This window comes from Tursiops truncatus, chromosome 3 (genome assembly GCF_011762595.2).
Source record: "Tursiops truncatus isolate mTurTru1 chromosome 3, mTurTru1.mat.Y, whole genome shotgun sequence".
Classification (NCBI taxonomy): Eukaryota; Metazoa; Chordata; class Mammalia; order Artiodactyla; family Delphinidae; genus Tursiops; species Tursiops truncatus.
In genome coordinates this window covers 43,008,592-43,296,949 of record NC_047036.1, presented here as the reverse complement: position 1 = coordinate 43,296,949, position 288,358 = coordinate 43,008,592, and the positions used below count along the sequence as shown (strand labels likewise).

At 41.2% G+C, this 288,358-nt stretch overlaps 1 protein-coding gene, 2 long non-coding RNA genes and 2 pseudogenes across 3 annotated transcripts; 4 read left to right on the top strand and 1 right to left on the bottom strand.

Moving 5' to 3' along the window:
* The first annotated feature begins 40,143 nt into the window (after nt 1-40,143).
* Nucleotides 40,144-44,463, top strand: LOC141278183 (uncharacterized). Its single transcript, XR_012330524.1, has 3 exons — nt 40,144-40,240; nt 41,643-41,710; nt 44,330-44,463. It is a non-coding gene; the product is annotated as an uncharacterized lncRNA (long non-coding RNA).
* A 15,524-nt stretch (nt 44,464-59,987) lies between these two features.
* Nucleotides 59,988-63,946, bottom strand: LOC101328788 (E3 ubiquitin-protein ligase RNFT1-like; annotated as a pseudogene).
* Nucleotides 63,947-121,467: 57,521 nt separating this feature from the next.
* On the top strand, nt 121,468-223,689 carry ANKRD55 (ankyrin repeat domain 55). The gene is made up of 11 exons (XM_019930032.3): nt 121,468-121,563; nt 151,776-151,898; nt 158,713-158,843; nt 162,567-162,676; nt 172,044-172,104; nt 189,801-189,929; nt 201,659-201,843; nt 207,414-207,581; nt 210,953-211,593; nt 219,421-219,513; nt 221,981-223,689. The coding sequence occupies exons 1-11, from the start codon at nt 121,506-121,508 to the stop codon at nt 222,100-222,102; spliced, it is 1,821 nt and encodes a 606-aa protein (XP_019785591.1). The 5' UTR covers nt 121,468-121,505; the 3' UTR covers nt 222,103-223,689.
* On the top strand, nt 147,711-148,525 carry LOC101333881 (small ribosomal subunit protein eS4, X isoform-like; annotated as a pseudogene).
* A 3,376-nt stretch (nt 223,690-227,065) lies between the features above and the next one.
* LOC109549123 (uncharacterized) lies at nt 227,066-287,337 on the top strand. Its single transcript, XR_004526127.2, has 10 exons — nt 227,066-229,511; nt 232,186-232,286; nt 239,319-239,437; nt 248,552-248,666; nt 249,570-249,626; nt 250,073-250,823; nt 255,541-255,726; nt 261,954-262,014; nt 281,871-281,993; nt 284,386-287,337. It is a non-coding gene; the product is annotated as an uncharacterized lncRNA (long non-coding RNA).
* The last annotated feature ends 1,021 nt before the right edge of the window (nt 287,338-288,358 follow it).

Below are 288,358 nucleotides of genomic sequence, written 5' to 3'. Positions count from 1 at the left end.
AGTATTTCTTCCCCTACAAAATTACATCTTTCCATGCTTTAACTGATGTCTTTAATTCTACAATTAGAAATATATTACTTTTAATTCATATTAAAAAGTAAACAGAAGAGCTATTCTAGCATATTAAACCTTTTCTGTCAGTTGAAAAATAGATTAATGTATCACAATAAACTCTTTCAACTACTGACACTCAAGGAGAATAAATTTGCCACATCCTTTCCTGAAATCAGGCTTTGAAGGGAAAAGTAGCATGATCTTTAGAACACTGAATGCCAAGGAGCTGCCAGTAATAGGAGGTGAGAATATCCAAGACCATTTTTCCTTATTAATAGTATTTTTCCAACAGTGCTTATTATAAATACTCTCCCCAACCCTAGTTTTAAAAGTTGACCCTAAAAAGTCTCTGGGGTTGTGTTTGAATTTTTAGAACCATCATATTCTCAAACCTTGCCAAATAAAAGCAGTATTCTCACCTAAAAAACACTTCCGATCCCTTTAGCATCACTCAGTGCCTAGGGTTTTCTGTACTTCTGGACATTGCCATTCATTTAACAAACACCTAAGGATGGTAAGACGCTTCTGTAGTCCTCCGGCCTAGAATGGGAAGACAGTGGGAGAGACAATTCATGAGCAATGCATTGCTGTCTTTATGGCCTCGCTGTCTAGTCCTCTCTGAAATTATCATATGTGGCTCTTTAAATGTTTATTTTGTTTTATTTGTTTTGCTTTGAACGTGCAGTTTTTAAGTTAATTAGATTATCTGTGGCTTTAAAGAAAAATGCAGATATTTTCCTAGGATCTGTTAACAATAAGCAAACAAATGTGATTTTTAAGGAATTTACTTTGAGGTTTAATTGTATAAACTTACATATAAATTTAACTCCACGGTGAGTTGTCCCACGTGCATTGTCCATGAAAAAGTTTTGGAAAGACCAGAAGAATTTTCCTGCCTAGTGGCTAGACCCGGACCCTGCTGGGAGGAAGCCACAGTCTCAGATTCTTCATGTGTGATGACAGATGGGCTGAGTACAGGGGGATACCTAGGAGTCCTTTTACTAAGTTCCCTGGTTTAGAACTCATTTGACAAATGTGGTTCCCATTTATGGAAAGAATTCACAAACATGATGAATTTTTTATTTTTGCAAATGTCAAAAATCACAGAATTAAAAAGGAGGAGTAGGAGCTTCCCTGGTGGCGCAGTGGTTGAGAGTCCGCCTGCCGATGCAGAGGACGCGGGTTCGTGCCCCGGTCTGGGAGGATCCCACGTGCCGCGGAGCGGCTGAGCCCGTGGGCCATGGCCGCTGAGCCTGCGCGTCTGGAGCCTGTGCTCCGCAACAGGAGAGGCCACAACAGTGAGAGGCCCACGTACCGCAAAAAAAAAAAAAAGGAGGAGTAAATTTGAAGCCTGTTTGATTAATGAAAGAACTAGGACTCAGAACGAGAACCATCCACGGGGCCCAGAGCTAAAACAACTTGCCATAGCTTTATTGGAAACCAGCATCAGGAGAACACAGGACCCCACACTTTCCCACCAGACTACTGGTTCACGTCCAGCAAAGGGAATTTTGTTCCCTGGAAGGTTGCAGACTGATGGATTCCAATAAGAGCAAGATTAAGTAAATCTAACTGGCAAATAGTGAAGTGCCTCAATAATTTTTGACAATTGGTTTTGTGTTATTGTAATACCCTGAACAACCAGGGATCACCTGGTTAAGGGTGACCCCTAAAGAGAGGACTTAAAGTATTTTTTAAATTGTCATGAGATAGAATTCTTTTATTTCTAAAATTAGGTTATATACCTAATAACCTAATAGGAATCTTATTTCTTTCTTCATGTAGCCAAGATATTTTTTAAAATTGTTCTTTAGACTGTAATGTAATGATCTGGGGAGGAGTTTTTCTAACATGGATGATCTTTTAAACCAATGTCTGCATTGCCACTTTTTTTCAGCTGCCATCATATTCAATTTGTAATCTCAACTGTAAATTGACCCTATTGCTGTTCAGAATGTCTTTATATTATAAGTGGACTAGAGTACCAGCCTGATGTGGGGAGAAATTATTTCATCCCAGTTGTAGAACTTGCAGCGGCCTCCATGTCTTCTTCATAACCTGAAACATTCATTTACCACAAATATATAGAGTACTGAACAATTGCTGCCTGGAGATGTATGCCTTTCTTAACATATAAAGATGACCGATAGTTATTAGTCCATCATCGAGATCTAAAATGTATTTTTTTACAGCCTTCATGGTAAACTCACCTGATGCTCTTTTCCAAATGGCTGCCTAGGGGACAGTTGGAGAGAAACTGAGTGGTCCATACAACCACCAACCCCATGACCCTTGACTCATCTGGTCTAGCCGAACAAGTTTTCATGGGGAAGAACTAGAACAAAAACAAAAAAAACCCTTTCATACAGTGCCTTTAACTGTGGTTCTATCGGTAGAGATTAAGTTATAGAACCACTAGCTGCATCACCAAATTTAGTCAAAGTACTTGCAATGAACTTTCTCTCTGATTCAGCAGTACTGAATTTCATTTTGTTTTTCCCAGTTTCAAAAAAAGTCTCAACCAAAAGGAGAGAGAGGAGGAAATCTTTCTAATATCTGGACAAACCTCAAATAACTTTTCAGATTATGAAGTATATGTATACAGCTGACTTGATTTCTGTGTAAGTAGCTGTGTGTATACTTTAAAGCCCAAGGACTAGGAGCTGGGGATGACAGGAGAGAAAGCATTTGTTTCGGAGGTAGACAACAAGGCCCTCTCTGCTTGTCCTGTATCAAGGTCTCGTTCCCAGCAGTTCCCTCAACTGTGACAAATTGAGTCAGCTTCATAGCCTTTATGTTTCTGGTGATGAAAACCTATTTCTCTTGCCCATCTTCCTTCACTCTGGTTCGAATTCCTATGTTGCAGTCTGACAGTATAGCAGGAAGAATAAAAAGAGTTACACTTTTGAAGCTCTGTTGCCTAACTAGGCTTTGCAGTAACTGGGCTGGTGACATGTTCTCTAGACATCACCCATAACACAGGATTGTCTCTCTAGGAATGGTCACTTGCAAAGATTGGTTTTGCCTAGCATTAGCCAAACGATGCATGGAGTTTCTACATGACTTATTTTTTTGTTTAGGTAAAATTCATATACATAAAATTTACCATTTTAACCATCTGAAGGTGTACAGATGGCTTTTGTGGCTTTTTGTACATTTATAACATTGTGCAACCATCACCACTGTCTAATTCTAGAACATTTTCATCACTCCATAAGGAAACCTCAAGCCCCTTAAGCAGTTACTCCCCATCCCCCTTTCACTCCAGCCCCTGGCAACCACTAATCTGCTTTCTGTCTTTATGGACTTGCATATTCTAGATATTTCATATAAATGGAATCATGCAATGTGTGGCTTTTGTGTCTGGCTTTTTTCACTTACCATATGTTTTCAAGGTGCATCCATGTGTAGCATGTATTGGTACTTCATTCCTTTTTATATACTGTATGGATGTGCCATGTTTTGTTTATCCATTCTTCAGTTGATGGACATTTGAGCTCTTTAGACATTTCGGCTATTGTGAATAGTTCTGCTATAAACATTCATGTACAAATTTTTGTTTGAATATCTGTTTTCAGTTCTTTTGTGTATATACCTAGGAGTAGAATTGCTGTGTCATATGGTATTTCTTTGTTAACTTTCTGAGAAACCTTCAAACTGTTTCCACAAGTACCTGCACTGTTTTACATTCTTACCAGCAATGTATGAGGGTTCCAATTTCTCTACATCCTTACCAACACTTTGTTAATTTTCTTTTTTTTATTATAGCCATCCTAGTGGAAGGTAAAGTGGTATCTTATTGTGCTTTTGACTTGCATTCCCCTAATGTTAAGCATTTTTTTCAGTGCTTATTGACCATTTTTATATCTTCTTTGGAGCAATGTCTATTCAATTCCTTTGCCCATAGTTTTAATTGGCTTTTTGTTCTTTCATTGTTGAGTTGTAAGAGTTCTATTCCAGATACTACACCCTTAATAGATATGTGATTTTCAAATATTTTTTCCTATTCTGTGGGTTGTCTTTTCACTTTCTTGATAGTGTCCTTTGATACTTCTACATGGCTTTTACAGAGCTGGACCTATGTGAAATTTGAAGTGTCTTTAGTCAGACTTCCAGCTTCTTCATCACTCTTATGATACATTCCCAAAGGGCCAGAAAAAAAATGCTTTCTCATAAATTCATTCACAGGGGTGTTTAAATGACTGATAAGGCTTACTAACTTTTCCTCCTACCAAAGGTATCAGCCTCACAGTAGGTAAAAAGGAAGCAAAGGTAGTTGTGAAATTTCAGGCATAGATGAGTACAGTGGGCTGGGAGCATGGAATGCCTTTCTGTTGCTCCTGAAATTATACTAATTTAACATCTCCAATTCTACTTAATATAAAGTTTCTAGTCCTGAGGCTAATGTTTTACAAAAGCCAGTGATGCCCTCTGTGAAGCTTTCTACTAAGTTTCTGTGGCCTTTGTCAGGCAGACACCATGCCAAGCACATCAGTAAATAAATCTCAACATGTTCTGCTCTTAAATAGTCTGTGGTTCAGATGCTTTTGGAAAAAAATGGACCATTTCATTGAAACTCACCTGTAGGACTTGGAGATCACCTCTGAGCTCTCATCTGTATGTTAGCCCTAGATGTCTTCAGAGCACCATGAACTCCACTGGACATATTTGCATTTTCTTATTCAGTATTCCTGAATCAGGTTGTCCTGGGGTTGAACAATATCCATGATGTCCTAGCCTTCCCTGCCGGCAGGGGCACCCATTTGGGTCTTCTCTGCCATTTCCTGCACACGATTCTTTATTTTAGCATCGTGGATGCTGCTGACAGCTCTAAGGATTATGCTTGAAGACAAAACCTAAATGACCCTAATCAGCCCGCCCTGAGGCTGGCAGGTATGCAGTGCTGTCACAGAGCGTTGGTGATATACAATCTGCCGTGAATAGAGATCTTTTCAGCTGCTCTGGCAGGCCACCTGCCGTCTGTGCCCCACTTCCTGCCAGGAAGCTCAGTGACCTTCAGCGGCCAAAGCCAAGTGATTAGAAAACTGGTAGCATTTGTGCCAGGAGCTCAGTCTCTGTGGGTTTTGTTTGCAGCAATAGAAAATCAGGAAGCCCCAGAAAAGAACTGCAGAGATGTGTTCTCCTTATCCAAAGATACAGGGAAGAGATTCTGCCTGTACTAAGGTAGTGAAAAAAACCTCGTGGTGAATTTTTCTTTTCCCAGACCTGCATGCCTAATATTTGGCCAATAAGTTTCTCAAAATAAACAAGCACTTTTGAGCTGCTTACCCATTTAGTAATGAAAGGGGAGACAGAAGCATCTAATAAGATAAATCTGAAAGTTAAAAACCAGACCAAATTAGCAATGAATAATTGGAAATTGAAAAAAATTTTAAATACCATTAAAAATATGGAATCAAAGGGATAAATCTGATAAAGATGTGTAAGACCTGTGCAATAAAAAGTGCAAAACATCACTGAGAGAAATTAAAGATCAAAATAAATGGAAAGCTGTATCGTATTCATGCATCAGATGATTCAATATAGCTAAGATGTCCATTCTCCCTAAAATGACCTACAGATTCAATGCAATTCGAATCAAAATTCCAGTAGACTTTTTTATAGAAATTGACTAAAATTCTAAAATTTATATGAAAGTGCAAAGGACCTAGGATAACCAAAGCAACTTTGAAAAAAAACAAAGTTAGAAGACTAATGCTAACTGATTTCAAGATTTACAAAGCTACAGTATGAAGATATTGTAGCAATGGTGTAAAGATAGATCAATAGGACAGAATAGAGGGTCCGGAAATAGACCCACTCACATATAGACAACTTACTTTCAACAAAGATACAGGGCTTCCCTGGTGGCACAGTGGTTGAGAGTCCACCTGCCGATGCAGGGGACACGGGTTCGTGCCCCGGGCCAGGAAGATCCCACATGCTGCGGAGCGGCTGGGCCCGTGAGCCATGGCCGCTGAGCCTGCGCGTCCGGAGCCTGTGCACTGCAACGGGAGAGGCCATAACAGTGAGAGGCCCGCGTACCGCAAAAAAAAAAAAAAAAAAAAAAAGATACAAAGACAATTCAGTGGAGAAAATTGCTGGAATAATTAGATAGTCATGTTCAAAAATATGAACTTTGATCCACATTTTGTGCAGTATACAAAAGTTAAGTCAAATGGATCATAGACTTAAAGGTAAAACCTACAAATACAAAATTTCTAGAAGAAAACACAGGAAAAATATTTGTGACCTTGGGTTAGGCAAAAATTTTTTGGATATGACACCAAAGATATGATCAATAAAAGAAAACACTGATAACTTCATAAAAATTAAAACTTGTCCTCTTTAAAGACATCATTAAGAAAATGACAGACAAGGTACAAACTGGAAGAAAATATTTAAAATGACATATCTAATAAAGGATTTGTATCAAAAATATATAAAGAACTCTCAAACTCAGTAATAAGAAAATAAACAACACAATTTCAAAAATGTACAGAAGAGTTGAATAGATGGTAAGGTCCAAAATGTTGAAAAAGAAGACCATGATCGTTGTCAATATCAAGAAGAAATACACCCACATTCAGCCCTTTAGTACCATTGTCTAGAACAGCTGCCACAGAGATAGTAACAGCAAGCAGCTCTGACTTTGGGAGAGTTTCCACCCCATCCATTGTTTCACCTAAAGGTCCTCAGCCTTTCCAAAGAAGATACAAAGATAGCACTTAGCACATGGAAAATCCTCAATATCATTAGTTATTAGGAAAGTGCAAATTAAAAGCACAATGAGATACCACTGCACACCTATAAGAATAGCTAAAATTGGGCTTCCCTGGTGGCGCAGTGGTTGAGAGTCCACCTGCCGATGCAGGAGACATGGGTTCGTGCCCCGGTCCAGGAAGATCCCACATGCTGTGGAGTGGCTGGGCCCGTGAGCCATGGCCACTGAGCCTGCACGTCCGGAGCCAGTGCTCTGCAACAGGAGAGGCCACAACAGTGAGGGGCCCGCAAAAAAAAAAAAAAAAAAAAAAAAAAAAAGCTAAAATTAATAAGACTGGTCATACCAAATAATGATGAGGATGTAGAACTGAAACTTTCATACACTACTGGTTGGAATATAATTCGGTATAACCACTTTAGGTAATAGTCTGGCAGTTTCTTTAAAAGCTTGCACACCCATGAGAGAGAGAGAGATTTGCACATCCATGTTCCTAGCAGCACTATTTCATACTAGCCAAAAGGCTGAAACAACCCACATGTCCCTGGACAGATGAATGGATAAACAGAGTGTGGTATATGCAGACAATGGAATATTATTCAGCCTTAAAAAGGAAAGCAATTCTGTCACATGCTGCATGAATGAAACTTGAAGACATTATGCTAAGTGAAATAAACCAGTCACAAAAAGATAAATACTGTATGATTTACTAATATGAGGTATCTAAAGTAGTCAAATTCATAGAAACAGAGAATAAAATGGTGGTTACTAGGGGTTGTGGGGAGGGAAAAAGGGGAGTTGTTGCATAATTGATATAGAGTTCAGATTTGCAAGATGAAAAAGCCTGGAGCACTGTTTCGCAATGTGTTAACACATTGTCCATATAAAGGCTTGTATACAAGTGTTCATAGAGGCCTAGTTTGTAATAGCCAGAAACCAGAAAGGATCCAAATAGCCATAAACAGACGGATGGATAAACAAATTGTGGTGTAAATAGAAGGATATATTTCATGACTTTCAATTCTGTTCCACTGATTTTTAAGTCTGTCCTTACACCAGTACCCCACTGATTTGATTACTGTAGCCTCGTAGTAAATTTTGAAATCAGAAAGTGTGAGTCCTCCAACTTTGCTCTTCTTTTTCAAGATTGCTACCTATTCTGGGGTTGCATTCAATCTGTGTATCAATATATCACCAAAGATAGAAATCCAATAGTCTCTCCCAGAAGCCTCTCTAAATAAATGTGTCCTTTCACATTTGATCATTTTACTAATACATTTTCTTTTCACTTTGTCCCTAAAGTCTGGTTAATCCCCTTCATAGACTTAAAGAACTTTCCTAAATGGACTTTTAGCTTTCTTGTTTGACATGATTTATCTCTTACTTTCATATTTCATTAAAAACCTAGACTTTTACTTTTAGTCATTTTCAGTTTTCCTTGGAATCTGCCACAATAGATCAGAAAAGATGTTAGTGCATTGTTCTGAAGCCTACTATCAGTGTTTTTCCTTCTTTGCTGTGTTGCTTTGATTTGAGACCTTTGAAGATAAAGATAATGTGGAAAGAGGTATAGCAAATCCAGCTCAGATTGTGTTATGTTACCAGAGCATCCCGAGAATGCCAAATTTATATGTGCTGATCCTGGCCTTGCACAGGCTGGCTTTGTCTTCCTGAAGAAGCCTCTTGACAGCCTGGGGCCTTGAAAGTCACTGGCCTGCAAAGGGGAGTGGTGAGACGAGGAGACCTCGACCTGTGGAGACATTCTTTTAATGAAGCCTGACCTTCCTTCATCCATACGGCCACAGTGTGGGCAGGGACCCCAAGACAAAGCAGAGTGCCTGATCAGGGGCCAGAGCAGCAGAGAGGCAAGTCCAGAGGGGAGGGCTGAAGGGAGCAGCAAGGACAAAATTAGCCCTTGTGAAGCATCTCCTCCCTTGCCTCTGCTGGGTTGGATTCCAACCCAAGCCACAAGGCAATTGTACAGAAATGGGAGGGCTTGTTGTTGGCTGGAGGTCCCCCAGAATAGAAGATTCGAGAATACTAATGTGCAAGGAGTGATGATGAAGTCCAAACCATTTAAAAAGAGGGCCATTATCCTCGTTGGTGTCGGGAAAGAACACACCCACACTCGGGCAAGCTCAGTACCATTGTCTAGAACAGCTGCAGCAGAAACAGTAACAACAGGCAGCTCTGACTCTGGGAGACTTCCCACCCCATCCATTGTTTCACCTAAAGGTTCTCAACCTTCCCAACCCAGAATTGCTCTCATCCTCACCCTCAGCCTTTAAGAAGGGGAACTGCATCAGACATGGCTGACAGCTTCGCTCAGGGAAGACTTACAGAGCCCTCTGAAATATGGAGTGCTTTCTTTCCCTGAAGCTGTTTGCCTGCCAGGCTTCTGCCACAACCCCATCCACTGACCCTATGCCCACTTTAGGGGGCATGTCATCTCTACTCTGCACCAGTTGACAGCAAAACTCAAAAGCTGTTTTAAGTCAGTGCCTGTTCTGCTGCCCACTACCCTCCCCTTTTTATTTTATTTTATGTATTATTATTTTTTTCCTCCTCTCCTTTTTAGGGCCTCAGTTGGTTGTGAAGTTCTTTGCACATGACGTGTCCCATGAGATTCGGAAGTACTCGGCTTGGTATCTGGTACCAACTATTGCCTGGCTACTCCAAAAGCCTGGATTTATACTCTGAGCTTCTGACCTGCCCCTACTTTCCCTTCAAAACATATTCATCCTGTGTCCCATTCCTTCAGGGTCTTACCCAAAGCATTCCAGTTACTTAGTACCTCTGTTTTCTCCATCCTATGGTGCCTATCAGTGGGTCATCCAGACAAGAAGCAAATCAGAATATAAAAATTAATGCATCTTTGAGAATTATGTCTTTGAGAAACATGCACCTACATTATGATCATATGCTTCACTGAGTGAATAGCAATAATATAAAAATACTTAGAAAAATGCAGATGGATTTACTTGGGTATTTGTTATGGACTTTCAGAATACTGAACCCCAAATCTCAATTGTGGCTTTTCAAACAGGGAGGTTCTAACGTGAGCTGAGAATGCCAGCCACGTACATACTCAAGACACAGAAAAGAGATTGGAGTGGATTTGCCACTAGTGAAATGCAATGTCCTACAATACTAGGTGCACTTCTAGTCCAAGAACTAGCACAGCAAACCAAAAGTGGAATGTGGTCCCTAGTCATACCACTTCCAAGAAATATCAGGTTTAAGAAATAAGCAGCAGATGTAAGCTGAGAAGGGAATGAGGGTGAGATGCGGGAGGGAAAGTATATAATTCTCTATACCTCTGTATTTCCATTCAAGAAAGAACCTGCTGTTCTTTACTTCACTAATCTAGTTAAATATTTCTGAGAGTCATCCAAATGCCAGAGTGTTCTAAGAAGCAAAGAAGCAAACAAAACTTCCTCCTCTCATTGATCAGACATTCTAATGGAGGGAGGGAGAAAATAAACACGACAGATAAACAAAATATAGAATATGGTGGAAATACCATGGAGGAAATGCAGCAGGGACAGGGTATGGGGAATGCTGAGGACATTGCCATTCTAAGTACAGTTGTCAGAGTAGGCCTGAGTGAGAAAGTGACAGGGGTGCAAATCCCCAAGGGAGGTAATGGAGTGAGTTGTGTGGACATTTGGAATAAAGTGCAAAGGCCCTGAGGCAGAAGGATGACTACATTTGAGGATCAGCAAAGAGACCAAATGTGACTAAGTCAGGATGTAGGGAATCAAAGGGGAGCCTGGTGGTAGATGAGGACAGAGAAATAATGAAGAAGCAGTTTATGCAGTGTCTTAAAAGCTTTTGAAGGTGCTTGGCTTCTGCTGATGATATAGGGGGCCTCTGAGGGTTTTGAGTGGAGGAATGATGTGATCTGACTTGACACTTAACAGGATCATTCTGGCTGCAAGGGTGAGAGTTGACTGAAGTGGGCAGGAGCAGAAATGTTGTAACACTGCAGGTGAGAGATGATACAGACTTAGACCGGGGTTAAGACAATGAAGGTGGCCAGAAGTGTTTAGATGTGGGATACGTTGTGAAGGTGAAAGTGACCTGCATTAGCATCTGGATTAGACAAGGAGAGAGAGAGAAGGGGTAGGGGAGGGAGAGAGAGATGGAGGGGAGGGAGGAAGAGAGAGATGGGGAGAGAGAGAGACGGGGAGGGAGAGAGAGAGAGAGATTGAGAGAAAGGACGGCTTCAGGGTCTGTTGTGTGAGCAGCTGAAGTGGGGAAACCTCTGGTAGGAGCAGGTTTGGGGAGGGGGAGGATCAAAAGCTCAGTTTCGGGGCTTCCCTGGTGGCTCAGTGGTTGAGAAGTCCTCCTGCCGATGCAGGGGACACGGGTTCGTGCCCCGGTCCGGGAGGATCCCACATGCCGCGGAGCGGCTGGGCCCGTGAGCCATGGCCGCTGAGCCTGCGCGTCCGGAGCCTGTGCTCCGCAACGGGAGAGGCCACAACAGTGAGAGGCCCGCATACTGCAAAAAAAACAAAACAAACAAACAAAAGCTCAGTTTCGGACTTTGAAACATCTTTTTTTTTTTTAATTTATTTTTGACTGTGTTGCGTCTTCGTTGCTGCATGCATTGCGGCGAGCGGGGGCCACTCTTCGTTGTGGTGTGCGGGCTTCTCATTGAGAAATACAAATCAAAACTACAATGAGATATCATCTCACACCAGTCAGAATGGCCATCATCATTGTGGTGGTTTCTGTTGTTGCAGAGCACAGGCTCCAGGTGTGCGGGCTTCAGTAGTTGTGGCTCAATGGACTCTAGAGCACAGGCTCAGTAGTTGTGGCGCACAGGCTTAGTTGCTCCACGGCATGTGGGATCTTCCTCGACCAGGGCTCGAACCCGTGTACCCTGCATTGGCAGGCAGACTCTTGACCGCTGCGCCACCAGGGAAGCCCCTGAAACATCTTTTTTTTTAACTGAAGTATAGTTGATTTACAATGTTGTGTTAATTACTGCTGTACAGCAAAGTGATTTAGTTATACATATACACATTCTTTTTTTAAAATATTCTTTTCCGTTATGGTTTATCATAGGATATTGAATATAGTTCTCTGTGCTATACAGTAGGACCCTATTGTTTATCCATTCTATATATAAAAGCTTACATCTGCTCACCCCAACCTCCCACTCCATCCCTCCCCCAAACCCCTCCCCCTTGGCAACCATCAGTCTGTTCTTTATGTCCGTGATTCTGTTTCTGTCCGGTTCATTGTGTCGTATTTTAGATTCCACATATAAGTGATATTGTCTTTCTGACTTACTTCACTTAGTATGATAATCTCTAGTTACATCCATGTTGCTGCAAATGGCATTATTTCATTCTTTTTTATGGCTGAGTGGTATTCCACTGTATATATGTACCACATCATCTTTATCCATTCACCTCTTGATGGATATTTATGTTGTTTCCATGTCTTGGCTATTGTGAATAGTGCTGCTATGAATATAGGGGTGCATGTATCTTTTTGAATTATAGTTTTGTCTGGATATATGCCCAGGAGTGGGATTGCTGGATCATATGGTAGTTCTATTTTTAGTTTTCTGAGGAACCTCCATACTGTTTTCCACAGTGGCTGCACCAATTTACATTCCCACCAAAATGTAGGAGGGTTCCCTTTTCTCCACACCCTCTCCAGCATTTGTTGTTTGTAGACTTTTTGATGATGGCCATTCTGACTGGTGTGAGGTGGTACCTCACTGTGGTTTTGATTTGCATTTCTCTAATGATTAGTGATGCTGAGCATCTTTTCATGTGCCTGTTGGGCATCTGTATGAAACATATTTTAAACTTCCAAGTAGAGAGTTTCAATAGGAAATTAGAAATATGTGCCAATGCCTGCAAGGAATGAAAAAAACTGTCTTTTAAAAATAGTCTTGGACTTCCCTGGTGGCGCAGTGGTTAAGAATCTGCTTGCCAATGCAGGGGACACGGGTTCAATCCCTGGTCCAGGGAGATCCCACATGCTGTGGAGCAACAAAGCCCGTGCACCACAACTACTGAGCCTGCTGCACTCTAGAGCCTGCAAGCCACAGCTACTGAGCCCACGCACCACAACTACTGAGCCCATGTGCTGCAATTACTGAAGCCTGCGTGCCTAGAGCCCGTGCTCCGCAATAAGAGAAGCCACTGCAATGAGAAGCCTGTGCACCGCAATGAAGAGTAGCCCCAGCCCATCGCAACTAGAGAAAGCCTATGTACCGCAATGAAGACCCAACACAGCCAAAAATTAAAAAAAAAAAAAAAAAAAAAGAACCAACCTGTACTTCTGATTCGAGAAGAGCTCCCAGAAGATCCATGCACTACCCTCCACACCACCCAGCAACTTTCCTCTCTTGCTCCTAGGGAGGGGAACACACATCCGGAAAATGAGTTCTTCTTTCTCTCGCACGGAGACTTCCTGGTGCACAAAATTCCCTACTTTATTATACGATATAGTGATAAAGAGAGACAGTGAACTAACATTTACAAGTCACTCAGAACTGCCATGGAGATATGCAGAGAGTTATGGTCTAAAACAGAGGTTCTCAACCCTGGCTACACATTTGCATCACCTGGGGATATTTTTTTTTAAGCACTGATGTCCAAACCCACCCTGGATAATCAGATTTAATTGATCCAGAGTAGGCCTGGTTATTAGTGGTTTTAAGAAAATCCTCCAGTGGTTCTCATATGTAGCTGGGTTAAAGAATGAATGGTCTAACCCAAAACTCTAGTCTATCTTTTCGGCTGCTGAAATGCAGTGATTTTAAGTTGAGATTGAAGTAACAGTGAACTAGATGAAGTGCGTAGTAGAGAGGTGGAATGAGGCAAGGAGAATGAGAATTCTCCAGGCAATAAGAATAGCCATGAAAGACATGACAATAGAGGAAGTCTTGGCTTTACAAAGCCAAGAGCAACCTCTATAACCACTTTAGCTGTTCTTTGGCATGGAAGAGTTATGCCCAAAAGGAGAACATTTACTTCCTGATTTTCCACAAAGCCATATGAGAAATGATCTAAAGAAAACACACCATCAAATAGAGCTGGCACTGCTGTGGGAATCATTGGGTACTTAGATAACAAAAGGAATAGGTCTTTTCACTTCCCTGGTAGATAGAGATTTGGTTTGCTGTTTCCGCACATGGTAACTACTGTGTTCGTGACTAGCTTATCCATACCTTGGGACTACTTAGAAAGAGTACTAATGAATATAATTCAACCTGGAATTTACATGTTTTCAGAGACAGGCTAAGATCTTCTGGGGACAGGCTACTGGAACTATCACATCAAAATGTGTTCATCCTGAACAATTATCCTACCTGGTGAGAGAAAAGGTAGAAAACGTCACGTTAACAAAAAAATGCAGGATTTGACCCTCATGTTACTGAAAACCTACAAGAAAGAATGGCCTTTATTGCCCTTTTTCCCATCTTCTGAGGAGCAAGGGCCGTATCTCAGTAATCAGTTTAACCCTCCCAGCCTCAGAGCAATGCTTTGTCCACAGTATAATCATATCTGGGGTCCAGTCTGATTGGTGCTCACATCTTCCTTCACCCAGTTCTAGACCTTTTTTTTTTATCTTCAGCTTTTGTCTGTATCTTCCTTCCAGTTGCTATTAGTTTGTGAAAATTAATGGAGAAGGGGATTAATAGATTTTGTTTCTGAGCATAAAGACTTTATGGTCTTTCCAAAGGATTTTTTTCTACACAATATATTTCCCCCTTTCGCTGATGACAGAAATGATGCTTGCCAGGAAATATTTGTCTTCTCATATGCCTATGGTAGTCATGATGGAAACAGAAATTAGAATGACCTTAAATCCTTGCACGGTATTTTGTCTTTTCTTCAACTACACGTGGTGTTGGGGGACAGGGGAGAGGAAGCAGAAAGTCGTTAAAGCAATGTGAACTTGGGGTAAAATTTCCAATGTAAACATCTTTTAAGTTTTTCCTACACTCTGAAGTAAATGATTTGAAACAAAATCACTCTGTTATAACAAGCTATTGTTTGACCAGGATAAAAGAGAAGGGATTTATTTTCAAATTGAAGCAGAAATTTGGGGCCACTAAACAAACAAACCTGAGAAATGTTCAGTGCTCTTCAGAACACTGCCGATGCCACTTCTTTGAATTCAATGTATATATTGTATACAATGTATATATTGACTTCATATAATCAATATACTTTAAAGAAGCTCACCTTTGTGTATACCCATATGTAAGCGTTAATTTCTGATTTGTTGCCTTGAGGGAAGAAGAGGATATTGATGAAGCTGCTTTCACTGGAAAGTATTTGCAAAGCAACTTTGCTTTGGAAGTAGCAGAAAGATAGTCATTTTCTTATGTTTTGTAAACATTTAGATACCTATTATAAAACAGATACAGTGCTAGAGATTTAAAATACTGAATTTTTAATCTGATTAAAATACTGATTCCTACCCTTGAAGAGCTCTTATATGAACTAGATATTAGAGATTGAGGAGAAGCTAGCCGGAAGGAAGGAAGGGTGTTCCAGATGGTGGAAACATCATTTTCAATGGCACAGAAATGTGAAAAGCCCTAGAAAGTTCCAGGAGTGAAGAGTTCTTTAGAGTAAATGGAGCATGTGACCTGCAGGAAAAGATGGCAATTGAGTCTTAGATGATAAATGGAGAGGAAGCAGAATGTAGTAGTTGACAGCACAGTTCCTTCATTGACTAGCCACTTAGTCTCTATGCACCTTATTTCCTCAGCTTTAAAATGGGGATGATGATAATATTTCATGGGTACTGAGAACAGTAGCTGGTATGGTTTACCAAACTAAGGCAGCAGGAGTTTAGCCTGAGATGATGATGACCAGTGCTAAAATGGTGTCAGTGATAAAGGAGAGGAGAGGCCAATTGCAAGAGATGTTTCTCAGGTGTATTTGAAGGGTTTGTCAAGTGCTTGGACTGGGTGAGTGAGGAATAGAACATGAAGGAAGAGGTCAAGAATGGCAATCATGTTTCCAGCTTGAGAAATCCTAGATGGTAGGGCCTATGATCAAGATCAGAATATAGGAGGTGGAAGAGCTCTATTTTGGTCATGTTGCATTTAAGGTTCCCACATAACAGCCAGGTAGAGGCCTCTGTTACGCAATTAGTAACAAGAGTATGGCGTTTGGGAAACAACAAAAATAATGGATTTGACCGTTGTCAATTCAGAAATGGTAGTCAGAGAAACTTTAAAGTGAGAATATGTAGAGCATGCTTTCTCGTGCTTGGTGCTATCGACATTTGGGGATGGAGAATTCTTCGTGATGGGGCGGGGGTTCCTGTACATTCTAGGAGATGTTTAGCAGCATCCCTGGCCTCTACCCACTTGATGCCAATGGCGCTTTCCTCCTTAGCTGAGACAACCAAGAATGTCTCCAGATATTACCATAGGCCCTCTGGGGGGGCGGTGAGGATTTCCCCCTGGTAAGAATCAAGGGTATAGAATAATGATGGTAGGGAGTGAAATTTGGGCAAATTATACAAACACTGAACCTCAGTTTCTAAATACATTAATTGCAAATAATTATAGCAATTGCACAGATACTGTTGTGAAGCATTCTGAAACGGTCAAGTACTGAGCAAATGGTATTTATCATGATTAGACTAAGTTTTAAAACGTATATGTGACACAGGTAAAATGGTGGGATTTTTGAGCCCCCTTCTCATTATGGGAGTGTTTTTGGTCGTCACAAAAGACTTGTCCGTCTTCACGAGTGTCAGAAGCCACTCCTCACATCACAGGCAAACACTCGATTTCACATGGCAGAGCAGAGGGCCAAAACTCTGACACTGTTTTTACACAGGGATACACTGGCTGTTCATCTGGATAAGGTATTTCACGTCACACTGTATTCTCACTTTTATTCTTCTGCTCTTCCTCTGTCCTCCCCCCATGGAGAACACTGATGCTAATGTCAAGTAACATATTCGTGGCTGTTCATGAATCTTGGTTGTCACAATTGCTGAACATGAGATCTGTGGTATCTTACATTCCGGTGTTACTTGGAAAAATTTTTTAAAAAGCAAGCAAAAACAAAGTCAGACCCTGGGTCCTGGTTTTCAGCAGCAGTAAATAATTCCCTGTATTCTCTTTTGCACTAGGCCCTTTTACCACATATACTCGAGCTGTATCTCAAAGGGTGTGCCAAATGGCTCCTGTAAATCAAGTGAACTTGCTGTAGGAAATGACAGAATCTCTGTTTAGAAACTCTTCCCCACAGCCTTTTGCTTTGGGGAGTAATCCATTAGTGAAACTGAAACACTGCCCCGCTTATTTTATGTCTGTTTCTCCTCTTGGATGTATCTGAAAGTTGTTGGGTATTTCTTGTTTTGTTTTGTTTTGTTTCCTCTTGATTTTTCTCCCCCACTCCCCCTCCCCAACCAAACAATCCTGAGAAGCAAAGATTTACTGCCTGGAACCAAGAGTCACGGCTCTGCTCACTCAGCCAACAAAATCTGGTCTCCAGCGAGGGGTAAAAGCAACTGGCTGTAAGCGCCTCGACCTGCTGATCCTGCAAAGACTCCCACCTCCCACACACCAGCCTTCCAGTGGAAAATTCCCGGGCACAGAGGGTCAGTCTACGGACAAGGAATAGGCCTGCCATGCTCCCCTGGGCACAAGGACCTTGGCGTCTGGCCAACCACTGTCATTAAAAGTGGGGGCTTTTATGTTAGCTTTTCTTAAGTTCATGATTCGGGCAGCTCTTCATTATGATGTGATTATTTTTTTTTTTCCTCCAAGGCCAGGCCTCCACCCTCACATCTTTGGTGGAATGTGTTAATAATTTGCTCTAGGGAGATGAAAGCCTCTTTGATACAAGTAGAATAAACACATGGAACACTGCTCAAAGGTCTAATTTCCACAGTAGGAGCCCAGTTTAGGGACTGAGAGTTGAATGGAGAGAACAATCTCATTTCTGAGTCACTTTTCTCCTGCAGTGTCCCTCCTTTGCTTTGCAGCTCTTCCCTGACTTCTCCAGCTGAGGACAATGCCAACATCTACTCTAGGACTCTCCAGACACTTGGCAACCAACAAAGCCATCACTAGTTGCGGTAAATCCCTAAACAGGTCCTGAAACAGACAGTAAAGGCAGTTTCCTTCCGGATGGAGTTACTTTGTGTGGGCTGAGGATCCTTCCATTTGCTAAATTAAGACTTGCTTCATGAAAACATAACATATTAGAGTGGGGAGGACATCCCTGAGTCTACCTTCTTCATTTTATAGATGAAGACGTGGATGTTCAGAGAGGTTATGTAACTTGTCTGAACTCATACAGATCTTCCAAATCCTAGCACGGCTTGTCCTTAAGACATGTGCTGTTATATTCTCACGGTCCCCAAGGACTGGTGGAAGTGAAAAAAAACCCCAAAATATCCCACTTTTCAGAGTTTCTCTAACCCCCTTTTTCTGACCTACCCACATTTTGGGTGTCCCTCCCACCAAACTCTGAGCACCGCCGTGGGAGCCCTGGGGCTCTGTAGAATCCCACTCGATGGCTTGGTCTCAGTGGTCTGGCAACTTGGGGGCATCTCACCCACAGTTCTCCAAAGCCTCCATCCAACACCCTCAAGACTGCTTTCTGAAGCCAAATGAATGCACCAGAGGGCATCCCAGTAGACAGTGACTTACTGTGCTACTCCTCTCAGACCCCTAGCAATTCATAGGAATTCCTCTCCCTTCATAGAAATTCATTTGAACATCCTGAAGCCAGCCTAGAGAAGATTTGAGCATGGCTGTAGATTATATTTCTTAGTTCCCTTTTCACTTCAGGCTCTTTCAAGTTTCATTTTGGTATTCATTCATTGGTGAGTTTGGGTACTTCAGAAGAGTTGGTTTGGGGGCTACTCATGGTCCGGTGGAGAGTCCCAGTCAGGGTGTCCACAGGCCAAGGTCTGGGTAATGCTGTCAACTAGGCTTGACCTTACGGAGCTGCTTAGCCTCCTTGTGCTCTGCCTTCCCAAACAATAAGATGGAGATAAAACCTGCTCTAATCAATTTCTCAGGAGTGATGTGAACATAAGTAAACCATAGGTATTAAAGTAGTTCTTTAAGTAAATAGATGGAAAAGAATCCAATATATTTATGGTATATTTTTCATCTAATAATTGTATGGATTTGTAAATAATGGATAAATAGTCCTACTTGCAGTGGATCATTCATTAATGATGGACTCTTATTTTAAACTTCCTTTCATGCAACATGAATTCATGTGCTTTTTCTACATTATTATGATGAATTTTCTAGGTAAAGGTTTGTAAGATTCTTTTTCTGTTGTTGTTTTTTATTCTGAGGCACCCAAATACCCACTTTCAGCCATGTGACCCAAAGGTCAGTCCATCATTTCTTTTGCAAAACTTGAAACATGACAGTAATCTTCTTTTAATCCAAAGTTTGTAGCTTTGATCTTTATTATCTTAACGTTCAAAATATATAGATTTTTTTTTAGCATCAAAGTCATAAAACATGTTTTGGCACAGACACCTCAAGAGAGTAAGTTCATTTCTCCAGTTCCTCTGTCAGATTCCTCCTTTGTAGCAATTTGTCTGAGTCTCCTGAGGCCACATTCCTCAGAGACACGTCCTCCTCCCCTCCCATCCTTATCCCTCTCCCTCCACTCCATACACACAGTCCTTTCTAGAATACACAGTTCAATGATTATTTAAGAAAAACCCCACTTAATGGCCAATAGTTTAATTCCTTGAGGCTTCATTTCCTCTCAAAGACAGCATTTAATTTGTGTTTCTACATTGATACTCTTTCCAAAGTTGAAATGTCCCTGAGAAAAATTGGCAGTGCTTTTAATCCACTGGGAATTAGTGGCATCTTGCCCCTTAATACTTGGCAGTCATGACAGTTTGAAACTTCCCCCTGAAACTCCTTACCAAAGTCAGCTCCTTGGCCATTTATGTTCCAAAAAATTTTAACATAATTGAATTCTGCCCCCAAATCATATCCCCGCTGCATGTCCTTTGAGAGTAAGCTTCCTTCCTCAATGACCCACGATATGCTGCTCTTCTGGGAAGTCATCATCAGAACCTTGGAAACCTAGCTGCTGGAGTGCCAGATGGGGCAGGAAGAACAGAAATAAATCACCAAAAGCACGTGACAAAGAGGGATGGGTAGCTTTCCTTAGACCAACTGCAGAGTTGCCTTTCAAGCACCGCGTAAAACAGGCATCATTTTTGTATGTGCCACCTCTACCAATAGCCGTCTCCTCCAAACTGCTAAGCAGAGGGTGCTTAGATTCTAAATCCAGCTTGGTGAACATCAAGCTACAAATTAGCTTGTGATTAATTAGTGATCTTGCACATAAACAGAGCAATCACATTGACTCCAAGGAGGCTGTGTGAATTCATTCTTGCTTTGTAGCTTGCTTAAAAGGGACAAAGCATTCTGTAAAATGTTAACAAGTTTCAGCAGTGGGGATTTACAATTGTTTACCCAGAACTGTTGCTCCCACTGCTAATATGTCTTGTCACTTGCCCAAGTCGTGCCCTTGTCTCATCCTCCCCAACCTGAAACAATATGGGAATGTCAGTATGATGACCCTAATAATGGTTCCTTTGTGTTTATATCTTTGCTTTTTTCACTTAAAGATTCTTAAATGTACAAACTCACAAAGCCAGGAGCCCATGCACCTCTGGAACAGGGAACACAGGGTTATCAACTCATACAAGACTGATGGCAGAATATATTTTACACCTGTGGCATTGCAAGAGTTAAGTGATTAGCCTGAGACTAGAAAGGGAGTACGTTCTGCCAGAATTCAACCTGTTTCACAATAGTCTTTGTCTATGGAGTTATCTCCAGAAGTTATCCCCTGTAAAGCACTGGATATTAATTGCTTTGATACTCACTATTAATTGATAACTAGCCGGGACTTTCCACGATGAGGAAATGGCAAAACAATAAGCATTTCTTTGAGCTCTACTTTCTTCCGAACCAAATCATCTCTAGGGTCATCCCTTTGAGACAGATCAAGTGCCTTCCTCCATTCACTATGCATTTATTAAATGTCTTCTTTGTATAGGAGCTTACACATGGGAAAACAAAAGTACCTTCATGTAAGAAACTGCCTGTGTCACTAAAATGAGAAAAGATCCATATGTGGAATAATACAGCCAAGCAGTGTACTATTTAGTGCCCAAACAAGTCACTCACTTTGTGGGTGTTGCAGGGTTCCCAAGAAAGGGAAATGAATGGTAGCCAAAGAGGTGTAGGAAGATTCACAAAGAGTGAACTAAGATCTGGGATTCAGAGAATGATCGAGACTTGCACGGTGAGCTGGAGGGCAGGGGGTTGTTCTAGCCAGGAAGTGCCACCGAACATACCATGTCTTTACGACAGGCTAACAAAATTTACATAACCTAGGTTGAGAAAGAAAAAAGAGACGCGTAAAGCTGAGATCAAAAACAAATTCAGTTTTCTCTTTTCAAGAATGTTTTATGTTTTAAATTTTTAAATTTTATTTATTTTTATTGAAGTATAGTTGATTTATAGTGTTGTGTTGTAATAGGGAAAGATCAAAGCTGTCACTGTTTGACTGGAAGCACTTGGGTTCACAGAAGCCAGCAGGCATTTTCCTGAATGTATTTCGGCACAGTCCTCCTCTATCCCTTGTGAGAGATTTGGCCAGACCAGATGAAGAGAGTTGGTGACATTTGCTGTCTCTTTGTGGGATTGAACATACTTGCATTTGAATATCAATTTTGAAATGTGTAAAATATTCCCAAAGGGAAACTTTATTAAAGTACTGGAAACCTTTGCTAATGAGGAAGCAGTGCCTAATGGCCCTTTTGTTTATCAGAAACTTTACATCTAGAGATGGATAAAAATAAGATAGAGGTATAGAGATGTGTTTCAGGATATTAGGTAAAATTAATTCAATACTTTGCCAACTAAAATGTGGATGAAAATGCCAGAAAATATTAAAATATGCCTCCTCGGATTTTGAAGCAAAGGGAAGAGAGGAGAGATGCTGAATTGCAATAGGACCACCACCAGAGAGGACCAGACTTGTGCTTAGTAGATGTAGGAGGCCAGAGAGGAGCCTCTAGCAGATGTCCTGGGCAAGGGAAAAGCACATGTTCCCTGGAACAGAGCCTCCAGCAGCCTCAGTCACCGTTCTGGAAGTGTCAGGGGCTGTGAAGGGAAGCCTCGACTTATACAGGAACAAGCTAAATCATGAGCGCTCGGGCAGGACTACAGAACTCCCCCTTAGGCTCTCCTGTCCCCAGGATCCCCCAGGTATTCGTGGATGCCAAAAATTCCTTTACAATACAATCATTTTTTTAAAAAGCACAAAATATAAGTACATAAATGTGTGTGGTCTTGCAGTGTGAATAAGTTCCAGGCAAAGTATAAGCAATCCCCACACAGTGTCTGGCGTCAGAGCCTGTCCTATGAAGAAGTGGGTGATGAGGACATGAGGGTACCTGAGTATCTGAAGTGGAAGAAGGGAGCCCAAGGAGGAAAGACAAAGGCTGAGGAAGGCAAGTCCTTGTCAAAAACTTCGCAACTCTTCCTGGGGGCAGACAGGGGTCACGTTTGCCCTCAAACCCGGGCACAGACAGAAGCGTGCCATCACACCAGGCGTAGGCAAGCAGTTCAGTTCAGGCCTGTGGTGGGTTAGATCTGGCTTTGCTCTTGAGTAGAGCTAACTTTTTAAAGGGAACTTCTCATTCCTGAGAGATTTGCTCATCTAGGCATCACCATGAGTGACCAGGCATGATGCTTATGTATGAATGATGTCTAAGTGGTGGCATTGGAACAGTTAAATCTGGGCAAAGTTATGTAAACTTGTACCTCAATTTTCTGATTTCTAAAATGGGGGGACTTCCCTGGCAGTCCAGTGGTTAAGACTTTGCCTTCCAATGCAGGGGGAGCAGGTTCGATCCCTGGTCGGGGAGCTAAGATCCCACATGCCTCGTGGCCAAAAAAACAAAACATCAAACAGAAGCAATATTGTAACATATTCAATAGACTTTAATAATGGTCCACATCAAAAAAAAATCTTTTTAAAAAATAAATAAAATGGGGATAAGAACAGTTCGTATCTCACAGGGCTGCTGGGGTCAATAAAGAAAGTAACACATATGCTGGCTTAGCATAGAGCCTGGCCTGTGGTGAACTCTCAATAAATGTTGGCTCTAATGAGCTACTTCACTTTCCCTCCAACAAGTGTTTTGCAAGACTTTGGTGACATATCATGGTAAATGAAGTGAACAAAGTTTCACCCTATTGGCTGTGAGTCACATCAACATGGAACCAGAGAATGTAAAGCCCCCAAAATTGAACTTCAGAGATACTGGAAAGTTTTCTAAAAGTGTTGTTTTCAAAAGCTTGAAAATATCATGGTGTAGTGGAAAAAACAGGCCTGGGCTTTGGAACTAGTAACACATAATCTTGAGTCTTAGCTTAAATACTTAGTTCATCTGTGAGCCTCCATTCCATCGTCTTTAAAATGGAAATGATACTAGCACCATCTCATATGGTTGCTGCAGAGATTAATTAATACAATCATGTAAAGCATTTAGCAGAGGATCGTAAATACTTAGTACAGAGTAAGAGCTCAGCAGGTGCTGGCTGCCAGTAGTGGTAGAGGTGATGAAGTGGTGGACAGCTTTGCCCTACACTACATTTGCAAATCGCACATGGGAGGTGGGCTGCTATATTCAGAAGAGCACAGGTCAGGGAGATCTAGTTGGACTCTTCCATTAAGATCCAATGAGAAGTAGGATACTCAGTGCTGAAATGTCTGTCATAATTAGGTACATATATATCAGTTTGTTTTGGACCTTCTGCAGTGTTTTGGATTTGGATGTCTCCTGAAATTCCATTTTAACAGGATCAATATATCACCCAGCATGTTCCCAGTGAAACTATACTTCAGTTTATTCCTTTCCTGCCATACCCAAGACACACACACACACACACACCGCTATCCATGACGTAAGAAACAGATGAAGCAAAATCCACTCACACTGTAGTCCAGAAGTAGAGGGAGAAAGTAAGACATCACTCCTTTACATTGTCTGCATAATTAAGAAAATTTTAACATTTAGTCCTATCTGATTTAAGACTTAGCCTATTGTTTAAACAGTGCCTTTAGTAACACTTGGCTATTCTTAGACACAAATTCTCAGTCTTTCGGAAGCCTTCCTCCTTTCCTTCCTATTTTCAGTCTCCCTCCTCTTCTCCTGTCTCTTCTTCCTAAGGTGGCAGATTGGAAGGAGGAAAAGGAGGAGGGGTGGCTGTGGCTTATCTGACCATGAAGTAGAAAGGAAGAGACAAAGCCTGGTGGTGGGGGTCCCCTGCTGCTCTGACCTCTGGTACAGACCCCTTGTCCGCCTGGGGGTCTGTGGCCGGAGGACTGGTGATCGGGTGTCTCTCAGGTTGGTCAGGACCTAGTGCACTCCGACCCGCTGGCCCAGACCCACCTCAGCAAGCACTGCCTGCCGACCCTGAGCCCCCTGAGTCTCCATCGTATCTTCCGTCCAGGCCTGGCCCTTCATGCCTGTACAGAGGCCCCCAGGAGGCTCACAGTCTTTTCCTCACCACACCTCAGAGCCTGCCCTGCCTGAACACTCTATCCTGCAGACTGGCTTATGGCAGCCAGAAAGTTAGTTTCTTTCTGGAGTCCTCAAGTGGGAACAAGAGCTTTGCCCTCGGTGTTCCCTCCATCTATTCAAATGCCTCCTAGGCCATAAAGGTCCTTTTATTTGGCTCTTCTCTACCCTCCCCACACCCCCATCAGGACTCTCTCACATGCCCTCTGCATCCTATCACCCCTCTAATAAAGCAGTAAATGCATGGCCTTGGTGTCCTGAAAGAGTGAGTCTTTTCTATGCTGTGGGAAGAACCAATAGGTCCGTAGTCTTGGTTTCTTAAAGGAGAGATTTAAATTTTTTTCTTAAAAATCTTCTCTCAAGACAATAGCCTTATAAACTGGTACTATTTGGAACATAAGAAGCTGAGTATTACGTGGGCTTTTATAATTGGAAAAGTCCAATTTTTTAATCGAACCACTCCCATTTCCCTGCTCCACCCATCACCACCCACATACACAGATATCATCACTATTTGAGCATGCCTATGGCCAAAGGGAGTAAGTAATGATATCCAAAAGCAAGAAAATGGTATATTCATATTTTCCAAAGTTTTGAATGACACATAGAAGGAAGTTAAGCAGCCTTCTTAAATTAACTAATCCAGCCCCAATGAGATTTCAGAGATTATGTGGAAACTTGATGTACATAGTCACCAAAACACCTAAGTGTTTGTCTTCTGTAACATGAAAGCAACACAGGAAATTATGCAAACCATTTGGAAAGAATGTGTTCCTTCTGCAGAATGGGCCCTTTCCTTTCCAGATCTAACTTTTACTTTTAGGTCCTTGTTTATGTTCCGAAATGCCTTCAGTATTAGGAGCACAATAGCCACCAAAACTTATTTTTAGAGAGAACACCACCACCCTATATTCCAAGGCGTTTCACTCTGCTTTACCAAGAGATCTTATCTATTACATTTAATCTGTTCATGGGCTATGCATATACCTGTTTCACGGCCCTTTGTCAGTTACTCGTCTAGAGATAACCACAATCCACAGAAAAATTTAAATGAATCAAGAATGAATCTCTGAGGGCTTCCCTGGTGGCGCAGTGGTTGAGAGTCCGCCTGCCGATGCAGGGGACGCGGGTTCGTGCCCCGGTCCGGGAAGATCCCACATGCCGCGGAGCGGCTGGGCCCGTGAGCCATGGCCGCTGAGCCTGCGCGTCCAGAGCCTGTGCTCCGCAACGGGAGAGGCCACAACAGTGAGAGGCCCACGTACCACAAAAAAAAAAAGAATGAATCTCTGAGATACATAGATCCCAGGGTAAAATTCAGTCCAGACTAGCTAACTGCTATGGACTGAATTGTCCCCTGCAAAATTCATACATTGAAGCCCTAACTCCCAATGTGATTGTAGTTGGAGATAGGGCTTTTAGGAGGTGATTAAGGTTAAGTGAGGTCATAAGTACAGGATCCTAATCCAGTATAAGAAGAGGAATAGAGCGAGATCTCTCTTTCTCTTCTCCACAAGCACCAAGGAAAGGCCATGTAAGGACATAGTGAGAAGGCAGCCATCTGCAAGCTAGGAAGAGAGTCCTCACCAGAAACCAACCCCTGCTGGAACCTTGATCTTGGACTTTCCAGCCTTCAGAACTGTGAGAAAGTAAATTTCTGTTGTTACCAGGCTATGGTATTTTATGGCAGCCAAACAGACCAATACACCAACCAAGATGCTATGTAAGAAATCTCTGCTCAGCGTCATCTTCAAAGGTAACCCTGAACATCAAATTTGAGAGGTGTGTGTGTGCGTGTGCGTGTGCGTGTGTGCGTGCGTGTATTAGAGAGAGAGAAGACACTTCGCTCTGAAGTATGCCCCTGGATTTGTAAACATGTTTACTGAAAGTAAAGTTCCCATGGTTTCTGCATGTTTATTTTGGTTGATTGGCAGAACAGAGCACTTTCTTGAATAGAGCTGGGGAATATGTACTGGCCTAATATCAAGTGTTGCTCACAACTCTTTTGCAGATAATCTCTATGAAATTTAGATTATTTCATTTAAAAATAAGGAATACTGTGGATTACTCTTACAAAGATGTTGAGCAGAGAGACTCATTCATTTATTTGAAAAAGAAAGATAGCAATTGGAAAGGGAGGTCTCTCTTCCTTGCCTTCAGTTTAAAAAAGTAAGTGTGTACATTGTTGCACATTTAGTGGAAACTAACACTTTTAGCTGCTCTACCTCTAGTAAGCCTCACAAGAACCTGAGGAGGCAGATATGCTGCCTCTGCCGTGACCTAATCACATGACCTTGGGCAAGTTCCTCAAACTCTCTGTGACTCTGGCTCCACACCTGTAGATGACACAAGATAATATATGTAAAGTCCGTAGAAAAATACCTGGCACAGAGTAGAAGCTCAGTCAATAGTAGACATGTTAGCATTATCATTATTATTATTTTTATTATAATTGTTATTTTATAGATCTGACAGCTAAGTCTCAGAACAGTCAAGCCTCAGATCACATAGCTAATAAGTGACAGATTCAGGAGTCAAATCCAGAACCACCTGATGTCAAAATCCATGCTCTTAAATCATCTACCACCTTACCCTGTTTGTAGCCATCTAGACTCAGGCAACAAACACAGAGCTGAAGAATACTCAGTTGACCATAACTCCTAAATTATTCAAGGGAAGAGTCCTTGCTTATTGGAAAAGAGCTGGACCATCATCCTTTCTTTTCAAGGGTGAACAGCTTGGGTCACTGCTTTGGAGCAGCAGCCCCGAGCCACCTTAATCTTTCTGTCTAGCTTACAGCCTCCCATCTCCTCACCCCACCTCCTAGGTGTTGATAAATCAAAGAAATGGCAACAAAATGAAAAGCCCAAATAAACATTTTTGTAAGGATCATATGAAAAGGGATTTTTTCTTTTTCATTAAATATTTGATAACAATCTCTTAGGCTTTTTGATGTTACTTTCCATATTTTGTACTGGATAAAAGTGTATGACTCATAGAAATGACCAAGGGAGGAAAAGCAAGTGAGTCACCCTGTCCAGCACATTTGGATCCTCCGACCGCTGTGCTCCTGAAGCCCAGCCCAGCCAGTCCCACCTGCTGCAGCTCGGGCTGCATTGGAAAAAGGGCTTTTTCTGGAGACGTTGGGACTCCCAGAAAAGGAGTGAGTCAGGGATAGTGAGAAATATCAGGCCCTCAGGGAGTTACCCTGTAAGTTTTCCAAAAAGCATTTTCTGCTATCAGCTTAGAGGTTTCTTGTCCACATTTCATCACTTTCAACTCCCAGGTATACCCCCATTGCTGGCTAATCACTCCCTAAGTGCTGTGCACACTTCAAAGAGTTGCCTTCCATGGTACTCTCCTCCCCATTCAAGCAAGCTAGAGGTAGTTAGATTTGTATATCTTTCCAACAGATAAATCTCTGTTCCCTTGATTGCTTTATTGCTCTACTGGAACCTGTCCAGCATGTTTCCTTCTGGTACCAAAGTGCCAGTTAAGCCCATACTTCTGGATTCAGTCTCCGAGAGCTGGAGGGAGAATTGTTCCATCTCTCAGCCCATTTTGCCTCAGGTCTTTTCAAAGTTCCTCCTTTGAATCATCTAGTCAGTGAACCACATTTAAAACCTAAGCGCCCCATCTGTTGGCTTTCAACCTGAATCTCTCTCCTTGTGCTGTTTCTCTAAATTCACTCCTTGTTTTTCTCAGCTCAGACTTTTGTGCCTGGGGGCTTTGAGCTTGAATTTGTACAGCCCCGATTATTTCGTGTATGGACTTTGGGCAGGTTGATCAATCCGTCTGAGCCTTACTTTCCTTGTCAGGGACAAGGGGATAATAATTCCCATGTCCTAGTGTTGGGTGAGGGTTTAGAGCTGGGTAAGTCGGGAGTATGCTGGTCTCCGCAGTGGGAATCTCTCACCCCACATCATCCCATAACCTCTTTTTCTCCAGGGACAATTCCCCTCCCCACCCCACCTCCACTCAAGGTGACTTTTTAAAAATTTTCCATTCATATTTTCTCTCACAAGCGATTTTTTTTTTTCCTCTCTCTGTCTTCACCAAGATTTCTAATTCTGCTCTGTCTTTCTCCCCTGGTACCCAGGGCTGACTCATCTGCAAAATTGCACTAAGTTTATTCCCCTCATCCAAATCAATAATAAAAATTAAAACAAAGTCAGGGGCTTCCCTGGCGGCGCAGTGGTTGAGAGTCCGCCTGCCGATGCAGGGGACACGGGTTCGTGCCCTGGTCCGGGAAGATCCCACACGCCGCGGAGCGGCTGGGCCTGTGAGCCATGGCTGCTGAGCCTGCGCGTCTGGAGCCTGTGCTCTGCAACGGGAGAGGCCACGACAGTGAGAGGCCCAGCGTACCGCAAAAGAGAAAACAAAGTCAGTTCTTCCATTGGTCTGTTTTTACAAATCCACTTGAAACTTCTCTCCACGGAACTTATGTAACCAAATTTATATGAACTCAAAAGGGGTAGAAAGGCTACCCCTGTGTGCTTAAGTAATTTTACCAGAAACACTAAAATACCCTCAGGTGGTTTTTAAAAATAATACTGCTCAGTTAAGAAAAAAGCAAACAAAAAAGATAAGGTTCTCAATATATTGTTGTACTTTCATTCTGTAAGTGTTCATTGGACTTAGGTATGTTTTTTTTTTTCACCTGTCTAGGGTATTAAGAGGTATTTTGTTTGCAAACAGTTTGTTCAATTTTAATTTTGATAAGCTAGTTCCTTCTTTATAGAATGACATACAAACTTCTAACACTCAACTCTGAGATATTTATAGGCCGAGTTCTCCAAAGAAGCAAAGCAGCTATATCTGTCATTCAAAATTCACCCAACACCAACCCCCCTTCAAGATAACTTGATTTTCCAAATTTCAATTGTGGGACTATTCCAAGTTCAACTAAAAGAACCACAAGGTAGCAATACTGGAATCTAACTTTTATTTAAGGTGTTTTTTTGGGGTTTTTTAAATAGCTATACCAAATCTGTCCCACCTCACCCCCTCCCCACAAATAGCCACTAATCAACAACTGTGAAGTAGATTATATTCCTATAAACTGTTCTGCTGTCAACCTAAGGACCATTTTGTTGCTTGAGGGCTGCTTTTCTGTGAAGAGCTCTTAGTCCATAAAAAGGATCTTAAAATTACAAGCCCAGCAAGCATTAATGCTAGGAAGAAATAGAAAAGCAGATTTTTCACATTCAGCAGTGTTTCTGATAGATTACTATCCATATTCAGAATATGAATTATAATTAAACAAATGACTAGACTAAAAATAAAACATCTCAATTCATTCATAATTGGACACTGGCCATTACTTTTGTGGAGAAAGGGAGTTTCATGTTGAGTTGGCTACTAGTTGTCACCACCATCTAAATCATAACTAACAACTGCAGACCCAAAAAATCCACTGCAGTCAACTGTTGTTATTAACATGTTAATGACAAGATATAAAACATAGAAAAGATTAAATCATCATGCAGACCAGAGAATGCAAGTGTAATCCCCTCGTGAGGCCAGGCAGATCAGTGGTGAGTGAAGCAGGCTGGAGGGTGAACTGGAGAGCTGGCCCCCGGATACAGGGGCAGCTGCTACTTTGTTCTGCCCATTTAACGTCAAGTAGAAATGCAGGCCAGAAGATCTGTCAGATTTCTGATTTTTTGAGAGACCCCTAAAATATTATATATATATATTTTTAGTGTGAACTCCTTCCATGTTCAAAATTTTAAACTAATTTGAAATTTTAAAGGATTTGCTGCTTTATTGTAAAGGAATTACAGCTGGAGGCAACATTCAGCTCTCCTGCCACTAATATGTGATCTTTAATTTAAATTATATGACAGATACTGTCTAGATGCTCACCAAACCTGTTTCCTCTTCTTTCTGAACATGCAGCTAAATTATATTCCCCAGTCTCCTTTGCAGTTAGCCCAAAAGGATGTGGGTGGAGGCAGTGGCCATCACTGCCAGGCTCAGTCCTCCACTCCCTATGTCTCCTCTTCTCTGCCAGCCAGATGCAGGGGATCCAGGAGGACCCAGGGTAACGGAAGATGGCAGAACCTCCACATGTCAGGAGCGCAAATGACTGCATGAAGGAGATCCTCCCTCCCCACGCCTTCCCATCAAAGAGACTCACGCTGGACTATGATGGGAGCAAGAAATAAACCTTTTCAAAAGCCCTTGAGATATTGGGGCTTAGCTGATCTTGATTAATGTAGGTTAAGAGTTGCTCCTTTTCATGTGTCAATAGTGATGTTTGTTAGCCCAATTTGATCTTTAAGCAGTGAAACCTCAAAACTAACAAAATTATTTTTCACATCGTGCTGAAGTGGTAGAAAAGGAAATAATACTAATATTTTACGTCCACTTTGTTTTTTGAGATTGCAAATGGGCATATTTTTTGTATCCAAAGTGTCTTCACTAAGAAGCTTTACTGCTAGAGAAAATAAGCCTTTCCTCTACAAAAAGTACTCTAACAGCAAAGACAGGGTGAGTTAGAGATGACTACATTCCACAAACATAGCCTCAGGACCTTTTCTCCATCAGATTATCTTCCATATTTATGGTTGACCTAAAATCCCATCTCTTTTTGATTAGCCTGAATGGCCATGTGTTGAGTAGAAATTATAGTGCTTCTTCCCTCTTCCTTCTACATTTAGTTTTTCTTTCTCCACCTTCATAACTTTCAGATGCTTGAAACTTCTATTTTTAACATTCACCCTAGCTTGAAATACTAATGCATTAGAAAATTTTTAACTATTCCTATTTAAAATCACGTCTTCTTTTGGAAGCTTGAATAATTTCTAAACCAGTAAGGCATGCATGCATAGCAAATAGGGGAAATACTGCAAAATTAGTTTTATGACCTCTCTGGTTCATTCTCAGCGTGGAGAATTCCATTCTCAACAGTGGGTATGTCCATTGGAACATAGTAAGACAAAAGAACATGGGAAAGCAACCTTTGTAATAATGACATTTTTCAAATGACTTAATATACTGGCCATATACATATATATCTAAATAAAATACTTGCAGAATCAGAAAAGAAGGTTTGAAACTCAGTAGCGATGTAGTTTTGTTGCTAGATTGGGCGCCAAAATGGGATGTTAAGAGAGTAGCATAGAGCAGTAATAGTCTACTCATCATAATCACCCAAAGTTAGACCTTTGGTAGAATGTCACATCTAGCTGTGTCCATAGTGCCAAAGAAAATGTAGTACTTGGAAGGAGTTTAGAGGAGAATCACAAATATGATTAAAGGGAATGATAACAAGACCTACCTGGAGAAAGAAAATCTGTAAAGTAACTAAGCCACAGTTTCCAAGTATATAAAAGGCTTTGCTCCCTTTCTTTGGAGGTGGGGGAAAAGAGAAAACAAAAAAGATTGGCTCAATTTTCACTCTTTGGAGACTTGAGTTAGACAGTGCGCTGGGAAGTGCTGGTGGGAGCGGGGACATTCCCGTAGCATTTCTACCCTACGTCTCTGAAGAGTATATCTCTAGGAATGTGACTGTACTGCTCTCTGCTCATCATGCTACCTACCTCCTAATTCAGATTATTCTCTGCTTCTTCTAGGGATATGCCCCTCTCCCTAGATAGTTGGGTATTATCAAAAGTGAGTTGCCTCCTTACCTAGTCATTGTTAAATCAAAGGTGGGCAGAGCTGATAAACCTGACCTGGAGAGAATGAATGATAATCAAAACAGTGGCAAATATTTCATGATTCCTAACTAGATTTTGTTTATCATTCCAATGGATACTCAGCACGACCTTGCAAGGCAGGGCTTCAAGGCAAGCACTATTATTCTCATTTTACTGATGAGGAAACTGAGGCATGAAGAGGTTAAGTAACTTGTCTAAAGTTGTGGAGCAAGGAGTTAAAACCAGGCAGTATGATTTAAAAATCAGTTACCCTTAACTGCTATACCATATTGACAATGCTACATAATCACTGGAATGGACAGCATCAACCAGCACTGTACTTTAGGTCATTTGTGAACTAGGATTGTCTCTCCAAAAAGACCTTGAATGGAGACCCCCTAGGAGATATAAGAGGCTGAATCATGAAAAGGTTTGGTTTTTAAGGCACTGGTTACTAGTCCTTGGACTGGGTGAAATATCAGGCAATGTCCAGGAATCTAGATCAGTTTCTAAGTACTGGGAAATTACCTGGGGATAACATAGATCAGAGACAAAGCATGGGATCAAACAAAAATTGAGTATCTTATAAATAATTTTGTTACTATCAGATCAAAAAGCCAAGCTTTATAAGTCAGACAATTGTGGGTTTTATATTTTCCTTGATTATTCTGTTTTTTGGCCTTTCATAGCTTTTAGAAGAGGGCTTCTGTCAGTAGACAATAAGAAACTTCATCAGTTGGCTTGAGTCCAGAGGACCTAATTGAGTAGAGAATCCTGGATGATGCAGGAGGTAAAAGGAACAAGGAAAAGAAGGGGATTTTGGGTTTGCCCACACTTGAGCCCCAGAGGGAAAGAGAAGCAGTGGGTTCATAAGTGGTTGTAGCAGAGGAGGTCAAAGGAAAGAATCCCAAGGGGTGGAAGACACTCAAGTCAAGGATAGCTTGACCCACAAATCATCCCACAAAAGACTTTCACCCTGGATTCTTCATCTGTACAAACCTCGGAGGCCTTGAATTTTAGAGGGAAACTGTTCTCTTTTACCTTCACCCACACTCAGCCTTTCATCAAAACTGAATTGTGGGAGAATGAGATTGACATATACACACTACTATATATAAAATAGATAACTAATAAGAACCTACTGTATAGCACAGGGCACTCTATTCAATACTCTGTAATGACCTATATGGGAAGAGAATCTAAAAAAGAGTGGATATCTGTATATGTATAAATAAATAAATAAAATGATTACCAAAAAAAAAAAAACACCTGAATTGCATCACAGGAGCTATGGAATGAAGATCCATCCCCTCTCCCTGTACAAATCCATCAAAGAAATGGGTCCTCCCAAGCAATGATATCCTTGAAGTTTAGGATCAAGAAGGAGACTCAAACTTTAGAGAAAAATACCAACTGGATGGTAAAACCCTAAGTAGTCCAAGTTAACTTTAAAATCACGTGGTATTAGTCCTCTAATGTTTTCATTTTTTCAAGATTGTCAACTCTTCTAGGTCCTTTGCATTTCCAAACAAATTTTAGAATCAGCTTGTCAATTTCTACACACAGAAAAAAACATGTTAGATTTTGATTGAGATTATGCTAAATCTATAGATCAAGAGCCAGAAAGCTTTTTCTCTAAAAGTTCAGATAGTAAATATTTTAGGTTTTGAGGACAAAAACAGCATTTCAATAGGTAAATGAATAGTCATGGTTGTATTCCAATAAAACTTTATTTACAAAAACAGAGAATAGGTCAGATTTGACACATGAGCCACAGATTTTTGACCCTTAGGAGAGGAAAACTTTCCTTCTACCCATTCATATTCTGCATCTGAGGGCCTGCAAATTAAACTGACAGAAGCTAGATTAACAAGAGAAAAAACAAACAGAAGTTTATTAACATATGTAACACAAATACACATGGGAGAAACTCAGTGATGAGTAAGTCAAAGGGGTAGTTAGAGCCTGAGGCTCATATAGCATTTTAACAATGGGCAATAATGTATAGAGAAGAGACAAACCAAAGGAAAAGGGATTTAGTCTTTTAGGGTTGGCCAACCTTGAGAAGGTAAATATATGGGGAAACAAATGGATGATAAGCGCTAGATTGCAAGGTTTGTTTCTGTAGACTCTTTCTCTGTGCCATCTTGTCTCCTGGGATGAAGTTGTTATCAACTTCCTGGTTTGGAAAAGTAGGAGGAACACCTTCACAAGGGGCACATATATTCTGCCTTCAGGCAGATGGGGGAGGGCAGAGAGCTTGTCCTGTGTCTGCTTTTTCTTAATTGCCTTCAGCTCAAAATAATCTTTATGCCAGAGTGGCATGTTTTGGGGTGGCATACCCTGAATCTCTTCAACCCCTGTTATAGATTAATTGGCATTGAACAATGTTGAACTTTCCAATACATAAAAACAGTGTATGTCTCCTGTTCAATTAGGTCTTCTTTATTTTAACTCAGTGATGTTTTGTTGTTTTCAGTACAGTTATTGTACATGTTTGTTAAACATATGCATACTTCATGGATTTTTGTTATTGTAAATGGATTCAAATTGACTTTGTATTGGTGGAATCTCTTTCTGTAAAGTCTATTTCAGGGAGTATTGGAATTCATAATTTATTCCTATTGTCAAGAAGAATATTACTAGTAATTTGGTTACCAAGTGATATTCAAACATAAAATTAGAATAAAATTAAAAATCAATCTGGGCCAATCTACCCTTAAAATTACATAGATTTTTTTCCCCCTCTTTTTCTTTTTATAAATTTTTTAATTGATTAATTATTTTTATTTTTGGCCGTGTTGGATCTTTGTTGCTGCACACGGGCTTTCTCTAGTTGCCACGTGCGGGGGCTACTCTTTGTTGCGGTGCGCAGGCTTCTCATTGCGGTGGCTTCTCTTGTTGCAGAGCACGGGCTCTAGGTGCACGGGCTTCAGTAGTTGTGGCATGTGGGCTCAATAGTTGTGGCTCATGGGCTCTAGAGTGCAGGCTCAATAGTTGTGGCGCACAGGCTTAGTTGCTCTGCAGTATGTGGGATCTTCCCAGACCAGGGCTCGAACCTGTGTCCCCTGCATTGGCAGGTAGATTCTTAACCACTGCGCCACCAGGGAAGTCCCTTTCTTCCCCTCTTTGATTTAGTGCTTCCAAATAAAGTCTTTTTTAAAAAGCAACTGAACAGAAAATATAGAATTAAAATTACAGAGAGTCAGCTCTCCACAAATCAAACTTAGGGAAGGCAAGAATTCTTGCATATTTTGAATTGGCTTACTTAAAAAAAAAAAAAAAGCAGATTACCATCATAATTATATTTTGCTTAGAACAAACTTAAGATGAGGTGTTTTTTTTAACATAAATAACATTTTAAATGAAAAAACTTCCAGTTTCCAAAATAACACAATGTCTGTGCGAAGCAAGGCATCATTTACAGAACTTAAGATGAGTTTGTAGGATATGTATATGCTTCTGAGTGGCCATGAAATTTGGTCTGGGATTAAGATATTGCCACTAAAAATTCTCCAAAATTAAAAGCTAGAAACACTGAAGAGTACTTTGTGCTGTGTCTATATGTGTGATACCATGGTGAAGAACATGGATTTGGGGTCAGAGAGCCCTGGTTTCAGTCCAGGCTTTTCTACTTCTACCCTGAGAGACCTCAGGTTAGTCATTTAAGCCTTCTAAGTTCCAGCTTCTTCATGTATAAAATGAAAACAGTATTATTGCCTACTCCATGAAGTTGTGGTGAGTATTGAATGAGAAAATGTGTGAAAAAGTCTTCAGACAGTGCCAGAAACATGCTAAGTGATCAATAAGAGATAGAGACTATGATAATGTTCTTATTTATGAAGATAATGAAGTTTGTGATGATGATGATTGTTATAAAGCTTATGTAAATGACAAGTTTGTTCTGACTTCTCCCACCAAAGACCTTAATACAGGCAAGAAAAGTATCCAATAAACATCTTTAGATTTTAGTAGTCAGCTGGAGAGGTTGGGGTATAGAGAGATGGGAGAGATTGATGGTGTGGAAGCAAACAAACAATAACTGTTCCCCCTTGGACTACAATCTGAGAAGGAAAAGCCCAGAAAAGAGCAAATAAAGGCCAGTCCCAAGACTCTTTCTATTCTATAATAATAAGAAGAAACGGAATCTCTCCTAAGGGTCTTCTGGATCCCAAAGTCACTATTCTGCTTCATGTCAAGACCCAAAATGAAGACTAAGAGTTTTCCTTAAAAATACAGCTCATCAGGCTTCCCAGGAATTAGGATTCCCCCAGGAGGAATGGTTCACCTTAGGCTAAGCCTAGCAATAAGCCAATTGTTAATATCCAGTGTCCAACATACAAAGACTAGAGTTTAAATCTGAAAGAGTTTAGGGAAGGCAGTGCATTTGCAGTAGTCTTTACAGGAAAAGCAGCGAACAAGATCATGTTTTATGTAGATAAATTTAGCCCCTTTTAGTATGAAAAATGGCCTGCCATGCAACATAAACAATCTTTCGTACAGCTACTTTTTAAAATGCATCCATTTATCTTTGATCATGTTTTATTCCTGCTGCATTTTATTATAAACATGATGAGCAAGATTGTTTACAGGGAACAGAATCAAGAAAGTAGCACTTATTCATGAGAGACGGTGATGAAATGCTGATATAAACTTCGTGTGTGTGTGCACGCACGCAGATTTTCACATCTTTCATTGTCTTTGTGTGTTCTAGGTTAATGGATTTCCTTGTGTAGACTTTCTATCAGAGACACTTGTTACTTCTTCATGACTCTCAGAGTTCTTTCCTGAGTCAAGCAGTGCGCCAAGCACAGGTCCTGACACATCCTACAGATTTTATTTAAATTTTCTTTCATTTAATTATGTTGACTTGAGCATCTCTTTGGAACCTAGGGAAAACATTCTTTTGGTATCTAAGTCATTTCTTCTCTCACATACTTAGGTTCAAGTCAACAAAAGTCTTAACAATGACTATAAAATGCTAGCTCTTTCCACATACCCCCAATCCAAACTTTCAGAAGACCTGAAAAAAGAATTGAATGTAGTCTCTGAGCCCATCATGGCAGAAAAATCCTTCAGGATTCAAAGGTGGCACTTCCAAGCATGTCATGCCCATGTGGTCTGTTCTGTGCCACCCAGTGCTGTTTCTCCTGACTTATGGGCCACTCTACAACTTCCAGAGGTCTTCTACTCTCCTCCAGAAGCCTGGGGTTTTCCCAGAAGACTCCTGGGAGTTGGCTCCTAATTTATTCTCACCCCTACCACCCACCATTGGCAGTTATTTACTGAATGCTTACTATGTTGGAGGCATTATGCTAAGCACCAAGGGTATGATAAGACATTCACAGGTGGGAGAGGAACACATGAAACCAGCAATTATAATAATGTGATGAGGTTTATTATGTAGGTATGTGGATCTAAATACAGCTGGGAAGGGGGAGGTTAAAGGAATGCATCTCAGAGAAGGCACTATTAGAGAGACAATGTTTTGAAAGATAAGTAAGAATTAGGCAGATGGAGAAGAGGAAGAAGGGAGGAGGCCATTAAAGGCTAGGAGATCAGGTATAAAAGCCTGGAGGTGTCAGCCAGTGGGGTTGGTTTAAGGAACTGTAAGTGACTGTATGACTGAAAGAAGAGAGATTTAAGAGTGGAGGGAGAGGAGATGAGGGTAACAGGTAACTGGTATGGGGACTACATAACCTTTGGGAGGTGATCAGATACAACTTTATTTTTCCTACCAATGACCCTTCCAAATTTATTTAGTGGGGTAATTTTATCCTGCTCATGAAGGACGTAGGTCTGAAATCATGATTTCATTGCCTGCTCACTCCTAGGCAAAGGATAATTTTAAAATCACTTTAAGTTCTCAATTATAGTCTCCATTGGGAAATTACAATGTCTAGTCCAAGATAGAGTTCAAAGCCTTTAAAATGTGAAGAAACTGAAAACACTAATTTGAAAAGATACATGCACCCCAATGTTCATTGCAGCACTATTTACAATATCCAAAATGTGAAAGCAACCTACATGTTCATCAACAGATGAATGGATAAAGAGAATGTGGTGTGTGTGTGTGTGTGTGTGTATACACATATTCCATTTTATAATGGACTATTACTCAGCCATAAAAAAAATAAAATTTTGGCATGTGCAAAAATATGGATGGACCTGGAGGATATTATGATTAGTGAAATAAGTCAGACAGAAAAAGACAAATACTGTATATTATATGTGGAATCCAAAAAATAAAACAAACCAATGAACATAACAAAACAGAAACAGACTCACAGATATAGCAAACAAACTAGTGGTTACCAGTGGGGAGAGGGAAGTTGGGAGGGGCAAGATAAGGATAGGGGATTAAGAGGTACAAACTCCTATGTATAAAATAAATAATCTACAAGAAGATATTGTCCAGCACAGAGAATATAGCCAATATTTTATAACTTTAAATGGAGTATAATCTATAAAAATATAGAATCACTATGCATTATACTTGTAACTAATATAATATCAACTATACTTCAATTAAAAATAAATAAATAAGTAGTACATTGGCATTATTTTAAAAAATAAAAATAAATTAAAAATAAAATTTATTGAAAGGTGAGACTCCTCTCCATTCACTGTACCAAAGCCTGGTTAGTGGCCATCTGCCTCCGGTGATATGGGTGTGATTGACTTCAGCTCTCTCTGCTCCCCACCTTCTCCCCCATTTACTAGCTACAGTTTCTGGCCCAGCCAGAATTGAGAAGGGTGTGAGAGAGAAAAATAAAAGGACAGGGTAATTCTTAGTTTGCTAGGTAGCCTTGCACTTTTGGGTTCAGCTGATGGTTAAAGCTGACTCTCCCCCAGGGAGCATTTCCACGGGTTCCTTGAAAATTTACATCCTGGGGATCCCTCCCTGTGCTGTCTTGATTCAGGCAGATGGATCTTTATTCTAGTGGTCATTTGCAATTCCCTCCTGAGCCCTTAGTAATCCAGCAGTCTGGCAGTTACAATGGGCGTATAGTTTGTGAAACTAAATAGAGACCCAGAAATGACAGTTTATTGGATTGGTACGGGATTGAGGTGGTATTACAAACCAGTGGAGAAATGGTAAAAGTGACTTTTATATGGGAAAAAATGAAGTTATTCCAACTTCATACTGTTCTCACAAATAAGTTCTAAATAGATTGAAGATCAAATGTGAAAAATAGAGAACTTTAAGACAGTTGTAAAAAAAATGTATAGAGGAGTTTTTGTGACTTGGATGTAGGGAAAGATTTCTTAGGCAAAACACAAAAAAAATAACTCAAAGAACAAGTTTAGGAACTCTTTAAAATTTGATAGTTTTTAAAAATTCTCTCCCTTAAAATATCATTGTTAAAGGATCCAAAGACTTGTAGAAGATATGTGAACCATAGGTAACAGACTGAGGATTAGTATTAGTAATTTTGATTACATTCAAAAATGTAAAGAACTACTGAAATAAGAAAAATGTAAACAATCCAATAAATATGCATGGAGATTATAAGCAGGAATCTCACTGAGGGGAAATTCAAATGACCAAGGATCACACAAAAATATTCTCAACCTAACAAGTAATCAGGGAAATGCAAATAAAATAACAATGAAATACTACTTTGAATTGGCAGAGATTTTAAAGTCTAGCAATACCAACATTGACAAGATTGTGGGAAATGAAAAACATCATATACTGCTGTGAGGAGTGTAAATTAGAATGCCCTCTAAACGTCTACACAAGATAGAATATGTACATACCCTGCAACTCCTAAATTTAAATCCTGGAAAATGATTATACAATGTAATAGTAAACACAGTACATTATACAGCATGTTAGTTTCTTTGGCTGCCATAACAAATTACCACAGACCTGGTGGCTTAAAACCACAGAAATTTATTCTCTCATAGTTCTGGAGCCGGGAGTTGGGAACCAAGGTGTAAGCAGCATTATGCTCCCTCCAGAGGCCATGCGGGGGAATCCATTCCTTGCCTCCTCCAGGTTCTGGTGACCATTGGCATTCCTTGGCTTGTGGCCACGTGGCTCTCTGTCTGCTCCATCTTCACATGGCCTTCTCCTCTGTATGTGCGGTGTTGAATCTCCCTCTGCCTCTCTCTTATAGGATACATGTAATTGCATTTAGAGCCCACCTGGATAATCCAAGATAAGTGCTTCTTCTCAAGATCTTGAATTTAATCACATCTTTTGCCATAAAAGGTAATATTTACAGATTCAAAAGATTAGGGTATGGGCATAAGTTTAGGTTCACCTCTCATCCTACCACAGGGATATATACAATGATGTTTATTAAGAATTGCTGTTAGTAGCAAAAAATTGGAAACAACATAAATGCCCTACTCATAAGATAATGGATTAAGTATGATATGCTCATATGATAGGATATAGCAGTACAGAGTCAATTTCATCTTTATATTTATCAAAACACATACATCTCAAAGACTTGTAGTAAAGCAAGTTGCAGATACCACATTTCATTTTTAACACAGGGATACATATGTTTAGTAAAAGTATAAAAACATGAGCTAAATAAGTACATACAGTTATATGTGATCAATGACAGTGTTAGAAACTGGGAAGCATTGGTAGGGTAGATGGAGAAGAAAACAAAGATGATTTCATTTTAAGTTTTCTTTTCAAAAACTATGCCAAATAGAAATTCCAAAATGTGAACAGTTCTTAATTCTGGGTGATAGACACATAGGTGTTTGTATTATAATTCTATGCATATTTCTTAATTATTTTAAACAATTTAAAAATGCTTTATATTGGGGGAGTTTTATGTTTGAACAATAGAAAACATTTAATAGTTACTCTGACAGTAGTACAGAGGATAAATTAGAACAGGCAGGAAATAGAGGTAAAGAAATAGGTTGGAGGCTACTAAAAATAATGTATAGATAAGATGTTTGAAGCTCTGACCTAAGAGGGTGACCATGATAATAGAGAGAAAAAGGTGATTGTGAACAACATTAAAAAGGTAGAATCTATTGGACCTGGCAACTGAGTCATGGGACAGGGAGTGGGAGGGAGAAGCAGGGCTCAAGGGTGATACCAAGTTTCTTACTTCAGGAGCCGGTTGGATAGTGGTTGTGTAGTCACAGGCAACTACTGATCTGCTTCTGTCACTATAGATCAGTTTACATTTTCTAGAACTGTATATAAATGACATGCACTATATACTCTTTTCATCTGGCTTCTTTCTCTCACATAATTATTTTGATATCCATCCCTGTTGTACATATATAGAGTTCATTCTTTTTTATGGCTTTGTAGAATGCTAGATTTTATTGATTGCCAATCTCCCTAGACTGTTCCTTCCTTGCTGAGCCTCTCCCTGGCATATCACGCAAGATGTATTCCCCCCTCACCTGCCCACTGCCCTCCCTCATCAAAATCTGCAGCTGCTTTCCTTCCCCAAATCCTTTTGTCACCAATTGATGGGTGATGATAAGATTAGAGGAATTTCCTGGTGGATTGCAAAATGTTACATTAACAAAATATTAAATGAGCTGTACTCTCAAGGGGGTTGGATGAGATAATCTTCAAAGTCCCATCGTCAAAAAATCTCCGATTTGCTGCATTTCTGTTTCGTTCACAGTTCCACAAATGAACTACCATTTCTAATATGGATTTGCTAAAGACATAAAGATCGCCAGTACAAGTGAGGTAAGACTAACTAAATGAACACCCCAGTTACCATGTTGGAGTTGCCTCCAAGTTTATCCCTCAGTTGGCCTGTGCAGATAATAAACAAACAAACAAATATCAATGGCCTAAGTTCTACATAATTAGCATTTTGCCCTTCCCAGAGCTACCATATGGATCAAATTCAGCTGGTATCCTGAGGACACCAGTGCCGCCTTAGAAAAATAATTAGTCTGGCATACCAACATCTGGGAAGTCTGCAGAAGCCAGATTCCAGGAAACAGGCACTTTGACAGAGTTACAAGCATGGATGCCCAAGGGAAGGAGAGGCCCTGAAAGAGTTGTTTTAAGTAGCTGCTTAATGATTGAGCAGATTGAGCACTGTGAATGCTTTCACTTGGCAGGGAGAAATTACACTACCTAGAGACGTCTGGGTGGCATTTAAAGTTGACAGACAGTAATGAGTACCGGTTTAAAGAGAAGGATTTTAGTGTGCTCACAACTGCTAAGAGACATCTCCATTCTATGTTTATATATTTACACCTGTACTAAGAAAGGAAAAAAAGAACAAAGAGGAAGGAAGGGAGGGAGGGTGGGAGGAAGGCAGAGTTTCTACCTTGGTAGCCTGTCTCCAAAGACTCCTATATCGTTTTATAAACTAACAATAGTTGATCTCCTACTACGTGCATGCCAGGCTTTGTGCCACGTGCTTTACGTACGTTAGGTCATTTAACCTTCACAACAGCTATGAGGCAGATAGCATTTTCTCCCCTTCTTAACTTGCTAAAACCAGGGAAGTCCCAGGTAAACAGGTACAAATTGGTTATCCTACCAAGCATGCAAAAATTGTGAGAAACCTTTCCCTCCTCATTTACAGAGCTTCTCCAGGTTAAGTGAAGGGACATCATAGTGTGTAAAGAGACCAGGCTCTGAAAGAACTGCGTCCTTGTTTCCACCACTAGAAGACCCTGAGCAAGTCACGTGACCTCTCTGGGCTTCATTTACTTCCTTCCTGAAATGATGAGGGTAGACTGTATAAATAGTCCTCCATCCTCACTGCACACTAGAATCACCCAAGGAGCAATGAAGAAATGCCAGGGCCCAAACCCCACCCCTGACCAATTCCTGACCAATTGAATCTCAGAATATCTAGGGCTGGGATAAAATATCTGGCTTTATTGCAGGGAATAAAGCATTTATGTCCCTACATCCTAGAGCTAACAATTTAGTGCGAGAAGCAAAAGGCAAAGAAATACATAGCAGTATGGTAAGTGTTATTAAGGGAAAGAATAGTGTTATGGGAGAGAATATTAAGGAAAACATGATTTTAAATGGGGGGTGGGTGATCTGGAAAGACCATTCCATGTGTTGGAAACCAGAAGTGGGAGTTGGCCGGGCAAAGTGCAGAGGAAAGAGCTTTCTAGTCAAAGGGAACATATCTTACTTGGTTAGGTATATATCAAACTTGGTCATTTCCATATACGTCTGTATATATATCCATATATGCACACATATGAATAACTTGTTTGAAGACCCAGATCCAGAAAACAGAAGTGCAAAGGAGAGTACAGAGTGATGGGGAGAGCAGTACTAGGTTGGCTTGGTGAGGTCTCAGAGCCAGAACATGTCATGTTGAGGATTTTAGATTTTTATCTTCGGTACAATAGCAATAGCATAGCAGTGACAGGTTTAGGCAGGAGAGTGACACATTCAGATTTGTCTTTTAGAAGATTACTTGTGTTTACGTGTGGAAAAAGGTTTGGTTGGGGCTAAAGGAAAAAGAGGAAAATGGTTACAAAGTTGTGATTACCTGAGTGAAGCTTTTTTTCCTGATGATGCCAAGTTTTAGAAGAATTCTGGGTACCTGTGGAGACTAAATAAAGAACGTAAGAACAGGAGACAAGAAGTTTGACAGAATGCAAGTGACATAACTCATTAAAAATCAGGAAATTGCTTCGTACTGAATTTAGATGAGTGCCTTTGGCTTAATCCGTGCTATTTTCTTCTGCCTGGGTTTATTTTGCCCCGCAAAAGCACACTGAATTATCTTGCCCCCATTCCTATTCTCTCGCCCATTGTGTCTCTTTTTCCTTGTCATTGTTTATGTCTATGCCAAAGTTTAGGGTGGCATTCAACCTTGGCGTTCCCATTTTCAGCCTTGCAAGGGTTCCCATTGTGCACCAGAGCATGGTTGGAGGAAGACTCTAATTGTGCAGAGTTTGGCCAGGCACTGATTTTTTAGCTTTTTCTCCCCTGGTTGAGTTGCTGGTCCACTGGCTTTAGTCCATTTCCTAATGGAGAGGTGTCAGCTTCACAAAAGCATCACCTCAATTGGCACTAATTACCACCTTTCAGAACCATCATCACTCAAAAGCTCAGGACTGAAAGGTCAGCAGGAAAATGAACTTCCACTCACACCTTCTGGGGTGGTCTTTGGCTTCTGACCATGCAGAGGACAAGGGCTAATGGGGAACAGACCTTTCTGCCTTCCTGCTCTTAGACCATATGTTTCTTGAGAAATCAGCCTTGGGACACCAATCCTCTGCTCATGAGATGACTGAATTCATGGCAGAGCTCAGTCTTGTCAAGCTTCGGTCCCTGTCCCAGTTTCCCAATGATTCCTTGTCTCTCCACCCCCAGGCTTCACTCCCGACCTCCAGAGGGTTCCAGCTGCATACGGTCCTGGTAAAGGAGGTAGCAGTAGCATGTCCACGGCCCTCCCGACGTGTTCGTGGCACCCACGTTCTCCTCCAGGCAATGGTTTAGATGGTACCCAAAGGTAAGAAGTGAAAATAGCTTTTCAGTATAGGAAGTACCTTCACTCATGTTCTTTCCCTTTGATCCTCACGACACCTTGGTGAGGGGCACAAGGCAGGCATTGTTATTAGCTCCATTTTACAGATAAAGAGATAAAGGCCAGAGAGGCTGGTGACTTGCACAAGGTCCCATAGCCATTTAGTGGCAGAGCTAGGTCCCCAACCTAAATTACTGCAGAGTGCAGGGGTGTGTGATCAAATAAGGTCATGTGTGCCAAATCATTTTGAAAACTGAAAAGTACGATACCGATGCTCAGTATAGTATTAGTTTCCTAAGGCTACAGTAATACATTACCACAAAACAAGTGGCTAAAAACAACAAGCTTATTCTCTCACAGTTCTGAAGGCCAGCAGTCTAAAATCCAGCAGGTCTGCTCTCGCTCCGAAGAGCTTTAGGGGGGAGTCTGTTTTTTAGCTCTTCCTGCTTCTGGTGTTGTCACCATTTCTTTACTTGAGGCCACATCACTCCAATCTCTGCCTCCGTGACCATGTTGCCTCTTCCTCTTCTGTCTCCTCTTCTGTCTGTCTCAAACCTCCCTCTGCCTTTCTCTCAAACCTCCCTCTGCCTTTCTCTTAGAAGGATACTTGGTTTAGAGTCTACCTGTTTAATCCAGGATGATCTCCTCATCTCAAGATCCTTAATGTAATTATACCTGCAAAGACCCTTTTCCCAAATAAGGGAACCTCCATCGTTCAAGGATTAGGAGATGGACATATCTACAGTATTTCAGGCCTTTACCGGTGCCGCTGTGGTTGTGGCAGAGCCCAGGCACTGTCCAGTGGTCCACAAAGTCTGTTTCTTCTAGCTCTAGCAGTCAAGTTGAGGCAATATAGCCTAGAAGTTAAGAACAGTTAAGAGCCAGTCTGCCTAAGGTTCAATTCCTAGTTCTGCCACTTGATGACTGTGTGACATTGAACAACTCCCTTAACCTCTCTGGGTCTTAATTTCTTCCCCTGTAACATGAAGATAACAAAACCCTCTCTCATAAGGCTGTCGCAAGGCTAAAATGATTTAATTACATGTAGAGCTAGACCAGCATCTATACTACAAAAATGTTAACTATAATTATTCCTTGGCTGGCACCGTGACTACTGCTAAATTCTCTCACCTCACTTGTTTATCATTAAATAATGATTTAAATAAATGGAGAATGGACTTTCCTTTCTGGAGGTGCACTCCTGAATCATTCACTAATTCTAAGCATCTCCAAGTATGTTTTCTATAAAGGAATGTTCTAAATTGTAGGAAAAACAAAACTAGAAGCAGTGAGAAGGAACCATTGTTTAAAATCTTCTATTAGCTTCTCATTTGATCCCGAAGGTTCTGAAATCTTTTTTTTTTGGCTGAATTAGGTCTTCATTGCTGCATGTGGGCTTTCTCTAGCTGCGGCGAGCGGGGGCTACTCTTCGTTGTGGTGCACGGGCTTCTCACTGCGGTGGCTTCTCTTGTTGCAGAGCACGGGCTCTAGACACGCAGGCTCAGTAGTTGTGGCTTGAGGGCTCTAGAGCGCAGGCTCAGTAGTTTTGGCGCACGGGCTTAATTGCTCTGCAGCATGTAGGATCTTAGTTCCCAGACCAGGGATCGAACCCGTGTCCTGTGCATTGGCAGGCAGATTCTTAACCACTGCGCCACCAGGGAGGTCCCCTGAAATCTTTTGAGCTCATTATTCACTCTAAATTTTCGGTTTGTTTTACAAGTATTTGGAAGGCTGACATACTTAAAATATTAAGTAAAAAAATTTTAGTAGAATGCCGTGGGCTTTAGAAGGGACTATGTGTTTGAGCAAATGTTACAAATTAGGATCAAATCGCTTGTGTCTCTTCAACCCAAATAAATAATATTAGTTTGCCTGGGCTAGGTCTAAGTAATATTATGTTTCTTATGGGGGTTTATTTACATTAAACTCTGTGTTTTCCCTAGATTTTGTCCTATTTTCCTAGCTTTAGTCTCAGCCAGAGGCACAGTGTCGGAAGAGAAGTAAACAATGATGATTTTTGCTCCTGAAATTAGGTTCATTAAGACAGGTATTAAATTTGCCAGTCTCACTAGTGTATCAAAGAAAATGATGGAAAAACATCATAACTGTTATCAAAATAAATGTTGACAGAGAGTAAACAAGCTGGAAAGAACCTTGCATATCAATTTATACAATTCCTGTAACTTTATTTCTTATAACTTTTTTTATTGTAAAAGTGAAATATATTCATCAAAGACTTTGGAAATGATGGAAAACTGCCCCAGAAAACTAACTAAGATAAGTAATAGTAGTCTTACTATTCAGAGATAACTACTGTTAACATTTTATTTTCTGCCAATATAAAATGCAGTTTTCTTTCTATGATTGGAACTGTGCCTCTGAAATTACACAGGCCTCCTCTCTCTAGAAAGACAGTACTTGCTTTTTTTATTATGACCAGATGATCACTTTTATTATAAAATACTGAGATGGATCAAAAGGGTCTCCGTCTCCTTTGAGTCTTATCTCATTACAATGCTAAGCAATACCCAGCTATTATCCACCCTATTTCTGTCCTCTGCCCAAAGATGGGACTGTTCAGCTGTCCTCCCAGATCTGTGGGTGACACATGGGTTGTCTTCTACCAGCAGCTGAGCAAAAATACTAGAAAGCAGTCATAGATAATTTCTTTTTCTAGACCCGTTGAAAACATTTTTATAATAATAATTAAAATTCATCGAGGTCTTACAATTCTAAATACTTTGAATCTAGTAACTCATTTGATCCTTACAGTAATCCGATGAAGCCATCTGCCCTCAATAGGTGGCAAAATCGGTGAGCCCACAGCCTGGCTCTGTAGTCTGTGCCTTTAACCACCGTAGAAGAACTCCTATAGAGACGCTGACAGCATGATGGCAATACTGAAGCTGCAGAACATTCTAGTGCTACAGACAAACTGGAGGAGGTTCCAAACCAAAAATTTGAGAGTGAGTTAGAAATTCAGGGTTTTTTTCAAGTGTGAGATAAAAACCATACTTAGAGAAAATGAGTGAGTTGATTACTTTGAGAAGTACTTAATTTTGTTTTAAAATTAGTATCATCCATTGAAATGACATTTATAATATTTAGGCATATCTTTTTTCATATTTTTTGATTGAAAAAAGAGCAGTCAATTAGAAAAGCAGGTACTGATTTTGCCTCGGCTAATTCCCCCGAGGGAAGGCCATAGCCCACTCCACAGGCCACAGCCTATTAGGGAGAGTCAAGTGGTGGGAACACCATCGACTTTAGATTCAAAATCCTGCTCCATCATTTGCTAGGTAAGTTATTTACTAGGTGCACCTTGTTCGTCTTGAATTCTCTACGTAGGGAAATGGAATAAAATCTCCTTTGCTGTGGTTTTCTGAGGATTAAATAAGACAATGTAGGTAAAGTGCCTGACAACACAAGTCAGTTAAGAAATGGTAACTTTTATGGTCTGTTCCTCCTCATGACAGTTTATTGAGTTCAAAACATAGTACCCAAAGGGGAAAGAACTTCCTCACACCTTCCAGCCTTGGCAACGAAAAACCTATCATGGTGGATATGGTAAGAGCAGGGTGACTACAGAGGGTAGAGGGAAGTAGTCCATCCCGCTTCCCAACAGGATGGCCCTACTTGCCTAGGCAGGGAGCAGCAGCTGGGCCAGGAGGCTGGGAGCTGGCTGGCCTTCTGAGTCCAATTGGGATCAGATTAAAGGAGAGCACAGAAGGGAAGAGACTCTCTCCCAAATGCCAAGCTAATCAGCTCCTTTTAAAAGCTCTGAATCTTCCCAGGCTCACCCTGAGTCTCCAGTCTACACCCCCATGTGCCTTGGGCCTGCAGATGAAGATAGACAATTGGAAATACGATTCAGCTACGTTATAATGTTACAGATTAGAGGTCTGGTACAAAAAGGCTGCAGGGTGGTTAAGAATATAATAATTGCAACCCTCCCAGGATCCTGCCTTTGACATCTCTCGTCTGAAGAGCCCAAACAGCCTTGCCAGTGTTAATGGACTGCTCACCCTTGTGCCCAACATCGCTAAGAAAAGGAAAAGGAGCAAAAGGAACAGAGAGGCTGTTCCAGGGCCCAGCCGGTGAACAGCAGTTACTGGGCTCTGAGGAGCCCTGTCAGCCATGGAAGGGCTCACAGAGTTCAAGCCTCCAAGTTGCTTGTGGGGCAAAACTCAATCTAAGAGCTAAATGGCAGAAGCCAAGTTACGGCGAAGTCGTTAGGCTTCCCCTGAGAATTGAGTTATGATTGTAGCAGAGTAAGTGAACCTTGAATATTTTTTTAAGACTATTAAAAAGTTCTGCTTGAACTTTTCTGAGAGGGGCGGGTGCAAACTTGCCTGAGAACCCCGGGGGTCTGTGAAGCAAGGGACTAAAGCTCCAATACCTCTTCCGTGAGATTCAGTTATTGAAATCTGTTGAGGTGAACTAAGGGTCAGTGGGTGACCACAGCCAGGACCCATGGACAAGGAAGGCAAGGAAGCCCCTAAACAAAACTAATACTTTGAGGGAAGGAGGAGACAGGAGGGAGAGCTCCACCCCGCCACGCGACCCCCGCCTCCACCGGCAGCCAGCTGGTTAAAGGGAGCAGCAGAGAAACCCGTCCTCTAGGGGGCAGTCTGGAGCCTCGGGATGTGACAGTGTGAGCGCGTCTAAGACGGCATCACTGCGGGTCAGGCCCGGGTTGGTGTGTAACCGTCCCCGACTCAAGAGTAGCGCCAAAGGGTGAGGAGTGAGCGTCCTTTTTTTCCTCCTGAATCACTGCTGCGGCCCGAAGGGGGATCTGCACTGAGTCTTGGCGGACAGGAAGCGGAGCGCAGCGGCACCACCTGCGGGGCGCTGGGCTGTGCCAGAAGGGAACCTCTGCAGAGGTATTGTCTGGAGCTGCGTTCGGCATCCATATATGCCTGGCAGCTGAGGAAGTGTTAGGCCCCCGGCTGGATCTGCTAAGAGAGATTGGTTTTCCTGCTGATCTGAAGAGCGATGGAGCTGGAGAGTTGTATTTTCTGAGGCCAGCTGCAGGCCGGGCATTTTCTATCCCCAAACTACAAACAGTTTAAAAGTTAAACTCACTCTACGTTAAATTCCTTCAACAAAGGAGGAGACGTTTGAGAGTGTCCGTGTTTCAGAGCTTAGGCTCTGTGGTTAGACACTCCTGAACTAGAATTCTTTTTCTGTCACCTAGTAATAGCTCTGTGTCCTTGAGCCAATGCCTCAGCTGGTTTCTCCATCTGTTATAATCCTCAAAAGGGGACAATAATGATACCGATCTCATAGGGTTGTTATGAGAATTAAATAAGGTAAATCATGCAATGCGTGTGGCACCTAGTCAGCCTCAATAAATGTTAGGTTAAACAAACAGACCAACAGAAACCCACGTAGGCACTAAGGTTATCCCATGGGAAGAGAGCTGCATTTGGCAAGTCCCTCCGGTGGACCCAGCAAGTTGTGTGTGAGCAACGGTGAGTTGAGTTCACTAACACTTAAAGATGGTGCTGAGAAATAATGAGCCATTTGGTGAGAAAAAGGCCAGTGAATTTGGGACAGGCCCAGAGTATTCAGAAGGACTTGGATGATGAGTGGATTTAGACAAAAATCAAAGCATCCTGATTCCAAAAGGACTATGCCATTTTTGGAGTCATTTTTGACTCTCACTGAAGAGTTTCAGTTTTGTACAAGGACGTTCTCTATTTTAGTTTTTCCTCCACTTATTTCTCCCTTCCCCCGAAACTCCTTGGAGGATTGCTCCTTTGCATCTTTTGATCTAAACTCTCATTGGAAAATAATAACGTTGCTGCTGTTCACTTGGTGTTTCGGTCCAATATGCTCCGCTTCAGACACGGGAATGCCTTCCCGTGAAACATTTCACAGAGGTGAAGGACAGGCAACGCCTCTCAGGATGGTGGTGGAAGAGACATAAAACTTCATACGTCAGGAATCTTCTTGACAGGACTTACTAGGCCTGAGTCCAAGATGAAGCTGAGAAAAATGAAAAGGGATTTGGCTGACAAAGCAGATGACAGGCAGGGAGAGCCAGTGAAAGGGAATTGGCCAATGGCAAAAGGGGAATTGGCAGGGCTTCGTGAACCCCTTCTGGAAAACCATAAACCTCGGATTGTCCGTCTGGCGCATCAGTCCTCAGAGGCACATCATTTTTGCCTGTGGAAGGTCCCTGCCAGGAAGCTGCACCTCAGGGGGCGCCTTTGGAAGAGTGGGTCGTGTCTGGATTGGTGCCCAACACTAAGTGGACGGGGATGAGAAGAAACCGCTCACAATGAGATCTCTGAGGGCTGGGAGATGGGGAGCCCCTCCAGTGGCTGACACTTGTGAGTCAGAGCGATGGGAAAAGAAGTTGAGACACAGAGGAAGAGGACGGGACGCTGGGGAGGGAGGAGGTGGGAAGCAGCTCTGTTTCTTCAGTCGGAGACTGTCGGGGCCTGCCTGAGACGGGTCCCCAGTTGCAATGACTAATCTAACCTTTTGCAACTCGAGTCTGCCTTCTTCCAGGTGAATAATCCACTCATCTGGGCCTCCCAAATGAGCACTTACCTTGTGAAAAATCTCTCTCAGGAGTAAAATGGGTGTTTGCCTGCGTGATCCCAATGTGGGTTGAGCTGACACCTGGGAGCTGGGCTGATCCTCATTCCGTGGGAGAGCAGGGCCTTCACTTCAGAGCCCTCCGGATTCTTCCAGAGTGTCCTCTTCCTCTTGTCTTAGCGTTGTACCTTTTGGTTCCAGGCCATCCAGAACCCCACTTCAGGCCTTCTCCCGTGGCCTCCCACTCAATTCTTCCCCTCCTGAGAGCTTCCTGGCTTACGACCCAATTTCCAACATCTCCCCTACCCAGAATAGCTTGATATATGCTTCCTTTCCTTAGAGAATTGGCAGGGAAAAGCTCATGCTAAGGTGTTAATAACCAGTAATAATTGTGATAAACTCTATCAGAGCATAATGCCCTAGCCTAGTGCACGGAAAATTATAATAATGTACCCATACACTGAGGTAAATAAAAGTGAGAGACAATGGGCCACAGAGGGCTTGGCCAGAGCTCCACCCACGCCTCCCCTACCATCCCCTCCCTTAAGGGCTGAAGGAATTGATATCTCCCAACTTCTGTAACCCTTTGTTCACATCAATTGGGAAGCTGTCTTAACCCAATGGTTTTTCAGCTGTCCTTCAATAAGCCCTAGCAGTTTGCAGATGTGTCTCAGCGGGAGTGAGGGGCTGATCCAATGGGTCACCTACTTCAGCAACAGTATCTGTGCTTTTATCTGTTTTATTAGACCTCTGAATAAAATTTTATCAAAAGGGAGAATGTTGGCAGCATAAAGGAGTTAGAAAATCACTATCTTAAAACCAACAAATAAAATCTTTAATGGTAGAAGCTCAGTCAACCATGACAGGACAGTGAGGGAGATATTCTGAGGACAGAGGGGTTTTCTGGGGCCCTTCCTCCATGTCATGCAGGCAATATAGTCTACTCCGTACAGACCTCCACACAAACCTGCACATAATCTGTGCATATCTTGCCCCTCTGGCTTTAGGGGTTTTGTTTCTTTAAAAAAGTCTGATGCTTGAAGAAATTATCCTAATACCAGGTAGACTAATGCCAGAGCCTGCTACTGTCTCAGCTCACTGAAACCAAAAACACAATCGCTGTTCTTGCCTTTGCTACCTTTTGTATTGCACCTTGATTTATTTCTGCCATTTTTCGGAAGCCATGAAACTAGGAGTTCAAAGCTGCTGAAGAAAGCATAGCAAAATGAAGTGCTGTAGGTTGACTGACCTATTTCATAAGATTGAGGCGTTGGTTTATGTACTATTATTATTATATTATTTTGTTGTTACTATTGTATGTATTTCCATACCCACCTTGTTCCAAAAAGCACTCAAAATGGGAAAGATCCATTGATTTGTGTTCTACAGAAGAGATTTAATCTCAAAGTTTAGGTTACTTGGTGTTTGATGAGTGACATAATTTTAAAACTACCAAGGTTTCATGTGAAATTATTTTAAGATTTCACTTGCCTGATTTTAATTTTAAACCTTATATTAAAATAAAGTATCAATGAGAGTTACAGTTGTGTGTGTGTGTGTGTGTGTGTGTGTGTTTGCATGCATGCACCTGTATGTGTTTTTTTCATTTATATTCCACATTGTTCTCTAAAGGGCTTGAGGCACCTTACAAAGAATTTGAGCCAGCAAAAACTATAGTTTTAAATTTTAGGGAGAATGCCTTAAAAAAAACTGATAAATTTTTACCTTTCAACCAGGATTCACCAGTAACATTATTCTGTTAATCGATAGAATTTTGATAACACACTTGAAATATGCTTCTTCACCTTTAGAGGCTTATTTACTAGAGTTTTTCATTGCTTTTCAGCAGCAGCAGAGGAAAGTGGAGATGCAGAATTGAATCAAAGAACAGACTCATTTCTGTCACCCTTGCCTCAAATTCTCTTTCTAAGGTTCTGAAATCTCTAAATACAGCTATATGGTTTATTCTAGATACTTCTGGGCCAGTGGGATTCTAGTCCTCAAAATAAAAAGTTTTAGAGACAGCCCAATCAAGCTTTACTTCTTATAATATAAATCAGTCTCCAGCAAAGAGAGCCTGTCCTTACGTGGGACTCAGCATCTCCTGAGGCACAATTCGCAAAGCAGAAAGTCAGCCAGTCAAGACTGTTTCTCTTGCTTCCAACTCTGTCTTACTCTTTGTTGCCTTTTCACTGTTCCCATGTGTTATATTGTCTGTGTGACCCTTATTTTAAAAGACCTCAATATAAACGTTGTGATGTAGTTGTATATACAAAGTTACTCTATCCTCTAAGAGCAGTTAGCTAGCATTTAGAATGCTGTGTTTGGGGATCTGCCTTCCAAAGGTGGTTAACCAACAGACGAAGAACCCTCGCCAGAATCAAGATCTTCTAAGATGGTCACTTAGTATCTTATTTTTTTTTAAAGATTTATTTATTGTTTATTTATTTATTTTTGGCTGCGTCAGATCTTACTGGCGGCATGTGGGATCTTCGTTGAGGCATGCGGGATCTTTACTTTGCGGCGCGTGGGCTTTTCATTGTGGCACAAGGGCTTCTCTCTAGTTGTGGTGTGTGGGTTGTTTTCGCTTCTCTAGTTGTGGCGCGTGGAGTCCAGAGCGCATGGGCTCTGTAGTTTGTGGCACGCAGGCTCTCTAGTTGAGGCGCATGAGCTAAGTGGTTGTGGCCCTTGGACTTAGTTGCCCCACGGCATATGGGATCTTAGTTCCCTGACCAGGGACTGAACCTGCATCTCCTGCATTGTAAGGCAGATTCTTTACCACTGGACCACCAGGGAAGTCCCTGTATCTTATTTATTTATTGAAGTATAGTTGATTTGCAATGTTGTATTAATTTTTTCTGTACAGCAAAGTGATTCAGTTATACATATATACACATTCTTCTTTTATATTCTTTTCCATTATGGTTTACCACAGGATATTGAATATAATTCCCTGTGCTATACCATAGGACCTTGTTGTTTATCCATTCTATACATAATAGTTTGCATCTGCTAACCCCAAACTCCCAGTCCATCCGTCCCCCACCCCCCACCCCTTGGCAACGTCAAGTCTCTTCTCTATCTCACATGCCATGCCATGTGAGTCTGTTTCTGTTTTGTAGTTAATTTCATTTGTGTCATATTTTAGGTTCCATGTAAGTGATATCATATGGTATTTTTCTTTCTCTTTCTGACTTACTTCACTTACTATGATAATCTCTAGGTCCATCCATGTTGCTGCATATGGCGTTATTTCATTCTTTTTTATGGCTGAGTAATATTCCATTGTATGTATGTACCACATCTTTTTTCTTCATTGGGGTATAGTTGCTTTACAATGTTGTGTTAGTTTCTGTTGTACAGCGAAGTGAATCAGCTATATGTATACATATATCCCCTCTTTTTTGGATTTCCTTCCTATTTAGGTCACCACAGAGCATTAAGTAGAGTTCCCTGTGCTATACAGCAGGTTCTCATTAGTTATCTGTTTTATACATAGTAGTGTGTATATGTCAATCCCAATCTCCAATTCATCCCACTCCCCTTTTCCCCACCTTGGTGCCCATACATTTGTTCCCTACGTTTGTGTCTCTATTTCTGCCTTGCAAACAGGTTCATCTATACCATTTTTCTAGATTCCACATGTATGCATTAATATATGATATTCATTTTTCTCTTTCTGACTTATTTCACATGAGATGTGAATGCACATCTCTACAAATGACCTCATTTCATTCCTTTTTATGGCTGAGTAATATTCCATTGTATATATGTACCACATCTTCTTTATCCATTCATCTGTTGATGGACATTTAGGTTGTTTCCATGTCTTGGCTATTGTGAATAGTGCTGCCATGAACATAGGGGTGCATGTATCTTTTTGAATTATAGTTTTGTCTGGATATATACCCAGGAGTGGGATTTCTGGATCATATGGCAACTCTATTTTTAGTTTTTTGAGGAACTTCCATACTGTTTTCCATGGTGACTGTACCAACTTACATTCCTACCAATGGTGTAGGAGGGCTCCCTTTTCTCCACATTTGTTGTTTGTAGACATTTCAATGATGACCATTCTGACTAATGTGAGGTGCTACCTCACTGTAGTTGTGATTTGCATTTCTCTAATAATTAGTGATGTTGAGCATCTTTTCATATGCCTGTTGGCCATTTGTATGTCTTTTTTGGAGAAATGTCTATTTAGGTCTTCTGCCCATTTTTCGATTGGGTTATTTTTTTGTTGTATGAGCTCTTTGTATTTTTCGGAAATTAATCCCTTGTCAGTCACATCGTTTGCAAATATTTTCTCTCATTCCATAGGTTGTCTTTTCATTTTGTTTATAGTTTCCTTTGCTGGGTCACTTAGTATCTTACATAAAATTAGCTAAATCTATACCAGGAAGGTTATTGATTAGCATAGGGGATGTTTAAAATAGTTTTTAATTGGTGAAATGAGCAGTATTCAAATAGGTGGCTGGTTAGTAGTGTCATACCGGAATGACTGCCCTTTCCTGAATGAAGTATTAGCACCTGGCAAGCCCAGCTTGCTGAATACAGATAGTTCAAGCTTGCGGTCTAGACCTCTGAATTGGTTCTGCATTCCTCCCCATCACAAGACATGCTATGCCTGACCCAGCACAAAGTTGGCCACACCTGCCATCAGAATATGCTTGCCCTGAATTCAGTTAAGCCTTTTCTGGGAAATGCTGAACAGAGGGTCCAAGGGTAAAGAGTGGGACCTCCCCAGCTACAGAGCAGGCTTAAGACTATCTTTGACCCTTAATGTGAATAAATATTTAGGTGTTGTCAGAATATTTTCTAAAACTAGGTTTCATTGTAGTATGCCTTCTGGTAGCACAGTTGTGGGGAAAGGAACATACAGGCTCCCCCATAGCCCCCACTTCTAATGCTTGGAGGCTATTGACATTTACCAGATAAACTTCATATTTACCAAAAGGTCAAATTGGCTTCAGTGGATTGCCATGCCATGCAAATTTCAAATCCATGCTTCAAAGTCCAGAGAGGACTCACTTGCAAACATAGAGAGTTCATTTAGATAAAGATGTTTAGTTTATGGTTGTGTTTCTTTCCCTTGGAATTTTGGGTCTCTGATCGCCTTCTGTAAATATCCCTCACTCAATTGATAGAACTGTTTGGTGGGTCTTACACTTGTCTCTGAACACCCTTTTACTGTGATTTCTAGGATATTTTCTAAACCCTTTTAAATTCTGGGACCCTGAGAGTTGCCTGCTTAAGCAGTAGCTGTGCTCCTTTTCTGTGCCATTTCCTTATAAAACATTGAATTCGAAACAGGTTGCAGTAGAAATCTAGAGCCACTGAGGAAAGAGTGTAAGCTGGGTAGAATGTTCCCCCACTGTGCTGGCTGTGATGGGAAGCTCTGCCCAGGGTTCAGGGAGAGGCCCACTGGGGACCCTGGGCTTCATCCCTGCAAGATTTCTTCTGAGATTTCAGGCCTGTCAAGTTCATCTTCAAAGAATGCAGTGCTATTCTGATATTTTATTATTATTTGAATGAGAGTCAACCACTGACTAATTGTGTCTGGGACACGTCAGGCCAAAGCCTGCCTGGGGGCAAGAGGTTGGAAAGATGATGGGGACCATGAGGGGGAATTGGGAATTGAGAGACCTCTTGGGAAGCATCAGGGTAGAAGAAGGTAACACAAAATTTGGCATCAGTAGTGGTTTTTCTCTTATTCTTCTCCCTGAACCACTTGGAACACTGGGGGCCTTGAAGGTGACCACTGGCCTAGAGTGAATGAGCATCCTCCCCAGGGCTGCAGGGCAGTGCATCAGAGAACCCCTAGGGGGCAACACTCAGGCCCAGATCTCAGTGAGACTCTCAGCTGCAGGGCAGGCACCTAGGGGCACCATCTCCTGCTTCTCACATAAAGATTAGTGCACATGCAAAGATAAGGAACATTTTCCAAGCAGTAATAAGGTCTTGAATACAAAAAAGCAGCAAACCAGAGCATTCCAGCAAGAAAATGAGACCAGACTGGTGTGTCCAAAGGAATACAAGCCAGATTTCACCAAGTTTTTATTGAGAACAAACTGGATGCTTTTATGAGAATCCTAGTGTATAATAATCATAAATGGATAATAATTACATTTAACATTTGCTCCTTATTCCATATGTGAATTCAGTCATTCTCTGTCATTTTGTCGTTTTCATGAAATCTGTTCATGAAAGTTACATAAGCATCCTGTGTTTATTACAGAGAATGACCTGGAATGGTTGTCTTCTCCCTGCTTATGGAAGTGACAGGTCTGACGACACTAGCTGAATAGATGTCAGGGCATTCATTTCTTCATCACATCCCACATTCACCAATTTTAACTCTATTCAGAGAATTCCACTTATGGTCCTGACCAGTGTGAAAAGTAAACGATCAGCCACTTCAAATACTGTGTGAATTTGCTTAAATAAGGAGACAAATCTTTAGACTGCCTTGCGGAAAGTTTCAGGCTGTATAATCTCTGACACAGATTGGTTCTCCTCCCTCTAACACCTGAAAGTATTCTAGAACCGAGCAATGTTTGGGCCCTCACTTTAATCGCCTACGATTCAGATGTGAACTGGTGCTCCCCCAGTCTCAGATGTCTGGGTAAATTCACCAGTTCCACATCTGTGAAAACTCCAGGCCTTGCTTTGATTTCTGCTGATTCTCAGAGTCACTGACACCCTCACGGTACCTCCTGCCTCTGGCTTCTGGGTCCAGGTGTGCTGTCTCTGCATTAGCCTCTCTCAACCCAGGAGTAATACTCAGCCCCTTGCCATTTTACACCAAAAAATTCACTCTCTAAGCATTTCATGAGTAACATTGTACTGAAGTTTTGGGACTCATGGGTGAGAGTGCATGGGAAGGTAGGTCATGTTGCATTACTCAAGGCCTCACTAGGTCCTAGTGGCTCTCTTTCCTATTTCCCCTCATCCCTCATTATCCCTGGAAGCTCCATGATCTACTCCCTCTGTTAGCCAAACTAACCCAGGTCCTCTTAGCTCCTACCTCTACCCTTCCAACAAAGACCCACAGAACAAAGTGTCCTCTATTTAACAAGACCCAGGCTCCTTAGAAGAAAGCTAGAAATACAAATAACAGCAAGAGCAACACCAATTCACCTGCATGTATTTACTAGTGGATTGAGATCAAGTCTGAGTCTCTGCCTCCACCGAAAGGCAGCACAATGTTTTAGAAAAGGAGCCGAATTTAGAGTCTGCTCCTTGGTGTTAGAGCCAGCAGCACCCCTCACTAGCCATGTGGAAAAGCCAGCAATCCATTTCAAGCCTCAGCTCATCATCTGACGAATGAAGATGTTACTAATGTTTCAAATCATTATGCTGATCCGAGGAAATAGTTTATGCAACGTACTCTGAAACATTAGAGCAGTGGTGCCCAGAACATTTTCAGCTTTTCCAGACTGAGGAGTGCTGCTGGCATTTAGGGATACTGGGTATCCTGCATTGTGGGGTGATTCTATATAACACAGAACTACTGCATTACCATAGCATGCCCATGGAGAAACACTGCATCTGAGCACAGTGTGAAGGAAAAGTATGTGACCGCTGAACTTCTGCCTTTCACACAAAATGCAGATGGATCGATACATAGTGCAGATGATTCTTTAAAAAGATTTTCCTCATTCTGGGTTATTTTAGCCCAATCTCTGTTCTAAGGTGATAGTTTCTCTGGTATCCAATGATACCGCCAACGTTTTAATTACAATCTTGAGCTTTCTTCTATAGGGAGTGCTTCCACTTAAGATGTCTTTGTTTAATCTTTCAGTTTAAACTATATTATACCCTCCAGAAGACAAAGAGAAGGAGGAAAAATTATGGAATAGAAGACAGGGGAATTTCCCACATGGTGAATGTACAAAGAAGCGGGTGATGCATGCATTGATCAGCTACTGATGCCAAGTAGTTGTCTTTTTTTGTGTGTGTAATAGTCAGGGTAGTCCATAGCACTATACAAAAAAGATCACGAGGGCTTCTCTGGTGGCACAGTGGTTGAGAGTCCGCCTGCCGATGCAGGGTACACGGGTTCGTGCCCCGGTCCAGGAAGATCCCACATGCCGCGGAGCGGCTGGGCCCGTGAGCCATGGCCGCTGAGCCTGCGCGTCCAGAGCCTGTGCTCCACGATGGGAGAGGCCACAGCAGTGAGAGGCCCGCATACTGCAAAAAAAAAAAAAATTCAAATTTTATAAAAATTTTTAGAATTTTTCGAAGGGGAATTATAAAAGTCAAATAGGAATGATAAAGAAAATTCTACTTTCAGGTAAAGTGTGTCAGTTTTATGAAAAATATTCTTTGTTGTGAAAATAATGAAAGGAAAGAATACCTGAATTTCTCTAAAACCGCTAGTTCTAGTTATCCAGTTGCCATTTTGGTAGTATTAACAAGAAAACACATTTACAATTTAACTGCAGTCATCTGTCAAATAGGATAGTATAAATGTTGCATATGCATTAGGTTGAACATTACTTATGTATATTTTATTTATTTTATTTTTATTTATTTATTTATTTTTTGTGGTACGCGGGCCTCTTACTGTTGTGGCCTCTCCCGTTGCTGAGCACAGGCTCCGGACGCTCAGGCTCAGCGACAGTGGCTCACGGGCCCAACCACTCCGCGGCATGTGGGATCTTCCCAGACCGGGGCACGAACCTGTGCCCCCTGCATCGGCAGGTGGACTCTCAACCACTGCGCCACCAGGGAAGCCCTAACATTACTTATGTATATTTTAAAATATAGGGTTCTTTCATTTAATCTTTTGTTAATTTGGACTACACACTTAAGTCTTATTATAATACTCTATAACTATTTGGAAACATTTTTCTTAACTTCTGGCCCTGAAATCCATTCTAATGCCTTTATCAATAGTCACTGTAAGCAAATGAAATTAGTATTTTTTGGCCTTAATATGAAGTTCAAAACTTAATATATTTGAAGGTGTGATGAAGTGACACCATCTTTCCATTTGTTTATATGGTCTGAAATCACAGTTCTGCACAGTGGACAGTTTTCTCTCTTCAAAAAATACATGTTGACAGATAAGAATTGGCTTTTGAAATTCAGCTTGACATATTGAACAAATATCGTCCACATCTGAACATTGTCTCTTACTGGCAGCCACTTCGTAACTTGGTAGTGTAAAAAATATTGGCAATTATTAACAAATCGAAGGAGAAAAACCATATGATCATCTCAATAGATGCAGAGAAAGCTTTTGACAAAATTCAGCACCCTTTTATGATAAAAACCCTCCAGAAAGTAGGCATAGACGGAACTAACCTCAACATAATAAAGGCCATATGTGACAAACCCACAGCCAACATCGTCCTCAATGGTGAAAAACTGAAAACATTTCCACTAAGATCAGGAACAAGACAAGGCTGCCCACTCTCACCACTCTTATTCAACATAATTTTGGAAGTTTTAGCCACAGCAATCAGAAAAGAAAGAGAAATAAAAGGAATCCAAATTGGAAAAGAAGAAGTAAAGCTGTCACTGTTTGCAGATGACATGATACTATACACAGAGAATCCTGAAGATGCTACCAGAAAACCACTAGAGCTAATCAATGAATTTGGTAAAGTAGCAGGATACAAAATTAATGCACAGAATTCCCTTGCATTCCCATACACTAATGATGAAAAATCTAAAAGTGAAATTAAGAAAACACTCCTATTTACCACTGCAACAAAAAGAATAAAATACCTAGGAATAAACCTACCTAAGGAGACAAAAGATCTTTCGGCAGAAAATTATAAGACACTGATGAAAGAAATTAAAGATGATACAAATAGATGGAGAGATATACCATGTTCTTGGATTGGAAGAATCAACACTGTGAAAATGACTATACTACAGAGCAATCTACAGATTCAATGCAATCCCTGTCAAATTACCAATGACATTTTTCACAGAACTAGAACAAAAAAATCTCACAATTTGTATGGAAACACAAGAGACCCCAAATAGCCAAAGCAATCTTGAGAAAGGAAAATGGAGCTGGAAGATTCAGGATCCCTGACTTCAGACTATACTACAAAGCTACAGTAATCAAGACAGTATGGTAGTGGCACAAAAACAGAAATAGAGATCAATGGAACAGGATAGAAAGCCCAGAGGTAAACCCACACACATATGGTCACCTTATCTTTGATAAAGGAGGCAAGAATACACAATGGAGAAAAGACAGCCTCTTCAATAAGTGGTGTTGGGAAAACTGGACAGCTACAAGGAAAAGAACGAAATTAGAACACTCCCTAACACCTTACACAAAAGTAAACTCAAAATGGATTAAAGATCTAAATGTAAGGCCAGACACTATAAAACTCTTAGAGGAAAACATAGGCAGAACTCTATGACATAAATCACAGCAAGATCCTTTTTGACCCACCTCCTAGAGATATGGAAGTAAAAACAAAAATAAACAAATGGGACCTAATGAAACTTCAAAGCTTTTGCACAGCAAAGGAATCCATAAACAAGACAAAAAGACAACCCTCAGAATGGGAGAAAATATTTGCAAATGAAGCAACTGACAAAGGGTTAATCTCCAAAATTTACAAGCAGCTCATGCAGCTCAATATCAAAAAAAACAACCCAATCAAAAAATGGGCAGTAGACCTAAATAGACATTTCTCCAAAGAAGACATACAGATGGGCAAGAAGCACATGAAAAGCTGCTCAACATCACTAATTATTAGAGAAATGCAAATCAAAACTACAATGAGGTATCACCTCACACCAGTTAGAATGGGCATCATCAGAAAATCTACAAACAACAAATGCTGGAGAGAGTGTGGAGAAAAGGGAACCCTCTTGCACTGTTGGTGGGAATGTAAATTGATACAGCCACTATGGAGAACAGTATGGAGGTTCCTTAAAAAACTAAAAGTAGAATTACCATATGATCCAGCAATCCCACTCCTGGGCATATACCCAGAGAAAACCGTAATTCAGAAAGACACAAGGGCTTCCCTGGTGGCGCAGTGGGGCCTGCCGATGCAAGGGGACGTGGGTTCGTGCCCCGGTCTGGGAGGATCCCACATGCCGCAGAGCGGCTGGGTCCGTGAGCCATGGCCACTGAACCTGCGCTTCCGGAGCCTGTGCTCCACAACGGGAGAGGCCACAACAGTAAGAGGCCCCTGTACCGCAAAAAAAAAAAAAAAAAAAAAAAGACACATGCACCCCAATGTTCATTGCAGCACTATTTACAATAGTTAGGTCATGTAAGCAACCTAGGTGTCCATGGACAGATGAATGGATAAAGAAGATGTGGCACATATATACAATGGAATATTAGCCATAAAAAAATGAAATTGGGTTATTTGTAGAGACGTGGATGGATCTAAAGACTGTCATACAGAGTGAAATAAGTCAGAAAGAGATAAACAAATATCTTATACTAACACATATATGTGGAACCTAGAAAAATAATACAGATGAACCAGTTTGCAGGGCAGAAATAGAGGCACAGATGTAGAGAACAAACGTATGGACACCAAGGGGGGAAAGTGGCGGGGTGGTGGTGGTGGTGGTGTGATGAATTGAGGGATTGGGATTGACATGTATACACTGATGTGTATAAAATAGATAACTAATAAGAACCTGCTGTATAAAATAATAAAATAAAATTCAAAAGTTAAAAAAAAAATACTGGCAAAACCCTGTCTGAAAGTTTTAGGTGTGCAAAAAATTCTAGAACTTTTAGTGTGAGGTAGAGTAAAGCCAGCAATATCCCAAGAATCCATCTGGTTACATTACCAAACTCCCCATAGCTTATAAGGTAATGAAAGCAAACTGGTATGGGAACAAAAGTTTGGTAATAGTGACATAATTCTTCTAAAATCATATGCCAGTAACCCTTGGATTTAAAAGGCATGATTTATCACAGGATATTGAATATAGTTCCCTGTGCTATACACGGAAAAGAATATTAAAAAAGAATGTCTATATGTGTATAACTGAGTCTCTTTGCTGTACAGCAGAGATGGGCACAACATTGTAAATCAACTATACTTAAATTTTAAAAATTAAAAATATAAAAGAAAAGAAAAGGCATGATGAAAGAAGACACCAGTAAAATAGGCATTTTAAGCCCATGAAGAGGAATTTCAGAATGAAGTCTGTAATTCCAGCAATCGAAGTACTTCCCAGAAGCTCGAATGGGGTCTAGAGCAGACTTTTTAAAAGTTAAGCTATAATAAAGTGACTGAGAATAAAAGGTGTAATATGAAAGAATGGAAGATCCTGCTATGAATACCAGTAACCAAGCACACTGAATCTCTGAGCACCTTTCCCTTAGAAAAACCTGATTTAAAATGCTTTTGGTTGCATGTATAAAAGTTGTAAGTAGCCCAATTCCAAGGGCAACTCCTGTTGTATGCTGTATAACAAGTTTGACACCCAGAATCAAAATAAATAGAACCCCTTGAAGTTTGCAACCCCTTGAAGAGATATCGGAATTGTGAGAAGGAGCTACTACCATGATCTCCAGACTCCGTGTCAGTATCATCAGGCTGCCTTGCTTCATGGTGGAGGTGACTCTGTAGCGACTATGTACACTTTCCTGGGTACAGCTCTGGACACCTGACCTTATATTTCTGGAACTTGGGTTTTCAGCACATTCTTTAGGTATGGAGTTCATCTGGATATGAACATCTCCAGAATCAAAACAGGAGGCTTCTCCTATCAATCTTGTTTGGACACATGGGAGGCTAAGGCATCCTCACTGCCTGCAGCTCCTGAAGGACTGTGCAGTTGGCAACCGTTGGCTTGCATGACCCTTGAATACTTTTCTGTGATCCAGATTTCTTTGCTTCAGGGCTCTGTCTCCTCTCATGACATTGAGTGGACCGAGGCCCAGGTATCGATTGCAGGAACAGCGGGAGATGCTGCCTCGAGGCCTTCAGTCAGGGCCATCACCTTCAAACCCCATGACCAACAACTCCAGCCCTGCTTGACAGCCAAAATAGTTGTCTTTCCAATGTCAGTATAACCCAGTATAAATAACTGTTGAGCTAAAGGAAGTACAGATTTCAAGTACCTTTCCCATCCCTCTCCCTCAGTTTTTGATAAGCAAGGTAGACATAAATAGGGCCCAGACTCCCAGACGCCCAGGAGCAACACAGTTCTCATCCCCTGGCTCTCCATCTGCCCCTGGTGTTATTGAGAGGCCTAACATTTATAGACGAGACTCCTGATTTGCTCACCTTCACTCCCCCTGTATCCTCAGGCATAGACTTGTGGCTGCTACTCCTACCATGGAGGTGGTCCACATGAGGTAGGGCAGGGAGGATGGGCATATATTGCCCTTGGGTCAAAATCTAGATGAAAATTTGCATTCCTCTCACTGACTCTGCATTCCAAGGATTTAATGAGCTGTTTTGAAAGATGCTTGATGAAGTGATATTTTCACATAGATATTTTACTATTTATATAAGGAGAAAAAAAACTGGCCTCTGTGGGCTTCAAGAGGAACATGCTTCAAACGACGGTGGGAGGGCCTAGCTGTCTGGGAAGATACAGGATCTTTAAGCCAGTTGTGATTCTATCTCCAGTCAACAGGGTGAACCACAAGTTTTGTTCTCAGATCACATCTCTGATTACTTTGACAGTGTCACTTCTCCCTCTGAAATCTTCAGTGACTCTGTATGCTGATAGAAATATTCCAATTTCCTTAGCCTTTTATCCAATCTTTCCTTAATTTGAGTCCAACCTGCTTCTCTAGTCTTCTTTTAGCTCACCTCACAAATCTTACACCTCAGGTTCCTTCAAAAACAAAAAATAAATAGACAAAAGAACTTGTCCTTCCCTGAAAACAGGCTCTCCAGCTAGTTCAGCTGCTAATTAATGAGCAGTATGACCCTGGCTAATCATTAACATCTCCAAATCCCAGCAGCCTAGGTTGTAAAATCCGGGGACAAGGCCTGGGCTGATGAATTTGTCACAAGTTGCCCAAGTGGATCTAACACACATCAAAGTTTGTGAACATCTGGGCTTCCCTGGTGGCGCAGGGGTTGAGAGTCCGCCTGCCGATGCAGGGGACACGGGTCCGGGAGGATCCCACGTGCCGTGGAGCGGCTGGGCCCGTGAGCCATGGCCTCTGAGCCTGCGCATCCGGAGCCTGTGTTCCGCCAACGGGAGAGGCCACAACAGTGAGAGACCCGCGTACCGCCAAAAAAAAAAAAAAGTTTGTGAACATCTGGACCTAAAACCTCCTCCACTCTGATTTTCGCATGCATTAACCATGCACTGCAATTCTCTGCCTCTGTGTGTTTGCTTAATAAAGTACCTTTTCCTGAAATGTTTCACTTTCCCTCTAATTAACCCCAGTACACCTGTGTGTACATATACGTACACACACACACACACACACACACACACTCACACACAATTAAGGTCCCTCAGGATGAAGTCCAACACCACCCCCTCCAAAAATTCTTGCCTGCGGGCTAAGCTTGCCTTCCTGTGCTCATTCCTCAAACACCTCTACCACAATCAGTCTTAGTTCTCAGTGGGTTTTGTTTAACGTACCACTGGTGGACTGTAAACTTCCTGAGCATAAATATCCCTTCCTGTTCATTCCTCATATTCCATATTATTCATGGGAATAGCTCATGAGAGTAGGTTGAATTGAGTTAAATTGACATGAATGCATTGAGAGACATCTTAGTGAAGGTGACTTGTTGGAGGGTCTTGGGAAGATTGCTGGTTAGGGTGGAGGTCCTGTGTCTCTCTGGCTGTCGTGAAAACTTGACCAGTCACATTCCCTGTCTCTATCCACACGTGATTGTGGACTCAAAGTAATAAGAAAAGCGCAGCTGTTTTTTGTCAAAATCAGATGATTTTTATATCTGTAATCTTGCAGCCAGAGCGGTTGAGCCGATATATTTAATGACTCACTCTATACAGACGAAAGTTTGTTCTTGAGAAATGAGGAGGGGGAACCATAAATCTTTTCTAAAATAAACAGAGTCGTAATGACTCTTTAATCTGAAGAGTAGAGATCCTGAGCTGGAACGCAGCACCCAAGGACCCGCCAAATTCCGTGGGAGTGAGGAGTGCCCAGATGATAATTGATTGTGGGATCCTTTCCCTTGTGGTCTCTGAGGAACGTTCACAGTATCACCAGATTTTAAAGGTGCTTTGTCAAAGTAACTGCCCCAGCTTCGTGAGAAAGAAAAGCTTGTCATCATCTAAGGCCTTTGGGGGACTTGCTTTCCTAAGCTTGCTTCTAAGCTTTGGGATGCCCACTGGGTCAGCATTTTGCTTGGGGTTGCCTACCCCTCTGTCATATCCGTGCCCCTCCCACCCCAGCAGCCCCATCCACAAGTTCCTGCTTTTCCCCGAGGCATGGGGGAGAGAGGCTCTGTCCTCCGCTTTCCTAGTACTCACTTGTTCCCTAATCCCTGAAATCTGGCCCGCGTCCCCCTCAAGGTCACGAAGCATTGGCTTTCTTTGCTGCCAACCAGGCTCAGCAGTCTCTTTCTGACATCCTGCTTGACTTCTCGAGGGCATGGCAGACTTCTGGACTCCCTTTGCTGCCTTGGCTTCCGACCTGAATCGCCTCTGCTTCTCTTCTCTAACTTTCTCCGATGCCTCTTTCTTGCCTGTCCCTTAAATATTGGCATCCCCACACTTCTTTCTCAGGTCAGCCTCTTTTCTCCCTTACATTCTCCTTCTTTTTTTTTTTTTTAATAGAAATATAGTTGATTTACAATATTGTGTTAGTTTCAGGTGTACAGCATAGTTATTCAGTATTTTTGCAGATTATAGTCCATTAAGGTTACTACAAGATAATGGGTATAATTCCCTGTGCTGTATAGTATATCCTTGTTGCTTATCTATTTCATATATAGTAGTTTGTATCTGTTAATCCCATACCCCTGATTTGTCCCTCCAGCCTTCTCTCCCCCCTTTGGTAACCACAAGTTTGTTTTCTGTATCTGTGAGTCTGTTTCTGTTCTGTATATACATTCATTTGTATTGTTTTTTAGATTCCACATATAAGTGATAACATACAAGTATTTGTCTTTCCCTGTCTGACTTATTTCACTAAGCATAATGCCCTCTAGGTCCATTCACTTTGCTGCAAATGGCAATATTTCATTCCTTTTTATGGCTGAGCAGTATTTCGTGTGTGTGTGTGTGTGTGTGTGTGCATGCACACGCACGCGTGTGTGTCACATCTTCTTAATGGAATCATCTGTTGATGGGCACTTAGGTTGTTTCCATGTTTTGGCTATTGTAAATAGTGCTGCTCTGAACATTGGGGCGCATGTATCTTTTTGAATAAGAGTTATTGCTGGGTCATATGGTAGTTCAATTTTTAGTATTTTAAGGAATCTCTATGCTGTTTTCCATGCACCAATTTGCATTCCCACCAATGGTGTAGGAGGGTTCCCTTTTCCCCAAACACCTCCAATATTTGTTGTTTGTACATTTTTCTGATGATGATGATTCTAACAGGTGTGAGGTGATACCTCACTGTGAGTTTGATTTGCATTTCTCTAATAATTGGCGATGTTGAACATTTTTCATGTGCCTGTTAGCCATTTGTATGTCTTCTTTAGATAAAATATCTATTCAAGATAATGTCATTTATTTTCACAGAACCTCGATGCTAAGGGTTCTCAAACCTCAACCCTCTCCCAAGCTACAGGTTTTTTGTTGTTGTTGTTGTTTGTTTTTTTTTTGGTACGCGGGCCTCTCACCCATGGGGCCCCTCCCGCCGCGGAGCATAGGCTCCAGACGCGCCGGCTCAGCGGCCATGGCTCACGGGCCCAGCCGCTCCGCGGCACGTGGGATCTTCCCGGACCGGGGCACGAACCCGTGTCCCCTGCATCGGCAGGCGGACTCTCAACCACTGCGCCACCAGGGAAGCCCCAGGCTCATTTTTTGAATGCCCTGATGGACATCATTTGGACATTCTATTGGTATTTCACACTGACCATTTCCAAATCGAATGGATTATCTCTGATCCACTCCCACCCACCTGCCCCTCTTCAAATAGTCTCCAGTGCATATTTTCCACTTTCTCTATTTCCTATAGTAGCACCACAGTCATCCCAGTCACCTTGTAGTCTAAACCCTGGAACATGTGTGACTCCCAACCTCTCTTCCATTCCTTTCTCTGACATGTCACTATTTACCAAATTCTTAGAGTTCAGTCCTATAGATTCTGTATCTGAATTGTTTCTAATAAGACTCTTTTCCTTTCCATATCCACAACTATAATTCAAGCTCTCACTATGTTTGTCTCACAGTAGCCTACTAGTGGCGATCCTACTTCAAATGCTGTTCAAGTTAAAAAACCCTTGACACCAAGACTCAGGGGAGCTTCCCTGGTTGGCAACCTTTCACATGTGTTGTCATACATAATTGCTGGGAAATGAAGTGCATCCGCATGCAACTCCACTGGGAGGGGAGAACTGGAAGCTTGTACGTGGTTTCTCCTGGACTTCTTCCCATGAACCTTTCTCTATGCTGATTTTAATCTGTATCCTTTCACTTTAATAAACCATAACTGTGAGCATCTGAGGGTAGTCTTGGGCATCTCCAGTACAACACATCATTCACAGTCTTCAAAACTTTAACATATAAATTGCTAGTGACTACTTCACAACTGGTTACAACCCACCAGCAAGTCCTAACACATGGGTTGTACTTTGTGAGGGGAGAGACTATGTCTTTCTATCTTTTCATCCCCTAATGATTCCATGAACACAAAGCGTCCTTCTTATTTTCATTTTGCCTCCCTTGTAGGTCTGTCTGTAAAAAAAAAAAAAAAAAATGAACTGATTTTAGGGACTTTCAAGAAGTCTGGTCCCTGATTTAGGGATGTCTCCTGATAAATCAGTAAGATGACTTCTGATTATGACTTGGGTTACCGTAAAGCTTGTCACAGGGAGAAAATTCTCTGGAACAGGCCAAAGAAAGTTTTCCTGACCATATGATGGCTATATATTTTATTTAATTAATTTTTTTACATTCTTGAGTCTCATGCAAACTAATGTTTATTTTTATTGATGTGGATAACTCTAATCACCTGATCACCAGGCACTGCCAATAATGAGATTCTGAGTCCTTGAGGGAGGGGTGGACCCTCACATGAAGCCACCTAATTGAGGGCCTGTAATGTGAGGACATGTCTGGCTCCAGTGGGCCCTTCCTTAGACTACAGCACTGCTATTCCCGTCTCTGTTATGTCTCTCAATTTCTGTATAACTCATTTCTCTTTCAGAAATAAGATGTAATCTTGAAACAAGTGAGTTGTGCTTCGTGGTTCTGGTCTCCACATTCAGATGACGCTGAAAGAATTGTACTTATTTATTCAACAAATCTGGTTTACCCCAGATCTCTACAGCTGGATAAAAAGACAATATGAGAGTTTTTCCTTGTAATACTGTGCCTGGCCAACTATTCGCCTGGTACTAGAAAATTGATCTTTTTCTAACTCTAGCAATTCTGTGTCTTCTAGGGATTGCTTCTCAAACTTTAATGTGCATATGAGTCACTTGGAGATCTTTGTTAAAATTCAGGTTCTGATTCAGCAGGTTTGGGCTGGCGCATGAGATTTTGCATTTTTAAAAGTCCTCAAGTGATGCTAGTACTGCTGGTGAAGCACATTTTGAGTGCATGGCTTAAAGCAAGGCTCTGGGGAACAAACATAGGTAGACCAGGTGGTCACTTACACACTGGGATTGAAGGGGCATAAATTAAGATTCTCAGTCCTCTGCAAAGTATCCATCCCACAACCTGTCATTCTACCATCATGGTTTTATGCCTTTGTCCCTACGAGATTTTTCTGGTCCCAGGAATCCTATGTTAAAATGTAAATTCTCTTTGATGAAAACATACCTTAAATCCAGCTAATACGTTAGCAGGGATCCCCTGCAGCCAGCTGGAAACAAAGATAGCAGTCGGGCCATGAGGAAGGTTGCAGTATGACCTTGTAGCTCTTCAGAAAGGGATGCTATTCAAAGGGAAGGAATATCAGATAGGAATGCTTTTAGTAGCAAGTAACAGAAAACCCAATTAAGGGTGATTTAAGGAATACAGACATTTACTCATCTCACCTAATAAAAAGTTTAGCAGTTCAGGGCTCTATCATATCATCAAGAATCCATATTCCTTCTGTCTTCTAACACCCAGTTTCTCATCTTTGGTTATCGACTTTTAATTCTTGTGTTTATTGCCTCATGACCCCAGAATGGCTGCTGCAGTTTCAGGCATTACTTTGAAAATGGAAGGAAAGGAAAAGAGCTTTGGAAGCCACATCTCTGACTTTTACTAGGAAGGCAAAATTCTTAGCAGAAGCTTCAAGCCTTCCTTTAAAGCAATCACTGGCAAAGGGGAATGGGATTACCCTGGGCTTAGAGTAAGACACACTCCCCTGAGGTTAGGAGAGGGGCCTACCCTTCCCAATAACAAAGCAAATCCACCTATTACAAAATCAGAGAGTGAAATGTGGGGCAAATAGCACTATTAACAGTGCTTGCCCAGGGAAGAAACCAGTTCGTACTCGTAAGGGAGGCAGTAGAACACCAAAGCCCAATCTCACCAGTGCCTCAATCTGAGCTGGGTCCAGCCCTACCACACACCTCCTATATCTCCCCAGGACTACTTCTCTTTAGAGCAGGAATACTGGTTTGACCTTTACTTCGAGTTCAAAAGGCTGTGTTGGAGACAGAATGTATGGTGGATGCTTGGTTAATATTTGCTGATTGATCAAAACAGGAATGTTAAAAGAGTGATTTGAGGTGTGAAGAGAGAGACATGAAAAAAGATGTTCAGAAGTAATGGGTCTAGCTCTTTGAATAAAACAAAGCTTCTAATAAAAAACTTTATCTTATTTAAACCTCAAAATAATCCTGTGAGGTAAGGATTATTTTCTACATCTTACAGATTAGAGCTCAGAAAAAAAAACTTGCCCAAAGCCACGTATTTTCTAACTGGAAGATTTGGGATTCCAGTGAGCTCTCTGATTCCAATTCTCTGTATCCTCACACCAGTACTTATACATTCAGGCGAGGGATTTGCTCAGAGCAGTCATCTTGTGAGTTTTATACACTTGTTCAAAGGGCTCTGCTTTACTGAAAAAGTCTTTACACCCCCTCCTTTGGAATTGCCTTTGAACCCACTTACTGGCCACATACATATGTGCATGTGCACACACACACACGCACACACATACAGAGAGAGAGAGAGAGAGAGAGAGAGAGGGCTGTGTTACTTTAAGGCAGTTATATCTCAAAGCCATGAAGTTCCAGATCTACATTATCAAACATACAGCTCTAACTTGGAACACATCTTGCTTTTCCCCTTTACCCCTGCCCCTGCTCCACCAGTCATTGTTATCATCCGCCTCTTTCAAGATGATTACAGGCTTATTGAGAAAACTTTAGAACAGGAACAAAAATTCACTCTAGGGCTACATTAAAATGTTCAGCATTGTGTTTGCCTTCTTCAATTTTCTAGTAATTTTCCTACATTAGATCTCTATTCACTCCAGATACAAAAAGCTTTCCACTATTTCATTGGGTATATTTTCTGATGGGAATCCAGCTCAGGCAATTACAGGATTCTAGTGGAGGGCATCTCATTTGGGCCAGCTTGTCTACTGATTTGTTTCTGCCTCCATTGATTAAATTTCTTTTGAGATGCCTCTAGCAATTAGGCATTCAGACCCTTGAGGCAAGGATCAGTGCTAGGACCCCCAACAGAAATAGATGTCTGGGAAACATATCCTATTCTTTTAACTTCGGGCTCCTTGATTCTGCCTGGTGGGGAAATTACTTGGCTTCTGTTAGTGCCGTTGGTCTTCCTCAGCCTGCATATACCTGGGCTGGGCTGTCTGTCCCCTTTTCTGAGCTACAGCAAGTATTTGGATAGGATGAGAATGTCCCATTCCTTGGCACAGTTCTCATAAACACTCATACACAACATCAAGTCGACATGCTAGATTTGCACAGCCTTTTCAGGAGAAATAGAAAATAGATAAGGTCTGGGCTTCCCTGGTGGCGCAGTGGTTGGGAGTCCGCCCGCCGATGCAGGGGACGCGGGTTCGTGCCCCGGTCCGGGAAGATCCCACATGCCGCGGAGCGGCTGGGCCCGTGAGCCATGGCCGCTGAGCCTGCGCATCCGGAGCCTGTGCTCTGCAGTGGGAGAGGCCACAGCAGTGAGAGGCCCGCGTACCGCAAAAAAAAAAAAAAAAAAAAAAAAAAAAAAGATAAGGTCTTTTCTAAAGTGCTGAGTTATGGCAAAAGGAAAAAGGGAAAGATGGGTATAAGTGATAAGTGTGTGGAGAGAGGAAGGAAACCAATTCTCACTATGTGCTGAGAACAGGCCTAGGCATTTTGGTATATGTTATGTCTTTCCATCCTCACAAGCCCGGGAAGTAAGTATTATTTTTCATATTTTGCAGATGGAGATATTGAGGCTCAGAGAGGCTAAGAAAATTGGCAAGGTCACACAGCTTATAAATGGAAAATCTGGGATTTGAATAGTGTCTCTGAGTCCATAGCCTCTTTCCATAACAGTTTGATGTTTTCAACACCTAGGACACTGTTTTGGAAAAGGCGTGGAAAATAGAGAGACTCTGTCCTCCTCCTTCTGCTATAGATTCCAAATTATCTCAATGTCTCCAGCAATAACATACAGATGGTGACCACTGGAGTAAAACCACTGTCCCAACATGCTGTGGAAAGCCAAGATACGGCATTTTTAATCCTTTGGCTGCAAAGATTGGAGCATAGGAATATAATATTCATGAAGACACAGGCCCAAGATGAATGAAGATAGCCCTGGAGATTCCTTTCCTATACTGAAGTCCTAAATGAAATTCCCAGGCTCCAAACTCTAAGAATCCTTTTCCCTTAGCAGTTAAGGGTTTCAGTCTCTGATCTGGCCAGACCTCTGGTCCAGCTTCAAGCTCCCTCCTCCCATACACAGGCGAAGCGCCAGAGCTCTGACGGGCTGGGAGCCACAAAGCCAGGCACAGAGGCAGCCTTGGCTTTTCTGGGAGCCACGTAACTGGGAGCATCCCTCTCTCTTCTTACATTACCTCCCTTTCGAATACATCTTCTGACTCTACGTGGGTATAACCTTCAAGTCAGCAGCAGGCTGAGCTATGCATCAGGCCTGGCTCTGAAAATGAGTTGTTTGGGAAAAGCATTGACGCTAAGAACAATTATTGCTGTGTTTCACCTTTCTATACCCCCATCTTATCATCTAGACTCCGTAGCACAAGATATGTACCTGTGTTACACACACACACACACACACACACAATCCAATTTTATATGAAGATATATATTTCCTTGTATTTATATCTGTATCTACAATCCTAGGCCAAGTGAGTGCTCTACCCTCTGAAGAAGCCCTCTGGCTGTTAAGTCTAATTTGATATGATAAGATTGGAGGTTGTGGGGAGAAATTATAGAAAACGCCTTGTGACACTTATCAAGTCAGAGAAAAGCCCCCTGAGGAAGTGGTGGGGAGGAATAGCAGAAGCAGGTACTTTTAAGTGGAAGAAAACTGGGTCACAGTCCGAGCCCTCCACTGACCATCTGAATGGCTGTGGACCTCTCTGAGCTTTAGTACCCTCACCTTTTAAATGGGCACTGCAATCTCTACTTAACACTTTGTTGGGAGAATTAAATAAAATAACCATTTTTTGTATGGCAGCTATGATCATTATTATAATGATGACTATTTCATGCCTGGTGACCAGGCATGGGGCAGTAGGTCACTATTGTCGCGCACCTGTTCTTTTCCATTTCCCCTATAAAACTCTGGAAAGCATTAACAGTGCAGATTTGCTCCTAGTTCCCATGGCAAGTACCCAATTTTCCTTTGGGGGAGCATAGTTGTCTGTCAGAATCTGGCACAGGATGATACCTGAGGTAAACTGGATGGGAAGGTAGGATTTCCTAGTGATTCAAAACCATTCACTGTTTGTGCTACCAGAGAGCATTTTTCCTATCCCATCCTCCTTCTTCCCGGATCTTCCACTAAATGGCCTGCTAGGTAAAGTACAGCTCTGTGGGCAAGAAACAAGTGGACTTGCAGTAGGGACTAAATTTGAGGCACCATCTGCACGCCCCCAACCCAGGCCCAACAGTCTCCTTGGTGATGGGAGAGAGGGTCCAACAGAATACATACCCATGGCAAAGAAAGGAAAGAGCCTGCTGGCATGGACACAAAGACCCTCGTGGAGATGGCAGACCTTACCAGAGTGTGCCTTCCTGCCAACCTCCAACACTCCTTTAGGGAATCCTAATTGAGTATCTGCTAAGCGGCCCGAGGACATCTGGTCAGAAGACGCACAATAAGTTCTCCCGTGGTTCATCCGCACCAGCCATATGTAGCTACCAGGGACCAACACAAGCCAGTTCTCTTGGCTACGGCAGGGTTTACACCAGGGACCGGAGGACACATGTGGACACAGACAGCTCTGCTGACTGCAAGTCCACGTAGGATCAATGTGCCTTCTGTTCCCACTATGTGAGATGGATGGGAAGCTCCACATTTCTAGGTGGGAGATGCTAGGCTGTTTTTCAAGGAGATAGTAATGTTGGACACCCACCTCCTGTCCCTTCCACACTGCTGTTCTTTGAATTGAAACAAGGAAGAATCTCAAGAGCAAGACCAAGAATAAGTGCTCCAGATGCATCCTTAAGACCATATGCAAAAACCCCTGAAAATAAACTTTAGTCTTATTCCACATTAGGACATAAAAAATACAAGACGGAAGTGCTGCTCTGAGGACAAACATCCCCAAAGTCGAATAGGGAAGGCAAGCCAGTAAGAGAAGGAACAAAACAGCCTCAACGTGTGGAAACTTTGCTCTAAATTATAGCAAGGTATGCTAGTCGTAGAATAGTTTCATTAGTTCTTCTAAGAACTAAAAGCAGAAACAAATCAAACTGAGGGTCATTCTGCCCAACAATTGGCCTAGACACGTAAAAATTTCAACATCATGAAAGACAAAAGCAGCTGAGGAGTATTCTCGATTAAAAGAAACTAAAGAGACATGGCTACTAAATACAACATTTGATCCTGTATTCACTCCTAGATTTTTGAAAAGAAAGCTACAAAGGGAATTATTAGGACAAGTGAGGAAATTTGAATACAGAAAGAATAATAAGTAATAGTATTGTGTTGGTGTTAAATATCCTCGGTGTGATATTTATAATGTGACTTTGTAGGAGAATGTCCTTGTTCTTAGGGGAAATGGGTTGAAATATTTAAGCGTAAAATGTCACTAACTTTCAAATGGTTCAGCAAAGTACTAACAATGGTAAACCACCCTCAGCCCTAAACACACACGCTTACGCATGCAAAAGAGAGAGAGAGAGAGAAAGGAATTCCAGATTAAAAGATACTTGCAAGACATGAACAAACGCAATGCCTGGGCCACATATGAATTCTATATGTAACAAACCAACTATAAAAAGGGTATTTTTGAGACTATTTGGGATTGAACATGAATTAAATATTAGATAATATCAAGGAATTGTCAATCCCTCTGTGTGTGATAATAGTGTATTGTGGTTATGTAAAGAAAGCCTTTATTGTTAAAGAAAGTAAACCTATCACATTTTACAATCGAAATGATATGTTGTCTGGGATTTGCTCTAACATAGTCCAGAAAAGAAAAATAAATACAAATAAGTGAGATGAAACAAAAATGACAGAATGTGGGTAATTGTTGAAGCTGGGTAATGGATACATGGAAGTTCTTTACACTATTAGCATCTCAACTTTATGTCCAAAAATCTTCATAATAAAAAGTTGTTTAAAAAATCAAAATACATGCAGTAGAGTGCTACAGAAGGAAATCATTCTTTTTAAAAGACAGGGATAAATCATTTACATAGATTTGTAGATTGTAGCCATTATATCTTACCTTTAGGAGTTTGAGTTTGGGCCTATATGGTGTGTGCGCGTGCACACACACACACACACACACACACACACACACACACACACTCTCTGAAAAAATACCCCAGGACACTATTGCCCACATCCCAGCCCCAGAGGTGATGCAATGATAAGTAGTCACTTCCCTTTTGACAGTTGATTACTCAGTAGATCAACAACAGCCTTCCAAGTTCAATATTTTCTTAAATTCACTTTACGTTAGAATCCCTCTCTCTCCCTCATTCCCATTCCTTCCATCTTACCCACTCCCCAAGACAAAATATATGAATATCACTCACCAAAGGGGTCCAGCACACATATTTTTCACTCCTGTTTGGTTAAGGCAGGATTGCAGCACAGGGATAAGTTATGGACAGTCTCACAGTGAGTCTGTGGCTGGGCTGAGACTAGGACCTTGAACCCTAGACCTCTGCTCTACCCATGTCCTCTCTTGACCATCCATAATGAAGGTGGCTCTAGTCTCTATAATAACCAATCTGCCTAAAACAGGAATTATGTGGGGAGCAAAACATTTAAAGCCAATTGGATCCATTCATACCCAAAGAATGTCAATTTAAGGGCTGTTACCCAAGTTGTTGGCTTTTTGAATGGTCTCCCACCATGGGCTCAGGAAAAGGCAGTGGACGGGGGGGACACTGTACAGTCCACTCCATACAGAATCTCGCATGTTGTTATCCCCTTTCCCATCTTGGAACATTTCTTTATGTTCTAGAGTCATAAGCCCTTAAACTTTTGTCAAGGCAGTTTTATGACCATAAGACTGAGACAAAGGTGGAAGTCTAAGAATACCTTATTGGCAAAGGAAGCTTCCCAAAGAAGGAATGGGACTGAGTCCAAATCCCTCACAGAAATCTGGCAACTTCATGCATTCTCTTCCATTTGCAAGGTGGGGCTTTGAACAGTTCTCCTACCAAGTCAGCTTCCCTGGGGGGCTCTTTGGGAAGGAAGTGGAACCAGAGCCGACATGGTACAAAAATGGGGAGTGGAAGAGTCCAGCACCTTGCAGTGAGCACCTCCTCATAGGGTTTGTGAGGATTCGATGGGGATGCCCTGAAAGTGTATTGACGTGGATTCCACATAACTAACATTCAGTGTCATTATTATTATTGCTTCCATATCTTAGACATGACTCTTTGCTAGAAAGAGTCCATCTAGAAAATATCCATCCAATCTGCCCCCATTTTGCCATCGCTCATTTTGGAACAGTTTTTTGACTTCTAAAATACTGCTAGTATAGGGAGCATTCTCACCGTTACCTGTCGAGAAACCCAGAGGTTTGGGGGTGTTTTGTTTTTAATATTTATTTATTTGGCTGCACTGGGTCTTAGTTGCAGCACACAGGATCTTAGTTGCAGCATGCGGGATCTTTAGTTGCAGCATGCAGAATCTTTAGTTGCGGCATGTGGGATCTAGTTCCCTGACCAGGGATTGAACATGCGCCGCCTGCATTGGGAGCACAGAGTCTCAACTGCTGGACCACCAGGGAAGTCTTTTTTTTTTTTTTTTTGAGAAACCCAGAGTTTTTATTTTTAATTTTCCCAAGTGGGAAAAGACAAGCAGTGAAATTCATTTCTCTTTTGAACTTTTTTCTTCTTTCTTCTAGTCAAGAAACATTTACTGACTAGGAGCCTGGTGCCAGGCCTAGAGTCTAGTTGCTCACTCGGATACAAGTGCCTTAAAGTGACAGACATGTAAACAGTTGAATTACAGTGCAGCTAGGCTTACCAGACTCAGCAAATAAAAATCAGAATGCTCAGTTAAATTTGAAATTCAGGTGCATAACCAATAATGCTTGGTATAAATATGTTCCCAATATTGCATGGGACCTACAAATAACTAAAATTATTCATTATTTATCTGACGTTCCGAAGTGACTGGGCATCCTGTATTATATCTGACAATCCTATTTTACACAACAGAATAGCTGCTATCAATGAATATAAACAGAAAGGACTGTGGGAGCACAAAGGCCTGAACAAACAATACCTGTGCGCTTCACAGAGGAGGCAACATAAATGAGGCCTTAAGATAAGAAAAAATGTCTTCCAGGTAAGGAGACCAGGAAGGACCTGTATCTACCAGTGGCCTGAAGGATAAACCAGGTCACAATGTTTGGGAAATTGTGAGAAGTGTAGGATAGCTAGAGCATAGATATCCATATGGATAAGTGGCTTGAGGTCAGCTAAGGAGACTGGATGTTATACAAAAGGCCATGGCGGGGTCCTCAGAAGATCTTATGCCTAGAAATGGCAGGGTCAGACTTTTTTAGCATGAAAGAAAGTGAACCATAGGAAGAGGTTAAAATGAGCAGTGAAGAGGCTGTTATAGTCATTCAAAGAGAGTTCCTGATAAGGACGGAAACTAAGCCAGTGGCTCTGGAGATGAGAGAAGGTAAATTGGAGAGATGATTACTCAGTTAGGTTTGCCACAATCTGTTGATGGACAAGGCAGTTGGCCATGACAAGCATACCTCTGCAGTGTGTAGCTTGGGAGTTTGGGAGAATAATGATGCTATGTATGTAGCTATAAACAATATGATGTATTGATAGAAGTTAACTCCAGTCTAATAATTCAGCAGCAGTTAGTTAACATTAGGAATCTACCCCTGAAGGGTAGTTAGTTAGCAGTTGGGAATTCCAGTCAGGAATCAATACCTTTCAGAAGTGGTTACTTAGCACTTGAGTGTGTCTAAATCTATCCCAGCGGGTTTGTTACTTAGCTTAAGGGATAGGTGATAAGTTAGGAGTAAGAATCTGGCAAGCCCAGCTTCAGCTTCAGATCTCCGTCCTGAATCTTTTAACTTCATGAAGAATCTGATCTTCTAAAGCTGGCCCATTCTGCCTTTTAAATATCTTTGCATTTGTTTTTCATGCCTATGAATAAATATTAATACATCTGCCAAAATTTGATCTAAGACTCACTTTCTTATAACATACTTTCATTTTACTATACCATTCATTTTTTTTTTTTTTTTTTTTTTTTTTTGCGTTACGCGGGGCTCTCACTGTTGTGGCCTCTCCAGTTGCGGAGCACAGGCTCTGAACGCGCATGCTCAGCGGCCATGGCTCACGGGCCCAGCCGCTCCGCGGCATGTGGGATCCTCCCGGACCGGGGCACGAACCTGCGTCCCCTGCATCGGCAGGCGGACTCCCAACCACTGCGCCACCAGGGAAGTCCCTATACCATTCATTTTAACATGCTCTCTGGTAGTGAGGTTGTGAATAAGGTATCTTATTACAATGTTCCCCACATCTACCACTTGCCACTGGATGCTATTATAGTATTAATGTATATCAAAAGAACATTAGAGGGGGCTTCCCTGGTGGCGCAGTGGTTGAGAGTCCGCCTGCCGATGCAGGGGACACGGGTTCATGCCCCGGTCCGGGAAGATCCCACATGCCGTGGAGCGGCTGGGCCCGTGAGCCATGGCCGCTGAGCCTGCACGTCCAGAGCCTGTGCTTTGGCAACGGAAGAGGCCACAGCAGTGAGAGGCCCGCGTACCACACACACACAAAAAAAACATTAGAAGAACTTCCCTGGTGGTCCAGTTAAGACTCCCTGCTCCCAATGCAGGGGGCCCGGGTTCAATCCCTGGTTAGGGAACTAGATCCCACATGCCGCAACTAAAGGCCCCACATGCCACAACTAAGACATGGCGCAGCCAAATAAATACATAAATTTTTTTAAAAAAGAATATTAGATAGTTGCTAGATGACCAAATTGGCTTAAATCCATTCAAAATAGATGCTACTAGAAATTGACTCTAAGTAGAAGTGAGGAGTTTCCTTTAAAAACCATGGAACTCAACTTGTACCCCTGCCTTGCGGGTTTTAGACTCATCCAGAACAGACCTTACTCCACACCTCCTGGGGAGATGCCCCTTATTCAGCCCTCAGGGAGCCAGATTTAATCAATGAAGTTCCGCTGAAGAAACATGATCACACATGATTTTCTCAAAAGACTTAAAAAATAAAATAAAATCTATCCAAGCATCCCATCACAAATGTGGGCTCCAAATAGAAGATTTTATTGTAAACCTTCCAGACGTTCAGACTCCACTGTTATTTTCGAACAGGCATTCCAATAACAGATGCCCCTTCAATTGGGGCATGGTTTGATAGAAGGCAGCAGGCACCATTTAAAAGAAAAAAATAGCTCTCTTGAGGCACGTCAAAACGTATTAGCTGTGATGCCGAAATTATTTCCTGCTGGGTTTAATAAAGTTAACAAGATACGTAAATATGAAAAACAGCGTTAGGAAGCAGGGCATAATTTCCTCCCAAACACGGAGCTCTTTCAGACATTGATTACAATAGATATGGACTTCCATTTGTCTATTTTTATTTACCACAATGCCCTCATTCCATTTCTATTTTTCAAAATGTCCTTCAAGATATTTTTTTTGCAATGGAAATAGAACTTTTATTAAATATAGGCAAGTACCCATTTATAGCAAGGAATTAAGAAATTAAAAGAAATCTCTGACTATAAGTCTCTGATTGAATAGTTGTTGTTTGTATAATTAAAAATCACAGGATCCTAAAAGTGCTTTACTTCTTAGAAAACATTTCCTTAAATTGGTACCAAAAGAAGCCAAATGAAAAACATAATCAGTAATGGCAAGGGCAAAGAGTAATTAAAATCCTCCACACAGTAATTAAAATGATATACATAAAGTAAGATTAAGGTTACTGACTAGCTTTATATTTAAATCATTCTTGGATACGCCCCCTTTCAAATGTTTTCTTTTCCATTAGAACTTGTTGGTACAGAAAGCAGATCCCCAAGTACTTTATGTTGGGATTTTACAATTACTCTTTTTTTTTAACATCTTTATTGGAGTATAATTGCTTTACAATGGTGTGTTAGTTTCTGCTTTATAACAAAGTGAATCAGTTATACATATACATATGTTCCCATATCTCTTCCCTCTTGCGTCTCCCTCCCTCCCACCCTCCCTATCCCACCCCTCCAGGCGGTCACAAAGCACGGAGCTGATCTCCCTGTGCTATGCGGCTGCTTCCCACTAGCTATCTGTTTTACATTTGGTAGTGTATATATGTCCATGCCACTCTCACTTTGTCTCAGCTTACCCTTCCCCCTCCCCGTGTCCTATATTTTTTGAGATGAGCTTATTTACCATATGATGACTTTTGAAATCTAGCTAGGAACCTGTAATTCAAGCATTTTGCTGTTTTTCATGTTCTATTTCCACATTAAATGTACTGATAAACGGTCATTAAGGAGAAGGTTGAAGCTGTTATTTAAATGGCATTTAGAGACTGTATCTTTCACGTAACTACGTTTTCTTGGTCCCAATTATCATAAATATTCAAGACAGCAGCAAGTTAAAGAGATACAGTCCCTTCTCCCAGTAACTTCCAAACTGGAAATATGCTTCTCCAAAGACAGTTTTATTATTGTTTCCAATCATCATTCCCTTAGCTTATGCACAAAGGGCCTTAAAAGAAGGCACACAGGTCTTAAAATCATCAGGCACAAAGGGCCTTAGGAAGGCACACAGATCTTAAATCATCAGCTGGTTTCTAGCCCCAACTCTTTCACTATTACTTAATCACTTTATTTCTCTAGTCCTAGTTTCACCATCTGAAAAATCGAAGGGTGGAATCCTTGATAATAAATATCATTCACTGAGCATTTAATAAATGCTAGACACTCTACTACTAAGAATTTTACATACGTCATCTAACTGATGCCAACAAGAACCTTTTTTTTTTTTTTTTTGGCGGTATGCGAGCCTCTCACTGCTGTGGCCTCTCCCGTTGCGGAGCACAGGCTCCAGACGCACAGGCTCAGCGGCCATGGCCCACGGGCCCAGCCGCTCCGCGGCCTGCGGGATCCTCCCGGACCGGGGCACGAACCCGTGTCCCCTTCATCGGCAGGCGGACTCCCAACCACTGCTCCACCAGGGAAGCCCCAACAAGAACCTTTTAATGTATTATCTCTATTTTACCACTTTGGAACTGAGGCACAGACAAGTTAAGTAACTTTCTAAAGGTCACTCAGCAAGCAAGACACTAAGTCAGAATTCAAATCCAGATCCAACTCAAGTCCAAAGACCACACCTTCTATTAGCCACAATGCCTCCCCCTGTGAGATACCACCTCTGGCTCCTTTCCAGATCAAACACCCCAAAATCCTATGATTCTTTTACTTGCGAGAAAGAGGAACTACCTTAAGTGACAAAGAGTATGATGGTCCAACAGACAGAAACATGAAACACAGCGGGAGAAAAAGGAAAAATGTTGTATTCTGGTTTGCACATAATGAATTTGACGTGTTGGCAGAGATGTCCACCAGGGACTTGGAAATTTAGACTAGTGCAAGAGGCAAAACTCAGAGCTGAAGATAAAGAACTAAATTCCCTGCAAGAAGGTAATGGTTGAAACTATACAACTGAAAGAGAGCGCCAGAGGAGCAAGTATGGAAAGAGAAAGAGAAGAGAGTTAAGAGTAGGGATCAACCACAAGTGGGTGCAAGAGGAAAGGAGGAGCCATAGAAGGACACATAGAGGATAAGCTGGAGAACCTCAAAGGTGGTGTTTCCCAAGGCAAAGTTGAGGAGAGCCCACTGTGATTCTTCCTGAAGTCAAGAAAATTAAGAACAGATAAGAAGCATATGTGGAATCTAAAAAAATGATACAAATGAACTTATTTACAAAACAGAAAGGCTCACAGACATAGAAAACAAACTATGGTTACCAAAGGAGGGGGAGGGATAAATTGGGAGTTTGGAAGAAAAAAAAAGAAGCCACTGAACTGGACCATTTGGTGATCCTCAAGGGGCAGGTACGGTGTGCTGAGGATGGATACCTAAACATGGAGGGTTACAAACTAAGACAGGGAAGAACAGATCTGGAAGCAATAAGTGTACGGGTTTCTTTTTCTAGGAATCTGATGTATCTGTCAAGAAGAGTAATGGAGGGATAGAAGGGAAGGAGATGGCCACAAGGAGGAGGGGATGACTGGGGGGATAAGATCCTAGAGGGAGATCCTAGAGTGTTATGGGGAGGCCAGAGTCAAGGGCGTAAAGTGGAGGCCCCATAAATATCAGCCTTCATTCATCTTGAATCACTGTATCTCAGGCTGGGCTTTTGGGGCCCCACAGCCCATCAGGTTCTATTTCTGACCTCCATCAAGTATCACTTCTTTTTTATTTTTTATTTATTTATTTTTTGTGGTACATGGGCATCTCACTGCCGTGGCCTCTCCCGTTGCGGAGCAAGGCTCCGGACGCGCAGGCCCAGCGGCCATGGCTCACGGGCCCAGCCGCTCCGCGGCATGTGGGATCCTCCAGGACCAGGGCACGAACCTGCGTCCCCTGCATCGGCAGGTGGACTCTCAACCACTGCGCCACCGGGGAAGCCCTCTTTTCTTTTTAAGAATAGCCATCCCAACAGGTATGAGGTGATATCTCACTGTGGTTTTGAATTACATTTTTCTGATGATTAGTGATGTTGAGCATCTGTTCCTATTTGGCCATTGTATGTGTTCTTTGGAAAGATGTCTATTCAGGTTCAACCACTACTTCTTTAGAGAATCATAAAATGCTATGAATTTTAGAATGAGAAATAACTTTAGATATCAAAACCCACCTCATTTTGCAGTTAGGGGAACAGGGGCCCAGAATGGTAAACCTGCCCAGAATCACGACACTAGTTATTGACAGAGCCAGGATAAACACTTAGCTACATGAACTCTGAGGCTGGACTTTTTTCTTTCATACCACAGCACTTCCAAGTATGTAAAACCTTTTCTCAACTTTCTTTAAAAAAATTAATCCATTATGCTTTGTGGTATGTGTGGAGGAAGGAATGGCTATCTTGTATTTGTCTGACTTTGTGAGAGTAATATTTCCATTTTCCTCATATACATGATGCTGAGTAAACCTCACCATATTTTGCAGCACTGTCATCTCCTTAAGGCCTTAAGCCACAAGTAGGAGGTTCATTCGAGTAACGACGGACTAAATTAATACAAGACTAGCTGGATCATTGGTCTTGCAACCCTGGATCTCCTGGAGGCCAGGAACTCACGGACCTTCAACCACCCACCCACCACCTAGAGCTCCTCATGACCTCTGACCCTCCCCACTCACATCCTCATCCAGCCCTACCTGCTCTTCCAGCCATGGGGACCACGAGTCCCTCATTCTCTGTCTTTTCCTACCCATCAGGCTGCTCCAGTCTGAGCTCTTCTCATCTCTCATAGATGCCTCAGCCCCCTTGTGCTGCAGTTCTTCCACTGCACCTGCCCAGCAAAGCCCCAAAGCAGATGAGCAACACTGCAACCTGCCTGGGCCGCTCTTTGTACCCTGGCTGCTGAGACCACTGCAGCATCATGGTCTCCAGCGTTGCTCTGCCCATCAGTTCTTCCATTTGTCCACCGTGAGCTCCCTCACTGTCTCCAAGCCTGCGGCTCAACCTTCAGGAGCCTTCCTTCTCCTTCTTTAACGTTGCACCTGGCCCCTACTGCACCAAGAAAAAGCGAGGCAATCGGGAAGGATCTCCTGCCACTTCCTGCCTCCTTCACCCTAAATATACTCACATCCATGCTCATCCTTTATTTTCCCTTTTCCCTAGTTTGTAAGACTGAGATCTCCCTCTTCTTGTTCAGAGTCCAATGTCTTCCCTGAACCACATCTGTTTTTCCACCTCTCTCTTCCACCTCTACTTTCCCTCAGCGTATACTTATGGGAGAGCTTCTCCAGTCCTGAAACACCCACCTCTCAGCCAGATGCTCCTCTAGCTCCTGTCGAATCTCTTTCCTCGCCTTCTCACCCAAACTTCTCAAAACGGTGGCCTTTGTTTATTTTTCCGTCTTCCTCATTGAACATTCCTCAGACCACTGCAGTCTGCCTTCTGCCCTCCTCCCTGAGCTGAATGCCCTCCTCTCCTAGGCCATGAATGACTTCCCGTCCGCCAACTTAATGGACACTTTCCCCTCCTTACTCCACCAACGCCTCTGCTTTGGCTACATTGATGATTACTCACTCCTTCTCAAAACTCCCTTGACTTCTGTGATTCTGCACTGTCATGATTCTCTTCCTAACTTTAGTTCATTCATTCATTCATTTAGAAAAGGATTTATTTGACTCCTACTGCGTAACAGGGGATTGCAGGAATCTAGTGATTAGGAAAACAGACATGAGGTCTCTCCTCAAGGAGTGTACTGTCTAGTGGTAGAGATGATGAAAACAGGCAATATACAGTCAGTCCTCATGATTTATGCTCATTATGTTCTATAAAGCCATTGCAAACACTGAATTAGCAAATACTAAGCCATTGCTCCTAGAGGAAATTCAGGGTCAGTTTCCTGCAAGCCTCTGGTCACATTTTCACCAACTGATCAATACATAGTCTTGTTTTATGTGTGTTTCTGCTTAAAACAACATAATATGTTTTTATGAATAATAAATTATATGCAGTATTTCTTTAGAATAAAACACTAGTTGAGAAGAGTTTAAGGTTTTCCTGATCTTGGATAATATATTCCTCCCAAGTCAGAGTCTCTGTTCATTAAAAGCATTTCCTGAGCTGCTCTCTCATTGTGCCTCAGTATTCAGGACGAGTGGCCAGACACTGATGCTTTTATTAATTTCCTGGATGTGTTTTTTCTTTCTTTCTCTCTCTCTCACACACACACATACACACACACTCACTCACACTTAGCATCTTTCAACTCAGATCAAATTATCAGAGGTTATGTCCATTATCATCATATAAATCATCTTGACACACTTATTTCTGCTTCTCCAACTATAACTTATAGTGTGCTATGATTAAATTTGAACCTGACACATCAGATGTTCCTGAGAGTTAAGATGAAATTGCATCAGCCAGAGGTGGATGTGAAGATTACTGTGGTGTCAATGAGAGGTTAAAGTGTAGAAACAAGGGTGAGCTCCAGACTCAGACAGACCTGTGATAAGTTGTTTGGTTTTTTTTTTTCATTTTTTGGCTGTGCTGCACTCTTGCGGGATCTTAGTTCCCTGACCAGGGATTGAACCTGGGCCCCAGCAGTGACAGTGCAGAGTCCTAACCATTGGACTGCCAGGAAATTCCCAGACCTGGGGTAAATTATAACTGTAATTTGCTAACTGAGACCTCAGCTCAGGTACTCAACTTCTCTGAGCCTTAATTTGCTCATCCATAAAATAAGAATAAAAGTATCTCAGAAAAATGCTGTGAGGACTAAGTATATATTGCACATAAATTCCCTGGCACATCGTTGGGGCTCAGTTGATGCTTTTTTACCCCCCTCTAAACCTGTTCAGTTTTCAATACCAACTCGGTCCGCTCAACCTGAGGTGATTTTCTGGGCCCGCTAGAATACGATCTGGTGATAAGAGCATCTTACAGCACTGCAGAGAAGGAATCTTTATGGCTCAAATACAGAGTGAAAGACTTAGAAGAGCAGGCAGGATCTTAGGAAAGCAAGAGATGTGGAGAGGTGTGACAAGACCATCTTTAGCATCCTGGAAAGGGGCAGGGGAGGCGATGTTAAGACAGTGATGGAGAAAAGGGGGCTGGGAGGAAAAAAAGGAGTAGGCCTAGTGAGGCCATCAACCAAAATGGAGAAAGCAAATGGACTGTCACCACCTGAGTCACCGTCCCTCTGCACCCAGGAAGAGCAAAGTGTCTCTCCTCAGCCCCTGCCCCCAGACTCAGCTCACAAGAAGGTTAATACTACAGGAGAAGGTCCAGGCAGTCATGGGTCCTCCGGCCCCAGGTAGAGAGGAAAGAGCTGCTCTGAGGTTTATTCCCATGGCTGGGCTGTTGAACCCTGAGGGTGGAGATGGGACAAAAGAGAGCATCTGAAGAAATGGAGATTCCACCTATCAAGACTGGCTGTAATGCAGGTCTAAATTCCAACTGATTTGAATATAAGGACCCAGATATAAGTGAGAATGACATGCCTTCTCCATGAGAGCACTTGCACTTATTGTTACAGGGCACACAAATACTGCTTAGTGCAAATGTAGTAATTGTGAGGGCTCCTTACATGAGGGCAGCACTCTGCAGGGATCCCAGCCCATGGATTCAGAAACCCTGGTTCAGCATAAGGTGCCATTGCAAGACAGAGAAGGAAAATCCCACCCATCCATTATAGACCCCACTTCCTCAGTTTTACAAAAGGGAGAATTGGGGTCATCATGCCAGCTCTTCTAAGGGAAAAAACCGTCTCCTCCCTCTTCCTCTGTGTCCCAGAATGGCAGAATCTGACCCTCATGATTACATTCTTGCCTCACTCGGTTTCATCTCTTTCATTCCCCACCCCCATTCCCCCTTGTGCCAAATTCCTCCTCTTGATGAGTCAGGGATTAAAAATGCTTGGCATCCTTGCTGAGTAAATAGTATTTGTCCACAGTGATACTGGCCAATGGCAAACTGCCTTTGCTCTGTGATAAGGAGGTGTGAGCACAAAAGTTGACTGTTTAGGACTGACATGGCCAGGACAGGAGCAGGCCTCTGGTCCTATGTGGGCGTTGAACTCATGTCCTTGGCCTTGCTTAGACTCTGCTCCACCTAGCTGGGCTGCTTGCATAAAAGGGAAGGAGAAAATGAAGGAGGCAGGAAGAGGGAGAGGAAAGGAGGGGAAATGAATGTGCTGGTTTCATGAATCTTCTACCCCTTGATCATACCTGTGCTGTTGGATGATCATTCCCATTTTACAGATCCAGAGAAATCAAGTCACTTGCTAAGTTTGCAAGCAGCAGAAAAGCTAGAATTTGAACTCTCATTTTCTTAGTGGGAGCCTGTTGTCCTTTGTGCTGCATCAGGCCACTGACAGAAGTGAGCAGGCAATGGGCCCTGTTTCTGCCTGCCTCAGGGCATCTGGGAGATCTGCCCCAGATGTAATGGGAGTTGCAATGGGCATCAGACAGCATTGGCCTCTTCCCTCTCCTCCTGGCGTCAAGCTGTCCCGGGGGGGGGGGGGGGTCTGTTGCGCTTTAGGTAGCAATGGAAAACGCATTTCCCCTGGAGTGCTGGACACAAAAGCCACCTGCTACGCCTGCAGATCCCACTGGGGTGGAGGTGGGGGAGGGAGGGCAGCCATGACAGGTTCTGACAATCCTGGGTGCCTGTGTTAGCTCAGGAAGCTGCAGTATCCTTTCTGCCATGCAGACTTTTTTTAAATTTCTCTTCTTTTCAGAGCTTCAGGAACTTCTCTGAATGCTTTTTGAGACTCAGAAACTCTCATGGTTCATTCCCTCCCAAAGATTCCATTTGTGTTTGAGCCCAACATTTTACACACAGGGCGGCCAAGTTTCAGAGAAGTAAAAGGACTTCCTCAAGCTCACGCAGCTGGTGAGTGACAGAACCAGGGCCATTATTTAGTCAGTCATTCAACAGATATTCCCCGAGGGCTGATTATCCACTAGGTACCATTCCAGGCCCGGATGCTAGGTGTTTCATTACAAACATACCATGCTGCTCTCGCTGGCTCTTCCCTGCTCCCCTCTCCTGGATGTTTTCTATTCTCAGCCCCAGAGTCTAACCCCAAGACCACCAGGGCCACTCACCATGGCTTTCTTAAAGACAGACTCGGTGCCTTTGTGTGCTGCCTTTTCCTCCAAGACCCTAGAATGCATGTTACAGGCCTTGCTGATTTATAGCCTTGTTGCCTTTCAGAGAATTCCCTGGCCTGCGTTAAGTCAACAGATATGAGAAAAGGCTTGTTACAAGTTCTGTCCCAGGAGCCAGTTGTTCCTTGTGTTAGCAGGATGCTTTCTTTAACCCCCGCCACTGAGGCCTGTAACAGCACACCCTGGTCCTACAATGAACTGCTCAGGATCTGCATGTAAACATGGAAACTCCCTGCAGTATAAATTTATTACCTGTCTCTCCAGCCTTGCCACTCCTTCCAACAGCCCTGTGTCTCTCTTCTCCCATTTGCTACTTTTTGTTTTTTTACAATTCTGAACCGTCTTCAAGGTTTCTGTGATTACGTTGGCCTATTTTCTATTTTTACACTCTAGTCATTCTGCTTGCCAACTGGGAAGGGTGGCTGCATCCTGTCTGTGCATGCTGACCTTTCTGGAAAGGAGCTCATTCCTTCATTCGTACACTCATTTATTCATTCATCCACCCATCCAGTCAATAATTCTGACCCTGTTCTGAGAGCCGGGGATACAGCAATAGACAAAGATCCTGCTACAGTGACTGCTGCCGGGATGCACTGCCCAGATCCACCATTCAGGACCATGCTGCAGCAAGAGGACCCACAGCTGAGGCCTCCTAGGAATTGCCATTGGCCTAAGGCAGCTGTGTCACCCAACATAATGCCCCTTCCCTGGTGCAGCCTGCATCCCATGACTGGTTGCTGTGTGGCTACAAAGGCGCAGCCCCCTTTGTCTCTATTCAGGACATCGCTGAAGCACTGTCCCAGCTTCACGGCTCCCCTCAGGATTAGCTGAGACCTCTGTTGCAACTGCAACTCCACTCTCTGCCCAGTCCTGCTGCCTCAGTCCCTTGTGGCTGCTGTTCCTGAGATCAACATCCCCTGCACACAAATCTCATCTCAAGAGTTTTTTTCTCAGGGAACTTGTCCTACAACACCTGCCATTATGAAGTTTATCTAATGGAGGAGAGAGACAGAAGATAAACACAATAAACAGTAACACACGTGTGAAAAGTAACATTGCTATGGGGAAAAGGTGGAATAGGGTCAGAGGACCAGGGATATGGAATGGAGAGATAATTAATTTTCATTTTTGATAGAGTAATCAGAATAGCCTCTCTGAGAATGTGACCTTTGAAGAAAGACTTAAAATTAGCAAGCTAAGTGATCAAAAGCTTCTGAATCCGAAATTGGTGCTGTATCAGTCAAGGTTCTCCAGAGCAACAGAACCAATAGAATATGTGTGTGTGTATACATACACATACACAAATGTGTGTATGTATATGTGTGTATACACACACACACACACAAAGGGATTTGTTTCAAGGGCATGGCTCACTTTGGATTTGTTTTCTGCCTCCTCATGATTGATTCAGGTGTGTTTATGCACTTTTGGCAGGATGATCACAGATGTGATGCTGGATCTTTTCACTGCATCCCATAATATGACACATGGTCTTGGTTTAACTTATCACTAGTGATGTCAACTTTGATCTCTTGAGTAGTATGGTATATACCAGTGTTCTCTGCTATAGAGTTATTCTTTTTTTCCCCTGCAGTTAATGTTTTGTGGAAAGATATTCTGAGACCATGTAAATATGATATTCTTCATCTGACTTTCACCCACTACTTTTAGTATCTATTGATACTTTTTGCTTAAAATAATTTCACTATAAGTCTCAAATTATGCTTTTCTAATTCCATAATTCCTTCAACATTTATTAGCTGGAATTATACTGTAGGGAGGAATATTCTTTTCCCATTATGTGTTCATTTACTTATTTTTTTTTAATTTTATTGGAGTATAGTTGCTTTACAATGTTGTATTAGTTTCTGCTGTACAGCAAAGTGAATCAGTTATACACATATCCCTTCTTTTTTAGATTTCCTTCCCATTTAAGTCACCACAGAGCATTGAGCAGAGTTCCCTGTGCTATACAGTAGGTTCTCATTAGTTTTCTGTTTTATAATATAGTAGTATATATATATGTCAATCCCAATTTCCCAATTCATCCCACCCCTGCTCCCCTCCTCGGTATCCATAAGATTGTTCTCTACATCTGTGTCTCTGTTTCTGCTTTGCAAATAAGGTCATCTGTACCATTTCTCTAGATTCCATGTACAAGTGATATCACATGACATTTGTTTTTCTCTTTCTGACTTACTTTACTCTGTATGACAGTCTCTAGATCCATCCATGTCTCTGCAAATGGCACTATTTCGTTCCTTTTTATGGCTGAGTAACATTCCATTGTATATATATACCACATTTTCTTTATCCATTCCTTTATTGATGGACATTTAGGTTGCTTCCATGACTTGGCTATTGTAAATAGTGCTGCAATAAACATTGGGGTGCATGTAGCTTTTTGAATTGTGGTTTTCTCTGGGTATATGCCCAGGAGTGGTATTGCTGGGTCATATGGTAGTTCTATATTTAGTTTTTTAAGGAACCTCCATACTGTTCTCCATAGTGGTTGTACCAGTTTACATTCCCACCAACACTGCAGGAGGCTTCCCTTTTCTCCACACCCTCTCCAGCATTTATTGTTTGTAGATTTTTTGATGATGGCCATTCTGACCAGTGTGAGGTGATACTTTATTTACATGAGGATAAATTAATGGATGCCTATTTTAGTCAGTGGGATATAATCTGATATTATGATTTCTTTGACACTGAAATCATCCCATACTGGACCAGTTGCACCTCTTTGAGCTATCTTTTGTGTCCTTTGGACATGTCTCCAATGCTTTTTTTTTTTTTTTTTGGCTGTGTTGGGTCTTTGTTGAGTGGCGAGCGGGGGCTACTCTTCATTGTGGTGCACGGGTTTCTCATTGTGGTGGCTTGTCTTGTTGCGGAGCATGGGCTCTGGGCACACAGGCCTCAGTAGTTGCAGCATGTGGGCTCTAGAGTGCGTGGGCTCCAGTAGTTGTGGCATGTAGGCTCAGTAGTTGTGGCTTGCAGGCTCTAGAGTGCAGGCTCAGTAGTTGTGGTGCACAGGCTTAGTTGCTCTGCGGCGTGTGGGATCTTCCCGGACCAGGGCTCAAACCCGTGTCCCTTGCATTGGCAGGCGGATTCTTAACCACCACCAGGGAAGTCCCTCCATCGCTTTTTGATTACTTGCTTATCTCCTAGAATAATGAGATGTTCTAAACTTGCCTTATATTTTTCCTACTTCATCCCTGGAGTCAACCGTTTCTCCAAAGAACCCTGTTTCCTTTTATTGGAGAATGGTATCTAGAAACCAAGATCTGGGCTCTAGGCAGGCTCATGGTTATTGGGGTTTCACTATTCCCAAGCTCAGTCAGGGACAGAGCTAGGAAATATACGTACTTATGTATGTGTGCACATGTGTATGCATGTGCATATGTATGAAGATATAGATGTGCATACGTACACAGAACTGTACATCAGTATTTATTTCTGCATCTAACTCTCCATATTAAGATCTCTAAGTTTAAACCAAAACTTCTGGTTCTAATCCTATACCACATGGCTCATTCCAGCTTTCTCTCTTTCTATATTCATACTTGCTTCTCTTAGTGAGAAATCTGGCTCTCATTACCCCATTATATTGACTTGTTTCCTCAATCTTCCTTGTTCCCTGCTTTTTCTTTCTTTATTGACATATAGTTGATTTACAATGTTGTATTAGTTTCTGGTGTACAGCAAATTGATTCATATATATGTATATCCACAAATATATATATGTATATATATACAAATACTAAATGATATCTAAAAATATAAATGTGGAATCTAAAAAATAATACAAATGAATCTATATACAAAACAGAAACAGACTCACAGACTTAGAAACAAACTTATGGTTACCAAAGGGGAAAGGGAGAGAGGGATAAATTAGGAGTTTGGGATTAACAGATACAAACTACTACACATAAAATAGATAAGCAACAAGGATTTACTGTATAGTATAGGGAATTATATTCAATATCTTGTGATAACCTGTAATAGAATATAATCAGAAAAAAACTGAATCACTATGCTGTACACCTGAAACTAACAAAATATAGTAAATCAACTATACTTCAATTTAAAAAATAGTAATTCAAAAAAAATAATAAGTGAAGAGAATCACACCAAGGGCAGAAAAAAAAGAGTCCTGATTTGCAGCATTTGCTTCTTTCTGTGGTGTAAGTACTCCCACCATGGCCAATGTCAAGCTACCAACATGATATCACTTAACTTGGTGGTAGGAAGAAATGTACACAATTAGCTCTCATGAGTATGTATGAGCACTTCCAGCCTGGATACATACACCCATAAACTAGTTAGATCACCCACCAACTTAAGCATTGTCTTCAGACTGCCACTGACTTAAAAGAGATACAGGTTGGGGAACTCGATTAGACTCCATGCTTCCGAGTGTCCATAGACTTGACTTTAAGAGACATGACTGCCTTTATCCATGACCAACAGGTTCTTGTTGGAAGCAAGTGGAATGGAAAGAGAGCAAGTGCAAGAAGATAGAAAACAAGCAAATTGTTTCCAAGTCAAAACCAAACTTTATGGTGAAGCATCTGAGATCAGCCACCTCCTGTTTTCATGGTCCTGCTCTTCCTGGAAAGAAGTTTGAACTCCAGGGGAGCTCCAGCTGGGTTCCCATTAGCAGGATTTGTAGGTCTTGAGGTTAAAGGTGTCAAACAGTAGACGCAGCCTGAACTCTCTCTAAAACATAGAACACCTCTGACCCCCACTGGCTGCTAGGATGTGTTGCATCTCAGAGATGGCCAAGGCCCCTTCAGAGCACTGCCCGTTCCCTGACTGCACAGGAGTCCTCCTCAGGGGTTGCCTAATTCCATGTTTGCTGTATTGCCAGAATTTCCTACCTGATGCCATCTATTTCTCATTGATGTTCCTTAAATTTTTAAAACTCTTCATCTGTTTCTCCTCTGGAGTGGTAGATATTTCTATTCTCATTATATTGCATATGGATTTCATTTTGTTTGATCAGAAAATGAACCAAGAGAAGGTTTAAGGTTGTTACCTGGGTGGTTGGTTTTGATTTCCATTGTTCTGGTCCTTTGGGTGACAAACACCAGGCCTTCCTCCTTTGTTTATAAGAAGCCCTTCAGCCACCTATCCTGGGTTGGCACCTGAGCCCATGTTTTCTTGTTGTCTCTCTAACAGAGCAAAAGCACCAGCCACAGCAACAAAGTAGGCAGAGGCCAAGCCCCAAAGCTCTGTAGGAAGCTAGGGCGGTTAACAAAACCCCGGGCCAGCGGACCACAAAGCCCAGTCCATAATTAGGATATTGCATCTATTGAGCACGCTGGAGTGTCCGATTCCATCCATTCACTTTGGTATTTCTATGGTACCTCTCACCATGGTACCTTGGTAATCTGACTCATGAATTAGACTAGACTGAAGCAAGCTGGGGGAAAGGCAGAGTGCTTGTAGGTGAGCAGCACGCCTTCCAGTGGGTTTACACGAACAGATTGAGCAATGTCTGCTGATTTCTGATCTTGCACTGAAAACGAACTACAGCTGTACATTACAGGTATTCCTCAAAGGAGATTTTTTTTTTCAGTACTCTGTATTAGATTAATTTTTATTTTTGGATTGAGACCTGAATCCAGTTGTTAATCCTTTTTGTGGAGGGAAACTTGTGTTGCTATTGCTAGCTCGGTCTTCTCTCCTCATTTTATACCATAACCCAAGTACGACTGCCCCAACCGAACAGGAACATTCTTGTCTCTATGTATTACCTTCAAAGACAAAATTCATAGTTTCTTATCCCAAAGAACTGCTTTCTGCTCTTGTTTCTCACAGCCAGCAGAGGGACCCCAGGGTAAGGCTCAGACCCAGTGTGAGATCAAGCTACTTTGTTGTGGTGAAAGATCCCCTAACTCTCTAGAGAAGTGACATTTCACCCTAGGGTTTCCCAGCACACATACAAAAGGCTTGAGAAATAGAGCTGAATCTCCTGAGACCACAGGTACAATCATCTTCATTTGGGGCTGAGAAGAGCTTTGCAACCATATCCACCCCTGGCAGGGAAAGAAAAAGCAGTTTAGTGCTTCTTTTGAGAATCCTGGAAACTAAAGGAGAAAAGCAGCAGAATCCTGGACCTGGGCCATTATTCATCACTGACATCACAAAACCCCAGAGCTGGGGTGTGGGGAAAGAAGATATTCCACTCAATCTCATTATCCTCTCTTGGTAAACTGTAAAAATATCCTTTTCTTCATCAATATCATTTGGTCACTTGTCACATTTTTCTCCTTTTTCGCTTCTTTCCTATCCTACAGATAATGCCAAATTGTGTAGAAAATAATCTCTTTGTTTTAATTAAATGTATATTACAGTTATACAGACTGCTGTATGGATTTTGAATGGCCAGTGTCTAATGATCAGAAGACTCTGTAGAGATTCTTGGCATGTGGCAATGGCATCTTCAACCAGTATCTACATGGCTTTGCGAAAAGTTAGCTTGAGGATCAGTTTTACTTCTTACTATAAGGTAAGACTGACTGAACAATAACAAGTTGTGGTACACCTCTCTTGTTTAGGGAATGCACAGGGCAATGCCAGGGCCACAGAGAAACATAAAGTATGGTCTCTGAATACAGGAAGCTGACAGTCTTCCTAGGAGGAGGAGGCATAATCCAAAAAGGCAGTAAAGAAATATCAAGTAATGTGTTTAATGATAATAATGGTAATCGTAATAGCTACTGTGTACTGAGTCCTTACTCTATTCCAGGTATTGTGTCGAACGCTTTATATACATTATCTCGTTAAATCCTCAAAACAGCTTTATGAAGTAGGACTATTATTATTCTTATTTTAAGGGTAAGGAAACTGAGGCACACAAAGTTTATATAACTTGGAGGATTTGATTCCAGGATGTTTGACACCAAAGACCATGTCTTTAAATATTCAGTGACCTATACTGCCTCATAAGAGCAGTGGGAGTTCTAAGGGGGGAGATCAATGTGGGCTAGAGGAAGCCTTCTTGGAGGAGAGATCGTGAAGAATGAGTGTGGTTCGGGGGGAAAGAGAAGAAGGAGAGAGAGTGAGAGCACGCACAGGCAGAGATGTGAACATGCACAAGACAAGCTGGGGTTCCCAGAGTCAACCTGCTGCAGATGCTCTGTGCATGGACATGAGCGGGTGGGAAATGGTGGTCAGAGGGGAAAGCAGACTGAAGCTAGGTTATGGGAGGACCTCCTGGAATAATACCTTTAGAAACTTGGATTGAGGAAGGTAGAATTGGAGCCAGGACAGACAATAAGTATCAATAGATCACTTCAGTGATTCTCCATGTTCAGTGATGAAGATAAGTACTTGAGCTGTGGGCAGGAAATGACAACCAGAGGTGAAATGTCCCCAGTGGGGTCTGCCTAAATTCTGGTTCCAGGTACTTTATATTCTAATCCCTGTGAGAAAGTATCAACCACTAATATATTTTACAACTTTGCCCGGTCACCTAAAAGTAACACCTATCTCTAACAGGTGCTTTACAAGTCCTTTTCATATGCCTTTCATTCTCACAACCAGTGAGCTTAAGAATTATCATCATCATCACCAGCATCATTATCCTCAGTGTGCTGCCAATGAGGAAACTGAGACTCAGAAAGCAAATGACTTACTAAGAGCCTCCCAAATAGGAAATGACCAAGTCAAAGCTCAAACCCAGATCATCTTACTTCAAGTAATTCACAAATGTACTCTACAAATACCCAGCACGGTGCCTGGCGTCGAGTGCCCAAAGGTAAGTAACTCCTACCCTCTGCTTTAGGAAGCTCATGGTGATTAAGTGAATAAAACGATAGAATTGAGAACAATAGCTGACAATATCTGTCCTACGCATCTTAACATTTGTAACTGGGATGAATGTGTATGAAATATATGAGAGCACCTTTCAAAAGTAAAAAGGTGAATTCAAACGCAGTTTATTTCATCCCTCACTTCATACATGACAGCAGCTGAAAAGGGTCAGCTGCTCTTCCTACGGAGTGGGACCAAAAAGTGATGAGTCTGATTTCTACAGTTTTCCAGGAAAATCATTCTCACCCCTTTATCGCTTCCTCACAAGTAAAGAAGGCAAGCGCTGAATGATACCAACCTGCCACCTGCTGGAGCAGAGCAGAACTAACCCAACGTTCCAGGGCAGCTTGGTGACGGGTGTGGGCCAACAAACAACAGACAGCTCTTTCCTGCAGATCTTAGAGTGTGAATTGACACCTTGCAATGGCTCCCAGCCACTCCTTTTTTCAATAGACTAAGCTTGGTGAAAGAGAACACCAGGAAGCTTTCAGGAAAGGAAGTCATAAGAGATTTGCAAAGAGTGGAGTCAGACAGACCTAAGCACAAATCTAATTTCTCCACTTACTAGTTGTGTCACTTTGAACATTATTCAACCTCTCTAAACCTCATTTTCATTGTCTGTAAAATGAGATTACTGGCAATCAAATATATGTTGACTGAGAGAATAAATGAAGAACATGCATGACTACATTTTTGTTGGCAGGATTAGAAAAAAATATATGTAAAGCACCTATTGTATAATATAGCACCTGAGATATTATCAATACTGTAGACCTTACACCAAGGAAGAGAGACTGTTCTACCCACTTGACTGTATACACTTTGATAGGACTTTGCCATCCATTAGTGTGTGTCTATGAGATACTCAGAGACTTTAAAAACAAGTCTTGGGGGAATTTTTGGAGAAATAATCTATGGATTATTCTATTTAATCCTTATAACAACCCTATAAACCAGATGCTATTATTCCCACATGTTGCAGATAAAGAAAATGAGGTTCAGCAAATTTAAGTGTAGTGGACACCAGTGGTTGTTTACCCAATAAGCTCCTTCCTTGTTGGCAGAGTTTAAATTTAATTCAAATGTCCATCCCTCCCCAGGTGACTCTGGCTTGTACACAGATTTGAGAGGAACCCCATTCTCCTTGCTGGGGTTTGGCTTAGGTGGGAACAAGTGACCTAGTTATTTTCAGTAATTCATGAGATGAGGTCTCCTGGGGGCTTCTGGGAAAGGATTACTAGCTAATAAAAAGAGATAAGCAGGAAGAAAATTTTCTTTTTCTTCCATTGGATGTTGTGTCTGGATGTGACTCAGGGAACCAAGAAAAGTAGCTAAAGATGATACTGATACATAAAGATGACAGAGTAGAAAGATGGAAAGAAGATAACATCTTCATGATGTTATCGAGACAATTAACCCACTCTAAAGATGTTGTAACTTGGACTTCTTATTATTTAAGATAATAAGTTACTCTTCTTGTTTAAGCCTTTGAGACTTGGTTTCCATTTACTTGCAATCAAAAGGTTCTTAACAGATTCATTAAGTAACTTGGTGAAGGTCACAAGCCAGTAAATGGCAAATCTAGCTCTTAAATTCCACACCCTCTGTCCAAGTCCCCTTGCTAACAACAGGCCTGGGATCACAGGACTGGGAACGCTGAGTAGCATCAGGACCCAAGGTGCCTTGGGAGGGTCACTGAGTAGAAGGGGAGGAGACACAGGAAGCTGGATTGTATCATCCCCGGGATGACTCTTATAGCCACTCCTGTTCCCTATATCAATGCTCTTGCAGATCTGAGAAACCCACCACCTTAAGAATTTATCTACTCTTTTCCTTTCCACTTCACCCTCCCTACGTTGCCTGTACAAACGTTCTTGCCATACCTCTGAGTTCTTAAGAGTTCATTGTTTTAAGTAACTTTTACCTCAAAGTTTTAGGTCAGTTATGGTTATGTGTGCTTTTCCTTTTAACTCCCATTGAGCCCTGTGAATGTGCCCAACTAAAGTCATGACAAGTTATGTTTTAAAATAATTTTCAGCAGAAAGTGCTGGAGCCACATGTGGTTTCACGTTTTTCCCTTTGAAAATGAGTATGAAGAAGCATGAGTTTGATTCATTGTTATCAGGGTTAATCCTTTAAATTTAATTTTCATAATGTTTTCAAAGGTTAGAAAGTCATTTATGTACTGCCTGAGCTTCATCCTGAATGAATAATAATTTATCTTTTCTTCTTTCCCCTTACGTCCCACCCTAACCTCAGATCTTAGATGAGTTGATGCATCTGAAAAAGGGATTTAGGGCAATTTTTGTTATATTTTTCCACAAAAATAGTCCTGCAATGCACAGCCATGGTGGAATAGCTGGCATCATACTAACCCTGACTGAAAAAACAACTTTAAGTGTCAGACAAAATACATAAAACAATTGTCTGAGGCATTGCAGACAACAAACACAGACAAGACTTGAAGGAAAGGCCACATTTATCTGAGCTATTTCCCTGAAGACATTTATAAATGGGGGTATAGAAAACAACAGTCTTACTGGGCTGAAAAGGCAGAGTTTGGAGTAGTTTAGAGTTTGCTACTAGAGAGCAAAGTCCCGGAAAAATGAGAACATCAGAGAAGGAACCTAAAATTCTGCATACACATTTCCCTAAAGTGATGGATTCCTAAGCTGAGCTTGCACAGGGTGAAACTAAAAGGCAGGGGTGGGGTGGGGGCGGGGACGGGAAGAGAAGAAAGCACCTGGATAGCTAAAGAGCTGATCCAAGATTTCAGTAGTACCAGGGGAGCAGAAATCATAATTAAAGCCTTGCTAAGGGGGAAGTATTTTGGTAAATATCCCAGGCTTTGAACTGAAACCTCAGAAGGGTCATGCCCTAAGAGTAAGAGCCATTCCTTAGGAATAAAAACCAATCTATAAAAATAGGGGAAAATCGAAATAAATTAGCCCAAAAAAGCATGAAACCAGGTTTTCACAAGACTTGTCTATTTGCCTACAAGAAGAAAACAACCTTGGAAGAAAACATCATCTCAAGTCTCTATAATTTTTCATTAATGACATCTGGCATTTAACCAAAATTTTCAATGCATGCAAAAATATAATAAAAAATTTAAAAACTGAATTACTGAAATCCAAATGAAAAATATATTTAATGGAGAAAGATTTATAGGCAAGTTAGATATTGACATGAACTGACAGGGAGTTTAAAATAACCATGATTACTATGTTCAAGAAAATGTAGGAAATGTTAGTCAAAATAGAAGAAAAGTTGAAGAATTTCAACAGAGAAGTAACTCTATTTTTGAAAAAGCAGGCCTAACACAACATTGTAAATCAACTATACTCCAATAAAAATTTTTTTTTAAAAAAGAAGCGAGCAACTAGATAGTAAAATTTTGAAAGCACCAAAAGCATCAATTATGTCAAATAAATCAAATGAAAGATGACCAGAAATTCTACACTGAAATATACAGAAAATTGCTGAGGAAAGTAAAAGAAAACCTAAATAAATGAAGGAATATACCATGAACATGGAATTCAAAGGTGTAAGATTTTTAAGATATCAGTTCTCTCCAATTCATCTATAAATTCAAAGCAATCCCAATAAAGATCTCAGCAGTTTTCTTTAATTGGTGGAAATTGACAAGCTATTTGTAAAATTTATATGGAAATACAAAGGACCTATTATAACTAAGGTAATCATGAAGAGGAAAAACAAACCAAATATCAAAGCTAGACTAATTTTAAAGTGTGGTCTTGGTACAAGAATAGACAATAGACCATGGAATAGAATAGAGTTTAGAAACAGATCCATACGTATATGATCAATCACTTGATTTACAACGAAGACATTACAGAAATTCAGCGGAAGAAGGATGGTCTTTTCAATAAATTGTGCTGGCTCAAATGGATATCCATATGGAAAAAAAAAGGAAACTTGACCCTTTTTCACACCATACACAGAAATTAACTCAAGATGGATCATATACTTAAAAGTATAAAGTAAAACAATAAAGATTCTAGAAGAAAACACAGGAAATATTTTCAGGACTTTGGGGTAGGCCACAGTTTCTTAAACAGAACACAACAAAATATCGATAAGTTGGATTTAATTGATAAATTAAGAAATTCCATTCAATGAATGACACTATTCAGAGAAAAGAAAAAGAAAACTTGAGACTGGCGCATGCGCGTGTGCACACCCACACACATATACATACACACACCTGGCAGAGCATTTATATCTAGAAAATACTCTTCTTTAGAAATTCTACACAATTTTTTAAATTGGGCAAGAATCCTGACCAGGTACTTCACAAAAGAGGATACCAAAATGGTCAGCATACAACTGAAAAGATTCTTGGCAACATTACTCACCAGGGAAATGCAAAGTAAACCACATCTTGGTACCATATGTTGCTTGTAGTCCAGAAACATCAGTATTTCTCCTAGAGAAAGCAGTTGCAAAAACCACAGCTCTGAATACCAGAAAGTGAGTTAGAGTAGGTGTCAATAATTATAAACAGCCTAGTTTAATTTGAAGAGTGAGGTTTCTGTTAAAGATTTTCATCATGCAGTGTAATGAATTGTAATTCCCCATTGTCATTATGTCAGTTACATTTGCCAGCCTAGTACAAAATGTGAAAAGCTATAACAGAAACCTCACTCTTGAAATTAAACATTACTGTTCACAATTACTGAAATATGTCCAAATTCACTTTCTGATATTCAAAGTTGTGGTTTTACCATTGCTTTTTCATGAAGGAATATTAGAGAGACAAGGCCACACGATCTTGCAAAATAACCTCTCCCAGATGCAGGAATTTAGTCCCCTTAGATGTGATAACATTGCAAGAATGTGTCTATTTAGTGAGCAATGAGAAAGTCTGTTTATTACAGAGCAACAAGAAGAACTAGTATGTGGAAATACATAGCACAATGAAAATACATATGGAGGTTCCTTAAAAAACTAAAAATAGAACTACCATATGACCCAGCAATCCCACTACTGGGCATATACCCTGATAAAACCATAATTCAAAAAGACACATGCACCTCAATGTTCATTGCAGCTCTGTTTACAATAGCCAGGACATGGAAGCAACCTAAATGTCCATCAACAGAGGAATGGATAAAGAAGATGTGGTACATGTATACAATGGACTATTACTCAGCCATAAAAAGGAACAAAACTGGGTCATTTGTAGAGATGTGGATGGACCTAGAGTCTGTCATACAAAGTGAAGTAAGTCAGAAACAGAAAAACAAATATTGTATATTAATGCATATATGTGGAATCTAGAAAAATGGTACAGATGAACCTATTTGCCGGGCAGGAATAGAGACGCAGACGTAGAGAATGGACATATGGAAATGGGGGGGAAGGGGAGGGTGGGATGAATTGGAAGATTAGGATTGACATATATACTACCATGTGTAAAATAGATAGCTAGTGGGAACCTGCTGAATAGCACAGGGAGCTCAGCTTGGTGCTCTGTGGTGACCTAGATGGGTGGGATGGCAGAGGGTGTTGGGAGGGATGTCCAAGAGGGAGGGGTCATATGTATGCATAGAGCTGATTCACTTCATTATACAGCAGAAACTAACACAACACTGTAAAGCAATTACACTCCAATTAAAAGTAAATACGTAACATTTACACTCTCTGGGACTGAGACATTGGGTTTGGAGAGCTCTGGAAATGAGAAGCAGTTTGCACTTACATCCACTTGGTTTCCTACAACCCTGGCCCCTCTGTGCCCACTGCACTTCTCCTCCATTGTCACTGGTTCTCAAAGTGGCGATCTCTATGATGTCTTATGACCTGATAACTTCAAAAAGAGACTTTTTCCATTACCATATAGCTGGAGACTACTTTCCAAGTTCATTAGTACTGTATAAGGGAACATGCATGGGACTGAGAAACTGAAGAGCCAGCAGAAGCATGGGTTAATTCATTGTGCATCATTTAGCAAGCCATTACTCTCTGCCTAACTGTAAAATGGCTTAACGATATCTGCTCCATCCTGTCATGTGCTACAACATGGTGAACTGTGAGGAACTTATGCTAAGTGAAATAAGACAAATATTGCATTATTCCACTTTTACAACATACTTAAAGTGGTTAAATTTATAGGAAAAGAAAGCAGAACGGTGATTGCCAAGGACTGAGAGGAAGGGGAAGTGGGAGTTGATGTTTAATGGATATAGAGTTTAAGTTTTGCAAGATGAAAAAGTCCTGGAGATTTGTTACACAGCAGCGTGAGTATGCTTAACACTACTGAATTTTATGCTTAAAAATGGTTAAGATAGTAAACTTTATATGTTTTTACTGCAATTAAAAATAAAAGAAAAATGGGACTTCCCTGGTGGCGCAGTGGTTGAGGGTCCACCTGCCGATGCAGGGGACACGGGTTCGTGCCCTGGTCCAGGGGGATCCCTCATGCCGCGGAGCAGCTGGGCCGGTGAGCCATGGCCACTGGGCCTGCGCATCCGGAGCCTGTGCTCCGCGGCGGGAGGGGCCACAGCAGTGAGAGGCCCGCGTACCGCAAAAAAAAAATAATAATAAAAATAAATAAAAAGAAAAGAAAAATGTGATAAAAAATATAATATCTGCTCCCTGGGGTCTCCAGACCACAAGTGATTGTTCCTTCCTTTAAACCACTTGAGTTCTTAACTTGGGGCTCAGGATACCCTGAGGTGTTTTGAGGAGATGCTTGAAACTTGAATGGAAAACTATTTTCACTAACCTCTAACTGAATGTAGCATTTACTTCAGTCACAAATCACAGTGGCAGTAGATGTAATGTGACTGTCACCAATAGAAATCACAAATATTTTCATATCATATGTTTCTTATAGATATCTCATAATACTGTTCATGCTCAGCCCTACTTCAAAATTACTGTAGTTATCAAAGCTACCACTAAATCATGCTATGTAATGTGTTAATACAGACGCTTATATACTGCCATATTACAACATTTTAAAACTTTTTTTTTTACTATATTGCTGTATAATTGGTTTTCTTTGCAATTGTACACTTGTTCTTTTATGCATTTATCCTAATAAGGAGTCTATAGGTTTTACTAGATTGCCAAAGAGGTCCCTGGCACCAAAAAAAAAAAAAAAAAAGAAAGAAAGAAAAGACTAAGACTCTCACCATAGCCTATTATTGACTTATTGTTTTGTCACGCTCATCATACAATGTGTCACTGACATGTGTTATGTAAATGTCCAGACACCTACCTCATCTAGACTGGAAGCCCCATCCTTCATAGAGCCTGGCTGAATGTCTTGCATATAGTCAATGCTCAAAGTGTTTTTGTTGATTTATTAATAGTACAATTCAGAGCTTAGGTCTGGAGTTAGGCTACCTCTGTTCAAACTCTGACTCCTGAACTTTGGGCAAGTGACGTAACCCCTCCAAGCCTTAATATCCCCATCTGAAAATGGAGCTATTAATGCTACCTATCTCCTTGGGTTCTTGTGAGAATTAAATGAAACAATACTCATAAAGAGCCTAGCATAGCCTCTGTCCCATCATAAACTCTTAATACAAATTATCTTTTCTTTATAAACATATTATTATCCATGGGAGTTGTGATTGAAATCATGAAAGCAAGATAGCAAGGGGGGATCATGGACATTAAAGGGAGGTGAAAGGTAGGGGAGAGGCAAGGATTTGGGTTGGCGCCTTCAGAGATTATTCAGACTCAGGGGGCCAAGCAGAGCAATCAGTGCTTATAGGGGTGACTCGCACCTGGTGGTAAAAAGATCTGTGTGTTCAAAAGTGTAATAAGTGATTCGTGTCCCCTCATAGTGCCCGGCTCTTAAAGTCACAGGTCCTCGTATAAGGTATCATCCCCAGAAGTCACCTGTGATAATAAACTAATGTTGATTTCCACTCACAGAGCAAGAGACCATAGGGAACAGTGGAGAAAGCACTGGCTTGGGTCAACACACCTCAGTGGTCTTGGTTTTCTCCCTTCTCAGAATGTGGGACTGTTTGCCCTTAAAGTTCTTTCTACTCTAAACCTCTGTAATCATCTGAAGGAATCTGTGTTTATTTGAGAGGATGATTGTATCCACAGAGGTGGGTCTTAGAATACCTAACCACTGACATCTGACTCACAGGTGCTGGCCTTGAAGGGTAAGTATACCTGTCCAAGGGGCAGGAAGGCTTCTGAGCATATAGGACTTGTTCTGGAAAGTGGTCCAGGGAGGTCAGAATGTGTGAGACTCATGAGCCAGCAGAAGAGGTGAATAAAATTGAAAATAGGACATCAGAAGATGAAAGATGGACAGGGGGTGACCAGAGACAGAATGTATACTTAGTTTATACCTATCCATGCATACAAAACTGGATTTTTAAAAAGAAAAAATATTTCTCATTTCTGATTATTGGGGGGGTTAGAGGTGTAGTAGGTCATAGAATAGCAGCTCATTTACAAAGCACGTTGGGATAGTGAATCAGGCCAAGCACTCAACGAGTGCCCAATACCCATTTATTGATCAGTAGTCAATGAATGATCTTCTCCAAGTCAGCTATTTGGTTTTTCACTAAGAGAAGAACTTAAGAATTCTGATTTGGATCTCTATTTGCACATGGCAAGCATAGAATTTAATACACATGAGTCTGTCTCATGCAAACAGAATTATGTAAACAGCACTTATAGAGGCTGATTTCCTCTTGTGGAAATCTTCTATCATTGCCAGAAGGGGATTCAGAAATCACCAAAGCCACGTCTTGTTCCCATCAAATATTATTAGTAGGCTAATAATGAAAATCGCTTCTCTCATAGCCCATCAAGCAGATAGCTAAAGGCTTCCCCAGTGTGTTTTTTGTATCTTGAATTATAACAGAGAGAATATGACACTGATACTCCTATGCCCGTAGAATTTCAGTTTGTTTATTTAACTGGGTGAAGGAAAACTTGAGCCTGTTACCTGGAGAGTCAGAGATGAATTCAGATGCAGCCCTTGAAAACAATTGTTTTGTCTCCCTAAACCTAGCCATGCCAAAAACTTCATGCTGTAAATTGAGTTCTCCTTTCCTCCTCATATCTCAGTTTTGGTTTCAATACAGTTTCTTTCCCTGAGGGAAAGAGAGGGAAATGTCAGAATATAAGCTCTGGAAGCTTAAATCCTGATGATAGGTGAAATATTCCATCAAGCTAAACTTGCCTAAAGACTGATCTATTGCTGCATGTATAACTCCTTCAGCAAATTTCTCACAGACAAATAGGACAAATTAGGCCAAGGAAGGATTCAGGCATTGTTTCACCCAGAAACATATGAGTTGGGTCTGCATGATACCAAAAAGATGGTCATGTTAGGGACCCAAAGCCTGTCATCAAACAAGCTGTTTAACGTAATGTAGATCAAATAAAATACACAATGGCTGACTAAAATTTTAATTTTCTGCTCTGTAAGCTTAATATAAATCTGTTCACCCCAGCACCGTTTTCAGGGGGAAGAAAACAAGATTTTTGTAAAGTTGTATCTTACAAAAAGACTGTGAAATCAAAAAAGGGATTGCTGTTAACACACAGCATTGCAAAACTTATCTGGCAAAACCTCATGTGAAAACATCCTTTTGGACAGGATATAAAGGAAACCGCCAAACCCTTGATGTCATTAAATTGTTGATGCTGTATTCATGCACCACAGTGTCGCCTCAACCAGCCAGGCAATAATCCAAACTTCCTTATTTTTCTTCCTACAAATAAAAGAAAAATGTTTTCTCTGATGATTACTGGTTTAGTTATCAACTCTCTTGTTCTGTTTGTAAAAGAAGGATGGTTAAGATAGCTTTTTGTTCTAATCTGGTTTATGCTTCTCTGGACAGTGGGATTTCTTTTTTTCAAGACATATGACAGGAAGAATTCAAGAGTTAAATTTCTCCCGAGAGGAAAAGGAGATTAGAGGCAGAGCTCAAGAGAGAAGAGATATATAAATGATACCTGAGAAATGCCAGACTGGCTTCAAGCAGGAGAGGATTCCATCTGAACCCCATTTCTCTATTTAAGGGTGGAATCTGGGTCCTGGGGCCAACTTCATCAGCCCTTCATCTCCCTGCCTTAATCTCCTTCCGAGAGAAAATCCTTTTAAAGCCCCTGGGTTTATTCATTCCAGCACGTAGAGGCCTGAGTTACAGGTCCAGACATCCAACCTCCGTTCAAGCTCTGTCAAGAGTCAGACCCAACCTGACAGCTGGTGTATTAGGATAAAAATAAGAAGGCAAGAGTCCTGAGTGATTTGCTGAGCAAATAATTCATTTCAGTTAAGTACTGACAGAGTATCTACCACGTGTACAGAAGAAGGAGAACTTGAGCCCAGGTCTTGTGACAGCAAAATTCACCATTATTTCCACCATGCAACATTGCCATGGCTAAACTGCCAAGGTCCCACCTCTACCCCTAAAATAATGCTGATGCTTAAGTGGTAAAAGCCCTGAGATTTAAGGAAAATATTATTTGAGCCTATATGTTTTTCATAGCAGATGTTCTCAATCAACTCCCCCAGCCATTGGAAACCTAAGTGTGGTCACTGGTGAAGTAAATCCTAACAGGTCCATCAGAACAAGTGCTTATCGGTGCTTATCTGCGCAGCAGTGCCTGCTCTCAGCAGCTATAGAGCTGAAATTGGACCAAGGAGAGATAGGGTAGTCAGGAAGGAAAGAGCAAATGTAGGCTTTTTTTTTTTTTCCTAAAAGTACACCAGGAAAGGAAGAATAGACCTGTTTGAAGAAACATCACAGTTTTGTTTTATATTGTGTTTGTTTTTAAGAATTGAAAGATATGAGCGTACATATAGGCTAGGAAAAAGAATCGAGAGAAAACGATGAAGTTGCAAAAGAGATGGAATAATGGATGGAAAAAATAATAGTAAATGTACAAGAGAATTACTATGGGTAAAGCATTGCTCTCAGAGCTTGACATATTTAAATCAATTTAACTCACTCCAAAATTTTATGAGAAACTTGCTAGTAGTATTCTGATTTTACAGATAGGAAAATAAGCCATAGCTTGAACAGTGTCAAGTTACAAGACTGGGGTTTAAACCTAGCATTCAGGCTCCAGAGTCCAAACTCTTAATGGTTGTGCAAATCTGCTTCTCTAGGGAAAGTTTTTATGTAGGTTGAGGTGAACTAATGGTAGCCTAGCAGAAGGAAATAAGGAGAGGCTAGGGGAAGGAACAGAGAAATTTAGAAGCATAGGAGAGAAAAGTTGAGGGCATTCACATTAGGTGGCTATGCTGATTCTTAAGGTCCCTTATGTTCAAAATCAGGCTGTCAGCACAAACACACAGAAGAAAATCACCTCCTCACCTACTATGACAGGGTTCATTTTCCAATTAATCTACCAGCTACAATTATTTAGACAAATGTGTGAAAACTTGTGACTGGGCCACAAATCTAGTCTATAGAGCTCATATATATTCTGTTCCTACCTGTTCTGATTCAGGCATACTTATCATTGGACATACTTTGGAAAGACATTAATATCCTGGGATCTACCCTGAGGTTGTTCAGTTTGTTCTCTGATGTTTCCTGTGGAGAGGGTCAAAGCTGTTAGAGCTGTGTATTCCAAAAATTCTGAAAGTATGCTCAGTGTTTTCCTTGGAGAGGTGAAAGAGCAAGGCATTGATCAGTCATGAGATGTGGCAGAATATGGTCACACCTTTGAGAGACTCTATAACTCTTGAGAAGAACTCAATTACAGAATTTTTTAAAGAAGGAGGCTGGCATGGAATATCCAGTGCTAAATGATGTGTTTCAAATGACAAGTGCTGGAGTAATTCAGAAAAGGTAGCTAAGATGGTAGTAACTTACATTTATTGAGCTCTTTTAGGTACTTTACACAGAGGGATATGCTGGTAAATCAGTGCTCAAAAATAAATAAATAAATAAAGAGGCCCCGACTTGTAGCATTTGCCAGTTCCCCTGGTGTAAATACTTCTACCACAGCCAATTTCAAGCCATAGAATTCCTGACTGTCTTTCAGTCAGCCGGTAGGAGCCGGTAGGAGCTGACTCCAGCACACCATCGTTTTGTTATCCCATTTCATCCTCACAACAACCTGTGAAGGTGGGTACCATTATTATCTCCAGTGTACATATTAGGAAAAATATTCAGAGGTTTCATAATTTGCACGGGTGCACAGAGCGACAACGAAGCAGAGCTCTGAGGGAAGCTCAGACTGAGTGACTCTAATAACATCTAGCCATAGGCCTACCCCTTCTTTACCCTAAAAATAGCCATGGAGATTCAAGGTGGTAATGGCCACCAGTCATTAACCAATCTCCACCTCTGGCTCACTTCTGTTACAGGTAGATTTTCTGAGACCCCTTGGGGACTGAGTTTATATTTCTAGGTTTTTACTGTTCAGTAGAGAATCTCTGGGTAAAAGTCCATAAGTGTATATTTTACTTAATATTAGAAACATATTCTAGCCCCTTGCTACACAAAGGATGAACCACCTACCTGCATCATCTGGGTACTTGCTAGAAATCCAGAGTCTCTTGTTCCTACCTAGATCTACTAAATCAGAACTTGCATCTTAAGACAATCCCCAGGTGATATGTGTGCCTGTTAAAATTTAAGAAACTTTAGCCTACAGGATCATACTGGGGCTTTCATGTACCAAGAGTGTCTCACATTGTATGCTGTTCTTCTTGCAGTTGGCAGGGACTGGCACTGATACAACAATACACTCGAACTTGTCCTGTCCCTTTTGTGGCTGTTAAGGGTACAGTCTATGGTCATAAAACAGAGTGACTCTATCGAGTGAGACTTCGGCCTCCTTAGCAACATTTCTAAGCAAACAGCTAGAGGTTTCTCTTCCATTAACCTGCTTAGTAACCTCAAATTTTGTTTTTCTAACTGTACAAGAAACTTTGGAGAGCCAAGTTCAACTAGATTTCTCACAAGGATTTCCTCTCAGAAAAATTAATGCAATGAAAATTATCTTCTAAACCCTCCAGAGTCTGCCAGGAAGGGGAGGAGGAGAGCAGTGAGATTGCTGGAGCCAGGCCTCTATGACGTGTGCCAATTTAATTCAAACCACAGGGCTTCACTTGAACTTGGCCAATAATTCATGAGTTGAAAATAGAAGGAAAGGGTATGTGGCCAAAGTTAGAACTTTTTAAAAATACTTTTGAGATGTTCAGCAAATTCACCATCCACAGATATTTAAAAGCACTGTGGGTTGGGCTTGTATCAGATTTTCTTTTCTGTATTTTCCCAAATCCATTGCATTACTGAGGGAGTGGCCACAATCCAGATGCAATTGAATGTAAATCCTCCACTCTTTCCAGTTGAGGTGGAAATCTAAAAACAAAACAAATGCAATTCAGAGAACGAAAAAATTTCAAAAATATCAACTCTAGATTTCAAAAGTAAAGACCAAAATTATTCTAATGTGTGGACACCTATGGTAAGACCATGTCTACCAGCTAATACTAGCTTAAATACATTCAACTGGAATAACACGGTGAGGAATGCCTTTACATTTTTCATCTGGGCAAGGTAGGCTAGAAAACTTGCCTCTTAGAGAGGCAGGGAAGAGGGATAAAAGGAAGAGCATTCTCCCTGCACAGTTATGGGGAGGGTCTTAACAGACGTTGGTCATTCAGAGATATTTCCTCAGGCTTCTGGTGACCAAGAATAGCATCCAAGGACTCTGAGATGCCAGAAGACCACAGAAGAAGGCTTCCTAAATCATCCCTAAAATGAAAGCTTCTCATGAATGGGGATCACATCTCTATTTTAGTTATCATATGACTGATGAATAAATAAAGTCATTGCTACAGATTAACCTGAGCATGCTAGAAATGCCTGATACTCACCAAATTCCCATCATGATATGCATGAAAATAAAATTTAAAGTAGCCTGAAAACTAAAAATAAAAGGAAAACATAGGACAAAGTAAGAAATGGGGGTGTATGCACTAACCAGGAATGGGATTGTGCAGACTGGGAAGGGGAGGAGGAAAGGAATACTCACTGTGGTGTCAGAAGGCTTCCATCACCTGCTTCACCATTTTGCCAAAAGTTGGATTTGTCCATTTGGGCACTTGACATTTAGTGTTTAACAAACCAGTATCTGTTACTGGCTACTGACTATATGAGTAGCACTGTTTTGGCGCTGTGAGAGACAGAAGACATATCTTTCAGATCATACCTTCTGGGAACCTAAAACTTGGTGATGGACTCTTGGGTTATATAACAATGATGGTAACAATGAAAATAATGATAATGGCTTCTCTGGGTGCTTCAGTATTCCATGCTCTTCAGTGTGGCCATGCTTCCTTTCCTCCTCCTCTACCCTCTTTCAAACTGTGCCCCATCAATCCTGCTGAAAGTAAGGAATATGGCTCAGCCAGTCAGCTAAACAGCCTTTCCTAAAGATCACTCCAAGATCTTATAAAATAGCACAGTCCAATAGAAATAAAATGCAGTCCATGTGTGTAGTATTAATTTTTCTAGTAATCATATTCAAAAATAAGTAGAAAGAAACAGGTAAAATTAATTTTAGTGATATACTGTATTTAACACAATTTATCTAAAATATTATCATCATCATATAAAATTAACATAAAATTTATTAAGGGGACATTTTGTGTTGTTTTTTTTCATACTAAGTCTTCAAAATCCAGTACGTATTTTACACTTAAAGCACATCTTAATTTGGAGTAGCCACATTTTAAATGCTCAATAGCCACATATATTAGCTGATAGCTACCTTATTGAACAGTACAGCTCTAGAAGCTCTGAAATGACCACTTAAAAGGATCCAATTAAAATCTCAAAAAAAAAAACCAGTCTTTTTAAGAGCACTAATCCTATTTATGAGGGCTCCACCCTCATGACCTAATTACCTCCCAAAGGCTACACCTCCAAATACCATTATACAGGGGACTAGGTTTCAACACATGAATTTTGGGGGAACGCAAACATTCAGTCTATAGCAGGCACTGTGGAAACATGAAAAAACCTGAATTATTTAAGTTGGTATTGATTAAAATGATAATTGAAATTAACATATCATGAATCTTAATGAAAAGTTTTAAATAGAGAAGATATTGACCAAACTACTTTGAGAATGCAAAGTACTGTTTAGTTATTGGCCTTTATGTCAATTTTAAAATAAGAAGGTTCAAAAAAATTATGTGCCAGTTACCATAAAATTTAAATTTAATCTACACTTACCTGTCACCTTAGCATTATAGAGTCTGCTTAATAATGGGAAAAGCGATAGAATATTGAAAGTTTTATTTGGTAGATCCAAGAACTTCTGACTTTACAACCTTTTATTTGTTATAAGAATTTACAGATTTTAGAAAGTTTGTGGTAGAGAACTATATTTGTTCACTTAAAGTTGTAACCATGTTTGTTTTAAGAGATTGATCTTTCTCGTGAGTCTTATGAATAATTAACCTACTAACTGATTTCTTTGGTCTCCTTTTAATTAACCAGGAAGAAAGACTATGCATATCCTTCTAAAATCAGAAACAAACCTAAAGGCATTTTTCAGTAAAATAGTTAAGTGACTTCAACAGATTGCTTTAAAACCAATGCATAATCTCAGTTTTTCACAATAGCACTTTACATATATTACTGGGTTTTAACTCTGACAACAACCCTACGAGATTAGTATTTTTTATTCTCGTTTATAACTGTGGTTAAGTAATTTGCTCAGTATCACAAAGCTAGAAATGTGCTGAACTGGAACTTAAACTCAGGGCTGTGTCATGTCCAAGCCCCCATCACTGCCTACATAGCCGCCATTATAGTTCCCACTTCCGTAACTTGAGCACGTTGCGGAGAAGCCTCTGGTTTCACCCGAATAAAATGTAGGACTACGTAAAACCTCTCTGTAAATGTACGCTAGGTTTACAACACTATCAGAATATCATTAAAACATAGAAGCACATCTGAAATTCTCAAATATATGGTTTCTTGTTTACATGGGAAAATGTCAAGGTCATCAGAAGTCCTCACCAGAAAGTTCTTAATAAGGAATTACCCCAATAAGTGATGGTTAATTGGGTCCTAATGCAACATTGTCAGTGAACAAATCATCAACTTTGGCAAGGAAAGTCCTCCAGTGAAGTCCTTCTTTCACTAAATATTTATTAGCACTTCCTCTGCTTCATTCTGAATTGGACTGGAGTCACAGAGTGGGCAAAGCAGACAAGGGCCCTGTCCTCACGAAGTTTACCCTCTACTGGAGAAGTGTCTTAATTTGAGTTTTCCCAGAAGCAGATCCTGGAACAATGATTCCAATGCAAGTAGCTTATTGAGAAGTGCAGGAAATACCATGGGGTAGGAAGGGTGGGTGGGGAGATGTCATACAGGTAGGGAATGGCAGCCCATAAAAAGTGTGTTATTAAACCAGTTATCACAGGTGGCAGTGGAGCTTATTTCTTAAAGGGTAACATTGGGAAATGGAGTAAAACAGCACACCTCAGAATCATTACATCTAAAGGCAAGGCAGCTGGTGTCTATAGGCCAGCTCCCAAGGGTCACTGGTTGAGGGTTGCTGTGGGTTGGGGAAGGGGGTGATTAGCTCCCTGGCACTTCTGGCCTAGCCCACAGAGCTGGCAAAGTGACCTTCTGTATTCTGGGAAAATGCCCTCAGACCAAGACACAGACACAGATATTTGAAAGTCAGCTGAAACACATTGAAAAGTCTGGGGAACAACAGCATAGACTACAAGGAGACAGATAATGAAGATATAATGAAGTACAAGTTAATTACAGAGAGTGACAGTTACAAGAAGGGAAAAATGAGGACATTTTATTAACTGTAATTAGGGTTGGGCAGGGAGGCAACTGCTGCTTTACATGGAATATAGAAGTTGGGTAAGGCCTCTCTGAGCCGAGACCTGGATGGTAGGAGGAAGCCCGCCATGGGAAGAGTCAAAGGAAGAGGGACTTAAACCAGCCCTGTGCAAGGTGTGGGCCACAGCTGGTGCCAGTCCAGGAACTGCTTGTCACCAGTTCGAGACAAGGTATGTTCAAAAACTGAGAGTACTTCTAAACGTAACCATTTAGAAATTGTTACAGCAATTAGACATTGCCACACCTCCAAGCCTGTGGTAATGGACTTGTCTCTGTGAACGTGGTGTAGACCACTTTGGGTGCTGTCAAACTTGTGTGGAAAGTCAGGCACAGTAGGATAGTGTTAAATACATGATATTTTAAGGTTAGTTCATGCACTATAATCTAATTGTGTATACAGATCTCAGAAAAATAAGCACTTATTTATTTTTCTTTCTTCTTTCCTTCCCCAATCCCCTTCCCTCTGGCAACCACCTGTTTGTTCTCTGTATCTGTGAGTCTTTTTCTATTTTGTTATGTTTGTTCATTTGTTTTTTAGGTTCCACATATAAGTGAAATCAATACAGTATTTGTCTTTCTCTGTATGACTTATTTCACTTAACATAATACCCTCCAGGCCCATCCTGTTGTCTCAAATGACAAGAGTTTTTTGGTTTTTTTAAATTTATTTTTGACTGCGTTGGGTCTTCATTGCTGCACTTAGGCTTTCTCTAGTTGTGGTGAATGGGGGCTACTCTTTGTTGCGGTGCACAGGCTCTAGGTGCGTGGGCTCAGTAGTTGTGGCTCATGGGCTCTAGAGCGCAGGCTCAGTAGTTGTGGCACACGAGGTTAGTTGCTCCGCAGCATGTGGGATCTTCCTGGACCAGGGCTCGAACCTGTGTCCCCTGCATTGGCAGGAGGATTCTTAACCACCGCACCACCAGGGAAGTCCTCAAATGACAAGAGTTCATTTTTATGGCTGGGTAATACTTCATTCTATATATACCACATCTTCTTTATCCATTCATCTGTTGATGGGCACTTAGGTAGTTTCCATATCTTGGCTATTGTAAATAATGCAGCAATGAACATAGGGGTACATGTATCTTTTTGAATTAGTGGGGTTTTTTTTCCTTCAGATAAATACCCAGGAATGGAATTGCTGGATCATATGGTAGCTCTATTTTTAATTTTTTGAGGAGTCTCCATTACTGTTTTCCACAGTAGCTGTACCAATTAACATTCCCACCAATAGTGTACAAGGGTTTCCTTTTCTCCACATCCTTCCCAACACTTGTTATCTGATGTCTTTTGGATAATAGCCACTCTGACAGGTGTGAGGTGATATCTCATTGTGGTTTTGATTTGCATTTCCGTGATGATTAGTTATGTTGTGCATCTTTTCATGTGGCTGTTGGCTATCTGTAAATCTTCTTTGGGAAAATGCCTATTCAGATCCTCTGCCATTTTTTAAATAGGTTGTGTGATTTTTTTATGTTAATTGAGTTGTACGAGTTCTTTGTATATTTTGGATATTAGCCACTTATCAGATATATCATTTGCAAGTATCTTCTCCCATACAGTAGGTGACCTTTTCCTTTTGTAGATAGTTTCTTTCACTGTGCAAAAATTTTTTTAGTTTGATATAGTCACATCTGTTTATTTTTGCTTTGGTTTCCCTTGCCTGAGGAGAGATAGCCAAAAAAACAATACTACAACCTTTGTCAAAGAGAGTACTACCTATGTTTTCTTCACCCTTATTTATTTTTAAAACTTGCTATTTTCAACCATTTTAATTTTTAACAAGTGTGTTTTAAAACATATTTTAGGATAATATTATTAGTTAAATTATAGAAGTAAAATTTATATTGTTTGTTCTTTCAGGTTTATTGAGGTATGATTTAGTAATCTTCTCCTTTTGGAGGGGTTTTAGTTCTCTGAGTTTGTCAAGTGAATAGAGAGTGTATAACCATCACCACAGTCAAGATAGAGAGTATTTCCATCACTCCAGAAGTTCTCTCTGGCCTCTTTGTAGTTTATTCCCTCCCTGCTGGAAAGCACTCCTCTGGTTTCTATCTCTGTATCTTTTGCCAGGATGCCTTCTAAAGAGAATCTTGCGGTATGTAGTCTTTTGTGTCTGGCTTCTTTCACTCAATCAAGTGCATTTAAGATCCACTCATTTCTTGCATGTATCAGTGCTTCATTCCTTTTCATTGCTGAGTAGTATTCATCATATAGATGTACCACAGCTTGTTCATTCATTTACCGGTTGATGAACATTTGGGTAGTTTCCAATTTGGAGTGATAATAGAATTGCTATAAACATTCACATATAGGTATTTGTGAAAACATATGTTTTCATTTCTCTTAAGTAAATGCCAGGGAGTTGGATTGCTGGGCCATATTTATGTTTACTTTATAAGAAACAGCCAAACTGTTTTCCAAAATAGCTGGGTTATTTTGCCTTCCCATCAGCAATGTGTCAGAGTTCTATCATCACCAGCACACAGTGTGTTTTTAGCTTTTTTAAAGCCATTCCAATAGGTGTGTAGTGGTATTTCATTGTGATTTTAATTTATACTTTCCAATGAGTAATAATGCTGAGCATCTTTTCATAGACTTATTTGCCATCTATATGTTTTCTTTGGTGACATGTCTGTTCAAATCTTTGTGCTTTTTAAAATTAGGGTTTTTTTATTACTAGGTTTTGATAATTCTTTGTGTATTCTGGATACCAATCCTTTATCAGATACGTTTTACAAATATTTTCTTCCTGTCTGTGGTTTGTCTTTTTGTTTTCTCACCAGCATCTCTTAAAGAACAAGAAGTTTTTAATTATGACAAAGTACAATCACAGTGGCTGCTGTGATTGAGGAAATAAATTTTTTATTTTATTAAATTTTAACTTAAATAGCAATATGTAGCTAGTGATGACCATATTGGACAGCACAGCATATTAATGCCTAAATGTACTTTCAATGAACAGCGTGTACATTTTAAAAATTCTTTGATTATTCTATGTTTTGATTACATCTTTTGATGTAACTTTATGCTTGTTTGAATCTAATAATAAAGATTGGGGGTTGCATTCTGTAAATCTTATTTTTTTCTTTTTCAATTATTAATTTTCATTATATTTTATTAATGTATCAGTTCCATGATGCTTTGGAAATTTAAAAACCTGGTCCTTCACCACAGGTAGTCTGAAAAGCCCTGAACTAGACAGATGTTGTACATGGGCAAAGTCTCCTGTCTCCCTGATGGGGATATTCGTCATTATTAACCCACAAAGTGGCATTCTAGAGAAGGAAGCGACAGATGGGGTAAAGGAATGAAAGACTATTTTAGAAAATGTGGTCAGAGAAAGCCTCTGTGAAATGGTGACGTTTGAACTGGGGAAAGAACATTCCAAGTGGTGGGATATAATAGCAAAGTTTTGGGAGTTTGGGAAAGGGCATGGCATGTTCGAGGAACAGAAAGCAGACCAGTGTGGCCGGATGTGAGAACGGAGGGAGGGTGGTGAGAGATGAGCTGGAGAGGCAGCACAGAGCCCGATTTTGCAGTCACACAGACCTTCTCCTCTCTTCCCCTCCTACGTTGTAGATAAGAATTAATGAACCACAGGCACCTGGTATGTGTGAAAAGTGTGTGAATATGTCTGAATAAGGGCCTTATTCAAAACGCACTTGAAAAAAACAACCAAATGTTATCTTACACTTGGCTTTGGTTGTATAGAAAGAATTATCTCTATGTTTGCAGCCTGGGAAGTGGACTGAACAATAATAACTCTCACAAGAATTTAGGGGGTGGGGTCCCCATACCACAGATTAAGACACTGAGGCTCAAAAAGTTATATAATTTGCCCAAATCACACAGTTAACAAGAAATAGACTCAAACTCATGTCCTCTCCACTCTATTTGACTACCTTTTTTCAAAATGAGTCCAAAACAGCCCTTTTACAAGTGTGAAATTGTCTACATTTTAATTTGGTTTTGGTAATGATATAAATGGGCACAGAAATATAACAGTTATAGAGACTGCATCTATTTTGAGAAGTCCTCCTCTGTGTTAGTTTCTTGAAGCTTCTGTAACAAATTAGCACAGACTTGGTGGCTGAGAACCCAGAAATTTATTTTCTCACAATTCTGGAAACCAGAAGTTCAAAATCAAGGTGTCAGCAGCACCATACTATCTCTGAAGGCTCAAGGGGCAATCTGTTCCTTGCCTCTTCCAGCTTCTAGTGGCTCCAAGTGTACCTTGGCTTGTGGCTGCATCATTCCTATCTCCAGTCACATGAGCTCCACTTCACTATGTGTGTCTCTTATAAGGACACTTGTCATTGAATTTAGGGCCCACTCAGATAATCTAGGGTGAGTTCAACTTGAGATCCTTAATTTGATTACATAGGCCAAGACCCCTTTTCCAAATAAGGTCACATTCACAGATTCTGAAAATTAAGATGTGGATGCATCTTTGGGGTGGAAGGGCACCACTGAACCCACCACACCCTCCCTGCGCTTCAGCCTGGAAACTCTTCCCAAGCAGTCAGTTGGGGACTCATCAGGCTCAGCTCTCTTGTTTCTTTTCTCCCAGGGATCTCTGGCCTGCACTGCCTGCTGTCTGAAAAATATCATTTCAAATATTTTGCTTAGTTTTCTAGCTGTTTAAGCAGGAGGGTAAATCCAGTCCCTATTACTCCAGCATAGCCAGAAGCAGAAGCTGCACCAAAGTGAAGTTCATTGAGCATAAAGACCTTTCCTGTCTTACTGATGGCTGCATCATCAGTGCCTATCAAAATGACTGGAGCATAGTAATATTTCCATAGCAACTGATGAATTAATGAACAAATGAATTAAAAGGAGGTTAATCTATTCAGTTGGCGGAAAAGTGCCTTTGGTTTTTAAGTAAAAATAAAAGACACATTTTTCATTTTCACCAAGAACTTCATTGAACAACGTATTCACCCTTTTGTTCCACTACCTTCTGCCATTTTTCAGGCAACTTCATAATTCCATCTTCCCAAAACTTTTTATCTTTTTTGAGCAAAGAACTGTTCCAGGTGCCTTTTACAGTCTTCCAGGGAATTGAAAATTTTTCCATTAAGAGAATTTTGTAAAGAGCAAAATAAATGGAAATCCAAAGGTGCAATGTTTGGTGAATATGGCGGATGAATCAGAACTTCCCAGCCAAGCTGTAACAGTTTTTGCCTCATCAAAGAAACATGCGGTCTTGCGTTATCCTGATGGAAGATTATGCGTTTTCTGTTGACTAATTCTGGACGCTTTTCTTCGAGTGCTGCTTTCAGTTGGTCTAATTGGGAGCAGCACTTGTTGGGATTAACCGTTTGGGTTCCCAGAAGGAGCTCATAATAGAGGACGCCCTTCCAACCCCACCATTGACACAACATCACCTTTGGATGAAGACCGGCCTTTGGTGTGGTTGGTGGTGGCTCATTTCGCTTGCCCCATGATCTCTTCTGCTCCACATTATTGTACAGTATCCACTTTTCATCACCCGTGACAATTTGTTTCAAAAACAGAACGTTTTCATTACGTTTCAGTAGAGAATTGCATGCGGAAATACGGTCAAGAAGGTTTTTTTCGCTTGACTTAGGTGGAACCCAAACATCAAAGCGACTTACATAACCAAGCTGGGGCAAATGATTTTCAACGCTTGATTTGGGTATTTTGAGGACGTCGGCTATCTCCCGTGTGGTATAACGCTGATTGTTCTCAATTAATGTCTCAACTTGATTGCTATAAACTTCAATTGGTCTACCCAACCCTGGAGCATCGTCCAGCGAGAAATCTCCAGCATGAAACTTCGCAAACCACTTTTGACATGTTTGATCAGTCACAGCACCTTCTCCATACACTGCACAAATCTTTTTTTCCCTCTGTTTTTACCTTTCTTGAAATAATAAAGCATAATATATCGAAAATGTTGCTTTTTTTCTTCCATCTTCAATATTAAAATGCCTACACAAAAATTCACCAACTTTGAGAGAGTAGCATGGACATATATACAGTACCAAATGTAAAATAGATAGCTAGTGGGAAGCAGCCGCATAGCACAGGGGGATCAGCTCGGTGCTTTGTGACCACCTAGAGGGGTGGGATAGGGAGGGTGGGAGGGAGATGCAAGAGGGAGGGGATATGGGGATCTATGTGTACGTATAGCTGATTCACTTTGTTATACAGCAGAAACTAACACACCACTGTAAAGCAATTATACTCCAATAAAGATGTTAAAAAAAATTCACCAACTTTGATGTCTTTTTTTAAATGCACGCTGATAATGACAGCTGTTACAATACAATCTAACAAAATTGTTTCAAATAAAGTTAAAGACAACTAAGTGCTGCTAGAGCCATCTTACAGGAAGAAACGAACGAACATTTTGACCAACCAAATAAATCCTTGATTTTGCTCGAATCCTTGATTTTGCTTGTGTTTGGGACCAAGTGACCACAGCTCCTCTTACCTCAGTCAGTTGGGTGAGCTTAAGCCATCTCTCCTTAACTGAATATCTGCTAGTGTAAGCCAAAGTGTCTTCACCAATTCACTCTCGGCCTCCAAAGTCTGGCTTTCATGGTTAATGCAAAAAAAAAAAAAAACCCAGCACTGGGAAATTTAAGAAATTTATCTACGGAGCACATTTTGCGTAATGATTTATAAGAAGTAGGTTCTGCCCGTGTTTTAAATAAAATGAACACAGGGTGTTTGTAGGGGAAAGGCTGATGTGAGGAAGGTAAGTGGGTCCTAGTATTGTCACAAGGGAACTGAGCCCAGACAGTCTGTTGATGGGGAAAATATGAGAGGCAAGAGATAAGAAAGAAGCCTGTCTATGGAAAAACACAGTCCATATCAGTAGATCAAAACAAATGTGGCCATATACGAAGAAAAATGGTTTCTGCTTTTATTTCCATAGTCACACACTAATTAAGTTAAAAAAATTTATTATCATTATCAACAGCATTTACAAGATCATCTTCTATATGACTATTTGACTTATCCAAAAACCTGATTGTCTTGATTGTAGAGCTTTGTTTTGAATTTATTATACCAGATTTTTAATAACAATTATAAAACAACAGCCTTGTTTTAATAAGCCTAAAAATACAGAGGTAGATAAAGAACAAGATAGAAATCTCCTACTTGAATTGCAATCCCCTGAGGTAACCAATATTAACAGTATATCTTCATACATCTTCCTCTGTTCCTATGAACATACATGAACATATTTACATATACAGTGGGTGGTTGCTGGTTTTATAAAGATGTGAACAAATGAAATATATAACTTTTTTCATTTAATAATAGATTAGAGTCATCCTACCAGATAAATTCATATAGATTTACTTCAGAGTTTTAAATCTAGGGTATGAATTTACTACCATTTATTCAACTGCTCCTCAAGTGATATACATTTGGGTGATTTGAGGTTTTTCCACAGCATATAATACTGCACTAAACACCCTTGTGATTGCACACTGTTTTAATTTTATCGCCATGGATATCTGAGCCCTGAAATCCAACCTTTCAAACGCTACTTCCTTCCCCCCATCCTCCCTGTCATTTGGAGAAAAGAGCTGAAGGGAGACTAAAGATGAGCTGTGAAAGCCAGTAATTACTCCATACAGCACATGGCCAGCAGCCTCCTGCTACAATATTTACGTGCTATTCCGTTGAGATGGCACTCTGCTCACATGACCCAAATGCAGTTCTCACTCCACCAAGAACACAGCTGAATCCAAACTGCATTGGCAGCTTTGCACATGCTCCGTCTGGCCCTGTGAATCCTCACTCACCCATTGAGATTTCTTTTGGTTTAAAACAACACACCAGCTGCTGAGGCTCCGTTACCTCCAGTATTTTTCTGGCCCAGATCCAAGGCAGGTGGCCCTCTATGAAAACCATTTTTCAAGGTTTGAGCTTTTTTTTTCTATATTTGTTGGGGGATAGAGTGTGTATAATATTTACACGTGGGTATAGCTGATGAGTGAGACCATAGGAAGTAACTCTTTTTCCTGTCAGGTATTACAGGAATAACATTTACCTATTTCCATCATTTGCCTTGACAAAGACCGGCAGCTCTAATGCACACTTAATTCTCAAACAGAGGTCTTGGCACGGGATGCTGTAACTGACTGTTGTGTTGACTGTAATGTGTAAGATGGTGTTTTCTCCTCTCTAGAGACCTGGATGCTTTTTGCCATTCTGGTGGTAAATGATGAGACAGGCAACCATGGATTTCAGCACTCCATCTGTGTTTGATCAGCAAAAAGGTAAAAACGCTGCTTTAACTCACCCTTGGTTCTTTGCATCTTTAGTCCAACGGTAGGGATTTGCACTTGTACAGGGAGAGAGAGTAATGTGTGTGTGTGTCTGTGTGTGGGTGTGGGTGTGTGGGTGTGATGTGGGAAGAGGATTTCACATAGGAAACAAACCTGTTCTAAATGTTCACTTCTCATTTGATAAGCATTTAGAAGGGAAAAATAAGCTTATGGTCTATTAGTCTTGCTAAAGTGCTCCTACCTACAAATTTTAAAAATTGGGTTTCAAGCACACCAGCTATTTCAGATAGTATCATCTTTATTCTCATTAGCTTTTTGTTCAAATCTTTAAAATACATACATTATAATAAGTAACATAAACCCAATATCTCATTGCTATAGTTTCATAAATATCTCGATTCCCTTCAGGAATATATGTTGCCCAGATTTATGCTGTAGTTGATATATTATCTCATCCGAGGTTGTGTAATGACTTATCACTATGTTATTATTTGCAGTGAAAGGATATATCTTTCTTACTCATAATTCCCAGTGTGGAAGTAATTTTCCACACAAAACGATTGCTGTGAAATTGATCCATCCTTATAAAAAACATGTATTCAGCCATTCAGTCTGTGCCTGTACATTTTGCATATGAAGTGTGTGCGTGTGTGCATATATATGTATATTATATATATACCTATGTGTAATTATGCATCTTTTCTCTGTAAGTACAGAAAATTTCCATTCTTTAAATGTAAGTAATATTTTAGGAGATTTTTTAAAAACATATCTGATATCTAAACCACTTTCAATACCCTCTGAGTATTCCTCAGAATCCTAAGATCCTTTGGTCATTTACCTGTTTTAGCTACACCGTGAAAATGGTGGTCTGTGAAAGCCTCATTAAGAAAAATCATTGCTTCTTTCCTTTTCCCTTTTCCTGCTCTAGGCCATAGTGTGTTTACTACCTACCCTTCAAGCTACATCTGGTTTCATGGGTGAATTAGTTCAGTGCTTTGTCAGGTTACAGACTTACATTTAGATTTCTGAGTAACTACTGTGTGTGTGTGTGTGTGTGTGTGTGTGTGTGTGTGTGTATCTTCAGGATGTGCCAGTTTACACAGCATTGGGCTAGGAACACCATAGAGAAAATGATTGTTACAGTTGTGCCCACCATATCCTTTGTACAGTTTGTATCACTGACGGCAATCAGCAAAAGTGAAAATATGCTTAGATCCAAAGACCTCATACTGGCTAAAAAATGACATTTCTGAGCTGTGCAATTCAAAGAGAAACACAATGGGTTTATTTTTTAAGACTAATTTGAGGGAGCTAGAACTGACTGCAGAGCACTAGCCCCTCGTAATGAAACCATCTGTTCCAGTGTTGTGTCTCCTAACAGGATTGAGCCCAAAACATTGTTAAAATATTAATTTATAATATTTATTTTCTTAAAACACCTTTCATGTGAGCAATTCACAGCTATTTCTCCACCCTAGACCTGATTCTTCCCCTTGTAAGTTAACCCTCTCCCTGACACCTCCATCTCTATTTTTCAATCATTTCTCTCCAGAGGTGCTGTGGTATGGTAGAAATAGCATGGGCGACGTAGGTTAGAATGGCAGAATAACTACCTCTTAGCTGTGTGATCTTAGCAAGTTACCTGACCTCTCTGGGCCTTAATTGCCTCAGCAGTAAAATAAAGGAAACAATGCTAACCTAGCAAGGTTGTTGTGAGAATCTAAAATAATGTACAAAAAGCACCTGTCACATTGCCTGATATGCATTAACTACTTTCAAACTGTGGCTGCTTTTGTTATTATCGTTGCTGTTATAATTATTACCACCCTCGACTGTGAGTTCCTCAAATGTGAAAGACTATTCATCTCTCTATCTCTAGCTTGAATTTAGCAGTCCTCAGAACAAATGAGGGTTTAGTTAAGGCCAGTTGACTATACTACATTAATTATTTTCTTTAGAACTCCAGAGTACCATTTAGAGCAACCCCTAGAACAACAGTTAACTAAATGATACCTGAATAGTTCTATTATCACATTAACCCTTCCACCTTCTTAAAAGCATGAAAGGCCATAATAGGTTTAGACGATTGCATAGATTCTAAATACCATATTGTTGGGCAAAACCATGGTGAAGTGACTTTCTCCTGAAAAGTTGAGTATGGGTAGGGCTTTAGTAGAGGATTTTCCTTGAATTCCTAATATCCGGGGAATCAAAGCTCTAGTGTCCACTAGCTTTACATGCAGATGTTGACGAAAGACATTACATCTGGAAAGATCTTAGAAGTCTTGTAAGACCGCTGCGACGGCATCGCCTTTATGGAATGTAGACATCAGCATTTAGGTATGACTTTGTGTCCTATTTTATTTTGCCTTCAAAAGAAAAACACTATCAAAAACCAAGGAAGTCCATGGTGTTCTCCACAACGGGTTGGCATTTGACTTGTTTGAATTATGTATGGAAAGTCATTGACGGTGGATTGTTCCCGAAGTTGGCTTGATTTTTATTTTTGATTCTGAGCCATTGCATCCTCTACCAGCTGTTAATTCATCATGGGGTGGGGGGGAAGGAAATGTTGCATTGCTGTCCGTAAGCTTTTTTATTATTTTTTAATTAGAATTATTAAAGACTTGGCTTTCTCCTTTCATCACGGTGAGATTACAGATCTACCTGAAATGTAACATTGAAAAGAAAAACTTGGCCACATATAAAAATCACCTAGGCAGTTTTTGAAAATCCTGATGCCTGGATTCCACCACTGGATATTCCAGTTTATTTGGTGAGGGGCATGGCCAGACAAAGCTCCCCAGGAAGTTCTAATGTACAGCAAAGATTGAGAACCGCTCATTCCATCCATCCCCCTAAGATCTCAGATGGGAAAAGTGAAGCACTGAGAGGTTAAAATGGGGGCCAGTTTATGATCATAACACACAGCTAATGAGTAACAGAGGGGACTGAGACCCAGGGTTCGCTATCCAGACAGCAGACTAAGAAGTTCCTTTCCAAAGGCAATCTCTGGTCTTAACAGCTACTTTGAGGTGGAGGTAGGGCTCAGGCAGCTCTGGCTTATGGTTGCCCAGAGAATGGTCAGCAATGTGCACTTGGAAACTATGATGAATAATGACCTTCAGTTTGGCTCAAACCAAAACCAGGTGGATTTGGTAAGTCTGAGTCCCTCCAATTGCATTTTTCTATTTTTCTCTTTAGCAGAGGTAATAAGACAACCCCATGCCAGGGGCTTGGGGACAGATGGACATTTGCTCTAGTCCAGTCTCAGTCCTCATCCCAGTTGCACGGACTTGGACAGACTGGTTGATCTTCTCATCTGTGAAATGTGGATAATATTATACATTCACAGGGTTGCTAGGAGGCTTAAAGATTGTGTTATCTTCCTGGCCAAGAGGATTCGGCTGTGTCTCTGGCTTGCCCTGTGAAGCTGTGAGGGAGGAAGCCTGGGTCTTCAGAGCTCTCCACTCCGGCTTTGTGCTTCTTACTTTCACCACGGCAACATCTCTCTGGTCCCACGTGTTCTCCCTGGCTGTCTTCCCTCTCAAAGCCCACACGCAGAAAAGGACCTGTAGTAAAATCATTTACTACAGAACACAGAGGTTCCTACTGAAGTTGAGACTTCAGTTATGTAACCAAAGATCCCTGCATGAGGAGGAACCCAGGCCTCAGAGAGAAAATAGAAACGACAAGGGAGGTCCCAAGGGCCTCACCCAGCCCAGCCCTGCCCCAGCTCTGTAAGAAGGGTTTGAGGAAGCTGAGCGGTGTGTCTGCAGGCACCTCTGGGGGGTGTGGCCCACCCTTACAGGTTTTTCTCTGGTAGAGCTGTTGTGAGAATGCGAGGAGGGGCTCGGCCCTCCAGCCCAGATTTATACAGAGCATCGTGTCCTAGGGCTGCTCTAACAAATTACCATAAACTGAGTGGCTTCAGACAAGAGAAATGCAATCTCTCACAGCTCTGGAAGCCAGCAGTATGAAATCAAAATGTCAGCAGGGCGTGTGCTCCTTCCGAAGGCTCTAGGGAAGAGTCCTTCCTTGTCTCCTCCAGCTTCTGACTGCCGTGGCTTCATCACCCCAATCCGCCTCCATCTTCACATGGCCTTTTCCTCTGCATGTGTGTCTGAGAACTCCCTCTGCCTCTCTCTTATAACAGTACATGTGCTTGCATTTAGGGCCCACCCAGATACGCCAGGATAAGCTTCTACTCTCAAAATCCTTAACTCAGTCTTTCAACATGTGAGGTGACATGCACTCTTTTGCCATATGAGGTCCTAGTCACAGGTCCCAGGGACTAGGACATGGATATACCTTCAAGGCCACCATTCAGCCTGCTACTTGGCATGAAAAAAGGTCAGATCTCAAGTTCCTTCTCAGAGGTATACAGTCTCATGGCTGGGTTTTTGGTAAAATCTATTCTCATTTAAGTCAGAAGAAAGGTTGGCATTTGGGGGGTGGGATGGAAAGGGCATAAGATAAAATGGCAAAACTGAGGTTCAAGCCTAAACCTGTCTGACTTCAAAACCCATCTTTTTTCTACTGCAATACTCTTCCTTGATCAACTATACATTTTAATGAAGAAATAAGCCATTAACAAAAATTTAAATTAATGAAGCATATATTTTTACAATCAAGCTGTTATCCCTTGTATTGTGGATTTTTAAAACTCCCACATGCATATGTGCTGGTTTTAATTTCCAACTTTTCATCCAAACTGAGAACACCAAACAAAAAGAATTTAGAGTGCACAGATATGCACTTTGCTGAAAAAGCAAAAGTTAAAATTCTGATGTGACAAAGGAAGAATGCCTCCAAAGGAAGAATAAGCAAATTTTCAAAGGGGTTTGGGAAGAAAGTAGAGAAAAGGCAGGCAAAGGAGACAGGAAAGAGAGGGGATGACTTGGGCTCAGTTGATTTGGGGCACAGACCTTGAATGGGATGAAACCCAGGAACACTGAGAATTCTGTGATTGATTTTCAGATTGGTTGGTCCAGATACAGGAAGATTAGCTGGCAGGTGACCATTCCAGAGGTTCAGAAGCAGATTATCTGCTGCCTGTGGGAAAGTGCTCAGCCTTCTCCCTCTCTTGGCCAAGAAAGAGGAACAGAGGGAAGAAGTAACAGGAGAAGAATTCTTTTTGCAATTTTCTTGCCCACTCAAGACCTAACCCGGGCAAACCCGTTGCCTGGAAGCCTGCCCCTCCCCCTCCTCTGCCTCCTTCTTTGTCCTCTTTCCAGCACACAGGACCTTCCCTTCCATCAGCCAGCTCCTGAGAAAGGTTGTGACACATCAATCCACTCCCAGCCCCTCTTCTGGACCTAGCTAGAGGGAAGCCCCTGACTGATCTTATCCAATTACCATTCACTGGCTTAGAGAACCATGAAACCGAAAGTGATTCAGTGGATTGGGGTTGAGGGGGGTGGTGTCGTTGTCAGCATTCTCCACCATAGGACAACTACAGTGTACTCGGGAATGGGGCCTCTTCCCTGACTATGCTTCGCAAGAAGGAGAATCTGGGAGTGGTACTCAGAGGGAATGAAGGCCCACCTGGTGAGCCAGATCTCCTGAATCAACCCTGATGTTATGTCCCACAACTTGGCTAGATCAACTTCAGAAGGCAAATCCTCAGCTTAGCCCCTTGTCTGGAAGTCAGCTGGGTCACCACACTGAGCTTTTCCTACCATCTCTATTCATTAACTCCATATTTCTTCAGTAATTATTAAACAACTGTGTTGATGAACTGATATCCATAGATTTTCCCTTTGAGGCAACCATTTGGAATCAAGGATATTTTAATGGAGCCTAAAGGAAGAACCACTAAACTTGTAGCTATTTTTATTCCCAAACAAGTAGAAAAACAAACCTCTCACCCATCCGCAAATATAGGACAAGGTGAGGAGGTAAGGGTCTAGATGCACTGAGGCCCAAGGTTGGTGTAAAAGATGGGTATGGGCTGGACACCGTGTTGCAGAAAGACCACATCCACCCAGGAGTCATGTTTAGCACACTTGTAAGCCTAATAAATAGGTCCGTGTGCTTAATAAGGGCCCTAACTTTGTTTTCTCAATGTAAAATTTTAAAATGTCAGTTGCTTATTGATGAGGCCACTCTTGTTTTATTGGGTCCATTGGGGGAAGAAGTGAAGGGACAATGTTCCAATCTACATGGGAACTATTTCCATTCCTAAAAGTATCCTCAGAATTTAAAAAATATACACATATAACATTTAATAGCATTCTAATGCTTTTTTAACTTTTTGTTTGAAAATAATTTCAAACTTAAGGAAACATTGTAAGATCAGTATAAAGAACACTGTCTTTTACCCAGATTCACCTGTTAACATTTTACCCCATTTGCTTTATTGTTAGCTCTTTCTCTGTGTCCATCTCTACATCTCTTTGTATCTCTCTGTTTCTCTATCTGTCTCTCTGCCTCTTTCTCTATATGTATGTATGTATATGCTTATTTGTGTTTGTGTGTGTGTGTATACATGTGTATGTACTTTTATCTCATCTGCCTGCATTCCAATTTTGTCTATTGATCCAATAATGTCTTTTATAGCATTTTACCCCCAGTACAGGATCCAGTCTAGGATTAGGTACTACATTTAGTTATCAGGCCTCTTTAGTCTCCTTTAACCTGGAACATTTCTTTAGACTTTCTCTGTCTTTTATGACATTGACATTTTTGAACTTATAGTCTCTCTCTTTTTTTAATACCAAGTTCCTCTTTATGGGTTTGTCTGACGCTCCCTCACAGCTAGATTTAGATTATGCATTCCCAGCCAGAACACCACATGGGCGATGTGTCCATCTCAGGTTATCACAATATGGTTTAAATTCTTTTAGATGGTAATTTGATGTTACAGGTGTTGCACTATTAGATATCAACTGGTTCTTACAGAGTTTTTTAAGTACTGGGGTTTCTTTCTAAATGTAAAATTAGCATCACCTTCTTCAAAATATTCAAGCAATACAAAAAAGAATTCAGTATAGGAAGTGTTGTATTCTCTTAACTAGCAAAGGGCTCTGTTCTTCAGAGTCTCTTAGCCCCAGCCTGTTCCCAGCTTCTCGGTTGCCAAGATAAACCCTAGCAACTCAACCTCCATGCGGGGATGGGGAGTAGCTTCCAAATGGAGACAGAGATCAGGCCAAGAATATTAACCAGTAGTAATAATCAGAAGAAGAGCGATAACTCTGGTTTATTAAGCAGCTCCCATTTATTAAACCAGACACTGTGCAAAACTTTCACTCCTATCATCTCACTGGATCCTCAACACAGCCTGTGAGATAGATTCCATTTCTAGTCCATCTGAGGTTACATGACTTATCCAAGGCCACACAGGACAAAGGCAAAGCTCCCATTTTTAACTCTGGTTTCTGACCCCCAAGCCTTCCTCACACTCTTGTTCACCATGAAGTTATACTTTTTGGATTCTTATAACCCACCTCATCAATCCCTTCCTTCAGGACTCCTAGCACAAAAGAAAATAAAGGTGATGGCAGCTAGGTTTGCTCAAGTCTCCCCAGGGCTGAGCTTCCATTTGCAATGAGTTCTGCCCAGTAGGCTCAGCTTAGTGACAGGCCGACCTCTTCCATGGTAGGAGTGGATCCAGTCTTATAGCAACCTGCCTTTAGAGCAAAGAAAGACACCAGAATCCTAGGAGGAGGAGGAGGTGGCTAAAAGGGTAGAATTCACTGGAATTTGACCTGTGGAACTGATGTGATGGGAATTGGGAATTTGTAAGGTCAGGTCTTGGCTTCCACCCCAGAAGCTTCTGAAGCCAGGTTCTTTATCATTTTCCTACTCAACCTATTTGTTCTGTGCAGCAACGGGTTAACATTTCTCCAAGAGACATTTCAGAGGGCCCCGACCCTGTAATCAAGGTCACAAATAAATAGCAATTGATAAAGAGGAAAGAGAATTATTTTAACCTTGACATCCTAAGCTTTGATCCTGGGTGACCCCAAGATCATTCCTCTGTTCTCTAACTCACAACAGTAAATCAGAACACAGTTTGGTGTTCAAAAAACAACAACAACAACAAAAACACCTTACTTTTAAGAATCATGAGAGGAACACCTGAAATTCATCTGAAATGACATTTTTATCCTTCTTACTTAGTGCTATTCAAGTCAGCTGACTCAGCATGACCACCGCAGAGGTCTGGGGATGGGCTCGCAGCTGTCTGCTTTCAGGTGGTCACTGCAGAAGCCGGTCCAGATCCTGGAAGTGTTTTGTCTTAGAATAGTAGTAACTTGTAGAATTGAAAGGAACTCAGCGAATGTGTAATCCAGCTCCCTCACTTTTTACATGTGAACGCTGAAACAGAGGGGTTAGCAGTGGTACAGTGTACTGGACTGTAATGGCCACTGGAGTCACACCAAACAATTCAAGTCCCAGTGCTGCCACTCTTTTTACCGACCCTTTCCAGTCAGGCCCCAGCAAGGGTCCTTCTGCTGGTGTCATTGGAGCCAACAGAATGAGCCTGAGTTTGGTTCAGAAGTAAAGGCGAGTTTTCTTCTTTGCTCAAAGAATGGAGAAACACGAGCTCACTCTCTAGAGGACCCGCTGTCCCTACAGGCTGTGGGCGGGGCTGCTTTATAGGATCTCCTCAGCGGAGGGGGCGGAGCTCTCCCAGGGCGGGCACAGCCGTACCGCTCAGGCTCCAGGGCGCAGGCCCGGAGCAGCGTCTCTGCCCGCGGCCGGCGGCCATCTTGAATTGAGGTGGTGTGTGCAGCAGCGCTTCTGCCCACCCCCAGAGCTGAGGCGTCTCGCACGGGCGCTTCACCCGAGGAGGAACTGTGGTCTGAAGAGCCAAGTACCAGTACGAGGCCTCTGCTCGCGGCTCCCTGTGAGCAAGTGAAACCAGACTAATCACAAAGGAACAAGAAAAAAGGTTAGACTGTATTTTAATACCCAGATTCTATTTTTCCATGAATTGTTAGTGGGCTATGCTGGTGACACTTACTGTGTGACCCAGCTGTTTAACATCTCTATACCTCACTTTCCTACCTTGTAAATTAAGATGGTGCTATTACAAAGGATTCTTTATAAAGATTGAATTAACGAATACATGCAAAGTACCTGCAACCACTGCTGGCCCATAGTAATCACTCAGTGACTGCGAGAGGGTGTTATGGGTTTGTTATAAAGGTGGTTATAACAGTCTTCAGAGGATTGTTAGAAAGATTCAATGACATAATACATACAAAGCACTTGGAACCATGCCTGGCCCAGGGTAACCACTTAGCAAGTGCTAGTGATTCTTATAGATGACTTACCTAAGGTCATATGGACAACCGGTCTTCCCTGGTGAAGAGAACATCCAACCCTCAAGTTACCGCCCCCCCCCCCCGGTAATGAATTCATAGCATAGCACTCCTTTTTTAAATTTTATTTTTTAATTTTTTATATAATTTTTAAAGGTTAATTTCCATTTACAGTTATTACAAAATATTGTCTATATTCCCCATGGGTACAGTATATCCTTGAGCCTATCTTATATACAATAGTTTGTACCTCCTACTGCCCCCTTCCTCCCTACCACCACCCACTGTTAATCACTAGTTTGTTCTCTATATCTGTGAGTCTGCTTCTTTTTTGTTGTATTCACTAGTTTGTTGTCTTTTTTAGATTCCACATATAAGTGATATACAGTCTTTCTCTGTCTGACTTATTTCACTTAGCATAAGGCCCTCCAACTCATCCATGTTGCTGCAAATGTCAACATTTCATTCCTTTTTATGGCTGAGTAGTATTCCATTGTATATATACACCACATCTTCTTTATCATTCATCTGTTGACAGACACTTAGGTTGCTTCTGTATCTTGGCAATTGTAAATAATGCTTTTTGAATTAGTGTTTTTGTTATATTCGGATATAAACCCAGGAGTGGAATTGCTCGGTCGTATGGTAACCCTGTTTTTAGTTTTTTGAGAAACCTCCATACTGTTTTCCACAGTGGCTGCACCAATTTACATTCCCACCAACAGTGTAGATGGGTTTCCTTTTCTCTACATCCTTGACAACATTTGTTACTTGTGTTCTTTTTGACAATGGCCATTCTGGCAGGTGTGAGGTGATGTCTCATTGTGGTTTTGACTTGCATTCCCTGATGATTAGCGATGTTGAGAATCTTTTCTTTTGTGTGTGTATGTACAATTGCTTTTATAAACAGATTTTAGGCTGGAATAAGGAGCTCCTAGTTCATCATGTTGGAGATTGTCCTTGCTGCTATAGGCTGTTGAAGTGTGCCTCCCTTATGATCTGGTTGATGTGGGAATAAGGACCTTGGCATACCGCATTCTCCTCATATAAGGACTGAGGGGTACTCTTGTTGAGTTCAGCAATGATCTGGTTTAAGCTGCTTTCTGATACAATTCTGTTTCTGGGGAATTAACACTGCTGCTCCTGTCATTATCATTGCTTGAACATGCACACACTTTGGTTCCTCTTAGTGGTTCCTTCCTTATTGTGTTTCGTTGCATCCTGAGACTCCTGAAAAACAGGGTTTCTCTTACTCCTTTTGGACTGGGGAGAATGGTGATTGTCCTCTTTATTATCATTCCTTCTTCTTTTCTGCTTATTGTTCAGTGACTGTGTTTCTAATTCCAACAGCATGTCGGTAATTGGGTGTACATTCATATTTAGGACAGAGAATACATTAGTACGGGCCAAAGTGGCCCTGGCAGAATTGGCCGAAGAAGCAAAGCAGGATGATGGTGAGGACCAGAGATGGACCAGTACAGGCCAAAGTTGCCCTGTAAAAACATTCTGGCATGGCATACCTCCCTAGTCCTGGCCCCAAAAGCCTAGAAACCTTGAGTATCTTTTCATGTACCTGTTGGCCATCTGCATTTCCTTTTTGGAAAAATGTCTATTCAGTTCTTCTGCTCTTTTTTTTTTTTTTTTTGGCTGCGCTGGGTCTTTGTTGCTGCGTGTGGCCTTTCTCTAGTTGTAGTGAGCGGGGGCTACTCTTCATTGCGGTACACGTGCTTCTCATTGCAGTGGCTTCTCTCATTGCAGAGCACAGGCTCTAGGCACTTGGGCTTCAGTAGTTGTGGCACATGGGCTTAGTTGCTCCGCAGTATGCGGAATCTTCCCGGACCAGGGCTCGAACCCGTGTCCCCTGCATTGGCAGGCGGATTCTTAACCGGTGCGCCACCAAGGAAGTCCCTTCTGCCCAGTTTTTAATCAGTTTTTTTTTTAAAGTTGAGTTATGTGAACTATTTATATATGTTGGATATTAATCCTTTATCAGTCATATCATTTGCAAATATTTTGTCCCATTCAGTAGATTGTCTTTGTCGATGGTTTCCTTTGCTGTGCAAAGCTTTGGAGTTTAATTAGGTCCCATTTGTTTATTTTTGCTTTTATTTCCTTTACTTTAAGAGACAGATCCAAAAAAATATTGCTGTGATTTATGTCAAAGGGTGTTCTGCCTATGTTTTCCTCTAGGAGTTTTATAGTATCCGGTCTCACATTTAGGTCTTTAATCCATTTTGAGTTTAGTTTTGTATATGGTGTTAGAGAATGTTCTGATTTCATTCTTTTACATGTAGCTGTCCAGTTTTCCCAGCACCACTTACTGAAGAGACTGTCTTTTCTCCATTGTATATTCTTGCCTCCTTTGTCATAGATTAATTGACCATAAGTGTCTGGGTTTATTTCTGAGCTCTATATTCTTCTTTTTTTGGCTGCATGCAGGCTTTCTCTAGTTGCAGTGACCGGGGGCTACTCTTGGTTGCTGTGCACAGGCTTCTCATTGCCGTGGCTTCTCTTGTTGCGGAGTATGGGCTCTAGGTGTGCGGGCTTCAGTAGTTGTGGCATGCGGGCTCAGTAGTTGTGGCTCACGGGCTCTAGAACACAGGCTCAGTAGTTGTGGTTCATGGGCTTAGTTGCTTCGCGGCATGTGGGATCTTCCCGGACCAGGGCTCGAACCCGTGTCCCCTGCATTGGCAGGTGGATTCTTAACCACTGCGCCACCAGGGAAGTCCCATCTGGGCTCTATATTCTTTTCCATTGATCTAGGTGTCTGTTTTTGATAGCACTACTTTTTGTTTGGAAATTGGAAGGGGCAGAATTTGCCTAGCAAGAAAACCACATCAGAAAGAAAATAATTCCCAGAAAAGCTCACAGGTCTTGGAGTACTTCTACTTTCCCTTTCCTCTTTTTCTGGAGTTCTATCCTCTCAGTCTAAGACTTGCCTTCTAGATATAACTCATCCCATTGCTTAAAAGCCAGCCTACCTGTTAGCTTCCACTTTCCATGCTGGTGCCAGGCAGGTTTCTAGACTTTCTATGCTGTTCTAGGAATCGATCTAGTCTTGAAGCACAATCTTACTTTTAAAATTATTATAGTTTCATAATGTTTTACGATTTGATAGAGAAATCCTCCTTTGACACTTTTTTCAATTTATTTTGTTTTTTTTTCAATTTTTTTTTTTGTTTTCCTCTTTTTGTTTGTTTTTGCTTTTGGTGTAGTAATACATTCACACAATTTCAAGGTATAAAACAATGTACAGTGAAAAATCTCCCTTCGCACCAACCCCTCCAGCCATCCAAATCCCCTCCTGGAAGCAAAACAATGTAAGCAGTTTCTTATATGTCCTTACAAAGAGATTCTATGTATAGATAAGCAAATACTTAAGTATATTCTTTTTTTCTTCTTCAAAGCATAAATTTATCCATTTATTTTTACAAATGAAAGTCAGTATCATTTTTCTGAGCCCGCCCCCCAAAAAAACTTTTGGAACTTTCACTGAAATGACATTAAACTTAAAAATGAATCTGTATAATAATTAAAATTAGTTATACTATTTAGTTCTCCTATCTGGAAACATGGCATGTATCTTCATGAATCCAACTCTTTTCTTAGTTCCTTATTTAGATTCTGAATATTTATTACTGGGTATTTTATATTTTCATTTTAGTGCGTTATTTTCAATGTAAGGAGGAGTTAGTTTTCCTCATATTATTTAATATAGAAGAACTATTTAGTTTCATATTTATTTTTAAATCTGGCTAACTTATTAATCCTAATGGTTCTCTGGTTAATTCTCTTGTGCCATCCTGGTGCACAGGATGAAACCAGATGCACTGGTTTAAGATCCTGCTCTGCCATTTAATAGCTGTACAACTTAGGGGAAATTATTAAAGCTCTCTGTGCTTCAATCCCCTCATCTGTAAATAGGGTAAAGATACTACCTACTTCATAAAATTGTTGGAATAAATAAATAGGTTAATTCAAAGGAAACTGTTAGGACAGTGCAAAGAACATGAGTAAAAGTTAGCTTTGATTAAACTTTGATAATTTTGCTCTTTATGATTATTATCTCATTTCTTTTTGCTTCATATATTACTGCATTAGATAAAATTTGTCTTCTTTCTTTCCCTATTTTTTCACTATTAGGTGTGGTGTTTGAAATTGATTAGAAACAAATGTAGTTAATCATATTGATAATGAAATCTTTTATTCCTAGTTGTTAAGCTTTTTTAAGGAACAGATATCAAATTTTATTAAATGCCTTTCTATTCTTTATTCGTATAATCATATATTTCCCCTTTGTTCTACTGATGTGATATATTTTATTAATAGACACGGGAAAATCAAAACATCTGTATTCTAGAATAAACTCTGTTCAGTCATGGTGTATTATTCTTTCAACATCCAACTTAATCTGCTCTCGCAGAATTTAATTTAAAACTTAAAACTGAGTTTACAAATTGGGTCCATCTATAGGTGCCTGTATGCACATGTCTTTGGCAGTTTATGCTAGCCTTAGAAAATAAATTAGAAAAATTTCATTCTCTTTCTGTGCTTCAGTATGAGAACCATTTGTTCCTTGGTTATTTGACATTTATCTTAATATTTTAAAAGAATTCGCTCAACCTCATATTAGAATCCTTATGCTATTACCACTAACTTTAATTCTCTCCTTGGTGTACAAACAGCTTCTCATAGATGCATTCCCAATTTTCAGTTAATGTGTAGATTTTATTTTTTCTACAAGTGAGTATAAACTCTAGCACAATGATGTCTCTCCAGCAGAATAATGAGCTGCACAGCTTGTGGAGTGTAGGATATAGGCTGCTGTGAGTAAGAGAGAATGGAATGTGGAATACTGTCCAGCACCAAGAAAGGTCACAGGTTCACTGGAATATATGAGGGCTTCGCCACCTGAGTGAATGGGCAGCGATAGACAGTAGTGCACATTGGTCAAGAGAGTTGAAGCTGAGGCCTGACAGCCTGCAGCCTTATCTGAATTTCACTGCTTACTAACTGTGTGACTTTGAGTAAGTCGCTTTCCTGCCCTATGCCTCAGTTGCCCCATCCATACAGTGGGAATAATTCTCATAAGGTGAGAATTAAATGAGTTGATTTCTAGAAAAGGTTTAGCACAGTACCTGGTGCATAATAAGCGTGGCATATTGTTGACCATAATTATGATTGTTATTCAGACAGTGACAGAGACCCCCTGGAACAGTGGATGCTTTCATAGCTACTGGGAGACATTGTTGTGCCGTCAAAATGGTTGTATTGAACTTTTTGCTAACTTTAGGATTGTTCTGAGTTTAATTCCTTCAAATATGCTACCAAAAATTCTAGAATTCAAAACTGTGCAGGAAACACAAAAAAGCTAAGAACGTTGACTATAGACAGACCACAAGACTCTTCGAGAATGTGATTGAGATGCACTTTGGCCACATTCCCACATTCATGCGTATACCGCTGCAGAGAAGTTAGTTCTGGGATCCATGCTTTCCAAGCCACAGTTCCAGTGAATGGGCTGTAGGAGGAGCCTCCTCCAAGGTGTTATTGAGTTAGTACTATATGATAAGGTTGCCCTTACAAATTAGTGAAGAGAGGAGAATTATACAAGATTTGGGGGAAGAAAAGTAATTGTGGCATGCAAATATAAAGTTTAAAATTTCCGTATTAATTACAGCTAAATGTCAACACATAAGTATAAGGTTTCACGGGCAATGAATCATAAGTGCAATATCCATAGATTTTGTTGGTTTATTTTTCAAAAACCAACAAGACAAACTGAGAACTTAAGTGGCAAACAGGAAAAAATAACTGCAGCATAGATAGCAGATGAAGAGTTGGTGTCCTTAATGTATATAGAGCTCTTTCAAATCAATTAGATAACGACAAATGCCTTGAAATAATATGTAAAGGATACCAACAAGTAATTCATGAAATGGCCATAAACATGTGAAAAAACTTCTCTCTTAGGAATAATAAAAGAAATGACCATTGGAAATGATATACTCTTTTCCTTCTTTCACATCAACATTATTTTTTAAAAAACAATAAATCACAGTGTCATTAAGAATGAGGTAAATGTATGCTCTCAAGCCCTGCTTGGGAAGGGTGTATTGGGTCAACCTTTCTGGAGGGCAATTTGACAAAGAGTCAAATCTATTGATTCCCAAGTTCATTTCTAGGAATGTGTCCAAAGGAAATAAAGATGCACAGAAACGCATATATGCAAGAATGTTATAGCATTATTTGGAATAGCTACAGAATTAATAATTCCTCCCAAAAGAGAAGCAATTTAAATGTTCAATAGTAAGAGAATGATTAAATCAGTTGTGCTAATTCCAGTCAATGGGATTTTATGCCACATTTTGTAAACAACATTTTCAAATCTTACCTATGGCATAGGAAAATATTTGTGATCCAATATTAAGTGTTTGAAAAAGAGCAACAATCAAAATTATATGTACAGCATGATCTTTTTTTTGTAAAATGTAACTCCAGCACCATGCTAAGAACTATTAGTCACTGGTTGTTACAATATTAAAATACCTCTGTATCCTCAGATCAATAGAGATTATTCCAGCCATTCCCCAGGAACATACACAGCCCACAGTCCAGCAGCTAAAAAGTTATCAACCCTGCTCCAGCTGTTAGGCCTGCCTCCAGTCTGATGGGGGACCTGTCAAGCCAGTCATTAGATCCTTTTAATATTACCCTTCATCTGGTCCTTTATTGTGGGAGGGGAATTTGGAGTGGGAGGAGAAACGGAGATTCACTTAATAAATGAGTAGCAAAATGGCCTTAGTGTTAGCCAAACTCACATTAGATCTCAGAAAATTTCAGTCATTTTCTTCAAGTTTTATGATTGTATTCTCATCCACAGAAGATCGCAGTGTGGGAGATTTGAGATTTGCGTTGCCACCTTGGTCAATGAATCCTGCCCCACCAGCAGCCACTGCCCCCAAGCTTCAGCCACAGGCAGGAGTCCACTGTCCTAGGGCGCTACCCACCCCAAGCTACAGCACCTTCCAGAACTCTCTCCCTCCTGTTCTATGCCTCCTGACCTCACAGCTTTTTGCACCTTTTAACCATTATGCTTGCTCCTTAGGAACTGGCCTCCACAGGCAGGTGGAGGAATGAGGGCTCCAGGATGGGTGGGAAACAAGCCTATAAATCAAGTGTATACAACATACCAACATCTTAATAGTGATTATCTTTAAGTATATATTTTCTTCTTATCTGTATCTTCATAATTTTTGTAATCCAAAATGAAATAACATATGAAATGACGGATCAATTAAATCAAAATATCTGGGGTTAGCACTTAGGTATCGGGTTGTTTTTTTTTTTGGTTTTTGTTTTTTATCTCCCCAGATGGTTCTAATGTTTAGCCAGTGTTGAGACCCAGGGATGTAGTCACCCTTATTTTACAAAATAGAGAACTGAACCCAGGGTGGTTCATAGTAATACACTTGGCTAATATTTCTGTTGTTCAAAAATAAAGTTCTTTATGAGATTCAGATTTAATTGAGAAGTCATTTCTGTTGTCACCTGTTTTCTTTGCATTTTTTAAATTGCAGTATAGTTGATTTACAATGTTGTGTTCATTTCTGCTGTACAGCAAAGAGACTCAGTTATACATACATATACATTCTTTTTTATATTCTTTTCCATTATGGTTTATCTCAGGATATTGAATATAGTTCCCTGTGCTATACAGTAGGACCTTGTTGTTATCCATTCTATATGTAATAGGTTGCATCACTAACCCCAAACTCCCAGTCCATCCCTGCCCCTCTCCTCCACTCCCCTTGGCAACCACAAGTGTGTTCTCTATGTCTGTGAGTCTGTTTCTGTTTTGTAGGTAAGTTCATTTGTGTCATATTTTAGATTCCACATATAAGTAATATCATATGGTATTTGTCTTTCTCTTTCTGACTTACTTCACTTAGTATGATAATCTCTAGTTGCATCTGTGTTGCTGCAAATGGTATCTTTATCCATTCATCTGTCCATGGACATTTAGGTTGTTTCCATGTCTTGGCTATTGTGAAGAGTGCTGCTGTGAACATAGGGGTGCATGTATCTTTTTGAATTATAGTTTTGTCCAGATATATGCCCAGGAGTGGGATTGTTGGATCCTATGGTAATTCTATGTTTAGTTTTCTGAGGAACCTCCATACTGTTTTCCATAGTGGCTCCACCAATTTACATTCCCACCAACAGTGTAGGAGGTTTTCCTTTTCTCCACACCCTCTCCCACAATTGTTATTTGTAGACTTTTTAATGATGGCCATTCTGATCAGTGTGAGGTGATACTTCATTGTAGTTTTGATTTGCATTTCTCTAATAATTAGCGATATTGAGCATCTTTTCATGTGCCTATTGGCCATCTGTATGTCTTCTTCAGAGAAATGTCTATTTAGGTCTTCAGCCCACTTTTTGGTTGGGTTGTTTGTTTTTTTGTTGTTGAGTTGTGTGAGCTGTTTGTATATTTTGGAAATTAAGCCCTCGTCAGTTGCACTGTTCGCAAATATGTTCTCCCATTCCGTAGGTTGTCTTCTCATTTTGTTTATGGTTTCCTTTGCTGTGTTGTCACTGTTTTAGACCTCACAATATTACATACTCACAGCTCTGATGATACAGTTTAAATCAGCCTTACTTAACCATATATCCATAATCTATGAGAGTCGAGGGAAGCTAGTCATTTACTTCAACTCTACTTGAAATGCTAGTGATATGCCTTATGAAATTATTTAAAGGAACAGAAGACTCCTTCTTCTATCACTTTTCCTAATTCTGTTCCCAAGGATTGGAAAGAATGAGACTTCATTTCGTATATGTACTCTACAATTTGCCAGTTGGAAAAGAATATGCTAATTAAATCAATAAACATATTTATCAAGTATCTACAATGTATCCAACACTACTCTAACTTCTCCTTATCTAATGTTCAAGATTTTTTTTTTCTGCAAAAAAAGCAAAGCCATACTGCCAAAATTCTAGTGGGGTCATATGAAGGGTGATTATTCACCAGGTTGGGTTTTATTCTGTACCTTTTATAAAGCAACAACTTCAATATAGTAAGAAGGGATTCCATTTCAATTACCTTAAGGAACCCATGAGACAGTCATGAAGAGGGAGAAAACACAGTCAAGACAATGAAGACAGCCATGGAAGCCCAGCTGACAGGATGACTACAAAAGGAGAGATGCAAATCTAAAGGACTACAGAGAGATAGATTGGTTCAATCTCTGACACTTGGACAAGCCACCCAAATTGCATTTGTTTTCTTAAACTATTTTTAGGTGATCAAGGCACTTGGGGCAGTTTTACAAGTGGCCACAGTGGAGGGCCACTAGGAAGGATACCTTTTAAAGGACTCAAGGAAAACCCACTTCTCCAAATCCTTTTCAGCACAACAGTCATTGTTCATCAACATTAGGTGATTCATTATTTGGTTCTACACAAATATGAGAAAGACACATAGAATATTAATCACAGAAGGAACCTTAGAGGTCAACCTTCTACTCAATACAGATATCTCCTCAAGAGCATCCCAAGATATGCTTGGTCAAAACCTGCTTAGAGATGAGTAGTGATGAGGAGTACACAGCTCACAATATAATCCCTTCTAGTTCTGAACAGCTCTAGTTGTTAAAAATCTTAATTATTCTCATTTCTACCCACCAACACTAGTTCTTCCCTCTGGATCTACAGAAAACAAACTCTCTTCCAGCTTTTCCAACAGCTGTCATGTCCAACTAAGTCTACTATTCTGCTAACTAAACAAACCCCGCTTCTTCACCTATTCCTCTCCTTCCAGAGTCCCCAGTTAAAATGGCAAATTCCTGACACGAACACTTCCCATTTCTTAAAAGTGAAAGAGGTGGGTGGTGTCATACATTTGATTAAGCAGAAAGTAAGGAAGATCAAAGGAACAGTGTTCAAAATAACACTTGTCTTACTTTTTAATTTCCAAAGACTGGCTAGGCTAGCATAGTCCTTCGTAAAATCATTTAAGATTTATACTTGCCTACTTACCAAAGAACTTCTTGACACAATATTTTTAGCATCAAGGAGATTTCCACAAAACTCCAATGGGTGAGAAAGCTATTGAACATGAATACTACATCAATCAGTCCATTTATTGCACACATACTAAAGGTCCTATGCATTGAAGACTGAGTTCTTTTTAAGAATTAGTAGCATTAAAATGAAAGTTCATTTTATGAAAATGCACTCTAGGGAGGCATCATCACTGAAGTTTAACACAGACATGTTTCTTAGAACAGCAAATTCCATTTCCCAGCACTATCCCCCACCCCATGTCCAGCAGAGATGCGAGCCATGGAATGGCATTCACCGGTCAGAAGAGTCACCCCGAGGAACACAGTGATGCTGAGATTCAAAGAAATACAGCATGTGTTGCATCACAAGTTTGGTTATGAAGAAAGGTCTGATTGTGGCCAGATACTTACCCTTGAGATCATATTGTTGCAAGACTTCCTCCCCAGAGAATGAAATCCCTTCTTTTCCACCCTCAGGGCATGAAGGTTGCTTTGAGTATTTGTCCTCAGCTGGCACATGCAGAAAGCTTGGAGCTATTTTTCTCTTTAAAATGTTAGAAAGAAACTCCTTTTCCTCCTCCCATGTGACTGGCACTTTATAAAACACTCTTAAAGCCTCAGCCAGTACACCCGGAGGGACTGTAAGAGAAAACGCGAGAAATAGCAAAATGTTTCAGCTCACCAAATCGCTACAGCCTGTTGAGCAAGGCAAAGGGTCTCTTTAAGGGGAAAGAAGACAGAGGTTCCTATCTATGTCAGAGTAGTAATGGTGGTAATATATTATTGTTGACATACCTTGAATACTTTGTGCCAGGCATTGTACTTTATGTGGATGAACTCATTTAGCTCTCAGCACAACCCTGTGAGGTAAATACTATTCTTACCCATTTGACAAGAGGGGAATGAGAACAGAGAGGTTAAGTAACTTGCCCAAGATCACACAGCTCTCAGGAAATTGGCAGTGCTAGGCTTCAAACTCTGGAGGCTGGGCTCTTACTGTTTTTCTATATTGCCTGCATGTGTGCATGCTGTGTATCATATGATGTATATGATGAGTCACATGACACTAATTTGCTTTCAATGGCAGCCAACTGTATCAGTGACCTTAAACTTGTTCCTACATGGCCAGAGTGTTCCAAACTGGCTTTTAATTCTGTCCAGCAGAACTGGCACCATCCTGGCTCAGGGCCCGGGTCAAGGCCCAGAGAGACTCTTTATCACCAGTGGGTGGCAATATTGTTACATGGAGCCATCAGGGTGCAGTGAAGGCCTGGCATCTTCCCTAAAAGTGGAAAGACCTCACCACCTTGTGGATAGATCATTCCAGGCAGCTCCCAAAACACAATTTCTCTACTGTCCCCAAAGCACCCAAGATAATCCTGAGGGAGGATAGAGTGATCTGGATTAGGAGGATGCCCAGGAAACTATTCGTTTAAATCATTCTTCCTCCTGTCCTGCCATAACATCCCTGGTATATCTCAATCATAAATTACATACTTCTTTTCCCATTAGGGCATGTTTTTCTTAGGAACAGAGAGACTCTACAACGTTTGTACCTGCAATTTCACTAGCCCATGGTAGATGTTAAGTAAATGGATGAATGAATAAATTTCAGTTCTTCAGATGCAATCAATTCCACTCCAAAAAACAATCTAAGAAATATCTGTGGAATCTTCTGTAGTTGCCCAAAAATGAATCCAGACTTCACTAGTGAGTCTAGGCTGCATTCAGCCACCCAAGGATTCTCAGAATAGAATGAACCAAAGAAATCCTCCCAAGACCCTCTGGTCTGGACTCTTGAAACTGCAGTACCCAATCTATCCTTACATTGACCTGGCTGTTCCACAAAACGGTCTCAACTTAAGCAGAACAAATGCCAAGCTGACCTCTGGGTAATTTCAACAAAGTAGGCCCCGTAATTGATGCAGTCAAGGGCTTTCCCAAGGAACTCTGCAGTAACCCAGAGACAGAACCACTATGTGAAGGAACCCAAATTTGTGTAAAATGTGAGAAGCTTTGAAGAAGGTCCTCTAATCTAAAACATTTCTAGCAGCCTGTCATATTTCTGCAATCCTACTATTAAAAAGTTGGGCCCTTGGAATTAAGTTGATAATTTATGACACATCCAGAAAACTGTTTACAAGGTTTTTAACCATGAAAAATGAGGAAAACAGATGATTTCCAAAAAGCCTATCCTTCCAATTTTTAGGTAAAAATTAATAAAAATTTAAAACATGTACCTGTTTTAAAAAAAATCTACTAGGGTATTTATAAGGGTCAGAATTTTTTAAATACATGTATGTTTTAACTTTTTCAGCACTTTGTCAAATATCAAGGACTTGTTTTCTCTATTACAGACACACAAGACTCTGTCTACCCTTCTAGTAGTAACACATTAATGTAAAGCTAGTAAGACACACTCCTCTCTCACCACTTAAAACTTGATTTATCTTGATGATTATAAAAAGTATATAAATTCATTGTAGAGAATTGGGAAAATATAGAAAGTACTGAATAATATCTAAAAACTTATCTCTATTGATGTTTGTTGCATCGTCTTCTTGTCTTTTATATTTTTCATGTATACATATACATAGATAACTTTTTATAAAATATAATCTGTATCTGTTCACATGCTTCTTTCTTCCTATTTCCTTTATGTCTGTTTTCCATTCTCTCTACTTTCAGTCTCTCTCCCTTGGTGAATTTTAGAATTTTTCTTTCTGCATCCATATATAAGTCTATCTGTTTAACTTTCACACAGTTAGAGAGGCAAAAGCCATTCAAACGATGCTCCTCCTCTGAAAGCTGAATGGAAAGAAAGATAAATAGATGATAAATAGATGGTAGATAGATGATACCAGATAGATGGGTAGATAGATAAAAAAAAATAGACAGATAATAGATAGTGAGATGGATAAGAAGGAAGGAGAGAAGGAAGAATTTATGTATTGTTTGTTTATGTAGATCTTCTGCGTATCTTAAATGATTTTATGACCTTTGATAGAAAAAAATTTTTCTTGCCTCTATTTTGGATTCCACCAGGACCATCAGTTATCCTTCTCCTCATTCTTATTACTTCTACCTCATCCTTCATCATTTCTACAGAAATTCTTTGTACTATCTTAAGTTTAGGCCTAATTATTTGCATTGACTACAATTTAAATTGACTGTTTCTATACAACTTCTATGGAAGCTCCTTCATTTCCTATTTCCTAATCACTCTGTAGTTTAGTATGTTATCTTAGGGTTAGAAGAGACCCTGAAATACATCCTGTTTTGCCTCACACATCTTCCTTTCCCCATACCTTGCGTTTCACTCTGTGTCTGAATTCCTTCTCCCTTGGTGACCACCTAGCCAAGACTGACATCTTATTTTTTTTTAAGATTTTTCTTTTCTTTTTGAGGTGGACTATTTTTAAAGTCTTTATTGAATTTGTTAAAATAGTGCTTCTGTTTCATGTTTTGTTTTTTTGGCCGTGAGGCATGTGGGATCTTGGCTCCCTGACTAGGGATCGAACCCACAACCCCTGAATTGGAAGGTGAAGTCTTAACCACTGGACCACCAGGGAAGTCCCAAGATTGACATATTTAATTACAGGAAGTTCACTACCTCTTGAGGAGACCTAGGACATTTTTACAGTTCTCTGACCATTAAAATACTCTTCTGTCATTCTCACCCACTGCTATTTCTAACTGCTGGAATTTCACATAAAAGTTTAACCATAAACTTGGCTAAAAGCTCTTTGAAAAATAATCCTGTTTACAGTAGCATCAAAAAGAATAAAATACTTAGGAATAAAATTAACCAAGAAGGCAAAAGACTTATACACTGAAAACTACAAAACATTTTTGAAAGAAATTAAAGAAGACACCAATAAATGGAAAGATGTCTTGTGTTTCATGGATTGAAAGACAATATTGTTAAGATGTCAGTACTACCCAAAGAGATTTACAGATTTGATGCAACCCCTAACAAAATCCCAGTGATGTTTTTGCAGAAATATAAAAATCCATCCTAAAATTCATATGGAATTTCAAGGGACCCAGATAGCCAAAAAAAAATCTTACAAAAGAAGAACAAAGTTGGAGGTCTCACACTTCCTGATTTCAAACCATACTACAAAGCTACAGCAATCAAAACAGTGTAGTACTGGCATAAAGACAAACATATAGATCCATGGAATAGAACTGGGAGTCTAGAAATAATCTCATATATCTATGGTCAACGTAGGGGTCAACTGAGGAGTCAACAAGGGCGCCAAGACCATTCAATGGGGGAAGAATTGTCTTTTCAACAATAGTGCAGAAACAACTGGACAGCCACATGCAAAATGACTCAAAATGGATCAACGATCTAGTCATAAGACCTAAAACTATAAAACTCTTAGAAGAAAACATAGTGGGGGGCTTCCCTGGTGGTGTGGTGGTTGAGAGTCTGCCTGCCGATGCAGGGGACACAGGTTCGTCCTGGTCCGAGAAGATCCCACATGCCGCGAAGCGGCTGGGCCCGTGAGCCATGGCCGCTGAGCCTGCGCGTCCAGAACCTGTGCTCCGCAACGAGAGAGGCCACAACAGTGAGAGGCCCGCATACTGCAAAAAAAAAAAAAAAAACCATAGGAGGAAAGCTTCATGACATTGAATTTGGCGATAGAGTAAGTCCCCTACATACGACCTTCAAGTTACAAACTTTCAAAAATGCACATGTGAGTTTGCATGTCCAATCATGTAAGTTAGTTCACATGTCTGGCTCACATTGTCACATGTGTGCATCCTCTACAAGTGGTTGTGCTTTTGTGTACCATACAGTACTGTATAAAGTTCAGTAGTACAGCATCCTTATTGCAAGCCCAGGATGTCTGGAAGCAAGCGTAAAAGCAGTGGTGATGTAGCTGGTACTACTGTACTTTTCAAGGTACTATACTGTAAGATTAAAAATGTCTTCATTATTTTTTGTTTGTTTTTTATGTATTATTTGTGTGAAAAGTACTGTAAACCTATTACAGTACAGTACCGTATAGCCAATTGTGTTTGTTGGGTACCTAGGTTAGTTTTGTTGGACTTACAAACAAATTGCACTTACAAACACACTCTCAGAACAGAACTTGTTCATATGTAGTGGGCTTACTATAATTTCTTAGATGTGATGTCAAAAGCACAGACAGCAAAAGGTAGACAAATTGAACTACATCAAAGTTAAATGCTTTTGTACATCGATACTATCAACAGAGCGATAAGGTAACCCACAGAATGGGAGAAAATGTATACAAATTATATATCTAATATAGAGTTAATATCTAGAATATATAAAGAATTTCTACAACTTAACAGAAAAACAAACAATGGGCAAAGGGAGCTTCCCTGGTGGCGCAGTGGTTGAGAATCTGCCTGCTAATGCAGGGGACATGGGTTCGAGCTCTGGTCTGGGAGGATCCCACATGCCACGGAGCAACTGGGCCCGTGAGCCACAACTACTGAGCCTGTGCATCTGGAGCCTGTGCTCCGCAACAAGAGAGGCCGCCATAGTGAGAGGCCCGTGCACCGCGATGAAGAGTGACCCCTGCTTGCCACAACTAGAGAAAGCCTTCACACAGAAACGAAGACACAACACAGCAAAAATTAATTAATTAATTAATTAACTCCTACCCCCACAACATCTAAAAAAAAAAAAAAAAAATGGGCAAAGGACTTAGACATTTCTCCAAAGAAGATATACGGATGGCCAAAAAGCACACAAAAAGATGCTCAGCATCACTAATCATAGGGAAATGCAAATCAAAACCACAAGATATCACTTCACACCCATTAGGCTAGCTATTATTACAACAAACACACACAAGAAGCAAAAACAGGAAATAAAAGTGTTGGTAAGGACATGGGGAAATTGGAACCCTTGTGCATTGTTGGTAAGAATATAAAATGTTGCAGCCACATTGGAAAACAGTACAGTGGTTCCTTAAAAAATTAAAAATAGAATTATCATGTGATCCAGCAATTTCACTTCTAAGTATATACTCGAAAGAGTCTGCAAGAGTTATTTGTATACCGATGTTTGCAGCAGCATTATTCACAATAGCCAAAAGGTGGCAACAACCCAAGTGTCCATCAGTAGATGAATGAATAAACAAAATGTGGTACATACATACAACAGATTATCATTCAACCTTTAAAAAGAAGGAAATTCTGACACATGCTACAATGTGGATGAATCTCGAGGACATTATGCTAAGTGAAATAAGCCAGTAACAAAAGGACAAATACTATTGATTCCACTTAAATGAGATATCTAGAGTGGTCAGATTCATAGAGACAGAAAATGGAATGGTGGTTTCCAGGAGATGGAGGGGAGGGAGGAATGGGGAGTTTTTGTCTAATGGAAACAGAGTTTGAGTTTTAGAAGCTGAAAAGGGTTCTGGAGATGAATAGTGGTGATGGTTGCACAACAGTGTGAAGGTACATCAAGGCACTGAACTCTACACTTAAAAGTGGTTAAAATGGCATATGTTATGTATATTTACCACGGTTTTATAAATTTAAAAAACAAAACAAAACAAAAAAAACCTCTTCAAATATCTGAAGGCAACCATCATGACCACACAGAGTAATCTTCAGAGTGAACAGATCTGTTTCCTTCCACTGTTCATCAGGTGACATGAAGTCCAGTCATACTCTGGTCACTCTCCTCGGAATGTTCTCCAGCTACCTATAGCCCATTTAATCCATGGTCCATAGACCTCAACATAACACTGACCAGTTAAGAATGGAAAAAAAAACTCTTTCCGTGCCTAGCACAGCCATGGCTCGTGGTCCTAAGAAGCACCTGAGGCGCGTAGCAGCTCCAAAGCATTGGATGCTGGATAAACTGACTGGTGTGTTTGCTCCTCATCCATCTACCGGTCCCCACAAGCTGAGGGAATGTCTCCCCCTAATTATTTTCCTAAGGAACAGACTTAAATATGCCCTAATAGGAGATAAAGTAAAGAAGATCTGCATGCAGCGTTTCATTAAGATTGATGGCAAGGTCCGCACTGATATAACCTACCCTGCTGGTTTTATGGATGTCATCAGCATTGACAAGACTGGAGAGAATTTTCATCTGATCTATGACACCAAGGGTCACTTTGCTGTTCATCATATTACACCTGAGGAGGCCAAGTATAAGTTATGCGAAGTGAGAAAGATCTTTGTGGGGACAAAAGGAATCCCTCATCTGGTGACCCATGATGCTCGCACCATCCGCTACCCTGATCCCCTCATCAAGGTGAATGATACCATTCAAATTGATTTGGAGACTGGCAAGATTACTGATTTCATCTAATTTGACACTGGTAACCTGTGCGTAGTGACTGGAGGTGCTAACCTGGGAAGAATTGATGGGATCACTAACCGGGAGAGACATCCTGGTTCTTTTGATGTAGTTCATGTGAAAGATGCCAACGGCAATAGCTTTGCCACCCGGCTCTCCAACATTTTTGTTATTGGCAAAGGCAACAAAGCATGGATCTCTCTTCCTCGTGGAAAGGGTGTCCGCCTTACCATTGCTGAGGAGAGAGACGAGAGACTGGCAGCCAAACAGAGCAGTGGATAAAATGATCTCTAAGTGACGTGATTGGGAAAGTCTTTGTACTTAGAGATAATACTACATAATTAAAAGCCTCTTTAGTGTTAAAAAAAAAAAAGAATGGAAAAAGCCTATTATCTCTATTAGTCTCATTACTAGACTATTATTACTGCAGCCAGAGATCTACTAGTTCACTGTCACACTGTTAATTCCTATAGTGTTAATTGCCCAACTAAATCCCTAAATGCTTTTTAATGTGCCACCACTAAAACCTTCTGTTAGTTAGAACTCTTGCAGTGATTAAAAAGAAAAACAAACACATAAAATCTATGCAAACTGACTCAAGCAAAAAAAGAAATTTATTGGGACATGTAAATGTTCCAGAAATGGTGCTGGCTTAAGGTATGGCTTGATTCAGGAATTCAAATGATGTCATCAGGTCTCAATTATTTCTTTCTCTTAGCACAGCTCTGCTCTTCTTGTGTTGTCTTCATTCATAAGCTCTCCACCCATAAGATGTCCCCCCCATAACTCCCAGTTTCATGGGTGGTAGAACAAAACTTGTTCCCAGCACTCCCCAAATATCCAAAATATCATTGCCTTTTATGGGCTCTGATTGAGGCACATCCCTGAACCAATATCTGTGGCCAGGATAATGCTGGTGCTGAATGGCTAGTTCTAGGTCACATGTTCTGGCCCTGAGCAGGAATGTCGTCAACCGCCTGTGCTGAAAGTGGAGAGGAAGTGGTCCCTAGAGAATAATCAGGTTAAGGTCACCAGCAGGATGAGGGGATATTGAGGAACGAAAACTACAGGTTCAACCACCCTTCACTTAGTTCAACTGGATATTTCACAGACTAAATGTTTATCCCTATTAAATACAATGTTATTAGAATCCTTCTGGCAAGTTGTTTGGAATTCTGATTCTGTCAGGCAATACATTCCTTGTTTCTCTCAGCTGTATGTACTCTACAGTCTGATGAATGTGCCTTACAGATTTTATTGCACTCAGTAATGAACAGGTTATAAAAACGTTTATATATGTTATATGAAGACGTTGTATAAGATATAAACAGGCTATAAACACAGCATACCTTGAACCCCAGCATACCTCATACCTCAGCATACCTTGTACCACAGCATACCTCAGTACCTCACTTCAGTACTTCTGAAGTGACATCACCAGCATCTATGGATGTGGTCATACAACCAGATACCAGGCCCACCTTTGTGCCTGGGTCTGGGCCCTATTTCTTGTGTCCAAAGATATTGTGAGCAATATTCACAAAATGTCTAGACTCCTGGGGGAGTTTCTAATAGAGAGTGAACGTTCTATACAATCTATGGATCTTTTAGCTAGCCATCATTAAAGAGACCTTTTCCTCTACATGTCCCAGATTTCAAATGCTCTCTAAATTTGCACACTATCAGAAAAAAAAAATGGTAACAGCAGTAGTACCAAAGTATATACAGCATTAACTACACACTATGCCCTGTCCTAAGAGCGCATAGGATTAAGTATTAATTCATTTACTCCTCACAGCAACCTTATGAGATGCATGGTGGTCATCATCATCATCTCCATTTTAAAGACAAGGAAACTAAGGCCCAGAGAGGGTAACTGGCCCAAATTTACACAGCTAATTAGTACAAACTAGGAATTGAACCCTAGTGGTGTGGCTCCAGGGTCCTTACACTCACACAGAAGTGGCATTTGCCTTTCACATCCCTCACTGCTCACCTCCAGCCCTCAGACAAATGTAAAGGTGAGAAGGCTTTAAAAGCAACAGCTACAGTAACAAACCTATCATGGATAAATTAGCGAGCAGCTACTCACTTTACAATGGAGTTTGTTGTTGTAAGTGAATCATTTTTAACGACAGGCTTCTCCTGGGACAGGTCAACTGGTTAAAAAGTCATTGGTGACTTCCCAGAAATACTGGGACTGAGAAACAAAGCCCAACCCTTCCCAACCAAAGGGTTAGGACCACTGCCAACTAAAGATCAATTAGAACTGTAAAATATCTCTAGCATAATGCCTACACTAGTAGAAAAACGCAATTTTAAAAACTTTTCTCGTACACATATATTTTCCCTGAACCATGGCCATGTGTGGGAGAAATTAAGTAGAGGGGCTTGGCCCAGCACCTCACAAGGGGTGTTCCTGTAAACAAAGCTTATCTCCCAGCCCTTCCATTGCTCCCCTGGGGTCACTTGACCCACAGTTCTCTTGTCACCTTTGGTAATACTATTAGTTGGTTCAATCATGCACAAAGGTATGATACAGGTGGCGACCAAATTCAAAGGACCTGCATACAGCTGTTTCTTCTGGGAACACCGTGTCATGAAACCTCAGATGGTTCAAATGAAGGGCTTCTGTGAAGGGACTACATACAGAGATGAGCAGGGTTGAAAGGACAATGTTTGTTACCACAGGGAGCCCAGTGAGGGCTGGTTCTGGGGAGGAGGACCCGCCTGGTGGGAGAGAAGCAGCTACTGCTAGACCCTGAACTAGGGGAAAGCAGGAGGAAATGCCCCATCTCTCTTCTCCTCACCACTCTCCTACCAGTGCCTCCCATGGACACTGAGGGCCAGGGGGCCTGGGTGATGTGGTCATCAAGGTTAGCCTTCAGGGTTCAGAGCAAGAGGGAAAGGGTAGAGAGTCCAACTAGAGAACAGAGAATAAGGAGCACAATATCTCCTTCAAAGGTGAGTAAACTGGGCTTCCCTGGTGGCGCAGTGGTTGAGACTCCGCCTGCTGATGCAGGGGACATGGGTTCGTGCCCCGGTCCGGGAAGATCCCACATGCCGTGGAGCGGCTGGGCCCGCGAGCCATGACCGCTGAGCCTGTGCGTCCGGAGCCTGTGCTCTGCAATGGGAGAGGCCACAACAGTGAGAGGCCCACATACCGCAAAAAAAAAAAAAAAAAGTGGGTAAACTGAGTCATTGAAAGGGAAAGTAACATATTTCAGATCAAAAAAGAAACCCAGAACCAAGATAAGGGCTCCACTTCCCAATCTGGTCTCACTGATTTCAAATACTTGGAGAGAATCATTAAATCTCAGAGGACACCTAATCCCTCAGGCTCCTTCCCAATACATGGTGATGTTACAGCCCACAGTGGCCCACCTTTCTTCAGAAGTGGTAAGGTGCATGTGATCAGGATGACTCAGCCTTCTGCCTGGATTCACCAGAGAGATTTTCATGAATCACTTGTGTGGGTGACGCTTTGGGTGTTGTTATTCTTTCAGTGAATTCTCTCCACACAGTAAGTTTGTCTCTGTTTGATTCATGAAGGTGATTCATCTGAAGAAGTTGACCTGACCATGGTTTATCAGGCAGCATCTAACGGAGATGTCAATGCTTTGACTGCCGTGATTCGGGAAGACCCTTCCATCCTAGAATGCTGTGACAGTGAAGGTGAGCTATTTATGCATTTTGAATCCTGCAGAATGTTCTGATCTATCCTTTTAGAGATGGCCTCCAGAGGTGAACAATGTTAATAAAATTATATTTGACAAGCTACTTTGATACTGGAGGGTCAAGGAATATCCTACCTGTAGCCGTGTGCAGGTTCCTCAGTATTTTATTTAATGAGAGTCATGGACACAAATCTTCAAATTCTTTTACATCACCTCTTCTCATGAAGTTATTTGGTTTGAGTTTGTCTTCAACTTATTTGTATGAGTGACTAAAGTAGATAGGCCAATTAGTTGAAGTTAGAAAACGGGTATGAAAAGAGGAGGCTATTTTTGGTAGCAGTGGATGTTGGGAAAGTACGGCTATTAAAGCCAGAGAGCAAGGACTTCTGCTTCTGGGAAGATGGAGTAGAAGGAGTACTTTTTGCTTTATTCCTTCTGCGAAATACAACTAAAACTCCTGGACATGGTATATAGCATAAACATAAGAACATTTTGGAAGGTGGAGAGGCAATGACAGACTAGCTAGTACCATGGGACCCAAGGAATGACATAGTGGTGAGTTTCCTGGGCTTCCTTTTTGCCTCATACTTCCCAGACTTGGAGCTGAAGAAGCTGACAACATAGGAATGCCAGTGGACAGAGGTCAAAAAAGCCCCCAACAGAAGCCTGCTCTCTAGCCAAAGAGCAAGAAAGGGACTGCATAGCAAGACAGAAAACTTTTAGACAATAATGAGTCTACTCCATCAAACACTACCACCAAAAAAACCAAAAAACTATGACCCCAACCCCACTCATTCCAGCAAAGACCAAGTGTGGATCCTGGGCCTCCACCTTCACATGGTAATGAAGTCTCCATATCCCCACTGCTGAGGCAGTGTCAGAGGAATCCTTCTTGAGAATTAGGACTCTCACCACCACACAGTAATGAAGAGTCTTCTCCCTTAGATGTCAATGAAGACTAAGTAGGGGACTTAGACTTCTAATCCCACCTGGCAATAATGAAGTGGCACCCGCCCCCCTTCACTTACCCTTTGGAGCAGTATCAGAGAAAACCAGCTAAAATGGAGGATTTAAGTAAGATTTAGACAACTTATAATGCAATACCCCAAATATCCAAGTTTCGGTAGAAAATCACTTGACATACCAAGTATCAGTAAGACCTCAAACTGAATGGAAAAAGACAATAGATGCCAACACTGAGATGACAGATGTTAGAATTATCTGGCAAAGATCTTCAAGTAGCCATGAAAAAATGCTTCAATGAGCAATTACAAATATGCTCAAAACAAATGAAAAAATAGAAAGGCTCAGCAAAGAAATACAGATATAAAGAAGAACCAAATGGAAAATTTTAAAACTGAAAAATACAGTAATTACAATTAAAAACTCTATGGCTAAGCTCAGTAGCAGAATGAGGAAGCAGAGGAAAGGATCAATTAACTCGAAAATAGAACAATAGAAATGAAACAAATCTGAACAACTGAAAGAAAACAGACTGAATGAAGATGAAGACAAAGAAGATGAAGACAAAGAAGAACAAGGAGAAGAAAAAGGGGGAGGAGGAGAAGAGGAAGAAGTGGCAGCCTCAAGGACCTATGGAACTATAACAAAGGATTTAGCATCGGTTTCCCTATCCTAGTATTTCTAGGAAGTCATTAATGATTTTTAACCAGTTGACCTGTCCCAAGAGGAGCTTGGGATTCCCTTATCATGACAATAAAATGTTTTGTAAAGTGTGTGGGTGCTCCCTAATTTATCCATGGTAGTTTTTTGTTCGTTTGTTTTTTAAAGCAGAATTATCTGTACATCTGCCTTGGGGTTAGAAGTTGGGAATGAGAAGAGTCAAAGGTTAAACACCACTTGTGTGATAAATACAAGAGTCAGACTGATTGCATTCAATCCTGGCTTGTACTAACTGATTATGAATGGAAACAAAGATACAACATATCAAAATTTGTGGCACATATCTAAAGCGATGCTAAGAGGGAAATTTATGGCACTAAATACATTCATTAGAAAAGAGGAAAAGTATTGGTCAATAATCTAAGTTCTCACCTCAAGAACCTAGAAAAAGTAGAGTAAAATAAACCCAAAGCAAACAGAAGGAAAGAAGTAATAAAGAGAAGAATAGAAATCAATGAAATTGAAAACAGAAAATAGAGAATACCAATGAAACAAGAAACTAATTCTTTGAAAAGATCAATAAAATTGACAAACCTCTAGCAATAATGACAAAAAGAAAATGTAAGAAGACACAAATTATCACTATCAGGAATGACCCTGCAGATAATAAGAAAATACAACAAGCCACTCTGCACACATAATTTGAGTATTTAGATGAAATGGATCAATTCCTCAAAAAAGATAAACTACCACAGTTCATCCAATAGGAAACATTATTTGAATAGTCCTATAACTATTAAGGAACTTAAATTCATAATTTTAAAATTCCCAGAAACAGACATCATCAGGCCTAGATGATTCCACTGGAAACTTCTACAAACTTTTAAATAAAATTCATATCAACTCTGCATAATCTCTTCCAGAAAAGATACGAGGAGGAAACTTTTCCTGGTTATGATTATGAAGCTAGTATTACTCTGATATCAAAATGTGACAAAGATGATACAAAAACTGAACCTACAGACCAATACTCCACATGAATACGGATACAGACATCCTTAGCAAATATCAGCAAATAGAATTCAGTAATATATAAAACTAATTATATACCATGACCAAGTGTGATTTGTTCTAGGAACGTAAGTCTATTTCAGTACTTGAAACTCAATCTGTGTAATCCATCATATTAACCAGCTACAGAAGAAAAATCACATGATCTTATCAGTGGATGCAGAAAAAGCATTTGACAAAACTTAGCACACATTCATGATTAAAAACTCTCAGAAAATAGGGATAGAGGGGAACTTCCTCAATTTGATAAAGCGTATCTACAAAAAAACTCTAGAGCTAACATTTTACTTACTGGTGAAAGACTGAATGCTTTGCCCCTAAGATGGGCAACAAAGCAAAAAGGCCCTCTCTCCCTCATATTCAGCGTAGTACTTAGCCAGTGCAAAAAGGCAAGAAAAGGAAATAAAAAATGAAAAGCATACATATTGAAAAAGAAAAAGAAAACGGTTCGTTTTTTGCACAGCTTAATTGTCTACATAGAATATCCTAAGGAACCTACCAAAAACTCCTGCAACTAGTGAGTTGAGCAAGGTCACAGGACACAAGATCAATACACAAAAACAAATTTATTTCTATATATTAGAAATGAACACATGGACACCAAAATTAAAACCACAATACCAAGTAAAATCACTCGATAAAGAATATTTAGGTGTGAATAAAACAAAATACATGCAAGACTTCTATACTGTAAACTATAAAATGCTGATGAAAGAAATCAAAGATCTAAATAAATGGAGAGACATACCATGTTCACGGATTAGAATATTCAATATAGTAAACATGCAGTGCTCCCCAAATTCTTATACAGGTTTAATGCAATTTCTATCAGACTCCAGCAAGATTTTTTTTTTTTGTGGATATAGACAAGATTATCTAAAATTTATATAGAAAGCAAAGAAACTAAGATAGTTAAAACAATTTTGAAAAAGAAGAATAAAGTGGGGGCTTCCCTGGTGGCGCAGTGGTTGAGAGTCTGCCTGCTGATGCAGGGGACACAGGTTCGTGCCCCGGTCCGGGAAGATCCCACATGCCGCGGAGTGGCTAGGCCCGTGAGCCATGGCCGCTGAGCCTGCGCGTCCGGAGCCTGTGCTCAGCAACGGGAGAGGCCACAACAGTGAGAGGCCCGCGTACCAAAAAAAAAAAAAAAAAAGAATAAAGTGGGAGAGAATCAGTCTACCCAATTTCAAGGCTTACTATATAGCTACAGAAATCAAGACTATGTAGTATGGGCTGACGGATAGACACATAGATCGGTGGGAAAGAACAGAGAACTCAGACTCACACAAATATGCTCAACTGATATTTGACAAAGGTGCAAATGTAATTTAGTGGAAGAAAGCCTCTTCAACAAATGGTGCTGGAGCAATTCAACACCCGTAAGCAAAATATAAATAAATAAAGAGGAAGGGAGGGAAGGAGGGAGGGAGGGAAGAAGGAGGGAAGGAAGGAAAGGAAGGAAGGAAAGAAGGGAGGGAGGGAGAGAGGGAGGGAGGAAGGAAGGGGGAGGGAGGGAGGGAAATAAGGGAAAAGAGGGAGAGGGAAAGAGAGAAGAGAAGAAAGAGAAGGGGAGAGAGAGAAAAAAATTTTGCCACTATTTAAGACAGAGCACTTCATTGATGCTTTTACCCAGTACAGACGCCTGGAAGAATATTAGAAGGGAGAAATTTGGAGAGAAACTGGTTTGCTGGCTGCAATCTTTCAATAAGAACAGTAGTCCTGGAATTTATCCATTCTCAGGGATCACTGAGGTCATAGTTCGCAGTTCACCTGGAGAAGAATTATAACCTCTACATGAATCTCCAATCAAAAGACATCTAAACAAGTCTCAGCTGGGAAAGGGATATGTCTTACATTGGTTTCTTCATCTGAAGGAGTGTGAAGCACCTACCTGGATTCTGCCTCAGCAGTATGGCTTGTTCCAACAGCCCTGCGAAGTTAATCAGAATGTGTAATTTCATCTCTGTTTTTACTCAGGAAGAAAACACACAAAAACCAAATGTGGCCTATATTGACTCCAAAAACAGAAAAGTATTTCAGTAAAAGTGGCCACTTTTAGCAAGGATTTGTACAACCCAAGGCTAGGCTACCATCACTGCCCTATATCACTTACCACCTCCAATAAATGTGTGCTGCACCTGTCTGCCTGGCTGGCATTGCTTTCCAAAGGTACTTCCAGATTCTGCATTGTTCAAACCAAGTCAGGATAAACCTGCCTGTTATGTCCCAAATTATGGTGATTCCTAAGGTAGTAATAAGCAAATTTTATGATCTGCACAAAATGTTTTAATCAACCAATTACAGCAAAATTACAGAAGATTTAATAGGGTGTGAAAAATACATAGTTTATATAAATGTAGCAACAATCATCATCTCTCTTCAGCTCAACAGCTGAGTTTGTGTTGAGGGTAGTTCATCTGCAAAGAGCATAATAAATGAACAGGAAAATAAAGTCTACTCATAAATTTTACAAATCAAACATTTTTTTCATAACATGTTATATTTATTTTATTTTTTTAACATCTTTATTGGAGTATAATTGCTTTACAATGGTGTGTTACTTTCTGCTGTATAACAAAGTGAATCAGCTATACATATGCATATATCCCCATATCCCCTCCCTCTTCCGTCTCCCTCCCACCCTCCCTATTCCACCCCTTTAGGTGGTCACAAAGCACCGAGCTGATCTCCCTGTGCTATGCGGCTGCTTCCCACTAGCTATCTATTTTACATTTGGTAGTGTATATATGTCCATGCCACTGTCTCACTTCGTCCCAGCTTACCCTTCCCCCTCCCCGTGTCCTCAAGTCCATTCTCTATGTCTGTGTCTTTATTCCTGTCCTGCCCCTAGGTTCATCAGACCCTTTTTTTTTTAGTTTCCATATATATGTGTTAGCATATGGTATTTGTTTTTCTCTTTCTGACTTACTTCACTCTGTATGACAGACTCTAGGTCCATCCACCTCACTACAAATAACTCAATTTCATTTCTTTTCATGGCTGAGTAATATTCCATTGTATATATGTGCCACATCTTCTTTATCCATTCAACTGTCGATGGACACTTAGGTTGCTTCCATGACCTGGCTATTGTAAATAGAGCTGCAATGAACATTGTGGTACATGACTCTTTTTGAATTTTGGTTTTCTCAGGGTATATGCCCAGTAGTGGGATTGCTGGGTCATATGGTAGTTCTATTTGTAGTTTTTTAAGAACCTCCATGCTGTTCTCCATAGTGGCTGTATCAATTTACATTCCCACCAACAGTGCAAAAGGGTTCCCTTTTCTCCACACCCTCTCCAGCAGTTATTGTTTGTAAATTTTTTGATGATGGCCATTCTGACTGGTATGAGGTGATACCTCATTGTAGTTTTGATTTGCATTTCTCTAATGATTAGTGATGTTGAGCATCTTTTCATGTGTTTGTTGGCAGTCTGTATCTCTTCTTTGGAGAAATGTCTATTTAGGTCTTCTGCCCAATTTTGGATTGGGTTGTTTGTTTTTTTGATACTGAGCTGCATGAACTGCTTGTGTATTTTGGAGATAAATCTTTTGTCAGTTGCTTTGTTTGCAAATATTTTCTCCCATTCTGAGGGTTGTCTTTTCATCTTGTTTATGGTTTCCTTTGCTGTGCAAAAGCTTTTAAGTTTCATTAGGTCCCATTTGTTTATTTTTGTTTTTATTTCCATTACTCTAGGAGTTGGGTCAAAAAGGATCTTGCTGTGATTTATGTCAAAGAGTGTTCTTCCTGTGTTTTCCTCTAAGAGTTTGATAGTGCCTGGCCTTACATTTAGGTCTTTAATCCATTTTGAGTTTATTTTTGTGTATGGTGTTAGGAAGTGTTCTAATTTCATTCTTTTACATGTAGCTGTCCAGTTTTCCCAGCACCACTTATTGAAGAGGCTGTCTTTTCTCCATTGTATATTCTTGCCTCTTTTATCAAAGATAAGGTGACCATATGTGCGTGGGTTTATCTCTGGACTTTTTATCCTGTTCCATTGATCTATGTTTCTGTTTTTGTGCCAGTACCATGCTGTCTTGATTACTGTAGCTTTGTAGTATAGTCTGAAGTCACAAGTCAAACATTCTTAAAAGCTTTTGAAATGTCTCGTTCTAGGATGTACACCCTTAATGCACGCGGTTTCTGGACGTCAAGTGGACACAGTGAAGCTGCTGTTGAAGATGGGAGCCAATATTAACATGCAGGACGCTTATGGCCGCACAAGTCTATGCCTGGCAACCTATCTGGTACCAACTGTGTCTGTGGTGTCTGTCAAAGAGTGGGGTGGACTAAATGTGTTGTTATGGGGCCCCACTTGCAGAAGAGTGTTCTTAGATTTGTGCAGCTGGCCAACAGAAATAGAACTTAAAAGTTTTGCTTTAATAATGTCCAACATTTATATAATGACTTAGAGTTGGTTTCATGGATTGAAGTCATTTTGGATCTTCCTAACAATCCTCTAAGTTAGAGGTGATATTGCCATGAGAGAAATATTCTTTTCCATCTTAATTGCATCAGAATTTCCCTTGGGGCATTTCTCAGCACAGTTGGTACTCCTTCTACGAATGCCCTCTGTTAATACCCTCAGTGGGTGGTAACACTTGAAGCTGCAGTTAACCTCTTTGGGGTAGGATTAGTTGAGTGGAAGCTGAAGGATGAGCAAAGTAGAGAACAATGAGAACTGGGAAGAGTGGTGGGTAGGGAGTAGGGGAGAAATACCAGTCTCTTAAGGACAACACCAAGCATAGGATTCAACCCACAATCAGCGCCTAACCTAAAAATTACATAGAGCCAGTCCTCAACACGAGATTTCAGTCTGGCATTTCCCAATATTAGCACAAGCTTGGTAAAGCCTTACTGAAAATCTTCAAACCTCTCTCCTCTCAAATCTTCCCTGTAATCCTTTCGGGAGACTCCAAAGCTATCTTGAGTCCAAGTCAAACAAGTCCTCCTTGTTGCCACACGAAGGTCATCATTCTCCCTCCTCTCCAACGTGGCTCCTGCAGATCTTCATCATAACCACTGTTGCTGCCGATGCAGCTTCTTGCATTTGCTATTGCTGCCCATTGACAGTGGTGGATTCACCCACAGTGTCCTGAAGCTGCCCTGGACAAGTAGAACACTTCCCTTCCCCAAACACTACACCTTCCTGCTTGCAATAAAGCATTGCCCAGTCCTCACAGAGATTTTCTTTAGACACTACTCTTTCATTTCTTATTTGCATGCCCTCTTTCTCTAGGACTCACACATGAAACTGGGAAGAATTTTTCAAAGTGTTGGGGTGCTTGTTTCAAATGTGGGTTCCTGGATTACACCCTAGACCTCCTGAGTCAGACACTCTGGGAGCAGGACAGGGGTTATGGGTGGAGAGAGAAGTGCCTGCACGTTAAACAAATCTCCCCAACAATTTTTATGCCCATTCAAGTTTGAAACACACTGATCTGTGAGTACTAGGTGAAGTCCAGTGTCTCAGACAGACTTATGATGGCCTTTCCAGTCCTCCTCCCTTCTGGCACATGCCCTAATAACTGGTCTTGCTGTAGGGATTTTTGGTGTCTGAGATGAGGATCAGGGGATGGAGGAAGGGAATAGAGATGGTTTCTAAATTTAACTGCCAATAGCATACAGAATAGAGTGAAACCAAGCTACACTTCTTTCAAAATTCTAAAATTCAAAATTTCAAATTTCTTGGGCTAGGTAGCACTTAAGGGACTGGGAAGAAGTTCTCCTCTAGATCACAGTGAATAGTGAGCCTAGCGAGGTGCCACCGTTGCATACAACTCTTTCTAGGAGCGCATTCTAAGGAGCTGCATAGGGAAGTATGCCGGCATGACAGCATGGGCATTACCCTCTTACTGTTGACCCCACCTCTGTCTGGCAGCCCAAAGCAGGGCCCCTCACTGGCTCTCCTGAGGATCCCTGGGAAGGTGAGAGTAGGTGGTATCTTAGTGATTACACAGTGAAGCCCGCCACTCCCTCTGGCAATGTTTGTATTCAAGTATTAAAGAGGAACTAGGCAAAGGGAGCACTCAGAAACTGTCTCAGTCACAGCTTCAAGCTCAGTATACAAATAAACTTACCATAGATGTGTGATCCTAGGCAAATTTCTTCACCTCCTTATGCCTCTTCCTCATTTGTAAAATGTAGTAAAAATAATACCCTAAGTTTATCACTGTTGAAGGAGAACCACATGCAGAATCACCCAGAACATAGTAGGTCCAAAACATATTTGTTGGTTCTGAATAGTGACCATGGGTTTCAGATGAAGTCAATGGTTTTCTGATTTCTTTTCTGAAGAAAAGAAAGAAAACCACATACACCCATAGTTCCAGGAAATGTTGCAAAATGATAAAAATGTTTCAAACCCTTCCACATCAGAAGATTTGTTTTTCAAAAACTAAAACTTTGGCCACTCAAAAATTTGGCAACTCTGAAATTTGTCCAGCATGCCTTTCTTTTGGATCTCCTGGCCATATTTTTCCCTTTTAATCAGAAAACTTGATGACGGGCATTAGGAACTAAAACCAGATTTAATACATTAGTAAAATATGAAAATTATTTGCTTCTACTTAAGACAGATATTATTGGTCAGTTCTACAAAGCCACATTCAATTTTAGAACCTATGAATTTTAATGTGCTTTTGTAGAAAGATTTTTTTTGCAGACTTTGCAGAACCAAAAGGTCTTTTCTGATGATTATCTTTTTTTCTCCATGCATTTAGTAACATTTTTATTGCTTCCAGTACTGCATGGGAAAATCTTCAGTAATCCTTCTCTTGTTACTGGGTAATCTTGAGGCTTAACTACACAAGAATGGAAGAAGGCAGGAAAAAATAGAGCTTTATTATGTTATTCTTCAAAATAATAACTTCAGTTACTCATAAGTTATTATTATACTCATATACTTCATATAAGTATACTTATATACTTCATTTACTTATAAGTTTACTTTTAATTAGGTGAGTAACCCAAATGATTCTGGATGAATGTAGGAGGTGTTCTCCTTGGCATGTGAGCCAAACTCAGTTATCAGCAGGGTTGGGTCATTTACTTAAAGTATTAACAAACAGAAAGGGAGGACTAGCCTGCAGTTATATTTTCCCTTTGAAACAGGAGAGACAGTGGAGAAATGACCCAGCTGTAAGTGCTAACCAAGGAGGGACAAGCATCAGATGTGGCAATATCAGGTCTCAATCTGGTGAATTAGTAGACAACAGGGAGTTCAAAGGAAGTTTCTTGGGGAATTCATAGGGGGATAAAACACAACAATGGCGAGCCCTTAGAGGGTGCTGGTGACAGCCCCATATTCAGCAGCAGGAAGATCAGTCAACAGGGTGGCAGGGTCCCAGCCATTGGAGTAGGGCTTAGTTTAGAATTCCAGGCATCAGGAAGGGGACTGACTAGAATAAGCAAGATATTATCTTTGTGGTTACTAGAAAAAGAACTTGGAAAAGAGGACGAAGGACCATTTATCAGATATAGATGAATTGAGGCATCGAGTGGAGGCTGTGACTCAAGAATGACATAGGAGCCCAGTTTTGGAATTGGACAGTGACATCCAGGTCAGACCATTGACGAGCATGATTTGGAGCTAAGCCCATAGAATCAGGGTCTAGAGCTGATTAATCACCCCCATCACATTGCCACATTTGGCTCTAGGAACTGGCTATAAAAGTGGAATGCCAGCAAGTGGCCCTAGAAATGGGGAGGCAGACGCAGAAGAGTCTAGGAATCAGTCTGCATCTTACAGGGTAAAGGTCTCAGAAGACTCAGGAATCCACACCTCAAGACCTTCAGCCCTCTGTTGTCTAAATGGGAGTTATGGTCCTTAACCAACCACTTCAGGTCCAGTAGAACATGTTTTTAGCCAAACCAAAGAAGAAAGGGAAAGAAAACTGGAGAAAGTTTGTTGGACTCTGTTACTATGTTATGCGAGATTGTGTTATATAACGATGCTCTTGCTTTTCCAGGGTTGGCTGGAAGGCTGTGTGAGTCTACTAAGAAATGGTGCCAAGCACAATATCCCTGATAAAAATGGCCGTCTGCCACTGCACGCTGCCACCGCTGAGCCCGATGTGAGGTACGTAGCCAGGTTCACACGACGCTCAAGTTGGGAGGCACCCAACTTGGATTAGAAGGTCACCTAATCCAATCCATGTGGCAAATAAAAACAAAATCCATCCATTTTTTTGGTGTTTGCAGCAGACAGGACCCCATCTCAGTGAATCAAAATATCCTGGAACAATCTCAACTCTAGTCTCAATCCCAATTTTATTTCGATAAAACCCTTGTCTCCTAGTCTCTGATTTAAGAAGAAATGCTGTTTGTCATCATCTGAATTTCTTATATTCATTCATTCAGTTAATCAGTCAATTATTAACTCAATAACTATTTATTGAGTGCTTATTATGGACCAACCACCGCTCTAGGCCCTAGAGTTCCCCAGTGGGCAAGCCAGTGTCTCTGACCTCACAGAGCTTACTTTCTAGTGCAGGAGTTAAGTGGCACACTAGTAAACAAATCAATAGGATAATTTCAAATAGTGATGAGTGTTGTGATGGAAACAAAACAGGGTAAGGGAAGGTTAATGTATGAACCCAGAGTCATGCCAACATTTATGGGCTGGAAGGAGGCAAAGACCCAGCAAAGGAGACTGAGACAGGGGGACCAGTGGGTGAGAAGGCAAACCAGAAGTGTGAGCTGCTGGAGACCATGCAAAGAAAGCCCTCAAGTAGTTGGATGATTGAGGTCACCTTTTTGTAAGACGATTGAGCAACAAAGGAAAAAGCTTTGCCCAGACCAAGTGTAGCTACCCCAGGCCTCTGTATCCAAGTGGCCTGGGTCCCCAGTCTTTCGAAAGCCCCTCCTGGCAGCTTGATGACAGCACACTTCGCACTGTGGAATCAGCAAGGTTCCGTTCCAGGCACTTCCTGAACCTCTGCTGACAGAGCAGGCCTCTGACAGGAACTTCACACTCCCCAGAGCTAGGCTGCAGGCCAGCAGCACGGTGGGTGCATTCTGCTGCCTCCTTCAGACCCTGTGTTCAGAAGTAAACTGAAGCCATGCGGGGGTTGAGGAGACCAAGGCCCCTTCCAGGTTGAGAGGTAATAGGATTTCTTCATTTCAGTCTGTTTACACTAAAGTTAAAGGACTTGGGAAATTCCAGGACTATTCCCAACCAAGCCTTGCCTCTTATTATCATTGGATCATATCCAGGAATAATAGAAAACTAGGATTTACTCAAAGCCCAACAAAACAAGGAAGTTTAGAGAAGAAACAGCAATCCCAGAGCTAACAATCAGTAGACATCATAAAAAGATGACTACCTTTTGATGAAAAAAGAGTGACTTTTCTAGACAACCCACAAAAATATTTAGTCACAAAATCATACTGTCTTCCCAAGAGTAATCTTTAGAAAATACATTTTAAACGTACCTTTTAAGACTCTTCTGCCCCAATTTACTCCACTTAGATGATTTTTACCTGCCTCACTCAGAGTAGTCATTTCAAAATCTGCCTGATTCTGGAAAATGAACACCTGCTTTAGTTATGGTAATCATAGCTGTTGTAACAAATAAAACCCAAAGCTTCAGCGTTTTAACATAATAAAAGTTTAGTCCAATATATGTTTCCTGGATGGGGGCAGGGAGCCTCCCCTCCACAGGTAATTCAGGGATGCAAGCTTGTGGCTTCATCATCTCCTAGCATCACAGAATCCTTTTTGTTTGGCCTGCAGATAGGGTAAGAGGAGCTTAGATAAGCCTTACTTATTTCTTTAAAATCTCAGCCTGTGAATGACACAGTTCACTTCTGCTCACATTCCATTAATAAGGATGAGTCATTTGGCCATAAAGAGCGGTGGGGAATATAGTCCCTGACCAAGAATCCACCTTCTGGTGATGATTCCAATCCAAGAAAGGGGGACAAGAATTTTGGTGAAAACCTGGCTCTGCCGTTAAACCATTGCACCTGAGGGGTGAACTAAGCCTCGGCAGTCAGAATCGCACTCAGGATCAATTTGGTCAATAGATTTGGGTCATCATCTGAAATCACTACAATAATATATTGAAAACTAAGTGTACTTCCTCTTTTGTGGACTTATTAGACTATTTCTTATTATGCCCAGCAGTGCCCCTAGACTCTAGGATTTACATTACATCACTATAACTGAGATAACACAGAGCTGTGGCTTCCCCTTCTCATGAAATTGTCCCAAATGACCCAGTCACCACCTTAGGAAGAGCTGAAGCCAGAAAAATAAACATCCTCTGTGTGCTGATTATATAGTTTTATTGTCCTAAATGGACAGTTAGCTGATTCTGGAAGATAAAATCTGCTTTTGTTATGGTAATGCTAGCTGCTGTAACTAGTAAAACCCAAAGGTTAAGATTAAATATTCCAAAACCAAAATTATCATACCTGTTAAATGTTCTCCGAAAATGAATTGGGTTAAACCTTAACAACTGTCGACTGAAAAAAAAAAAAAAAAAAAGGCACAACGTGAGAGTTGTGAGTTAAGTTTTATTTGGGGCAAAATGAGGACTTATAGCCCAGAAGAGAGCATTTCAGATAGCTCTGAGCAACTGCTGCAAAGGGGTAGGGGGGAAGGTCAGTATATATGTGATTTTAGTGAAGGGGGAGTACGTGCAGTCCAGCACACGGTTTTGCAGAAGGTTGCTGCTGGTCACGAGGAGCAGACGTCACCATGAAAGATTTTAGTGCTTTTCTAGATATGAGGAGATGCAAGAATTGGGCTCATAAAATCTTCTCCTGAAAACATCTAACTATCTGAAGGCCCGTTCTACCAGTTTTTCCCACAGCACAGAGTGCCTCATTCCTGATCTCCACCCTGAACTCCTTTCAGGGGGTGTTGAAGGTCAGCAGTCTCAGCAGCTTGTGATTTCATCCTTGTAGGGATAGATGGCAAGTGCCAACCTTTAGTTTGACACAACCCATGTAGCAAATCAACTGGCTTTGTTACCTAGAGAACATTTCAAAACTAGCTTGTTTGAAAGGATTCCTTATGGAATCACATTGCTTAAAATTAGATATTTTATCATTGTTTTACTGAGAAATTTTATGGCCGTGGCAGAGTTTGATAACATCGGCATTAAATCCTTCAAGCCGAAACTAACCGCACCAGAGAAGTTGGACTTCAGTTGCCCATTTGTTTGTGTGTCTGCATGAACTCAGAATCGTTTTCTGAGAAAAAAAGTTCTTGGTCTGTCTTATGGGCACTTTCTAATCCTAAAATCATAACGCAGAAGGGAGTGACCTTCCATTAGGCCATGCATACCTGTTTGACTATTTAATTTTCCTAAGTGAATACAACTTTAGGCCAGCTTGTCTGACCATTAAAGCATATAGGTCTGTAGTTACAAAAAGGATGACGATGACAAACAGCACTCATTGTTTATCATGTTCTGAGCAAAGTTCTTAGTGCTTTCCACGTGCTATCTCATCTAATCTTTACCACACCTCTATGTGATAGGTAATATTTCTATCCCCATTTTATAGATGAGAAAACTAAGGCATCAAGAAGAAAACTAATTGCATACTGCATGTGTGAAGATAAGTAACCTGTCCAATGGGTCTGCTGTGCTCCTGGAGTCCACTGCTGTGGACTTGTTGAATTTACTTTAATGGCCACATTTTATCATTAAGCCCTCAGTCTACACTGAGAGGCCTTATAAGAAACAGCCATACAAAACTCCTTATTGTCTGATTGTCAGGACATTTTTTTTTTTGTTACAGTGTCCAAAAAAATCTTTTCTGAAAAACCACAAGAAAAATTTCTACTAAAGGAGGAATTCCTGTGCTTCTCCTGATAAATTATTTTTTATTTTTACTATGTGGACACTGTGACTTATGATCATGTTTCTCTCTTTACATATTTAGAAAACTCAAAGCCCAATTTGTGTCTCACCTCTGGCATGCACATAGGACCATAATTATGTGTTCTTTATCCTGCCCTCATTTTCTCTTTGCCTAGTGTTTTCGCCTGTGATTTTGTTTTACTATATGTATCTGAAAACCACCTAAATTCCTGTTTTTGGATTGAGGTAAAGGGTGGCCAGGAGTGCCAGCTCAGGAGTCAGACTGACTGAGTATGAATCTGGCTCCGTATCTTATAGACCACATTATCTTGGGCAAGTTAACATGTCAAGGTTCAGCTAGCTTTCTTTTCTAGAAAGTAGGAATAATACAGTACTTACCTCATAGGTAAGTAGGCAAAAGTAAATGAGAAAATATGTGGAAAGCACTGAACACTGTCAATTGCCCATGTTCAGTAAGTGTTAGTGGTGATGATGAGGGTGATGTTATCGATGATGATGGAAGATAGAAATAAAGTACCGTAGATCAGCACTAAAGAATGAAACCCTGCTACCCTGAAACCCTGCTACCCTGAAACCCTGCTGGCCACCCACCAGCTCTCACACTGGCCTTCTTCACCTTAGCACACACAGGTCCACAAAAAATATATCTGCACACACAGGTGCGTGCCCACACAGTCCTGCACCCACTGACATGAGCACACGTTTACTGCGAAGGTCATCAGGGTATGAACAGCGCTCCCATTTGTATTAACCTTGGGACATTGTAGAGCATTGCAAGATTTTAGAACCCAATGAACATTAGACTGAACCATTCAGTGTACATGCATCTATATTTTTCCTCTAATCATAAGCATATGTACCAGCCACTTTGTGGCCTTGTACTCAGGTATTCATACTCCTTTTAAAATCCACTAACTCCTATATTTCCAAACAGCACACTCCTTCCACTCGGTGCTTGCTGGAGACTATTTAGAGTGAAGTCTCAAACTGAAGCTGCTTATAAACAAGCCAAGGGGACACTTCAGTTAGCCCTTTGCCTCCAGAGAAATTTTGGTTCTCTGATGGAAACAACTCACTAGCAAACCAACCAGTGGCAATATACAGCCTTAGCTAAGCTGCATCTCTGTGGGAAATCTAAGCTGCTGCCGGGATGAAGGACCTATAATTAAGAACACGAAGGCAAGCTGGATGTACAAAAGCAAAGGAGCACAGGTTTCCTCTCACGAGTCCCCTTCCTGCTTTGAATGCTCTGCTTCTCGGCAGGTCCGAGTTTTCTCCCTTTCAGCTCCCCATTGCTTTTCTTGCTTCCTTGGCTGGGACATTCAGAGGGCGTCCATGTGAAAGAGGGGGCATGATCATTAAGACAGAGCTCCAAAGAGCACGCAGTTGTGTTTGTACAACACTGCGCATGCTAGAGTTGCAAGGCGAGCAGCGCTTTCCTCTGAAAGCAGCCACAGAGCTCTCTGAAAGTCTTTTTTATGGTCTCCATGGTTACCAGCAGATTTTTTTTTTTTTTTTTTTTTCCTGCCAGAGTGCCAGCAGCTCTGCCTCTTTTCATTGCTCTTGACTACTGCCAGAGGGAGGAAGGAAATCATTTCTTTGGGGTCCTATTCTCTAGTTTCCAGGTGATGCATTCTAACCTGCAGTGGATGTTTCAGGCAGCTTCAGGGACAGGAGAGCAGATGACTGGCTTGGGGACCCTTTTTCCCAGCCATCCCTGGGCTGAGCCCCCTCCAGGACTGTGAGCCCAAGGGGCCAGCAAAACAGAGAAGCTCAAGGAGACAACCCTCCCCCCTTTCCTGGATACATCTAGCTGAGCTCTCTCTGGCCTACCAGTCACCTAATGGCAATCACAGGACCCCAGAATATAAAGCGTAGGAGCCTTTTAAGAAATTAATCATTATATAGAATTTATTATAGTATGTAAAGTCCATGTTAAGTGCTTTATATGCTTTGACCCATTTAAAGTTACAACAAATCTTTAAGAAGTAGGGTTGTTATGTTTATTTTACAGATAAGAAAATGTAGGCACTGAGAGTTTTATACCTTGTCCAAGGTCTGACTGATTGGTGAGGGAGCAGGGCTTCTAATAGAGGCAGTCTGGCTCCAGCCTCCGTGCTCTTATCACTCACCACTCTGCCTGTCTGGGAAAGCTCCTGCTGGGGACCTGTGCCTGCTGTCCTGGCAGCTGGGATGAGGTGAGCCTTATGCTGTGGCCTGGAGATCTGAGAGCAGAGTTTTAGCTGGTGCTAATAGGAAATTGGGCTGGGGGGTCATGGGAGAAATACTCCTGGGTCACCTTAGCACAAAACAGGAGCTCTGAGAAAACAAAACTAAGAGGTCTGCAAGTCCGCTGTTAATTAAGACAGATGTGGGACAAGTATCTTGCAGATGACCTCTGAACCACGGAACAGGATAGAAGCACAAGGCTGGAAAGCAGACACCTGGTTTCTAGTCCAGGCTGGACAACCAGGGCAACGTGTGATGGCCTTGGCAAGTAGTGTAGTGCATCAGGTCATTTGCTCTCATAAAATGAGAGAAAGAGAGAGAGAGAATACTCATCTGTAAATTTGTACCAGCTTTAAAGATCGATGAGTCTCGGTGACCTAGGAGTCAAATGGAGGAAAGCAGTGTAGATTGGCATATGTCACTCAGGGTCGTGACAGGGAAGACATGAAATAGTAAGCGAGATGACTAAGAAAGTTTAATGAAAGACTATTTGAAATTAACCGGCAAGAGATGGTGACAGTCTGCCACCCCCACGCCCCTCCAAAAGCAGGAAAATGTTCCTCCCCTAGGCCACAAGAGGTGAGGAAGGAAGCTGTTACTGGAAACCTGCTGAGAGCTGGGCGGTAGTTGTAGTGTAGGAGAGGGGCCACCTGGCAGGAGCCAAGACCTTTAGTAGAGATAAAAAATCATTGTCAGAAAGGAAAGTGGCTTCTCTCCTTCCTCCTGCTGGTTCTCCCACTAACCAAACCCAGTGGGAGGTCAGAGGGCAGGGGACCTGGATGATGAATTATTGGAGGTCAGCCTCAGAGTAGGACACTGCAGGGCAGAGACTGGGTCTGAGAGACAAACAGAGGACTATCCAGCACAGGCTCACCCTGTGACCCTTGGAGGCTCACCCAGGATGTGAGAAGAGGTCTTGATCTCCCCACCCCCATTCTCATCTGGTTAGAGCCAACTTCCCCCAATGTGATCACGCTGCTCTAGAGGAGCCCCAGAAGATCCTGTCCGACTACAGCTGATCTCAGTCTGCTCAGGGTTAGCCGAGGATAACCAGATTGGACCACCACTGACCTCTGCTCACTCTCACTCTCCCTCCCCCAGCACTTTGGACCACATGTGCCCGAGAGATTAGACAATGGCCACTAATGAGAGAGAGAGGGGAAAGAGAAAGAGAGAGAAAGGAAAGGGAAGGGAAGAGAAGAATAGAGGGCAGGGTAGGGGAGGAGAGGAGAAAGGAGAGGAGAGAGAGAGAGAGAGAAGGAAAGAAAGAAAGAAGAAAGATAGTCACCTGTTACCCTCCCCCCCATAAAGCAGCTATAAGGGAAAATATAAAAAATAGCATTAACCAAAATACAGTTATTTTTGTAGCATCTTCCCACCTGACGGAGAAATTCTAGAATTCAGAAAGGATAAAGAGATGTGCTGTTTACAGTCATAGACACTGTTCCTTTAAAATCTGTATACTAGGAGTTTTACACCTGTTATGTTATTTAACCCTCACCACCACCACCGCTGTTATTATCCTTGTTAGAGAAGTGAGGATACAGAAGCTCAGCAAGGTCATGCAGTGGTGAGGCCAGAATTAAATCACAGCAGTACCCTGGCTCCCCAAAAAACAGTGATAAGACTAGATTTAAAACCTAGGCTTCTTGGTTATATTCCCCCCACTGAAGAAGTCCACCCCCATTTAAGTTCTCTTTGTAACACAGTATGATCAATCCCTCTGATTAATATTAAGCAATTTACTACTAAGACTTTAGATGTCATCTCAGCTGAGAGAGAGTGAAAATCTGATTCAGGAGGAGGCTAAGCCATCTTATTTTTCAAATAACTGTTCCAAAATAATTGCCGAATGTTTTCATTGTCTGCCCATAAACAATCCTTTATCATCTTGGTGAGTATATTAGTTTGTTGGGGTTGCTGTAACAAAATACCACAGGCTGGATGGCTTAAACAGCAGAAATTTATTTTTTCACAGTTCTGAAGGCGGCTGCTGGAAGGCCAACATCAAGGTGCCAGCAGGGTTGGTTTCCTCTGAGACTCTCTCCTTGGCTTGCAGATTGCCATCCTCTTGCTGCCTCTTCACATGGTCTTTCCACTGTAAGGGTGTGCCTCTGGCGTCACTCTGTGTGTCCTAATCTCCTCTTTTTATGAGAACACCAGTCAAATGGGATTAAGGCCCGGTGTAATCCTTCATTTTAACTTAATTACCTCTTTAAAGGCTCTATCTCCAAATATAGTCACATTCTAAGGCACTGGGGGGTTAGAGCTTCAACATATAGATTTGGGAGGGACACAATTCCTTCTATAACAATGAGTATCCATTGATTTATTCATTCAGCACCTTTCTCAGTGGTTTCCAAATCTGATTGTTTACCAGAATTTTCTGAACAGCTTATTTAAATGGTAGAAGCTATGCTTCTCTCCAGACCTCCTGCATCAGAAACCTTGAATATACAGCCCAGGTAAAAAAAAATCTCCCCAGGGAATTCTGAGATGGAGCCAGGGTTAAAACTTCTAAGGTTAAGTATTCTAGAAATAACACTTACTGTGTTCTAGGCATGCTTTAAATGCTGTATGCATGTTAACTCATTTAATCCTCACACTGATCTATAAGGTAGGCACTTTTTGTTACCCCCATTTTATAGATGAGAATGCATAGGCACAGGGAAGTGAAGTTACTTGCCTTCAAGTAACTTGGTCACAGAGCTGGTCAGTGACAGGACTGGGATGTGAACCCAGGTAGTCTGGCTCCAGAGTCTGGGCTCCTAACCACTGTACTCAACTGCTTCTCTCCCACATATGGAGTACTGACCTCAGTCAACCAAGTATTGGGCCCAAGTGGGATAAGAACTTGAACTTGAGAATCATTGGCAGTTGTTTCACACTGTTAACTGCCATTGCATGCTTAGGTATTTGTGCGTTTTAGAAAGAATAAGGGGAAGTTGTAAATGCTGACTGCCTCCAGTACATTTAGAAGGCATGACACGTGTACCTAGTGGTGAAGCAATTTGAAAGCACTCTGTAAGTTTATGGAAAATGCATAAAAAGTAAGCACTGGAGGACTTTGCTTCTTAGAGTGAACGCAAAGGGATACCGTTCTGGTGAGTAATGAGTGTGAGGATTCGCTTCCTCCGTTCTCTGGCTGCTCCAGAAGCACTAAGACAGAGAGGAGGTGGGAGAAGAGATAGAAGTCTTCCTCCTACCTGCCTTCTTGTGCCTTCTTACCTATCACACTGGCTTTTTTTCCGTGGATCTTTCCCCCTAGTAAATGCAGAGGGCATATGGTCATTTGGAGGCCTTCAGCAGACTGTATTTCTAATGTCATGTTCGCATTCAGACTCTGCTCTTTTAAGCCACTTCTCCTGTTTTTCTTTACAGGCTCCTAACAGTCCTGCTACAACAGTCAAGCCTCAACGAGATTAATCAGCAGGACAGTGAGGTGAGCCTGCCCTCTCAAGGAACAGTTGGCATTGTGCGTGTTAGGGTGGGAATAAGGGCCTTTCTGAACCACAGTGCTTCCTCTCTTAAAGGTGCAAGGAGGGGGTGGAGCAGTTCTGTGTTCCTACCCTGAGAGGGAAGCCTGTGTCTCTGCTATTAATTCAGGAAGAAATGTATCCCTCTGTGGGTGTGGGTAGCTTTTAATAGGGAAGGATTTATTGCATTAAGTATTTAAGCATTTATCATACCACTGAAATTTTATAATTTCCCTTTGGACATTGAGAAATAAATATTGCTCTTTCCTGTCTTCTCAAGTATCAGAAACTTCGATGGCTGCCGACACTCTCTCTTTGAGTGAAAGATGACAGATAGATGATAATTCTAGGCTCCCTGCTCCAGAAGCCACATTGTTTTTTTTTTTTTAATTTATTTTTGCTGTGTTGGGTCTTAGTTTCTGTACGAGGGCTTTCTCTAGTTGTGTCAAGCGGGGGCCGCTCTTCATCGCGGTGCGCGGGCCTCTCACTATCACGGCCTCTCTTGTTGCGGAGCACAGGCTCCAGACGCGCAGGCTCAGTAGTTGTGGCTCACGGGCCCAGTTGCTCCGCGGCATGTGGGATCCTCCCAGACCAGGGCTCGAACCCGTGTCTCCTGCATTAGTAGGCAGATTCTCAACCACTGCGCCACCAGGGAAGCCCAGAAGCCACATTATTAATGCCAATGATCACAACTGCTGTTTGCTTTACGTTGCAAGGCAATCCTGTACAAGGCTTCCAACAAGACAGCACAGCACTCCCAACTAAGTTCCTGAGGGAGGATGGGTCAGACCAGGCAGAGCTGCCCCAAAGCAGCTGAGGGTCTTTTATCTACTTAACTCTTCTAAAAACCAGGTCTGATTTTTATTAGCCAACCTGATGTCTTTAATAGTTTCTTAAAACTGATTTAAATACCCGATTTTTCAAGGAATTTTTTTTAAAGTAAGCTTGGTTTGACTGCACTAAGAATGTCTGATAACTTGAAGAAAGTCTGATAGCACTGAAAGTGCATATGCCTCAAGATGCCAAGTAACACTGTTTTCAAGACGACCTGGCCATAGACGACAGGATGGGAGGAAGCCCTCTAACAGGGGCGGGCCCCCCACCCCATATTTCTCCTGGGCTGGGCTCCCCATCTTTCTTGAGCCTTCTGAGCAAAGGCCTCCTTCCAACGGGCTTGGCAGTAATGACCACACCAAAAAGCCCCTACATCACAGCCTGGGTCTGAGGTTGGACACCTCCCTGACTCAGTGGGCACATGCTGCTTTCACCCACCCATGTCTTCAGTGGTTTAAAGCAAAACCTCAGATGAGAGAACATTGCACTGTTTTAAACTTCTGCTTTAAAAACGAGAACCAGAGATGAGCAAGTACACTCTGATCACTCTGCCCATGGTGTGAAATCAGGGAGCTTGGGGGCTTGCAGTTTATGTCAGCTGATGAAGAACTTCTAGATTTTGGGCAACTTGCCAACCACTTCTTCCACCTCCAACTCCTACCTTCACTCCCTCCACTAACTGGGACTTATTAGAAAGGGGGCAAATTCAGTCATTCACACCCTAAAGCTAAATTCCTCTTACAGACATCCAACTCTGTCCTCTCCTCAGTGGAGCTGAACATCCCCTAGCAAAGTGACAGTTCCCTATTTTTTCCCACCCTGGGAGGCCCTTGACTGGTGGAGACAATGAATGTAGACAAAATCTTTCTAATGGTGGTAATTGTAACACTTCTCAAATAATATGTGGTAAATATTGGAAAAGTCTGTAGTTCCTTCTCATGCAAAGCAACCTCTCAGAGAACATTCCTCCTGCTCTTACACCAGCATTCTGACCTGTTGGCATTTTTGAGCAGGAGCTTCAAACAGGACACTTCCCCCTAATGTCGCAGCTTCCTCTTCGCACCATGTCACAGCATGTTTGAAATCCATCTGAAGCCAACTACTAAGTCTTCCCTGTGTGTTTCATTAACAATGTATAATGCTGGTGTGAGCCAATCCACATAAATTTGCAAGGGCTAATTTGCTCTTTGCCATTGGACAAAGGACAGTTCTGAAATGGAAAGAACACGCCCAGGCTTTGTCATTTGTTACCTTGGAGGAGTTCCTGCATTTGGCTTCTCGGTGTTCTGAATAAGCAGTCGCTTACTGAACCCCGCCCCTCCCACAATCACTTTTCCAGTGACTTCCAAGCACAATGTAGTCTCCATCATATATGAGGGGGTAACAGTTAACAGTTAACACTACCTCTGCTAAATAACAGGAAGCAAAAAACAGCAAAGGCAAAAGAAATCAGGGAAAAGGTAAGCTATTGCTGGCAGAACATTATGGTTTCCTAACGACAAGAGGAAAGAGCAAGACACAACCCCTATATAGTGTGAATAAAATTATTTTCCAATAACTGAAGGACTCCCAAGCTTATCACAATAATGGTTAAAGGTTAAATGATCAATTAATAGAAATCTAACTTCATTAAGAGACATATTAGATTGTTAACTGAAACTAAAGAATGGAGAGAGGGAGAGAGGAAGGAAAAAAATCTGTTTCTGAAGCCGTCCTCTAACTGCTTACATAAAAAAACCATGTCTGCCACTTTATATCAGAGAGATGAATATCACTCTAGAGGCTGTCCTGATCTGAGCTCAGTGACTTAAAACATTTCTTGTGTTGTTAGTTTTTACTTGTATAAGCAATACATGAACACATTTGCTTCTTTAAAAATTTAAATATTACAAGTAATACTATAAGTCCATGATTACTTCTACCCCACCACCTTAGCCCCCAATTGCTATTTGATGTATCTCTTTCCCAGTCTTTTGTCTTTTTACACTATGTATGTATATATATATAGACACATAGGCACTATGGAGTATAACATGAAAGATATCTCATGTTATATGTTGTTCTGCAACTTTGATTTTCACTCAAGAGGATGTCTTAGAGTGTCTTGGATATGTTGATGCATATAAATCTGGCTCGTTCCTTTTAATGGCTTCATGATTCACACTATGAAAATACGTCCTTATATTTTCTGTTCCCATATGAATATTTAGGTTGTCTCCAATTTCTCACTGTCACAAACACTACTCTGAAGGGTGTTTGTATAAGCCTCCTTGAGTATTTTATATGAGCATTTCTCTAGAAGAAAAATTGTTGGGCAGTAGAGAGTGTACATGTGTGTGTGTGGGAGGGGTTCTATTTTTTTTAATTGAAATATAGTTGATTAACCATATTGTGTTAGTTTTGGGTATATAGCATAGTGATTCAGTACTTTTGCAGATTATATTCCATTATAGGTTACTACAAGAGTATAATCCCCTACGCTATGTAGTATATCCTTGTTGTGTATCTATTTTTTTTTTACATCTTTATTGGAGTATAATTGCTTTACAATGGTGTGTTAGTTTCTGCTTTATAACAAAGTGAATCACTTATACATATACATATGTTCCCATATCTCTTCCCTCTTGCGTCTCCCTCCCTCCCACCCTGCCTATCCCACCCATCTAGGTGGTCACAAAGCACCGAGCTGATCTCCCTGTGATATGCGGCTGCTTCCCACTAGCTATCTTACGTTTGGTAGTGTATATATGTACATGCCACTCTCTTACTTTGTCACACCTTACCCTTCCCCCTCCCCAAGTCCATTCTCTAGTAGGTCTGTGTCTTTATTCCCGTCGTACCCCTAGGTTCTTCATGACATTTTTTTTCCTTAGATTCCATATATATGTGTTAGCATACGGTATTTGTCTTTCTCTTTCTGACTTACTTCACTCTGTATGACAGACCCTAGGTCCATCCACCTCACTACAAATAACTCAATTTCGTTTCTTTTTATGGCTGAGTAATATTCCATTGTATATATGTGCCACATCTTTATCCATTCATCCGATGATGGACACTTAGGTTGTTTCCATCTCCTGGCTATTGTAAATAGAGCTGAAATGAACATTTTGGTACATTACTCTTTTTGAATTATGGATTTCTCAGGGTATATGCCCAGTAGTGGGATTGCTGGGTCATATGGTAGTTCTATTTGTAGTTCTTTAAGGAAACTCCATACTGTTCTCCATAGTGGCTGTACCAATTCACATTCCCACCAGCAGTGCAAGAGTGTTCCCTTTTCTCCACACCCTCTCCAGCATTTATTGTTTCTAGACTTTTTGATGATGGCCATTCTGACCGGTGTGAGATGATATATCATTGTAGTTTCGATTTGCATTTCTCTAATGATTAATGATGTTGAGCATTCTTACATGTGTTTGTTGGCAATCTGTATATCTTCTTTGGAGAAATGTCTGTTTAGGTCTTCTGCCCATTTTTGGATTGGGTTGTTTGTTTTTTTGATATTGAACTGCATGAGCTGCTTGTAAATTTAGGAGATTAATCCTTTATCAGTTGCTTCATTTACAAATATTTTCTCCCATTCTGAGGGTTGTCTTTTGGTCTTCTTTATGGTTTCCTTTGCTGTGCAAAAGCTTTTAAGTTTCATTAGGTCCCATTTGTTTATTTTTGTTTTTATTTCCATTTCCCTAGGAGGTGGGTCAAAAAGGATCTTGCTGTGATTTATGTCTATGTTTTCCTCTAAGAGTTTGATAGTTTCTGGCCTTACATTTAGGTCTTTAATCCATTTTGAGCTTATTTTTGTGCATGGTGTTAGGGAGTGTTCAAATCTCATACTTCTACATGTACCTGTCCAGTTTTCCCAGCACTACTTATTGAAGAGGCTGTCCTTTCTCCACTGTACATTCCTACCACCTTTATCAAAGATAAGGTGACCATATGTGCGTGGGTTTATCTCTGGACTTTCTATCCTGTTAAATTGATCTACATTTCTGTTTTTGTGCCAGTACCATACTGTCTTGATTACTGTAACTTTGTAGTATAGTCTGAAGTCAGGGAGCCTGAATCCTCCAGCTCCATTTTTCGTTCTCAAGATTGCTTTGGCTATTCGGGGTCTTTTGTGTTTCCATACAAATTGTGAAATTTTTTGTTCTACTTCTGTGAAAAATGCCAGTGGTAGTTTGATAGGGATCGCATTGAACCTGTAGATTGCTTTGCATAGTATAGTCATTTTCACAATGTTGATTCTTCCAATCCAAGAACATGGTATATCTCTCCATCTATTTGTATCATCTTTAATTTCTTTCATCAGTGTCTTATAATTTTCTGCATACAGATCTTTTGTCTCCTTAGGTAGGTTTATTCCTAGGTATTTTATTCTTTTTGTTGCAATGGTAAATGGAAGTGTTTTCTTGATTTCACTTTCAGATTTTTCATCATTAGTGTATAGGAATGCCACAGACTTCTGTGCATTAATTTTGTTTCCTGCTACTTTACCAAATTCATTGATTAGCTCTAGTAGTTTTCTGGTAGCATCTTTAGGATTCTCTATGTATAGTATCATGTCATCTGCAAACAGTGACAGCTTTACTTCTTTTCCGATTTGGATTCCTTTTATTTCCTTTTCTTCTCTGATTGCTGTGGCTAAAACTTCCAAAACTGTGTTGAATAATAGTGGTGAGAGTGGGCAACCTTGTCTTGTTCCTGATCTTAGTGGAAATGCTTTCAGTTTTTAACCATTGGGGACGATGTTGGCTGTGGGTTTGTCATATATGGCCTTTATTATTTTGAGGAAAGTTCCCTCTATGCCTACTTTCTGCAGGCTTTTTATCATAAATGGGTGTTGAATTTTGTTGAAAGCTTTCTCTGCATCTATTGAGATGATCATATGGTTTTCCTCCTTCAATTTGTTAATATGGTGTATCACGTTGATTGATTTGCGTATATTGAAGAATCCTTGCATTCCTGGAATAAACCCCAGTTGATCATGGTGTGTGATCCTTTTAATGTGCTGTTGGATTCTGTTTGCTAGTATTTTGTTGAGGATTTTTGCATCTATGTTCATCAGTGATATTGGCCTGTAGTTTTCTTTCTTTGTGACATCCTTGTCTGGTTTTGGTTTAAGGGTGGCCTCATAGAATGAGTTTGGGAATGTTCCTCCCTCTGCTATATTTTGGAAGAGTTTGAGAAGAATAGGTGTTAGCTCTTCTCTAGATGGTTTATAGAATTTGCCTGTGAAGCCATCTGGTCCCGGGCTTTTGTTTGCTGGAAGATTTTTAATCACAGTTTCAATTTCAGTGCTTGTGATTGGTCTGTTCATATTTTCTATTTCTTCCTGATTCAGTCATGGCAGGTTGTGCATTTCTAAGAATTTGTCCATTTCTTCCGGGTTGCCCATTTTATTGGCATAGAATTGCTTGTAGTAACCTCTCGTGATCTTTTGTATTTCTGCAGTGTCAGTTGTTACTTCTCCTTTTTCATTTCTAATTCTATTGATTTGAGTCTTCTCCCTTTCTTTCTTGATGAGTATGGCTAATGGTTTATCAATTTTGTTTATCTTCTCAAAGAACCAGCTTTTTGTTTTATTGATCTTTGCTATCGTTTCCTTCATTTATTTCTGATCTGATCTTTATGATTTCTTTCCTTCTGCTAACTTTGAGGGTTTTTTTGTTCTTCTTTCTCTAATTGCTTTAGGTGCAAGGTTAGGTTGTTTATTCGAGATGTTTCCTGTTTCTTAAGGTAGGATTGTATTGCTGTAAACTTCCCTCTTAGAACTGCTTTTGCTGCATCCCATAGGTTTTGGGTCGTCATGTCGCCATTGTTATTTGTTTCTAGGTATTTTTTGATTTCCTCTTTGATTTCTTCAGTGATCACTTCGTTATTAAGTAGTGTATTGTTTAGCCTTCATGTGTTTGTATTTTTTACAGATCTTTTCCTGTAATTGATATCTAGTCTCATAGCGTTGTGGTAGGAAAAGATAGTTGATACAATTTCAATTTTCTTAAATTTACCAAGGCTTGATTTGTAACCCAAGATATGATCTATCCTGGAGAATGTTCCATGAGCACTTGAGAAAAATGTGTATTCTGTTGTTTTTGGATGGAATGTCCTATAAATATCAATTAAGTCCATCTTGTTTAATGTATCATTTAAAGCTTGTGTTTCCTTATTTATTTTCATTTTGGATGATCTGTCCATTGGTGAAAGTGGGGTGTTAAAGTACCCTACTATGAATGTGGTACTGTCGATTTCCCCTTTTATGGCTGTTAGTATTTGCCTTATGTATTGAGGTGCTCCGATGTCGGGTGCATAAATATTTACAATTGTTATATCTTCTTCTTGGATCAATCCCTTGATCATTATGTAGTGTCCTTCTTTGTCTCTTCTAATAGTCTTTATTTTAAAGTCTATTTTGTCTGATATGAGAATTGCTACTCCAGCTTTCTTTTGCTTTCCATTTGCATGGAATGTATTTTTCCATCCCCTTACTTTCAGTCTGTATGTGTCCCTAGGTCTGAAGTAGGTCTCTTGTAGACAGCAAATATATGGATCTTGTTTTTGCATCCATTCAGCCAGTCTGTGTCTTTTGGTGGGAGCATTTAATCCATTTACATTTAAGGTAATTATCGATATGTATGTTCCTATTCCCATTTTCTTAATTGTTTTGGGTTTGTTATTGTAGGTCTTTTCCTTCTCTTGTGTTTCTTGCCTAGAGAAGTTCCTTTAGCATTTGTTGTAAAGCTGGTTTGGTGGTGCTGAACTCTCTCAGCTTTTGCTTATCTGTAAAGGTTTAAATTTCTCCCTCAAATCTGAATGAGATCCTTGCTGGGTAGAGTAATCTTGGCTGTAGGTTTTTCTCCTTCATCACTTTAAATATGTCCTGCCACTCCCTTCTGGCTTGCAGAGTTTCTGCTGAAAGATCAGCTGTTAACCTTATGGGGATTCCCTTGTGTGTTATTTGTTGTTTTTCCCTTGCTGCTTTTAATATGTTTTCTTTGTATTTAATTTTTGACAGTTTGATTAATATGTGTCTTGGCGTGTTTCTTCGTGGATTTATCCTGTATGGGACTCTCTGTGCTTCCTGGACCTCATTAACTATTTCCTTTCCCATATTAGGGAAGTTTTCAACTATAATCTCTTTAAATATTTTCTCAGTCCATTTCTTTTTCTTTTCTTCTTCTGGAACCCCTATAATTCGAATGTTGGTGTGTTTAATGTTGTCCCAGAGGTCTCTGAGACTGTCCTCAATTCTTTTCATTCTTTTTTCTTTATTCTGCTCTGCAGTAGTTATTTCCACTATTTTATCTTCCAGGTCACTTATCCATTCTTCTGCCTCAGTTACGCTGCTATTGATCCCATCTAGAGTAATTTTCATTTCATTTATTGTGTTGTTCATCGTTGCTTGTTTCATCTTTAGTTCTTCTAGGTCCTTGTTAAATGTTTCTTGCATTTTGTCTATTCTATTTCCAAGATTTTGGATCATCTTTACTATCATTATTCTGAATTCTTTTTCAGGTAGACTGCCTATTTCCTGTTCATTTGTTAGGTCTGGTGGGTTTTTATCCTGCTCCTTCATCTGCTGTGTGTTTTTCTGTCTTCTCATTTTGCTTATCTTACTGTGTTTGGGGTCTCCTTTTTGCAGGCTGCAGGTTCGTAGTTCCCGTTGTTTTTGGTGTCTGTCTCCAGTGGCTAAGGTTGGTTCAGTGGGTTGTGTAGGCTTCCTGGTGGAGGGGACTAGTGCCTGTGTTCTGGTGGATGAGGCTGGATCTTGTCTCTCTGATGGGCAGGTTCACGTCTGGTGGCGTGTTTTGGGGTGTCTGTGGACTTATTATGATTTTAGGCAGCCTCTCTGCTAATGGGTGGGGTTGTGTTCCTGTCTTGCTAGTTGTTTGGCATAGGGTGTCCAGCACTGTAGCTTGCTGGTCGTTGAGTGAAGCTGGGTGCTGGTGTTGAGATGGAGATCTCTGGGAGATTTTCACCGTTTGATATTACGTGGAGCTGGGAGGTCTCTTGTGGACCAGTGTCCTGAAGTTGGCTCTCCCACCTCAGAGGCACAGCATTGACTCCTGGCTGCAGCACCAAGAGCCTTTCATCCACACGGCTCAGAATAAAAGGGAGAAAAAGTAGAGAGAGAGAGAGAGAGAGAGAGAGAGAGGGAGGAGGGAGGGAGAGAGAGAGAGAAAGAAGGTAAAATAAAATAAAATAGAGTAAGATAAAATAAAAAACAGTTATTAAAATAAAAAATAATTATTATGAAACAAAAATTTTTAGGTAAAAAAAACAAAAACAAAAAACGGACGGATAGAACCCTAGGACAAATGGTGAAAGCAAAGCTATACAGACAAAATCTCATACAGAAGCATACACATACACAGTCACAAAAAGAGAAAAAGGGGAAAAAATAATATATCTTTGCTCCCAAAGTCCACCTCCTCAATTTGGGATGATTCATTGCCTATTCAGTTATTCCACAGATGCAGGGTACATCAAGTTGATTGTGGAGATTTAATTCGCTGCTCCTGAGGCTGCTGGGAGAGATTTCCCTTTCTCTTCTTTGTTCGCACAGCTCCCGGGGCTCAGCTTTGGATTTGGCCCTGCCTCTGCGTGTAGGTCACCGGAGGGCGTCTGTTCTCCGCTCAGACAGGACGGGGTTAAAGGAGCAGCTGACTCGGGGGCTCTGGCTCACTCAGGCCAGGGGAGGGAGGGGTGCAGATGCGAGGCGAGCCTGAGGCGGCAGAGGCTGGTGTGATGTTGCACCAGCCTGAGGGGCGCCGTGCGTTCTCCCGGGGAAGTTGTCCCTGGACCCCAGGACCCTGGCAGTGGTGGGCTGCACAGGCTCCCCGGAAGGGAGGTGTGGATAGTGACTTGTGCTCGCACACAGGCTTCTTGGTGGCGGCAGCAGCAGCCTTAGCGTCTCATGCCCGTCTCTGGGGTCCGCGCTGGTAGCCGCGGCTCGCGCCCGTCTCTGGAGCTCCTTTAAGCAGCGCTCTTAATCCCCTCTCCTCGCGCACCAGGAAACAAAGAGGGAAGAAAACGTCTTTTGCCTGTTTGGCAGGTCCAGACTTTTCCCCGGACTCCCTCCCGGCTAGCCGTGGTGCACTAACGCCCTGCAGGCTGTGTTCACGCCGCCAACCCCAGTCCTCTCCCTGTGCTCCAACCGAAGCCTGAGCCTCAGCTCCCAGCCCCCGCCTGCCCCGGCGGGTGAGCAGACAAGCCTCTCGGGCTGGTGAGTGCCGGTCGGCACCCATCCTCTGTGCGGGAATCTCCCCGCTTTGCCCTCCGCACCCCTATTGCTGTGCTCTCTTCCGCGGCTCCGAAGCTTCCCCCCTCCGCCACCCGCATCCTCCGCCCGCAAAGGGGCTTCCTAATGTGTGGAAACCTTTCCTCCTTCACAGCTCCCTCCCTCTGGTGCAGGTCCCATCCCTATTCTTTTGTCTCTGTTTATTCTTTTTTCTTTTGCCCTACCCAGGTACGTGGGGAGTTTCTTGCCTTTTGGGAGGTCTGAGGTCTTCTGCCAGCGTTCAGTAGGTGTTCTGTAGGAGTTGTTCCATGTGTAGATGTATTTCTTGTGTATCTGTGGGAAGGAAGGTGATTTCCGCATCTTACTCTTCCGCCATCTTCCCCCTCTCTCCCACGTATCTATTTTATATATAGTAGTTTGTATCTGTTAATCCTGTACCCCTGATTTGTCCCTCTCCCCCCACCCACTGGTAACCAAAGATTTGTTTTCTATATCTGTGAATCTGTTTCTGTTTTGTATATACATTCTTTTCCATTATTTTTTAGATTCCACATACAAGTGATATCACATAGTATTTGTCTTTCTTTGTCTGACTTATTTCACTAAGTATAATATTCTGTAGGTTCATCCACATTGCTGCAAATGGCAATATTTCATTCTTTTTATGGCTGAGTAATATTCCATTGTGTGTGTGTGTATATATATACACACACACACACACACACACACACACACACACACACACCACATCATCTTAATCCCATCATCTATTGATGGGAACTTGGGTAGCTTCCATATCTTGGCTGTTGTAAATAGTGCTGCTATGAACATTGGGGTGCATGTGTCATTTCAAATAAGTGTTTTCATTTTTTATGTATATATACCCAGGAATGGAACTGCTGGATCATATGGTAGTTCTATTTTTAGTTTTTTAAGGGACCTCCATACTGTTTTCCACAGTAGCTGCACCAGTTTACATTCCCACCAACATTGCATGATGGGTCCCTATTTTTATTTTTAATATGCATGCCTGGTTGTTCTTCAAAACAACTGCATCAATTTATAGCTCCACCCATAGTGTAAAAAGGTGTTTATCACTGTTTTCCTATTGTTGGATTTTCTTGTTATTGTTTTAATTTGCATTTCCCTTATAGCCAGTGAGATCGAGCATAATTTCATAGGTGCAATGGTCATTTTTAGATCTCCTGTGACTTGCCTGTTTAGGTCCTTTGTCCATTCATCTGTTGTGTTACTTGTAATTTTCTTACAGATTCATAGGAGTTTATTTTATATTCTGAGCATTAATCCTTTGCTGTTGGATTGCAAATATTTTTTCATAGTCTGTTCCTTATTTTAGAACTGTTTATGATGTCTTTTCATGTACAGAAAATTTAAAACAGGATAGAATCAAAATGATCATTCTTGTCCATTGTTGCTTTTGCTTTTGGTATCTTTTTAAAGAAGGCCTTCCCTACCCCTAGGGACATAACTACACTATGCTAAATTTTCTTTTACTTTGTTATAAGATTTTTTTTTAATATATGGTTCCATTTCTGAACTCTTTGTTCTCATTCCAGTGATGTTTGTTTTTCCTGTTTCATTAACCACACTGCTTAGTTATAAAGTGACTTATTTAGAAGCTATTCACACTGTAAAGTTTAACACTGTGGGAAAGGCAAGATGGGTCAGATGGGTCAGATTGTCCTTTGTGCCTTTGTTCTTCTGGTCCTCAGGGGAATCACTGACAAAGAGAGAGGCTTGTCTGTTGCAGCTACAGAGCGTTAAGTTGCTAAATTCCTCAACCTAACCTCTCCTGCTTTCATTTTAGCTTTGACAGGAAGAGCACCTCATCAAGAGTGGCTATGAAATGTTGGCATCTGGGTTAGAACTTTGAATGCATTTATCCAGAAAAGCCCTGTTATGCATGGTATTTAGGATAGATTGTTGATCCTATATTAAATGCGCATTCTGATATAAGTAGATTTTTGTGAGTGGCTTGACAATCCAAACTTCCATTACAACAGCGCTCTCAGAAAATAAATCCAAGTTGCAAAAACAGATGTGAATCTTTGGATATAGTTCTTAGCACTAAAATCCACTTACAACATTCCTAAGATACAAGCATAAGCAGAGACTGTGCACTATAAAGGCAAAATCAGTAGAAATAGTCCCGGACCCTAGAAATCTTTTTATTTTACAGTTGGCAAAAGGTAAAATAATAAAGCAAAAAAATTTTAATGAACCAGAATTTTTATCCTAAAAATGAACACCTTAACAAATGGAGTAGAGTCACTACTACTTAGGAGCCCTCACTTTCCTCTCTCCCCCAACCCTCCTTTCCCCATAATTTTCTAGGGGCAGTATTTTTTATCTTTGTGTCCCTAGAATCTAGTTCAGTAACTTGCACATAGTAGAGTCCCCCCAAAAATACATGTTTAGATAAATAATTACATTATTAAATTCAAGAAAAAGTCATATAATTTTATTTTATTGACCTTTTCTCTCTTTGTTTTGTTGACCCAACTCAGTGACCCATTTTATTAACCAGGCTTGACTCCAGGTGACTTTTAATTATTTCCAAAATCTCCTCTCAAAAAATTAAGATTTTATATTTTTCTAGATCTTCAAAAATGTACTGTAGATTCTAGGGCAGGGGTCCTTGTCCATTTTCATGACATGGACACATCTGGTATGTTGGGGAAGCCTATGGATCCCGTCTCAGAAAAATGTTTGAAATTACATAAAATAAAATACATAGAATTTAAAAATATTATACTGAATAACAGATATCAAACTATTTTAAAGAACAAATTTGCAATATTAATATGCAAGGCTTTTTTGCTAATGCACTACTAATCTTTGTGATCTGTAATTGTAAGTTTTTTCCCAAATAAATTTGAAGAAAATGGCTTTCATTACAGCACTGCTAACCATCTAGGTTTTTTAAGAATCTTTTAAAGTACATCATTTATTCCAATCTTTTGTACACAGAAGACCCTCTATAACTTTTGTGAGAGGTAATCACAACATTACTAATGTGTGGATATTAAAATGTCAAACAGAGCCAAACTGGACTTCTGTGAAATTCTAGATCTTTCAGATGATCTAGAATTGTTTTGCTGATCTTTCAAACACCTGCTAAAATTCTGCCCCCAGTGCACCAAGGCGAGGGGTGAACCAAGCACCCAGCCACATCACATATTCTCTCTCTGTGTCTTTCGGCGTCTGCAAGAGCTGGTCTAAAAGTGCAGTTCTGAAACGTGAAAACTGCTAAGCACTTCATCAGATTTCTGCTTCATAAAACATAAAAGTTACAGTGGTTTTGGAAAAAAAGAAAAAAGGTCTGAGAAGCTAATAGGACTTGAAAGCCCTTAACTGAAATGTTGGTGGCACAGGCTCAAGGCACAGAATTACTCATCTGTACAAGAGTGTGTTCCAAAACAGCCCCGCTATGCACCCAGCAGTCACCACACACAGTCCTATCAGCTATCTCAAGATGGAGCCTAAGTCAACCAAAACTTAACATTTCCCTCCAAAACATTCTAGAGAGCTGTGTTCTTAAATGAATGTAAGTTACTCTTCACTGTTTGAGCCAATACTCCTTCTTTTTCAAGAAAGTGGAATTCTACTGTCACAAGAGTCATCTGGGTGTTTGTTGTAATATATCTTCAGGTAGCTCCTAGATTTTCAGCCCTTAGATTCTTTGAAGGCCCAGTTGACGCAATGAGGAGCCTCACAGTTTGGACGCAGGTGGCTGGCTTGCGTTCGACAGACTCTAGTATCTTACACTCCCCATGAATTCAAGGAATCCTGGATAACCTGCAATTCACTAATTAATTCTTCCTATGAACACTTCTTGAACACCTAATGTGTACTTGGGCATATCACAGTGAATGAGCCACAGCCTCTGCCTTTAAGTGCATCACAGCTAATCTTAGTCCCTATCACAGCTCAGTGCAAATGCCAATTGCCAAGCCTGAAGTCTGACCCTTAAATGGCCACCAGAGTCCTAACATAACACAACTAAGATGTGTTAGCTGTGTTATAGAAGCTGAAGGAAGGAGGAGGCAGTTGTAGGAAAAAGTTCCTAAACAAAGTGTGTTGTGCAATACAAAGGGCTGTGCTTGAGCTGATTCTAAAAGTTTTGGTTTTCATATTACTAAGAGAATGTATTTGTATTTCTCATTAGCCCAATTGAAAAAAATAGCAACAGGAAGTTTCCCTTGACTTGAGTGAATGTTTGAAACCTGTTTGTATTGTAATATAAATATACAAATTTATATTATATAACATATTATTATTTAGAGAAGTAATGGAGTGTTTCACGTCTTGATTTGGGGCCACTCAGAGGATCAACAGTTATTATTAACACTGATCCCAAATTCCAGGGTAGGGGAGGAGTGGGGGGAGAATATGTATATTTCAATACCTTACAAAAATAAATATTTGCCAGCTGCACTTTTAGAAGAAAACTAGAGGTGATGCCAAACGAAACAAATAATAGTAAAGGGTGGCAACCCTTATGCTACTGAGAATCACCATTCTAGACAGTGAGAAGACCCTGAATCTAGCTAAAAGCACAAAGAAAAAAATTGTCCAGCAGCTGAGCTCATTTCCAAAATTGAAAGTCTACTAGCTTGATGTGTGGAACGAGCATTTTCCTCCAGAGTTGGAGAGACCTGGATTTGAATCCCACCTTTGCCTTGTACCCAGTCAGTGGCCTTAGAGAAATTATTGGGCTGGCCAAAAAGTTCATTTGGGTTTGTCTGTAGCCCAAACGAACTTTTTGGCCAACCCACTATTTAACCTGTGTTTCAGTTTCCTCACCTGTAAAATGGGTCTAAAAATATCTATCTCTTAGGATTGTTGTAAAGATTCAGTGAAGTGAATAAAGTTCTTGGCACCAAGTAGGTATATGAAAAATGGTAGTGCCCCTCCCCACCATTTACCATAGCATGCAGGAGGTGGGGAGGGTTGTTCTTGTTTTGTTTTGTTTTGTTTTTTCTAGCAGTGGGTTGGGGAGGGGTGGTTGTTGTTTTAAGAGAATAACTCTTAAAGCCTAGAAGCTATATTTAGGAGACAAGGATTAACAGTGCATAATGACAGTTTAATTCACAATTTCACACTGAATTCTCATATTGCTAAATCTATATCTCTGCATATAGTGATTGCCATCTACCTCATTTGGAGCGCTCATCAAGAATTCTAACAGGTTTCAATTGAACAGTTGGTAACAATGATCGTATCAGACAAGTTCATTTTCTATAAAGAAGTCATGTTCTGTCTTTCTTCTGTGAATGATTTTAGAAAGCAAAGCCAAATTTTACAAAAGCAAAAAATTCAATCAAGAACAGTAAGAAGTCACTCAGTCATTTAATAAGCCTTTGCTTAGCATCCACAATGTGCCTGGCACTGTTCTAGGCTCCAGGGATTCAGACAGGCAGACAAGGGCCCTGCCTTCTTGGAGCTTAACACCCCAGTGACTTCAAAATTGTCTCCAATGTCTTTAACCCTGGATACAGGTGGCACTTCATAAGGAAGCCAATGATTCTGAAGCACATGGGACTCAGCACTGGGAATAATCCTTGCACAGTAAAAAGAATCTGATTCCTTGGAGTCCAGATGTCTAATTCCAGTGGGTCAAATTAAAAAATGAAGAGGACCCATTGAAATGCTTTGAGCTATTCTGAACCCAAAGTAACATTCAGCTGTTGGAATAAGAACAAGACATTCCACTGTTTTTAGACCAGCATTCTTTTCCATATGGAACCAATTTCTTGAAATATCCTTAAGAGTATCTGGAGGCTCAGTGTTATGTGACACTTGAAACTTGAAAGCAGACCATAATGTAATGGTTTAGAATATGGAACTGGTCAAGGGGGGTTAACATTCTAATCTCACAGCCCCACAAACATCACACCCTAGATTCAGCTCGATCATAGACTTGTAAACTTCCCTAGGGCTTAGCTTCCTCTTCCACAAAATGGGAAGCACAGTGGCACCTGTCAGAGTTGGCCAACTGCTATAGCAAACAATTCAAAATCTCAGTGGCCTGACATAATAAAAGCTTAATATTCCTGCTTGCTTCATAGCCCAGTGCTGGTTGATGAGGTGACCCTGTCCTACCTCATCAGTCAGGGTCCTGAGTTGATTAATCACATGATTCCAGCACATTCTTGAGCCTTGTCCTCCTCCACATTTCGTTGTCAGGTGAGGAGAAGAAACTATGTCAAAGACAACATAGGTTTTGTTTTCTAGACAGACCTTGGAGGGGTAGGGGCTTCCATCCTTCCATCCTTTCTGTCCACACTGCAATGTTCAGGACTCAGTCTCGTGGCTACATGTATCTGCTGGGAGGCTGGGGAGTGTAGACTGACTATGCGCCCTGGAGGGAGAGGAAGTAGAGTTTGGTGAGCACATAGTGGACTTCACCACAATGCTAAATCCAAAAAGCTGTTTGGAGGATTAAGTGAGATGATATACATAAGAACTCATAAAGATCTCTAGATCAATACATATTAATTCTGGAATAATATTAGTTCTGCACTCCTAGCTAGGCTGAGGCCCATCTTCTCCACTCAGCTCATCTTGGATGAGCAGAGAAGGGCAAGGCGGTGACATTATCTTTATGTTACCTGCAGAGACAGCTCCAAAAAGAGAAAGCTACCTACGTCCTCTGCTCCCTTTACCAGGCATCTTAATCTAGAACCATTTTAGATACATTTCATATTATTGAGAGCCATCGTCAAGGAGAAGAGGCCATCTTTTCGTAGTACACTCCCAAATAATACTGGTTCTTTTTGGCAAATGTTTCCCAGAAAAGCTTATCTTATTATTAAATGATGCCTATAGTGTGTGACCTTAAGCTCTGAAAGAAGGTGGGATCACCAGATTGACTCATCCAGATCTGTTCTCCAAGCTGCCACAGAGTGATTTCTTCTAAACAATGTAAATCAGATCATGTCAACATCTGCTTAAAATCCCCCACTGTCTTTCTATTGAGTTTAGAATAAAATCCAAAGGCCTTATGCAGGGTATTCCCCATCCCACGCCCCCAGGATCAGCCCTGCCTCTCTCCAACCTCATCTCACATCTTTCTACTCCTCTCCCTATTCATTCATTCTTTCATTCATTCATTCAACAGCTGTTTATTTAGCCTTGGTTCAGTCCCTGGGGATACCGTAGTAAAATAGACAGGTTCACGGGCCCAGCCACTCCGCGGCATGTGGGATCTTCCCGGACTGGGGCACGAACTCTCAACCACTTTATAGCATTCAACAATCTGGAAAATCCTTTTGATTGTTTGCATGCATTTATTTATTATCTATCTTCCTCTACCACAGTGTAATTCCCACGAGGACAGGATCTTATTTATCTTATTCACTGTAGTGTCCTTAACACCTGTTTCCCTGGCACCAAGTAGAAGCCAAGTAAGTATCTGTTGAATGAATGGCTCAAGGAACGAATGAACTGACAGGCAGCAACCAGCACATCTGGTGATGCCCTCAGGTCTGAGGAGAAAGTGTGCTCCGTTTTCCTTCCTGATATCCTGTGCTCATCTGTGTCCCTCTGATTGTGGTTTTGTAGGGAATGACACCACTCCACTGGGCAACTTTCCACAACCGGCCTCAACACACCCAAATGCTGCTGAAGAAGGGGGCAGACCCCACCCTTGTGGATAAAGACTTTAAAACGGCTCTCCACTGGGCTGTGCAGGTGAGAAGTTAGCCAGTGGGCTTGTCTCAAGTATAAATGATGTAAAGCAATGTTAACAATTCTGAGTATGTCAGACCTGAAAGATGGAATTTTCAAAGGTACAGTCCCAGCATTGATATGGACTTTATATGTACAACAGAGCAAGTAAGATACATGCTGCCCTCTTCCCTTCATTCATATCCAGAGCAGCTACAGCAAACCTGTCACTTTGGAGGATTTGGGTGCATCAGTTGCTGAGAAGAAATCCTGCCAAGGTAAAGAGGGGGAGGAGTTACAGAATATCACCCACCTCGGCTGTTACACACACACACACACACACACACACACACACACACACACACACACATACACACACACACACACACACACACACACACACACCCCCCACTCTCTCTTTCTCCATCTCAATGATTGCTGCTGGCTCACAGTGTACCAGGATAACCCTTCAAAGAATTATTAGGAAAGTCCCTTCAAAGTCTTTGGACCATGACTGTCTTCTTCCTTCCAAATCCTCTGAAGCAGAGTAATTCCAGGTGACCCTGAACAGTGGTACTCTGACCAGTGAAAATTGTGGCTCATAATCCTACCTCACTATCCCAAAAGGGAGTCTGTATCAGTACACATGGCCAGAGAAATCAGAAATCTACAGTCCAAGGTGGGGAAAACTGGGACTTCCCGGTGGTCCAGTGGTTGAGACTCCACCTTCTAATGCAGGGGGTACAGGTTTGATCCCTGGTCTGGGGTTCCACATGCTGTGCGGTGCAGTGCAGCCAAAAATTTAAAAAAAACACAAAACCCAAAGAGGGGAAAACTGAGACTAAGGTGAAAGAATGACCATAGCTAACATTTATTGAAGTGTCTTCTAAGGAAATCATTCAAAGGGAATGATTAACTAAGAGTTATCTATTCTGTCCTTGAGAGGAGAGCGATACTATGCATCCTTTCAACAAACTTGCTAGCCCATTCTGTCTTTTCATGCCTAACCTAGACATCCCCACTGTTTATTTCTATCAGCCCAATAAGGGCACCCTTGCGGAACTGCTGCCAGGATCCCTGTGATTCTGCACGCCCTGATGGTGGTTTCACTCAGGTGTTTTCACATGCCACACACAGCAGAGAAGGGCACCTGGCACTTTCAGGGTTGGCATGTGTGCCTGAGATAAGGGCAAAACAGAAGTGATTTGGAAACTACTCTGTTTTTGTTCCTACAAATTTGGCTTCAGTTACCCTGTAGCAGGGCCAGCCCTGCAAAGCTGTGAAGTGAACAAAGCATGTTTTTGTCATCCTCACCTGCCCTTAGCACCCTCCTCCATACCTTCAGTATCTAATCAGCTGCGCTCGTGCCAGTCCCTGCCCAGAGCCCAGTCCTCTGGCTGGTCAGGGGTCACCATTGGAGCAGTGGCCCCAGGGCAGCCTGGCTGGGCAGCCAAGATGTATCCCACATGTGTTGGCTCTCAGCTAAGGTGAGAGTGGTATCAGAATCAAGCATTTTCTGTATATTCACTCCCATCGCCCCTGTTCTCTGATTTCACAGATCTGGGATGGGGCTCATGCATGTGCATTTTAAAAATCTCCCCGGGTAATTCTGACTGATATGCCTCCTCTGCTCCACCTTCCTCTACCACAGCCCAGTTTAGAGCTGCTGCTTGGGAGATGGCTTTGCAATCGAATCATCAGCAGTGCTTGTAAAACAACAGGTTCCCAGACCCCACTCCAGACCCCTTCTGGGTTGGGCTCTCCATGGGTGGGAACCCTTGTTTTGATCCTCCAAGAGGCAATTTGGCAAAATCCAAAGAAAAATGTGCCCAACTCAGAAGATCTGAGTTTGCATTAACAGACCTGGCTTTGTTCTGAAGAGTCACCTAAATCTGCTTGGCTTAACTGTAGGTGTATCTCTGGGGCATGAATGAGACCATGCGCATGACAGTGATGTGTAATATTCTTTGTAACTGGAAGAGATTATCGTTTTTATGATGGCTCCCAATTTCCTCCATGAAAGCTTAGTTATCATACCCACACCTACATACTGCGTTCTTTCTCTTTACTAAATGTTATAGCTTTTAACCTGCTACGTTGATTTCAGTCCTGTCTGCACATTAGAATCATCTGAAGAGCTTTTAGGCAAAACTGATACCCAAGCCTCACACCCTTAGTTTTTCAGTCAGTTTGTCTGGGGTGGAGCCTGGGTGTCAGTAATTTTTAAAGTTTTCCCTTCCTCCAGGAGATTGTAATGTCCACCTGGGGTTGAAAACCACTGTGATAAATGAATTCGTATTAATGGGTTCTAAAACCTTAGCTACTCCTACCTAAGATATTTACATTTTGACCATGATTTTATATAATAAGCTTAATGCCTCACACATTTATGGACTCAATAGCTTAATAAATATTTCATGAGAAAAAAAAATTTCATGAGCACCTATTCTGCATCTGGCATTGTGGGGAGAAAGATTTAGAAGACAGGTTCCTTCTAGGACCCCTACAATTTTAGGTAATATTGCATGTGCTTATGTGTGAGGATGTTAGCATACAATTTTCTGAGGAAGGTGTTCACAGTTTCTTCAACTCTTCAATGAGGATCTGTAACTACCCCCCACCCTCGCCAAAAGGTTAAGAATCACACTCTGGAGGAACTGTACACCGTCTTCCTCCCTGCGGTTAGCAGTAAAATTCAGAAGTGGTGTGTTCTGCCCTTAACTATGCGAAGAAGACTGAGGGTAATTCCAAATGTCAGCTGCAACCGGGATTATACTTGCCACCGTTAGCCTTCTTCTTCATTTATAACTCAGGGCCAGCACTGTGTTCCTCATAAAGTTTTTCCACATAAATGAGTCTATTTCCCATTGTCATTAATTCCTTTCACTGAACTTCCTGCTTTTCTCTTCAACTATATGAGACCATATTTAAAGCTATAGCACTTTGAACTAATAAAGCTTCTGTATTTGACCCAGGCAACCAAAGCAGTAAAGATTTGAAACATTGGGCCCAAAAAGTAAACTAAGTTTCACTTCTGCCCCCATTTCTTGGGTCCCTTGGTAGCTGGTGGTGCCCTCCTGTGGGCCCATTGCCCTTGTTCACCTCCCCCATCTGCCCAGGAGACCAGATTGCATGGCTCTCTCTGGGCTAACACTGAGCAGAACTCTGTCCCTATCTGCATCCAGTCTCCCTTGATGGAATCTCAGCCCTTCGGGGCATGTTCTTGCCTATCTGTGATGACACTAGCTTATCAGGACTCTACACAGGTATCTCTCGGACTCATCTTCCTCTCACTCCTCAACACTGCAGAAATTTAGTCGTTAATCTTTTTCTCATTCTCCTTTCCTCAGAAAGCCCATCGGTTCCTAAGGCTTCGACTATCATTCTACTCAGAATTTCCTCAGATCAAAATCCAGCCCTGACCTCTCTCTTGAACGTTAAACTCACATTTCCAGCTCTACCAGGCATCTTCCCATAATTTCCCATGGACACGTCAAACTCAGCATGTTCAAACTGAATCTGTGATCTCTCCTTCCCGTCACATTCCCATCCACCCGTAGCCCAAGCCAAAGGCCATCATGTGGCCCATGGACACTGCTTCCTTATCATCCTTCATGTGTAATTGGTTATCAAGACCTCTGGATTCCACCTCCTCAGGCCTCACATCTCTGTGTACTCCTTTCTATCCCCACTGTATAGATCGGGGCCCCAGCAGGAAACAACCCACTCGGATGGGATTATTTGAGCATAGATTCATAAAGAGGCTATTTACACACAACAGCAGGTTGCCATTAGGGCATCTGGGAGGGCATGGGAGGAAGCAGTTACTAAGACACAGCAAAAGCTGTAGCTGTAGGAAAGGGCCTAGGACTGAAACTGTAGACTTTGATGGAACGGTCAAACTGTGGCCTAGCAGGGAGGGAACTGGAGGATAAATGCCCCAATCGCTCTTTCCTCCTACATCCATCTTCCGTCAGTACCACTCACTGGCCAATCCCAACCAGAAGCCAAAGGGCAAAGGGCCCATTTGATGCAGTTCATACATGCTAAAGGATGAAAAGCAGGATGAAAAAAGATGGAGAGTTAACCGGGAAGAACAAATGGAGACAATTTAGTACACCTACCATCAGTGTCTTAGATCAAGCTTCCCCTGTCTCGCACCTGAACAGTTTCAGTATCTGTATTCCTACTTTCAGCCCTTTCCTTCTCCAATCTATTCTCACATTGCACCAAGTGCTCTTTCTACAAATCACAAAGGAATGTACTAATGTAACTGTTACTACAACAAAACAATTATGGTCACTGCTGGTTCTTGGCTCAAAAACCTTCACCAAGTGCCATTTTCTGGTAAAGAACAAACTCCTTGACTTGCACTTACTGCCATGAACAAGCTCTCTGCAACCCACCCCACTCCCTGCCCTTTCCTCTTCAAGCCATATAGGCTCTACTCCAACCATACTAGAATAATAGTAATCTCCTCAGTACATCGTAAAGATTCATCCTGTCTTCCCCTTGGTCATGCGCTTCCCTTTTGGTGAAATACTTCTTTCTTCTTGCAATCCCTGCATCATCCCTTCTAACTGCAGAATTTATACTTGTTCTTCCTTATTTCTCAAGGCCCAACTAAGTTCACCCTCTTCGTTGAGCTCCCTTTCAGAATTTTTCCCTCCGTCTAGCACTTCCTTACTTCTATTACTGGTGTTACAATCAGTGGGGTGCCTATGTCTCCTCTTCTAGACTACGTGCTTAAGGGCAGTGTGCCTTACTCATCCAGATGTCTTTCAAGATCCAGAACAGATCTTTGTGAACACCAAAAAGGTGTTCACTGAATTCAGTTCAATAAGCTTATCCATCCCAAACCAGTGGGAATAGTGGCTTATTGGATTCTTTTTGTGAAATACCATTTTCAGCTTAATCAAAACTTCTAGGAATGCAATACCTTAGTATTTTTTTTTTTTTTTTTTTTTTTTTTTTGGCTGCATTGGGTCTTTGTTGCTGCGTGTGGGCTTTCTCTAGTTGTGGCAAGCGGGGGATACTCTTCGTTACGGTGCACAGGCTTCTCGTTGTGGTGACTTCTCTTGCTGCAGAGCACGGGATCTAGGCACATGGGCTTCAGTAGTTGTGGTGCACAGGCTCGGGAGTTGTGGCTCGCGGGCTCTAGAGCACAGGCTCAGTAGTTGTGGCGCATGGGCTTAGTTGTTCTGCCGCGTGTGGAATCTTCCCAGACCAGGGATCGAACCTGTGTCCCCTGCATTGGCAGCTGCCTTAACCAGTGCACCACCAGGGAAGTCCACGTGCCTTAGTCCATGTGGCTTAGTATCAAGGAGTTTTTTCTAATGATTGGAATTCTAGGATAGATATGATGGCAGGTCAGTGAGAAGGGCAAGTATCTACTGCCCCTCAAATCTCACCTCTAGCTCCTTCCTGCTAAACCTAGAAAATGTGTTTATCTGGAATCTTCCTCAGCAGTACTCTTCTTTCAGTGCATTTTTCAAGGGAGGTTAGAAAGAAAAGAACTGCAGTAATATAAAACTATTTCATGTTTGTTCATTCAGTATGTGGTTATGTGGTTAAGGAAATTATACACATACACATACCCTTGGAGCTCTTGAATATAACCATCAACCCCAGTGCCTGAGACTGATTTGGTCCAGCATGGAATCCTCCTCCTTCCCGTGGTGGCCAAGATCTGTGGTCAACTGTTTGAACTGTATCAAAATCCTGTAAGTATACTTTAAATATATTCAGAGTGCCAAAGGATAATTACAAATGTCATAGACCAGTGGATCCGGTTCATAGATGGAAGAGCCTCAGAACTGGAAAGGACCACACAAGTCATTTAGTCCAACCCCTCAGTTCACAGGTGGTGAAACTAGTGCACAGGGAGGTTATCATTACCCAAACACACCCCACGCCCACAGAAAGCCCAGAGTAAACAAAGAGAAAGTCAAATTTATGAAATCAACCCCATTACCCTGGGAGCAAAGACTGAGCTGTCTTGAAGGGTAGCCTAAGTTAAAGTGGCCTGCATGTGTCAGCTCCCCAGTGCTTGGTTGCAGAGAAGAAGGGGATGAGGTAGACAGAGAAGAGACAGGAACTCACCTAGGAGTAAACATAAGTGAGGAAAGAAGCGAAAAGAGAGTGAAAGGCGGGAGATAGTGAGAAAAAGAAAGGGAAGCTAAGAAAAGGATGAGTAACGTTCTATTTCGTTTGGCTTTGCCCATAGTTGGTAAGGCTTGTTTTTATTTATTTATGCATTGTTCAGCAAATATTTATTATGAGTTACTCTTTGCTAGACTCCATTTCAGCAGAAAGATTCCCAGTCATAGGTGTGGCAAGGGCAATGCAGAGATGTCCTAGAGACTGTCACCTTGCCAGACAGCTAGAAGCAGAAGCTAGACGCTGTCTACACACTAACACAGCAGGGAAGGAGGTTTCATGGGGGGCTTTTCCATATTAATCATTAGAGCACCTGTGAAATGAAGTAGTTCAGCAGCTGAGGGTCACCATGCCTCACTGCCCCACCCCCCCATTTCTAACTTCCACTAGCTCTCCAGGAGAGTCAGCCCCAGGCTTTGGGATACAGCAGCCTCTGGAGTCAGGCCAAGCAGAAAGCCTGGGTCCAAAGGGGCTAACCATGAAGATGGTCCTGACTCCATGCCAGGATATTGGGCCCCTTTGTCCTCTAGTTAGCCCCAAACCCTCAACTCTCAAGTGTTCACGCTATACAAACTAGTAAAACTTCCCCTCCAGCTCCATTCCAGTCTAACACATCTGGCTCCAGCTGAACTTACGGGCCAGTGTTCTCATAGCACAAAACCACCCAGCCCTTTAAAAGGGCCATGTGACCTAAAACCCTTACGTCTGCTTTGTACAGTCACTGTCATGTGACAAACAGACCCCTACCTCCAAGAGAAGGATGGAGATTGGAGTTCCCTCCCTGAAGAACCCACCATAGAATTAATGCTGCCAACACGTTAACAAATAAACAACTAGTCCTGAATCTTGCGTTAAGACTTCTTGGGAGATCACCTAGAATAAAAAGAGTCTACAGTCGGGACTTCCCTGGTGGCGCAGTGGTTAAGAATCCGCCTACCAATGCAGGGGACACAGGTTCGAGCCCTGGTCCGGGAAGATACCACCTGCCTCAGAGCAACTAAGCCCGTGCGCCACAACTACTGAGCCTGAGCTCTGCAGCCTGCAAGCCACAACTACTGAGCCCGCGTGCCACAAGTACTGAAGCCCGCAGCCTAGAGCCCGTGCTCCACCGCAGTGAGAAGCCCGCTCACCGCAACAAAGAGTAGACCCCGCTCGCCGCAACTAGAGAAAGCCCGTGTGCAGCAACGAAGACCCAACGCAGCCAAAAATAAATAAATAAATGAATAAGAGTCCGTGCTCCACCGCAGTGAGAAGCCCGCTCACCGCAACAAAGAGTAGACCCCGCTCGCCGCAACTAGAGAAAGCCCGTGTGCAGCAACGAAGACCCAACGCAGCCAAAAATAAATAAATAAATGAATAAGAGTCTACGATCAAGAGACTGGAATCTTGTTTTTTCTCAGTCTCCTGTAGCAAAATTCCTGTACGTTAATTCAACTTCCTTCTTGGCAAGGCTTCTTGCGAATTCCCCTCCCTCATGAGGTATAAAGAGAAAATGACTAGGACTCGGTAGTTCCCAGCAGTTTTCAGAGTACATGAAGGCACTTTATGGATTACCCATGGACGAAAAGAACAAAAATGCAGCAAAAATAAGTAAATCCACAATCTCATTTGGCCACCCAATGTAGATTTCTAGAGCTCCATAATATCTATACAATATGCTTCCCCTGCTGAATGATATTCCCACCAAACAGAAACCCACTCTCCATTCTTCCTAAGGGCCCTTCTGGGCAGCATCCCATTTCTTCTCTCCTGGTGCTTCCTGGTGTCTGTGACCAAGGCTTCCCAGGCCTGGAGACTCCCTTTGACTGACACTCAGCCCATTTTGCCAAGAAGGGAATGCTGTTACCAGGAGACCACTGAGCCAGGGACTCAGCTCACAAACTAATACTCTCCAGGGCTCTCTCAAATTCTTGTGAGGGTGCACCGTGGCAACCCTCCTAGGAAAGGTTTTGAAAGCACCTAATGTTGGAAGAAGGTCTCAGTTGGCAAGACGCACTTCATTGCTACTGATGTTGCTGATCCCAACAGCAGTTTTCGCTTAAATTCCTCCCATATGAACATGCAGGATCAAATAAATAGACCGTACTTTTAACTGGAGAGAAAATGGTGTAGTGGTGAAATACAAGGGCTCTGCAGACAGTCAGTCCTGGCTTTGCCACCTCTTGGCTGTGACAGTGGCAACTTAATCCCTCTGTGCCTCCAATTTCTCCTCTACGATATGGGGATGATAAGAGTACCGACCTCATGAAGTTGTTGTCAGGATTAAATGAGTTAGAACGTGGAAATGCAGTGCTGGGCACAGAACGTTCACTCAGTAAACATTGCTATCACCATTACTCCTGGGAGGATATTCTTACAAAGAAAAAAAAAAAAGGCAATGACAATGCTGTAAGTAAGGGCCAGGTTTAGAGACAAAGGAATTGTCTGGAAGATTCAGGACAAAAGGCATTTTGGAGGAAAAGTGTAAGGGGGTGGAATTTCTCTTATCCAGAAAAACCATGTAAGACTCCAGCTTGCAAGGGAAATGCTGTCTGGGACTGTCTGGTCAGGAACTCAGAAGAGGCCCACTGAGATGTGCTGGGCCGCAGCCTCTATCTCAGCTGGCTGCTTCCAGAATGGCTCCTCTGTGGGTCAGGCAAGGAGAGGGGAAGACAGTGTGTAAGAAGTAAGTTTTGTTTTTTCCATCTGTGCTTGACACTCCATCCCACACAGAAGGAGAACCGTGACAGAATGTTTTGCTGTTTGAATCACTGTGGCAACCTGAATTCCTTTGCTCTTCCAGGAAACCATAAACAAAATCAATTCATTGAGTGGACACTCTTTTTTGCTTCTGTTTTCCTTCTCCAATGGCTAGTGCTTCTTAAAAGGGGAGAGGGGTCTCTTGATTGTTTTAAATATACCGTATTTCAGACCCCTCAAAATATGTTTACGTAACATCAGGTGAAAGAACCTTAGAAAAGCTGATAAAGCAGGCATGAAAGCTTAGATGTGTTCACTGTAGCCACCTTTTGATGACAGGCATGCCATAGAACTAAAGTCATTGATCTGAATTATTTAAAAGTCATTGTGAGACAAAGGAAGAATGGAGGGAGAAAGAGGATGTAAGGGGGAAGGTGAGAAGGAAAAAAGGAAAAAGGTTGCAGGCAGGGCCCACTTTATGGGTGTGTGACCAGTAAAGCCACAGATGCCCCACACTCAGCAGGGAGCTCTGTGCTCCGGGTATAATGCTCTGTGGCCATCTGAAAATTCTCAGTAATTCTGTCGTTGAATCTGTGTTTTGTATGTTAAGTCTAATAGGACACTGGAGCCTCAGCTCACACAGTCCCACCTCCCTGCTGCCCTGGGACAGATGCTCAGGCCCCAGCTCCTTAGTCCCCTGGCAGGGGTCTGGGCACAGACTCAGGGAGTGTCAGGATTGAGCATGTGCTGAGTTGCAAGATGGGGCCCTAGGCACCTGTGAGGGTTTGCAATCACCGTGAGAATGTCCAGCCCAAGGGAGTGTGACACTAAATAGCAAATAAAAATCGCAATGACAGGTCCAGAGAGACACCATAGAAGAAGGGAATACATTATTCCTCTGCCATGTGAGCAGGGGCCTCCACATTTCCCCTGGGCCCCATAAATTATGTAGCTGGCCCTGGTTGTAACATTTAAAACCCACTCAGCACTCTTGCTGGGGCTCAAAGTTGAGAGCTTTGAGTGCCCTGAGCCTTTGGTCCTGCAAGAGGTTGCAGAACTTGTATCAGCTGCGGTCCCCTGATACAGTGGGAGCACACTCGAGGGTTCACTGTGTAATGGTTCCCTGTGAAGCCACGCTGAGTAACGGGATATCCAGAGAGTCCTCAGTGCAAACAGGGAGAGGGGAGGGAAAGGAAGAGGAAAAGCAAAAATGAAAGGGTGCTGTTCCACAGAATTGTGCAAACTGACTCAGAGGTTCTAAAAGACAGCCCTGGGGTCAAATAAACTGGGATAATAAAGTGGGAGGAATGCCAAAAGAAATGTTACATGGGAAAATTTATTAGGAGGTGGCTGTGGAATAGCACTTGGAATGTATTAGAATTGCAGTTTTAAAAAAGTTCAACACTCTCAGCTGATTCACTTTGTTATAAAGCAGAAACTAACACACCATTGTAAAGCAATTATACTCCAATAAAGATGCTAAAAAAAAAAAAAAATGTTCAACACTCTTTCTGCCCAGGACCCTGAGCCTGGCACGTGACCTGGCTCCTGGCCCCCAGAACTAGAGCGTGTCTCTGCCGTTTCTGTAACCTGCTCCTCACGCCTCCTAGAGACCTCCATTCTTCCCGTAAGACCTGCTGCGTGGAGATGCAGTGTCTCTATAGATTCACTGAGAAAATTAAAATGCTGATGAATTATTTGGACTGTTTTATAATCTTTACACAGATATCAGGAGAAATCTGAAAGATAAGACTTTTCCACTGTGTGAGATAAAACTAGAATTTACTGGCCATTGAGGATTTATTGTCATCTAAAATTGCAAATGCTTATGCAGTGTTTTTTGTATTTTTCAGTCCAATGAAAGGTAACATGCACAGCATTTACTTACTTATTTGTTCAAGCTGAAGAGATGTAGGACACTCTCAAGAAAGAGCTGGTGACTTTTAAGGCTGGGACAGGTTACTAAAAAGAGTGTAGAGTAGCCTCCCTTCAAAGATAAGATAAGGGCTTCCCTGGTGGTGCAGTGGTTGAGAATCCGCCTGCCAATGCAGGGGACATGGGTTCGATCCCTGGCCCTGGGAGGTCCCACATGCCACAGAGCAACTAAGCCCGTGCGCCACAACTACTGAAGCCTGTGCACCCTAGAGACCATGCTCTGCAACAAGAGAAGCCACCGCAATGAGAAGCCCGCGTACTGCACTGCAAGGAAGAGTAGCCCCCGCTCACGGAAACTAGAGAAAGCCCATGCACGGCAATGAAGACCCACAGAGCCAAAAAAAAAAAAAAAAAAGATAAGATAAAAACTTATTATACACCTACACAGAAAGAAGAACCCCGTTTAGATGGTTGCCTAAAATTCTTTCCTTTTCATACTTATTTGTTTTTATTTCTTTTTATCGATTAGCTACTAAATTATGACCCACTTCTTTTCACAAAGGATTTTTGACAATTAGATTACATGCAATTTATAGCAATTTGACCATTACCAGATCATTCTGATCATCATTATGTCACCAGTCAGTACTCATCATAGTCATTTTGTTAACATTAAAATTAACTCTGCCAGCTTCTCAGGGGTTAACCTCTACAGCAAGTGGGGGAAACAAAACGAATATATTTAATGAGGAAGTCATCTAGGTGGCCCACCCATTGTGCTAGCTCTGATGTCAGTCAATTACACCTGTATTTAAGTCCTCCTTAATTCACTGATTATGGAAGACAATTTAGCTCCTACAGGAGACAAAAATCCCTGCAGTGACTTGAGACAAGTGGAAATTTGTTTGTGGGTTTGATAAAATGAATTTTATTTTTTTGTTGTTTTGAATTTTTTTGCTTTGAATTTTTATCTTAATTTGCATAGAGAGGGAAGAGCACTGGATTGTACCTAATGAGCTTTCTTTGACTCTGTTTTCCAGAGTGGAAATAGAATTCTGTGTTCCATCATTCTGAGCCATCACCAGGGTCCGTCCATAATCAACTACGACGATGAGAGTGGGAAGACGTGTGTGCACATCGCCGCAGCAGCAGGTTTCAGTGACATCATCAACGAGCTGGCAAGATTCCCTGAGTGCAACCTGCAGGCTCTGGATGTGGACGACAGGTATCCATGGCAACTCAGAAATGTGGGGAACTACCAGTCATCTTTTCCAAATTTTAATCTCAAAGAAGATGTTTAAGGAGTTATCCTGTATGACTATAGCCTTACTGCCAGTAATATTTATACATGTGCTTGTGACAATAAAAGCTGCTCTATTTTAGTCAGGGCAGGAAAAATCATTGTTATGAAGAGAAACACCATGACTGTACAGTACTGTCAGACTTTCCACTTTTTGCTAACCGTTCTCAGTGTTCTCAGAAGGCCTTCTGTATATCAGCTTCCTGCTATAGGCGCTTTTTGTTTTTAACAGTAAGTCTTAATTCTTTTCCTTTGTTCCTGGATTATGTCATAAAGTCAACAAGCTCTTGTTATCCAGAGAAGAGCATAATAGACGCTTTGTGTTCAGAACTAGATGTGACCTTATCAGGGTTCTGCTTTGGGTTTCTTCAGTAATTAAAGATGTATTTGCATAGAAAAGGAAGCTGAGTCCAGAAAGGTAAAGAGACTTGCCTCAGAGGTATTTAGCAACTAACTGAAAACTTGTACCCTTGACTTCTAAACAGAGCTTTTTACCTACATGCCCTTCATCCATAATCAACTATTAGAACTTTTCAATTACTATGTGTATCTAACCTTTCTTTCAGTTAGGCATAGACTCAATGGAAATATAAGAATAATATAACAACAAATAAGACTATTGAAAATGAGTATAAGGCTTGTACACCACGTATAGTTTTGTTTACCTTTTTCTATTGAAGTGCAAATCTAGCCATCTACTTATCATGATTTTAGATGCCCCAAGAAGCGCTTCCTACTTCCTGATACCTGAAATCCTTATAACACAGGGGGAAAAAATTCTTGGGTTCCAGTAAGTCTCAGAAGCTGGAGATGGTTAACATGATGACTTTAATTAAAATTAAGGTATAAATCATTGAAAGTAGACCTTTTCCTAAGAGCAGATGTTGAACTTGAGCAGGTAAGAAAGTAATAGGACTTAGTTACATGAGGAGAAAAGGTGAATGATCCAAAAAGAGAAGAAAAGAACACATCTAGGAAAAGAGGGCTAGAAAACAGTTTGCCTACTTCAAAATACTTGTAGAACCAGCGCTGAATAGAGTATTTCCCACTTTGCATTATCACATGCTTAGCAGAGAAAATTTATTTCCCCCAGCCTCAGGGAAGAAGGAAAAACCAAGGGCAGAAAGAAAAGGCAAAAGATTGGGTCCTACAAGGGTTCAAAGTGAAGTAAAATCTCAAGAAAGGTCTAGTTCCTGCTCCAAAGTTCAGTTCATGTGTTGCATGCACTAATCAAATCCTGCTCTTCATTTTGTTTCAGTTTCTGCATCCTGCATTGTGTAGCTGTGCCTTCACATTGAAACTGTAAGCTTGTATTAGTATAGAATTTTTCAAAATTTTCATAGGTTTAAGTACTTAACGCATTTGCAATAATTGTGACTTTGCTTTCCTTCTTTTTTTTTTTCCCCCAGTGGAGAGACAGTTTTTGAGGAAAGAGAAGAAAAATAAGGCAATGATTTAAAAAAAACAAAAACGAGGATGAGGGAAAATATGGGGAAACTAGTCCTCCTAGATATTAAAACACATCATAAATCTATGACATTTAAAACACGGTGGTACTAGCCTAAGATTGATGGCACAGAACACATAACTCATAAATAGCCTGTGTAGCTTAAATGTCCCAAATTTCATCAGTCTATGAGGTCATACTTTCCTTTAGTACCCAAGTCATTTATTTTCAGGAGGGAGAGTCTTTTATCAAACTCTCCTACTTACACATATCTGGGAATTATCTAGAGAATGTTTGCATGTTCCATAAATCGTTCCTTGGCTTCTGACACTCCAGCCAACACTGCATTCTTGTACCCATCATCTCCTGCCCTTCAGAGACCACCTCATCGCCCACTGCTTGTCTCTGATGAATTTCTTCTGAATCATGGGCCCTGATTCTCCAGCTCCTCACTGTGATAGCTGAGTCCAGTCTGCTATGTTTGTAGGACTATCCTGAAGCTTAGAGATAAGAAAGGAACTACAGCTTAGATAACCTGAAATTGGATGCTACATATTGCCCACGAAGGCTCTCTGTGTATTAGTTAGAAGTTATCTATGCTTCTCCTGTTTCTCTGCAAAATAATATTTTTCCCTGTGTCCTTCTGGACTTCTTCTTCCATGTTGATGGCCAGAAGAATTAAAACAGTCACTCTTAGCAATTGTTGTGAAGGAGTATTTCACAATGCTCCAGAGAGAATTGTCACGTGTTGGTAAACCTGACTCCATTGATATCCAGCCCTCCATCTACTGAATTTATGGGCAATATATTCTCTAAGCAGGAAGGCATAATATGGCTGATGCCTCATCTTGTTTCATAATAAATATTGTTTGGAGTCCTCACTCACACAGAATGGAATGAATCATATCTGCTACATGTTCAAATAGGCAGTGTGATTGATAACTGTGTTGAAAAAATATACGCTCCTATTAAGGGTTCTCAAATTTCTGCCCATATCATAACATGAGGAAAAGGATGCTTGATTGACAGAGGACACGATTTACCATGGGGACTGTGGTCGCACTGTGGACATGGCTACTCTCCGAATACTAAGACCCAAGCCCCTTCACAGATGCCCGGCCCGCAGGCTGCCTCCATGTCTGAGAGACCTCTTGGCTCTCCCAGGGATGGCCTTCTGCCAGCGGTCAAGCCCCAGAGTAAAGCCAGGAAGAGGCCTTCCATGCCCTCCTTTCCTGCCTCAGGACTGATCCTTTCCCAGAGTGACTGACAGGAAGAGTAGCCACTCTCTTCACGAGAAACCCCATTCACAGACATGTCCTCTTTCACTGTGCCCCTCCTTAGCCTCCCAGGGTCCCACTGCCTAGGCACACCACACAGACATCCCCCACCACCCATTTCCCAGCATCTCTGCCAAGGAAGCAAGGTTTGGGTCCCCTTTGCTCTTGGGTCCAGTGGTCCTTTATGTTCTTATCACCTTCTTGTCCCATCTGCCTTGATAGTTCTTTCTACAGCTGGGGAGCTAATTTACTCCAAATCTGCTCTCAGTTCTGGGCTTGGCTTTTGGAAACAGAAAGACACTGACTATTTCTCTTATCCACCCTGCTATATCCCTCCCCTGAGGTTGAGCATAAAATCAACCATATCCTTAAATGAGGAAAGAGGAAGGGTAGAAAAGTACATATATAGGTCAGGATCTCAAAATATGATCCCACTGCACTAATAAATGGTATTGAGAAAAGTTGGCTACGTAACTGGAAAAATGGTCAGACTGGCTCCAGGCCTCACCACACCTATCAAAATACACATACAGACACACGTGCAGTTTTTTTTTTTAATCCAAATAAATCTAGAAGAAAATATTGGTTTCCTTTTTATTTACATTCAGTAAAATTTACTTTTTTTTTTTGATGTATAGTTCTATGAATTTTAACACATGCATAGATTCATGTAACCACCACAAGCAAGATTCAAGACAATTCTGTCACCTCCAGCATCACCTCAGGTTGTCCTTTTGTAGTCAAGGCCTCCCCCATCTCTAAGCTCTGGCAACCACTGATTAGTTCTGTCTCTTGGGTTTTGCCTTTTCCAGAATGTTATATAAATGGAAATATACAGTATGTAATCTTTTGAGATTGGTTTATTTCACTTGGTAGAATGACTTGAGATTCATCTATGTTCTGTATATCAGTAGGCTGTTCTTTTTATTGCTGAGTAGGATTCAATTTTGTGGATGAACTATAGTTTGTCTATTCACCCATTGAAGGACATTGGGTTGTTTACAGTTTTAGGCAATTATGGATAACGCTGCTATAAACATTTGTGTATAAGTTTTTGTGTGAACATAAATTTTCATTTCTTTAGCTATATATCTAGAAGTGAGATTGCTTGGTCATATGGTAAGTATGTTTAACTTTAGAAGGAACTGACAAACTATTTTCTGGTGTGACTGTTCCCATTTTGTATTCCCACCAAAAATGTATAAAAGTTCAGGTTACCCTGAATCTTCATCAGCCTTTGGTATTGCCAGGTTTGGGGTTTTTTTTTTTCCAATTTTTTTTTTAATTGAAGTATAGTTGATTTACAATGTTGTACCAATCTCTGCTGTACAGCAGTGACTCAGTTATACACACACAGACACACACAGACACACACACAGACACACACACAGACACATACTATATATACATTCTTTTTATTTTTCTTAATTTTAGCCATTTAAATAAATATGTAGTTGTATCCCATTGTGTTTTAATTTGCATTTCTCTAATGACAAATGTTATTGAGCACGTTTTCATGTGCTTATTTACCATTTATGCATCTTCTTTGATAAAGTGTTCAGATCTTTTGCTAATTTATTTTAATTGGCATGTGTATTTTTTTATTCAGTTTTGGAATACTTTACATACTCTGAATACAAATTCTTTGTTGAATGTGCAGTTTGCAAATATTTTCTTCCAGTCTCAGGCTTTTTTTTTTTCTTCCTTAAGAAAATAATAGTTTTGCCATTTAACAAGGTTTAAATACTGATGAATATTCATCCACCTTCTGGCTGATGAAGGACTTTCTAAAACATAAAATCATGAAACAAACCAAAAATGAAGAGGTAAATAAATGTGATTATTCCTTAAAATTTTTTATGGAAAATCACTAAAAAATTAAAAGCTAAGGGCTTCCCTGGTGGCGCAGTGGTTGAGAGTCTGCCTGCCGATGCAGGGGACGCAGGTTCGTGCCCTGGTCCGGGAAGACCCCACATGCCGTGGAGCGGCTGGGCCCGTGAGCCATGGCTGCTGAGCCTGCACGTCCAGAGCCTGTGCTCCGCAACGGGAGAGGCCACAACAGTGAGAGGCCCGCGTACCGCAAAAAAAAAAAAAAAAAAAAATTAAAAGCTAAGTAACAAATTAGAGAAAATGTTTTCATAATCATAACCTAGAAAAAAATTGATACCTTAAATATTTTAAAAACCCGTATAAATTAGTAAGAAAAACTAATAATCTAATAGAAAAATGGGCATAGGGCATTAAGAATCATTTCAGTGAAGAAACTCAAATGGCAAATAAACATATATTTCAAAAGTTCTTCCCCACTATTAATTAAAGAAATACAGAAGAAAACAACACTGAAGTACCATGTTGCCTACCAAGTTGGCAAAAGTCTTTAAAGATGGTGATAATACAATATTGGGAAGGAGTAGGGACACAGCTAGTAGGAGGAGAGATTGAGCCAGTTTTTTTGGAACTGCGCAGTTTGGCACTATGTATAAAGAGCCTTATGATTGTTCATACCCTTTGACCCACTACTTCCTCTTCTAGGAAATTCTCAGAAAGACCAAAGCAGGTGGAAGGCCACAGAATATCAGAATTAGAGGAGAGGCCCTTACACACATACACCATCATCCTGAAGCCCCATTTAATACATACCATTTCCACACTGTAAATAGCAACAAGTCTTTCCTGCCATGACCCAACTTCAAGCAGGAGCTGTTGCCAGCTAAGTAACCTGTACCATTCATGTGCTCAGACACTTATGCTGTTCCCCTGTGGTCCCCCAGGACACCTCTGCACTGGGCTGCAGCTGCAGGAAAGGCAGACTGTGTGCAGTCACTGCTGGAGCTGGGCATAGACAGCAACCTGCGAGACATCAGTGAGAGCACACCCCTGGCCTATGCCCTGTACTGCGGTCACACGGCCTGTGTCAAGCTCCTCTCCCAAGAGAGCAGGTGAGCGCACCAAGAGGCACTCATTTTTTCTTTCTTTCAAAGATTTATAAAATTGGATGAAATTGTTTAAACTGCCAAAACTAGCAGAAAATCAGCAATAACTTAATAATCGTGTTTGCCATTATCTAACGTGTAATGACATGTCCTTGACGCTGTGGAGCAAAATGATAGTAGTAAGCCTGAATCCATCAGCCTAATATTCACTGAACTCTAATCTCTTCTTTCCTTCTTCTCCCTTTCCTCGTCCCTTTATGCCATATACTATTTATTTATTTATTTATTTATTTATTTCTGGCTGCACCGAGTCTTCGTTGCTGCGCGTAGGCTTTCTGTAGTTGCAGCGAGTGGGGACAACTCTTCGTTGCGGTGCGCGGGCTTCTCACTGCGGTGGCTTCTCTTGTTGCGGAGCATGGGTTCTAGGCGTGTGGGCTTCAGTAGTTGCAGCACGCGGGCTCAGTAGTTCTGGCACGCAGGCCCTAGAGTATGCCATATACCCTTAATTGTTCTTTTGCCTAAATCAGCGTTTCTCCAACTTATTGTTCTCAGGACCCTTTTACACTTTCAAAAATTATGGAGGACCCTAAAGAGCTTTTGTTTATGTGAGTTACACCTATCAATATTTATGGCATTAGAAATTAAAACTGAGAAACTTTTGAAAAAATATTTTGTTATTAATTTAAAGTAATAACCCATTACATTTACAAGTTAATATTAATACCACATTTTTAGTTAAAAAATAACCCATTCTTCAAAACAAACCAAAAAAAATGTAATGAGAAGAGCAGTTTTGTTCTACTTTGCTCTTTGAATCTCTTTGATATCTTTATAGAAGCTTAATAGAATACAGCTGCATTCCCACATCTGCTTCTGCATTCAATCCATTGCAATATGGTTGTTTTGACTGAAGTGTATGAAAACAATCTGGCCTCACATAGATATGTAGGTGAAAAAGGGAGGAGTATTTCAAGAGCCTTTTCAGATAACTGTGGATACTTTTCCTTTGATACTACGCCAAAACTTGACAAGTAGTAGTTTCCTAAAGCTTAGTGGCAATGTGGACTCTGTCACCATATCAGTGAAGTTTTTGAATTCTGTTACATTAAAATCCATTCATCTCTCTAGCACTTTAAATGTGTCTTACATCTATGCATGATTTTGTAATATCTTGCATTGGTCATTTGGAAAATATTGGTTTACTTAGTTATGAAGATCTTCCAAATAGTACATTTCATTATACAATACCAGAAAAAAAATCACATTTGTTAATATCACCACTGATCTCATCAGAAAAGCCTCTATGTATCAGGAAGCTGTCAAGCTCACAGTGTGCATACAAATTTTCCAAAGTTCTAATTTTTGCTTGAAAGCTAGATTTTTGTCATTGGCAACAATTAACGTCAATTGTTTACCTTGAAATGACAGGCTCACTTTGTTCATTTTTGAGAAATCAAATGCCCAACTCCAAATAACCACAGCTTGCCTATAAGCCATAAAAATCATGTTTCATGAAAAAAGTGTCTAGTTCAGCTAGCAACTCAAACAGCGGCACAAATGTTTTACCTCAGAACAACCATTGTACTTCAGTATATAGAATTGTTTATGAGTACTTCCTATTTTATCGAAAAAATGTATCTCAAGGATCAATATTTAGTAAAATTAATAACATTTACTGGACATTATTAAGTTTAATGACAATTTTCTTAATGAAAGTCTATTGTTGTTACCACCTTGATTTGTGCCAAGGAGCCCACAGTTTCACCCACTTGCTCTCTTGCACCCTTGGTGTAAAAAGCAGACCAGTGGAAAAAACACTGGTGAGGGGCTTCCCTGGTGGCGCAGTGGTTGAGAGTCCGCCTGCCGATGCAGAGGACACGGGTTCGTGCCCCGGTCCGGGAGGATCCCACGTGCCGCGAAGCGGCTGGGCCCGTGAGCCATGGCCTCTGAGCCTGCGCATCCGGAGCCTGTGCTCCGCCGCAAAAAAAAAAAAAAAAAAAAAAAAACCCAAACACTGGTGAGAAGTGATATTATTATGAATATAGGTTAAACCTCATGAAACTTCTGAAGACTATCAGGGCCCTCACCTCCAGGTTCAGTGGACCATACTTTGAGACCCACTGACCAAAATCACAACCTTAAGAGGAGGAGGAGATTGTTTATAGAAGATGCTGAAGTAGCATCAGTTAGCACAGGGGCATATTCTGTATGGGGAAACTTGAAAGAATGCTAGAGATCTCCTGGGGTTCTCTCTGGTAGTATCAGGAGTCCAGAAGTTGTGTTTAATATTTCAGAAAGCCTATTGGAAGGTGAAAGGAGGATAAAAATATATCACAGGAATAAAGATTCATTTATACACTGTGTGACCTGCAGAAAAAAAACAAAAACCATTCATTATATGCAGCCAAAATGAGGGGTGATTTTTTCAAATTACATATTACAATATCTCACTCCAAAGAATAATGTTGCAATCTGGCTTTTAGGGCATGAACACAGTCAGTTTTCATCATTAACTCATACCACAGAAAGCATTAAATCAATTGTGGCCTCAGAAGAGAACAACACAGAATTTTCCAAGGAACAAAAACAGAATAGTGCCTCAGGGAAACTCTCCACACAGGAAGAGCCAGCCGGACAGCTGCTGACCGTTTTTTCCTTTAGAAATTGCCTGCTCATTGGGCATTGCTCATTTTCTTCTCCTGCCACGCCCAACCTCTGGAATACACACTTCCTCTTCTGCAGCTGAAGCCCAGACAAAAGCTTCTCTCCTCGGCTTCCTTTAGTACACTTTTTCAATAGGAAATTTAGTAAAAGCTCAACAAGAAACAACACACAAACAGCGTAAAATGGGCAGGCTTCCTATCAGAGCTCTGCCCAGATCACCTGGGATCCCTTTCAAAGAAAGCCTAAAATCACACTCCCCCGACATCTGCAACCTCCGCCCTGCTGCTGCTAGTTGAAGCCTGAAGGCCAAATGTACTCCACATTTGGCCTTCATCTCTTTGACTTAAAGCTTGCACTCCTACTGACTGTCCTTAAGAAGTGAGAACAGTAATACTTTGAGGTATTTTCAGCTTACTTAATCCCTGGGAGAAGACAAATTTTGAAAGGATAGTTCCTGAGGGAGCAGGTGAAATCTAACTAAGAAATGTTCTAACTGGACAGAGAACTGACCATGGCAAGGAAGGGGATGGCCAAGGAGGTTGTGAGTAGCTCTTGCACATCACCTTTGACTTGAGAGGGCTTCGAGTGTCTGTGGATGATCTCAGACAACCTGCTCAGGTGGATGGAATAGAGGGAGGTCTGTTGTGTGGTTACTGCTGGTGTCTCCACTTCCTGCCCTCACATAGCATCCTTGTTATTTTATATTCCCATAGAACAGAGCCTACTCGACCCCTTCCTTCCCAGAAGAGTAGACCCCAGAAGAAAGAGGGACGATTCAGCATGCTCAATCAAATCTTCTGCAGGAACAAAAAAGAAGAGCAGAGGGCCTATCAGAAAGATCACTGCAGGGACTGGCACAGGGCGGAGCCCACCTCGGAAGTTGATGACATCATCACCACCTTTGACAGCAACATGGATACCAACTGCCAAGAACAGCCTGGTGATCAGGTGGCTATGGTTGACTTTAAGAAGAGGACCTCAGAGAATTCAAAATATCACTTGCCAGAAAAGAAGCCTCTGGCCCATAAAGGACTTCCGCCAATCAGAACGCAGAGTCTCCCACCCATCACCCTAGGCCATAACTTCCTGACAGCCTCCCAGGGGGCCACTTCCCATGCTGGCCTGAGCTCTGGTACTCATCATGCTGCCCAGCAATCTCAGAAAAGCCGAAGTGAGCAGGATTTATTGAACAACAGAACTGGCTGCCAGGTATTGCTGGATAACCAGGTGTTCTATAAAGCTTGGACTGTGTCTTCTTCTGATAAGCTGCTAGACAGGTTGCTTACCGGCAGATCCAGTCACCAGGAGGTGTCAGGGCCGCCACATCTTCCTCATCTACATAATCCTTCATCAGGTAATGTCCCTGCTTCCTTCTTTCTCATTTCTGACAGATTCTATACAAGAAATGTGTTGTGTAGTCCTGGGTTAGGAACTGGAGTGATAGTAGGTGGCCTAGAGAACAGGGGCAGAATGGAAATGGGTGATTAGGCTACCTTTTTCCCTTGAGTGTACTGGCTTCAGGATTTCCAGGCTATGGAAACAGTCTGCTTTTCCACCTCGAGAGCAATCATCAAGTAAAAGTATGTGCCTTCTCATCTTATCTCATCGTAGCAGATATGTGTGGTGACTGGCAGATTAGAGCAGGAATATTACTATTTCCACTAGCAAGTATTCTTAAGCAGGGATACTTGGCAATATCACCTACGAGGGGTTGATTTGTTTGTGTGATTGTTTGTTTTTAAATCATGTGTTCGATGACCACTCCAGGACTACTGAACCAAGATCTTGGTGAGGCAAAAGGGAAAATGGCAATGCCTTCTATGTATACGTGTAGAAAGAGAACACATTCACACATGTGTGGCTCAGGTCTCCATACACACCAAATGGTCACGTGGCAATTCTCCCTCCTGCCTCTTGCCCCAGCTACCGAGTACCCCTCATCCAAAGCTATGTTATTGATTTTTTGTTTACCTTCCAGAGATATTTTATACATATTTAAATATATATGTATATATACATTTTAAATAAGTGTATCACACTAAAGAATCTATATTTTTATACACATGCAAGCAATATATACATACCTATTTTCCCATTTAACATTTGTGTTAAACAAATGTATCACACTAAAATTTTTATTTCTCTGTTAACGGCCCCCAGGTGATTCTGATGTATACCAGAGACTAAGAACTATCGTTCTAAAGCAGAGGCTGCAAAACAACTTCCAAAATCAGTTCATTACTAATGCAGTAATCAAGTGAATTAATTACTAGTTTTTAAAAATCATGAAGTTTGACATAAAAATTTAAAACTCCAGCTTCTCTTGAGAAGTTGAAAAGTCTGGCAACACTGAACCCAAATTTCACTTGGCAGTAACTGCCTGGATCTGAGTAACCACTATCCCCATCAACATCACTTGGACATCACTGTCCCCAGTTCAACCCAGTCTGCACCACTCTCCTGTATCTGTCTGTGGAGTGTCAGTTGTTCTTTATCAACAAGTTTCTGTTGTTGTTTTGCTTATAGTAGGGTTAAGAGGAAAAATGATATATTGCTTGAACCATGTTTATTTCAGAAGTAGAAAAATGAAAGCCCAAGGGGGCTATGTATATTTTAAGAAGTAGAGGAGCACAGTATATCTTTGGAAATAAGGAATATTCCTTCCCGTTTAATATGCAGTATGAGTCTGGCTCTCCTCACTCATCTTCATGTGCCTGATGCCTGAAACCTGTGAGGTAGAGTATGGCTTCCCTCATACATATTTATATGTTTTTAAGCACAGGATAGATAGGAATAAACACATGAAGGCTATTTCCTGAGAAAAACTTCCCTCAAGATTTTACTTCCTCCACTAAGCACTGAAGCGTGGGTGGTTTTTCCTTGTGTTCTGCAGAAGGGTGAGGAAGAAAAGATATTGATCTGCTATCTTTGACACTTTGGTGGCCTCCAGGGCCTTGACTCAGCCTACTTTCTGGAGTTAGTCCTGTCTTGGCTAATATCTTCTTTTTGAAAATTTTTTGAAATTTGTGAAAGTCTTGTTCTTTTTCTGTTCCCAGGACAGCCTTGGGCTGTCTTTTCTATATCAGTTAGGATTGGGTTCATCTGCCTGTAACAGAAATCCAAAGTAACAGTGGCTTAAACAGCATAGAAGTTTATTGCTCTCATATGAAAGTAGTCGAAGGTGATGGTTCCCAGGTGCTTGGGGAATCCATGATCACCAGAGACCCAGGCTCCTTCCATCTGTATGCTCTACAACTTAACCTATGCCTTTCATCCTTTGCATCATTGCACATTTCATAATGTCTGACAGAGCAGGAGGAAGGAAGGGGGTGGGGCGGAAATGGATGTCCGCCAGCTGAATTAGCTCCCATTAATAAGTTATCTCCCATAAATTCCACAGTCTGCTTCCGTTTCGTTGGCCAGAACTTTAGTCACATGATCATGCCTATCTGCGCAGGAGACTGGGAATCGGATCCTTTTAACTGGGCACATGACCGTCCCTCCAAAATTGGATTTTTGTTTCTAGGAGGAAAAAGAGAATAGATATTGGATAGAGAGCTAGTAGATTCTGTCACATGTGCCATCTAAAACCTTCTATATTATTTAAAATAAAAAGAAATTCAATAAATTGGTTTGAGGATTTGTTTCACTTTTCCAATGAAGTAACTTGAAAAGTCCTATGGGGCAGAAAAGGAGAAGCAGAATTCTCCAAGGGAATGTCAAATAATTAGCCATGCCTGTACCAAAGCATTTATTTTTTCAACCAATTTTTTTTTTTGTAGATGTTGGGGGTAGGAGTTTATTAATTAATTTATTTATTTTTGCTGTGTTGCGTCTTTGTTTCTGTGCGAGGGCTTTCTCTAGTTGTGGCAAGCGGGGGCCACTCTTCATTGCGGTGCGCGGGCCTCTCACTATTGCGGCCTCTCTTATTGCGGAGCACTGGCTTCAGACGCGCAGGCTCAGTAGTTGTGGCTCACGGGCCTAGTTGCTCCGCGGCATGTGGGATCCTCCCAGACCAGGGCTCGAACCCGTGTCCCCTGCATTAGCAGGCAGACTCTCAACCACTGCGCCACCAGGGAAGCCCCAACAACCAATGTTTTTGAATGCTGATAATAACTAGGAGCCATCCTAGGTAACTGAGTCATGACGAGATAAACTCCCAAGAATCTTCAGCCTATAAATGAACTTTAAGGTACATGGATTTGCTAAACTGATTATACAACTCACTTTAAATTGATTTTCTTCTCATGTTTAGATACAAAATCATAAGTTTTAAACGGAAAGGACCTTAGTTCTTTCACTCATTCTTTAAAGGATAATGTCTATTATCCTGATTTATGAAGAGGCAGCACATCCAGTGGTTAAGAAAGGGATTCTTTTTTTTTTTCTTTTTTTTTTTTTGGCTGCACCACACAGCTTATGGGATTTAGTTCCCTGACCAGGAATCAAACATGGGACCATGGCAGTGAAAGAGCCAGCTTCTAACCACTGGACTGCCAGGGAATTGCCCCAAGAGAGGGATTCTAAAGTCACACTATCTGGGTTCAAATTCTGACTCTCATTTACTTGCTGTTACTGAATCTCTCTGAGCCGTTGTTTCTTCATGTCAAAAATGGGAGGAAATACCTAACATGTAGGGCTTTGAGTTGCTGTTAAGATTAAACAAATTGATGCATATAAAATACTTAGAACAATGATTGAGCATAGTACTATACACACATACACATTTGTGGGGTTTTTTTTTTTAGCTATGTGCCAGGCCCTATGCTAAGCGCTATGCCTTAGAGACAAGCTACAGATGACCTTTGTTTAAAAGATGATGACATTTAAGTAAATGTGCTAGTCAGCTGCCTTTTTGCTCTCAGATCTAGGCTCTTCCCTCCAGCTCTACTTTGTATCTCAGGAAACTACACTTCCCAGGCTCCCTTGCAGCTGCTTCCAGGTACTTTTGGCCAAGTACCAAGAGGCGCTGGCAATAGAGTAAGAGCAGGAGAAAGAGGAAAACAAGTGTAGTTCTACACAGTGTCCCTCTGCTTCCTATGGATTCTCCAACAGGGCTTCCAATTCCTCCCACTTCCTCCACAAAGCCCCTCACTCTGTGGTTCTGGCTCCCACTAGCTTCTGAGCCTTGGTGATACCAACTCTTCCCCTTATCACTCCAGCCTAGAAGTGGTTGCATCTTCCTGCTGTGGTTAATCTCTGGATTGTCCTTCTACCCTGTCCTCTGGCTTCTCACCTTTTCTACCAACCAGTATAACCACCTTTCTGTATGAAATTCCCTCTGTTTCAAGGCCTAAAGAAGTCTCTATTTTCCTGAATGAGCCCTGATTGATAAGGCAAGACATGTCATCTCTCTCGGCTACAGTTTTCCTACCCTCTGGATACAGAGTCTGGGACCATTTTGTTTCATGAGGCCCTTTCCAGTTATAATTTACATGGCCTAGAATCTGCTCAGTCTTACAACTAATTGTTCTGAATATGTCACTAAGGACATATTCAGAACTTGAACCCAGACCTCCTAAATAGGAAGTTATCCCATGGCAATGTACATATTTCTCTCTTTAAGTCTCAAAGTCCAGTTTGTTAGTATGCTTACCAAATTACCTACAATGTGATTTTCTTAGAAATTACACTGTACTCCCCAAAATAAAAAGATTTCTCTCTGCCTTATAGATTTTATTTTTGTGAATATTTTTTAACCCAATTTGAGGTGTTGTTTTTAGAACTGCTGAAGCTTCCAGAGTACAGTTGGGAGGGTTCACTTAAGGGCTTCAAGTTGTTAGTCTAGGCAGGTTGAAACTCAGTAGATTTCTACACTGAGCTCCCATACTTGATTTGAAACCTAAAGTAGCAAAGCATTTGGGTACTATAAATCATACCACAGCACCACGGGCTTGAACTTGGATGGCCCCTTTACTTTGGATTTTCTCTTTCCCCACCCTGGGTTTAGTAGAAATAATATGGGCTAGCAGTGATTGCTACCGTTTGAATTCCAGGCAGCTAATGTCCTCTGCTTACATCAGCAGCCCTGAACATTTAGCTCTAATGATTATTGCTTAACATTTATTGAGACCTGTCACTGGGCTAGATGGAGAGAGATGCGGGATGAGGCACTTAACTTAATGAGGGAATTTGGAGCACAGCAGCTTAATTCATTGAGAGCAGCTTTCAGAGAAAATTGAACAGAAAGCTCTGTGGTGTTTGCTACCAGCCTGGTTATTTGCAGGCTATCACAAGGAAGCTAACAAAGTGTTTGCTTCCTTTCTCCCTCAAGAGAGAACTTTCTTCTCCAGAATTTTCTAGAGTATCCCCCCAACAATGCACTGTCCTCCTCAGGTCTGATAGTAGGTAGGTCTGATGCTGTGACCACCTCTGTTTAAACCCATCAGAAGCTTTGCATCTTGACAGGACGAAGGCCAGATTCTTTAGCTGGCAAACAAAGTCCTCCCAACATGGCCTGGCCTCACTTCCCATTCTCAACTTCTGCACCTCCCGTCTCAAATCCTTTCCTCCCACCCCCCATCCCCTTGAACAGTTCCATGAATATCTCTCAGTTCCTATACAACTACATACCTTTTTACTCTATGACATCTTTGCCCATGTTATTTTTATCCACTGTGTGCTTGACAGATTCCTACAATCTTTTAAGAACCAGTCTAAAACTTGCCTCCTATGTAGAAGTTACCCTGACTGCTGTAGGAGGTGTGACCCATTTTTACTATCCATCATAAAGGAATATCTCTGCCTTATTAAGCCTCCTCTGGGGCAGTGAACCACATACTTCCCCTTCAACAGCACTGCTGGAGAGGAATTTTTATCCCCATTTTAGAGATGAAGAAATCGAGGAGTAGAGTGGTTAGCCCACCGGCCTAAGGTCACAGAGCTTGCTAGGAAGTAGCAGAGCAGATGGTCAAGCGAGGTCTATGGAATTCAAGACACACTGACCTCTGATACCCTCACAGCACTACTCATGGCCTTCGAAAGTACAACTTTACCTGTCTCTCTTCCCATCAGCCCCTCCTGAGCACCTTGCCTTCTGTTTGTACTCTAGGCTCTGGAATACAGTGAGTTTGCCATAGATGAGTGCTGAATTATTACTAATCTTCATTCACTTCTGTTTCCTCATTTAATGATGAAAACGTTTCCTGCCTTTTTATTCTAAGACAGTGGTCCTCAACCCTGTCCCCACAGGCTGGACACTCCCTGAAGGTGCCTACAGCACAGATAAGAGAACTTTGGACTATGCACATTCTGCCTTGTCCTTCAAAACTGAGCAAAATGCCAGTGTGGAAAACAGTTTAACTCTCCTCCCACCTCCTCCCAAATCACTGCTGAAGTCCTTCTCTGCCACTTCTCCCATCCTATCAATATTGCTTTGGCCCCTAAGGAGGCAGGATAGTGTGGATTTTAGGTCCAGAGCCTGGCTGACACTTCCCATCATGTGATCTTGCAGACAATTTAGAACTTCTCTAAGCCACAGTGTCCTCATTTGTATAATGGGGATGATAATAGTCTCTATCTCACAAGGGAAGGTGATTGTTAGGATTAAATGAGACTATGCCTACAGCAGTTAGTCTAGCCCTTGACAATAGTAAGTGCTCAATATGCATTATCCATAATTATCATTATCTCATTTTTGGTTTTGCAAATTTCTGCTCAAGTGTTCATGGATGAATAATCAGGTATGAGCTGATATGGGTTTTATTGTAATTCTACTTAGGAATGTTTTCTTTTAAATAATGGCTTGTGAGGTTATTTAACCTTCAGAGTTCAAAGGAATAAAAATATAATGGCAAAATGTCCACCAAGGAGACTAGAAATTTTGCTTACTATTCATCAAATGACATCAAATGACACTGCTCAGATGACTGCCCCTGCAAATCTACCACTGGACTCACCGAAGCAGATGGGAGGTGGATCATGGCTAATGCTTTTTTTCCCCTGTTCTAAGGACTGCTTTACCCAAACGGAAGACTTAAACCCTATGAGTGTTGCTGTAGTGATTCTGGTTCCTACTAGACTACTAAACAAAAAGATCAAATGAATACGTGCCCCACTGTCCAGGAGATCATGTTAAACATGCCACAGAATAACACTGTAATAATTGCTAATGTTTATTGTTTACTCTATAAGCTAAATGCTTTACCTTTGTTCTCCTAATCTTTATGACAACTGAAAAAGACAGATAAAATTATTTTCAGCATTTTACATGTGAGGAAATTAAGATTTAGAGACAGAACATCACTTGCCCAAGTTGGGAATTAAGCCTAATCCTGTCTGACCCCAGAGCCCAAACTCCTATTTATTATACCATTTGGTCAGCTTGTTAAATGGACTTAACTTTTGTGTAGTCCCTTCTATTTTCAGGTGTTTGGAACATCCATCTCTTGTAATCAGTCATGTGCTAATAAATGTTTAATAGGTGGCTCTTCAGAGAAAAATCAGTACTTGCTAATTTCCCTGATGTAAATTTTCCCACCATGGCTGATGTCAAGCCACCAAGTATGATGTAAACCAGCTCACAAAATTCCTGAAAATTTAAGAGCTGTTATGCATAGCTCCAGCATAACTCTACTGGTCATCTAAATTAGATCATCCAGATCTCCCAAGTGCTTTCACTCAGCTCCCATCTTCTAGATCAGTGTGTTTCAATCCTGGATTCACAACAGAATCACCTGGGAGCTGACAAAACTCTGGCATCCTATCCCAGCCCCAGAGATACTCATTTATTTGGTGTGGTGTTTAGCCAGAGTAGCATCTTTTTTTAACTCCTCAGATAATTTCTCTGTGCAGCCAGGAGTAAGAAACACAGCTCTAGAAGAATATATCCTACTCATCACCCACTCATTCAACCCAGATTGACCAATATGTGACACACTAATACCCTATGTTATTTTTCAAACTTTTAAGTTTTGTAGAGTGCATGGCCAACTGTGCTTGTTTATAAAATTGTATTTAAATAGTTTACTCCAGAAATGATTTCTGATACCTTTTCCTTTCATTTAAACAGTGACTGGCATGTGATAGAAACTGAATATGGTAGAGCTATTAGTATTTTGTTGTTGTTAACATCATAAATTTCATGATCTATAACAACCTTTATGATTCTTTTACCCACTGGATTTTATAATTTGCCCTTGGTTGAGTCTCATATGATTGATGCAAATATGTTTGTCCCCAGGACAAAATTTTCAGCATCTCTCCCCAAACAGACCTAAAATCTGGGATCTTCCTTTCACCCGGAACAACCTGGCTCCCCTACCAGACCAAAAATGTAAGTATTTTGAATTTTCCTCGGCTTCCTTTGCAAAGGTTAACACTGTTAACACGTCTAGACAGGGCTAAATGTTATTTTGGTTTACTTTCATTTTTTTCAAGAGAACATCAGGCGCCCAACCCTGTACATTACAGGAAAATAAAATAGAGACAGTCTTCAAAGCTTCATCCAACATGGTAATGCTTGTTTAAAAATAAACTCCCTCCCTTGAGGAATTTTTGTGTTTGGACTATAAAAACAATAACAGACGTTTATTTTGCTATGTACTATTTAATGTCTTTAATGCTTTAAAAATTCTTCTCTTAAGACTGGCTTCCTGACATTTACCTGTCAGGAAAAATTTAAAAATTAAATTTAAAAATTTTAAAAATTCTTCTCTTAAGACTGGCTTTAAAAATTCTTTTAAAAGTCTTCTCTTTAAAAATTCTTCTCTGGCTTCCTGACATTGTTTTCCTTACTATGTTGGACAGATAGAAATGTGTCTTACCTCTGCACTCACAGGCTAATGCATTCCTAAGCAGAAAGGAATAATCAAGTAGATGCTGTTCATCAGTTTTACTGTTAGCGTTATTTTATGCAAAACTTCTCACAATATAAACTGTTAATATATTCTATTCACCAAGTGATCAAGTTTGCCTGTGCCTAAGTATTATCTGGGGTCCTTGTTATAAAGGGGATTCCTGAGCCCCATGCCTAGAAATTTGGAGATTGTAAATCCTTATATCTGTACTCTGAGGCAGTAGAGATGAGAAAACTGAGTTCAGAGAGGTCACATAACTTGCCCGTTATTTAGGTAGTAAGTAGCAGAGCCAGAAGCAGAATTACAGGATACCGAGTCAGCTGTCACATGAAACAGGTGATACTTATTGGATTTTTTTTTTTTTGGCTGTGTTGGGTCTTCGTTGCTGCGCTCGGGCTTTTTCTCTGGTTGCAGCGAGCCGGGGCTACTCTTCATTGTGGTGCACGGGCTTCTCATTGCAGTGGCTTCTCTTGTTGCGGAGCATGGGCTCTAGGCATGTGGGCTTCACTAGTTGTGGCACGTGAGCTCAGTAGTTGTGGCTCGCGGGCTCTAGAGCGCAGGCTCAGCAGCTGTGGTGCACGGGCCCAGTTGCTCCGCAGCATGTGGGATCCTCCCAGACCAAGGCTCGAACCCATGTCCCCTGCATTGGCAGACGGACTCTCAACCACTGCACCACCAGGAAAGCCCCTACTCACTGGATTTTAATTTCCTTCCTTCCTGTTCTTCCTATCCCAACCCAGTCTTTTATAACATGTACTCAAGCACTTGTGTGCACATACACACACACACTCACTCTCTCTCTCTCTCTCTCTCTCTCTCTCTCTCTCTCTCTCTCCCCACATCTTCTTAATTGCAGAGGTTAGATGATTTAGAAGCTGCCCTATTTAAGACAAGTTCCTTAACCTTTCTGTACTTCAGTTTCTTCACTTAGCTTATAAGAGTAGTTCAAGACTGTTGAGAGGATTAAATGAGATAATGTACATAAAACCCTTTGCAGCTGTTTGCACAGAGTAAATATCCAATATATTTTTTATGCCCCAGGCTACAGTTCAGATGGGACAAAGCAAGAGTTCTAGAACCCTTTAGGTACAACCCTGTCTTCTTTCAGATAAGGGAAGGGAGAGGTAGAGATTTGTCCAAGGTCACACACAGAGTTAGTAGCACAGACCAAGATCTCTGCCTGGACAGATTATTTCCTTTGCCCTTCCTAATTTGTCTAAAGGGAGAGTTTTGGATGGTGTGAATTCAATCATTGAATGAAATTCAAGTCTGACCTTGTCTTTAAGCGGAAATGTAGTCACAAAGACATCTGATTGTCTTCGTAGTCACAAAAACCTCTAACACTCATCTAAGTGTAGTCACAAAGACATCTAACACTCAGCCTTGAATCCTGGTGTGGCTTGGGGAAGCCAAAGTAATGGGATTTTCTTTGGCAGAACCCAGGGGCTTTGCTTTTCACAATTAAATTTAAGGAGACGGGAAGATAAAGATCTTTGATCAACTGTAGTTCTATGAAAACGAAGTGGAAAGGTACAGTGCTTTTCCTAAAAGAAACCTGAGAACCTCTTGACTTTTGCATAAAAGCACAGTACAGACGTCTTGGGGCTTATTTAGAGCCTTGTGCTGACCTGGCCATCAAGGGCTACACCACCCTAGGAAAAGAAGGCTCTGCTAGGCCCGAACAGCCTGATCATGTTTTGATCAAACTTGGCCCCACCTTGTATCTGTGCATATTTGGTATCCTTGACTACATGTGGTAAGCCTGAATATGAATAGATAGATAGATAGATATGGCTTTCTCCTGCAGTTTAGCGCTCCCCAAGAAAAGCTTCTTAGAAGGGCCTCCATTCCTTCAGAAATAACACAGTTCTACTGCCATCATTCCTTGTGAGTCTCTGAGAGATGCAAACCTTGAAAGTTTTTCATTCTATTCTTTCCTCCCAGTTCTATCTGGAGAACCTCTATGGACAAACCGAGTGCTTCCTGCTATTCCAAGCCAGCGGGGACACAGCCCACCAGCTGAAGAGAGTGAAAACTCTGCCAGTTCCACCAATGATGAAAATTAATCAGTGACTGTGGGTCACTGATTGTAAAAATATAGATTATATATATTTTCAACTGTCAAAGGATAAGATCACTTTGTAAGAACAAAGACTAATTTAGTAAATTGCATTCTATAAGCCATTCATGGTTTTACAACTCAAAATTCTTTGTTCCAAATAAGCACTTAGAATCTTTGTGCATATATTGTGAGTTTCCATGACCTCTACATGCCAAAATAAAAAGTCACAACATGTTATCATCAGGGAAACTTAGCTGTGTTTGGTGGCATGTTTGCTGGTTTTTTTGAATGATTTTATGTTTTTAAAAAATGTATGCTTTGCTGAATAAAAAAGAAAGCACATTCCATACATGTTTTTTACATTTATTGCAATTCTACTTTGGACTAACAAAACTTAATTAAAATTAAATTAGTAAATTTCTTTAATCAGTCAGTGTTTATGGCTTTTAAGTGTATAATCATCTGCAAAGTATTTTCTAACATTGTTAACTCCTGGCTAGAGCCCAAATCACTTAACAATGTTTATGTATCTTCTTTGTTATTTGATTATTTCCACCTATTGTCACTTTCAGATATGATTGATTGTTCTGATACTGAGAAGATCATGTGAGTTGGAAAGGTCTACATCCTGCCCTAACAGAATGAAATAGACATTCCTCATACATTCCTCAGATACTCTACATATTTAATCATTCTTTTTTCTGTTTCAAAATAAAGGTCTCTGCCTACTCAAGACATTCCCATACTTATGACATAGCAAACTTTGAAAGACTACTACTAACTGCAGATCTCCCTACTAAGATGTTTGTGTATTGTTTGGATTGAAAGTTCAAGGTTTAGCCATATAAGATCATAGTCACTCCATGTTATTTCCAAGCCTGCATGTTATTCAGCAAATATCTCAAGTATAACATTACCATTTTATGTTAGTATTATTTATTTAGGGAGGTCAGACTGTGCCATTAACTAAATAGAGCTCCTCTGAGGTCAAATCACAGTTATTTGGCTTTGCACTTCTAGAAATGTGTACAATACCTAGAACATGCTTAGCCACTCATTCAGCTAATTTTTTTTTTTAGGAAAGAAGGAAGGGAAAGAAGTAGGGAGATAGGGAGTTGGCAAGGTAGAGAGATGTAAGAAGTGATAATAGAAGAAGTTAGTAGTCCACAGTCTCATTTTGCTAATGATAGTTATCTGAATCGGGGATTATAAAAGGGAAAGCCTATGGATCAACCTCCCAAGCTAGACAGTAGCTAGAGGCAGAGCAAATCCTGGTGCAAATGGAAGAGCTCTCAGGACATAGATTCTGAAGGGTTTCTTTTCTTTTTTCTTTCTTTCTTTCTTCCTTTTTTTTTTTTTTTTTTGTGGGCTATTTTTATCTTTGAAGAATCATTCTTTGTAAGTATCAGTTAGGCTGTTCAGCTGTGTCACCTAGCTACTTCTGAATCCATGTCCATCCACAAGTAGATACCTGGCCCTACACTACCTAGACTAGCTGGGATAGCGTAGCCTCTGCTTTAGTAATAAACCCCAAAATCTCATTGGCTAACACAATTTTTTTTCTCATTCACGATACATGTCCCATTTCCAACTGTCAGAGTTGGCTGATGTAGATTCCATTCCAACTTGTACTTCCTTCATCACCAAAATAGAGAAAATCAGAGGTGAGTCTCATTACTTCCTCTCACATTTTATTTGCCAAATTAAGTCATATGGGCATGGCTAACTTCAAAGGGGATAGAGAAATGCAGTCCTTCCGTTTGTGTCAGGAAAGGGGAGAATTAGAATATTTATGAATTATTCAAAAGATTACCACACTAACAAAAGCTCAGGCCCTAAGAGATCACCAAGTGTATAGCTAAGAGGTCAAAGCAATAAATCAAAACAAAACGAAACACCCCTGTATAAAACCCACTATTCCCCCAACACTTGCAGTTATATATACGCACACAGAATCTTCTAATGTTGGGCCTTTCCATCCAAGTTGATATAACAATCTTTGCTTAGCTATGAAAAAGTAATGTACTGCCCACTACCACCTCTTTAAATAGAGCAGCTATCCTTTTGTCTCCAGGTAAAGTTGCTTGTTTGGGGTAGAGTCTTCCTCGGCCAATATTTTACTAACCAAATCAGAGGTATTCACCAAGTTGTGCCCAACTTTAAAAAATTATCAAGCAACTTTTTCTTCTAAAATGATTTTTTGTTGTTGTTCTTTTACCACTTATATTTCCCTTCATTGCTAAGGATCATAACTTTGCATACATTATTTCATTTGGATCTTTACATCAACCTATATCCCCCAAGTACAGACAAGGAACCAACGCAGAGAGTAATAAGTAATTTGCCCAATGCAACACAGCTAATGCAGGCATACCTTGGTGATATTGCAGATCCAGCTCCAGACCACCACAATAAAGTGAATATTGCTCTCATTTTTCCTAGTCTGTGGACCACTAGCAGTTGCAAGGTGATTTACCATTCACTGTTAATAAAATTTTTGCTAGGGTTTTATTAACAAGACATTTCCTGTTTTTTACATATTAATGTGATAGCTACCTTTGTCCTTCTGGTGACAGCTATGCCAGACGAACATGCTGACTGGAAACTCTTCGGCTTTTGATACAATTTATTCATCGACTTCCCAGATTTGGCCTCTGGAGATGTCCTGGAACTCATTCAGCTGCCCGAAAGACCAAGGTTGGACTAAAATGGAGGTCAGAATGGGAAGGTATTCACTTTGAAGAACAGTAGTTTTGATAACGACCTACAGTTTGTTGACAGTCTTCATCTACCGGTATTAGTATTTCTATCTCAATGTCTGGGAAATATGTGGTTCTGATAGAATTTCCTGATTTTAAAATATCATTTTCCCCTGAAAGCAATAAGAATGTCTAGCTACTGCATGTGAGAGCTGCTATCATGTTCCTTTAATTTAGTTTTTGACTTGAGTGTTGTATTTCATGCTAAGGTTAAATATGTTCCTTCTTAATTACCCCATTTAAGCCCATGGTGGATTCCAAAGGGTTGTTTTCAAAAGACCACTTTTAAAATGCCAGGATACACTTGCTTAGAGACATGCCTCAGTACACTCAAAGAGTAGGGGCAAAATCAAAATCAATGGTTATGTTTGTCTTTCTGGGAGGCACTATATTTCTAATCAGTCACTTGGCATGGGTTTCTAAAATCATATTGTATGTCAAGCTGTGACCTAGTAGAGTTGGAAGGGATAATAAGCTGGACTCACAGGAGTCTATTTATATCGGCTTAATTCTAGGAAGATGAGAGCCTTAGAGTTAAGTGTTTACCGGAAGAAACTACTGAAGGGAACTAAGGAAAATGAGGGGAAAAAACTGTACCTTCCAAAAACTCTGGTTTAGCACAGATTACTGGGTTGGTGGGCTCTTCCTACAAATATTAACTGTAGCTCCACTTTGCCTGGATGGCAGATAGTCTGAATAAATAAATCCAGAAAAGAGGCTATGCCAAAGGTATACCACACCTATGAAATTTCTGGAGCAGGAATACAGTTGTTGGGGAATTATGTATGTGGACCATGGGACTGGAGAGACTTCATTACTAAGCCCTGCTCTGCCATTTGTATTGTATTGAACCAAACACTAACTGTATTTGAAAGTATAACTTATTCAAGCTGCTGAGCTAGATGACAAGAGCAGTTTCTGAAAGTATGTAAGAAAAGAACAATAAACAGAGGGTGAAGCCAATCAACATTATAGTTTACAGCTAGAAGGAAGCTATGAGAGGAGTTTTTGCAGATCTATATGATGAAACCAAGCAAGCCTTTGAATTCAAGAAAAGCTGAAAATCAAGGCACCGTTCTCGCATGTCTAAGTAGTTTACTCTAAGATATCTATCCCATGTTCTCCGAACAAATGACTTGGGGCAAGGGGGAAGTGGGGGGCAAGGGGCAGGTAATACAAAGAAAAAATGAATTGAAAACATTTAGGGTCTTTTCCCTCCCTTGAATCTCTAGTCCCTGAGAGCTAGCCCATTAAATCTCCATCATAGGGAGTTTAGCAATCACCGTCTTCCCTTTGCCACATCCTGTCTTCACCTATGGATGAAGATGCAAGCTTCCATAAAGCCCTTTGTATGATTCTAACAAAGGCTTATAAAATGAATAAGATTTTGCTTTCATGGATGTGCTGGAGCTAGGTCTTACCTGCTTGCAAGATTTGATTATTGAATCTAATATTCAGGAGTTTTGTGAACATTGGTGGCTTGGCACTGGCCATGGTGGGAACATTTACACCATGAAAATTGGCAAACACTACAAATCAGTGCTTGCTTTTATTTGAGATCTAGTTTACCAGCACACCAATAGGTGTAACATTTGGGAGGAAAGCTTTCAGGATTAAGAGCACTTAAAAAAATTGTTTTCTGCAAAATGCTTTCTTGTTTCTGTTTGGTTCACGACTTGGGAGAGAGCTTCAGCATGGTTTAAAAGCTGCCTACTGACTGCAGGGAAAGGCTCAGGCAGAAGCTTTGACACCAGAGGAATGACAAAGGGGCCTCTCCAGAAGAAGGCCACTGGGCTCCAGAGGCTCCTAGTTGTATTTGAAGGTGAGCCTTTCCAAGAGACACTCATCCAGCCCAACCTGGGGGCTGGCCAGCCTGTGAGGTTAGTCAGGTGGTTGCCCACCTTCTTGATGAGTTTCCCCTCCTCATCTAGGAATCGGCTCTCCAGGGAGTCAGAGAGATGGGAGCAGATCCAAAAGGGCCTGGTTCATGTTCTTCTCCAGGACCATGGCAGCTTCCATGGCATCTAGGGTTTTACTCATCTGGGGATGGCTTCTGCACCTCCTGGAAGAGGGTGCGGCTGTGGTGTTGGTTTTGCATCCTCAGGAGACACTTGGAGGCCTCAGCTTTTCCTCAGCCAACTCACAGAAGAAGTGGTCTCGAGAGCCACATAATTGCGGTCAAAATAGATGCCCAGAGAGAGGTAAGTGTAGGAGACCTGCAGATGCAGGTTGACCAGGCCATTGACGGCAGCCTCCAGCTCGGTGGAATAATTCTCACACATCTGAGAACTCATGGTTGATTCACATGCAATAAGAAACTAAGCTCAAAAAACAGCATTGGTTGACCTTGGAGGCAGAGGATGGCTGGCCGGGAAGATGGTTCAGAAGGTTGTGACTGGAAAAGAGGTTGGAGGGTGGTCAGAGGCTGGAACAAGGCACATCCCAAACACTGCTGAAGCAGGAGGCAGGCCGCAGGGCTGCATGGTGCACTGCAGTAATATTTTTAAAAGATACCCCTTTGCTAACACTGATTCTGAGGAACAGAACTCATGCCTGTCTCAAGAGTAACCATGACTTGCCTAGGTTTTACTATACTAAATTGTAACCTTTCATGAGATATAATTTAATCCAAGGGTTAATGAAACCAGGTCATATATGCATGCATGACTCAACACTGCAATCAGAATGGGATTCCCCTCAGAGTTCACCTTGAGCCAAATCACACCCGAATGTGTACTCTTGGATGAATGCTGTTTCTCCCTGTTGCCTTGTGAGCCTAATTAACAGTTCACAGCTCAATTCGATCAGTTTTTCTGTTCAGATGGCCCAGTCATTTTTTTTTTTTTTTTTTTTTTGCGGTACGCGGGCCTCTCACTGCTGCGGCCTATCCCGTTGCAGAGCACAGGCTCCAGACGCGCAGGCTCAGCAGCCATGGCTCACGGGCCCAGCCGCTCCTCGGCATGTGGGATCCTCCCGGACCGGGGCACAAACCTGCATCCCCTGCATCGGCAGGCGGACTCTCAACCACTGTGCCACCAGGGAAGCCCAGGCCCAGTCTTAATGTAGGCAGCACTCTCTGTGACTTCACGTCTGATCTTGTTACCACCCCACACCCTGTAACACTCAGGAAATGCATGTGTCCTCCTTAACTGCCCTCCTAGCTAAGCAATAAACATGAACCCATGGTAAGGGATGAAAGGCAGAAAACGGGTGTGACAGTGCCATTCCTTAGGCCAACTCTCCCAGAGTCAAGGGGATAAACAAGCCTTTATTTATTCACGAGCCAGGCAAAGTATGTATCTTTTGTGCAGGAATGGATAGATATGGGTTTGAATTACTCGGCTAGTTGCATAACCAATCCCTATTGGTTGGTAAGGAGAAAGGTTGCTTTAAACCACATGACCCAAGAACTCAGACGTCACTCAGATAGGCAGGAAGGCCCCTTAAGTATCCAGTTCTAATGTTGAGATCTGGAAACTATCTCCTTTTCTGGCATCTTCTCTCCATCCTTGCCTTAGCTTGTTGTGGATCAGCAGTCATTCATTCTTTCAACAAACATTCATTGATGCTTATACTGGGGTAGATGTTGCAGGAAAAAAGAACATATAAAGGATATAACAGGTTTATATGAGGTTAAGTGATAAGGATTTTCCTATATTTCTTAGAGAAAAAAAGTCATTATTTAAGCTATATACTGTCTCTTTTGGCTCTTTATCTTTTTGTGATTTAAAGCCAGTAAATTATCTTTTAATAAAACAAAATATTAAGTCTCAAAATTATTTCTCTACTTTTATTCCTCCACTCTAAGTTGTAGTCCCAGAGTCACTCTCTCAGAGCCTAAAAGTAGATAAATAAAAAGACTCTAGACATGAACAAATTGGAAAAAAAAATTGAAATGATAATCCAGAGTATCAACATTGTACCTCTTCAAGATCCTGACACTCAAAACCAGAGTCTTTTTGTAGGTAGTACAGGTCAGAGTAGGAGGAAATCTGCACTGGTTCTTATAAAATGGTAACCTTACTGGTTAGGCAAAAAGGAAATCTTAACATATTTGACAAACCTGCCCCGGTATCAAAAGTGTTAGCATCGCTAACTTTTTCTTTCTCAAAATGATACTTCATGCTAATTTGACCTCATTTCTTCATCAGTAGACCTATTCAGGAAAGGAGAGCCAACTTCTGAGACTCTGTAGGAAGTGGAGAAAAGGATGGGGGTGGGGCGTGATGAAGCTGATCCGTTCACCAGCCAGTCCCACAGCCAGTCAGGAGTGAAGATTACAGTTTCTCAGGGTGGAGGGGCAGGAGGAACATGATCCAGCAATTTACCTTTATGGGAATGACACTAGCAGAAAGTGAGAGGCATTGATGGTACTCCTAAGGCACAGCATTTTAATGAATTATCCATTACTTTCTCTCTCCTCACTCATACCTTTTAACACAACTGCTCACAAGAAGCAAAACAAACTGATTTCTGTGTTCTCATTTCTCTTAACCATTTTCCCATCCTGTGGCTGTGCTCTTGAACTCTGGAAGGGGGAGAAGGAAGGAAAGAGACCTGGATCTTTCAACTTTCAAAGCAGTTCCCAGTAATAGAGAATTGGCTACGTGTAGCCCAGACCGAAATATGTGCACACACAGACATGGAGCATCAGGTAAAAATAATCCACCTCTTGCTATGTTTTCAGTGAAAGGCTGGTTCTTATAAGAAACTTAAAACATAAAGAAGCTTCTCAAGTGTGTTTTATCTTTAACATTTGAAAGTTAACTTTACAAACCATAATAATTTAATGGAATGTAATGTTTGGCTCTGATTTTTTGTTGTTGTTGCTTTAAAATTTCACCAACGTGTGGGGAGATAGGGATTGACATATACACACTAGTATATATATAAAATAGATAACTAATAAGAACCTACTGTATAGCACAGGGAACTCTACTCAATACTCTGTAATGACCTATATGCGAATAGAATCTAAAGAAGAACAGATATATGTATATGTATAACTGATTCACTTTGCTGTACAGCAGAAACTAACACAACATTGTAAATCAACTGTAGTCCGATAAAAATTAATCTAAAAAAAAGCAGGAAGGTGGCGAGCATCAAGATATTTCAAAGAAAAACAAAATGCAACTAATAGGATTGATGTGTTTGATTTATATCAAGAGGACATTTATAATTGTAGAGGAGATTTGGGGGACTTAATCTGTGATAGGTACATGGAAGACAAAGCAACTAAGAAAATGGGACAAGAATTAACTCCAAGAAGGGGTGCGGTGTTGTTAGAAGAAGTAGAATGTGATCATGGTCTATGCCTGACTTTGTGAATAATATTTATATTATTATAATGTAACAGTAGGGTGGGAGGGAGGGAGACGCAAGAGGGAAGAGATATGGGAACATATGTATATGTATAACTGATTCACTTTGTTATAAAGCAGAAACTAACACACCATTGTAAAGTAATTATACCCCAATAAAGATGTTAAAAAAAAAAAATAATAATAATAATAATTTTATGTTGATTGCGTGTTGAAATGATATATTTTGGATATATTGGGTTAAATAAAATATACTATTAAAATTAAAAAAAAAAAAAATAATGTAACAGTAAATATTTTAACCAACTATTGTTTAATTACCATAAGGTGAGGATAGGAAACTATTGTGCAGAAAAGAGATAAATCCTCATCTTTCAGACTCGGAAGTCAATAGATAAGGTCTAAAATTGAAAATATCAAGAAATAGCAATGTGAGGTTTACATTTAGAAATACCATTAAATATTCATTAAATAGTAATGAAACCGTACAACTCAGGTTGGGACTTGAACGCATGGTCTTTTCATTGAGATCACACACCTGGTCTCAGGACTTAATGAAGCTCAGGTTCTTAATGTCTCGTTACAGAAAGAATTCAGTGAGAGACAAAGTGATAGGTAAGAAATGGATTTATTTAGAGAGGAACACACTCCACAGACACAATGTGGGCCATCTCAGAAGGCGAGAGGCCCTGAAATATGGGGTGGTTAGTTTTTATGAGCTGGGTAATTTCATAGGCTAACCAGTGGGGGCATTATTCCAACTATTTTGGGGAAGGGGTGGGGATTTCCAGGAATTCGGCCACTGCCCATTTTTTGACCTTTTATGGTTGGCCTCAGAACTGTCATGGCGCTGGTGGGGGTGTCATTTATCATGCTAATGTGTTACAATGAGCATAAAATGAGGCTCAAGGTCCACTGGAAGTGGAACCTTCCGCAATCTTGGACCTAGTTGGTTCTAATCAGTTTTTGTCATGTCCTATGGCTATGTCATTCTTTTAAAGGTTGTGCCCTGCCCCCTTCCCTCCGGTTTCAGTAACAGCAAAACCTAAAATAATTGAAAGTGGCTGCCTTTGGGGTGTGAGAATTCAGTGTGTGTGTGTAAGAGTGTGACATTGGGCTTCATTTGAAGCTTTGAGGTATTATATGAAATTTTAAGTTATGTACATGATTAAAACTTTTTCGTATGTTAAGTTCTTCTAAAAGATCTTTTACAAGCTCTGAGGATGGGGAAGCCTAGATTTGGATACAGTCCCACACTTAACCAGCTGTGTGAGTGGGGATGGTTGTTACTTAATCTCACTGCTCTGCTTTCTTCTTGGGCGGAGATAAAAATAGTAGCTACCTCAGGGCATTGTTATGTATGAGATAAAATTAGTTAATGCATGTAAAGCACTTAACAGTGCATGGAACAAAGAAAACAACTAATAAATGCTGGATACTACTATCTTATTCCAGCTGTAGTGCCTTGGGTTCCACTTAGTAAACCTTTATATTGTATTTCATACAGGTTGGGCAAATTAGCCATCATTATTTTTCTATTTTTTTGTGTGTGCTAAATTTCATGAGTTTTTTCCTTCTAAATAATTTAAGAATCATTTTATCTTCCCCACAAGAAAAAAAAATTTTCACCAATGTGCACATATGAGTAATTGCCTTTTTTAAATTAAACTAAATCTGAAGAATGTGTCTTCTTGACAATTTTTAAAAGAAAATGAATAATATGATGAAGAAGACTGGCCATTTGGACCTAAGACATATGCTTTTATAAAATATGCTAGTCCTTCCAACATTGCTAGTGTCCTTTTTGGTGCAAAGAAAAATACTTATTAATAATGACTTTACTCTTTTAATTAAAAATCCATAAAAAGTAGTGGTAGAAAAAAAAAGTAGTCTTTAATAAATAAATGTTCCCTTGTTCTCATTTACCATTTACCCATTCCTTTCTGCTGCTAACACTTAGTTAAGCAAAAAAGTTGTGAACACCCATTATGTGCACTGTTCCAGGTGAGGGAGCTACAGCTACAAGTAAAACAGAACGCCTACTCTCATAAAGTTCATTGTCTATGAAGATACCAACCAAAATTCTCCAGATTGCTTTCATGCAGGTAAAGCAATTACAAAATCTGTTAATTATCTCAGGTTCTATTTTCTGACTTTGTCCTATCAGTATCCCAGCAACTCCATAAAATCTGATTCCCAATTACTGGCATGGCTGCTACTAATAGCCCAGATTTTGCTGGGTTTCATTTCCTATGAGAATTGATACAATAAAAGCAGGGGGAATAGAAAACCAGAGGGGACCACTCCACTTAATTTAGAGCCATTCTTTAAATGAGCAATAAAGACAAGGTTTCATTAGGAGGAACTTTTCAGGAGGTGTTTGATGGCAGGCAGGGGACTGGAGGCCAGAGTGGGGCATAAATAAAGAAGACTTTTACAGCTTGAGGGTACATGATGGAGGAGAAAGAAATAAAAATCAGGAACAGAAATAGCCACCCAAACTTGCAGCAAAGAAGAGAACAAAAACGAAAAGGAGAAGCAGTTGGAGGTCAGTAGAGGACCTTGAACGTGTTAGAAAATGACATTTGTAGTTGAAGTCACAGTAAGAGAAAGGAGAAACACTACAGCTGATGTCCTCTTGCATCCTCTTATCAGGCCTGGTCTAAGTGCTTCCTGTTCATGATGAACATTGAATATTCCTCAGGCATTTACCATGTGCAGCCACTGTTCTAAGTTCAGTATGTACTTACAGGAGTCATCTCGTTTAACCCTCACCACAGCCCTAAAAGGTGAATACCATTATGATGCCCATTTGACAAAGAAGGTCACACAGCTACAAGTGGCAGGGCCAGAATTCCAGTGCAGACAGTCTGGCTAGACTCTAGAACCCGGGGTCACAGTCCCAACACGCACTGCTTTCTGCAGGAGGATCGGTGGGCTGCTGCTGAGACTGCCGTGCGCACCAGGACCATAGCCTCCTCTTCTTCCTGGGCACGTGCCGGACGACCTCTCCCAGCCCCTTGCAGTGGGGCGAGGCCGGGGCTGATCCTGAGCATGAGTGGCTGTGATGTGCCGACTTCCCTAAAACCTCTCATAGGGTCACTCACGCTGGCTCTATTCCCTCGCCCGGAGAAAGATGCAGAAGACCCAGTGGAGAGCTCTGAGGCCCAGAAGATGGTGGAACCACTTGCTGGAAGTGATCTGACTCCAATTGCCAAAGACCCAATTGCACTTTAATGTTTTCAAGAAATAACCTTTCTAGTCTCAAATTACTGAGATTTAGGAGTTGTTTTAACAGTAGTTATTACCTACCCTGATTAATACAATACAATGGCCCAGGTCAGTAGTGATTCTATTAAAAGGTGATTTTATTAGTTTCCTTTAAAGCAAACAGGTAGTCATAAGAGAAAAAAATAGGAGATAATTAAAATACCAATGAGAATAAACTGATGGGCAGTCATTCAATTAATTCAGTCATTTTATTGTATCACGTTCTAAGGGCAGGAAGCTTTTTGCTGTTAAGATCTCCTCTTTTTTCTGGAAAAGTTCCTCATCCTCTATAACTATAAAGGAAAACGTCAGCAAAACCACAGAGTGGTTCTTGGCTTTGCTCACAGAGCTAAAGCTTCTTCAGAATTCTTGGTGACCAGCAACCTAAGCAGTGGGAACCTGTGTGCTCTTGCAGGCCAGGGAGGCTTACTAGCCCAGAGCTGGGACAAGCTGAGTCTCCTACTAGAGTCAACCTGAAACTGTGCTGGGGGATCCCCGAAGCTGAAACAGAGATCTTTGTGTTCAAGCCTGCTTCTCCTTCAATCCCCAGGCCATTGAGATGCTGAACTCCTGGGTTCTATCAATGCATATCGCCCAAGAGATTTCTCCAAGCAAGTTCCATACACTTGTCACTGCTCTCAGTGTCTGTCTGAATATGCAAGGCCCTGACACACACACAGCTTCAGGCAATGGCCTCACTGCTCTGAGACTTCAACCACTCAGTCACTGCTGCTACTTCAAAACCACTGGGGGCCTAAGAAGAGAAGGGGAGTGGTATTAGCATCTTTAGGGCTCTATCAACCATGGAATGCTTGCCAAGCTGCAGTAGACGTGCCCTCCTCCTGCCAATCATATTCTACACAGGATAAGTGGTTCCTGAGTGGTAAGGGAGAGGCAATTTGGTGATGTTAAATGGAGAACACAGAAGAAAATGAGATTAATGGACTGTGGCCATTGCCTACTCCTCTATTTTCCTGCCTAAAGCTCCTTGAGAGATCCCTCTGGATTTGTCTCTGCCATTGGGGTAGGGAGAAAAACCCAGGGATACAGAGCCAAGGCTCTATGGAAAGATTGACATCTTGGAAGCCTACAAGCCTAAATCCCTGGACCAAGCATTCTGTGAAGGTGAATTGGAATGATCTTGTCTAAAACAAGGGCAATCTTTGGACTCTGTGTCTTTGGCCTCCCAGGCTTGGCTCTAGGTCAAGTACTGCAGTTATTTAAGCTGGCAGATCCCCAGTCAAATTTTTTTTAAAAAGCGGTCAACCTTATGTTCTCTTCAGAAGCAATGAGCCAACTGGTATCCTGAGTTCCTCCCCAATACCAGAGGTTACTTCATCCTGCTTTACAATAATCTAATGCATATCCCTAAGAGAAAAGTGTGCTTTACTGCAGTATCTTCCATGAGTGGATATCAATACCATAAAGTCATAGAGAACTTTAAAACTGAAAGAGATCCTAATGGAACAATTTTCCTCATTATGAACTGAGTGTTTTGGACCAGAACATCTCTAAATATCCTTCCAACGGTACAAGTCTATGATTATGAGTCTATGATATGTGTGTATGGATGTACACACATACACGTAAAAAGAGGTCATAAAGTATCAAGCTGAATTTTTTTTTAGCAAACATTCCAAAATGTATATGTGACCCATTTTTTGAAGAAAACAGTTTCAACAGAGTGTGATCATGAAAGCAGTTTTAATCTTGTCCACCACTCCATAGTAAACGTGGACCATTTTTTCAGGCCCCAGATAAAATCTCAAGCAGGTCCCATAGGTGTTCAAGTCCCAAGAACAGTCTGTCATTTTAAAAGTTCAGAACAGTTGTTATTGAAACTCCAACCTAATTCTTAATCTAAATTTCTAGATCAAGTTGTCTTCAGGCTTGAAAGCCTGCAGCAGAGAACTGGCTGTCATTGACTACTTCTCTCCTCCTTTATCCAACTCCCTAGCAAATGTTTTAGACACCCCCAGGGTCAGACCCAGGGAGAGAGAGTGGATGAGGGAACAAAGATGCAGTCTTTCAATGCTGATAGGTTGCGCTCTGGCCTCTGCCCTCTGGGTGCTAGCTATGGAATAGCTGCCTCTTCCCCCAGTGGGATTTCTTAACGTTTATCTCACTCAGTCTCCCTCGCTGTGTCTCCCCATCTGCCCCAAGATTCTGACTGCCTGCCTTTCTATTGGGGTATTATCTCTACGCTAGGAAGTTTTCTTGGGCAAGATCCATTTGTCTTGGTCCTTGTGGGCTGCTATAACAAAATACCACAGACTAGGTGGCTTAGAAAACACAAAAATTTATTTCTCACAGTTTTGGAGGCTGGAAATCTGAGATCAAGGTGCCAGCATGGTTGGGTGAGGGCCCTCTTCTGGATTGCAGCCTACTGACCTCTGACTGTGTCCTCACATGATGGAAGGAGGCAGGGAGCTCTGTGGGATTTCTTTTACAAGAGCTCAAATCCCATGCATGAGGCTTCACTTTCCTGACCTAATTACTAATCACCTCCCAAAGGCCCTACTTACTAATACCTTCACCCTTGACTAGGTCATGGGAGTGGAGCCCTCATGAATGGGATCAGTGCCCTTATAAAAGCGACTCCAGAGAGCTCCCTTGCCCCATCCACCATGTGAGGACACAGGGAGAAGACAGCTGTCTATGATCCAGGAAGCTGGCCCTTGCCAAAACTGTTGGCACCTTGATCTTGAACTTCCCAGCCTCATACCCATGAGAAATAAATTTCTACTGTTATAAGCCACCCAGTCTATGGTACTTTTTATAGCAGCTCAAGTTGACTAAGACAACACTTTTTCTCCCCAGTGTGAATGGTGGCTTGAGGGAGCAATAAATAATGCAACTTCTTCTCCATGAAGATGAAATGGAATAACTTAATCCAGGAATGCCTGGCTACTCCCATTAGGTCTTTGCAAACTCTTCTATAACCAATGAGGGTAAAGACTCCTGGGATGGCAACTGCAAGTTGATATGTAAGATACATTATATTTTTCAGCCCCTGCCAGATATGCTCAAAAGCTCAGATATGTAAATATCTGTTTGCTCCAGGAAACCAACAGAAATTCCACTGACTCATCAATAATGACTTCATTGTGCCCCACAATGACCTCCGTTTTCCCAGTACATATTAACAATTGCATTCCTACAAGCAAACCAAAAGATAGCTTATTAGTTCACTATTCATTTAATTATTGGAGATGGGAAACATGTGGTCCAGCTCAACAAGCTTAAAAACAATCTCTAAACGAGCACATTTTTAAGCGGTGATGGTTTGGCATTAATATTTCCAGGCATCTAATGAATGACTATATGCATATGGTCAAAATATATCATGGATAATCTATCACCCTGAGGTCATTGTTACTTAAAGTCAGCGATTAGTCCTTGGGGGTTTTATATGCTAGTCCCTATAAGAATGATCTCAGTTTTAATCACCAATGGAATAAAAGAAAAGAAAAAAAGAAAGTGAGCTTATTTAAATGTCATTTCAGTGGAAGAATAAGGAAGTGGTTTGGCTTCTTTCCCTAACCCTGAAAAATTGCATGACACACGGTAAATGCTCAACGAATGTTATTCTTGTTGACGAAAGAAGCGTGAGGACAATCATCTTAGTGTTCTCGGGACAGACCATGTCATTGAAACACTCTTGCCCACAAGCATTGGCTGGAATCACAGTCATTTATTCAGCAGCTATTTGTGCCAGCATTGTGCAAGGTGTTGGACATGGTACAGTTAACCAGACACGGTGCTGCCCTCAAGGTGCTTATAACAATTAGCGAAACAAGCAAGGAGACAGGCACTGACAATAGAGTGTGGTAAGATTTTTGGTGGAGGTATTCTATTGGCTCTGGGAGCACCTGAGAATCAGAAAAGGCTTTAATTAGGGTTTAGAGGCAAGAGACCAGAGAGGATTACAAAGAACACAAGATGAAGGTCCTTGAAGGTCATGTGGAGCAATCTAGACTCTGTCCTAAGGATAATGAGGCACCATCAAAGTGGTGTAAAGTAAGGAAAGGAGGTTGCATGCGCCCTGATATGAATGTGTAGAAAGAGCTCTGGCTGCAATATGAAGAATGGAAGAAAGAGGGCAAAATGGAGTCAGGAGACTAGTTAGGAGGCTGATGCATTAACCAGGTGAGAGATACAATAACTCAAATTAACATAGAGACATTGGGAATAGAAAGAAATAAATGGATTTTAAATATTCAAGATGTAAAATTGATGGGCCTTGGTGATTGATGGATGTGGGGAATGTGGCAGAAGGAGCCAAGGGTGACGGACGTCAGGATTCTGACCGGGCCAACTCCAGGATGATGTTGCTGTTCACTGAGAAAGGGAGCACAGAGGGGGAACAGGCTAAGGGATGGAGATGATGAGTTCAGTTTAGGAAGTTCCCAGTTTAAAATGCTGGTAGGCTATCCATGTGGAGATGACAAGTACAACATTGAATTTTCTATGGATTCTACAATGAACAGATAAACAGAAATGGAACACACAAAGGATTCTAAGAAACTGGTGGAAAAGATGAATATCACTAAAACCAAGGGAAGACAGTTTCAAAGAGATAGTGGTCACTAGTATCAGATGCTGCTTAAAACTCAAATCAGATAATGCTGGGAAAGCAGTCTTAAAATTTAGCAACAGGTTTATTAGTGATCTTGGCAGAAACAGTAGCAGAGGAATGTCTGTCGGGACAGAGGCCAGATTTCAAGGAGAATTTCAGAGTGGAGGGTAAGGAAGTGGTGATGGTGAGTATAGGCACCTGTTTCAATACACTTGACTGAAGACAAAAGGAACCGACAAGGAAGTAGGTGGATGTTTTACAATGTAGATTTCATTATTATTCCAGTAATATGAGACCAACAGATCAGAGGATGACTGCCATTGAAAGGATAGCTTGTTACTCACTATCTTCAAGAGGAGGGGGGCCAGGCCACGCAGGGTCCCACAGGGAAGCACCAGGAGGAAGAAAGAGACGGGGAAACACGGGCAGGAGATTTGATTATGGTTTTCACAGGAAGGCAAGGCAGGGTAAGTAGGCTTAGGATTGGCTATAGTTGGAATAATTTTAGCAGACTCTGCAGCATAGGAACTACTTCTAGTCCTCTGGTATCTGGCCCTGGGGTGATTAGGGCAGGAGGATGGTGGGCCAAGTGTGAGAACCCTGTGAGAACCCATAAGGGAGGTAGTTGGGGTGTGGGCTCCCGAATTGGTTAGTTTGCATAGGAAAAATACACTCTCCGGTGAGTTGTGTTATATCTCTGGGAATTAGCTAACCCTGTGGGAGTGCAGGGGGGACAGGGAAGACCTTCCCTGGCCAGCAAGGCTTCAAGTGCCAGAGCGTCGAGAATACAGAAGTATGAAAATATTGTTAATACACTGGAAAGGAATGTAGAAGCTGGGGAGAATATTATTTTTAGGATAGGAGATATTTGGACTTGTTTAAATGCTGATGAAATGAATTGGTAGCAAGTGAGGCAGCAGGAGAGAGAAGGGACGTGCCATGGAGCAGAGTCTATCAGACTGTGAGAGAAATACAGAGCCTTACAACTGACCTTGGCAATGAGCAATCACTTCAACTATGATGGAAGGAAAGGAGGAAAAGATAGGCATCCCTGCAGGTAGGTGTGTGGCAAGAATTTGACGGAGTTTCTCCCTGGTGGCTTTTATTTTCTCTTATAAAGTAGAAGAAAGATTCCCCAACAGAAGACTGATTTAAAATATATATACGTGGAGAGAGAGATGCCAACCTTACAGTCAAAAATTTTCTCTGATAGTGGTTTCACTTGTAAGTAAAAATGAACACAAAACAAAACTTTTCATTAAATGGTTCTCTTTTCTTCCTTTAACAGTTGGGTCTTAACTCCCAGCCTCCAACTGTAGGCCCAGGAGATGCCTTAGCCAAGCTCCAGTGAACAGAGTGGGGACCAGCCCAGCTATTGACAACTCCTGAGCACCGCCTCCTTCATAGGTATGATTCCTGTGTGCCTGGTGAACCTTCAATCACTGGACCATTGGGGAAGGACAGAGAAGGGAGGGTTTTCTGAAGCCCAAGAAGAATTGGTGCCCCAGGAAATGATTACTGAAGAAGTGGGGGCTGACCTCAGAAAAGCAAAGGCTAAAGAGAAGGAAAACAAACCCTAAAGATAGAGGTCCAGAAAGGGCCAGTGCAATTCACTTAGACAACCAGATCAACTTCCTGACACTCACACAGCAGGTTATCGGGAACTTGAAGATGCTAACTCCCAGCTCTCTCCCTCTCCCCCCAGCCCCGTTTGTTTAACAAATCTTTAGACCATTTTCTGTATTCATTGGCTTCATATAAAGCATTAATCTGCTGTAAAGCCCAAGTGATGACTTCCTGTTACTTGGTTGGCTTCATAATATACTCCCAGAAAGCTGAAGCTCTTTCTGACTCCCAGACATCACTTCCCACTGCGGCTTCACGCGGGAAGGGGAATTTCCACCCCACGCAGCGGACACCAGAAGGCTGTAGGGCCCTCTGCACACACAGGTGATCCAGATCCGTCCCCGATTGTGCATTACGACGGCCCTCACATGAAAGCAATTTTCAAGGTTCCAGCTTTCCTTGCTGTTCTTCGGAATCTGCTTTCCAAATCAACCACATAACCAAGTGGAGGGCAAGTTATTTGCCAAAAAAGCCAGGCCTCCCACTGGATCTTGAGGAGGGAACACACAAGTTTCTCCCACCCCTGCTCTCTGTGCACCACAAAGAGGGGAGTCCTTGAGAGGTGACCTGATCTCTCACCAACACCCTCCCCCCTAACCCACTCTCCCCCTAAGCTGTTGCAAAAAAGAGAGGCTCAGACCTGCTTTAGTAAAACCACTAGAGAAAAAGATTTCATAAACTTCTGCAATGACTATTTCAAAACTTAATGTTCTGATTTTGCCAGAGAGTGGAGAGTGTGTGTGTGTGTGTGTGTGTGTGTGTGTGTGTGTGTGTGTGTGTGTGTATGTGGCTGTGTGTGTGTGTGTTGGGGGGTGTGGGACAGGGAAGGGAGCATCACAGCAGAAAGGGAAACCAGGAAACAGAATTATGAAGAGGAAGAGCCAGAAAACGAAAAGGTTTAACTGACCTCCAAATTGAGAATTTTGTGTAAAATTATAAAGTTCTCTCTTTCCTCCCCTTTGTTACCTATCAAGGATTTTACCACATTCAGGAAGAATAAAACGGGACCTACTCCACCACTAGAAATGTAGTTGTTGGAGAGTTTTTTCCTCATTAAGAAAACCAAACACAACTATAGAAATCCCATGAGCCAAAGTAAAACAGCTAGATATTCATATCAGGCTGGCAGGAATTGTCCCTGTGGGGTTTCCAGCCCACACGCCGTGCTGCCATGACTCTCCTCCATTTCTCTCTTCACCTAAAGAGGGATCAACACTTTCAGGAATCCTCTGTGTGCCTGAATTTTCCTGTTCTCTGAGTGCCCGTGGCCTAGGGCCTCCAATTTAAACACACAGCTGTTCCCAGCCTCCCACCGACTCCATTCTCTCCCTGCCCAAGCTTGCCCACCACGTCCCACCTCCACCCCGCCCTCTGAAATGGAAAATAGATCCTGCTCTTCCTGGGTGATTTGCTGGAGCGTCTCAGCCAAGAGAACTCTCTAATGGCTTTATGGCAGAGACTAAATCCCTCACGCTTCTCCTTCAAATCAGTGGAAACACCTGTTGCCAGCGGGAGCAGCCAGTGTGAAAGATTTTCTGCCTGGAGGCAGACCATCTATCTGGGGCAAGAGAGTAGCGGTGGCACTGCTGGACCTTACATCACCTAGAAAACAGGTTCTTTTTCTGGAATGAATTTAGGTGGTTTATTGACTTCGCGGAAGTTGGAGGATAGAGTTTAACTTCACTCAGAAATGGTGGCTGCCGGTTGCTGCTACCAATAATGAAGACTCAGAGTCCCAAGATCAAAGGCTTTCTCCCCAGCATGTTTTATGGGAGCCAGGCTTTCAAGCGGTTGCTGGCAGCTGAAGGGAAAGCTGTGCAGGTCCCTGCTTTATTGGAAGGCTCACACCAGCTGACAGCAAGGACAGGAAAGGGACATCCAAGCAGAAGATGCGAGAGCACAGGGTAAGTCTTGAGTCTTACTGCTCTAAGGATTTGTGCTTAGGTGATGAGAACAAAGGAGACAATGGGACTGGAAGGTCCCTGACGTGGAGAAGTTTCCTGCAGCGGTGGCTGTGATTCTTCCTTAGGTCAGCTCACTTCGGAAGTCTGGTAAAGTTAAACAGCACCATGAAAGTGGGACTTCCAACTGAATTGGCTGGATTTCTTCAACAAGTCAATAAACATGGGAAAGAGGGGAAGGGACTGTAGAAAGTTTAAAGAAATTTAGGGACATAACAATTGACTGTCTCCAGTTGGTTGGTTAGGGACCTAACAATGTATAGTCCCTGAGTGGATTCTAGTTTGAATAAACCAGTGGTAAAAATAATTCTGGGGACAGTTGTGATATTTGTCAACTATTATTTATTTTATTAGGTGTGATAATATGAATATGTGTGATAATGGTATCATAATTCATCCGGAAATGTCCTGGGAATTCCCTGGCGGTCCAGTGGTTAGGACTTTGCACTTTCACTGCCGAGGGCTTGGGTTCAGTCCCTGTTTGGGGAACTAAGATCCCACAAGCCATGCAGCACAGCCAAAAACAAAAAGTCTTTATTTTTAGAAGTGTATACATAAGTATTTAGGGGTAAAATGTTATTAAATCTGAAATTTACTTTGAAATAGTTGAGCAAAAAAGAGCAGGTGAAGTAAATATGGCAAGGTGTAAGCAATTAGTAAAACTAGGTAAATCTGGCTAAATGAGTATTCACTATGTACCGTACCATTTTTCTGTTCATGTGAAGATGTATGAAAGTGTAAAAATGTGAAAGAGCTTAGGAAGATAAGAAGAGGAAAAGCTCCCCATGCAGGTCAATTATTCCCCAAAACACTGTTTGCAGGGACTGTGGGTAAGGATGAATGAAACCCAGTTGTTACGGTAACGGCTCAGGGTGAAAGGCAGACAAGTAGACAGACCAGACAGATCAATGCGTCAGGTGCCGTGGCAGCGAGGGAGGAGTGTGGTCTCAGGTGGGGTGGGAACTGGGAATTCGTATTTGAGGGGTCGGGAGCCTCCTAAAGGGAATGACACTTGGGCTGAGGCTTGATAAATGGGAAGGCTTACGGGGCAGAGAAGTTACAGGACTGGCCTTCCTGCTCTAGCAAGAAAGCACTCTCAGATTTGGGGGGGCAGGGGTTGTGAGACTGGGTGGAAAGGGGGGTATGGGGAAGGGAATTGTCAGAGGACATGGCCTTTTAAGCCCATTCTGGCGATATGCCCCTGAGAAGGGGAAAGAAAGTTTAACTGAGGGTCTTGGGGGTAGGGTGTCGAGAAAGCCATTTCTTAGAAAAGCCAGAAATGGGTCACAACAAGGCAAGACAGCTTTAAGGAGACATAGAAACTATCAGGCAGCCCCAGAGGTTGAGGCAAGTGCTGGTAGCCTTCCCCAGCAAATTTTCATCACCCTTCCTGGTGTTCTGCTTTTCTGCCCTGGAGGCCCTGTGCTCAAGCTCCAGAAGTCTGTTCTGCTTTCAGAGTGCTCCAGAGTAGACTTCTACCCCGCCTTGGCTTCCAGGGGACAAATATTCTCAAATAACACTTAATCCTCCTTAAATTTCACTAATCCACTCATTGTGGTACCCTGACCTAACAGGAGGCAGACAAGAGCAGTAACTGGGGGCACCCCCAAATCGGCAGGTTGTATATGTCCCTGCAGGCCTGAGCAGTGGTCCCCACAGCCCAGCAAAGTGGCCCAAAGTGGCTGATGATCCAGCATCCAATTGCTTCCAAAGGAATAGAAGGGTCTGGAGAGCAGCTGCTGTGCCTGGTAAAGGAAAGAGGCCATAAATTATTCAGCAGACCTTTTTTCTAATAGACCTAGGGCTGTTGGAATATTATTACAGAGTGAGAGGTTTGGGAGGAAACTTGGAGAATGTCTAACCTGATGTTCCACCCAGCAGGGATCCCTTTTTGAAGTTTATGCTAAGTTGACCTACCACAGTGTGTTGCTGTCAGTTTCTTAAGCAAAGGCCTCACCTGTGATTAGGGTTAATTTGCAAGTTGAGGTCATGTCACTGGAAAGAGAAAAGGCAAACCAATAAAAAGCAAAAACAGGGCTTCCCTGGTGGCGTAATGGTTGAGAGTCCGCCTGTTGATGCAGGGAACATGGGTTCGTGCCCCAGTCTAGGAAGATCCCACATGCCGCAGAGCAGCTGGGCCCGTGAGCCATGGCCGCTGAGCCTGCGCGTCCGGAGCCTGTGCTCCGCAACGGGAGAGGCCACAGCAGTGAGAGGCCCGCGTACCGCGAAAAAAAAAAAAAAACCTCATTTCACACACAGATCTTTTTTCACTGTGGAAAGTAGTTTTTAAATTTATTTGCCCAGTACTAGCAAGTGAACTAATGGGATCTGAAGTTTTCCTGGCTAGGGACCAACTTTGTCCTTAGATACAAGGTACAGTGTTGTAGCATCTGAAACTGCAGTTAGATTCCAAAAGTAGAAAATGTGTAAGCTCAGATTAAAACTCTTTAATTTCCTTAAACGTAGGATATATTGTTGGATTATCTTCTAACATTTGAACCCAGTTCAGTGTCCTCAGTTGAACACCAGATAAAACAGTCAACTTGCAGAGGCCGTGTTTTATTTAAAAACAAAAAATAAACAACAAAACCCAGCAAGACACAGTAGAAGCAAAAGAACCACATTCAGAAAGAAGGTACATCACACTCTGAGAAGCCCTTGGAATGGAGACCCAACCAGGGAAGGTAGCCCGCAGCCTCCTGGTGCCTATGGCCTCTCTAAATCACTGCCCTCTCTAAGTTGACTTTTTTCCTCTCAGTTTTTCCAGTGTGCAGTGATATGATTTTTCAGAAGTTAAATATGCTGATGACATAATTCCAGACGGAAGTTTAAAGAGTTCAATTTTCATTAGTCCATCTTCTTGTTATATTTTTTAAGATCTCATTAGGATTTCTACAACTGCTCACATGGAGCTAACATTTTTCTTTATAATAAAAAAAATTACCATTCATCAGGCACTTGCTAAGCATTATGACCAAGCATTAAAAATAGAGTCTTAGCTCTCCAGGAGTGAACAGCAAAGTTGAAAGAGAAGAATCAATAGAAGGCTGAACTGCCAGAGAATAATACAGGACGATTTGCTAGCTGCTCTCATCTTGCTTTGTGATGAGAAGTGTTGAGAGGTTTCCTGAGCTGGGAGGCAAGGGCCTCAATCAGACCATCGTGACTGAATCTGACCTCTGCCACTTAGTAGCTGTGTGACTTTCTAAGTCTCAGTTTCACTTCTGTTAAACGAGGATAATAATAGCACATGCCTCGTAGGGCTCTATGAGGATTAAATAAGATCATGTGTGGAAGCGCCTGGCACACGGAAAGCATTCAATAAATTCTGCTGTTATAATTATTATTCTGAGCGGGGCCCTGAAGGATGGGTAGGATTTAGACAGGCAGGTGAAGGAAAGAGAGAGTAGAGTCCAGGCTTTGAGGCCATCTGGAGTGAAGATAACGTTACACTCTGTGCTTCAGTTTCCTCATCTATTAATAATGATGATAATCGTAGTTACCATAATAACCGTAGTTACCACATAGAGTTGTAGTCAGGATTAAACAAAATAATATATTTTAAATGCTCAGCACAATAACTTGGAAGGCAAACAAAAGAGACTGGTGAGGCCAGTGGACTCTGGGGGAAAGATTAGGGAACAAGAATGGAAGGAAGACTTACCTCAGACTTACTTAGTCTATGCTCTTCAATTTCTTTTAAATTTTTTAGTGGGTGGAGATTACCAATTTTTAAAAAAATGTAATCTCAAAAACATATGCAAAAAGAGATCAGTACAGGGCTTCTGTGGTGGCACAGTGGTTAAGAATCTGCCTGCCAATGCAAGGGACACGGGTTCAAGCCCTGGCCCGGGAAGATCCCACGTGCCGCGGAGCAACTAAGCCCGTGCGCCACAACTACTGAGCCTGAGCTCTAGAGCCTGCAAGCCACAACTGCTGAGCCCACGTGCTACAACTACTGAAGCCTGTATGCCTAGAGCCTGTGCTCTGCAACAAGAGAAGCCACGACAATGAGAAGCCTGTGCACCACAATGAAGAGTAGCCCCCGCTCACCACAACTAAAGAAAGCCCATGCGCAGCAACGAAGACCCAACACAGCCAAAAATAAAAAATTAAATAAATTTTTTTTAAAAAAGAAAAGGAGATCAGGGCAGAGCCCAGTACATAGTAAATACAAACAAAAAATGGGAACCATTATTATTATTGCTACAATAATTGTTATTATTGCTATATGTATTCCATGTGGAATAGGACGACATTCTTTCTCATCCTGCTAAAGAGAAAGAGTACAGAAGAATTTCAAGATACAGTCAAAATCTCAATATTTTGAAAAATAAGATTTGCAGAACAAATGTCAAAATCATGTTTAGCCTTCTGAAGTTTTCAAGTACTTAAAGTATTTTGGCAGTATATATTTAGATCAGAACAATTAATTAATCTCATCATAATTTTTTTCATTTAGGCATTTAAGCAATCCCAGCAGGATTTCTACTTGTTTTCTCAGCTATTTAACTGTTAGGGAATAGGCCTGAAAATAATAAATTTATGTTTACTTTAAAAATGAATGTATTATTTTTGTTTTTATCCAAATCAGAACTCTTTGACACTATTCTGAGTTACTGAGAGCTCATTGTAGTTTTATGCTTCAGAACAGTCTGTCTGTGTTTCTTCTCCATACTTTGAGCTTGAACTTATCTCTGCTTTCTCTTCTTTTTTTTTTTTTTTTTTTTTTTTGCCTTCTTATGCATTGTTTCCCATTCCGTTCCTCTCAGATTCTCCTGTAAAACACATTGATGGTTCAGCTTGGTATGTTCTCATTGGCAGCCCTGTGGCCTTCTAAGCAAAGATGTCAATTCTATAAAAGCGTTTCCCAATTTCTGCAGAGACCCATGGGCCAGAAGATTAAATATCAGCCCTGAGAATCCCAGGCTTTGCTTTCCAGCCTTGGCTCGGAGCCCTGCCTCCCCTGTGTACTCAGACTCACCTAGTTTCCCATCACACACAACCTTCCAGGGACCTGGAGGGGGATCACTGCCATGAAGCAGCCGCCAGGAGCTCAGTTATGGCAAGGAGCCATGGTCACATAGGGGGAATCTTCCTGTGTTAAACTGATTGCTGATGTCTAAAAAAATCTGACCACTTTACATTTTGTATTAATCATCAGAGAGCCTTGCCTTCCTTCAGATAGACTCAGCCTATGACTCTTTCCTCTTACTACAGGAAATCTATTGTGTAGCAAATATGCTAACACTGCTTAAATCCCAGAGTAAAATTACAAGAAGTGAGAGGAAATACTCTCAGCAAAACCAACGTCATTTTATAAATAATTCTAATTTTTCTCCAAGTCATAGGCAGTATTTTTCTACAAGTAAATTTTACTTTTCAGATTGGAGATTGTTTTTCCATCTGGCTTTTCTACTTTCAAATTCATTTGTTACAAAACTGAAGTCAGAATTCTCACAGCTAGTCAGTGGCAACTTGATTTTAGCTCTTCATCCAAGAAATGAAAGTAAAATTGATTTGAAGAGAGGACAAGATGTACAGAAAATACATTCAGAGATATCTGACTTTCCTGCTGTTTGCTGCAGAGCAGAGCAGATCTCACATTCCTTCTCTTTGGCCCCAAAACACTTCTCTGGAAATTCTCTTGCGTGACAGCCAAAGATACCCATATTTAGAGCATGACCTGTAAGTGAGGGCAAAGGATCACTTTTAAAAGAACAAGTCTGGGAGCTATCATTTTTTCCAGACGGATATGAAGTCATTTTCAAATAAAGGCATTGATTTCTTTGGGGTCTTGTCAGTGACAGTTCAAAGTTTGCATTATCAGAGGAAGGGAGAAGCTGAATCTTCCAGGAAAAGATGATGGACTTAGTGATGGGAACTGAGGACAAGATTTTCTATAAAGCCATGAATTAATGAAGGTTAAGCTGCAGGGCCCCTTTCTTGCAGAGGCCCCTGTGAGTGCTGGGGGTTAGCTGCTGGTGGGAAAGGGAAGAAGCAGTTCCATGTAAGCATTTCTGGTAAATTGCCTAATCTCAGAAGGAAAGAACTCAAATCTCCACAGCTCTAGTAATTTGTTGTGATTTATTTTCCTCTTTCTGTATGTTTATTTTCATACCCATTTTTTTCATAATTTTATCGTATTTTCCTTAAAGAGAGTGCCCAAAGTTGTATAAGCTTCAGGACCTACAAAATCTGGCTCTACTATTGTAACAGAATGGGTAATATTTAATTATAATTTATTGCCTAGTGTCAGTCCCTAGTAATCTTAATTAGTGGCTCCTTTTTAATTTTACAAACAATTATAGGGACTTCCCTGGTGGCGCAGTGGTTAAGAATCCGCCTGCCAATGCAGGGGAACACGGGTTCGAGCCCTGGTCTGGGAAGATCCCACATCCCGCGGAGCAACTAAGCCTGTGCACCACAACTACTGAGCCTGTGCTCTAGAGCCCATGAGCCACAACTGCTGAAGCCCACGAGCCACAACTACTGAGCCCACATGCTGCAACCACTGAAGCCTGCGCACCTAGAGCCTGTGCTCCGCAGCAAGAGAAGCCACCACAATGAGAAACCCTCACACCACAAAGAAGAGTAGCCCCCGCTCGCCACAACTAGAGAAAGCCCACACACAGCAATGAAGACCCAACGCAGCCAAAAATAAATAACTAAATTAAAAAATAAATAAAAATAATTATAGTATAATGTTTCCCTCATTCAGCCAAGGCATGGAATGAGAATTTAGAGGTGTGTGTGCGTGTGCGTGTGCGTGTGTGTGTGTATGCTGCATGCCATAGGTTGAAGAGAGAACAGTGATATTAGGGCTCTGAAGGAGGGACTTTCTCCTTCTGCTAGAAAATGGACTATTAATGATTTTTCCTCACTGAGACATTGAAATGTTCTAAACTGGCAATATGTTTGTGGCTTTTCACAGTTATGAACACATACTGATATATCAAAGAACCCACCATCACCACCACCCACCCTTCCCCTCAGTACAATTTGCTGGACTGAAAGAGCTTATCATTGGATCTCCTATAAGAATATGGGTGAGCACGTTGTTCAGCGTTTCACACTATCCTACTCCAGGAGACTCTCCAAAGAATTTGTCTGGTCCTAGTACCAAGCATGATTTACTTATTCGAAGACACTGGCGTTTTTTTTTTTATCTTATCAATTATGTGAACTGTATAACCAGTCATACTTCCCACTTTGAGTTGGTTGCTGGTAAGCCTGAAGTTAAATGTGCACTTGGGTCATGACTAATAATTATGGTGTGCTTTTGTAGTCACATTCCTGGCTCTGTTTTATGTTGTCTTTCTTCTTTTGTTTCTAATTATTTTTCATGCTGTACTGTTCATTTTATGCCTCCTATCTCAAGAGAGTAGGGATATGAATTAATAAAACATTATTTCTAAAACATTCTGTTGATAGTTGTATCATAGCCACAAAGATTTGTAGCAAAAATTCTCTACTTATCACACCAAAAACTAAAAGGATTTTGAAGGTGGAATATTTAGCTGTGAAGCATCCTCTTGATGCTTCCCACTTACCCTCTCCACACTCATACTTCCGCTTGCTCACCAAGGGTGTCAAGTGTGCCTCTTACATCATCCCAGCATTCTGTCACTTAATCTCGGGGAACACTAATGGTGGAACTTGTTTCTATCCCATCAGAATTTATCCCACCATCTATCTCTCCCCATCCCCATTCATTATAAGGAATGCTCTGAGAATGCTTACCAAGATTCAAATTGTACTCAGCATATCGGTAAAATGTACTCAGGGCAGATGGATACAAATGAAGTTTGAGAAGATTCTTAAAGAGAGTGTGAAGGCACTCTGGCCTAGGAATGGCATTACAAATAATTCAGACAGGAAAGAGATCTGATCATGGGAGGGGGAGGCCCAACCTCCCTGGACCCTCCAAAAGACTTGAGCTATCTTTGTAGAGGCACTAGACCTGCTGGAAGAAGCAAGCAAGGACTGATGTACGGAGAGGCCTGAAGGTGCGGAAAGCTGCTGATTAGCGGGGACAGGGGTTTAAGTCTTGTCAGGACAGTCTTCCTCTGGACTAGTCTGAATTTAATAGCCCCCATCCAAACTTCTAATCACTCAAAATTTCAGATTCAGATCAGTGTGAGAACAGAGTCTAAAGAAGACACTTGCCATTACCCCCAAAATTTAGTTCTAATGTCCTTTTGCCCCAAATGCCCCTCTTACGTAAGTATTCAGTCCCCAGGCTGTCCCTCCATAGCATCTCCCACCTGTCTAACTTCACTCTCCTAGAAGCCCTCTCATTGATACCATTGATCTCCTTTCTCTATTTCAGTCAGAGGTACATTTCTCAGACTTGTTTCTCCTTATTCCTAAAAAGAGGGGGTGGGTTAGCTGTGGGTAAATTTGAGATTCTGCATGAACCAGGCTAATCTAAGTATTTTATTACTACCCACAGATTGAGATGACTACTACTGAGTTACGTCACCTAAGAAAGGAAAGTCAACTTTCAAAAATACTTTAAGACCAGGTGGAAGGAGATATTGAATGGTGTCTTAGTCAGTTTGGGCTGCTATAACAAAGTACCATAAACTGGGTCGCCTATAAACAACATAAATTTGTTTCTCACAGTTCTAGAGGCTGGGAAGTCCAAGATCAAGGTGCCAGCAGAGTTGGTGTCTGGTAAAAGCCACATCCTGGTTCGCAGACTCTGCACCTGAGGTTGCAGACAATCTAAACTGTGACTACGGCAGACACTGTTTGTTGCTTCCCAGTGTTCATTCCCCCACATTTTCCTTTGCTAACAAAATCCCAGTTGTATTCAAGTATTAGATGACCATGTGTCTCAGAAACACTGGGCTCTTCCCCCTTCCAGGGATGAATCCTGATTAGTCTAGGCTGATCGTGGTATTCTATCAATATTTAGGTTTATAAAGCAATGCAGGAAGCAGGGCTGCTAGGGGACTTCTGGAAGAGTTTTCATCATCCTTACAATGGAACACGACGAAGGGTCATGGCTTTTCCCCTCTTCCAATCTCAGGACATGATGAACTACAGCAGCCACCTTGAAGACATGACGGGATGAGCCTGAGAACAAGGTGAAGATGGCAGAGCAGAAAAGTGGACAGAACCTGGGTCCTTGGTTACATCTTTGAGCCATTGAATTAATCACCTCTGGAATCCCCTTGCTTCTAGAATTTTAATGAGAGGTAAAAAAAAATTTTTTATTATTTAAATTCAATTCAATTTTGTTTTCTGTTACTTGCATCAGAAACATATCCACTGATATAATGACCAAAAGTATAAGAACCAAAAAAATAATATTCAACACTCTCCGGAAGTGAGTATGCCCACTGGGGACAATTAAGATTCCCAGCAAGACCAAGTAGCACCAACTTAAGTTATGTAAATACCACTCTTGTCAATTTACCATTTTCATTATGATTCTTTTGCCTAAACTTATGCATATATCCAGTAGTTTCCCCTAAGTTATTTTACACTCACTACCTTTTTTGGAGAGGGCAGGGAGGGTTTGAGGAAGCAGCTGGTTGTACTCTAGAACAGAGTTCAGTAAACTTGACCAGATAAAGGCCAGATAGGAAATATTTTATGTTTTGTAGGCCATATGTCTCTGTCACAACTTCTTAACTCTACCAGTATAACACAAAAGTAGACATAGAGGGACTTCCCTGGTGGCGCAGTGGTTAAGAATCCGCCTGCCAATGCAGGAGACGTGTGTTCAAGCCCTGGTCCGGGAAGATCCCACATGCCACGGAGCAACTAAGTCTGTGTGCCACAACTACTGAGCCTGTGCTCTAGAGCCCGTGAGCCACAACTACTGAGCCCGCAAGCCACAACTACTGATGCCCAGGTGCCTAGAGCCCGTGATCAACAAGAGAAACCACCACAATGAGAAGCCCGCACACTGCAGTGAAGAGTAGCCCCCCTCGCCGCAACCAGAGAAGGCCTGCACACAGCAACAAAGACCCAACATAGCCAAAAATAAATAAATTTGTTTTTAAAAAAGTAGACATAGATATTATATAAATGAATGAGCATGGCTATATTCCAAACTTTATTTATGAGTGCTGAAATTTGAATTTCATATAATTTTCATGTGTCACACAATTTTACTTTTTGATTGTTTTCAATCATTTAAGAATTTTAAAATCACACAAATGAGTACATGTAAAACTGGGAAACTCTAGACAAGATCAATGGATTATATCAACGTCAGTGTCCTGATTGTATATTGTACTGTATAGTTTTGTGAGATGTTACCACTGAGGGAAACTAGAGAGTATACAGGATCTCTCTGATTTTTTTATCATGGTAAAATATACATAACATAAAATGTATTATTTTAATCATTTTTAAGTTTACAATTTAGTGGTATTAAGTACATTACAATGTTGTGCAACCATCACCACTATCTACCTCCAGAACTTCTACATTGTTCCAAAATGAAACTCTGTAGCCGATAAAAAATATCTCCCCATTCCTCCCTTCCTGCTGTCCCTTTTCAGTCTCTATGAATTTGACTACTCTAGGTACATCATAAGTGGAATCATATAGTATTTGTTTGTGTCTGGTTAATTTCACTTAGCATAATGTTTTCAAGGTTCATCCATACTGTAGCTTGCGTCAGAATTCCATTTCTTTCTAAGGCTGAATAATATTTCATTGTATGTGTATACCACATTTTGTTTATCTTATCACACATTGATGGACATTTGAGTTGTTTCCACCTTTTGGATACTGTGAATAATGCTGTTATGAATGTGAGTGTACAAACATATATTTGTTTGTACAAAGGTCCCTGCTTTCAATTCTTTTGGATGTAGACCTAGAAGTAGAATGGCTGGCTCATTTTTGGCTAGTAATTTTTAATGGTTGGTAATTTTTAACTGTATTCTTAACTTTTTGAAGAGCCACCATAATGTTTTCCATAGCAGCTACACTATTCTACATTCCCACCAGTAGTGCAACAAGGGTTCCAATTTCTCCACATCCTTGACAACACTTGTTATTTTGATTTTCCTAATTTTTTTTTTTTTATTTTTTTTTATTTTTTTTTTTTTGGCCGCGCTGTGCGGCTTGCAGGATCTTAGTTCCCTGAACAGGGACTGAACTCGGAGCCACAGCAGTGAAAGCTCTGAGTCCTAACCACTGGACTGCCAGGGAATTCCCTATGGATTTTCCTAGTTTTTAATAGCCATCCTAATGGGTGTGAAGTGGTATCTCATTGCGGTTTTCATTTGCATTTCTCTGTTGATTATTGATATTGAGCATCTTTTCAAATGCTTATTAGCCATTTTTTTATCTTCTCTGCAAAAAGGTCTATTTAAGTCTTTTGCCCATTTTTTGATAGGTTGTTTGGTTTTTTGTTTTTAAGTTGTAAGAATTCTTTATATTTTCTGGATATTAATCACTTATCAGATATATGATTTGCAAGTATTTTCACCAGTTCTGTGGGTTGCCTTTTCACTGATGCACAGAAGTTTTAATTTTGATGAATCCAGTATGTCTAATTTTTTTCTGTATAGTAATACGTGCACATATTATAATTGCATATGAATCTACAATTATCTCAAATTTGAAATGTAAAAACCATTCTTAGGTTGTGGGTCATACAAAAACAAGCAGTATTTGGCCCCAAATCCATAGTCTGCCACCCTCTGCTACAGATAGAAGACGGAGTTGCAACTCTTTCCTTGTACTCAAAACTCTATCCAGTCCCTCATCCTGCTCCTAACCCACTGCTTCTGGGGCTTAAGAACTTAAAATACTGCAGCCACATATATTTCTGTATATTTCTGGATATGTGTATAAACATGGTGCTTTTTTCAAATAAATTTATTTATTTATTATTATTTTTGGCTATGTTGGGTCTTCGTTGCTGCACATGGGCTTTCTCTAGTTGCAGCAAGCGGGGGCTACTCTTTGTGCGGTGCGCGGGCTTCTCATCACAGTGGCTTCTCTTGTCGCGGAGTACGGGCTCTAGGCGCGCGGGCTTCAGTAGTTGTGCCTCACGGGCTCAGTAGTTGTGGCTCACGAGCTCAGTAGTTGTGGCTCACGGGCTCTAGAGCGCAGGCTCAGCAGTTGTGATGCATGGGCTTAGTTGCTCCGCGGCATGTGGGATCTTCCCGGACCAGGGCTCAAACCCATGTCCCCTGCATTGGCAGGTGGATTCTTAACCACTGCGCCAACAGAGAAGTCCTGGATTCTATTTTATGTATTCTAAAAATCAAAGGACTTCTCCACGAAATAGCTACAATTCCACATTTAACTTTAAGAAACCAACAGGATTTTAAATGCCTCTTGAAAGCTTTGCTCTTACCATATATTTATTCCCTTTGTTGCATTTGTGGCAGAGGATTTTAGGACAGGCACCTTTGCACTCATCCACCCAACCTTCTTCCCCTCCTGGGAACCCTTCCTCTGCATTCTTACATACACTGCAGCTTGGCCTCCCAAGGCCTCCTGAGACAGCTTCTTCTAATTGCCTAAAAGCTCTAATTATTAGACTGTCCTGATATCACCGCATTCCAAGGAGAGTTTTCAATCCCTTTTTAAAATTAAGCACAGAGTCTGGGTTAAAGAAGATTTTCACAATAATGTTCTAGTTCTGAAACATGGAGATATCTTTGCATAGTTTTCCTTATGTTCTTTAATTTACCTTAATGTTACATGTTATTTTTTATATATTGAGTATTTTATAATAAACAAATTTTATAATAAGCAATTCATCATTCTTGTTTCTACTAGAAATATTGTTATATGAAAGGCATCAGTACAAGCCATCTCAGGGGTTTGGGAGGTTAAAGAGAACATCCCCAAGGCCACTGTGAATTATCCCAGATGATTCAGCAGCCTCCCCACGGGCATCTGTGCCTCCCTCCAGTCTGTTTTCCACACTGCAGCCAGACTGATCTTTTATAAAGGCATATCTGATTATACCATCCTCTTGCTTTACACATTTTTTTTTTTAAGGAGATGTTGGGGGTAGGAGTTTATTAATTTATTTATTTTTGTTGTGTTGCGTCTTCGTTTCTGTGCGAGGGCTTTCTCTAGTTGTGTCAAGCGGGGGCCGCTCTTCATCGCAGTGCGCGGGCCTCTCACTATCGCGGCCTCTCTTTTTGCGGAGCACAGGCTCCAGACGCGCAGGCTCAGTAGTTGTGACTCACAGGCCTAGTTGCTCCGCGGCATGTGGAATCTTCCCAGACCAGAACCCGTGTCCCCTGCATTAGCAGGCACATTCTCAACCACTGCGCCACCAGGGAAGCCCGCTTTACACATTTTAATAGTCTCTCATCAACCTCAGGATAAAGACCAAAGTCTGCCATGGCCCACCAAGCCCAACACTGGCCATCTCCAGCCTCATCCTATTGCCTCTCCCAACCCTCCATCCTCCACATCCTCAGTTCCTCCACCTTGTCACGCTCTTGGAAATGCTGTTTCCTCCGCCTGAATGCTCTGTTTCTACCACACACACCACTCCCTGCCAGGGATATATGTTTTCATTTCTCTTGAGTAAATACCTAGGCATTTGAGACTGTTATAAGGGCTAAGCGTATGTTTCACTTTATAGGAAACTGCCACATTGTTTTGCAAGGTGGCTGTACCATTTGCATTTCCATCAGCAATGTATGAAAGCTCCAGTTGCTTTCATCTTTGCTAGCACTTGGCTTTGGTAGTCTTTGTTGTATGCTGTCTTTTAAACAAAGCATAGAATAATATCTGATTATGAGATTTTGCCAAAATGCATAGAAGATGAGTAACTCCTTTGAACTTATCTTAGTGACAGCACTCTGGTCTCAGTTATCTCCCACTCACCCTCCAATGTTCACAGTAATACCCTTTAGCCAAGCTGCTCTGAAAGCACAGGAGGATTTAATATGCTTAACCACAGAGATTGTTTTTCAGACTGAATTGATAAAAGCACTGTATACTCAAAGTCTTCAACATCTCTACAAAACTCAGAGTTATCCCTGACCACGACTTCGCTGTTGGAATCAAAGTGATGAGTGTGAAGTCACGTGTGTGGAAATGTCACCAAAGGCCTAGTCACAGAGGGCACAAAGACTTCCGGGAACGAAAATACTTTTGAAGGTTGGTTAACATATTTCCAGATCAACTGCTGGTTAAACTCTTTAGAAAACTACCAGTGAATTCTTTTTTTTTTTCCTTAACACAAAATCTACATGTTGGTAAACACCAGGAGATGCCGGTACTTTTGAAAATTGTAGTTTACAATACTAAATGTAAGTGTGGCTAATATTACACCAATTAAAAGGCTGATGTACAAATGGCTGGGAGTGTTTTACAGACAATTTGCTTTTTATTTCATCAGAATACTCCAGTGAGAATGTTTGTGACTAAAGGTAATAGAAGGCTAGCTCTGGAGCTAGCCTTTGCTAAGGTAACATATTAATGAGTAATCAGAGGCTATAAATAGAACTCAGCATGAACCTCTGTCCAGTATTACACCACTATTCCCACAAAGAGAGCTGTTACTAATGACAGAACATGGCCTGCTAGCCACTAGTATAACCAAGGAGGGGTGCAGACCTGGGGAACCACAGCCCTGTGGGAAATGCGCCTTTGGGTACGATTTGCTAAGATGGCATTATGTGCTTTTTTGGTCTCCCTTACAGTCTGTGAAGCAGTTGTATTGCTTTCCTTAGGGATCCTCATTGTGTGTACCAGCCAAGATTTTCAAATTCTCTCTCAGATGATAAACCCCTGACAATAACTGCCTTAAGCAGTTGTTTATCTTATCTTTGTCTCTTCCCCTCTCCTTCCCAACATATATTACAGTATATTATATAGCACAGTAGCATGTACATAGGAGGGGTCCATAATGGTTTATTGGGTAGATGGATGGACAGATGAATGGATGGGTGGATAAGCATGTTAACTCTATGCTTCCATAGAATACTCTGGAATTTTGAGCTTTTATATAAACAGCTGAATACATTCCAGTCAATTTCCTATGTAACATGCATCTAAATGTTCCCCTGACCAAAAAAATATCTTCACCAACAGCCCTACCATGTGTCCTCACACTCCTGCCCTGCTCATTTCTTCAGGTGATAATGAGGAGGGAATAAAACATCACCTAGAAGCAGAGAGAGGGCATATATGTTAAGACCCTGCCATTCACCACACCTTAAGTCCAATTTCACACTAGCCCTAAAGGGAGGATAGGATACAGGAATAGTAAGGTTGAGGAAAGAGAAGTGGTCAGAAATGGTCTAGTACCTAAAGTCCTACTGGAGTGGAAGGCCACACAGAGTCTGTCTAGAAATGCATCAAGTCTGGGGGAAGAAGTCCAGAAAGGGAGATGAAGAAGCAGCCAGTCCAAACAAATTATCTTCACTACAAGTTGGCCTGGTTGTCCCTCATCCCCATGACTAAATATGTAGTAAATGCTCCTAGCCCTGAGTCAGCCTGAGGAAGCAGGGGAAGGTGGGAAAGGCAACATGTACATGGTGGGGCAGTAATTGCCTCTTTATGTTCATGGTCAGATGCAACCTACGTGCACGAAGGGAAGTTCAATCCTTGAATCTTCTTCACCAGTTCAGGTCTAAACTGTAACATCCCTGTGATCCCACCCCTTGATAATCCTCTGGTGAGAAGGATCTCAGCTACACTGCTCCACTCCAGGACAGGCTGGACCCAGGCTCCATGCTAATTCCTTGGAGCTCTGGTTTGACCACAACAGAATTCTGATGACCTCAGAATTCTGGATCCATCCAAACCAGGAGCAACCTCCAAGAGGGCACATAACCTACAGGCCTACCTTCTAACCACCAAAAGTTGTTAAGACTCCCTGAGCTTTCTGAAGAAAATTCAGTTTGTTACAGATTTACAAGTTGAAGGTTGGACCCAAGATCCAGTTCATTCTCCTGAGATCCACCTCTAACAAGTACAGACATCTTAAACATGAAACCTATCCACACACAGCTTCCTAAGTTCGGAGTTTCCAAAAATCAGAATCACCTGGAGAGCACTTTTTTTTAGTTTCTTTTTAATTGAAGCAAAAGTCATATAACATAAAATTAACCATCAACCATTTTTTAAAATTATTTATTTATTTATTCATTTTGGGCTGCATTGGGTCTTCGTTGCTGCATGCGGGCTTTCTCTAGTTGTGGTGAGCGGGGGCTACTGTTTGTTGAGGTGCACGGGCTTCTAATTGCGGTGGCTTCTCTTGTTGCGGAGCACAGGCTCTAGGCATGTGGGCTTCAGTAGCTGTGGCATTCGGGCTCAGTAGTTGTGGCTTGCGGGCTCTAGAGCGCAGGCTCAGTAGTTGTGGTGCCCGGGCTTAGTTGCTCCGTGGCATGTGGGATCTTCCCGGACCAGGGCTCGAACCCGTGTCCTCAGCATTGGCAGGCGGATTCTTAACCCCTGCGCCACCAGGGAAGTCCCAACCATTAACCATTTTTAAGTGTACAATTCAATGACATTTAGTACATTCACAATGTTGTGCAATAATCACACATATTTCTTTGTAAGACATTTATATTTCTTTGTAAGACATTTCATCCCCCCAAAAGGACACTCCATACCCATTAAGAAGTGACACCTGAGGAGCACTTTAAAAGTATATATTCCAAGGCCCCATACCCAAGAGATTGAAATTCAGTGGACATGGGATTATTTTTCAAAGCTTTCTAGGTATCTCACTCCTACGTATTTACCGAAGAGAAATGAAAATGTACGTCCACACAAAGAGCTATATATGAATGGTTATAGCAGCTTTATTCATAATCATCCAAATTTGGGAATCACCTAAAAGTCTCTCAGTTGGGGATATATAAACAAACCGTGATACCTCCGTATTATAGAATAGTGCTCAGCAATTAAAAGGAACAAACTTTTGATACAAGCAACAAGGAGGAATCTCCAGTACATCATACAAAGTGAAGGAATCCCCTTTCCATACTGTATTCCATTGATATGACCTTCTGTAAAATGTGAAACTGTAGTGACAGAGAAGAGATTAGTGTGTTCCAGAGTTTAAGGGTGGGGGTGGGTTTTGAGTACAGAAACAACACAAGGGAATTTTTGGAGGGGCGGTAAAATGGTTCTGCTTCTTGATCATGGTGGTGGTGACAAGCATTTGTCAAAGCTCATAGAACTTAACACCAAAAGGTGAATTTTACTATGTTTAAATTTTAAAATGAATTGGAAAACATTTTAAAGTTCTCTGGATGTTTATGATGTGTATCCTCTTTGGGGAACAAGTGCGTAGATAATGCTGGACAACTTGGTTATTCTATAACCCAGTCAAGTTACACTTTGGACACCTGGGGCCTGCCAAGTTACAGTTACTATCTCTCTTTATCATCATGGCATTTGGACATTTCCACAGATAAGAAGCACGACGGTAAGCTGTCAGATGTGGCAGATCACAGACATGGGCTATGCAGTGGTTTTTTGTTTGTTTTTTTTTCTTTGCGGCACACGGGCCTATCACTGCTGTGGCCTCTCCCGCTGCAGAGCACAGGCTCCGGACACGCAGGCCCAGCGGCCATGGCTTACGGGCCCAGCTGCTCCGCGGCATGCCGGATCTTCCCGGACTGGGGCACGAACCCACGTCCCCTGCATCGGCAGGTGGACCCCCAACCACTGCGCCACCAGGGAAGCCCTATGCAGTGGTTTTGTTCCAGTGTTTGTCAAACTGAAATCACTACAACAAATGCAGTGACTTTAGAACGTTTTTTTTTAAATGTGAATTATGCTTTATCTCTTAATCAGATTAATCTTCATCAGATTCATAGAGAAATCATATCCACTGATGGAGATCAGAAGGCAACCTATGAACTTATCAAAACATATATTTAACATCATGTTTAACAATTTATTTTTAAGATCCACCCCAAATCAAAACCAAAGCCCAGAAATTTTCATGTGATAAATCCAATAATCCTAATCAACTTCAGTGTAGGCCATTTTGATTATTTTTATAAGATTAGACACCTATTTTACAGAAAGGAAAACAAGAGGTTTATTTAACCAAGATGCAAAGTGAGTCAGTGGCATATTTGACAATAGACTCTTCATAGATCCCTTTATTTGCGAAAATTTACAACTATGGAAAACAAATGAAAATTGTGGACAGATGTTTATGTGAAGTAACCAACCTCATTAATTGTGGATCTAACCTGTGCCCAATCTCACTTTAAGAAAAAAGCCATATCCTGCTGTAGTTAACCATCTACTTAAACAAGGTGGATAAAATTCAAATAGAAGGGCTTCCCTGGTGGCGCAGTGGTTGAGAGTCCGCCCGCCGATGCAGGCAACACGAGTTCGTGCCCCAGTCCGGGAAGATCCCACATGCCGCAGAGCGGCTGGGCCCATGAGCCATGGCCGCTAAGCCTGCGCGTCCGGAGCCTGTGCTCCGCAACGGGAGAGGCCACAACAGTGAGAGGCCTGCGTACCGCAAAAAAAAAAAATTCAAATAGAAGCTTCCAAGTATAAGAAAAGAAAGCAGTAGGCAATGTTCAGATTGGAAGATAATGCTCATTTCAATTGCGTGACAAAGGAAAAAAACCAAAACAAAACATCTTCCTGTGCAGAGAGGTAGTGAGGTAGTGAGGTAGTGAGGTAGTGCAGTGAGGTATCTGATGCTTCCATCCCACTAGAGTACATTTTCTAATTTACAATTCTTTTTGCTTGCCCTAGCCTCAAACTATTTCTGTTACCACTATTGCTTTGCTTCCTCATCACTTTGCAAATGATGCATTCTGTTCATGTTGCTTCTTTTTTTAGAGCTGCTTGTGCCTGAGAGGAAATGGAGCTACAAGTGTTTCCTTTCCATTCAAAACTAGCACTTTTTTGTAGTGGGGGAGGAAGCTGAGGACTTACAGCTTACTCTAGCAGTTTGAGACAGCACTGAGTTTTCCTATAAGCCTCTCTAGAAGTCCTTGTGTTATAAATTATTTACCAATTTTATCACACCCTCCAGGAAGCAAGCTGGGCAAATTCTCCTGATGCCAGATGGCTCGGCAGACTTTTCTGGTGTTGCTACTCTATTGCACATCTCTGCTGCTATTACCCCACACCCCAAATTACATCCAAAAATAAAGTGCATAAAAAGCTCATTATTTCACAGGTCCCTAGGCAAAATTTCCTTCTCTGTGGAGGAGGTAATTTGATCTTTCCCCAAACTGTGAATAGTGAGTCTTCCTCCAAGTAGTAGTTTAAAATAAAAATCATGTTGGGGAGTTGCATGAATTTGATAGTAAAAGATGACTTTTTGGGAAAATTGCCATGTTCATTATATAAATCGGAATTCTTTTCGTTGTAAGCGACAGACCATATTTGAACCAGCTTAGAGAGGGAAGGGCATCTATTGGCTCATATAACCAGAAAAGATAAGGGAAAGAATAATTCAAGGGCTTGACACCACCAATACAGTTTTCCCCTGTGCCTCTTGCTTCTGCTTTTCTCTGCAAGTTGAGGATATGGCAGGATTTGGGGGACACGTATTTCAGTTTTACCATAAAAGAGGGAAGAAAGAATGCAACCTGCGTGGGTGTACACACACAAACACACACATCAGTCACGTCCAGAAGATTCAGACTGCATGTTAGAGCAGTGGGGTGCAAGGGAACAGTTCTTCAAAAGGAAGGGGAGAGCACAGACATGGCCCCTGGGGGAATTGTTCTGAGCCAGGAACAGATTATTTTTATCTTGAGGCTTTATGTATTTCCAGGCATAAAGCCTCATATTCCCAAGAATACATTTATGCCATTTTGAGAAGCACAGACACATGTCATACAGTATTTTAGAGGGCCTCACATTCAAGTCCTGTGAAGAATTGTCTACTGAAGAACGGTCTGTTCTCTGATAAGACATTTAGATGGACGCTGAGAGCCTCAGGAACTTGTGCGAGACGACGATGAGGGAGTTAAAAATCCTTTTCAGAAAAAATTAACAGGAATGTTGGGTTATTGAAAGAAAGAAAAGGATAGAAGGAATAAAGTGAGAGAGAAGAACGAGTTGGCATGAGCCTGAGCATTGCATTAAAAATCCCTAGTAGTGAGAAGGCAAGGAATCTAAAAGTTAGGAGATGTAACATTAAATTTGAAGTTGTTTGTGTTGCTGTGGTGTAAATCCTCTGACCAAGACAGATTCAGTGTTCTACAAACGCATTTTCTTTTTTTCCTTGGTTCAAAACTAGACTACGTTTACCAGCCCCCTAGCAGTTAGGTGTAGCTATAGCACTAGTTCTAGTCAAGGAATGTGGGCGGAAGGGATGTGGGCCTCCTCCAGGCCTGGCAAATATAACTCCCACCTTATCCTCCATACCCTGCCCTCTCCTACAGGCCGGCTACAGAGGATCAGGTGGAGAACCCCAAGGACCCCAGAAGATGCTGGAGCCACTAGGTGAGTAGAACCTCAGCCTGTGAAGGACTGGATGGATCAGACTCCTTCCAATCTCCTTTGGACTGTGACATGAGTAAGGAATCATCCTTTTCCTCTTTTGCTCTTGTTGTTAACTTATTGCAGTTGGGACTGGTTTGTTATAGTGGTTAAGCGGACTTGTCCTGACTAACACAAGGTTCTTCTTCATCTCATCCCCTTTCAAATCTTTAAAAACAAGTCTACTATACATATGAATGTCCTATGAGAGTGAGGGCTCTGTGGTGCTCATAAAGGAGGCTGAGTTTCACATCTGGGTTAACATGGCATGGAACAGAAACCGCATTTACAGGAAAGTAATATGTTCCAGAGTCTAAACCCATCTACAGAAGCAGGGGTTCAGGGCCAGCCATGACCATGAGATCATAAAATCTTAAGGAATTTATAGAAGTATTGGAATGGACTTTGACTTCTACAGAGCATGGAATGAGGCAGGTTTTATGAAATTTTATCTAGATCTGAAGGGGATGACATGGATTATGTTGCTATTTTTAATGTGGGTCAAGATGCTATGAGTGAAAATAGTTTTTGACTAGTGTGTCAAGGACGGAGATTTTAAAACTCTTATGGCCACAAAACCCTGAATTAATACTTAAATCACTTGGATACTTACAGAATTATTTTACTCTGAGAAATCCCTAATAGACAGCTGAATGGGGTCTGTTTAACAAGCAGTGAAAAGAGCAGCCAGGATCTACTTCCCTGGTCCTCAACCTAAATTACATTATCCTCATTTTTCTCTCTCATAGCATGCTGCTGTTTTCCTTTAAGGCTTTAGTGAGATATTTATTATTGTATTTATTTGTACATGTGTTTCCTCCATTAGACTCTAAGCTCTATGAGGACCAAGTCTGTGTCTGTTTCATCCCTCAATGTATACCTACCCCTAGCACAGTGCCTGGCACATACTTCATGAATATTTGTTGGAATGAAATGAAATCTGTAGGAGTGGGAGCCTCAGATCCGCCACCAGTTGGCCTGAGAGAATTCACCTCCTAATTTAGTTTTAACAAATCAAATAGTTTTTAAACTATCTGATCATTTGAAAATACATTACTATCTTTCTTTATGTAAAGAACAAATGGCATTTATCACACATGAATGTGACATCAGTTCTCATACATGAATTTTACAATAGCAGCAGCTATGTAGAGTTATTATTACTGATAACATCTGCTTCTTGCTAGAAAACACACAAATCCTTTTACCATGTGTTATAGCCTAGGCTGAGTTTGAAACTAAGAGTGTCTCTTTCCCTTCAATCCAGGCAGCAACAATATTAAGTAAATAGCCTTCCTGGCTGAACCTCAGCTGACCTGCCTACTGGAACCTTTCTTATCAGAGTTTCAGGAATAATAACTGTTTTTTAAGAACACGCTATTGATAGAGCAGTACCTTTTTTTTCTGATTGCTTTGTGCAAGTCTGGCAATTCTTCTTCAAACAGTACAGCTTAGACTCATAATTATGCTTAAACTTCCATCTAATACCATCTTAGCAGGTTTTAATCATTTTGTACAAATTTATACCGGAGATATACTTACCTCTTTTCCTTTGTTTGCTTACAAGCTTATGGAGGCAGACTCAATAAATACTTGTCGATCTTTTTTCCTTCATTCTGAGAATGATTCCTTAGGATAATTATTGTTTCTTGGAATAGTAGAAAAAAATGAAGACTAAATTCTACATCAACTTCTCAATTTTATAGATGAAGCAACTAAAACCTAAAGTAACCAAGTTTACTTGCCTGACATCAGATAGCTAGTTAGCAGCAGATCACTTTCCCTCTGACTTGACTTCAATATTGTAACATGTTGATATTTCGCATGACAACAGCTTCACAAGCACAACCTCACTTACATACCAAATGATTACTTTGAGTTCATCGTGAAATTGCAAAGTAATTTACAACATACCATAGTAAATGGCGACACATCAGTCCCAGAGCAGAACTTTTAGTAATAGTAAACCTCTTGCAATTTCTCAAATATGTCACATGATTTTGTTAAGCCTCCATGCTACTATAAACGATTTTACTGCAGTCTGGATTCTCCTTTCCTGCCTGATGAACCCTTTTCATCCATCAACACCCAGTTCAAAGGTCACCTCTCTTTGTATCCTTTCTTGTCTCTTCAAACACTCTCTTCTCTGTATTGCCCTGGCTCTTTATTCTAAGTTTATACTCCAAGAAGCTGAACACCTTGAAACCAGGACCTTGTCTATATGCCTCTCCCAGCACCCAGCACTGGCTTTTATGCTTAATAGATAATTAATATCACTGAAGGAGTAAGTGAATGAATTAATAAGCAAATTGAATTAAATATCCTCTGCCAAAAATTATTCACTTCTTGGGAGGTACAGCAGAGAAGGAAAATTAAAGATGCTTTTTATATTCTGTCAGTGTGGTTCTTCTAGCTGCTAAATGACATCAGATATCTGTAGCATCCTCCACAGTGCTCACACAGACACTTAGTAAATGTTCTTTTGCTTTTCTTCCCCCATGTCCAGCCTCCGTTATGTACATGCAATTAATGTAGTGGAATGAAAATTGGAAGATCAATATTTAAAGTTTTGTCAAATATGGTGAGGAGGGAAATGAGCTCCTTTGTCCTTTGAATGACTGGGCTGTCTCAGAGCAGGTTGATATCCAACCACATTTGGAAGAATATCTTGTTGGTTTCTAACACAAAGAAGATGCAGATCTGTGTGGCTGGAATGACTAGGACTTAATTATGACGTGAGGCTTTATAAAATGCTCAACACATCGTTAGCCCTCAGTAAGTATCAGCTTATTAACTCCTCTCAATGAGTAGTGGCTTTATAGAGTCTAGCTGTGGGAAAGATTATAAAGCTTCTATGCTCAGAAGGGAAAAAAATGCCACGATCAATTAGCTGTTTCACCTTGGGTACGAGATAGGGAAATGGAACTTCTTGTCCTGGATCTAGAATATATTGCCTTAGACTTAAGCAAGCTTGGACTAACTTTCTGAATTCGTGAGGCTCACAGACTGAACAGAAGTGAACTTTTGGTGAATTTTATTAACATTGATAGAGGGACTTCCCTGGTGGTCCAGTGGGTAAGACTCGGCGCTCCCTATGCAGGGGGCCCGGGTTCAGTCCCTGGCCAAGGAACTAGATCCGCATGCATGCCGCAGCTAAGACCCGGCACAGGTTATTATTTATTATTTATTATTATTAAATAAATAAATAAATATATTTTTAAAAATACAATTAAAAAAATTGGTAGAATGACCAAATGTCATTGTTGATAGCTGCACTGTGCAATACAGGAGCCACCAGCCACATGTGGCGATTTAAATGTAAATGTAAATTAATTAAAATTAAATGAAATTTAAAATACAGTTCCTCACATTTCAAGTACTCAATAGCCACATGTGCCTACTGGCTACCATACCTGACAGCAGACCTAGAACATTCTCATCATCTCAGAAAACTCTGTTGGACAGAGCTGCTCTCTAGGATGCCTTAGGAAATTGTGTCAATGCTTAAAGTAAATAAACTTAGATGTAACCCACAGTACCAATAGTTTATAACACATTTGCTTGGTTAGTGTGCACACTTTTTTTTTTTTTTGGCCATGCCGGACGGCTTATGGGATCTTAGTTCCCCTACCAGGGATCCAACCGGGGCCCCCCCAGTGAAAGAGCCAAGTCCTAACCACTGGACTGCCGGGGAATTCCTGAGTGTGCACACTTTTTTAGTCCTTGAGGAATAATGGGCTGAGCTGTCCCCACTGGCCAGTTGATATTCAAAGTGGGCTCGATGGTTGATAATACTATAGCTGGTTTCATTTTGTGGGTGAATAGAGCACAGAAGGGTAAAATCAAAAGATTAAATCTTTTATCTTTTTGCAAGTGATAAAAAGTAGTCATTTTAGTTAGGGTTTTTTTTTTTTTTTTTTGCGATATGCGGGCCTCTCACTGTTGTGGCCTCTCCCATTGCGGGGCACAGGCTCGGGACGCGCAGGCTCAGCAGCCATGGCTCACGGGCCCAGCCGCTCTGCGGCATGTGGGATCCTCCCGGACCGGGGCACGAACCCGTGTCCCCTGCATCGGCAGGCGGACTCTCAACCACTGCACCACCAGGGAAGCCCTTAGTTAGGGTTTTTGAGGCTGAGTAGGTGTTGGGTTTGAAGGCTAGTCACTAGCACATAAGCAATATGACTATTGAGGAATGATACCACTTTAAGCAAATCACCCCAAATGTCTCACAATCAGATAATCATACTTTAGAGGGAGTTTTCTAAAGAGTGGGCAGTCTCTCCTTTACCTCAAAGTGAACTAGCTGGAACCATTTAACCTCTCTTTCTTTTATAATGTGTGTACAAATGAATGAGGCTGATAAGCAAATATTTGCTGAGCTCTTTCTATGTGCCCAGCTACATGAAAATACCAAGAATTTTTTTTAAAAACTGTAACTATATGTCTTGCAAGAGTAGTCTTTCATCCAAATTTCAGTAATTAAAAAACAATTATGTTCAGCCTATTCTACTTATTAAGATTTAAAATAATGATAGTAACAAGTAATTTTGGTGAGCACTCATTTCGTGCTAGGGACTTTACAGGCACTCACTTAACCCTGACAACAGCCCTGTAAGGTACTATTACCCTTCTTTTATAAATATGGCAATGACATTCAGGAGAGTCAACTTTCTTCCCAAGATCACTGCTACTCAGGGGAGAGCTGGCATTTGAGTCCAGATATGTTTAACTCCAGAGCCTAGACCTTTTACTACTGTTGCATATTGTCTTTCCTACACTTTAGATAATTTGCAGAAACTAGGTCTAAGAACAAAAAGCCTTCTAGCTAATTCTCAGTTAATCAGAAAAGTAAACCAGCCCTTTCTCCCGTGAAGTTTGCTCCTTGGCTTTGCTTTATGTTACAGATCCACTCTCACTTTGATCTTCAGCTCATCTCCCTTGGCTGAGGGCACACTGGCATATCTACCGTATACTTTAGTACATATGCAGCATACTTCAGAGTAATGAAGATAGAGTGGCCAGATTTAGGAGGAAAAAAAAGATGCCTAGATAAACAACAAATAGATTTTAGGATAAATATGTCTCATTCGATATTTGTGTTTTATATGGCAACCCTAACTGAAGATACCACTGGTTCCATACCAAAGGGATCAGTTGTCCTACCATGTGATTTACAAGAAACTTTAACAGGAGTGTGGTAAATTAAAGATGGCCACGAATTCTTTGCCACGCCTCCAACTGAGAAAATCAGTTTATTCCCCTTCTTTTGAATCCTGGCTGGCCTTAGGGACGTTCTTGACAAGTAGAATGTAGCAAAAGTGACATTCTGTGATTTCTGAGGCTAAGACACAAGAAGCCTTGCGGCTGCCACCCAGGTCCCTTTGGACCCTCTAGAAGCCCTGAGAAGGGTAGTAAGAAATCTGACTACCCTAAGACCACCATGTTGGAGAGGACACATGTAGGAGCCCTGGTTGACTGTCCCTGAGCTCAGCTTTCTAGCCAGTCCTGCTGAGATAGCAGACATGTATGCAAAGCCATCCTGGGCCCTCCAGACCAGCCTACCCCACAGCTGAATGTTCAGTGACTCAGTTGACACTATGTGGTGGAGGAGAAACACCTAGCCCTGCCCAAATTTCTGACCCACTCAGTCATAAACTATAAAAAAGGTGGTTATTTTCAGCCACTAAAGTTTGGGGTCCTTTGTGACATAGCAGTAGATAACCAGAACAGAAGAAAACAAAACTATTTTATTATTTAATACTTTAATAATTAATTGTACAGAATATCAGGAATAGGGTGTTTTCTCACATAATAAATATAATCTCACTTAAACCAATACCAAGATCATACTTAATGGTGAAGCAAAAATGATGTATTCAGTAACATCAAAAATACAAGAATGATTACTCTCAAACTTATCATTTAGGTTTACTGGAATTTTAGGTATATTTCAATGAGCAATAGTAACACAAAACTCATTTATTCTTTTGGGTATCTGATACCTCTAGTGGCCCGGCCTGACATCCTCTCAGCCCACCCTTTCCTCCAGCCACTTCTGGGAAACCTGCTTCTTGCAGGTGTAACCTGCCAGCACCTTCCTTCAGCTGCCCCTCATCCCTCTAGCTCTTCTGCCCTGGGGCTTCTCTGATACTCTGACATCCAGGAGGATGCCTTCCCAGAACCTGCTTAGCGCCCAGGTGTACACCTGGGACCTGAGGGCTTGGCCATGAGACTTGTACAGTGTCACAGACTCTGTGCTCAGAAGGGTCCCAGGCTTGGTTTAAGGCTCTGCTATCATTATCTTGAATTTTTTACTACTTTTTGAACAAGGATCTATAAATTCATTTTGTACTGGGCCTCATGAATTTTATAGCTGGTCCTGCATGCGCCCATGGAAATGAGAGCCCTTGACCAGAGCTGCAACAGAATCTGGTAGGTAGATACCCCCTTCCTCTGTCCCTTGAATGGACAGTTCTGAGACACATTCTAGAAGGCCGCACAGAAGGTGCGTGTCACCACGATCCCCCATCTTTGAGTGACCACTTCCCCAGCCCCCAATCTTTATTCTTTTATAAGTTATTTTTTAAGTAATTTAATATTTTATTTATTTATTTATTTTTGGCTGCGTGGGGTCTTCGTTGCTGTGCGCAGGCTTTCTCTAGTTGCGGCGAGCAGGGGCTACTCTTTGTTGTGGTGCATGGGCTTCTCATTGCGGTGGCTTCTCTTGTTGCAGAACACAGGCTATAAGCACGTGGGCTTCAGTAGTTGTGGCGCAGGGGCTTAGTTGCTCCATGGCATGTGAGATCTTCCGGGACCAGGGCTCGAACCCATGTCCCCTGCATTGGCAGGCAGATTCTTAACCACTGCCCCACCAGGGAAGTCCCCCAACCCCCAACCTTACATGAGATTACTTCCCCAAATGCACGCAAGCCCTGGTAGCAGACACCATTTTCTAGGAATAACTCAAGCTAAAGCAGTGTTTTTCAAGTGCCTTCTACGCCATGGTTCTGAATTCCAGGGATTCAGACGTAATCAGAACAAAATTTCCTGCCACCATAAAGTTTACAATCCAGGTGGCAAACACATGATAAGTTAGTGAACAAATAAACAAGATCATTACAGATTGTGATAAGTGCCTTGAAGAACACAAACAAGTTGCTCTGAGAGCAGGAAGGGTGGGGACCTGGGTATTGGATATGAGGCCTGAATCATAAGAAGGTGAACATATGCCAAGGGCTGGAGAAAAATAATGTTCCAGGGGAAAGGTGTAGCAAGTCCAAAGGACCTGAGGTGAAAATGCCTTTGGTGTGCTCTAGAGTCAGAAAGAAGGCAGAGTGCTAGGAACCCAGAGAACAAGGAAAAGAGAGGTGGTACTAGATGCTATTGGAGATAGAAAGGGATTAATCACACGGGACCATGTTAAGGAGTTTGTATTTCATTCTAAGTCCTATGGGGACTGAAAGGTTTTTAACAAGGGAGTGCATTCTGATTTTGATTATTAAAAATATGACCCTGAGAGGAGAATGGATTGGAGGGGAACCATTTAGAAAGTTATTTCAGGAGTCAGTTTGAGAGTTGGTGGCTCAGAGGAAGGTGGGAGCAGGGAAGATGGAGAGAAGGGAGGAATTGCATCAGGGCAGGTGCACTAAGGGCTCTTACAGCTGATCCAAGGTCTGATCTCTGGCCAAAGATGAACAGGCTCCTAGTAGAGCAAGAAGCGTGTCAGCAACTTCGCTCCTGGGTGCAGAGGGTGCAGCTACTGCCATATCCTCACCTCACCTTCAGGCAGAAGGAAAGGAAACAAGGAAGGTGGCAGATCGATGACAACAGTAGATCAGGAGCCAGCCCTCAGGCTACGGAAACTGTGCTACCTGGAGCCCCAAGGCGTTCTCTGCCTATTCTCAGATTAGCAGACAAGCACCATCCCTGCTCCTCTCCCCCACCCCCAACTCATTCTCAGCAAATTTGCCATAGGCGTGGAGAGAACAGGGAAGAAAAGTTTGCTTTAGACATTGCATTTTCCACACATTTTCAGCAATTGACAATATCCATGAAACAGAAAAAGATACAATGATTTCAAAAAGATTAATGTTATTTCCAGATGGTCTGATTATGTACTAAGAAAATCCAACTGACTCAACCGTAAGTCTTTGGAATTCCTAAGAAACTTCCTCAGAGTGGTCAAATACAAAACATCCAGAAATCTGTAAATGTCCCATACCAGCAATAAGTTAGGTAGTATAGTGGGAAAAACCAGCCCACTTATAATACAAAAATATGTTTAAAAACTGTAGAAATAATCCTAGCAAGAAATGTATAGGCCTACATGAAAACAACCACAAAAACTGTAGACCTGTGAAACTTTAAAAATAAAATTGTTATAAATGAAGAAATAATCCATGTTCCTAAAACAGGTTTAATTTATAAGTTAAATCTGGGTGTAATTTAAAAGATTTTTCATGCATGGGAACTTTACAACATGATATTAAAATAATCATAAACTGAAAGAATAAGAATTCAAGAATTTCTAAGAAATTTTTGAAAGACGAAAGCTATCAGGTATTAAAACATATTATGAAGCTAGAATACTTAAAACACTGTTTTATTGATGCAAAAATGGAACCTTTTAGTGAAACTCAAAACAGACCTTAGAATATAAAAAATTCAATTTATAAATGATAAATTACGCATTACAAACTAATATGGGCAAAGGGTTGGATTTCTAAGCATAAAAGCAATAGAAAAAGAAGTCAAAGACAACATCAAATTTGACCACATAGAAATTTAAGCTTTTATATAACAAAAAAAAAATCATAAACAGAGATTAAAAGCCAATCACAAACTGTGAAAAATATTTGCTGTATAGTGACATGCACGAGGTAAATATCCTTACTATGGAAAAGTCTCCAACAAATCTATAACAAGAAAACTTCAACCCCAATTGAGAGTAGTCAATGGACATGAATAGTAACTCACAAACATACACATTGGCCAGTAAGCATAAAACAAGTTTATCATCACTAGTAATCAAAGAATGAAATTTAATGCAACAAGATAGTTTTTCACATATCAAATTGGAAGAGAATTTTATTAATGATAATACACAAGCATTTATTGAGTATTTACTGTGTGTTAGGCACTCTTCTGAGTATTTACTTGTAATACATCATTTAAACTTCATAATTAATCTACAAAGTAGGCAGTATTGCTATGCCCACTTAATAGAAGAGAAACCAAGACACAGAGCAGCTAAGCAACTCTTCCCAGTCCACAGAGCTAGGATGTGGTCGAGTCGAGATTCAATTTTAGACAGTTTGATTCAGGAGCCTGATCCCAGTGCTAAGCTATGAGGCAAGAGTTAGTGTTGAGAGGAAGTGGTGAAACAAACATTCTTCTGTGCTGCAGGTGTTGGAATAAATTGGAAATGCCTCTTTGAAAAGCAATTTGATCTAAGTATCAAGGTTCTTAAAAGGATTTGTAGTCTTTGATCCAATAACTTCATGTCCAAGATTCAATTCTGAGGATGTTAGAGATAAAAATGGAGACTCACATGAAGAATATTTATTATAGAATTATTTATAAACCTGAAAAATATAGATACAAACCTAAGTGTTCAACAACAGGAAAGCATTTACTAAAATAAACACGCATTTTAAAATATATTTAATGACATGAGGAAATATAATAATATATACTACCATATGAAAAAAGCAAGATATAACATAATATGTATATAGAGTGGTCTAAGTATTTTAATACAGAACAGAAAGACTTGAGCAAACACATCAAGGTGTTCACAGTGGCTATCGCAGAAGTAGAATTACAGGTGAACTTGATTTCCTTTTAATACTCTTCTGTGCCTTCTAAATTTTCTACAAAGAAATCTGTAAGATTTTTTTTTTCTCTTGTAATCAGGGAAAAGCCAGTGAACATTAGATTATGTTTTAACAGAATTATTTGGAACATTGTGAATGACTTTTACTCCTTTCAGGAGATAAACTGCATATCCTGAGATATTCCCCAATCTTATCCACTCAAACCTAAGAGCAGTAGCAGAGGCCATTGATCATTTTTGTCAAAAGCAGAGCTTCAGAGAGAAAAGGGCCACAACTCTGTCCTCCTGGAGACAGAAGAGAGAGGCCTGGGAACCACCTGGACTGCCCAAGCTGTGAGCAAAGCATGCTCACAAATTTATAGCATTAGTAGGAGAAAACAAAATACATCAGCTTACCTTCTTAAAACAATTTCCTTTGACAAGCACAGCCAAGGTCTGGATAAGAAATGTCCATACTCTCTGGCTGTTTTACTTTTACAGCACCCTACCAAGGTTGATGCCAGAAGACATGAACTCAGCTCTAAATTTCTCAGCTGCATGACTATGGGCCAATCATTTTATTAGTCTCTCTGAATCTTAATATTGTCATTTCCCAAAAAGGAATAATAAAAGTATAGGACCAGTCAGCTCAAATGCCTTCAAATGTGTAGGAGTCATTTGGAAATGAAAATACCCTAGATAAATGAAGATTATTATTATAATTAGACTTTTCTCCCTGCCTGGAAAGGCTCTCATTGTCATTGGTGGAACAGGTTACCTATCGTCAAAGAAAGGACAGAAGCTGCATTGAACTCCACGGGTGCTGGATGCTGACCCTATTTCTTTAGACCTCGATCTCTGAAGTCCCAAATGGCCCCCTCTCAACCCCCACAGGCCCTCAGGAATGTGAGAGAATATGAGCTCCATTACTAAGCTACAGCTTGGCCACCTCTGCCCAGTTTCAAAAGTGCTTCCTTCATGTGACCTCAATAGACTTTTAATGTAAACAGACATTTCCTTTGAACCTCATAGGACGATATTTGCTGTTAGTCATATGTTTGTCTTAATGGGGTGAATAACAGTTTGTAAATATCCAAAGTCTTGCCCTAAAAACATTATTAAGCACTTTTCCTGAAGGTAATTAGTATAGAGAAAAATGCAAATAATTACATGGAGGCTATGTATGTTTTTTTAACCAAAGGCTTTCGTCTCATTAACTCTGGGTCAAGCAGACATGAGCAGCTCTGGTCCACAACGAAGCAAGAATTCTTAAAGCATTCTCCAAAGTTCTTCTCCTAGCAAATTCAGTGGGCCTCTGAAAGTTAATCCAAAAATTGGGAAACTTAAGCTAATAATTAAAAGAGTATATGCCTAAGATTTTAGAGTCAAAGTCTCTGCAAGGTTCTATGCAAACTGTGGAAAGTCTGTAGATTTCAATTTCTCCAACTGTAAAACTAAGACCAAATGACTCCTAAGGTAACTTCTAGCTGAAGAGTCCATGACCATAATTGTCAAGGTCCATTTAGTTCTTGGCCTAAATTCCCATGCTGAGTCTCTCTCCCTCGACCAAGTACAAATGAAAGTCATAGTTTCTCCACTTCTCCCTGAGTACCTTCGGGGAGGACCATGCTTAGGGCTCAAAGAGGTTCCTGCCCTGAGGCCTGCTCTTTAGAGAGACTCTTTAGAGAGCTCTTCTCTGGTTTGCCTTTCTTCCACACAGATCAGGGACTCTTCAGGGCCAAGGGGTGTGCCAACAGGAGCCTGCCTCACACTCCCTATATTAGTCAGCTCCAACTGTCATAACAAAATACCACAGACTGGGGGCTTAAATAATAGAAATTTATTTTCTCACATTATAGGGGCTAGAAGTCTGAGATCAGTCAGCCAGCAAGGATGATTTCTGATGAGGACTCTTTCTGGCTTGTATGACCACCTTCTCCATGTGGCATTTCCTCAGTTTGTGCACACAAAGAGAGAGGGGGAGAAAGCAAGCTCACTGGTGTACCTTCTCATAAGAACACTAATCCTCTTGGATCAGGGCCCCACCCTTATGACTACATTTAACCTTGATTACTTCCTCAGAGGCCTTATCTCCAAATACAGCCATACCGGGAGTCAGGACTTCAGTATATAAATTCTGGGGGGACACAAACATTTAGTGTACAACATCCCCCTCTAGAATGAGTTCCTAGTACCCAAGCCTCTGGAATTTTCTGCCCAAAGAGCCCAGGCTCTTTAGAGAATATCCACCTGGGACTTCCCTAGAGATTGCCAGGTACCACACTTCTACCACTGAGTTGTGTATGGAGTGGAGGCCACGGGGGTGGGGGTACACCTTGAACATTGAGACTGGCTTCAGGAAGAAGCTCAGGGCCAGGGGCTGGACCCTGGCTTGATCTTGACCTCCAACTTCTGGCATGGAACTCTGAGAAGTCTACATTCCAACCTGAACTTCCAGGCGGTTATGAAGAAATATTTGTCAAGATAGGAGGATTTTTAAAATGTTTTATTTAACAGCTTTTTAGCTTGATCTATAACTTTTTTCCATTTTTATTGTGATATAATTGACACATAACATTGTATAAGTTTAAGGTGTACAACCTAATGATTTGATATATGTATATATTGTGAAATGATTAACACAATAAGTTTAGTTAATATCCATCACCTCATATACTTACAATTTTTTTTCTTATGATAAGAACTTTACTATCGACTCTCTTAACAACTTCCAAAAATATAATACAGTATTGTTAACTATAGTCACCATGCTATACACTACATCCCCAGAACTTATTTATTTATTTATTACTGAGGTATAATTGACTTGATCTATAACTTTTAAGCATTTAAAATATGGTAGGCGGGCCTCATTAACACTCTGTCTGATGCCCCACAAATGTGAGGAACAAATGTATTGGCAGGTTGTCCCAGTTTCCTCTGGGCTCCCTTTCACCTCCATCTCTGATAAATAAGCCAGTCTTAGGTAAGGAAGTTGAGAGAAATATTAGTCTGATTCTACCTGATCTTGACCCATCCCTACTATATCCTGAAAAGAATTCTATGTCATGATTCCTGTATCACAGGACTAATACTTAATCCAGGTTTGCTATATGCTAATTACTGTTGTAAACCTTTTACATTTATTAATTCATTTGATCCTTCCAGCAACCTGTGAAATAACATTACTTCTATTCCTATTTTATAAATAAGGAAATAGAAACATATCCAAGGTCATCCAGCTAGTAAGTGGCAGATCTAGGATTTGAACCAAACAGTTTGGCCTTCAAATCCTGCTCTTAACCATTATGCTGTAAACCACTCAAATAAGAGGTAATATTTACTGAGCACTCCCTGTGTACCAGACACTGTGCTATTGCTAATACTAGCAGGTTGGTACTGTTATTTCCCCATTTTATAGGTGGGGAAACTGTCCTGTAGAAAGTACACTTTCCACCCCTAACAAGCCACGTTGGTAGATTTGAATTTGGGTAATCTGATTCCAAGCACATGGTCTTAGCTAGACCAATTCTGCTTGCTCGATGTCCTTCCTTGAAGGAGAACACACAGGTGGCCGGGGGAGCCTGGCTGTACCATTGGGTCAGATTGTGACAGTTACCACAGAGGAAATTCATCTATGCTTAATGAAGAAATAGGCTGTTTTGAGTAATACAGTAATTTGAGGAAGTTAAATGGATTAAGATTACAGGCCATGTTCCCCATTGGGAAATATACTTGCATTTTTAGTTCCTGTGGCTTGATATGAAATCTCAGAGTGAATCATTACATTCTGACTTTAAATGTGTCTTCAGTCCCAGTAAGCGTGATCTATTCTTCAGGAATTTAAGAGCTATTTGAAGCAGGTGAGCTCTAAAGCAGCCTAACCCTTAGACCTGGTTCAGTCTAATCCAACATGATCTGAGGTCTTTGATAATATAATAAATTCCTCCATGAGAAAGAAATCTGACCCTGCATGAAAGTTTGTCAGCTGGAAGGCTTTTCTAATGACAGCACAGTTTTCCTGCTTTAGGGCATTGCTCAAGTCCTCACTGATATGATCGAAAGCTGGAAACATGATAATATGAAGCATGCATGAAAACACACATCTTCTCACCTCCAAAGATTCATATCTAGAGGTTCTCTCAGAGCTAATGGGATCACTGAGGGACAAAAGGGATCAGAAGATATCACTCTTCAGCCCCAACTGTGATGACCACAGCTCTCTAGCGTTACCAAATCAACATTATTGTTGTAGTCAAGGACCCAATGGATTCCCAGGGACAGGTCTTGGCTGAGGGTAGCTTTGAGTATTTTCAGTCCTTTTGTCTAGTGCAGGGCTTTGTTTGCTGATCTTCATTGTCTTTGAAAATATTGTTTGATTACAGGAAAGGGCCTACCTTGTGTAGGTTAAAATATAAACTCATAGTCAATACAAAAAGAGATTTAGCTCAAGGGGAGGAGATGTCTGCCTACGCAGTGTGATTTCTTGGGAAAGAGCCAATATCTCAAAACAAAAAACATGTACCTCCTCTGTCCTTACCCCAGAGTCCTTCAGAGTTAGTGTCTAAGATTTCTATAGCCACACTTTAAGTTCTTTATCCAAACAAAGCCTTATCTATATTCACATTTATAACTAGAATCTTCTCTCTATCAGAAAGGACAGGTACCTAACTCAATAATATTCAAATTACAAATTCAGAATACCATAGATTAGGTTAGGACAGTGGATCTCAAGTTTTACTATGCAACAGAATCACCTGGAGTGTTTTTTAAAACATAGATTTCTGGACCTCACCCAGAGGGTTTCCAATTTAGTAGGTTTGGAGTTAGGCCCAAAAATGCACATTTCCAATAAGTTCCCAGGTGATCCCAGTGCTGCTAGTGTGTGAACCATAGTCTAAGAATCACTGGACTGGGGCTTCCCTGGTGGCGCAGTCGTTGAGAATCCACCTGCCAATGCAGGGGACACGGGTTCGATCCCTGGTCTGGGAAGATCCCACATGCCACGGAGCAGCTAAGCCCATGCGCCACAACTACTGAGCCCGCGTGCCGCAACTATTGAAGCCCGCACACCTAGAGACCGTGCTCCACAATGAGAGAAGCCACAGAAATGAGAAGCCTGCTCACCACAACAAAGAGTAGCCCCACTCTCCCCAACTAGAGAAAACCTGCGTGCAGCAACAAAGACCCAACGCAGCCAAAAATAAATAAGTAAAATAAATAAATTTATTAAAAAAAGAATCACTGGACTGATGGTTCTCAAGCTTTTGTCGTCAACACTCACACACCTGGAAGTAGGACACTGAGGATAGGACACTCTCCTGTCAGCCACAGGGGATTACCAGAGCAGTGATCCTGGCTGCACATAAAAAGCCCATTGGAGCTTTCAAAAAATATTGGTCAGGATTGTACCTCAGACCAAGGAACTCAGAACACCTGGAGGTGGGTCCCAGGCCTGGGAATTTTGTTTTTAATTCCCCAGGTAATTTTAATGTGCAGCCAGGGTTGAGAACCTTTGCTAGTATGAGATCCTCTTGGGAGGGTCAGAGGCAGAGATGCACGCTTTAACACCCTTCCCCTAGGTGTTTTTAATACATCTCAATAGGGTAATATGCCTTCTGCCCATTTTGTATCCAGGTTGAAAATCACCAGATAACAATGTGCAAAAGGTAAGAGGTGAACATGTGTATGGTCAGGCCACTCAAGAAGTTCTCTTGCTGTTTGTACATCCCCTGCTCAACCAGTCCCTGCTTCACCTACACCCTCCTCACGTGAACGTGCTTGTCCCTTGCCTTAGCTAGTGACTGTTCTAATCCTTAGGCCAGAATGGCTCTACCTGTTAGTTTATTAAAGGGAAACATCTGCCATCATGATGGTCATTAACCTGAGGGGCTGGGAAGGATATGGCCCAACTGCTTGTTTTCCTGGTAACTGAGTCAACCTGAGGTCAATTTCCCCTATAAATGGTAGCCTCCTTCTCCCCGAGTAGTGAAGGTTGTTGCCATGTCCTGCTGCTGTCTGTCGTACACAGTGGACAGCAGACAGCAAGACCTTTTGCTGCGGACATGTAAGATCTGTTCAATAAATCACTGCTGTCTCTGTCGCTGTCTCCGGCCTCTTTCTTCTGTCTCAGGGCTGGGCAACTACAAGGCTTGCAGGTCTGCCGGTGTAGCCCAACAACATGACATTCCCAGAAGCTAAGTGGTCAGGGTCACTTATCTAGATTCTTTTGTGATTATCATTTTCCTTTTTTTTCTGTAATTGATTAGGAGAAGGATAAGTAACAAGTTGGGAGCAGCAGTAAGATAAAGGAGCTGGAATAAATATGATTGGTTCCTTCTTTGGCCTTTTCTCCTGCCCCTACTTTCACCTACTGATACCTGGACCAGAGGGAGGGCTGAACCCCATTGGCAAAGACAGACAGCCTGGAGCACCCTGAGAACTTCTGATACCTGAGGCCTTTTGACACCGAAGATGTGGACTCCAGAAACAGGGGAGGTCTGGGTGATGTTACAGTGAAGGCTCCCTGGCTCCCAGAGACTTGGAGCCAAAGCTGCATGAACTCTTATACTAATCGGCTGAAGATCAGATGTTGCTAGACGATGACCCTGAAATCTATGGTTTCCACTGCAATATTAACACTCCCTGAGTGACTAAGGGTAAGACACCTATCTTCCTGTAGTTTCAAGTTTCCCCACACATACAATGAGGAAAACATGCTAATCTATCTACCAGGGAGGTATTGTGAGACCAACTAACATGTTCCTACCTATTGGTAAAAGCAAAAACAGAAAAATGCTTATACCTCAGCTATATTCTTTGGATTAGAATATACTGCCATTTTCTCAGTGGTTAAGAATCTGCCTGCCAGTGCAGGGGAGGTTCGATGCCTGGTCTGGGAAGATCCCACATGCCGTGGAGCAACTAAGCCCATGTGCCACAACTACTGAGCCTGTGCTCTAGAGCCTGCACACCACAACTACTGAAGACCGTGCACTCTAGGGCCCATGTGCTGCACCTACAGAGCCCACGTGCTGCAACTACTGAAGCCTGTGCGCCTAGAGCCCATGCTCCGCAACAAGAGAAGCCACCACAATGAGAAGCCCGTGCACTGCAACAAAGAGTAGCTCCCGCTTGTCGCAACTAGAGAAAGCCTGTGCAGAGCAACGAAGACCCAATGTAGCCAAATATATATATATATATATATATATACTGCCATTTTTAACTTCATATTTCTAGGCACCTATCCACCATTACAAACACCCAGGAATTCTAGAGTTTGTAATTCTGTAACTATAACTTTAATACATGTACCTATAATTCAACCTTCTGCCTAACAAGCAGTCCACAAATATTTGTTGACTGAATGGTGGGTGATGAATCAATTGATTAAATGAAGGCACTTTCAAAATCAGATATACCACTAATAAATAAAATCACAATGTGTTATTCTAAATGAATAACTCAGTGACTATTTCCTAAACTGAATTAATTAGCATAGTCTACAACAACCCTGCATTAGAGATATTAAATATGTGAAATACGTAATAAATTTCCAAATTAATCAATTTACTCACAGCTGAGTTTGAGGCAACAGAAACAGAAAAAGTGACAATCATGTTAATGAGATCTAGTGCTTCTTGCTATGCTCTGGCCAGAGGAATGTAATCCCCAAACCTCCTACTCTGCTGTACTTTTTCTTGTTTTCCATAGCATTTAACCTCTTCCAACATAGTATATAACTGATATATATTATGTAAACCACCTGGCTCTTGGAGTTCACAGCTATATGGTGAAATACATTTGACCCTTGAAAAATGAGGGGGTTAGGGATGCCGACCCACCATGCACTTGAATGTCTGAGTTTAACTTTACAGTTAGCCTTCCACATCCAAGGTTCCACATCTGCAGATTCAATCAACTGCAGATCATGTAGTGCTATTTATTGGGGGAAAAAAGTGTATATGTTTAAACCTATGTTGTTCAAGGGTCAACTGTATCAGTTTTCTTTAAACTTCTACCTTTTTTTCCGTATGGTCTAATACTTGGTAATCCAAGAGGCTACTGGATTACAGGGCCCAGAAAGAAGCTCATTATTTAAAATATGCAGATTTTAGGTGACCACAAATTTAACCTGTATATAATGTGTTCCTGAAAACCCCAAACCAATGGTATATTGTACGGCCCACAAGAAGACATGGAATCTAACTTATAGAAAATAATGTTTTAATGTATTCTGCATTGGTCAGAATGAATTTAGAATATTATATTTTCAGTTCTAGACAACATTATTTTGATGAGACAGATCCAAGCTGGAGTGATCTCAAAAGGGGCAGGCTGGACTGCAATCAGATAAAGAAAATGGAAGTCACTGTGAATTTTCATTTTAAAGACTGTGTTAGGATGGGCATGATAGCTGAGACCTCTGGTATTGAAAAGGCAGTCCATACAGTCTGTCTTCGTCAGCTCAGATTGCTATAACAAAATACTGTAGACTGAGTGGCTTAAATGCAGAAATTTATTTCTCACAGTTCTGGAGGCTAGAAGTTCAAGATCAAGGTGCCAGTCTATTCAGCTTCAGGTGAGAGCTCTCTTCCTGGCTTGCAGATGGCTGTCTTCTCACTGAGTCCCCACATGGCCTTTCCTTGGTGCATGAAATGGAGAGAGAGAAAGATCTTTTTCTCCTTATCTTCTGATGATACCACCAATCCTATCAGATTAGGATGCTACGCTTATCATCTCATTTAATCTTAATTACTTCCTAAAATCTCTATCTCCAAGTACAGTCACATTGGGGGTTAGGGGTTGAACATGCAAACTTGGGGAAGATACAGTTTAGTCCATAGCATAGTCTATAGTCCTCTAAAGTAAACATTTTGGGAGACACGTTGTAACTCACTGTAAGAAATGTTTCTGGTGAAAACTGTTCAACAATGAAACCAATTGCTCACCCTTTGAGGCTGTTGCCTTTCTATCACTGGCAACAGTAACTCAGTTTAAAGAACCTTTTCTCACTGGTGTTGGAGGGGAGATTACTACAATGAACGGCAGTTTAGAGCAGAAGACTACTAGGCTCTCTCCAACTCAAAAATTCTACCATGTTTAAACTTTTAAAACGTTGCTATTCTACTAGGTTCAGCCCAAATTGTCCTTCTCTCAAAGGACTGAAACCATATGTGGCTATTTTGGCATAAGAAGAAACTAGCAAAAGGCTTAGAACAACAAAATTCAAACAATCTTGGATTAAGTAAAATTTCACAATTCTTGGTTTTGCCAAGAGCAATGAGATGTCTGTGACTATCATCTGGATTTTGCTTGAGTTTGTGATTTTGTGTGGGGTTGGAAGTGGTTGAAGTAAACACTTAATCTGCATCCCCAACACTGCTTGTTATCAGTTTCTTAAGAAACTCAAGAGGTTAAACCAGATTATATGAATAAGGTTGGAGGTATCTAATATGTAAGATCATGTCAAATCTAGGCTTTGGCAACCTTTAGGTAGGAAAAGCTAAGAAAAAGCTACTAGGTTAAGAAAGAGAAACAGGAATATTCTTTCACTGCTTTTCTTCCAGAAATTACATGGCCTCCTACTATGCCAGATGTAGTAAATTTTCAACAAAAACGTTTAGTTCTGGATGAAGCAGAAATACTTGGCAACCAACACTGTTTATTAATTCTGAATTCTCTTTTACTGTGAGCTGCATTATGGTCAAAGTTTTTAAAATATGATATTTTAGCTTGATATAAAATATGTTTCATATTTTCATAAAAATTGTAAGTCGATGACTGTAAGACATAAAATGAGTTATTTGCAATTGATGCCTTACTGTTCAGTAAAATGAATTATACTGTTAAGAACGTTAAGCAAAAAGGATATCAAAAGCTGTATTTACAATGAGTAGAGAACACTTTCCATATAAATTAAGAGCAATGCTCCTAACACACATCAGTCAGGATCCAACAGTGTAAAATATGGTTGATACTGATGGCCATTTCTTCTCTCTTTTAGATCCTTGGACACAGGACAAAGAAGAGATCTCCCAACTGGAAGACATATTTTATTGATGAATCCTAGCCCGTGCTCACTTGTAGAGAAGGATCTCTGTCTTCAACTAAAGCACCTTATAGTCAGGTAATCATGTAATTTATATGTGAAAGTGACCAGGGCACTTTTGAGAGTAAAGGGGACATAATTACACTGGCTTAACAGACATAAAGAGGAGCTGTGCCAGGCAAACCAGGACATTTGGTGGCCTTATCCGTAGGAGACATTGTGATTGAGGCCCCAACCTCCATTCCACCCCCAAATGATTATTCTAAGATAGTGGTCCTCGAAGTGAGGTCCCAGACCAGCAGTACTAGCATCACATGGTAACTTGTTAGAAATGTAAATTCCAACCCGAAACCTACTGAATCAGAAACTCTTAGGTAGAACAAGGTGGCAATATGTGTTTGTACGAGCCCTCCAGGTGATTCCAATGCAGACTAAAGTCTGAGATCCACTGGTGTAAGCCAATCATAATATTCCATTTCCTTCAATGACGGGTTTGCAAACAGACAGGCCTAGAGCCAGTTTGAGCCCATGAAATACAAAGAGAGGTTAGTTGGAGATTTCTGGGAAAGATAAATCAATCTCTCTTTTGTTGGATGTGAGCAGGGAATATATTGCCTGACTGTTGGAGGTGACTCTAGGAACTGTAAAGCAGAGACATGAAAACCTGGCACTGTTTAGCTGCTGGATCAAGCCATCCAGAAGCTCACCCAACCTCTGGACTATGTGTGTAGAAGCCATTTCTGTTTCAACTAGCTGAAAGCATCCTTACACACTAGCGCTCATTCCCACTTTTCTTGAACCTACCTTGGCACTATACCTTCTCCTACAATGCTATCCTTTCTCACATTTCTCCCTTCAATCCCCACTCCTTTTCACGTAGTCAAATTCCATCCCTCCTTCAAAGTCCAATTCACTCCCTCCTTCATAAAGGTCATCCTGACTGCTCTACTCCAAATTGTCTGCTCCTCTTTTGAAGTCACTTACCTTCTGAGCTACTGATCTGTTTTCACCATATCCTACCTTCTACTGCTTTCTCTTATGTCTAAGTACCTTATTGTGTGTAGATACCCGGCACCTGGCTTAGTGGGTGGCATCCCAGCAATGCTCAGGAAATATTTCCTATAGATGGTGATTCCCTTGGTCCATGGAGATGGGAGTTGGTGTGCTACCAGTTGCTGCCACTGTTCCCCATCCCCAGCTTACAGATGTTCCTTGGCTATGACCACCACACCAAACCCTGCCTTAATTACAACTCTAATCCTGCTGTGGCCTAAAACTAGAGTTAGACAACTTTATGACATTTATTAGCTGGAATCTCCAAGAGCAAAAAGACACAGGTTACCAGATAAATGCTTGGTCACCTTCACAGGACAGGCCATTACGGCACTGAGGCAGGTCTATGTGGTGAGTAGGAAGTGGAGTTTCTAGATCATCATTAGCACCCAACCCCCTTCTCTGCATTTGCTTTCTTCAGAAACAGGATCCCACCAGTGGTGCTGTGTTTGATGGCAGGGAGCTAAAGGTGTGAGGCACATAAGACAGAGACCACTCGGGCTCCTGAGACAGTATAGCTTAGTGTTTGGGGATGTACGTTTTAGAATCAGACTACCTGGGTTTGACTCTTGGTGAAGACTGCTGTCTACTTATAATCTTGGGCAAGTTATTTATCTTCTCTGACTCTCAGTTTCCTCATTTGTAAAATGGGGATAATAATCATACCTATCTCATTTTCTGACATGAGAAATAAATAAGATCATATAGGTCAAATACTTGGCATCATGCCTGACACACGGTAAGCACTCAGTAGGTAGCAGTTACTGTTAGGAGCCCAACCTCTCTGTCGCTCAGTGCTGGCTTCCCTCCTCCCTGTGGCTGTAGGAGGTGAAGGGCCTAATATTCCCCTGTTCACGGGCAAGGCGGTGAATGAGCGTGAAGAGAGAAAACAAGTCTCAGGTGCGGCTAGGCTATCAGGCTTGGCCCTGGCTTTCTGCCGGCAGCTGTGGTTTAAATGCAAACACTACCAGTATCCTCCTCAGCACCACACTTCCCACCACCATCTCCCCACCCACCAGCCTATCACAGCAAGTCACACACAAAGCAAGGAAGTTCTGCAGCTAATAGTAACTCCCTACATCTCCCTAGTGCTTTATGGTCTTTCTGTCATTTGGTTCTCGTACCATCCCTGTGCAGTACCCAGGGGCAGCCTTTGTTAGTCCCACGTTGCCCATTAGGAAAGTGAAATTTGGAGTGATTATGCGCCTTGCCAAAGGCTGCATAGTCAGGAAGTTACAGAGCCAGGACTCAGAGATGTTCTGACCCCAACTTAGTCATCTGCCCACCCTCTTCACAGTCCATATGCCCTGTGCGTAGAATGAGGTTTTCCAAAGGAAAGCATAATGTGTATTTCTACATGTAAGATTATTTTAGCCCAATTGTAGAATAGTAAAAATCTTCTCACCTTCCTCTCCAGGATCCTTTGCTGGATGTTCAAGTATGCATACGGTTCCCAAGAAAAAGAGGGGACACATCTGTCTTTCAGTTAGTTATCCGAAAAGTATTTATTGTTATGCCTTAACCCTGAGCAGTAACCAAATCCTATTTAACTTGAGTGTTTGCCCAGATCTCTACCTCTTACATTTATTCAAACCAAAGTTTCCATATTTGACTATGTACAGTGATTCTTTTCCTTCCCTTCACATTCAAGGAAGGAACCTGACGTGTTTGGAAAGATTTGGAGAGCTGGGGTCACAACACTGTGAATTCACTGTAACAAGGAAGATTCCGAGCACTTGTTTGAAGTAGAGAATCTTAACAGTGTGAATTGTGTTAAGCTAGCAACTCTGGGTTAGGACAACTAATCCTTGTGCAGAAGTTTTGTTTTCAAATTGGCTAGCAACTAAAGATGTGGCCATCAATGAGACAATCAGTCTTTGTCTCTGAGTTATCCATACACACTAAGTGGTGGAAAGAGTCTGGGCTTCAGTGCCTTACAGACCTGGCTTACAATCCTGGCTCTGACATTTACCAGCTCTGTGCCCTTGAGTAAGTTCCCTAGCCTCTCTGAGCTTTGATTTCATCTGTAAAATGGGAGATTAATACCAACTCTCCAGACTGGTGGAAGGATTAAGTTATCTTAAGGTGAATACCTGGCACATAATGCATGATTAATAAATGGTGGGTATAATTTCTCATCCTAAGCAATTAACAAGAATTATACCATGGTAATGTTTTCTAAACAGTATCCTTACAGATAATACGATTTATGATATCAGAACAATCCCTCTCTGACCTCCATCAGGCTCAGCCAGTTACTCAAAAACCTCAGTTATTTACAGACAAAAGACTGTATCTCGATGTAATGGGATCACTTGAAGATTTAATGTCAGACCCAGGCTGCTCCACGTCGTTTGGTCCTATGTCACACTTACTTGTGACAGTGGTAAGAGCCTGGGACTGTGCTTTGTCATCCTAATTCTGCCATTAATTATTTATTTGAATCAGGGACAATTAGAGGCAGAGCAGGTCCCAATTTTGTCATCTGTAAAATATGAAGGTTGGATGTACAGTCAAATTTCTGGTGTATCTACCAATTCTCAGAAGTTATGATTCTGGAATCTGGAAGGAATCCTGCCTTGACTACTTGACAAGTGGGGAGCAAGAACTAAAAAGGTCAAAAAAATCTACCCCATCATTACCAAGGGCACCAATTAAACAAACTGCTGTATGTGTGTCTGTCTGTCTGTGTGTAAAATAGGGGTAGATATTTATGTTTGTTTTTGTAAAATGGAGACTAGTACCAACATTTATGTTTTTGTTGTTATTTTGAGACCCCAAGCCACAGATCTCTACTAAGCTATGACAGTTTACTCGTCAGTCTGTAAGTCTTTGCATGATAAAGCTTAATAGTAATAATAATCATAATGACAATAATAACATACCTTAACATTTATAAAGTATTTTTCCACATAAATCAACTTTACATATACTATCTTATTTAGATTTCATAATAACTTGGGGTTTTGTTTGTTTGTTTTTTCGGTATGCGGGCCTCTCACTGTTGTGGCCTCTCCCATTGCGGAGCACAGGCTCCGGACGCGCAGGCTCAGTGGCCATGGCCCACGGGCCCAGCCGCTCCGCAGCATGTGGGATCTTCCTGGACCGGGGCACGAACCCGTGTCCCCTGCATCGGCAGGCGGACTCTCAACCACTGCACCACCAGGGAAGCCCCAACTTGGGTTTCTTTAAATAATTTTTATTGGAGTATAGTTGACTTACAATGTTGTGCTAGTTTCAGGTGTACAACAAAATGAATCAGATATATATATATATACACCTCCATTCTCTTTCAGATTCTTTTCCCATATAGGTTATTACAGAATATTGAGTTCCCTGTGCTATACAGTGGGTCCTTATTAGTTATCTATTTTACATACAGTAGTGTGTATATGTTAATCCCAATCTCCTAATTTATCACTTCCCCCATGTTTCCCCTTTGGTAACCATAAGTTTGATTTCGAGATCTGTGAGTCGGTTTCTGTTTTGTAAATAAGTCCATTTGTATCATTTTTTATTAGATTCCACATATAAGTGATATCATATGATATTTGTCTTTCTCTGTCTGACTTACTTCACTTAGTATGATAATCTCTAGATCCATCCATGTTGCTGCAAATGGCATTATTTCATTTTTTTTATGGCTGAGTAAAATTCCATTGTATATATGTACCACATCTTCTTTATCCATTCATCTGTTGATAGACATTTAGGTTGCTTCCATGTCTTGGCTATTGTAAATAGTGCTGCAGTGAACACTGGGGTGCCTGTATCTTTTTGAATTATGGTTTTCTCAGGATATATGCCCAGGAGTGGGATTGCTGGATCATATGGTAGTTCTATTTTTTGTTTTTTAAGGAACCTCTATACTGTTCTTCATAATGGTCATAATAACTTGTTTTTGTTTTCGTTTTTAATATTTATTTATTTATTTGGCTGCGCCGGGTCTTAGTTGTAGCACGCAGTATCTTCGTTGCCATGTGCGGGATCTTTTAGTTGCAGCATGTGAACTCTTAGTTGCGGCATGTGGGATCTAGTTCCCTGACCAGGGATTGAACCCAGGCCCCCTGCATTGGGAGCATGGATTCTTAGCCACCGGACCACAAGGGAAGTTCCCCTAATAACTTGTTGAAAAAGATTATATTTCCATTTTACAGATGAGGAAATGGAGGTTCAGGTGAGACAAGTAACCCGCCTAAAGTTACTAGAGCTGGGCTTCCCTGGTGGCGCAGTGGTTGAGAGTCCGCCTGCCGATGCAGGGGACGCGGGTTCGTGCCCCGGTCCGGGAGGATCCCACATGCCGCGGAGCGGCTGGGCCCGTGGGCCATGGCCACTGAGCCTGCGCGTCCGGAGCCTGCGCGTCCGGAGCCTGCGCGTCTGGAGCCTGTGCTCCGCAATGGGAGAGGCCACAGTAGTGAGAGGCCCGCGTAACGCAAAAAAAAAATTTTTTTTAAATTAAAATAAAATAAAATAAAGTTACTAGAGCTGAGAAGTGGTAGAGTTATCTGGTCTTTTGTCTCTTCTCCAGTGACTCTTCTCAGACCCATAATCATAAACACCAAATCATTACCAATTTCACATCATGTAAAAGGTGTTTGCCTGCCTCTATTCACCTAACTGGTTGCTTCCACCAAGGCCCATCAGAACAGAAATCAGAGCCAACAGCTACCTACCCCTTGGCCAGTGCCTTGCACCCTCACACATAATGTGATCACTGTGAACTTCACTTAGAGACTAACACACAAAACGTCAAGTCATCTAAGGGCACAAAATAGCAATTAATAATTTTCTGTATTTGTATGGTTCCCTCTCCTAGAATGTTAGCTTTACAAATGCTATCATATAATTTCCCCCCAGGCAGTTTTACTGATGTGACCTGTTTCCTTATGTGTGAAAGGCTCAGGAAGAATATTGGAACTCATTACTTGCCTCAAAGAAGAAAATATTTTGCTTGGCACAATGTTGACTGTTAATCCACAGATTCAACCTAACTATTCTATTTAGAAAAAGCACAAATGAGTTTGGACCCACAAATTCAAGATCTAAAATATTCTGGCCAAATCCTAGTGAAATTGGCCCTCTTACAAGTGAAAATTCCAACCAAAAATGAAAAACACCTCACACAGAGGCGATATTGTATATCTTCAGAGGTTGATGCCAGGGCCACGATGAAGGTTTTCAGAGTCATACAGTGGCAGCTCCTTCCACCCATAATGTGCCATAATTCTAATTAATTTCTTCCCACTATTTGGTCTTTTTACCCAAGCTATAAAGTTTCTCAGGTCATGAAGGAGTATGTGTTGGTGTCTACAGTTTTTCTGTTGGGGGATGGTGGTGATAGGGTAAAGTAGGCCAAATACTGGTTGAGCCTACACTCTCCTCACCCTCTC

Bases quoted from the DNA above. Each gene is read 5' to 3' on its own strand.
- ANKRD55 (XM_019930032.3), top strand. From the start codon at position 121,506: ATGATGAGACAGGCAACCATGGATTTCAGCACTCCATCTGTGTTTGAT. The intron at 158,844-162,566 runs GTACCAACTGTG...TTGCTTTTCCAG, and splicing joins TATGCCTGGCAACCTATCTG to GGTTGGCTGGAAGGCTGTGT. The intron at 211,594-219,420 runs GTAATGTCCCTG...GTTTGTCCCCAG, and splicing joins TCTACATAATCCTTCATCAG to GACAAAATTTTCAGCATCTC.